Below are 202,765 nucleotides of genomic sequence, written 5' to 3' on the forward strand. Positions count from 1 at the left end.
CTCCCCTGGCCTCGCCTGCTGCCCCCGCGCGCCTCCCCTGGATCATCCCCTGCCTGCTGTCCCCGAGCAATTTAAAAGGGCATGCGGCCCCCACCACTGGCAGTGCAACAGGGCTAAGGCGCTTCCTGCCCGCCCACTCTGCTTCCGGAAGTGGCCGGAAGGTGCTGGCACGTCCCTGTGGCCCCTGGGGGAGGGGGGTCTGCACGCTGCCCCACCTCGAGCGCCAACTGCAGCCAATGGGAACTGCAGAGGCCATGCCTGTGGGCAGCGGTGCGTGGAGAGCGATCCGCCCCCCCCCCACCTAGGCGCTGCTGCCAGAGGGGTGTGCGGGTCACTTTTGGGAGCTGCCTGAGGTAAGCACTGCACCCCTCACCCTCTCCTGCACCCCAAACCCCTGCCCCAGCCCAGAGCCCACACCCAAACGCCCTCTGAGAGCCTGCCCTGTGCACCCCCTCCTGGACCTCAGCCCAGAGCCCGCACCCCACACCCAACTCCCTCCCAGAGCCTGCTCCCGTGCCCCAGTCTAGAGCCTGCACCCAAACTCCCTCACAAAGCCTTAGGCAGGTGGGGGACGAGACTTGGACTTGGACCTGTTCTGGGCACCATCAAAAATTATACAAAGCTGCTGCTCCTGACCTTGATTCAGGAAAACATCCCTATTCAAACAGTGCTTAAGCATCTGTTAAATTGTTGCCAGGGATGGACTTCAGTACATATTTAAGTGCTTTCCTGAATCAGGAGCTACTTGTTGAAAAGTAACAGATGTGTTAATTGAGGGGAAGTCATGTGAAGAAAGGAGAAGGGGTTTTTTTGAGGGGGAGGGGTTAATTGAACTTGGTGGAGTTGTGGAACAAGGCTTGTCATACTTAACTAACGCTTCTTTACTCTTTAACTTTACAATTCTGGACCCTTAAAAGATGAAAAATTTTAGGAGTGCTGCATTACTGCTGTTGCCTTTTTGCCTACCTGGTCTCTTTACCTGTGTGTCTTTTGATATCCATATGTGAATTACAATCCCTGCTACCTGTCCTAGTCAAGTGTGTTTCTATGTTTTGTTCAAGTGCTCATCATAGACATCTCTCTCACGGTTTCAGGGGGAGGCTGGCAGAATCCCTCCTGCAACGACTACTCCAAGCATGGTTTGTCTCAAGGAAGCCAGCAGCCCTTTAGCCTTTTGTTTCCCTCAGTTTAACATTGGTCGCATACAGAGCTTCTGGACAGCCTATAATGTCCATATGTTTTCCTGAAGTGTAAATGTGCACGCTTCTGTCCACATGGCTCCCTAACCTGAATGATTTTGTGTAGCAGGGGAAATGGGACTTGATTTCATAGGGGTGTGTTACCCGGAGGTGTCTCCTGAGCATCCCTTATACTTCCTAAAGGACTGGAAAGGAAAAGCACATTGATGCCATCTCAGAAGGTGTGAGTTTCACTCACTTCAGAGAGAGGTTAGCCAAGAGCCTTCCCTTTTACTTTAAAGAGCACCAGGGATATCAAAATTAATATTATAGAATTTTTGAAGCTGAGACCACTAGAAATGTTGTTCATGCTAATCCATGCAATTCTAGATTGCCTGGTGAATCTATGGCTTCTCTTCACACTGCATCGAAACTAGTGGAGTTCAAGCCACCTTGCAGAAGTGAAGCCAGCCACTGCTCCCGCCCTGACTTGGAGGCAGAAGGCAACTGGCCAAAGCAAACACATTTCTAATGCACCAATAATATGTAGGTGCCACGTACAAAAGTAAGAGTGGCCCCAATTCTGCCACCACAGGACCCTACTCCTCCATCTTGGGCAAGTTTCCTGAATGAGATTGGTTTTTGTAGTTGCCTTCTTCCAGATAGTTACTTCTAGACTGATTTGTGGTGTTTTCCAAGAGTGGGACTGTAGAAGAGTCCACCTGTGGGCAGTGCTTGCTCTACACAAATTGCCATCAGCTCTCCACAGACAATAAGGTTAATGGTGTAGAAGATGACGACCGGAGAATTCACAAATTCTCTCCCTCAGGAGCAACAGCTCATGAGCTTCATTAATGAGGATTTGAAGGTCTCTTGGTATCCACTTCAGACATTCTTTCCTACAGAGGTAGGAGCTGTTGCTCAGGAGTAGAGTCCCATAAAACATACACAGACTGTAAGATTTTGGACACCAATCAGTGCTGCAGCAAGACCTCCTGCAAAGTGGAAGGGATCAACGCAAGGTTATTTTGACTAAGGAGAAAGATCACACTTTGCCCGCTGAGCGTATTCTACCAACTCTAAAATGATCTTTCCCAGAAGGCCGGAGGGATGAAATTATATTGGCTCAAGGGATCTCAATATAGACAGCACAACACTCTGCTTCTGCCAGTTTGAATAACACAACCATTTGTTTTCCTGTTTAAAGGTTTATTTTGCAAAATAAGAGTATATATTCTTCAGACACCCACTGGACACTGCTTAAAGTGACAGGCAGAAATGAAGACTCCAAGTACCTGAATCTGGCTGATGTTCCAGCTCTGAAGTAATTCATGTAAATTCACTCCTCCTCAGTAAATTGAAACATGGTCTTGTTAAGTGTATGGAGTAACTTTCTACTAGGGCAATGTCCCAAAACCTCACTCCATTATTCTATTAACTTTACACAGCAAGATTATGGGGAGTGAGGGTGAAGGTTACTGCAGACCTGGCAGCTCCTCCTGTGGAAAAAACCCCAGGCTTTTCTCACTCCCCACATGCCCCCTCTCCTTTCTTTGAGATGGCTCTTCGTCCTACCTCACCATTTCATCCCTCTTACAGCATGGAAGCATGGATGCAAAAAACTGCCTGCAGGCTACCGGCAACCCACACTGTGCATCAATCTGGCTCCCCTGATAGGTTCAGATTCTGTGGAATTTAAACTTTTGGGAAAAACGTGGTATGTAGTCTTTTAAGTTTGACAGAAAACCTGCAGGTGCTGGGATGCAGTGCTGTCTTCCTCAGTCTGCAGAAACTGGTAAGGAACAGTACCACAGAGACTGCAGCAGGAAGAGGATCTGCTCCTTACTCTCTCTCAGGAAAACCTGAGGTAAGGAGGAGATAGGAGTGTAGGTCAGAGAAGGATGACTGTGAATAACTGGTGGGCTCTCAGTTTAAGCCCCCTTAAATTTCAAGCAACTGCACTGCTCAAAGAGGGAAAAGGGCCAAGAGGTACTAGCCCAAATAGAGGCCAACCTTGAGATGGGGAAAGACACGGGCGAGGTGAGGAATAAAACAGCCATTGCAGTGGCCCTAAAGAGGCAATAGCTAATTTTATTAAGGGCCTGAGTGAGGCTACCACCCCCATTTCTCCTTGACCAATGGATTTGCAGTTGCTCAGCACTTCAGGTCATAATACTAATTATTGTGGCCGTCCATAGTCTAACTTCAGTTATCCCAAACTCCCATTGATACGTCTGCTGTGCACTGCAAGTGCGTATAGGGCCCTTCATGACTTCATAGCTCTGCCCCGTGGGCTCTAATTAAAATAAAATTCAGCCCTGTCTCCCTAATGAGTTTGACACTCCTCCCCTTGCTCCCCGGTGCTGCACTTCTTTCAGCTGCTGCATGCTACATTTTGGTGTAACTCACAGAATATTGTTAAATGAGCCTGGAGGCTGTGCTTCCCTTTTGAGTTAATTTGTATGACAATAGCTCCTACAGGCCCCCAGTCATGATCAGGGCCCCATTGTGCTAGGCGCTGTACACACACGCACAGTAAAAAGACAATCCCTGTCTTGAAGAGCTTATAGTGTAAGCTGAAGTGAGGCATTTCTAAGTTTTTTTTTTAAAAAAAAAATGTGTCTGCTGTCAATGAAAACCAGACATTTAGCAGTAGCTTCAGTCACTTTTTAAGGACAGATCCTGGAACCCCTGCACGCCACCCGTGCTGAGCCCAGCCAATAGCAGTTGAATATATGAGAAAATATTAGGACAATATTAAGGAAACAAGATGAAAATAAACTTGATTCAGCAGAGTGGTGCAGTTGCTTAGTGGCTCTCTCGCTCTCTGGGTGTAGGAACGCACACGGAGCTATTGGTAATCTCATGTGGGGATGTAAATGGTATTCTTGTAGCTGTATTGGTCCCAGGGTTCTAGAGAGAAGGTGGGCGAGGTAATATCTTTTATTGGAGAGTCATGCCGGAGGAGAGCTGTAAAACACGTTAGGGTGACTAGAACGTGCTTGTAGACCAAGATTATTTTAGCATATTTTGTGGTCCCATGGCCTAGTTTTTGCTTCTGCTAAAAGTCTTGAGGCAGCCATTGGACATTATTCAAACCATCAGCCTGCTTCTGAATTTAATAAGCTTTAGTTCTACTGTATATAATTGTGTTGGATAATAATGATGGGCTCAGTCAATCCACCCAGCCAATGGAAGTTAACTGGATTCGTCACTTTCTGATATTGGGTAAAACGTTCATAAAGCACCTAAGTCCCATTTTCAAAAGTGATTTAGGAGCTCAAATCTCAGTGAAAATCAAGGGACTTAAGAATCTAAGTCACTTCTGAAAATGTTATTATAGTGAATGGAACATAGACAGTAAGGGGTGATTTCCCTATTGGCAATCCTGTGACACTAGATTCTTCGTGGTACTTTGCCATGATCTAAGTATCGTCTCCACTGTGACATAGGATACTTTGCATATTGTCTCTGTAAAACCTGCTCTCTGTATTACCAATTTCTCCATGATTCCTCTGGGACAGAAGAGGAGTTGTTTCACTGATTTTTCTCAGCTACCATGAAGAACATCTCGTGGTTTCTGATTATTCGGCTGATAAGCTGATGAAACCAGAGAATTGTCACTGTTAGCTACACACACAGCTCTTGCTCCAGCTGTTGCTGTACCTGTGCATTGTGGCATCAGTTCTTGGTACAGCTCCCAAAAGCAGGTGCTGATTTAGACCTGAATGGTACTTTGGATTAAGTTCTATGGATTCCCCAGGCCCTGCCACGGTCTTGGGTTCCACTAACATTTTGTACATACACACACACACACACACACACGCACTTCCTGACTACTTAGCTTGTCAGCTATTCTTTCAGACATGCTTCCCTCAAAGGCTCCATATAGCACTTTTCAGTTTGACAAATGAACATGGATAGCTGCCTCTTCCTTCTATTTGCTACCCAATTTGCCTAACATCCGGCCCTGACCTGCAGAAAGCACCTCCTTTGTGCAGGTGGGAAGAAGGGGATGTTCCTTGCTAGTAGTAGAGTTGGGCAGGACAGCTAGGGAGGCTCCTATGACCTAACTTTGCTCTTTGGGGCTGGAGCTCTGAAGTCTACCTCCTGTCTATTGATTATGCATTGCTGGAACTGCATCCAACACACTCAGTTATGCAGGACACATGTCCTCTAGCCTTAAAGGGCCGGTAACCTGTTACATGAACAAAAAGCTATTTTTCATTCAAAAATAACCGATTTCTAAAACAAATTTTCATGGGAAATTGTTGACACTATCTAAACACAAAAACCTCATGCTTTATTCTGCTGGGAGGGTTTAAAATTTTAATTGAAAGCATTTTGTCAAATATTTTTAAATGGTGGGTAAAATCTTACATTATCTGAAAACCAGATTTTTGGCAAGGGAATGTTTTGAAAAGACACTTTTGAAGGAAGGGTGACTTGCATAAAAAAAAATCACAAAAACCTTCAAAATGATGAAAAAGGGTTAGTTTAGAATATTTTGACTTTTTTTTTTTTTTTTTTTTTTTTTTTTAAGAATAGACTTTTGTTTAATCAGATCTTACTTGCATTAAGAAATGACTTCCTTCTGGACTGCCAATGCACTTAATATTAAATCTCCTTAAAATGAGAGTCCCTTTCCCCGGAACAGTTTAAAAAAGTGGTGAATGGGCAGTATTATTTGGGTTTTCTTTTCTTTTGAAAGTAGCTTTGGCTTATCTAGGTGAAGTAGTTGTCAGAGAGCGTTTCAAGGTAGAGAATATTACAATACAGCAGGCTAACATATTAGTCCATTGCCAGGCATCCTATTCAGAAAGAGAAAAGTGAACTCCAAAGTATACAGGAATTCAAGAGCTTCCAAAGGAGCATTCCACTACATTCTCCTTAGTCTTATTAACACAAAACAGCTAATAAAATCCGGCACTTTAATAAGGTTGGCTGTAAAAAGACTGTTCCGCTGTTCAAATAATTGAAAAACAGACTTTTTAGATCTTTGATGAGCAACAAGTTAAACAGTTAGCTGGCCAGGAAAGATTTTTTTTTTTCTTCTTTCTGATCCATGTGTGTAAAATGCTAATTAAAAGTAGTACAAAGGCACAGCAGCTCTGAGGAACGAGTATAAGCACAGTGTAATCTGGCAAACGAAAATCATTGGTTAACATCTTAATTACCTGGTGTGTTCAGCGCTGTTAGAAAAGGTATCCCACAACGATAGGGACCATTATACTAGTTTAACTGAAAGCGTATATACAATAAGACAAAACAAATCAATCTTTCCTATGTTGTTTTGTGCAGCCTTTACTACTGAAGTCAGTTATCTCTGCAGAATGCAGCTTCTGGCTTCAGGGATCATGCAAAGTTTAGCTCAGCAATCTCTGACCTGTCAATTTGTCTTGGGTCCTTTGACTTCTGCTAAATGTCCACTGATACTGAGCTACCTCAGTGCCATTTAAAAAGTAATGTATCCATAGGCCATTGTGTTAGGCAAAGTATTTGGGGGTGGCAGAGGGGTGCAGGAAGATGCTTTTAAACCCCATTGTGCTTCCTGAAGCCAGCTGGAGACCAGTCTGGACCCTGGCATAATGTAATGCAACCTCAAGGCTGCTTTAAGTTGTACGTGGCTGCCAGTTGTACCTGTCAATTGCCAACAGCCCCCAGAAGCTATGCAGGCACATCTCCTTTCCCCTGCCCTTTACAAGCCCAGAGCAGGTCTGGGGGAAGAGAAGCCCCGTCATAAGGCCTGTTGGCTGGAAGGACAGAGGGCTGAGTAGTGGGAAAGGTGGACTAGCTTGATAAGCAGCCAAATGTTTAACATTTTGTGAGGTTCCTCCAACATCAGATGGTTTGTTTTACTCTGGTACAGTTAGTTTACTCTGTGCTTTTAAGTAGCAGTTGGCTCTGCTGATGCTGGTATTTGTATGCTTATCATTTCATTTTCTGTGTAGTCACAGTGTACAGATTCTAAGAAACGCTGTACCCAAAACAATATCAAATCTGCCCATAATTCTGACATAAAATCACCAGCCTCCTCAACTGGCTTCCTTCTTGAGACCCTTCCACTCCCCTGCACTGGGAGGAAGGACCAGAAGAGGAGCTCACTGTGGCAGGGCCAGTTGGAGGGTCAAAGAGAAGTGTACTATGGGCTACGCTTCAGAGGAGGTGCCCAGGTTGACTGCCTCCACAGTCCTGGGCAGCCTAAGCACTTGCCTCTGTAGCTGCATAACTGCACAACGAGAAGACTGCATGGACTGGAATCTCCCACTAAACAGCCACAGCTCACAGTTCCTCCAGGATCCATTCACAGCTCACGAGTGTCCCATTGTGCAGAGTGAGAGCAGCTACTGTAGTTTGGTCACTACATGTTCTTAGTCAATGAAAAGAGCTGGCTTCTGCCACCCGCCAGCCTCTTGCATTTGCTGATGTTTTGGTGTCTTAGCTCAGCTTTCCATGCTAACTGGAACAGGGGGTGAAGGACCTGGAAGAGGTTTTCATACTGCTCCTGGAGGCAGACCCAGCATGTAAAAGCTCTGGGATGGTTCTGTCCTCACCTGGGCTGTGTGTGAAGAGTGACAATATACAGCGGACATTTACCATCTCCAAACGTACTATTTCACATTCTAAGCACCAAGAATACTGTAAATCATACAGAAAAGGTGAATTCTGTGGTGCTCTAAGTTCATTTTGTAGTAGCACCCCCTGTATATAATATATTGTAAGGGTGCGTGATTGGCTATACAAAGCAAGATGGCCAAAGATGGCTGCCATGATACTGGCATGTGATGATTTCGGTGGACAATATTGCAGCAGCCTGCGATTCCAAGCTAGAAGTGGATCTCACAACTTGATGTGCAGAGAAACTCGGTGCTTAATTTCACTAGAAGTGACATTTCAAGGACACGCAAACTCAGTGAGATGACACAGTTAAATAAATACCTAATTAGATAGATAAATCAAACAGGGGGAAATTATTTCCAATTTTCCCCCAGGTTCAACTGGAATATGTTGTAAATAAAAAGCTCCACATGGTATTTATCTCATTCCAGGCCAAATTGTGGCTTTATACTCTGCTCTGGACAAGGGGTGTGCCTCACACAGGCCGGTTTCTTCCCTGCTCTCTTTCTGCTCCGGGGTATTAAAAATCTTCTAGTGCTGAGGAGTAGCAGATGCTTAATTCCACCCTGATGGTCAGTTTTCAGAAGGTGGAACCGAGGTCCTGAAGATGGGTTAACGTATGGGAGCACATGGGGATTGCATCTTCTTCTCTCCCTGGATTAAGGGAGAAACACTCCCTCCTCCTCCTCCGGTGTGGCTGGCCCTCCTCCATCTCGTTTCAGTATAAGACTGGCCTCACTCACCTGCTTGACAGGAGTAGTGGGTGCTGTGGAGAGGCTTCCCCTAATGCCCCTGCTCCAAGAAAGCCATACTGGAGACAGGATGTCCCACTCAACATCCCTGTGCACAGTCCAGACTCTGATCTGGCCCTCAGTGTTCACTTCAGAAGATCACGTTGCAGGAGGCTGAATTACACTCACGTTACTACCCAGTGAATGAGGCAGGGATTTGGGAATCACATCCTTCACTATGTCATTTCCTGAGTCGAGTGCTACACTTTGCAACCCTGCCATCCTTTAATGTAGTGTTTTAATATAATATGGATGGGCTCGGTATAAGCTACCTTTGAACTACAGTACTTTTTTTTTTTAAACAAAGGAAAGCTAATATCAGAATATGGTGTTTTCTACCAATATTTAGCACCAGGAGGTCTGATGAAAAGGATAAAGTTGCTGTTCTGAAGTTTCAGATTTTATTCATCGTGGAACGGTTTGCAGTCCCTGATCTAACCTGGCAGCAGCTCCAAGACCTTTTCTGAGAGTGACATAGATGCAATCGCACCTCACTAGTAAGCTCCAAGAAAATATGATCCTGTTCTGACTCCTCTTAGCCTTGGGAAAGGAGTGCTAATGGTCCTTTAGTTGTTGCTGCTGTTAAAAAGCCATTCTTCATGTGGTATATAAATCTATAGGGTGCTACCAAATAGGGATTTAGAACTTAATGAGATTTACAGTAGGATTGTAAGGTATTTGGGGCAGGACCCTCTCTCTATGATATGTTTGTGCAATGCCTAACACAGTGGGGTCCAGGCCTCTAGGTACTACCACAATACTAACAACAATAATTCTGTTAACTCTTTTCCCCAGGATTTTATTGATCGTTGTTGAATTAGATATTTTCAAGAAGTTCTGCCTTTGGAAGGCTGGTTGGATGACTGAGTCTACCAAATGGTCAGGTCATATATTGCTCAGGTTGACACACGCTTTCAAATTTAAAAAGCAAAAGCAAACCTTGGGGCAAGAATTGTGAATAGGAGGCTACAGCTAACATGAGGGAAAAATTAGTGCAAACTTTCTTCTGATATTCTCCTAAATGAGAAGCAAGTTGATGTCAGAATCCATTCTTAATTCAAGCTTTTTTCCCTCCTGCCTGATGCACTGTGATTGCAGTTTAAAATGAAAATGATTGGATTATACATACTTCAGCACATCCATAAATCCCCTTTTACCTTTAAAGTGCAGATTAGATGCTAACCACAGACAGTAGGTCACTGGAAATACTGAAAAGGTTGCCTCCCCCACCCTCCATTCTGCAGTCTTTGTCAAAAACTCCGGTGTCATAACTTAAAAATAGATAAACAAAATTCATAGCATATGCAGAGATTTGAGAGTCCTACCTTGAACCTAAAATGCTAGGAAAGATTTCACACTGAGTTTATTTCTTAAAATTCATCTTGTCGAGTAAATCCCAGAGCCATATTACATCTCAGTTCCAAAAGCATTTAGGAAAAAGAATACTTCATTATTTTGAAAACAGAAGACTGGCTGTTTCCCCCTCTTTATATCTTTGTGTCCAAACATTCATAACACCCTGTTTGGGGAGGAAAAAATCCCATCCAAGTTGTAAAACACACTTATAAGTAAATGGAAATATATGAACAGAGCTGTACTGAAAACAAAACCTCCAGGAACAAGATCTTAGTTTGCATGCTTCTCACTGTTGTATTTTGTCCAATTTGCATATTTTAAAGACAAGCCTTTTAAAAAAAAAATTCTGATATCAGCCTGAACTATTCTCAAGCTTTGAACTTTTCCATTCTTTCTCCTGATTATGGCCAAGTGACCCATATTTAAAAAGCATTTACAATAAAATTATAGCACTTTCTTTTGTGTTGCTAGCTTTCCCAGTGAAAAGCCGAAATGTTTTAAAATTGTCACTTTTTGACAGAGGTAATGGCTGTAATATATTTAGTCTCTTCCCTCTTGTTGTGTTTAGAATGGCTATGCTAATAAAGGGCACAGCTGTCGATACTTTATGGCCTGCTGGGGGGGAAAAGGGGAAGGAAGGCAAAAAACAGATTGACTGTGTGTCAACAAACGCAGCTGGGAAAGAAAAAAAGGAGCCCCTTGAAGGCCTCTGCAACTTAAAGTCCAAGATAAATGATGTTCCTATGTTTAAAAAAAAATGGAGGTTGGAATTCAATAAGGGGAGGCTGAAAAGAGAACTGCTTAAAACTAAAAGCCTTTCTCTGCTCCGAGACAGCCTACAAGAGAAATGAGCAAATCTGACTACAGAAGAGGGTGAGCGGCCAAGAGAAAAAACAAAAAGCCTATCCTGGAAAATATATTGCATCAATGAATGATCTGAAGTGCATTATCACCAGCAGGCAGAGAGAATACAGTTTAATGGAGACGCGATGGCAAACTTTTACACACTGTTGCAGTTTGGGGATAGGCTTGTGTATGGGGAAGAGGGGGTGTCAGCAGGCACTATAATTATTCATAACAAATAAATGAAAATTAGCCATTTGGAATAAAATACACATGTGGTGCCTGTTAAAGCTACTGATGGTGAGTCGGGCCTGCCTGCATTCAAGGCTTACTTTCTAATGTTTTGCTGTGTGTTTTGCCCTCACATGACCCACCTCTTATGGTTTTCACCCTCAGATCTGAAGTCAGCAGGTGATCACATATTTGCTGCAGTAGGCTACAGGGAGTGGGACATCCTCCTTGCAATCTGATTCTGCCTCTCTTCTCCCCGGTCCCCCCCCCCCCCCCGCAACGCCCATCCTCTCACTCAAACCTACCTTCAGAAAAAAAGTTTTTTATTTTTAATGTTGAGTCCACATGTAGAACCTTTCCCCCTTCCTTTTATATAGGACCCCTGGTACGTGTGTTCTTAATGAAGGTGGTGTTTTTTCCTCGTTGTTGTTTGTAATTTGTCAAAATTAGTATTAATACTATTAACATTATAATAGAGCAATCTGAAAGGCAAGAAACAGATTCTGGGCCAGATCCCTGGTTGATGTAAATTAGCACAGCTCCATTGACTGGAATGGAGCTACACTGGCTGATTCACCTCAGTCTTGGTCTGCTCCTATTTCTTTCATGGGAAGCTGTCTTGTCGCTGGAAAGCAGGCACTTCTCCCCTTACATTGGCTTTCTTGGTGAGCCTGATGACCTGCTGCAGGAGAAAGCTTCATCTTCTAAGCACCTGTTTTCAGCCACCAACATCCTCCTGTAATTAAATGGGGCACAATGAACAAGCTTGGAAGGGTGCGTTGCTTTCCGGGGCTTTGTTTGACAGTGTTAGTGCAAGAAACAGCTGTTACACTATAATCGCTCACATTTCTTAAAATGGCGATACGACACCATTTTTAATATATGGTTCAAGGAGATGAGCTGTAGAATTAAGGCTGTGAAATTAAGATATTGCGTGTGGTCCAATATCCACTGAAGTCAATCGCTATCTTTTCACTGACACCAGTGACCTTAAGTGATGTAACCACGCACAGTAAAACCTTATAACAGCTCTTGGGAAATACGCAGGGGATTTCATTGCAAGTGGTGGTGTGACCATATGTGAACAAAGTCTGGACATAATCTTGCCTTGCTGCATAGTATATTGACGTGACTTGCTGATAACAAGCTTGTACTCGCTCCCTGACATTGAGGAGCACCTCTTCCTGTGCCTGGCTTGTGGACCACAACAGTAAAGTGAGCTCAAAGAGCAGAAAGTAAGAGGAAAACAGTGATCCATCCATGAGCGACACTGCAGTCACACATACCAAGTGATACAGGATGTTCAACTGAGCTCCCATATGAGGAGAGATTAATAAGACTGGGACTTTTCATCTTGGAAAAGAGCCAGCTATAAAATCATAACTGGTGTGGAGAAATTAATAAGGAAGTGTTATTTACTCCTTCTCACAACACAAGAACTAGGAGTCACCAAATGAAATGAATAGACAGCAGGTTTAACATAAACAAAGGGAAGTATTTCTTCACACAACTCCTAGTCAACCTGATGAACTCTTTGCCAGAGGATGCTGTGAAGGCCAAGGCTATAACATGGTTCAAAAAGGATCTAGATAAATTCATGGAGGATAGGTCCATCAATGGCTAATAGCTAGGAGGGACAGGGATGCAAAACCGTGCTCTGAAATGTACCTAGCCTCTGTTTGCCAGAAGCTGGGAGTGGACAATAGGACAGAGCACTCGATGATTACCCTGTTCTGTTCATTTTCCCTCTGAAGCACCTGCCATTGACCACTGTTGGAAGACCGGATACTGGGCAAGATGGACCATTGCTCTGACCCAGTGTGGTCATTCTTATGTAATGAGGCTTACAAATGTACAGGCGATACTAAAATTAAAGGCAGAACAATTAACGTGGAATAATGTAACTGGAATTCAAAGGTTTAGGTGATGGGGTCCAACAGATGGCAAATGCAGTTAATCATAGAACAGTGTGTATGAGCCATGAAGCAGTCTAGCAGACATGTACTGAACCACCTTTTGGTCATTCTCAAACTTACCGGACTCAGTGTTTCCATTACACCTGAGCTCTGCTTCGACAGAGTGGAAATGGGGATGAGCAAAGAGCTACTTAAAGTTGCCTGATCTGAAGCCACCTGTTCCAATGGGAGTTACAGCTGCACAAGTTAGAACTGCTGCGCCCCCTAAATCTCCTTATGCTGTGGGTTGAGGTGGCAGTGGGCTCAGGAGGAGGCTACCCCAGCAGACTATTTCCCTCCAAAAGGGGAATTCTCTGAGGGCATATCAGGCTGCTTTAAGTCTGTTTTGTGCCACAAAGTGGCCTTAGCAGACTGGAGAATCTGGCCCCATTTCCAGATAAATTATCCTCATTTGGTGTTTTATTTCCTCTTCCCGGGTGTATGTATTTACATGTATTTCTATCGATTCTCACTTCACGTGTGAGCCTCCTTTACAATCTCTCCTGGCCCAGTTGCAGTTTGCGTCTGTCCCCCACTGTATTTGATATCTTTCCAATTCTGATGCTGTCAGCAGATTTGTTCATACTTGAATTTACATCATCTTCTCGATCCACAGCACTCGGTTCTGAGGAGCTCAGAAATCAAGTTGGTCTTTGGGTGGAATCCTAGAGAGAGACAAAATGTTCACGGTGCAACATCTTGACAATGTACTACCATATCTGCATCATCCAAGAATGCATGGATGAGAGTGCTAACACTGAACATTTGCCCAGTATTTACATTGTGCCACATTGTGACTATAGTTGATACATTAGCTCCTCACTCCCCTCATCCTCTCTTGACTGCTGAGAGTGGAGACAGAAATTCTTTGTAGTTTCTTTTCTCCCCTGAGTGGGGTGATAGTGAGCAAACATACATCATCACTCCTTGTTGGGGGGTAAAAGTTGGAAACAAGTCACAAGTCCACCCAATTTAGACTTAATCAATTTCCCCCTTTATTTATACAATTTCGGACAGAATTATTATCACTTATAGTGTCAGGACATACATTTATGCCAGACAAATAACGACAGACAAGACAGAATTGGTAAATGGGCCAAAAAAGTTCTTTCATCTTCCATAAAAAAACAAAACAAAAAAAAAAACAAGGAGTACTTGTGGCACCTTAGAGACTAACAAATTGATTCAAGCATAAGCTTTCATGGGCTAAAGCCCACTTCATCAGATGCATGCAGTGGAAAATACAGTAGGAAGATATAGATATACAGAGAACATGAAAAAATGGGGATTGCCATACCAATTCTAATAAGAGTAATTGATTAAGGTGGGCTATTATCAGCAGGAGGAAAAAAAACTTTTGTAGTGATAATCAGGATGGTCCCATTTCAAACAGTTGACAAGAAGGTCTGAGTAACAGTAGGGAGAAATTAGCATGGGGAAATGGTTTTTAGTTTGTATAATGACTCATCTTCCATGATACTCATTGCCTCCTCTGATCCCTTGGTCTGGTCCTTTGGTCCCATTCTTTAGTTTCTGGTCCAGTGTTTTTCAAGTTTGGACCCACGTTCACTTACATGTTTTATACATTTCTGCATTTCAGATTACTTAATCTTTATCCAATCATCTTTTAGCACATCAACCTTTTGGATTTTAGGTAACCCATACATTATGCATGTGCAAGCTTCATTTACCCCACTTCTGTATTTTTCCTATTTGTTTTGCAGCTTCTGGATTATGTTGTTTTGTGACACCCTGCCCTGGGTCTTCCCAGAAAAAGGGGAGTTTTTACTTATCCTTGCATGTTTGTGTATCTCTTACTTACATCTTCCAACACGTTACCTTTGTTCTGTCAGCAATGACATTTTAAGCAGATTAGTAATTCTATGTAAAAGAAGAATTGGCAAAGCCACAGTTACTCCAGCAAAGTCATAGCCTTAATGTTTCATTCACTATACATAATTACATATCATTAATAACACAGGCTATCAAAGCTCTTAATCTTACCATTAACAATTCTTCATTTTATATTTCAGTGTTATATAGTGTCATATTTTATTCTGGGCTACCCTTAATCTATTAGGAAGCGTAGGGGAGTTTTGGAAAATGTGATGATTCTTTAATTTTTCTTATCTTTTTTTAAGCAAGGGTTTTTCATTCAAAGTTTGAGGGGGGGTTGTTTGTTTTTTGGGGAATCCATTACAAAAAAACTGCATTAGAAATTTCCCTATGAATGCATTTTGTGGGGTGTCTCAATTTTAGGGCCTTCATATTTAGTTGCTTGGTACCCCAACACTCCTCAAGCTTTCTTGCTTGTGTCAGACAGGCCATGGAGTGCTCCTACAATTGATCTTTTGCTTGCCCTGTTTTAAGAGACAGGCTGAACAAGTGTCACTGCTCCATACCATTAATTCAGTTGTTGAACTGTGTCCACTACTGACCCCTGTGGTGTCTCATTTGGTACCGTTCCCCAGGCAAAAATCTTACCATTATAAATTACTCTCAGCTCCTGATGATACCAGCCAATTGGGAGTCCATGCTGTGCTTTGTTTTGTTTTCCCAGTATAGAAAACTGACCAGGTTTTTGGAAATGTAGGCCCATATTTTAGGATGCTTAAAGTTAGGCTCCTAAATCCATATCTAGACTTTAAATAAAAGTGAGCTAATTTTCATATATCCATATGCACAATATACAATCGCTATTTACATAACACTGTCAGTAACCAAACACCAACAGGCAACACACACTTATTTAGGGGGGTTTTGTTTTTTGTTTTGTTTTTTCAGAAATGCCGGTTACTAAAAGTACATAATTTAAATATAATCAGCATAATATTGTAAACTTAATTTTTAACAGCTTCACAAAGTATCAAAACTGACTAATGACAGTAGTCCTTACTAATCCCATTTTTAGTGTAATTTCTGGTATTATTATGGAAGCTAAAGTATTTATTTCCATGTGTTCTAATGTACTTTTGTAAACATCTTTTCAGGTTTCCTGGAAGCGTGCTCTAGTAGTACAGATTGTATCATTACATTCATGGTGTCTGTAACAGGGCACGCTCAGTATTGCCAATCTCAGCAGATTAAAAATCAGTAGTCCTCCCCCTCCCGCAGTTCAGCCCCCCAGCCTCACCTCTGCTACTCCAGGGGCTCTTCACCCTCCTGCCCCTTCCCAGGCCAGATGTTGCAGAGGGAAGGAACAGAGGTGCTATCCTGTCCCCCTTGCTCACAGGAAGGGAGGGGTAAAGCTATGCTGAGCTGTCAGGCTTTTTCTGTTCCCCCCACCCCTCCTGTGAAAATGGTTAGCAAAGGGGAGGGGAGTCCGCTGGCTTCTTGCAGGGCTGAATTGCAGGAGAGAGCTAAAGCTTCTAGCATTGTCCGAAGATGAGCTCCAGAGCCCTCGGCAATCCTATCACTCATTAAAAAAAAACCCACCAGAGCTGGCTCTTCTCAGGCAGGCTATGAGGCCAGCACACCTCTGTACTGATTTTTCTGCCCAGAATGGAGGCATTCTGGGGACTGTAGTTCCCAGCAAGTATGGGAACTGTAGGCCTGACAGCAAGGAATGCTGGGAAGTGGGCCAGGACTACAAGTAATCTTTCTTTCCTCCAAGTGAGGGTGACTGAGTGAAACCTGTGGTAGGGCTTCTAGCTAGGAGGGAGTTTTACATTTAGTTATTTTTTCCATTTTGTTTGTTAGTTTTTCCACTTTTTCTCTCACTGGAAAAGTGTGAAAAAGTTAATAAAAAAGTTAAACAAAATGTAACTTTGTCACCCTCTAATGTTTTGTTTTGTTTGTTTTTATTTGCTCCCTCCCCCCCCCTTTTTCTGGGATTGGGGAAAACCAAAATGAAAATAGCTTCTAATCAAACAAGTTTAACTGCAGTTCTTTAAATCAAAATCAAAGAAATTCCTTAATTTTCAAATGGGGGGGGGGAAAAGAAATCTTTCATTTAAATATGCTTTTGTTGTTGTGAAAAATAAAAAAACAAGAATTTCAACAAACCCTAGGAAACTTCATTTTGTGAGCCTTGGCTCTGCCTTGCCCCAAAGGTGAAGGTTTTAGACTTGAGTTGAAATGACCTTTTTTTTTCATTTAATTTTATTTATTTATGGTCTTTTATTACACCGCCAGTGATGGAGTTTGGCTTGGCCAATGAACTGAACTACTCACAGCAAGAGAGAAAGTAAAACAACAGCTACTCCAAGGACAGAAAGGTAAGTCACTGTGACAGCAGCCATTATCATGTAGCTATATTTTGATTTTAATGGAACATAACTCCTTTGCTTGTGAGTATGGCCCAGGCCTCCAAAAGAATTTAGGCTCCTGACTTCCATTGAAATCAGTGGGAATTAAGGGCTTTAAATACCTTTCAGGATCTGGGTCTATATGTCTCTCCCTGTGCAAATCACATGAATATTTTGTAATTGATGGTTGAAAAAACAAATGAGGTCCACTATCTGGGTTGGGAATGTGAAGCACAGGACAATTACAATTATCAACTCCATTCCCCTTCCTCACCGCAATCACTATATCTCCTTGGGTATCTTGCATTCCTTGAACCCACAATGTCTTTTCTCCCCTGTCCACATTCCATGCCCCCTCCCTCTGGGGTCTCATCCATCTTCCTTCCTTTCTTCCTTCCTCCTTCTACACCCTCCCACCACTGCAGCTTCCCACTCTGCTCCATGTCTCTTCTCTTCTTGCCTCCTCGAGATACTCCACCATTTCCTAGACTCCAGCCTCAACACACACCCTCTTAGTCTGTTACTCCAATTCTCCAGCCAGTAGCACCTTTACCTCAGCCCAGCCAAGGGCATCAGAAGAGGGTTAGTTTGTGAATAGTTATACTAGAAGCATTATTCTTTATAAATGTAAAATCATCTCTTCCCTTGATAACCACCCTTATAAAAAATAAAGGATGGCAATATAATGTCAATCAGTATGGATTTATGGAAAAGAGATCTTGTCAAACAATCTTTCTCACTTTTTGATGGGACTACAAGCTTGGGTTGATAAAAGTAACAGATGTAGACTTCTGCAGGACATTTGACATAAAATACAATGTTCTAAAGAAAATTAACATAATAGAAAATCAATGCAGTATGTATTAAATCGACTAAAAACTGGCTAACTGATAGTTCTCAAAATTGTAATTGCAAATGAAGAATTATCCTTCAGTGGGTATGTTTCTAGGGGGATCCTGCAGGGATTAGTTCTTGGCCTAATGCTATTCAATATCTTTATAAATGGTCTGATAGAAAATATAGTCATTGCTGATAAAGTTTCCAGATAATACAATTTGGTCAGGTGTAAATAAAGGTAAGGACAGGTCAGTTGTACAGAACAATCAGAATGTCTTGATAAGCCTGGTGCAATCAATCAATACGCAGGGTCATAGATCTAGGAAAAAAGGGTGTAGGCCAAATTTACTAGATAGGGGACTGTGTCTTTGAAATCTGTGACTCTAAAAATGATTTAGGGGTCATGGTGGGAAACAGCTGAACATGAGTTCCCAGTCTGATGATGTGGCTAAAAGGGATAATGTAATCCTTGGATCAGTTGGATGTATAAACAAGGGAATATTTGATAGGAGTAAGGAAGTAGTTTTATCTCCATATAGCATTGGTGAGGCCACTGTTAGAATACTGTGTCCAGTTCTGCTATCCACACTTCAAAGACAAGGTTGAAAAATTGGAGTAGGTTCCGCAAAGTGCCATGAGAATGATTTGGGGACTGCCTTACATGTCTTTGATTGAGTTCCTTATGTCTCTCACTGAATCTAACTTACAAAAGAGAAGGTTGAGGCGACTTGGTGATGGTCTATCTCAGGGGTGGGCAAACTTTTTGGCCCAAGGGCCACATCGGGGTTACAAAATTCTATGCAGGGCCGGATAGGGAAGGCTGTGCCTCCCCAAACAGCCTGGCCCCCACCCACTATCTGCCCCCTCCCACTTCCCGCCCCCTGACTGCCCCCCTCAGAACCCCTGACCCATCCAACCCCCCCTGCTTCTCGTCCCCTGACCGCCCCCTCCTGGGACCCCCCACCTCTAACTGCCCCTCCGAGACCCACCCACTATCCAACTCCCCCTGTCCCCTGAGTGCCCCACCGACCTCTATCCACACCCCTGCCCCCTCACAGGCCCCCTGGGACGCCCCCCACTATCCAACCCCCCCCCATCTCCTGACTGCCCTGATCCCTATTCATACCCCTGCCCCCTGACAGGCCCCCTGGAACCCTACCCCCTATTCAATCCCCCTATTCCCCATCCCCTGACTGCCCTGACTCCTGTCCATGCCCCTGCCCCCTGACAGGAGCCCCCGGGACTCCCACGCCTCTCCAACCCCCCCCCGCTACTCCCCATCCCCTGACTGCTCCCCGGGACTCCCTGCCCCTTATCCAATCCCCCCACTCCCCGCCCCCTGACCATGCTGCTCAGAGCAGCAGGAGCTTGCAGCCCCGCCGAGCCAGTCCCGCTGCCCGGCAGGAGCGGCGGGCCAGAGCGCTGGTGGCGCAGTGTGGGCATCACTGCGGGGGAGGGGTCGAGTGCTAGCCTCCCCGGCTGGGTGCTCAGGGGCTGGGCAGGACGGTCCCGCAGGCTGGATGTGGTCCGCGGGCCATAGTTTGCCCACTTCTGGTCTATCTACACAGGGAGATTCTATGCGAAAGTAGAGGGCTCTTTCATCTAGCCAGCAAAGGCATAACAAGATTGAGTGGCTTGAAGCAGCCATGTTCAAATTGGAAATAAGACACATTTTAACAGTGAGGCTATTTAACCATTGGAGCAACTTATCAAGAGATGTTGTGGATTTTCTGTCACTTGAAGTCTTTAAATCAAGAGGGGATGTCTTTCTAAAAGATCTGCAGTATTCAACCACAAGCTCTTTGGTTTGACTGCATGAAATTCTATGGCCTCTGTTATGTCACACTCCCTGCAGCTTTGCACTATTCATTGGTTGCCTGTTGTGCTGATTTTAACATTTAATGCCCAAAATATACTGGTCTCAGCTAGAGCTGGGCAAATAATTCATAGAAAATAATTTGACACATTTTGTACTTTTTTATTCAAACTGCCCATGAACAATCACAATTTTGTCAAATTTATTCAAAACTATTTGTCAAATAATTTCTCTGACTTGGCCTTGGCTGCACTGGGATTTTGGCCATTGGTGGCCAACCTCAGATGTAGCTGGACTGATGAAAACTCCAACACGACACCAGGAGAGAAAAAGCTTGCACGAGTGGAGCTTACTCGTGCTTGAAGCTGGAATATTGGAGAGAGTTTCTTGTTAATTTGCCCTATTTTTTTTAATCAGGGATTCTTAAACTTTTTCATTGCATTGATCACATCCTAATGTAGAGGCTGATTCTTGGACTACCTCCCATTCACAAGTGCATGGACCATCTTCCCTTTTTTTCATGATCACACAATATCTCTATGCCAATAGCAACTGCATAAATGAAAACGTAATATTCGGAATTACCTGTTTCACAGCTGTCCTTATTTGATAAACGTTCCGTCCTTTTTTGAAAAAGTTAATCACATCGTCTACTTTTGCTGTTTTCGTCTACTTTCATCTAAGGCAGAGTTGGGCAAACTATGGCCCGCGGGACAGTCCTGCCCAGCCCTTGAGCTCCCGGCTGGGGAGGCTAGCCCCTGGCCCCTCCCCTGCTGTCCTCTCCCCCCCCCCGCCCCCCTGCAGCCACAGCTCACCATGCCACCAGCACTCTGGGCAGTGGGGCTGTGAGGCTGGCTCTGGCCAGGCGGCGCGGCTGCCGGTCCTGGTGCTCTGAGCGGCATGGTAATGGGGCAGGGAGTGGGGGGGGTTGGATAAGGGGCAGGGAGTCCCGGGGGCAGTCAGGAGACAGGGAGCAGGGGGCAGTTGGATAGGCGTGGGAGTCCCGGGGGGCCTGTCAGGGGGCGGAGGTGTGGATACTGGATAGGGGTCGGGGTAGTCGGGGGTGGGGAGCAGGGGGGTTGAATGGGGTGGGGTCCCAGGGGGTGGTTAGGGGCAGGGGTCCTGGGAGGGGTTGGTCAGGGAACAAAGAGCAGGGGGATTGGATGGATGGGGGATTCTGATGTGGGCAGTCAGAGGGTAGGATGTGGGGGCCAGGCTGTTCGGGGGGAGACAGCCTTCCCTACCTGGCCCTCCATACAGTTTCAGAACCACAATGTGGCCCTCAGGCCTAAAGGTTTGCCCACCCCCATCTAAGGCCTGTGTTATGCAGGAGGTCAGAGTAGATTATCATAATGGTCCTTTCTGGACTTAAAATTTATGCATCTACAGGTAAAATTTAATTCAGCATATAAGGCCAATGCATAAGTCCCACTTAAAACCTATTTTTGAGGGCGTAAGTGGGACTTACATGGTTCATTAGGTTCGTGCTGGCCCCATGTGACCAGCCAGCTCTCCAGGGATCACTAGGTGTCCACAAACTGCTCTCTTTAGATGAAATTGTTGATTCAGCTGCAGAAGAACCTAAGGATAAATTTGTCTTCATGAATGGTGGCTTCCGATTTTTTCTCTGTTTTGTAATTTGTAAGTTTCTTACTATTCTGCAGGTTAGTAGTAGGTGTTACAGTGTGGGTCTTACTCTGAAATGTGACTATATACAAATGACATGTCTTTCTCCAGTAGAACTGTATTTCCAGTTCAACTTGCTGATATTTCTTTTACTATTATTGTTAACAATTCAGAGTGCATTGTGAGACTACGGTTATGAGATATGGAGAGGAATTTTATTTAGGCTGGTTCATCAACAATAAAAGTGTTATCCAAGTTCCTACAAAGGAGCTATACAGGTGGAACAGAGGGCAAAATCTTTATGAACCTGTTTGCTCTTTGTTAGAGATGGAATGCACAGTGGAAGTCAGCATCAGAAATATGCGCCATTCACAGAGCCCTGCGTAACCCCAAAATAAATTGGAGCAACTTCCCAGGGCATAATGGTACAATGTGGTACCTGGTAGCAGTGAAGTAATTTTCATTTGAACCCCTAAGAAGAGACAGAAAGCCGGTTGGAGATTGAAAAGAGGGACATCAGTATAAAGCCACTGCTAGATTTTGCTATTCCTAGGCATTTTATTAGAAGCCCTGATAGGATCAGGCATTTTGAGGAAATATATACAAGTAACGCAATAAAATATTCAAGACCTCACAGAGGACTTGCAAATCCAAGCAAGGGGTTTATGTAAAAAGGTACAGTTTCTCTGAGCAGAAATCTAAACTTGGCGCTCAGTTAAACCTCCACGACCCTTGTCTGATTTCTCCCCCACCCCCATCCCCGCCCCCCTGGGTTTTCAATACAGCCAACAATGCAAGTGAAATCCAATCCCATCCAATTAGAGGAAAACGAATGGCTCATCTACAATAAATGGGCTCTGAATAACCGTAAGCCAACAAAAGAGCAATGAACTGGAGACAGAACACAATCTTCCTGGATGTTAATCGGCAGCTAACTCCACAAGCTTCTTGGATGTGGAAAGAACTGGGGGGAACCAGCTGAAGGAACCTTTCAGCACACATTGCCTTTTAACTAGTTAGGCCTCACAGTTTTACCGAAATATCAGAATGTTTGTAATTCTGCCTGTTACAGAAGGACGTGTATGTTCTCGACATTGCTTGGTTTGAGTTTATTTTTGAAATGGTGGGTCCTATAGTGCCTACTCAGATATCATTTGTTTTGCACAGCTAAATCTATTTCAAAGTAGCTTTTAAAAACCAATGAGCTCGAGTAAAGTACTGGAAACCGCAAAGAATAGTTTTCGCTTGCAGAGGTAAGTAGGCCCAGGAATTTTGGAGAAGAGGCAGTTGCCTTCAGAAGGCATGATGAGCCTAAAGACACACGTGAGACAAAGGACAAATCATAAAGAAACTACAGAAGCAATCTGTAATTAGGCATCTGAACATGGGCAACGCTTTCCACATCTTGGCATACACAGAGGAAGTGACCGCTTAATGGCTCTAACTGTACCCTTCCCCCTCTTATATTCCTTTTCACATTCGTCTAAATGATGCCTGAAATACTTACACAGTGACCCAGATGTTATTTGCTCTGTCTTTAGTCCCGTAGATGATCTTTGGAAAGCAAGGACAAGCTGCAGCATTACTTACATTGTCAGAACTAAACTCTTCACTAAAGCCTCACCTGGTGTGAGCATACTACCAAATCTGAAGACATGGGCCACCAACAGGAGCTGTATTGCTACCCAGTCCACTTCCTTAACACGTTTTTGCCCCAGGCTGGCAGAGAGGTCATCCATCTGAACCACTGCAGAATCCAACTTGGGCTGCCATCCCCTATTGCCTACTTTAATCCATGCGGTACGGGGCTAATCCAAAACCCACCAAAGTCACTGACTTCAGTTGGCATCAGATCAGACCCCAGAAGATTACCACTTCATTTTATTGTTAAAAATTTAATTTATTTTTTCAAATGAAAGCTAAGGTCTTGTCTACCCTGGCACTTTACAGTGCTGCAACTTTCTCGCCCAGGGGTGTGAAAAAACACCCCCCTGAGCGCTGCAAGTTTCAGTGCTATAATGTGCCAGTGTAGACAATGCAACAGCATTGGTAGCTGCACCCCTTGTGGGGGGTGGGTTTTTAGAAAGCTGGGAGAGCTCTCTCCCAGCACTGCGCCACGACTACACAAGCCATGTTAAAGCGCTGCCGTGGCAGTGCTTTAACATTGCCAGTGAAGGTGTGCCCTAAGTCTCTAGCTGTTATGGCTGTGAAGAAAATCCTTGCAAATATGACCCTATGTAAAGTATGCAGTGATGTCTGTCTGAGTTTGCAGAGAGCCTGAACCAATAGGCCTGAGCGTGAACTCCATTCTTTTCAATGGGTGCTAACTCAGGTGACAATGAATATACTATAAATGCCTCTGTTGTTAACTATTTCACTGCTCAGCAACGGTGAGAAAGGAGAGGGAGGATCATATTACAAACATCTACACAATCTACTCTGAATGACCGCTCACTTTGGGTAGGACTAGTAACAACACATGGCCAGGCTGCAGGGTTTTATTTTCACAATTGGTTTTATTTTCCTGAGGCTGATAGCTCAGCTTTCACAAGTTTGGGAGGCACTGCTGTGGTCCTTACTCTCTTGAATCCCATGCTCTACTCATATGCGTAAGGCCCCAATCCTGCAGCTCTTAAAAAGTCAACCACTGAATCTCACCAACACTAACTGCTTAAAGACATAAAACAAAAGAAGAAACTGAATAATTTAAAAGGTCAAATTATATAAAATAATATTGAAATTATACGTCAAACACTTCAATAGAAATATCTTTCTTGTGCCTGATCCATAACACAAATGTTCAGATAATCCTATTCCTAGAGATGTTCCCAAACATCATAATATCTCAGTCCAGATAAAGCAGCCAAGTTTACCTATATAAAACCTATGTTACATGTTTTCATTTTATGTATGGAAAAATGAGAGTGAACAGAAAAGGCCTAGTCCTCCCCTCCCCCACCCTGCCCTGCTAATCTGATGTACAAGCAAAGGGTTAGTCTTTGTATGCTTTGAGAGGAGCAAGAATTTGGCAGGCATACAGATAAACTATTAAGTAATATCTGGGAGCAGCTAAAGGGGATTTGGAGAAGAGAATTATTCATTTGTTAAATTAAATAACAATTTGGTCTCAGCAGCATTAAAATAAATTTTCAAAGGCCATTGTTTGTTTGAACAAAGAGGGGAAAGGAGCTGTTAGAAGCAGTTTACAGAGTGCAAATAAGGGCACAAATAAGAAGGGGCATGTATATTAATGAGGCAGGGGTTGGGGTTCAGCATGGAGTGGCAAGCACAAAACCCACTTTCAATCTAATGTAGTGTACACCCATTGGCAATAACTTTGAAACACAATATTCCACCCTGCTGAAACTTAGAAGCTTAAGCAAGAGGTTCTCCAAATAACTCCAAATGTTGATATATGTCTAACGTGCACGCTCTGGAATATCTACCCCTGAATGTCAAGCAAGAACAGGGCAATCTCAGCGCCTGACAGCTGCACATGTCCCCTTTCACTGGCAATAGTGTTTCTTGGTGCTTCTGTAACCCACACGCCTCCTGGGTGTGGTGTTCTAGCCCATCTAGTGGCACCAAGACCACTTACAGATTAATGAGTCTGCTACAGCCTTAGTTAAGGGCCATGTGGCTTTTATCTCATGCAGTAAAGGCTCATACATTTAGCTCCAGAGGTCCCAGGTTTGATCACAACCGCAGTCTGTTGGTGTTACTCTTCTATAGCACTTTCCCTCCAACAATCTCAAAGTGTCTTACAAACATTTAGGCATCCTTAAGAAGGAGGCAAGTACTATTAGCCCCGTTTTACAGATGGAGAAAAGCAGGCACAGAAGTCAAGTGACTACCCCAGAGTTTCACAGGGCCAATGCTGACATGCTTACTTACCTTGATTAGTACCTTACTCCACAAATGGTTCCGTTGAAGTCAGTGGTACCACTCAAGGAGGAAATTGCTACTCACCAAAAGTAAAGGCATCAGTGAGGACTGGGTGAAAATTGTGAATCAAAACTGTTTTTTTAATGGAAAACTGGGCTTGAGAGAAAATTGTTTTGCAAAAAGCATCTGCTTTCTTTGAAAAATCTTATTTTTTTCCATCAAAAACGCAAACATCCAAAAACCAGAAAGTTTTTAGTTCTTGGCTGAAAACAGAAATATTTCTATTTGGATATGATGCCACAAGGCCTCATGGGATTTATAGTCTGGTTGGCACATGTCCCCATTCTTGTCTATGGGCTGGATTCCGCAGCTGTACTATATGTTCCTTGAGACACCACAGCCAGGGACTCCATGATGTACTGCTTCCCCTCCCCATGACACAGGATGCATCATAGGAAAAGTAATCCCACCAGTGAGCTCAGTCTACAGGAAAGATTGGGAGCATGAGGTACTGAACTACAACTCCCATAAAGCACCATGATGGCATTTCCAAATGACCCTGGAGCCATTTTTTGAATAAGGTCCTATTCAATATGAGTAAAGCGTGTCAGAATCTGGCTGTGATCCTAACAACATCCCAGTGCAAGAGGGCAAGGAGCTCACTAGTATCTGACACTGAGTTTCAGCTGGTCTGGCCAGTTCAGTGTGCCCCAATTCATTAATTAATTCAATTCATTCATTCATTCATTAATACATAAACTGTATATGATGCGTGTCATGTGAGGTATCTCTGGAAAACTAACAACACACTGATAATTAATATTCTTTCATAGTGTATGTATGGTAAATGGCCAAGGGGCCATTCAAATATGAGGAAAATGTGGAACTATTCTGTGTTTACCAGACAAGTCTCGGGAGCGGGTAAACAAGCTTCTCCCAGGCAAAGGACACGCCAACGCCTCCAGCCAGGTGTCCTCAGAGTCAATTAGCAATCACATCTCAAGTGGCCATTCATTTGCATTTTAGCAGACACTAGTGAGGGAATAAACCAGCATGGAATTTCCTTTACCAGCACATTCCATGTCTCCTTCCTCACAGCTTGAATGAACTTTACTATGGTGGGGGGGAAGGAGGAGGAAGAACCTTCAGAAGAATCCATTTCAAAGGTTCACTGGCCTATAAAAGAGAGGGGCAAAGAACCGCAAACCATTTTTCATTTAAGAAAGCAAAGGAACTGAGCACAATGGACCTTGTAGGAGATGCTGACAAGACGGGTGGTCAGCCATGTTGCTGGAAGGCAGTGGTGTAAGACTCTTACCTTGAACCAAGACTGTAATTTCATTAAGTATTCTAGAAAGTAATTCACTTTTATTTGTCTGTAACCATTTCTAACACTATCCTTTATACTTGGACTCACTTAAAATCCTATCTCCTTTTGTTCATAAACATATATTACTTCTAATCTAAACCAACCCAGTGCTGTGTTTGAATTGAAGTGATAGTTAATGCCAGTTAAAGTGACAAGCTGTGTAGCTTGTCTCTTTAGAGGAACAAACAAACCTTATTATTCCTTGAATGGTCCAGGACAGGGCTGGGCATTGTGGAGCACATGAATTTGGGACTGGGGGTTGCTGGGGTCATCTTACCAGGTGTAACCAAGGTCAGTGGAGCCCAGAGTGTTGCTGTGGTATAACAAGCAGGCTGCTGGAGTCAGAGCTGCTGGTCCAGGGTTACTGATCACACAGACACTCAGTGTAGGCTTGTGTGCAGGCTGGGAGCATCCAGACAAGGGTGCTACAGAAGCAGAGCTTCTTCTTCGAGTGATTGCTCATGTGTATTCCACAATAGGTGTGCGTGCTCGCCATGTGCACCAGTGCCAGAAGTTTTTCCCCAGCAGTACCTGTAGGGGGGGAGCACCCCCCACGACCCCTGGAGTGGTGCCTGCCTGGCACGGTATAAGGGGAGCTGCGTGCTCCCCCCACCCTCAGTTCCTTCTTGCCATCAGTGAAGGTGTGTCGGAACTGCTCTGCTCCAGCTTTGCTGTAGCTCGTCCCCAGAACTGTTCGTTTATTCAGCGTTAGTACCTGTAGTTAGTTAGCTGTTAGATAGTTTAGTTAGTCAGTGAGCCTGGGCTGGAGCATGCCCCGCGCCCTGGGGTTTAAGTCGTGCGGCTCTTGTAGGCCTTCTGTGCCAAGAAGTGACCCACACACAGACTCTTTGCACTGTTTGGGAGAAACCCATATCAGCGAAAGGTGCAAGATTTGCAAGTCGTTTAAGCCTCGGACCAAAAGAGAAAGGGACGTTAGGCTCCAGGCCATCCTGATGGAGTCGGCGCTGACCCCGACTCCAGCACGCCGCTCTGAACCTGCACCACGGCATCAGTACGCTGTGATCCTCCGGTGCCACTAACCAGTCGGCACCACACTCCATCCACGGGGCATGCCAAGAGGGCCAGGAAAACTCCCTCTTCGTAGCAGCACCGAGGGAAGTCTGGGACAGAGGCTAGGCCCATGTTGGGCAGTCCTCTATCTCCACTGGGCCCCAGGCCTCCAACTCATGTTGAGCGGAGTAGCCCAGCCCCTTCAGAACAGGCCTGTCCGGATGCCATCCACGCCTGAAGCCCTCATAGAATATCAGGGTTGGAAGGGACCTCAGGAGGTCATCTAGTCCAACCCCCTGCTCAAAGCAGGACCAATCCCCAACTAAATCATCCCAGCCAGGGCTTTGTCAAGCCTGCCCTTAAAGACTTCTAAGGAAGGAGATTTCACCACCTCCCTAGGTAACGCATGCCAGTGTTTCACCACCCTCCTAGTGAAAAAGTTTTTCCTAATATCCAACCTAAACCTCCCCCACTGCACCTCCTTGTTCTGTCATCTGCTACCACTGAGAACAGTCTAAATCCATCCTCTTTGGAACCCCCTTTCAGGTAGTTGAAAGCAGCTATCAAATCCCCCCTCATTCTTCTCTTCCACAGACTAAACAATCCCAGTTCCCTCAGCCTCTCCTACAAGTCATGTGTTCCAGTCCCCTAATCATTTTTGTTGCCCTCTGCTGGACTCTTTCCAATTTTTCCACATCCTTCTTGTAGTGTGGGGCCCAAAACTGGACACAGTACTCCAGATGAGGCCTCACGAAAGTTGAATAGAGGGGAACGATCACGTCCCTCGATCTGCTGGCAATGCCCCTACTTATACAGCTCAAAATGCCATTGGCCTTCTTGGCAACAAGGGCACACTGTTGACTCATATCCAGCTTCTCGTCCACTGTAACCCCTCGGTTCTTTTCTGCAGAACTGCTGCCGAGCCATTCGATCCCTAGTCTGTAGCGTGCATGAGATTCTTCGGTCCTAAGTGCAGGACTCTGCACTTGTCCTTGTTGAACCTCATCAGATTTCTTTTGGCCCAATCCTCTAATTTGTCTAGGGCCCTCTGTGTCCTATCGCTACCCTACAGCGTATCTACCTCTCCTCCCAGTTTAGTGTCATTTGCAAACTTGCTGAGGGTGCAATCCACACCATCCTCCAGATCATTAATGAAGATATTGAATAAAACCGGTCCGAGGACCAACCCTTGGGGCACTTCACTTGATACCGGCTGCGAACTACACATGGAGCCATTGATCACTACCCGTTGAGCCCGACAATCTAGCTAGCTTTCTATCCACCTTATAGTCCATTCATCCAGCCCATACTTCTTTAACTTGCTGGCACGAATACTGTGGGAGACCGTGTCAAAAGCTTTGCTAAAGTCAAGGAACAACACGTCCACTGCTTTCTCCTCATCCACAGAGCCAGTTATCTCATCATAGAAGGCAATTAGATTAGTCAGGCATGACTTGCCCTTGGTGAATCCATGCTGGCTGTTCCTGATCACTTTCCTCTCCTCTAAGTGCTTCAGAATTGATTCCTTGAAGATCTGCTCCATGATTTTTCCAGGGACTGAGGTGAGGCTCGTTATGTCCATGCCGTGCCTGGAGCGCCGTCGATGTCAGCCCCACGCTCCAGAAGCAAGCTGCCTCTGGCATCTCCGCAGTCGCCTCAGGCCCGGTACTGGTCTCGGTCGAGGGAACATTTCCAACGCTGTTCACCACGCAGTGACCGTTCGGGGCAGAGTCCATATGGATCGCTCTCGACACCGACCAGACTGTCTGGCTGGATTCCGTCCGGCCAGGACTCTCTGCACCGCTTGTCCTCAAGGAGCGAATATCGATGGGACCACGGCAGGTGTCTCCAACAGTCCTCGTCTCTGAGGGGTTACTGCAGTCGGTCACGGCACGATCACCGACACCGTTCCCGCTCGGACTCCCGCTCCAAGTCTCCGACAAGAAATCGCAGCCCTGGGCATCAATCGCCAGCGTCTCGCTGTCGTGGGTCCGCCCATTGAGGCCATTCACGGAGCAGCTGTTATGGTCGGTACTGGTCCTGCATGTTGAGATCACGGTCCCGTGGCCGACATAGATCCCGGCACCGCCGCTCCTCCCAGCTCAGAAACAGCAGCAGCCCTTACGCCAGCCCAGCCTCTATTCGTAGCCGTCCTTCAGTGGGCCAGGTCGGCCAACCCGAACAGCCGGCCCCCCCGGTGCCACAGCAGGTGCAGTGGCACCGAGCGTCGTGGCCGGCCCAATGCTACCACTGGGCACCGTGGCCACTGGCGCAGCCCCAGGTGGGAGCTCGCTCAGTGGCTGGAGCTTTGGAAACACCATCGGCCTCCCTCCCTAGACCCCTGAGAAAGGAGTCGGCGGGACGTATGTCCTCGGCACTGTGCCCGGAGACCGAGCAGGTGGTGGACCCTCCAGTGCTGGCCGACACCCAGAGCACCGCACGTGCGTCTTCGCCCTGCCCGGAGGAGGCGATTGCGGTCCCGCCCTGCAGGAGGACTTCAGGGCCCATCAAGAACTTTTAAAGAGGGTGGCAGCAAGCCTCCACCTCCAGGCAGAGGAGATGGAGGAGCCCTCAGACTCCCTGTTTAATGTGCTGTCCACATTGGCATCGGGTGGGGTGGCCTTGCCTCTCCATGAAGAGGTGGCTAAGATTTCAAATGCCCTGTGGCAAACACCGGCCTTGTTGGCCCCCATCTCTAAGAAGGAGGGATGCAAGTATTTTGTACCCACTAAGGGACATGAGTACTTGTATACCCACCCGGCGCCCAACTCCCTGGTGGTTGAGTCGGTCAACCACAGGGAACGGCAGGGTCAGCGAGCCCTGACCCCAAAGAACAAAGACTCTTGGAGACTGGACTCTTTTGGAAGGAAAATGTATACATCTTCAAGCTTCCAGTTACAAGTGGCAAAACATCAGGCTATCCTGGGCGGGTACGAATTCAATCTGTGGGGCTCCCTGACCAAGTTTGAGGACTTCCTCCAGGAGCGTGATAGGAAGGAGTTCAAGGCGCTAGTGGAGGAAGGGGCAGCAGCCGCTAGGGCATCTCTGCAGGCAGCTTTGGACGCTGCAGACATGGCCACACAATCCCTGGCCTCCACGGTGTCCATGAGATGGCCTCATGGCTCCTGCTCTCTGGGCTGTCCAGCGAGACGCAGTCTTCCACGCAGGATCTCCCGTTTGACGGGAAAGCTGTGTTTGCGGCAGAAATGGATACAAGGCTGCATGGCATGGAAGACTCCTGCACGACCCTCCAGATACTGGGACTCTATGTTCCGGCTCCGACAAAACCTAAGTTCAAGCCGCAACAGACTCCCACCCAGGCCACCCTCCCAAAGTATGAGGCCGCTCATAAGAAGCAGTGGGACTATAAGAGACGCCCTCAGAGGCAGTCTTGGCCTGCCCCCCAGCTTGGGTTCTCCAAGGACAAGCAGGCGGGGAAAAGGCGCTTTTGACAGGACACTTGGGGGCACCCTGCCAGTCCTCTTCAGGGATCCACCCCCAGTAAAGCTCCCCTTCTCCAACCGGTTGTGTGCTTTTCTCCCAGAGTGGTTATAGTTAACCTCAGACCGATGGGTCCTCAACACCAACTCCCAGGGTTACATCCTCCAGTTTACTTCCTCCCCGCCCAGCCACCCCCTACTCTCATCCCTCTTGGGGGACCCCTCACATGAAGCTCTGCTCGAACAGGAGGTGGGGCGGCTCCTAGGACTAGGAGCAATAGAGGCGGTACCTGAGGAGTTCATGGGCAAGGGTTATTACTCCCGTTATTTCTTTATCCTGAAGGCCAAGGGGGACTCAGGCCCATCCTGGACCTGCAAGGTCTGAACCAGTACATGGTGAAACTCAAGTTCCGCATGGTTTCCCTGGCCTCCATCATCCCCTCCCTGGATCCCGTGGACTAGTTTGCTGCCCTTGATCTACAAGACGTGAACGTTCACATCCAAGTATTCGAGGGGCACAGGCGCTTCCTCCATTTCGTGGTGGGACAGAATCATTACCAATTCACGGTCCTCCCATTTGGTCTGTCCACTGCCCCCAGGGTGTTTACAAAATGCATGTCAGTGGTAGTGGCCTACCTCCGACTGCGGTGCGTCCAGATATTTCCCTATCTGGACGATTGGCTTGTCAAGGGCACCTCCTGGTCACAGGCAAGGTGTCACGTAGCACTCTTCCTGTCCACGTGCACCACCTTGGGCCTGTTGGTAAACAACACCAAGTCCATGTTAGTCCCGGCCCAATGCTTAGAGTTTATCGGGGTGCTCCTGGACGCAGCATCGGCCAGAGCCTCTCTCCTGCCAGTCAGATTTGAGATCCTCAAAGGTCTCATCGACTTGGTCACAAGGTTCCCAGTGACAACAGCCAGGGTTTGTCTGCAGCTCTTGTGTCACATGTTGGCGTGCACAGACGTGGTCCGTCATGCCAGACTCAGGATGAGGCCTCTCCTGCTCTGGCTGGCCTCGAAGTTCTCCCACGCCATGGACAGGATGAACAAGGTCCTCACCGTGCCGGACTCTGTGATCACCTCCTTATGGTGGTGGTCCGCCCCAAACAACATGCTCCAAGGGGTCCCATTCAGGGACAGGGCCCCGTGGTTGGAGCTGGCATCCAATGTGTCGGACCTGGGTTGGAGGGCCCATGTGGTGAACTTTCAGACCCAAGGCCTGTGGTTGGCACAAGACCTGACCCTACATATAAATGCCAAGGAACTCAAGGCGGTGTGGCTGGCGTCTATGGCCTTCTGCTCTCACCTGGAGGGCAAGGTAGTCAGGGTCCTCATGGGCAACATGGCCTCAATGTTCTATATCAACAGGCAAGGTGGGGCCCGATCCTCTGCCCTCTGCCACGAAGCCCTCAGGCTGTGGGACTTCTGTGTAGCCCACAACATCCACCTGAAGGCCTTCCACCTACCGGGCGCCCGGAACAAGAGGGCGGATCACTTGAGCAGGGACTTTTCCTCACAACACGGGTGGTCCCTCCACCCAGAAGTGGCCCACTGGCTCTTCCGAAGGTGGGGAACTCCCCAGGTGGACCTATTCACGACTGCAGAACTGGCAATGCCTCCGGTTCTGCTCCAGGTGGGGCCTGGGGAGAGGCGCTATCTCCAATGCCTTCCTCCTGCCCTGGTCAGGCCGGCTTTTCTATGCCTTTCCCCTGTTCCCTTTCATCCCTGAAGAAGATAAAGATGGACAAGGCCTGGGTCCTCCTGATTGCCCCGGCATGGCCCAGGCAGCATTGGTATGGGACCCTCACAGGCCTGGTAGTAGCTCCGCTGTGGCCGTTGCTGCTCTGTCCGGACCTGCTCTCTCAGGACCATGGCCGCCTCCTCCATCCCAACCTAGCGGCTCTTCACCTCACGGCATGGCTGCTCAGTGGTTAGGTGGAGAGGAAATGACATGCTAAAAACACGTTCAGCGTGTCCTTCTCGAAGTAGATGGCCCTGCACTCACTGCGCTTATTTGGCGAAGTGGTCCCGGTTTTCTAGGTGGGCGGTGGACCAGGGTGTCTCCCCTGTTGCCGCCCCAATCCAGCTTATCCTTGATTACCTCCTCCACCTGAAGGCCCAGGGCCTGGCGCCCTCATCTGTCAAGGTGCACCTGGCAGCCATATCAGCCTTCCATCCGCCGGTGCAAGGGCACACGGTATTTTCCTATGCTATGACTGGCTGGTTCCTTAAGGGTTTGACTGTCTTCTTCCATATTCTAGACCCCCGGTCCCGCAGTGGGACCTAAACCTGGTGTTGGCTCATCTCACGGGGAACCTGTTTGAACCACTGGCCACGTGCTCCTGGTCTCACCTCTCGTGGAAGTTGGCCTTCCTGGTTGCAATCACATCGGCCAGGTGAGTCTCGGAGCTCAGGCCCTGACCTCCAAGCTGCCGTACACGGCCTTTCATAAGGACAAGGTCCAGCTCCGCCCACACCCCGCTTTTCTCCCGAAGGTGGTATCCACCTACCACATGGGTCAGGACATTTTTTTACCAGTCCTCTGCCCCAAGTCTCATGCATCCAGTGAGGAGCGCTGTCTCCACACACTCAATGTGCGGCAGGCTCTGGCTTTCTACCTCGAGCGGACCAAGTCGCTCAGGAAGGCCTCGCAACTGTTCATCTCCGCGGCTTAGCACGTGAGGGGCCAGCCAATTTCCACTCTGCGGCTTTCCAATTGGATCACTTCGTGCATCCGCTCCTGTTATGAGCTTGCGGGTGTCCCCCTGCCACCATTGTGAGGGCACACTCGACTCGGGCTCAGGCCTCATCAGCTGCTTTCATGGCCCACGACCCCATCCAGGACATTTGTAGGGCTGCCACATGGTCTTCGGTTCACGCGTTCACCTCGCACTATGCTATCGTCCCTCAAACCAGGGATGACACCGGGTTCGGCAGGCTGTCCTCTGTCCTGGGAACTTGTGAACTCCTACCCACCTCCAACAGATATAGCGTGGAATACACATGAGCAATCACTTGAAGAAGAAAAGACAGTTACCTTTTCCGTAACTGGTGTTCTTCGAGATGTGTTGCTCATGTCTATTCCACACCCCGCCCTCCTTCCCCTCTGTCGGAGTTGTCTGGCAAGAAGGAACTGAGGGTGTGGGGAGCGCGCAGCTCCCCTTATATCATGCCAGGCAGGCGCCACTCCAGGGGTTGCGGGGGGATGGGGGCTCCCCCCCCACGGGTACTGCTAGGGGAAAAGCTTCTGGCGCCGGTGCACATGGCGAGCACGCACACCTATTCTGGAGCAGACATGAGCAACGCATCTTGAAGAACACCAGTTACGGAAAAGGTAACTGTCTTATTTTAAGGCATCCATTGTTACGGGGCAGGTGATCACACAGCCCCTCACTGGTCTGGATTGTACCACAAAATGTGATACTGGCCCTGTGAAACTATGGACTAGTTACAAACTTCTCTGTGCCTCCTTTTCTCTGTCTGTAAAATGGGGCTAAAATACTTATTCATATGGATTCTAGAAGGCTTAGTTCAGTTTTCAGGTTTTAGGGGTTTTTTTGTTTTGTTTTTTGTTTTTTCCTTCAAAAAAAGTTGAAATTTGCTGCAGGGGGAAAAACCCCATATTCTAACCAGATCTAGTATCAGAGTCTGGCCCACAGTGAGTCAGCAGCAGAGCAGGGAATAGAGATCCCAATTCAGCAAACACTTTAGTACACAGTTAAGTCTCATTGTCTTTGATTTGCTTCAAGTTAAGCATATGTTTTCAAGCTTTGTTGTATCAGGGCCAAAATCCAGGGGTGGAATCCTGGCTCCACTGAAGTCAATGGCAAAACTCTCTTTGAATTCAATGAGACCAGGATTTCACCCCAAATCTCCTGGATCCCGGGCCTCTGCTCTAACCACTAGACAGTGTTCTCTAAAACCCAACGCATTCCATCCTGATGGTTTTATGTCTCACCATCATACTGCTTGCTAATCCCACAAAGTCAATGGTTTCTTTGTTTACCTCCTTCCTGCCCAGTGCTATGACATAGATAGGACATTTTTAGATTGTCCTCTAGAATAATGTCAGAACAGGCAATCTCTGTCCTTGGAAAGACTTCCTGTAAATACTGTCTTCTTTATTGCTTGTGATTAGTTCAACTGTTGTGTACGCGCCCAAGGTCTCTTTCCCCAGATGTATTAATCAGGAGATCTTCTACTAGAAAAACCCATTGGAATGCAGCACAGTTGGAGTCAACTGGCTCCAGTAACTGCCTCTAAACACACTTTTCCATTACAGTTATGCTCAGTTTTGTAAGATTGTAAAGCTCTAACCTGATTTAATTCTTGAGGGTCTTTGCTTTCCATCCACCGGTCTCATTTCATTTTGCACTGACACATCCCCAAACAGGCAGCTGGAGTGGCCAACCCAGCCTAGAAGGGGAATACATATAGCGATCGCTCCCATGATGACTTACACCCTTAGTGCCTTGGAAATTTGAATCTTGACAAAAGATTGTCATCTGGTGCCCCAAGAGTAAAGTGATTAACCAACCTCCTCATTTAGGAGCACTCTCACTGCTACCTTTGGCACAACCATCCTGTTCCGGCCCTCTGCCAGCTGACCTAATACCTCCCCTTTTCCTTTCTAGTCAGTTGTAGGCTATTGATTAGACAATCTTACCCATCCTGAAAACTACTGCACATGCTCCACCAATGGATAGGGGTCATTTGAGGCTGCTGAGGTTGGCTACTAGCCCATTAACTCTAGCTTCCCTCAAAATGTGCACAAAATTGCAGTGTACAGGCAGGTCTCTTGTAGGCACTTTTATACCATCTTTAAAGGCCTTTATCTGCTGGATCAGTATTTGGGGCAGACACTCATCCTTTTAATCTTACCTAGTCTCAGCTTCAACCCTTTATTACCCTCTATATTACAAACAGATCTATCATGTTTCTTTGTCTGTTGGTTTAGAATATTTGGCAGGTTGTTTAGATGAGACATAGTGATGACAGAGGGTCCAACTCTTTCCTGTAGCTCCACCCCCACCTGTTCTCCCTGGCCAGTGCCCTGCATAACCTGAATGCTTTTCTTTTTGCATTTGAATTTTATTTTATTTTTGAAGATATTTAGTTGTTTTTTGAAAATGGAAATTTTTGCCAAAACATTTAGCTTTTTCTCATCATGTACCCTTTTATGGCAAATTCCCAACAAACTTGGTTTTTTTGTCTGTTGACTTGAGCATTTGCCTATATGGGTTGACAGCTCCCTCCCACAGCGGAAAGTCTTTCAAAACTGAATGTTTTTTATTTGAAACTGAAAAAGTAGTTGAGGCTCATGCAGGGGCCATGCGTGGCCTCAGTAGCCACTGCTTTCCAGGAAATTCGGACTTGTAGACATAACATTAGTATTGGTTATTTGTATTACCATAGCACATAGCCCTTCTCCTGGACCAGGACCACATTGTGCTAGGAGTATGGAACAGCTTCCATATGAGGAGAGATTAATAAGACTGGGACTTTTCAGCTTGGAAAAGAGACAACTAAGGGGGGATATGATAGAAGTCTATAAAATCATGACTGGTGTGGAGAAAGTAGATAAGGAAGTGTTGTTTACTCTTTCTCATAACACACAAACTAGGGGTCACCAAATGAAATTAATAGGCAGCAGGTTTAAAACAAACAAAAGGAAGTATTTCTTCACACAATGCACAGTCAACCTGTGGAACTCCTAGTCAGGGGATGTTGTGAAGGCCAAGACTATAACAGGGTTCAAAAAATAACTAGATAAATTCATGGAGGACAGGTCCATCAATAGCTATTGGCCAGGATGGGCAGGGATGGTATTCCTAGCCTCTGTTTGCCAGAAGCTGGGAATGGGCAACAGGGGATGGATCACTGAATGATTACCTGTTCTATTCATTCCCTCTGGGGCACCTGGCATTGGCCACTGTTGGCAGACAGGATACTGGGCTAGGTGGACCTTTCGTCTGACCCAGTATGGCTGTTCTTATGTTTTTATGTTCTAGGTGCTGTACAAACACAGAACATTGAAAAGTGGCCCCTGCCTCCGGGAGCTTACAATCTAAGCATAAGACAAGACAACAGATGGATACAGACCTACAGGAGAGTACAAGGCAACAATGAGACAATACTGGTCAGCATGATAGGCTGAGGTCTCAGCACACAAGCAGCGCATAACAGTGGGATCTACACACTTAAATACATGAAGAAGAACTGTCTATTTAAAACAAAAAAAACAGAATGAAACAGCCTCTGACATGTTTGTCGATTTAAGGGTGTGTTTGTTTACCAGCTTTTTCTGTCTGGTTAATTCACAGAAATGAAGTCAGCCTAACAGTTCAATAACTTAGCTCAGGTTCTCCATATGCCAGTTCCCTTAGGCACCTCATCTGTTTTGTCTTCCATGGGCTCATGGTTCTGGGAACTTCCCTAGTTGGTCAGCGGCCTCCACTGCTAGCAACCTGAAAATGGCACAAAACCGCGGCAATCTGATTCACTGGGGCCCGTGCGTGTTTAACTCTGTGACATGTTAACACCTAGGCACTCAACACTAGACGTCTTTCAAAATGGCACATAATTTGTTGACTGGCAATGAACAGGCAGCTACCCATCTGCTCCATCACTTCTCTTACCAGATAGCCACAGCCAGGGAAAATGAGCTATGGGAAGGAACTATACTTGTGTTCTACTCTTCGAGCTATTTAATTAACCAAGAAACTAGCCCTGGATGCTTCTTGGAATAGTTGGAAGCCCCTGTTTCTTCAATCTAGCTATCCATGCAGGCATCCTATAACAAGCCCATCACAGTAGTATTTGCTGGCTGGCTCGAAGATCTTGGCAAAAAGCTCTTATTAAATTGTATAATAATGAATGAATTATATTTAAATATTGATGTATGTATTAAATAATACATATAAATATAAAATAGCATTTATGTAATGCTTTTCATCTAAGTCTCAGAGCACTTTTAAATGTATGCAGGCATTATTATTGCCATCTTACAGATGGCGAAACTGAGGCACGGGCAAACTAAATCATTTGTGAATTGTCATACAGTCAGTCTGTGCCACCACCATCAAAGCAGTGCTGAACTGTCTTCTGGCTGCTTTCTTAGGCTCAGTCCCAAAAGCTCATGTTCTTGGACAGGCCTGCACTCCTAAGAAGCCCAAGTGGAGTCTTTTGGTGCATCTCAATATGTAGGATTGGGGAAATAATTGCATAAAATGTACACCTTTCTGCATGCTGTGTGTATGAGCTCTGATCATTGCTCCTGTGTATCAATATAGCGAAGTGAGCTGTAGCTCACGAAAGCTCATGCTCAAATAAATTGGTTAGTCTCTAAGGTGCCACAAGTACTCCTTTTCTTTTAGCTCTTAAACTGAGATTCCAAGTTTGAAAATGACTGTATAGAAATGGCATCTTAAGTGATCTGCTTCCTGTGTGTGTTCAGTTACATCTGCTAACTTTAGTGTTACAAATGTTTCCACTCATTTTTACTCCTGTTTGCACAACACAATCAACATGCTTATGGGAGAGTGAGCTGGCTTCTATTGCTTCTCACGCACTAACAGAATTGTTGACTAAATTCCACTTGCAAGCCCAAATTCTACCTCAACCTTGAAACCCAGCAACTTAAAACAATTTGGTGCACTCAGTGTGTATTCCTTAGGGCTTGTCTATACAATGCTCTAGTCTGTACCAGAGGGGTGTAAATTCGAGTGTGCACTAGCTATAATGTGTTCTGCACTAATTGGCCAGCATGGACCCTGCGGGCATGCACTAAAAGTTCCCTAGTCCACGTTAACTTAATACCATTTAAAACTGAACTACATTAATGTGCAGTAAGAAATTTTAGTGTGCATCAGCAGGGTCCACAAGGGCCAATTAGTGTGCAACATGCTAGTGTGCACTAGAATTTACACCCCTCTGGCGTGGACTAATGCACTGTATAGACAAGCCCTTGTTTAGGAACTGCTCTTGCTGCTCTCCCTGAGCATATAAATGACCTGACCAAGTGAAACACCATTCAGGATCAAGCATTCTCAGACTTTCCACTGGAGAAGGACAGATCTGAGTCAACCTGAATTTACTAGGCCTCCTCCATTAGGTTTGACACCCTAAAGGAAAAATAAACGTGGCCAGATTTGGGGATGCAATATATGTCTAGTCTGTGCCATGCTGTGAACGGAATTAGACTGTAGACCTGATAGGATCATTTCACCTGCTGCCAGTGTAGGGGGTGTGGCTTCAGAAAAGGGACACTTGGATGCTCTACTGATGGCCTGTTGCTCTTTCAGCCACTTGCTATCATTCAGTTCCATATGCCAGGGGACTGGATTGGCCTAGCCCAGCCCAGAGTGGACTCTGGATCAGGAATATGCCATTTTAGCAACATCCTCCCCTTGATTTGCACCTTGTGCATTTTGGCCAGCTCGCCTCAGGATCTGGCCCAGTACTCAGAATGCTGGATAGGAAGGTTCTGTTAATAGACCATCTGGACTATACACATTTCACTTCTCGTCTATTTATCTCATAAAGCCCCTGCTTTCTACCTTCCTAACTTGAGGTGCTTTGACATGTTCATGTTCCTTAGATTGTTTTTCAAACCCTCACGATAAACCTTGCAATAAGAAACTTGCTTTTGCACCAGGGCACTGACCTAGCCAGCAAACATACTGTTTAATTAGTGATGGACCCTTCACCATTCTGCTGCCCCCATCACATACCATGTCCTGCTTCCTTTTTTCCTGCATCTGTTTGTAGCAAGCTAGTCCCTGTGAGAGAGAATTGAGGAATTGTAGCTACTCTGTAGCAGAAGCCTCAAAGCTGTCATCAGTCAGAACCAACTTCTCCAGAAACACAAACCTTGGCTACTTGAGCAAAGGGAAATCTTTATTAGCTGTAGCAGTATTAGAGTGAATGGCTCAGATCTTCAGGTGTGCCCAACAGTGGCATGCTGTGACATTTTTAGTAAGACACGCAACGGTTCAGTTCTAAACTTGAATGGCTCAGGTGGTCCAACCTTTTTAGTGATGTTCCACAAAACAGCATCCTCCATGTGGCATGATCTTGTACATAGGGTGCATACAAGGTCACACTGTGAGGAGGATTCCATTTTGTTCTATAAAATAGCATCCTCCGAGTGTGTGTTTGGGGGTTGGATGGGATCTTCCTGTAGGCTGGATCTGGCCCATGGACCACCAGTTGGACCCTGTTTTTGAATTCTGGGGTATGAACTTCATGCGTTGCATACCTAGATGGCATGCTACTAATACCCAAGTTCTACTTAATGTACCTGAGAGGAAGGTGGACTTCAAAGTTAGGTTACACTCTCCCTACCCTTGTGGCAGCCAGCCAGGGGCTAGTTTGTCAGCCTCAGGCCTTCTGAAACTTGCGTTGGATTGTATGGGACTGCTAGGTGCTGTAACATGGCTGAGAATGCCCAAGCACAGTGCACACTAACTACCTCAGAAGTGCCCTTGCGTTGGTGGGGAGAGGAAGAGGCGTAAAACTGACCCTACTGGCCTCTCTCCCAGTTGAAAATGCTACTATGCAAGGGGAATCCCCAGCTCGCCTGTTAAGGCAGCTTTCTGGCCCCAGTGCACTGTTGTTTCAGGGGAATTTTTACTTTCACTACTGAAGTCCATTTGAAGCTAAAATTAAAAGCAAAGTTCAAGGAGGGTAACCACAGATGAATTCGAATGCCAGAGAAAGTTCACATCAACCACTGCAAACAGAGCCCGCCAAGTTTTGCACATCTCCACTTATATCCTCTGGAAACCAGGCACTAGACAATGAATTCTCAGTGAAACATAATAGTGCACAAACCAGAGCTGATTGCAATAGTTTTGTCAAAAGGTTTTGTTGATGAAAAATGGCTTTTTGGTCAACATTTTTTCCACTTTTTTATTCAACCAAATTTATTTTTTGGTGAAAATGTTTGGGTTTTGGTCAAATGTTTAAACTTTTGTTTTTTAAAAATTGGGTTTGTTTGTTTTTTAAACAAAACCCAATTTTTTAAATCAAAAGCAAGTATTTTGAAAACTTTTGGGGGTTTCATATTTTTCATTGAAAAACAAAAAAATGTTCACTAGAAATTTTGTAAAAAATGAGGTTTATTTCATAATTTCCTGTGGAAAAATTGGCATTTTTGACCATACCATTTCAAATCCCTTTGACCATAAGAGTAAACAAAGGGAAAAATCCTCCTTGTCTTAATCTTCACAAATTTTGCCCCTCCCCACATAGCTGCTTGTGTCCTGTGTCATGTCATGCTCAGACATACCCTTCCCTCTCTGCACAGCCAATGATGCCAGTCTCCACAGTCCTACCTGTTTCCTTCTCACACAGTCATCTGTGTTATCGTCCACACTGCCCCTTATGTCCTGACTGTTCTTTTGAAATGCTCCATAAAGCCACCCACTACTCTGCATTGTCACCCTCTTTCAGCCCCACTTCTGACACAAAGCCTACAAGAAATCAGCCACCATTTAATAGCTAAGCTGAGGGGTAGTTGGGAAGCATCAATATTTATGTAATTGCCAGACTACAAAATATAGCAAATGGATCTGTTTGATTGTCTCCCATAGCTCCAGCCTTCATATGCCATTCCTCTTCTTGGACAGTAAGCTCTTCAGGGTAGGAACTCTGTCTCCATTTGTTTGTACAGTGGCTGCCACAAGAGGGCCCCATGACTGATCCAGTCCTCTGTAATATAAATATTAACTAACAATCAAAATTGCCTTCAAATGAATTCGAAATGAGGTGTTCTTTCTAAAAGAGTTCATCCATCTTCTACTGAACTCAGTGGCAGTCTCTCCATTGGCTTTAGTAATAAATAATATCTAGTGCTTTTACAGCACTTATCAGCAGCAGCTCTCAAAGCACTTTACAAAGGAGGCCAGTATCATGATCCCCATTTTACAGATGGGGAAACTGAGGCACAAAGCAGGGCCGTGATTAGTACAAGGTCACCCAGCAGGTCCAGGGCAGAGCAAGGAATTAGAACCCAGGTCTCCCAGATCTGACTTCCAATAGGTGTTAGATCAGGCTCCAAATAAGCAAAACTTGCTAAGCGATCATCCTCTACCGGAAAGCTCCAGGAAAGAGGTCAAACCAAACCAGGCACAATATAAGCATCAGTTATAGATGTTTTCTCAGTAGATAATTACTACCTTTCAACCCCTCTTGCAGGGATTATCGAACACAAGAATAAGGTATTCATTTCTATTACTGTCCGCTCATTCCTGGACCCTCCTGTACATGCAATAGTGGAGTTTTTGAAATATGAAGCTCGGCACTCAGGCCAGATCCTCAGCAGGTGAAAACTGGCACAACTCTGACTGCAATGAAACCATGCCGATTTGCACCAGCTGTGGATCTGGCCATTAATACTCCCTAGGAACAGAGTTGGACTGTTCTAATTCTTCACCCTTGTTCTGCCCAATTTTAGTTCTAAAAATAAAACTACCACCCAAAGGTTACATTCAAAAACTAGCTAGAACTATTTATGCTTATACTACTTAATTTTAAGCAAGTTAGACAAGCTCTTTGTAATAAGAGCTTCTGGTATTGGTGCCCCTTTCTTGTACATGCTTAAAACTGACTTGCAAAATCGCCTTGTATTTCTTTGAGATCCCTAGGGAAGTTTCAGAAAGTACTCAGGCTAACACTCCCCCATTTCATTTTAAAGGTCAGGCTTAGAGTTGGCAGTTGTATAGGAGCTGTCTTCTGTAAAGAAAGTCTTAACTAGCCAGGCAGAGCCTTAACCCCACCGTCGAAAAACTAACATTGTCACTAGGATATGGAGAAACCATGGTGAAGAACTAGCAACAGCTAGACCACGGCAGAATGAGCAGTCGGCATCTACTCTGTGGGCCTTTATCATGCAGTGTTGTATGTACGATTCAAAATGCACAGAACGATTGTTGAAATGATGTAGACAAATTGACTCAAATTAGTTTAGCATGGGCCGTGCAAAGTTTAAGCTTGTTGAGCCCAGACACATAGCAACAGGCCACAGCACTTTTGGAAGACAGTCTGTTGGAAGTGCTAAGAGAAAAAATGTATTTGGACCCAAACAAGTAGGATTTTTAAAAATTACTGGCTCTAGAAGACCTTTGCAGAAATTATGATCCTTACTAAAGACTCTAGTAGAATAAATAAATTGTATAGAAATACTTGAGTGATTTAATGTCATTTTATATTCCCTTCAGCTTTTGACTGTTATTTAATGACAAACAAATCCCCAAAGAACTGCAAAAAGATTAAAAGGATTTTGAGATTGTGTTCTCTGCTTTCAGTCAAACTGTCCCAAATCCTGCCAATACATCCTTAGTGCCCCGTGACACCTACAGACCACCACGAGTGAGCTTCTTATTGTATTTACAGTAATCTAATTACACCAGGTCTTCAATTCACAGACAGCTTTGGTATACAGGCTTTAGTGAGAACTTTACTTTCAGAGCAGATTGCAATCTTTAATCTTTTAAACTAACATACTCATGGAAAAACTTCAAAAAAGAGAAGTTTTGAAACTCCTTCTGTAACCTTTGAGCTGTGTTCTTTCCCCCTTAAAGTTACTCTGAGTATTTTTGGAGAGCTGTTGGGTTTTGTTTTTGTTTTTTGTTTTGTCCCTTCTAACTACCTTAAGGCAATATTTGAGCTCCCAAGAAAGCATTTCATGTAAGGTTATAAATTGATGATCAACAGCTAATGGCCAATTAAAAAATCTTTAAAAAAAACAACAACTTCTGAATTAGTAGAGTCACACAAACACTTTTGAATGCCTCGCTGCACTTCTACTGTAGGGGAAATAGAAATATCTTGTGGAAATAGAGACTAGACTAAATATTTTATTTAAAAATTAAATGAGAGAATAGAATTTGCTTTGCTCATACTTAGTGGACACCAAGCTTCAAGCATTTCTTCATGCAATAAGAACTACATGACAAACACAGATGGATCTCTATACACATATCAGTACTGTACACAGACAGGCAAAATTGAAAATATGGCATGCTAAAAATAAAAAGTTCCAGCTTTAATATATGTAAGAAAAATATAAATCAAAAGAAGAATCATCAATAAATTAACAAATCTAGACATTCTTAGTGTGTCATTACTGCCATCTAGTTGCAGACAGTGGTATTAGACTATTCCCATTTCATTTTCCACTTCGGTTTCACCATTTGAACCTTCTTAAATTGCACCGGGTTTACCAGTACAATTCTTGTACTAGTTTAAGAGAGAAATTCTCTTATCCAAGTTGCACTATGAATGTCTTAAGGACATACTTCTAGGAATCAATGCTTGGAAATCCCAGCAACATCAGCAGAGGTCTGCTCACAAATGACCTGATCTAAAATACATTGAAATCAGTGGGCTTTTAGCCCAGAACATCAGGGTGGATAAATTTGGATCCAGCACTACTATAAATATGTAACCCAGATCCCCCCCATCACTACACCTTCTCTGGCTGTGCACCAACCAGATATAAATAGTTATAAACTCATATTTCATGTGATAGCACTAAAAATCCGTATGTGGACTTTTACTACTGCATATGATTCACAAATCATTTTTGTATTTGAAATACAAACACTTGTCTGCCATGTTAAAAATCAACCAATATTTTTGCCATTATTGAGATTTATAGCTATGTAAGATCAGATTATATAGAAAGCCAAACTCGTGTTTCATAGTGTTAGCTGAGAGCCTGAAAAAATCTGGAAATATTCCTCAGAGCTCCTGTCTCATGTTTACCCTTGAACAATTTGTTAGGATGCATCTTATTATTGTTTTCCTCTGAACAAACTATCCATCAGACTGGATTAATGAACCAATGATCTGATTCAATGTGTTAAACTTTATGTTCCTATGCAATGGCCTGTGCTATGCAGGACATCAGACTAGATGAGCACAGTGATCCCTTCTGCCCTTATTATCCCTGAAACTATGTGTATGCTGTATTCAGCATGAAATTTTGCAGCATATTAAAATGCCTTCTAAAAGGGCATATGAAAAAGTTCCGTTGCCACCTATAAAAAGACTACATTTAATGTTTTAAAATTCAAGTGAGAGCTCTGGGGAAATAGTTTTAAGCCTCAAAGTTAAGTCACTTACAATTTGGTATAGCATGCAGGAAATATTCCTACCTTTAAAAAACCATTAGCTACTTTTTTGGAACATGGTCATTTGCAGAGCTAGTCGGTCTCAACAATAAAATGAAAATGTGACTAGGACCCTGTAAAACACATTAATGGTTGGTCCAGTGAAGGATAAAGGGTAAGAATGCCATCTGCTGGTTCATTAAAAATATGACCTCTTCTCAAATATCCCTGCTGTCATTCAGCGTGAAGTCAGAGCGCCCAATTCTGATTTTACACACATAAGCCAATTAAATTATTCCAGCTGTACACTAGTCTTTGGCCAGCTTGTGTGAATGATACCTGTATTTTACTTGTACAACATCCATATTGATATATAAAATAGCTTAGTTTATGCATTGTTTTATGCCAGTGGGACTCACTTGGTTGCTTCCTGTTTTGCCCTCAAACTGAGAAAAGACAAGGTGAGAGAAAAAGGATTTGCACTTGCTGTTCGAAAGACTACTTTTTCTGAATAGTCTCTATATTTGTGTTGATGCCAATGTGGGTTTGTACCCCTTTGTCTATTTGTAGTTGAGACATGCAATGCTATGTAACAAGAGCTCTTGCTGTTAAATATACCAATATCACCAGAATAAAGTTTTATTTTTTAAAGTGACCTCCTTAAACAAGGAGTGGCTAAGAGTGCCTTAATTCTGTGCAGCAATTTTTAAACATTACTAATTTAGAAAGTATGTTACAAGATGTCGCCAGTTTCACATCTGAAAATGTTTGAGGACAGGAGTGGGGTCTGACATTTCAGCCTGAGGCACAAAAGCATTATTTCAAAAGGTCCAAGGTTACAATCAATACACTGGGGCAGATTCTCTGTCCTCTTCCACTCTCTTTGCACAGCACTGGTGCAAATTGGTGCATCCCCTAGGCTGCTCTAACCTGCTCCAGGGCTGAGCCAGAGAATTAGGGAACCTTATGGTTCTGGTTGTTGGTTCTTATCTTCTATTTTTCCCGTCTTTTGTGCTGCCCTGGATGGCTGTGGTGGGAAGGGAGGCATTCTTTCCTAGATGCTCCCCTCTGGTCAGGCAGAGCCAGCTGAGCTCTGATCCTGCTCTCTCTGGGGCTCCTGTGGTCCATCAGGGAAACAGGCAATGGAGCAGTGAGAGCTACTCCTTCCTTCCTTGTGATGCAGAAGGGGAGAGACAGCAGCCTGTCGTGCTCCCATGGCTCATCAGAGCTGCTCCTGGGGAAGTGGTGGGAGGCAGTTGGAGAAATGTGTTCCCTGCTTCAGTATTGGTAACCCAAAACATTCAGCATCCTGAGATTGGCTTAAAGATCACAAGGGCTTTTTAAAAAAATAATGTGTCTCTGGTTTCTGAGCCTTTAGGGTGCATGGGGGGTCACATTTTAAAACTTTTCTCCACAATCATGAAGGTTAGAAACTTACTATGTTAATTTCACATAATGACCTGACTCCAGAAGCTGATGTTTTTAAACCCCTCCTCCCCCCACCCACACACACCAAATAGTGTAAGATAAAATAGTGAGAGTTGGTGACACAGCTACCTCGCCCACTAGAGCTGGGACTGATTCAAACACAACAGTTTAAAAATTGCACAGCATGGTCCAGGGAGCACACTTACAATTCACAATCAAATACACAGTTTCTTCTTGACACAGGGGGCCTTGAGAGACACACTATAGAGCCCAGTAGGCCACCAGCTGGGTGCTACTGATGTAGAAGAATGGTGAAAAAGCAAAATACTACTGTTATCTTCACAGCCAGCAGTGCTCGCCTTAAAATGTACCTCACAAAATGTAATTAATCTGAACACTGTTCAGACCGTTAAAAGGCCTTGTTAGTTCTCTTGAACATTTTCTCTTTTATAATGTATGGGGACCCCTCCTGGAAACAGAGAGATGAAGGGGAAATGGAGCTGCTAAGGAGGGGAGCCAGAAGCGGGGAAGGGTGGGGGAGATTTGAAGAACATTTATTAAAGCCTCCTTTTCACTCCCTAACTGCGCTGATGACTTAGCCTAGCTCAGAATCCTCCTTTCCATCATCCTCCCCCAGCTGAACTCCTGTGAGGGATCCTGCAGTCCCAGTGCAACTGGATAAAGCTATCAACAGCAGAGCAAAGTATATTAATAGTCAAAATTGGGGCACTTGAAAAATAGCCAGATAGTTGCTGGAGGTGTTGACGAAGCTTTGGTAATTTAAGGAAACTGTGCAAATGTCTGAGATACTTTGTCAGAGTGTCTTGGGAAAAACTAGGGTTGGTAAATGATGATTTAAATCATGTTTGTACTAAACTTGGGCCAAATTCTCTGTTCTTCCTTTTTCGTGTGAAAAGGGGTGGCAAAGGCAGCTTTAAAGCTATCTGTCTGCTTCCTGCATTCTGGTCCTGCCCAGTAACAACCCTCAGTAGGCTTTGATGCTGGCTAAAGACGAGCTACAGTGCAGAGTGTATCATTCGCACCACCTCTCATTCCCAGTGTGTCGCTACGCCAGGGGCCACAAGCAACAGCTGTGTATGACTAGGGTGACCATATTTACCTATGCTGAATACAGGACACCTGGTAAAATTACTTGTATTCAAGTGAGTTCAACAGCAATCAATCAGAACTATGCAGTACAAACATTCAAATTAACATAAAGTTGACTGAGCCCCTTTTAAAAAGAAATACTGCGTTGGTTTCTTTTTATTTTACCTTCTTCTCTTTGAGGCTTTAGGGTTCACATGGGGATGGGTGACACACACACACCTACCCTCCCCCCACACACACACTGGGAGAGGTGACATAGACACACTCCTGTACCTCTCTCACATGGGCGGGTGACCGACCAACTGACCCTTCCTGCCCGGTGCTCTCCACCCTCCATGTCTGGCTGGGCCCCCCAGGATGGACCCGCCTCTCCCAGTACCTGGCGCTGCATCTTCCCAAGGCGACACGTGGGGGCACGCAGGGTCATAGCCCCCCCCCCCCCCCCCCCACAGATTTCTGCCAATATTCACACCAGAATGTGGCCAGCAGCAGCCTTTTGGCACTGTGCAGGAGGGAAGGGACGGGAGCTACTTCCAGCCTCAGGGGAGAAGGAGGAGGGGAATGCATGACCTGGCCCATGTTTTTGCAGCTTGTCCCTTCCTGACCACACAGTGTCGAAAGGAACTAACACCTCCAGGCTGCTGCTGGCCACCAACATAACCCAGCTGCCTCTTGTCCCCCGCCCTGGCTACAGTGTGCGCAGGAAGGGGTTAAGCCCTAATGGTGCATTGTGCACCAGGGCCCAGGGAACCTGATTGCAGGGGCTTCAGCGAACCCAGCCAGACAGGTGGCTTAGCAGGGAAGGGTGCCTGGGTATGGAGCAGTGCCACGCCCCCTGGGGCCAGGACCCGGGGCCGGGGGGGCGGGGGGTGAAGAAGGTGCTAAGCCCCTGCCCGGGGAGCTGCTGTGGAGCCTGCAGGTTTGGGGTGGGAACAGGCTGGAAATTGCTCCCCCTCCCACTCCAGAGTTGGCACACAGCGGGGGCTGCAGTGACAGACCAGCAGGGGGAGAGGCCTAGACCCATGTGCTGCAGATTTGTCTCGCCACCAGCCTTGCACACCCACCCCCATTGTGGGCCATTGGATCACCCCACTCACAGCTGGTGGGCGGGCAGCTGCAGCAGCAGGACCCAGCGGTACTGATGGGGGGGCGGGCGTGGGAGAGAAAGGCAGAAAATATGGGACAGTTTGCCCATTTTAAAGAAAAAGTCAGGACACCTGCAGGAGGGCTTAAATATGGGACTGTCCAGTTAAAAAACAGGACATCTGGTCACCCTATGTATGACGGTTACACTAGGCTCTATGCAAGCAGAGAACTCCTTCCTAATAGAGATGTATTCTCCTGGGGCTAGTTTCGCACTTTCTAAGACCCCTTTCTGCTGTAAGAGTGGCATAAAATAGCTGCATCACAGGGGAGAATCAGCGCCATAAAATGTAGATGTGACATTGAAAAAAATTAACAGTTCTGCTCCTTTTTAATTTCCCTGAAGAAAAAAGGAAACTTAACGGAGGTGCAGGGCCTGCTCACAGCCCAAAGGAAGGGGGGAGATGAGATGGAAGGGCATTGTTGAGTAAATGATCAAACTGATAGGTGAGAAGGAAGCCTAACAAGTGACCACAGCATATATTTTAGGACTGGATTCTGCAACTGCTTATTCTCGTAACTTCCAGGGGACTACACTCACTAGTGTTTTCAAGATTAGGCCTAGGGTCTGCAACATTGATAGGTTCCCTTTACTTTTTAATGCGTCCCTTTCTCGCTCTCAGTGTGTGTCAGCTATGAGTAGGAGGGACTCTGCGAGGCAAGAAGAGCTCCTCGAAAGCCATATAGTCTCCTTATAGCAATGTTAAGGTCAGTTTATTTTACTTTTGAAGTAAGTGCTTACAATTAAAACTTTAAAGAAATGAGACTATTTTCTTCAACCATGTCCTCAAGTGTGTCCTCGGTTTTAAAAAAAATATTTTTCATATGAATGTTTTTTCTTTCGAACACAATACTTTATTATTATAGTCAGATGCTCCAGGACGTATATTGTAACAATGTGTATGCGTTGTAATCACGACATGCCTTGGTGGTTAATGGCAGGCAGCCTTTGGTCTTTTGCCTCAATGACTATTTCATTACTACACTATAATACAAACCCTAGAGTGTCTTATTGTTTAATTATTATATCTATCTGTACCTATAGGTACCTATAAAGCACTCTTCGCCTTTGTAGCTAAGGTAGCTGTGACAGGATATGGAGACACCTATCTAGTTTTCCCCAAGCTTCAACCTCTCCAGCGTTGTGTAATGATGAGGCAGGACTAGGGACTGAACAGCCAGTCAGGCTCTTGAGGGTGCAGAAGAAGCTCTATAACAGCTGTTTGGCAGTCAAAAGGGGAAAAGACCTTTGAGAAGAGAGGAAAGGAGAGTGACACTGTTACAGGCTTGAGTTTTGCCTTTGGTTGGTTTCACATACAACCAACAGACTCTCTAACCTCAAAATGTACAGGGACTTCCCGTTTCTTTTTATAATAGGCTGGAGGCCTGGTAGAGGTTTAATCATGGTATGCTGTCACAATGCTGAACACTGCTTTTCCTGGTCTACATGGGTCAGAGTCATCACCTCAGCTAACCCGACTTTTCACAATCATGTTTGAACACAACAACATTTTGTACAGTAGACAAGCCCTCAAAGGGAAAACACAGAAAGAAAAGCTAAAGAGTCTGTAGCTCAATCGCTAGGGCGTGCCTGTCCTCTAGCACTTTCTGCTGGTCAAGTGTGGCTCTGTCTCAGTTTCCCCTTCTCTCAGGACTCTTAGGAATTCTATGCAGGTTAAAAGGTATCGGACAAAAATCCCCTGCTGGGGTTCTACTTTATTAAGTCCAAATAAACTTGAAATAAAGCGTGTCACACCCAGACACAAAATAAAGTCTCCCTGACCAGTAGTATTTCCCCTCAGGTTCAGGCGGTTGCACATCCCTTCTTCCTGGGACTGTGTTTCTGGGCTCTCAACAGCTCCTCCAGCAGCTTCTCCAAAGCTGCTTTCTTCAGGAACCCTTCCAGAAGCTCTCTATGGAGTTCCCTGGGAATTATCTTCCTGGACTGAGGTTTACGGGTTGGAGAGCAGCAGAGGGAGTCACCTGCTGATTTCGAAGCTGAAGGACCAGCGCTGAGGGCCAGAGAGGTCTGAAGGTGGGGGAGTAGCGGAGGGGTGTACCCCGGTGACATCTCCATGCTGGAGAGCTGGAGCCAGAGGGCTGGAGAGGGATGAGGGCCAAGGGAACAGTGGATGGGCCTACCTGATGGAACTGTCTGAGGTGAGAAAGGTTAATGGGACAGGGGAAGTGATTGATGCTCCCCTGATGACGATGAGCTTCCAGCAGAGAGGCTGGGACAGTTTCCATTGGGAAGAGGTTGTACACCAGCTGGAAGGTGGCTGACCTGGCAGAAGGATAGGAGAGGACTGACAAAGAGTCTAGGTGTGGTGAAAGACGCTGGGGTGTGGTATGTGAGGTGTTGAGGGACTAGATGATGTGGGATTTTAAGGACTACATGCGCTGGGGGTGATAAATGGACTATGAGGACTTTTGTCATCGACTATTTACGCTATGTTTTTTGTAATAAGAGGGAGAATTATTGAAGCAAGAGAGCTTGATGCGGAGTTACTGGAGTCTCTGAAGGAGGGAAATTGAGGCAGGTGTGACTGTTTAGCTGCAGCCTGCCATGAGAGGGTGCTCTAAGTGAGGTCACCCTATCCCAAAGGGATACATACATGTAAGCAGTGTCAGGATGAGCTCCACCCTGACATCTGGTGGTGAGGTGTGGCAAGTTGTGGAAAAGAACTTCAGGGGCCGATCTCATTTGCATAGGCACACCCACCACGCCTAGAATGAGACCATAGCTGCCCAAATGGTCACTTTGGCTGCTGTGGGATCCCCAGTGTCTCTGTTATTGGGGCAGGAAGAATAAATTGTTATTACCCTGATTATGGGAACTGTGCTTGGAACTGTACGTGGCCTTTTGTTATGATGGAGGGATTCACCATCAACTAAGTAGCACTCGCTAGGCAAGGGTCATGGGTTCCAAAACTGTGTGAATGGAGAGAGGCTGGGGACAAGTATTAATACTTGGTGGCATGGGCCCCTTGGTGAGGGCCTTACATGCTAATTGCACTTCCTCCTCTCTCCACTGTGGAATATCAGAGCTAATTTTTATTTCATTCGAAGTCTAGTTATAGGCTGCTGAGCTCACTTTGGGCTGACAGTGCACCAGCACTGGGGCTCCCCTACTACAAGCTGAATTCACCTAAGAGCTGAAATCACTGAGTGTTGTGTTAAGTAGTGGGGGAGCCTGAAGATATATTGTGGAGCAGTTTGCGGGACGGCTGGTGAAGCAGTTTGACGCGGAGCAGTGTGTGGATGGCAGGAGCTGCTTGTGGGCCGTGGAGCTGAGCGAAGGAGTTTGTGGGGCGGCTGGCGGAGCGGAGCGCAGCTATGGGGCGGTCAGCTTCAGATCATGTAAGGTGCCTCTTACCCCCGTCCCATTTCCACTCAGGTTGGGAGGTAAAGCTCCGCAGATAAACTTTCGAACTCTGGGGCTGCCCTGACCAGGGACAGAGACTTTTGGGGCATTGGACTTTTGGGACTTTGGGTGATTTGGGGATGCTGGACTCAAGAACCAAAGGGAAAAGGGCATGCCCCAATTTGCCTGGGGTGGGTTTTTTTTTTGCTCATGGGTTGTGTTATGAATCCTGTTGGTGGTGTTTCCCCAACATAATGCCACATTGTTTCTCTCTGTTATTAAAAGGCTTTTGCTACACTCAGACTATGTGCTTGCCAGAGGGGAAGTATTGCCTCTTGGAGGCGCCCAGCGGGGGTGGTATATATTTGTCCCAGGTCACTGGGTGGGGGCTCGAGCTGGTTTGCATTGTGTTATTGGAATGGAACCCCTAGATATTGAACCCGGCCCTTGTTGCTGCCAACTCTGATGGGCAGAAGGGTTACATTTTTGGGGGCTCGTCCGGGATCGCCTGGGTCAGTACCCCTCGCAAGCACCTGTTGAGTGATCCACTACATTGGGAAACAATTTATATATTTTTTTTTGTTTGTGCTTATATTTTGAGGAAATTACTGTTTGTATAATGGCTAATATGTCAGGTTTGTTGGGCCCTGGCTCAGCAGCATCTAGCTCAGAGGCTGCAGCCTCGGCTGATGATTGGACAAAAGCTCTGGGGCAAATATTGGAAAAGGTTGTGCTGCCCCATGCTGAGTCAGACTCTTGTCGTAAGTTAAGATTATTTGCTGGGGAGGAGGAGTTTGAACCCTGGTTAGAGCATACCACTGAAATGCTGCAAGAGTGGGCTGTACCAGATGCAGAAAAGCGAAGATGCCTTATAGAGAGCCTTGGCGGCCCAGCATTAGATGTGATTCGCACCCTGAAGCTCATTGACCCTGGGGTCAGTGTGAAGGACTGCCTAGAGGCCCTTGAACACAACTTTGGGAGCGTAGAGGGCCCTGAAGACAGCTACTGTAAGTTCCTTAATTCCCGATAACAAAAGGGCGAGAAGGCTTCAGCCTACATACAGAGACTGGAGAGACGGCTTCAGAGGGCTGTCATGAGGGGAGCAGTGACTGCTGAGCAGATGGATCAGACCAGACTGGCTCAAATTGTAAGAGGAACTCAGTATCAGAACCCGATTTTACTTCATCTCCAGCTAAGAGAACGACGGGAACATCCCCCAAGTTACTCCCAGCTGATAAAAGAGGTCAGAGAGGAGGAAGAAAGGCAGGCTGCCAGTGAGTTTTGGGAAGCCCAAACATCGGAGCCAGCCAGCACAACACCACTGCAAACGGCCAGTGTACTGATGGTGAGCACCAGAGAGGAACTTGCCCAACAAATGCAGGTCCTGACGGAACGGATAGCTAAGCTGCAAAGTACCGTTGACCGAGTTAAGACTTCCAGGAATAAGAAGCCTCAAACTGTGGCGATTGAGAAGCCCGCACTTAGAGCCACCATCCCCCCCAGGCGAAGGGGGAAAGGTCAATTCTTCTGCTACCGATGTGGTCAGGATGGACACAGTGCTGCCAAGTGCCGTAATGAAGAAAACCCCTCCTTAGTGTATGGAAAGCTGAGGATCAGTTGGGAGAGATCCGATAGCTGCCAGAGGGTCTGGGGACGGGGACCCCACAGGTCTGCAGGATTTGAAGATTCCCCCAGAAAAGACTGTCCAGCTGGGATCCCTGCAGGACTGATAGGGCCTCGAGCAGAGGTCATCGTGAGGATCGAAGGGGTGGAGTGTAAAGCAGTGCTTGACACTGGATCTCAAGTGACTATTATATTTCAGTCATTCTACCAACAGATGCTTAGGCACCTGCCTATACAGCCACTGACTGGCCTTGGCCTGTGTGGCCTCAGCATGGATGAATACCCCTATCAAGGGTATGTCATAGTGCACCTGGAATTCCCAGAGGAGGTTGCTGGGGTAAGAGAAGAGGTAGACACAGCTGCCTTAATATGCCCTGACCCTAAAGGGACTTCTGATGTGTCTGTGCTGATAGGGACCAACTCCAGTCTCTTCAAGGTACTCGCGGATTACTGCAGAAGGCGGGCTGGGGACCAATACCTGAATACCCTGATGATCCATACGCTTTGTGCTGAAGCCTATAGGAAAATTGAGAGCGCTAAAAGGGACACATCTGAGCTACCGCTTGGGGCACTGAAGTACGCGGGCACAACCCCCTTAGTAGTGCCTGCAAGGACGGAGCAAGAAGTGCTTGTCATGAGTACCTGTCTGAAAGGCAGTAAAGGGACGTTAGCAATGATAGAGCAGCCGATGGGAGGAGAGCTCCCTGAAGGAGTGCTGGTCCCCAGTGGAGTCATAACCCTACCTGCTGAAGCCCAGGAAAGGGTGACTATACTGATTGCTAATAAAACGAGTCGTGATATTTTTGTGAAGCAAGGACAAAAGATAGCAGACCTCTTTGAGCCTGAGTCGATTGTAAAACCCCAGTGTGAAACTCAAGTTCCGACAATAGACCCAGCAAAGTTTGACTTTGGAGATTCACCAGTGTCCGAGGACTGGAAAGATCGCCTGAGGAAGAAACTTTGTGAAAGATCCAAGGTGTTCTCACTGCATGAGTGGGATGTGGGATGTGCAAAAGGAGTAGAGCACAATATCAGACTACATGACTCTCGACCTTTCAGGGAGAGATCTAGGAAGATTGCTCTCTGTGAGATGGAAGATGTGCGACATCATCTTCAGGAGCTGGCTGCGAATGGCATCATTACAGAGTCCCGCAGCCCATACGCCTCACCCATTGTGGTAGTCTGCAAAAAGAATGGGAAAATCCGGATGTGTATTGACTACCGCACCCTAAACAGCCGTACTGTGGTCGACCAGTACACTATGCCTCGAGTGCAAGATGCCTTAGACTGTTTGCTGGGAAGTCAGTGGTTCTCTGTGTTGGATCTTCGAAGTAGATACTACCAGATACCTCTGGGAGAAGAAGATAAGGAGAAGGCAGCCTTCATCTGGCCATTAGGGTTTTATCAGTTCGAACGCATGCCCCAAGGGATTTCTGGAGCACCTGCCACCTTTCAACGTCTCATGGAGAAAGTTGTGGGAGACATGAATTTACTGCAAGTGTTAGTTTATTTGGATGACCTGATTGTGTTTGGAAGAACCTTAGAGGAGCATGAAGAAAGACTTCTTAAAGTGCTTGATAGGTTGGAGGATTATGGTCTGAAGCTTTCAATTGACAAATGCCAGTTCTGCAGAACCTCAGTGAAGTATGTGGGTCACATTGTGTCCCAAGAAGGTGTGAGTACTGATCCTGATAAAATAGAAGCACTCACTACATGGCCACGTCCAAGTAACTACAGAGAACTCAAGACCTTTCTTGGATTTATAGGCTACTACCGCAGATTTGTGAAAAACTATGCTACGATTGTAAAGCCTCTGAATGATCTTACCAGGGGACATCAGTCCAGCAAGAACAAATCTAAGTCCAAGAATAAGGGGAGGTCCCCAAAGCCTCCTGTGCAGAGACACAATGGCCCCTTTGCACCATTTGGGCCACGGTGGGATGAGAGATGTGAAAGGGCTTTTCGAGAAATCATTACTTGCCTAACTCATGCTCCAGTCCTAGTTTTTGCTGACCCAAGCAAACCATTTATCCTGCATACTGATGCCAGTTTGGAGGGTCTGGGAGCAGTCCTGTACCAGGAAGTGGAAGGCAAATGTAAACCTGTAGCCTTTGCCAGCCGAGGATTGTCTGATAGTGAAACTCGCTATCCCACCCACAAGCTGGAATTTTTGGCCTTGAAATGGGCCATCACTGAGAAATTTCGAGACTACTTGTATGGTGCTCAGTTCCAGGTGTGGACAGACAACAATCCACTGATTTATGTGTTAACAAGTGCTAAGCTGGATGCTACAGGGCAGAGATGGGTGGCCGCCTTGGCTAGCTATGAGTTCAGCATTCAGTACCGATCAGGGAGAAGCAATGTAGATGCAGATGCATTGTCCAGGCATCCGCAGGCTCCAGAAGTTGCTGTGATACCCACAGATGGAGTGAGAGCTATTTGCAGTGTGAGTCGCCGAGAGCCAGAGGCCCGTGAGGGCTTTCAGGGATGTGTTGCAGAAGCTTTGGGCCTGCCCCCTGAATGCATGCCTTCTGCTTCAGTGAACTATATTGCATTAGACCAATCTCCTTTGCCCATGCTCAATGCGGCTGACTGGCAAGAAGCCCAGCGGCAAGATATTGACATTCATGATACGCTACTTGCCAAAAGGGAGGGGCGAAGCCCAGCTGCGGTTGTCCCACCTTACCCGGAGGGTAAACTACTATTGAGAGAATGGACCAAACTAAAACTGATTCAGGGAGTGCTACACCGAATGACCACTGACCCTTTACAAAAACAACGAGCACAACTAGTACTGCCAAAAAAGTACAGAGCCCTGGCCATGAGGGCCCTGCATGATGACTTTGGGCATTTAGGGATGGAGAGGACCCTGGAACTTATTCGTAGTAGGTTCTATTGGCCCCGAATGGCTGAAGATGTTCGCAGGAAATGTGAGACTTGCGCTCGATGTGTTCAAAGGAAAACTCTGCCCACGAGGGCTGCATATCTCAAGAACATCACCAGCAACAAACCTTTGGAGTTGGTATGCATTGATTTCTTGTCTGTAGAGGTAGACAAGAGGAATGTTGGAAACATTCTAGTAGTGACTGACCATTTTACACGGTATGCACAAGCATATCCCACACGTGATCAGAGGGCCACCACCGTTGCTCGAGTATTGTGGGACAAATATTTCTCAGTCTATGGATTCCCGGCTCGGATACACTCTGATCAGGGGCGGGATTTTGAGAGTCACCTTCTGAAGGAGGTGCTGAAGATAGCAGGAATTAAAAAGTCTAGGACAACGCCTTATCACCCCCAAGGTGATCCTCAGCCAGAGAGGTTCAATTGAACCCTATTAGATATGTTGGGAACTTTGCAACCAGAGCAGAAGGCAACCTGGAGCCAGCATGTCGCATTTCTGGAGCATGCCTACAATGCCACAAAGAACGATGCTACGGGAGTCACCCCATATCTCTTGATGTTTGGGCGAGAACCAAGATTACCCATAGACTTGTGCTTTGGTGTATCAGAGGATGGAGATAGCTATGAAACTCATCAGCAATATGTATCCCGACTAAGAGAAAAGCTGCGGGATGCTTATCGCTTAGCTACCGCTGCGGCTCGGAAGAACGCAGACCGCAACAAACATCGATATGATGCTAGAGTGCGTTCGCAGGAGCTCCAGCCGGGGGACAGAGTCCTGCTGCGAAATTTGGGTATTGCTGGCAAACACAAGATAGCTGACAGATGGAAGGCAATACCTTACCTGGTGATGGAAAAGCTGGGAGATCTGCCGGACTACAAGATCAAACCTGAAGACGGTCCAGGGCAAATAAAGACGGTGCATAGAAACCTTTTGCTCCCTGTGGGGGAATTGGTAAGCACCCCTTATGAGATGGGCCACGGCAGGGCCGCCGGGCAGAACAGAGGTGCTAGACCAAAGCCACCGTCCAACACAGACAGTGGGCCCCCTGCAGCTAACTTACCCCTATTCTGCACATCTGAGAGTGAGTCTGAGGAGGAAGACACAACCCTGGTGTATCCTGGGATGGAGACAAGATTTCAGTCTCGATCAGCTGAACCAAATGAGAGTTTTCCCTCTTCCGCCCTAAACCCAATGGCGGAACTATTTAGGCCCCTTTCTGATACCCCGGTGCTGCTGATGAGACTCCCCTGTGATGACACACACAGGTTATTGGACAATGGGGACAGACAGGTAGAGGATGTCCTGGGCACCTTGGACCCTCCAGCGTTAGAACTAGGAGTGCAGGGGCTTACGCCAGTAGCCGAGGGACCCTCCAGGGAAGCCTCTCCATCCGTCACTCAAGAGGATGTTCCCCCTACCTCGGCAACAGAGATTCTCAATAGACGAGACAGGGTGATAAGACCAGTGAAACGGTTAACTTATGATGCACCTGGGGTGACTAGTGAGGAGCCAATACATTTAGCACACAGGCTTGTGGAAGCTAAAGTGGGCTTCCTGAGGCCCTTTGGAGGAAACCAATGAGTTGGTATAAAGGGAGTGTGATTTGTCGGGACGACAGAGTCTCGGCTGGGGGGAGGATGTAAGCAGTGTCAGGATGAGCTCCACCCTGACATCTGGTGGTGAGGTGTGGCAAGTTGTGGAAAAGAACTTCAGGGGCCGATCTCATTTGCATAGGCACACCCACCACGCCTAGAATGAGACCATAGCTGCCCAAATGGTCACTTTGGCTGCTGTGGGATCCCCAGTGTCTCTGTTATTGGGGCAGGAAGAATAAATTGTTATTACCCTGATTATGGGAACTGTGCTTGGAACTGTACGTGGCCTTTTGTTATGATGGAGGGATTCACCATCAACTAAGTAGCACTCGCTAGGCAAGGGTCATGGGTTCCAAAACTGTGTGAATGGAGAGAGGCTGGGGACAAGTATTAATACTTGGTGGCATGGGCCCCTTGGTGAGGGCCTTACATGCTAATTGCACTTCCTCCTCTCTCCACTGTGGAATATCAGAGCTAATTTTTATTTCATTCGAAGTCTAGTTATAGGCTGCTGAGCTCACTTTGGGCTGACAGTGCACCAGCACTGGGGCTCCCCTACTACAAGCTGAATTCACCTAAGAGCTGAAATCACTGAGTGTTGTGTTAAGTAGTGGGGAAGCCTGAAGATATATTGTGGAGCAGTTTGATGCGGAGCAGTGTGTGGATGGCAGGAGCTGCTTGTGGGCCGTGGAGCTGAGCGAAGGAGTTCGTGGGGCGGCTGGCGGAGCGGAGCGCAGCTGAGCGAAGGAGTTTGTGGGGCGGCTGGCGGAGCGGAGCGCCGCTATGGAGCTATGGGGCAGTCAGCTTCAGATCATGTAAGGTGCCTCTTACCCCCGTCCCATTTCCACTCAGGTTGGGAGGTAAAGCTCCACAGATAAACTTTCGAACTCTGGGGCTGCCCTGACCAGGGACAGAGACTTTTGGGGCATTGGACTTTTGGGACTTTGGGTGATTTGGGGTTGCTGGACTCAAGAACCAAAGGGAAAAGGGCATGCCCCAATTTGCCTGGGGTGGGTTTTTTGTTTTGCTCATGGGTTGTGTTATGAATCCTGTTGGTGGTGTTTCCCCAACATAATGCCACATTGTTTCTCTCTGTTATTAAAAGGCTTTTGCTACACTCAGACTATGTGCTTGCGAGAGGGGAAGTATTGCCTCTTGGAGGCGCCCAGCGGGGGTGGTATATATTTGTCCCAGGTCACTGGGTGGGGGCTCGAGCCGGTTTGCATTGTGTTATTGGAATGGAACCCCTAGATATTGAACCCGGCCCTTGTTGCTGCCAACTCTGACGGGCAGAAGGGTTACATACAAAATAGCAAAAAACTGCTTTTACAAACCAAATAGTATGTGTCTTTTGAGATCTTTCCCACCAATCTTCCCTGGTGAGACTAATTAGGAAATTAATAGTCTTATGAAATAGTATTGTTGAAATCCATTTGTTCCAAACTTACTGCCATTGATTTCCATGGGAGCTCGGCAGCTAAACACCTTTGAGGACAGTAGTGCTGGAACTGGGGGTGCTGCTGTATCTCCCCAGTTTGAGGTAATAATAAGAAACACCAAATACATGGTTTCCATCAGCAGCATCCCCACTATAAAAATTGTCCTAGCACCCTCGTTTGAGGATATGTTTGCTGTGTTGGTGTAGCCATGTTGGTCCCAGGATATGAGAGAGACAAGGTGGCCGAGGTAGTATCTTTTATTGGACCAACTTCTGTTGGTGAAAGAGACAAGCTTTCGAGCCACACAGAGCTCTTCTTCAGGGCCTACGTGCATGGGCAAGAGAAAAGACAGTCAGTCCCTGCCCCAAAGAGCTTACAACGTAAGCAAGAGCTTAAAATCTACTCTCACTACCTTTTGATTTAGACCACAGTAATTCTGAAGTTATTGATTTTGTCAGGAGAATTAGGCCCACCTCATTTCTGGCCTCCAACAGCAGCACTACCTCGTTGTTCTACCTGTTACTATGTGCACCATCCTTGGAAATCCTACACAACCCGTCTATCTCCTTTCCCAGTGTCCCAACACAATTTGCAACGGTCTCCCAATTCTTCTTCCAGCATATGAATAACTATATTTGGTTTCAATTTCTATGAAATAAGCTGGATCTGAAGGTAGGAGAGAGGAGCAGGATAAGCATTTCCTTTCATGTGCAGCAAATCAAGATGTTCTGGACATCGGAGCAGCTCTCGCCCAGTCTTTCACACCCAGCTGTTCTCCAGGCTTTTCATTCCAGTGCCTTTTCACTTCCTATTAAAATATTGTTGCCCAGTGGTGTCATTAACTAAATTCTTGTAAAATTTAGAAATAGGTTTAGCTCTTATTTTCTTGCAGTAAAATATTGGAATATCTGTCCAGGAAAGCAACCTCTAGACCCCAAGTGGATGTACATTTTTAACTTGCAAATAGTAATATGGAAATACAGAGTCCAGTCTAATCTTTTTGCTCAGTTCCTCAGAGATGTGTATCTACAATGGGACTCTATTCATATTTTGGTGTACTTTATTCACTCAAAGATTTCGCTCCATCACACCCAGAAGTGACTATGGCTATTTATGCAGCTGTAACCTCCAGGGTTGATCATGCAAATGTCGTCTAGACATGAAGTTGTACGCTCTGAAAAAGCTCCAAGAGTTACAAAATGTTGAAGCCAGTCCGCTTAATACAGGATTGAGCACACCCCCCCAGTACACAGCTCGCTGCTCTGATTCCCTGTTCAACAGAGGGTCCAGTCCAAGTTATCTGTCCTGATATTCAAAACCATAGTTAGTTGAGAGACTGCTTTTCCCTCTGCAACCATGACCCCCTGTAGTGGGGCACACCCTCACTGGCAGAGAAAAGACTAATGAGCTGCTCTGGGCCTGTTCAACACCAACAAGGTACACCTGCAAGCTTTGTTCTGTCTGAGGGGCATAAAAGGGAAAACTTGCCACAGGTAGGGGTGGTGAACTGGAAGAAGGTTGCCCTGCCTCAGACAGCTGGAACAGGCTCATGGAGAGGAAGATAGCAACATCACCCCCCACCCTGAAGCTGCAAGACCCAGCCTCAGAGCAGTATATCCCACAAGGAGGTGCTGGAAGTGGAGCCCATTTAGGTCCACCCAAAGGGCTGACCCTGGGTTCCACATGACCCTTACATCTCTCTGTTTTCCCATGGACTCCCCTCTCTCAGAAGGGAAGAAAGAGGGGAGGGAACTTTTGTTTTGTTTGCTCCAAGAACCTCCTTGGGTGTTTGCCATGGGGGAGAGAGAAAGACAGTATAAGGATCTGAAGTGGGGTCTGGAGAGAAGCCCTGCCCCCCACAACAGCTACCTTCTACTGGAAAAATGAAACTGTTAGGTAGAAGGGGAAGGCTCAGAGGTCCAGGAGAGGAACTTTCATTGTTGAACTCATTTATGTAAGGAGAGAAGAATGACCATCTTTAGCATAAGCACTGTCTCTTACTCAGTGTTTGTACCGCACCCAGTGCAATGAAGCCCTGATCCTGAGTGAAAAGCCTTGAGTGGTACCGTGATATAAATTTTAAAAAATCACAGAATTTGCTGCTTACAGAACTAATACAAAACTTCTTTCTTTGACTTGAAGAGGAATACTTGTGGCATCTTAGAGACTAACAAATTTATCTGAGCATTAAAATAAATAAATTGGTTAGTCTCTAAGGTGCCACAAGTACTCCTTTTCTTTTTGCGAATACAGACTAACACGGCTGCTACTCTGAAACCTTTCTTTGACTTGGCTTTCCTTCAATTATTTCTTCACACAGAATCAAATGACTTCTAAACTAGTCACACTGTACCTCCTACATGCGTAGAAGGGGAAGAGTATTTCTATTTTTAAATACTTGGCAAGGTGCTTATATACTACTACAGTGATGGAAGGTCATGCAATTAGCACACAGATTAGAGAAATCTTTACTGAAAGCTTTCATCATGGAACAAGTATGTTTTAAGGAGGCATTTGAAGGCTGGGAAGGAAGTAGATTAGTGCATGAAAAAAGGGAGCTGGTTACAATGAGCGAAAATAAGAATCAACTTGCATGTTTACCCAAACTGAAACTTTTTGATGTGCAAAAAAAATTTGGCTACCTTTTTAATTCCCCCCCCCCACACACACACACACCTTTTAAAAGTGCTGCATAGAAAGGTTAAAGGGACACTATCAATTTGTAATCTAGTCAATTTGTAAAAGCAGTTACAGTTACTACACCTGTTCCTACGGCCTACCTGCCAACTTTTGTGGTTTTACAAGCACTTTTTTTTTTCCTTTTTGCTGTGTGAAAAAAGAACACAACCGTGGGAATCTGATGACAGTAAGTTTCTTTTTTACAGTGAAACCAGATGTTTAAAAATAACTGAAAAAAGAAATTTTTTTCCCCTGTAATGACTTAAATTTATTGAAATCTTAAAGTGTTATGTGTAACAATAGTAGGCAAAACATTTGCAGACAGCCCTTATCCTAAAGCCTATTGACAATTAAAAAGAAAAGGAGTATTTGTGGCACCTTAGAGACTAACCAATTTATTTGAGCATGAGCTCATGCTCAAATAAATTGGTTAGTCTCTAAGGTGCCACAAGTACTCCTTTTCTTTTTGCGAATACAGACTAACACGGCTGTTACTCTGAAACTTGACAATTAAAGGCTTCAAGCAGAACACACCTCTTTTGGCAGCAGCCTGATCATTTGAAGACACAACTCCCTCAGAGCCTCAGGCTTACCTATCCCAGAGAGGCTGCGCAATGTATCTAAAGAAACTGTTATATTCACCTCAGTCTAAAGGCTCAGAATGGACAGAAAAATACATTTATCTCAAACAACTGAAACGAGATTCACCAATAAAGGATGCAGCGGAGCAGTTGAAAGGCAGATTCCTGAAGAGCTGGAGCAGCAATGGATGCAGCCCGGCACACAGTTCCTGGGGGGAGCTCCTTCACTGACTCTGGTCAGAGAGGGACTGATGGAGAAGGCTGTCGACTGAGGGAGCTGTAGCAGTTGGAATGGGATAAGGGAAGGGGCTTTCTCCCAACTGCCAACACATGCTAACAGCCAGGAGAGTTCCTGACCGGTCTCGCTTTAAAGAATAATAATAATTTGCATCTCTGATACCATTTAAATCCGGAAGGATCTCAAAGAGTCTTACAAACTAGGGGCCTTACTCTACCCTAGCTGGGATTTTCCCATGCAGGGGTCCGGAAATGCTATGAGTTCCCTTCTCGAAGCTAAGCTACCTTGAGGGATAAAGTTTGTCTCCTCCCATGCAGTGTGCAGGGATTTTAGCTCTTTAAGCCACAAGGCTTCTTGACACCCAGGCAAGCCCGTGCTTATGCACAGCTACCCCACCACTGACTCCCACTGCAGCTTCACAACAGCAGCCAGGGAAGGAAGTCTCTGGTTCTAGCAACAGTCTGTGGCACTAGCAGTCTAGTCTGACTGGATTTCACATCAAAAATCTGAGGGGTAGCGGAGAGGAGCATGCTGCAAGAGATCCGATCCTCACCAGCTTAACGCCCATCTGCATTATGTCTCCCTGCAAATCCAGGGGTAAGCTAATGGAGCTGCAGTGGAGAAACATCTGGAAGGAGGCTTCAAGCACTCACTTCTACACTCTTCCATATACTTAGCCAGGAGCTAGTGGTTTTGGCTCTCCTCTGTTTTCAGAAGCAGAGGGAAGAATATTGCACTACATAGATAAAGCATAACTGAAATGCAACCCCTTTGGGGTGGAGGGTAACAACCAGCACTCTGCACAACACTGGAAACCTACTCTAACAAAAAGTCGCAGCGTCTATTTAATTTTCTTGCAGTTAGACAGAATCCCTATTTCTAAACGTGTTCAAAGCTGCATGGTACTCAGCTCTTCATCTTTAGCCAGCACTCAGAACAGTCATTTGCCCCGGTGGTGTTGGCTAACAAATTCTCTCTTCCTGAGCCCTGTGCTAGTTGGCTGCCGCTATCCTCCTTACAAGTGACATTTCAGGCGTGCTGCACATACATACCATATCTGGGATAAAAGGCACTATATAAATGTCAGTTTGCTCCACATTGCAGGTGTAGAGCTGGTTTATCTGGCCCAGCACGCTGGGGGTGTAGAGGCTCCTGTGCTTCCCTTTGTTGGCAGTACAGGTGGTGTGGCTGGAGGAAGCATGACCTGGCTAGGACCCTACTAACCTGTACCATTCCATGGCTTTGGTTTTGGCCTTTTGGGGCTGTTAGCAGCACAACTAAGGGGGAACGGTCCTTGGACTCAGCACAGTGAGACCAGGCCTGCACACAGTGGCCCGTGGGACCAGGAGAGTACAAAGCTGAGCTGTATGTCATGTAAACACAAACACACCCTGGCTTGCTTTGTGTAATTTGGCTGGACCCTAAGACCTGGCCCATTATAGCAAAGAGAGCTGTGCCTGGAACAAGGTCTCTGTATGATCCTTTATTTAGTCACAAATTGTTTTGGATGCATGGTATGCAGTCTGCTGTATGTTGGCTGCTGCTCTCCATCTAACAGGAAAGGGGCTGTCCTAGGCCTCTGATCTCAGTGTCCTGCTTGGTAGGATATGACCTGATCTACACTACAAACATAGGTCATTGTAAGCTGCCTGGCATCTACCTAGTTGTGCATGTGTCTACACTTAAATTTGTCTCCCATCGATGTACGCGACACATTACAGCAATGCAGTAACACCACCTCCCTGGGCGGCACTGAGCCGTGGTCGGTGTATTGAGGTCAATGCAGCACAAGTGTAGACACAGAGTTACTCATGTTAACCCTAACAGTTCTCCAGCAATTGTCCCACAATGCCTAACACTGACTGTTCTGGTCACAATTGTGTACTCCACTGCCCAGGGTTCACAGAGATCAGAAGGCCTCCTTACCCCTTTAAAACACCACACATCTTTGAAATGCCTTTTCCTCATTATCTACCTTGGCAAGCACACCTAGCAGCTCTCCATTGTTGTGCACAACTGTCTAGTGGACCATGCCGGCAACATGCTCCAGACATGCTCCAGCTTGGAGTAGTCGGGAGATATTGGATCTCCTGGGCTTGTGGAGAGAAGAGGCTGTGCAGGCAGCACTACGGACCAGCCATAGACACGTGGACATCTACAAGCAGATTGCAGGGGGGGATGCAGGAGAAGGGATACAACAGGGATCACCAGCACTGCCACATGAAAGTGAAGGAACCGCATCAGGCATGCAGAAGGCCAGGGAGGCAAACAATTGATCCTGTGCAGAGCTGCAGCCTTGACGCTTTAACAAAGAGCTGCATGCTGTACTTGGTGGAGACCTCACCACCACCCTGCACACCACCATGGATACCTGGGTCACAGGCTCTTGGCACGAACAGCGAGAACATGGAGGAGGAAGATGGGGGCATGCAGTCAGGATCCAGCTATGCCACAAGGAAGGACCTGTTTGAGACGCCACTGCCGTCTCAGCAAAGTCAAGCTCAGGAAAGCGCAATGCAGAGGAAGGAACTCCAGGTAAGTGTGTAATTGTATTTCCCGCTACAACAATGCACTGATTGGCACCCTCAACTTAACAGGACACAGCTATTGACTTTTCATTAATTTACTCAGACTAGAAGCTGTAGTGGTACAACAGAGAGAGGTAGAGTTGGTAACTTCTTTTCATTCCCTAGTAGAGTCAGGCAGGTTGGGCTATGCAGAGAAGGTTGTTTGCGTATGCAGTGGTGTCCCTGGAATCCTCCTGAGAGATCTCAATGAAACTTTCATGGAGCTACTCTGCAACCTTCTTGTGAAGGTTTCTAGGGTGGCAGCCTTGTTTCTTCCTCCACGGTAGGACACTTTTCCAGGCCAGTCAGCAATAACTTCAGCAGGCACCACTGCAATACACAGGCTAGCAGCATATGCACCAGGAAGACTTCGGACACCAGCAGCAGCTGTGCTCTGTGTCTTTGCCACCATCATGAGTGAGATAACAGCTAAAATCACCACTACCAGTGGAAAATGGTGCCAGTGTTCAGGACCATTGCCTTATACTCAAAGCTTCATGCAACTGAGGAATTTCCTCCTCATTACCCTCCCCCCAGAAGGCCATACTCACCATGCCTGGTGCTGTGAGTGGTGCTGTGCACAAGCACTCCAAAACAGAAGTGTCAATGCTATCTCTGTGTGTTTTATCTGTAGCTGCTGCTGTTGCAGCCTTGAAGGGTCTGCTGTACACACCCATGGAACACCTGAGCCAGGAAAGAAGGAGAAAGAAGAGGACTTGGGATGACATATTCAGCGAGATCCTGCAAGCGGGTGCTGCATCAGACCATGAGCAAAGGGCCTGGAGGGTGAATATTGCAAACAGCCTGGAAAAGGAAAGACAAGACCGGAGTAAGACCCAGGAGTCCCCACAGGAAAAGGAGAGGGAGCTGCACCAGGACATAATGGGTCTTCTTTGGCAGCAAATGTAGATGGTGCGGACTCTTGTGGACCTACAAGTTCAACAGTCATGGGTTCACCTCCCTATGCAGTGCGTGGAGAACTCCAGTACAGCACCACCCTATATCCTTCCTCAACATTCCATGTGGCATTAGGGGCCACGTGCCTACCCCTACCTCAACCTCCACCTTCACACTGAGGGACATTAAGGACCAACCACAGCTTCACATACACTGACCTATGAGAGCCACGGTTGCTTTATGTGCAGGTAAAAGGGACATAAATGTTCTTTCTCCTTGCTAAATTCTTAAAATACATTAAAAAATAATACATTAATGTGCTTTTAAATTGCACAGATTTTTCTTTGCACTGGTTTTGTTACTGAATAAAATTCTATTATTTGGAAAATAATTCATCTTTAATAATTCACAATATATGCTGCAGAATGCCTAGCAGCTCTGAGAGCACCCACTTACTTGTTGTTGTACAGTGTGACACAACTCATAGGATCAATGACAAACAGTGAAATAATTACAAATGTACATTAAGCACCACAAAATTAATAGGTGCATTGACAGTGCTATATTCACTGATGTGCACCAAGCACCACAGAATTCCTAACAGGACCCAAAACAGCAGGGCCAGGTAGAGCACAGTATACCGCAATGCATTATTGTGGGTCATTGTTAAAGTGCTCTTTCAAAGCTTCCCTGAGCCGGATAGCTCTGCATTGAGCTCTTCTAATTGCTGTGTGTTGCCTTGTTCAAACACAACATACAGCTGCTTCACCTCTGCATTCCACCCTGTCGGCAACTTTTCCCCCTTTGCTTCACTGATATTTTGCAGGACACAGCAGGCAACTATAACCATTGAGATTTTTTTTCACTGAGATCCAATCTTGTGAGTAAACATCGCCAGCAACTACCGAAAACACATTCAACTGTCATTCTGCACCTGCTGAGCTAGTAGTTGAATCTTTCCTTGGTGCTATCAAGGTGGCTAGCGTACAGCTTCATGAGCCAGAGGAGAAAGGGGCATTTCAGCATCACTAATGGTAATCCGCTGGTTGGGAAAGAAAGACCCTGCTTTTAGATTTCTGAACAGCCCTGTGTTCTTAAAGATGAGAGCATCATGTACCTTCCCTGTCCAGTCCACACTAGTGTCAGCAAAGTGTCCCAGGTGATTCGACCAATGCTTGCGTAGAAAAATTGCTCTTTCTGTTGATGTACTCTGTGGCAAAGTGGTCTGGTGCCAAAATAGGGCTATGTGTACTGTCTGTTGCTCCACCATAGTTCAGGAACCCCACTGCTTCAAATCCATCCATTATGTCCTGCACATTGCTGAGAGTCACAGTCCTGGGTAACAGGAGACATTAAGGGCCCTGCACATTTGCATGACAGCAGCCTCCGCAGTGGATTTTCCATTTCCAAAATGATTTCTCACTAACCAGTAGCAATCCAGCGTTGCAAGTTTCCACAGTGCGATCGCCACTCACTTCTTCATTTTCACTGCAGCTCTTCTTCTGGTGTCCTTGTGCTGGATAGGGCAAGCTCAGCACACAGACCCAGGAATGTGGCTTTGCACATCGAAAAGTTCTGGAGCCACTGCTCATCAGCCCAAGCCTGCATTATGATGTGGTCCCTGCTCGTGTCTTGGGCCCAGAACCAGAACTCCACCATCTGCAGTTACTCTGTGAATGCCACCAACAGCCTTGAATTTGTCCGTGCTATGTCCCACAGCAATCTGTCCTCCAAGAAATTGTCATGTTCCATGCTGAATTTCTTCTTCTTGCGGCTCTGCAAATACTGAAGGATAGTGCATCCTGTGCTTCCAACATTCATGACAATAATGCAGGGCTGTGCAGACTCCATACTTCTGTCAGAGATGGCAAACAGCGAGAAGGGCCATGCAGGTTCATGGGATTTTTTTAAAAAGGTGCAAAAATTATGGGATATAGATGATATTATGGGATGGAGATAATTGCACGCTGGGAAGTTGACCCCTTGCTATCAGTCACCTTTGTGTGACTTCTTTCTTCCCCACCATGGAGTGCCAAAAGACAGGGTGCTGGACGGCCACAGGTTGCACACTGGGATATGTACCCATGGTGCACCGCACTGGGCATTGATTCAAGTATTCCTGGTGAGTACGTGCAGCACCGATGCAAGGAGCCAAGTGTGCACATACACAAGCAATATACTAAGGGCTTGTCTTCATGTAGAGCACTACAGTGGCACAGCTATGCCACTGTAGTGCTTTAGTAAAGATGATGCTACACTGATGAAAGACTTCTCCCATCCACATAGTTAATCTGTCTCCCTGAGAGGCAGCAGCTATGTTGATGGGAGGCACTGTCTACACAGTGGGTTAGGTCGGTATAACTATGTCACTCAGGGTATGAGAGGTTTTGCACTGTAAGTTTCACTGGTGATAGAGAACCGGTGAAAGTAAAGCACTGGTTTGTGTACTCACTTAATTCCTCAGGCATCAGAGAGTGTTTACAGTAGCAGAACTTCCATCCTGAATGAGAGCAGTGCTCTAGGGCAGCTATCCTACAGTGCAGCTATCTCCAGTTTCATGATGAGTCTTGTGGGAAGGGGGAGGGGGGATGATCGTGGGGCATCCTGGGTCCCTGCACAGCCTCCTCTCCCCAAACACTGATAAGATCCAGTAGCTCAGCGTTGCTCCTAGCAGGGGATCATTTGCTCCGTGGAGCAGGCATTGTCACCTGGCCAGATAAGTGAGCACTTGCCAAGAAAAGAGGAAGGGGAGTTTCAAAGTTCCGGGGAGGGGTGGATGTCTGTTTACCTAGCATCAGAGCAGCAGAGTTGCTAGCCAGACTGGTCACCTGGGCACTGTGGCATATCCTCCGGAGGCTAAAAGCTGTGTAAACAGGAAGAATGTGTCTTCACTTGCACATCACTGCAAAAGCATCACCGGTGGCAAGAGCTGTATGCGTCTCGTGGAGGTGGTTTTCTTTTTGTGGTGAAATTTATGAGTGTAGACACAGCTTATGTCTACACAGTGACACGGCTGAAGTGCTGCAGCTATGCCGTTGCAGTGGGGACACTTACTACAGCAATGGAAGGGGGTTTTCTGTCACTGTAGTAGTGCTGCGGACCTGTGGGATCACGGCCTCATGTTCTTGGACACCATCCGATGGTCCAGGGACATTTATATTTAACACATCGCCGGCCACTGACAGTACCAGGAGGTGTGAGCCGGTACGACATCGTGCATCAACTATGGGAAAGGGACTGAGAGACTTTTTCCATTGGACCATATGAACTGGAACCATAAACTCACTCAACATTAAATCCCACTAAATGAGGGTAAATCCATCCTCATCATCGTATCCACTCATTATACTCCACACCTGAACATAGCCATTATATGAACAACATACCCCATATCTCAATGTCTGTACTTTGACCCGTTAACCTTTTGCCCCCAATCAGGGAGACTGCAGATTATGTATTCCTTACGCCACCCGTTCCTAAACCGAATTTCGCACCCCTTGATAATCTGTACCTTATTCCCTGATAACCAGAAACTTCTATGCTTAAACTCTGTACCATTTTCTTTTTACTTCAACATCATCTTAATAAAATTATTAAATCTGTGCCATCAAGAGGTGGTAGGTAGCATGGTTGACAGAATTATTCTTCTGTTCATCTATCTCTGTCTAGAGTGGGGATTAGGTTGATCTAATTACCTCAGACAGGGAGTGAAATTCTTAACAGCCCTGAGTGATGTAGCTAGGTCCACCTACATTTTAAGCTATGTCTACACTAGAAATATGACAGCTGCAGCTGAGCCACAGGAATGGATGGGAGAGGCTCTTTCATCATTCATTATAGTAAACCCACCTCTCCCACAGGAGGTAGCTAGGTCGAGGGAAGAATTCTCCTGTCGACTTAACGCGCTGTTGGATACCGGGGCTCTTTGGTCGACTTAACTCCACTGTCAGGGGCATGACATTTTTCACAGCCCTGAATGCTGTAATTCAGCCCAGGTCACTTCATAGGGTAGAGCCCAGCAATCAGGTGTAGCCCAGGCCTTAGAAAGTTACAGAGCAGGCCACAGGGTGGGGGATTGTGCTTCTTATCCACACACCACAGCACTCCAAGAGCAGGCGTTTTGGGGAGGCAGGGAGGGAGGGGGAACAGCTCAGAGTTTGGCTGATCTCCCCCCTCCCCCTTCCGCGGGACCTTTTCCCCAGCAGGGCCATGTGAGGCGGGGCCAGGGCCCATCGCCCTGCCCGGCCAGTCAGCAGCTGAGGGACGAGGGCCGGACCCCTGCCCGGCCCCGGGCGACGCACGGCGGCAGGCGGGGAGCCGGCGCCTGCGCGCCCCTCCGGGGGCCGGGGGCCGGGCTAGGGCGGGGTCTGCGGGGCGGGCCGCGTAGGGCGCCACGTCGGCAGCAGCAGCAGAGCAGCGGCGCAGGAGAGTTAAGTGTGCGCCGGGCAGGGAGCGGGCTGCAGCCGGCGGGCGCCTTCCCCTTCCCCGCGGCGGGTGAGTAGCGCGGGGCCACAGCAGCCTGGCCGCTCGGCGGGCGCCGGCTCCCCGGGGAGCCGCGGGGCAGCGCTGGCGGCGGAGGCGGCTCCCGGGCTGGATTCCCAGGAGCCCGGGGGGCTGTGTCGCGACAGTGGCGGGGGGATGTCTCTGGCTGGACCCTGCCGGGTGGGAGGGAGCCTGCCGGGGGCCGAGCCGCGCGTCTGGAGCCGCCCCGAGCGAGCCGCCCCGGCGCGGGGTGGGAGAGGGCACAAAGGAAAGACCTGTCCGGGTCCCCCCCGGGTAATCTTCCCCCTGGGCTCCTCTTGCTCGGTCTCTCTATTGCTGGGGCCTCGTTGTGCCGCCCTTCAGGGGTGACTCTGCTGCCCTCCGTGATGCAGAAGGGAAGCGGGGTGTGTGAGGCGTCTGGCTGTAGTACACGCACATCGCTCCTTAACACCCCCTTCCCCCCCCCCCCCCCCGGGAAGTTACCATCAGCAGCTTTGGGGGCGTTAGCTGCAGGTGACACATCTCTTCCCCCCCCCCCACAAAAAAAAAAAAAAGCGGGGCTTGGCCAAGTGTAACTGAGAGCAGAATTTGGCCTTCTGTGCACTCTGGCCGGGGAGGGAGGTGTTCATGTGCCTGGAGCCGGAGGTTGTGCACAACGTGGAAGAGCAGAAGGGGGTGGGGGCAAAGAAGGAGCCCAGGCAGCCTGTGGCAGCGGCTCCAGGTTAAATCACTGCTTCTCCTGCCACGTCATTCCTGCTGTCCAAGAAGTTCCCACTTTCTGGCTTCAGGGTCCCCACTGGAGGAAATTAGGAAGGCAGTGGTTATCAGGTCACTCAAGTTTGTTTTCAGCTGACAGTAGCCTGCATTGGGCCAGAGGCACCCAGAGCTTACTCAAAATAGAGAGGAAATGATAAACTGTCTCCTCACAACTTATGTGGAAATTTGCTTACATGTTCTTTGTCCTAAAATCTGATTTAGGAGATTTCCAAATATAAAATGGAAGGGAAAAACACTAAGGGATGGAGCAGGATTTTGCTTCAAAACAATATTCCTTGGTTCGCCGGAGAGTCTGTTAAATTTTAATGTGTGAATGAATGCTGCAGTGGCGTTACCTGTGTTTGCAAGTCGAAAGAAATTGGACTGCCTTACAGCCTTGGATTCCTCCTCTAGTTCTCAATTAACTTCAGGATTCAGCTCAAAAGTGCCTGGGTTCCTAATTTCTCTATGGACTTTAGGCTAGCTCAAGGATCTGGCTTTATTCTCTTCCCTTTCAACTTGTCTGGTGCTGACCCTCGCTCTACTCTTCCACAGAATCTTGTTTATTGCAACAGTTGGTGTGAAAGCCTTCTCTGCAGCTATTACTCTTTTTCTTTCTCTCTCTGCTTCAGCTATTCTCTCACAATTTCACCTGAAAATCTTTTCTTCCTTGATCATTCCTCTTTGTTTGTTTGTTTGTCTGTTTGTGCTGTCCTTTATCAATTCAGAATTGTTTTGGGATACAGTAGTAATGTAAAATATGAAACACTTGTCATAGTTTTTATCAGTGTTCCCCATAATAAGTTGCATTGTCTCCTAAAAAGGCTGTTACAGCAAAATATATATGAATAAGGTATCACAAATTGTATGCAAATAGTTCATTACTTAAACTTGGTCACTATTGACTTAATGCAGCTACCTACTTGGTTTAGCCTGAAAATAAACTCATTATTTTATAACCACACCACTAGCTGTGGTGGTTGCACTAAGCTAATAGACAATCTCTGTGCAAATATTGTTGGGCAGGTCCCTGCACTTGTTCGTTAAAGCTCTCACTTACAGCCGTATGAATGAAGATATGGCAGCTTTTATATAGAAAACAATTGCAGAATGTGTCTAGCATTGCTGAGTTACTACAAGTTTATTTTTTTACCTTTAGATTTAAACTGAAATACTTACTATTGAAGCACAGCTCACTGAATGGAAATTGGCCTGAAAGAAGCTATGTGTTTTCATAAATCTCCCCTTGAGTAAGGGATGGAAGTACAGTAGGATTTTGTAGGTGGACAGGTAATTTAAATGCACAAATTAACATTAGCTTATACACCAACTTCTAAGGCTACCCAGTAAACACTTGTTTTCTTGACTGTCACAAGAACAAATTCATATTTAAAAAGCTAAAACCCTTTGTTGCCATCACGTCAAGGTTGCAGGTACTCAGAGTTCATATTGGTATAGCGGTAGAGCCTGGGAACCTAAGTCATCAACCTAGATTCCATTGTACTAAGTATCAGGGGTTAGCCGTGTTAGTCTGTATCCACAAAAACAACAAGGGGTCCGGTGGCACCTAAAAGATAAGTGGGGTTTTTATTCACGAAAGCTTATGCTCAAATAAATCTGTTAGTCTTTTAGGTGCCACCGAACAGATTTATTTGAGCATAAGCTTTCATGGGTAAAAACCCTACTTATCTTTTAGGTGCTACTGGACTCCTTGTTGTTCCATTGTACTAGACACTGTACACATTCTAAACAAAAAGAAGGCCCCTGCCCCAAAGAGCCTACAATCTAAGAAGAAGACAAGAATAGACCAGTTTTAATTTTTTTAGATATCATAGCAAAGAAAATTGAATGAGGAATTTGAAAGAGGACAAGGAACTCATCCCAGGCATAAGAGACAGCACTGGAAAAAGCACAAAGGTGCTCATATGGAAAGCTTAAAGTAGGCAATGAAGGCTGACTTCACTGGCAAAGTGGAGATGGGAGACAACATCTTGGTAATGCATGAGAGATGTTAGGTAGTGGGGGACAGGCCACTTCCCTTGCCATGAGTTTAATTTCCAAAATACACATGTTGGAAAACAAGCAAATGTAGAGTGAGGGTCCACTTGCATAACCTTAGTTCTGTCCCATTTAATTCAGTACCTTGTTCCTCCCTAAACCTTTTTCTGCAGTGTGATTTCTGACTATCAGCAGCAAGTACTCTCCAGAGCAGTGATGCTGTCCAGAGCATATTGAGGGTCCATTGGAGTACATAAGTAAAGAGTTCTGACTTCAAATTGTTATGGGTGTAGAGAAAAATTCAAGTTCCGTTAGTGTTAGGTGTTGTAATGTTCCCAGTTCTTCTTGGCATTACTATAGGGACAGAGTTAAGGTTGGTATTGTGTGGGAGAAATGTTACCTTGACTCTGCACTTCAGACTTCTAACATGTTTTATTTCTTTTAATGTGGTAGTTTGCTTGCTAACTGGGTTGGCTACTGCAAACTTACTCAATGAGCCTGCTTTTAGTTGGTACTGTTCTTTCTTTGGTGGTGGTGGTGTTCACTACTGGCATCTCTGCACTTCAGCATAGATCCAGGAATGGCTCATCTCCAGAACCAAAGAACATCCAATATTTTTCTTGCTATACTTCTGGAGCTTGAGCCTGTTGCTGGATACTAGATCACAGTCCAGGGATATAATATTTTTTTTGTTTGATTACTCCTTCCTTTCTTCTTTCTGCACCAAAAAAAAGTTTAGAAAAAGATTTACAATTTAAAACTGCTCATATGGATGACTGTCTGTATCTCAGGTACATTTTGATCAACTGACCTCACATTTGCCCTGCAAACTGCACCCTGTCCCCAGAAATGCTATGTCAGTTCTCAGGCTGATCTCACTGTGTGTGTAGATTTTTAGAGAGGCTTGAAAACTGGGTTTTAAATAGAAGTCCTGTTTCTCCATAATAATACTAACACTGGGCACACTGTTGGGTCCTTACTGCATTTCTAGCTGAGAGTATGATGGTGTTGATGCACTGTCTCTTGTTTCAGGAACCCAACAAACTTCAGACCAGTCACCTAAATTAACTGAAATAGATTTTCTTGAGGGGGCAGCAAAAATAAGACATGCTCCTCTCCTGGAAAGTAGCATGACCCACAGTGTGTCTGGGTGGATGCTGAACTAATAAGAACAGATTTAAAATTTTTTATTAAAGCTAATGTTAAAAAATTATATACTACATAGGTTGAGAAAAGAGTGTACATCTGGGTATAGTGCTTAGATTATCCACAAATACAAAGTTTGTTTTTAAAAGTCATATGATACATAGAGTACATAATCAGCAATAACACAAATTTAGGTGAATAGATTTAACAATACAGTTTAGATTTTAGAATCCAAATACTCGGGTACATCACGAATGGAAAAGTTATACAGAGATTTGGTTGTGGAAAGCAAAATATATCAATGAGTGGAGATTGTCCCTCAGTAATTGAGAATTAGGTAGGTTGTCCCTTTAGAAAATACAATCCATGAGGAAAGTATTTGTTACTTTCCTGTCTGCACTTCTCATCGGCACTCCAGCTCATCCCTCCTGGTATTGCCGATGTGCGGTGATGTGTTCTATGTAGATGTCCCTCAACCACCTGATGGTATCTGACACCATGAGTTGCCGCATCAGCCGAGCGTAGTGTTGACCGATTCCACGTTCTCTCAGCACTTGCTCATTATTGGGGTACGATGCTCCCATGGCTCCGATGATTAGTGCATGTGTCTGAGTCTGGTAATCCTTAGCTCTCAAGGTATCAGCCAGAAGAGCATATTTCTCTACTTTTTGAGCTCTGGCATCATGGAAGGCCGAGGTCCTGTTCTCAAAGGGCACTGTGACGCCTATAATGATGATCTTCTTCCAGTCCTCGTTAGTGATGATGATGTCCTGTCGCAGTTGGCTGTTGGTTCCGGGGATGGCGGAGTTTACGGCAACCTTCCCCATGGATGGTGGGATGGCTTTGGCCAGGTGATCTTGGATGGCATTGTGTCACAGCTGCTAGGCTCTGGAATGGGGCTTGCAGCTGCACAGGACGTGGGGTAGCGTCTCGTTGGCATAGCCGCACTTCCTGCATCACTTGTCCTGATTGCTGTGGCGGACGGCTTTGTTCAGTGGGACGTAGCTGAGCTGGGCCCTGTGGATGAACCTCCAGTTGGCAAATCAGGTGAAGCTGCCCCCTGGGAGTAAGTGGTTGCTGGTGTCCCACTTGCACATCACCTCGAACACCTTGCCGTGGTCCGGCTTCCGTTTCAGATTTTCCACATATTGGCAGCAGATGGCATCCTTCAGCGTCCTCTCCAGCATGGTTCTCGCTCTTGGAGTGATGATAGTATGATCTATATTCTTCACCTGTGGCACCAGGACTTCCAGCTCCTGGCGTTCCTCGCACAACGTCCAGTGGCAGCCGATACGCTTCTCCAATCGTGGGCACAAGTCTAGAGTGAAGCAAAGTCTCCCCCCTCTCTTCCAAATTCGCCTTCCAGCGAGCCGCTCAGGTAGGTGGCGACATCTTGGTTGGAGGGGGGTTCTGGTGGTTCGTTTCTTGACTGCATCCTGCATAGCACTTTCCGTGATTTTCCTCACCGTGGCGTCCGGGCATGTCAGAAGGCGGAAGACATGAATGATCACTGCAACATCACACAGATCACCCATTCGAGGAACATTGGCGCTGCTTTGCCTGTGTGAGATGTACACCAGTTCATTGCTGGCCTTCTGGGGAAGAGACATCCACTTCTTAAGAAACATCCACACGTGGCTGTCTGGTGGTGGTGTCTGCCTTGTTAAGAGGTACCTTCACCATGGCAGATCCCCTCAAGATGAATGAAATACGGGGGATCAGGAAGATGTTCAAGGTATTGATCGTCTGCCATGGTGCCAGTTGGGAGGAGTCGATCCTGGCTGCATCTCATAGGATCTCTGCGATGGTGTCCTCCGGTGTCTGCTGGACGCGGAAACCCGTGGGCGTGCCAAGGAAGATTTAGCACGTTTAACCATAACACTTAGCACTAAGGTTTAAAGTAGGAAATTAGTAGTCAGGGTGATCAACATGGGAACAGTACCCTGATGAGAAGCTTAGTGGGAGTGCTTTCCTTCCAGTCTCCCTTCTTACCCACACTTATGCTGTAGTAGAAAGTGCTAGGATTTTTTCTAAGGTGCAGTTCCTTGCATCTTGTTTTGGGGGCTGTATCTTTTGTATCAGTCTATGGCTAGTAGGTATCTGATACATTTTTGAAGTCTCCTGTGTGTGCTGGAAAGGAGGAGGAACTCTTTTCCTCATGACCTCGGTCTCCAAGCTTCCTGAACAGTGGTGGGCAATCAGCAGCCCGTAGGCTACACGTGGCCTGTCAGGGCAAGCCGCTGGTGGGGCACCAGACCATTTGTTTACTTTTGCATGGCCGCCTGCAGCTTCCAGTGGCTGTGGTCCGCTGTTCCCGGCCAGTGGGAGCTGTGGGAAGTGGTGGCCAGGTTTGTGCCACTTCCTGCAGCTCCCATTGGCCGTGGTTTGCCATTCCTGGCCAATGGGAGCTGCAGGCAGCCCTGCAAATGTAAACAAATGGTCTGGTGGCCTGCCAGTGGTTTGCCCTGATGGGGCCGCAAGGTGCCCACTATTGCTCCTGACTGTTTAGGAGCATATAGGGGGATTGTAGTTCTCCACCCCTTCCTGAACCTGACATGGTAATTGGTTGGTTTGGAGCACTTTTCCCAGGTAAATAGTTCCAGTGTCTTTGAAGCTGCTTCTCATAATCTTTCCAAGCAGCAGTAGCAAAATAAAATTGACCTGCTTCTTGTAAGTTTCACTCCTTCCCACAGGGTTCTGCCTAGTAGTATTGAAACAAACCAGTTATGTAGATTTCACGCTGCTGCTTGGGACACCTAGCTGTGGAAACACTGAGCAGGGTTTTGTCTGCGAACTCGGAAAGATAGTGCTGCATTAGTTCATGTTTGGAAGGTAATCTGAACTGTAACAACTAGAAACCGAACTCTTCTAAATGAAAGCTAAAATTCTGCACAAATTGCTGGTTTAAGACATCCCCCTCCCCCCAGCTTGTTAAGGAAAGTTTCCATTTTGACACCTAGTTCCCAAGCCTTTCACATGACACTATGTGGAGTAGGTGGACATTATTCCCATTGCCCAACACTACAGAGGTTAGAGGTGAAATAAAACTTAAGTGTCCTTATCGTGTTGTTTTGGGGGAGAGGGTGTATAGTGAGAGGCTCACAAATGCATGTCAGAATGACACAAGTAAGCAAATCACTTTGGAAACACTGCCCTGTAAGATGTAATTAAAAATGTTACTTTCTCTTAGGTTTATATAGAATATCATTGTGGAAACTGCTGAATGAAGTAATATATTTGGTAAGTGATAACCTTTGTTTTATTCAGTGAAATAACTGTATTAATGCACAGGAAGGTTACACAACTAATCTGAGCATTTTCTAACACTTTCTGTTTTTGTTCATGTACTTGCAGCCGTGTTAATTTTATCATTTTGTACATCCTGAGTAAAGTCTTGTATTTGGCACCTGTAGTAACTCCTGTGCATAAGGTTGCCTACCCATGTTCATTTTCTGTTCTAAAGAACTTTTTATTTTTTTTTCAATAACTGTGTAAAACTTTCATCTTTTGGGCTGAAACTTCCATATCTTTTGTCTGCTGAGAGTGAGGGGTTTTGAAAGATTAGTCAAAGCCTTTTCAGCCACTTTTTTGAGTATGGAGCATGATAAATACTTCTGCCAGTATGTTAAAGAGGAGAAACTACAATTCCTGTTTTGAATGGCTCTAGTACCTCAAAGGTTTAGGCAGAAACAGAGACCATACGTTGGAGATGTGCCTCTTGGTCAAACCAAAATGGATTTTCACTAAGTTAAGCGTTTAAAAACTGGACTTGATGTGTGTACTGGGTTTTAACATAGAGTAAGCTTTTAAACTAATGATCTTTCTGTTTTATTAGCATTTTGCACATTGCATGTGCAGGTGTATATGGACACTCACAGAACATATTCAATGAGGCAGTGCTTCATAGAAACAGTGTCTCATTCTGTATGATCTAGTAATGTGAATTAAATGAGGTAGGGTCTTCAAGGGCCCTTGCCTTATTGAGAGGGTATCTTGTGTATTCTAAGAACTTGTTTCACATGATGAAATTTCCATCCAAAAACTACATTCAAAGTATGGTAAGGTTGCAAAGTTACACTGAAAAATCAGGAAGTACCAAAATTCGGGTTCCTCATATGTCTTTAACTTTGCTACTTGTGCGTACGCTTTATGATGCACCTCTTAATTACATTAACTCATACTGTCTTATGTTTCTGTCTCACTTAATATACAGGTTGGATGGTGCAGGGGGAATGAGGCAAAAATTCACAGAACTCTTTATTTTTGGCTACATTCTGTCTGCAATTATCCACATAAAACTGGATTTATCCTGTAGTTGAGGGTACATTTTTAACATTTTTCTGTGGACATATTACACTCTGTGTAATAAATGAGGCCAGGTTTCAAAGCTCTTTAAATGCACGGGTTGGATAGCATACAGTGAATGAGACAGATCCATTCATTGAACAGTGAGGATAAAAATAAATATTCAACAGCTGCCTCACTCACTGCATTTTGTCCATCCTGAACAGTCTGATGCGAGAGTCCTGTACGAGATCAGCAACTTCTAGCAAGCAGTGTCCTTTAAGACCCAGATGGGCCCACCTTGTCCCTCCAGCCACCCTCCAGTTTCTTTCACTAACATAGGAATCCTTAATTTGAGACATGGGGTTCCATATGGGCCATCCTCTCCATGAACCACTGTTTACCATGGTAATTAACTCTTCTTCCCCCCCTCCCCCCCCACCTCCCCTTGAGAATTGCCCATATGGATTCCCTACTCTTGGTTAATCAAAAGTGTTAACTCATCTACATTGCAGATATTCAGCATTGATACAGGAATTCTAATTTACATAGTTCCTATCTTTTCTGAAACATGCAACTGTTTCCATATTATACATTTCTGCACTTGGTTCTCTTTTTATGTCTTCAAAGGAAAAAAAAAAAAAAAACTATAACCTCTAGCTGTGGCATCTTAAAGCTGTGTAGTTATCTGCTCTGAAGATACCTACATAATATATAGTTGCATGGCTTTTTTGCATAACTTCATAGTTCTGCAACTTAAAACAGCAGTTTATTTTGTACTTAAGCAAAACCCCACTTTTTGATTGCTTACTACATAATTTACTGTTTTCATCCTACAGTATTTATTCATATCTACCCATCTTTTGAAGTAGCCATGTACAAACGTTTGAATTTTTTTCAGAAAGAAATTATTTCCTGACCCAACAGCTCAAAATTAGCTGAATGGATTTTCTACACATTTACCAAAAAATTAGTCTGTGTTAGGAAAATTTCAGTCCAATAATATGTTTAGCAAAATTTCAGCCCACCAAAGACAACTTTTTGGAAAAATTGATAGGAAAATGGAGACTTTCAATATGTAACTTGCTACTTTAATTATGAATGTTAAGTCATATATCAGGATAGATAAAATTTAATTTTAATTTAAACCAGATTTTTATTTATATGTTGCTAATGTGTTACTTCCAGTTTTAGTCTTAATTGTTAAATTGGATTTGTAGATTCCAAAGCCAGAAGGGTCCACTGTGATCTAATCTGACTTCCTGTATTACACAAGCCATAGAACGTCTCCAAAATAATTCCTAGAGAATAGTAGAAAAACATCCAGTCTTAATTTATAAATTGCTAGTGATGGAGGGTCCACCACAACCCTTCCTGGGGTTAATTACCCTCACTGTTAAAAAACATACCCCTTATTTCCAGTCTGAATTTGTTTAACTTCAGTTTCCAGCCATTGGATCGTGTTAGACCTTTCTCTGCTAGAATGAAGATTCCATTTTGTCAAGTAGTTGTTCCCCATGTAGATACTTAGACTGCAATCAACTCACCCCTTAAACTTCTCTTTATTAAACTAAATAGATTCAGGGAGCTCAGTCTATTACTACAAGGCATGTTTTCTAATCCTTTAGTTATTCTTGTGGCTCTTCTTTGAACCCTCTCCAATTTATCAGCATCCTTCTTGAACTGTGGTCACCAGAACTGGACACAGTATTCCAGCAACAGTTGGACCAGTGGTAAACACAGAAGTAAAATAACCTCTCTATTCCGTCTCAGCATTCCTCTTTTGTGTGCATTCAAAGATCACATTAACCCTTTTAGCCAATGTGTTGCACTGGGAACTCGCGTTCAGCTGATTATCCACCATGACCCCCAAATCTTCCCAGGACAGAGTTCCCCATCCTGTAAATATGGCCTACATTCTTTATTCCTAGATGTATACATTTACACTTATCAAAACGCATATTGCTTGCTTGCGCCGAGCTTACTAAGCAATCCAGATTGCTCTGTATCTGTGACCTGTCCTTTCATTTCCCCCATTTTTTGTGTCATCTGCAAATTTGTATCCGTGATTGTTTTCTTCCAAGTCATTGATAAAAACGTTATAGCATAGGGCCAATAACTGATCCCTGCGGGACCCCACTGGCAACACACTCACTCACTCAATGATGATTTCCTGTTTACAGTTACATTTTGAGATCTATAACAGCTTTTAATCCACTTAATCCATGTTAATTTTATCTTTTTAGGTTTTTAATCAAATGTGGTTTGGTACCAAGTCAAATGCCTTACAGGAGTCTAGGTGTATTATCTCAACACTTACATTTATCAACCAAACTTGTAGTCTCATCAAAAAAAGATACTAACATCAAGTTAGTTTGACAGGATCTGTTTTCCATAAACTCATGTTGATTGGTGTTAATTATATTACCCTCCTTTAATTAAAGTCCTGCATCAGCCACTCCATTATCATGCACAGGATTGATGTCAGACTGACAAGCCTATAATTACTTGGGTCATCCAGTTTAACCTTTTTGAGTACTGGCACAACATTAGCTTTCTTCCAGTCTTCTGGAACTTCCCAGTGTTCTCAGATTTATTGAAAATCAGCATTAATGGTCCAGCAAGCTTCTTTGCCAGGCCTTTCAAAATTTTTGAATGCAGATTATCTGGACCTGCTGACTTAAATGTCTAGCTTTAGTAGTGGCTGTTTAACGTCCTCCTGAGATACTAGTGGAATGGAAAGTGTTATCATGATATGACTACATCCTTGTTTTTTCCCAAAATACAGAACAGAAATATTTATTGAACATGTGTGCCTTTGCTGCATTATTATTGATAACTCTATTTCCTTCTAGTAATGGATCAATACCATTGTTAGGATTCTTTTTGTTCTTAATATACTTAACTCCTTAATTTAGGCCATAGATTTTTTTCCCCCTTGTGTCCCTTTGCTTCCTGAGTGAATTTTCTGCAATTCCTAGCTGCAGATTTATACTCATTACTATCAACTCCCCCCCCCTTTTTTTTAATAGTTACCTTCACTTGCCCTCTAAACCATGTTGGGTTTTTAACCAGTACTTGATTTTTTTTTTTGGTTGTTTTTTGTTTTGGGGCATCTAGTAAAGTGTTCTTAAATAATTTGCAAGTAGCATTTACATTTCTCTGATTAATTTCTTCCTTCCAGCTGATTTGGGGCATAATTGTTTTCAGCTTTGTGAAATTGGCCCTTTTAAAGGCATGGGTGTGCATTGTTCTAACAATAAGGATGTGAATGAGACCCTGGACTTGTTTCTTACAGTAGAGTTGAAGTCTTTAAATCACGATTTGAGGACTTCAGTAACTCAGCCAGAGATTAGGGGGTCTATTACAGGAGTGAGTGGGGAGGTTTTGTGGCCTATAATGTGCGGGAGGTCAGACTAGATGATCGTGATGGTACCTTCTGCCTTTTAAGTCTGTGAGTCTGAGTTAAGCTTTTAAGTGTGAAACTTCTTAGTAGATGAGGAAAAAAACTATGTAAAATCCCAAATCCTACAAACAATTAGGGAGCGAAAGAACGAAGTATAAAACATCCTTCTGTGCCTATCTATAATGTGTAGGGAAAAATGTTGCGTGATCACGGGGGACTTAAATTTGAATGGTACGTGCTGGAGGCATCATTCAGCCAGTACGGAAACCGCCTCAGAATTTAAAAATACGGATGACCATTTCCTAATTCAAAAAGTGTTGTATCCAATATGAGGCAATTCTATGTTAGACCTTGTGTTGACAGATAAAAAGGAACTGAACGCAGAACTGAAAATTAATAGCCGCTTAGGTACCAGTGACTTGATCACATTTATAATGTCCAAACAGACTAAAGTCCAGGGTCTCATTCACATTCTTGTTGTGAGAGCAACACAAAGTCAGACACAAAATTGATAAGCATGTAGCCTGTTCTATAGTTGCGACCAACACCATCTTCTGTTACGCTGAAATTCCTCAGATCAAGAAAGTTGAAAAAGCTCAACCAGGCTATACTCCATCAGGGTTTGCAGTTTGAAATCAATGGGACTTTGGTTTTGAAGTCGTTTAGGAACTCTTGAAAAATTGCTTCCGTAGGAGTGTAATTTTAAGGTCCTATTTTTGAGGATTTTGGACTGATTGAAGAAAACAAAACTTAACTATGTTAATATATTGAAAGTTTAAACAACTTTTCATTGTTAGAACCACTTAGTCAATTTTGTTTTGAAGCAACAAAGACTTTATGCCAATAAGTTCTTTAATAAATGTTTAGCATGAGGCTGCAAGCTCTTATGCATATGTTTAAAATTAAGCGCATGAGTAATACCACTGAAGTCAATGGGTACATAATTTTATTCATAGGAATAACCCTACTTAAGTATTTTCAGGATGAGGGCTTTAATTTTCCTTTTGGCTTTTGCCTGTAATTGTGTCTTAACTTTCAAGTAAGCTATCCTACTAGTAGTGGCATTTAAAAAATAAAAACCCACCAGCATTTCATATTGTACTTCATACTGAATTTTAATCTCAAATTGAAATGGTACAAATCTTCAAATTAGTTTTGTGAAGTCTCAATCTGATTTAAATCCGTTCTTAAAAATCAAGTGATTTTTATGACTTTAAATAATCATTCCATCTTGCTGCATATGTGCATAGAATAATCCATTTACCTACCTCAAAAATAGTCACTTCTGAAGTGGAACACAATCGCTGTTTTATAGAACATTGCAATATTACTTAATTTAGGTATCACAACTAAATAAAACACAACCTTCAGTGTAGTAGTTTTAAACGTTTATTGTATTCACTTTAAAATGCAAATCTTGCTTTCTAGTACACTTTCTTCAGGAATATGAACGCCTTTTTTTTTCCCCCCTTTTGTTTGTCATCTATGCATCATGGTGAGTGTCCTTTATTAATGTATAAAATAGGTTTTTTAAAAAAGTACTTTCCATTACAATGGGCTCAGATCAGATACATTTGGCATAGTTTGTCACAGAAGTTTCACAGACCTGTGTTGCTGGAGGTTGAATATTTCAGGGGAGGGATCCCTTTGAATCTGGCTAATCAGCCTCATTGATGAGCCCCTAATATCTTAAGAGAGTTGGTTCTCTAGTTAACTGGACAACTTCTGAGTAGAAAAGAGCTTTTATAGTTACGGTGTAGGGTTTTTGTTTTTTTTGCGGGGGTGGGGGGTGTCTCCTTTGCATGAAAGGTCCATTCCAGAGGTCTGCCAGTCAGAATTGTTGGGTTATTTGTCACCTTCCCTAGTACTGATACAGTAGGTGTTGGTTATTCGACAAACTTGTTTAAACACAACCCATGATACTACTAAAATCCAATACGTGCCTTAAAGTACTGGTATAGTAGATCAGCAGTTCCGAAGCTTTGAAACCTAGCATATCATGTGTAAAAACTCAAAAGTACTCATCATAGCACCTTTTGTAACTATAATCAGTACAATTCTAACAGATTCTGATAAACCAACCTGAGAACTAGAGAACCATGATACTAGCTGTAGTATTTAGATGTCGGCAAGCTATTTCTATGATGACATTAAACTGATAAAGGAGATGGCTGAATGTAAATGAGGTTAAAATAAGTACAATATTACAACATGAATTAGAAACTGACAAATGGAGATATGTTTTAACTGTTTAAACCATCAAGTTGTGGATGACATCTGAGGAACACTGCAGGGTTCAGTGTTTAATGTTTTCACTTATTGTAGACCCCAATAATCTAAAGGGAGATGTAGACTAGTAAATAAGAATTGCCATACCAAATCATACCAGTGGTCCTTCTATTCCAGTATCCTGTGTGTTAGTGTCAGATGCTTCAAGAGAATTGGTAAGAAATCTTGAAGTAGACAATTATGGAATAATCTCTTCCCAGGGGAAGCTTCTTCCAATCCACTAATGGGCAAGGATAGTCTTAAACTCTCATACTTCATGGTTTATATCCCACTAAAACAATATTGTTTTACCGCTGTCTAATGTAGCACTAGATACTCATTATCCATAGAAATATCTGACTTAAAAAAAAATCCTATTTGGCTCTTTGCTTCAAAGATTCCTAGTGGCAGGGTGTTCCACAGGTTAACTGTGCTTTTTTTTTCCCCCACAAGGTTTTTCCTTGTCAGTTTCAGATTTGCTGCTATTCTGTTTCACTGAACATACTTTCCTTCTTTTATTATATGAAGGACAATAAAAGCATCTTTTTACCTTTTCTGTACCTCTTGTTTTATATACTGCTATCCTTTCTTTTATGCTTCATCTTTAGACTAGGAATTTCTAGTCTGAAATTCATCTCCCAACTTTCTGCCTGTTCACCTATCTTTGTCAGGTCCATCTGAAGTTCTTAATTATTTTCTAGTTCCAACTAACCTAAACTTTGTATAGCTGTTCACTTAGTTTCCTCTTTGTCGTACTTCTCCCCACCCCATCTGTCTATTTTGTCGAACTTTGTTTCCTGTCTGTCATGTATAGTTTGAGCTCTTTGGGACAGGCATGATTGTCTTTGTTTCATGTTTGTACCCATGCCTGGCACAATGGTACTCTGATCCTTTTTTGGGGCTGATAGGTGCTATCATAATGCAACAAATTATCTGTGAAACTTATTACCTCACTGGTCACCACCTTTTTCTGTTCATTAGTACATATATTTAAACAGGTAGTCCTAGCATTAAACCTTGTGGCCCCCTGCTACTAATCTTTTTGCCATGTTCAAAACTGTCCATTTATTCCTATTCTCCGTTTTGTCTCCTTAGCCAGTTTCTAATACCTGGCAGTAAGGTTAAAAAGCAACCATGTGACTCTGTAATTTCTTTACCAGTCTCTTGTGAGGATCTTTTACAGAAGTTCTTGAAAGGCCAAACAGTTTCAGCTGGTTCTCCTTTAGACACTATTTAGTTGATGCGTTCAAAGGATTCTGATAGCTTAGAAAGGCATTATTTTTATAGAAGGTAAGCTGATTGGTCTATCATATGTTCATCTGGTTGGTCTCTAATTCTGATTTTAATTATCACTTCAATCAGTTTGCCAAGTACTGAAAGATTTACTAGTCAGTAGTTCTCAATATCTGCCATAGCATCTATTTTTTTTTTTTAAAGCTATTTTTCAGTTCTCTCAGGGTAACAAATTGCTCCTAAAGATTGCAATTTGTTACAGCACCTTCATTAGCAATTCGTCGTTCGTTCAGAACTCTTGGATGTATAACATCTGGGCCTATTGACTTCTCTCTTAGTTTCTGTGTATTGTAACACCTTCTCTGTGAATGTTTGTCTCTTATATTACCTCATCTTTGTTACCTGACAAAAGTAGGTCTGAGGTATCTGTCTTGTCAACATAGTCTGTAGTGAAGAGTCATGCAAAGAAATAACTGCTTTTCTACAGCGTCCTTATGAGCTTCAGTTGCTTCCTATGGGCGTGGCATCTCACAAACTGCAGTCCTCTGATCTATATACTTCAGCTATTGCACTACAAGTTCCTTTTAGCCCTCCTAATTGCAGTTTTACATTTCATCTGCTATAGCTTCTGCTCATTTCTATTGTCTTCCAGGTTTGGATTTCCACTTTCTGAAGGATATCTGTTTAGCTCAAATAATCCCTTGATCCGTGCCATTTAGCCAACCATAGTTACGGCTTATTTTTTTTCTTGCCTTCCTAGTTCCTTTTCTCTTTAAAGGTATGTGTGTATTCTGAGAGGTATGCTTTAGTAGCCTCCATGATAAGTCTAAGGACTCTAATTTTACTTTCCAGTTTAGAATCTTTCTTGACTAGATAGTGCACTTTCTGAAATTCAATACTCATTATTGGTATGATGTTTGAGAGTATCTAACTTATTTATATTGTGGTTGCTATTAGGGGGCTCAACTGTGGTTGCTACTTGAATAAAATCCATACTTAAGACTGAGATGGACCTCTTAGTGTGCGCTAGAACTAGCTGGTCCGAAAAGCAATTGTTTAAGGCATAGAGAAGCAACTTGATGGGTCTTTGTGCAGATGCTTAAAATAGCCCATTATTACTGTTGCTGCCTCTCTTAATCAGGAAACCAGTATAGAACCCTACTGGTGTATTTTTATGACTTGGAATTTTTACCCATTCAAATTCTGCTGTATGTTCCCTATCACTTAAATTGTCTCTCTAAGTTCTAAAGAATCTCTTGGATATAGTATGCTCTCCTGCACCTCTACCATTTAATTTGTTCTTCTGTAATTTATAGCCAGGTATTGCAGTATCCCATTGGCTTCTTCACGCCCACCCCTTTTCTCCAGCAAGTCTAAGGCAATCCCTCCAAGGCAGGGTTGAGACATGCTAGTGAGGCAAGGAGGCTTGCACTGTGTCATCTGACCCTGTTCTATGCTTAAAGACTCCATTTTCTAGGACTCTTCACCAGTATTGAAATTGGGGAGATGAATCCGAACCCGCAGCCATCGATAAAAATAGTAATGAATATGCTGTTTGCTTATTATCTCATACAGAAAAGAGGGTCCTTTTGAGGGAACTTTTATGTGCATGTATTTAAATTTTAAAATTGTTTCAGATTTTGCCAGAAATGATATACAGTAGATGTGAATTTCTTTTTTAGGCAATAATGAATCAAACTGACAAAAATCAAGAGGAAGTTCCTTCATACCTTAATGACGAACCACCAGAAGGTAGATACAAAGTTTGTTATCTTTTTATTTGATGGTAAGAAAATGAGCTGAAGAGCAGTGCATTTCTGAAAAGAATGACTGTGAGAATAATTTATCCCTGCATGCAAGGATTAAGCTAAGTACTCTAATTTGTTTTAATTACATTCTTTTATTGCTGCTAGCCCTGAAGAACTAACACATTTAAGATTGAGTGAGTTGACTTCTATTCTGTCTGCACAACAACAGAATTGTTTACTAAGTAAAATTTATTGCCCAGTGCAAACCCATTGAAGGCAGTGAGGTTGCACAAGTATTAAAAGGCATAGTTTTAAGACTGAGTTTGCATTATTGTAACTAAGAGCACAATTTGCCAGTTGAACCTTTATTACTAGTGTTAATGTGTGAGATGGAAAGAGCTCAGTTTGACTTTCAGATCCTGGGCTGTATTTGAAGGGCTCGCAGCTTAAAGAAAAAGCTCTTGTTAAAATACGTCTGATTCAGGAATCATTGAGACAAACATTAAAGCTGATGACCAGTTTTGGAATCTGATGATATAAAAGCATCTTATTCAATATCTGTTGACTTTAACCAAAATCAAATCTGTTCACTTATTCTGATGAGCTTTTTCTTCTGTTAGTGCTGCAGAGGAGAAATATGGCTGTAGGCGAGTGAGCTGGATTTTTTTCTCGGTTGCACATCAGCAGAATTATTAACTGAGTTCTGTTTGTAGAATTGTCTGGCATGTAATCTCCTAAAACCAAACACTTTTTGAGCAGCCAGGTTGTCTCTGTTGTGCTGGGTTGTTTTCCTCACAATCCGAGCATACTTGCTCTGGAGATCACTGAGTGGCAAACACTGAACCCAGAATCTCATGTTCTTTAGTCACGCTTCAAAATATAATAGTACTTGAAAGCTATATTTGTGTGCAGGCTTTTTCTAGGTTGTAGAAAAAGCTGAGGCTGTAAGAAAACTGAGTGGCATTGCGGCCTGGTGCAGGAGGTTTCAATGCCACTTACATTTGGCTCATCCACCCCTTTATCATGATGCAGATGGGGAAGATAGGGCTGGCTCTGCTTGCTGGCTTGGTTTTGTGCTGAATGCCACTGCTGGCACTTGGCCCTGCTGGCACTAGCCTCGCATTTTGCCTACATGCAGTTCTGCCGCTGCTAGATGGTGCAAGCTGGGCCCACCAAGCAGCAGTGGTCCTTTGTGACCTTAAGGACTTTGCCTTTTATGGCTGCCCAGTCTCGCCAAGGGATGAGCTTGGGGAGGTCCCAACAAGTGAGGCCAGGTAGGAGCTGGGGCTTTTGCCTGCACAGGGCTGGGATAGGGGAGCTCCAGTGGTGCCAGTCCCCACCCCACAGGACCTCCAAGGCTCTCTGGGGTACAGGTGTTTGTCGTCCGTCCGTCCCCCACACCTAACCTGGGGATTGGAGGAATGGGGGGCAGGGTATCCAGCCCCTTTTAGAGGGTAAAGACCTGTAACTACCTAGATGTTGAGTTGGCAGCAGGAACAATAGTTCAGGTCCTGCACACACCTCAAACTGCAACTTTAACAAACTGGCCACAACTTTTGGACCAAAAAATCACAACTTTCTTACAGCATTAGTTACGCATTTAAAATGAAATAAGTTTTTGTTTGCTATTTAGTAGTGCCTTCTAACTATACAAAGAAGGGGGGTCCAGTGGGTTAATATTGTCCTATTGGTAACAGTAGTGAGGGGTAATCGGTACAAAATGCAGGGTTGGCAGGGGAAGAAAAGCAAATTGATTCCCTAGCACAGTGGTTCTCAACCTCTTCCATGCTGCAAACCCATGTTACAGCAGCAAAGTCTTGAGACTTCCTTCCTAGCTATAAGGAAAAGGAAGGTGGGTAGGATGTTCTGAGACCTGTTTACAATCCCCACTGTCAAGCCTATGCACTAGCACAGAGGTGAGCAAACTACGGCCTGCAGGACCCTCTTCCCCGGCCCCTGAGCTCCTGGCCTGGGAGGCTTGCCCCTGGCCCCTCCCCTGCTGTCCCCCCTCCCCCTCAGCCTCAGCACGCAATGCTCTGGGCAGCGCAGTTGCAGAGCTGCAGTCTGACCCGGTGCTCTGGGCGGGGTGGCTGTAGCGCCATCAGCCGCCGGTACTCCAGGCAGTGCGGTAAGGGGGCCGGGGTGTTGGATAGAGGGCAGGGGAGTTGGGGGTGGTGGTCAGGGGGTAGGGGTGTGGATAGGGGTTGGGTTGGTGAGAGGGCGGGGAATGGGGGCAGGGGTCCCGGGCGGGCAGTCAGGAAGGGGGGGGGTTGGATGGGGCAGGGGGCAAGTCAGGAATGAGAAGGGGGATTGGATGGGGTGGCAGAGGGCAGTCATGGGTGGGAGGTCCAAGGGTGGTCAGGGGACAGGGAGCAGGGGTAGGAGTCCCGGGGGGGCCGTCATGGGACGGGGGGTTGGATGGGGCAGGAGTCCTGGGGGAGCCAGCGGGGGCTGGATAGGAGGTGGGGGCTGGACCACGCCTGGCTGTTTGGGGAGACACAGCCTCCCCTAACCGGCCCTCCATACGCTTTTGGAAACCCGATGTGGCCCTCAAGCCAAAAAGTTTGCCCGCCCCTGCTGTAGCATGTTGTACCCAAATTTTAGTTTTTAAAGAGGTACAGTAGAACCTCCGTTACAAACACCTCGGGAATGGAGGTGTTACAAAACATTATGGTGGTTCTTTCAAAAGTTTACAACTGAACATTAATTTAATATAGCTTTGAAACTTTACTATGCAGAAGAAAAATGCTGCTTTTAGCCATCTTAATTTAAATGAAACAAGCACAGAAACAGTTTCCTTACCTTGTCAAATCTTTTTTAAATTTTCCCTGTATTTTTTTTTAGTAGTTTGTTTAATACAGGACTGTACTTGAATTTTTTGGTCCTCTTCTTCCTCAAGTTGACCAGTCAGTTTGTAACTCCTGAGGTTCTACTGTACTGTTGTTTTTAAGTCCATAGAGAATGGGTTGTATTTAAATGTCCTGCTCAAATTGTGTACATGGGATAGCTCAAGTTAACTTTCGGTCTTTGTGGAAGAAAAATAAAACAGCTGTGCTTTTCTCAGCTTCCTACATTCATTATCTTGAGCAAGTCAGACAGATTCCCAATTTAACAATGGTATTTTGATCTTTCTCCAAAAATTCTTGAATTACTTAAGGTAAACTCATCTCTTCATCCCTTTTTGTCATAAACTAATGTCTCAATCTGGCAACACTATTTTGTGGACATCAACTGAGTAGAGAGATGGGAGGGGGAGAGAGAGAGGAAGAAATTAAAGCACTGCCAAAACTGGATAAGAGTGAAGGGGAAAGAGTAGAAGATGAACTGACAGAACAGAGAGAGAAGGGGATACTGCTCATTTGTTAACAAAAAGATGGCTGAGGAGGAGGATTGCAGAGAGGAATGCTATTCTCTCCCCCCGTTTTCCCCCCCTTTGCCCCCCCCCCCCCCCGAAACGGAGTATGGAGGGTAAAGATGTTCAGACTGAACGTAAGGAAGAGAATAAACACTTGCGGGGGGTTTCCCCTGTGTAACCTTGTATTTGGGTTGACAGAATTGGTCAGAGGGGAGAAAATGTATGAAATGGTAAATAAAAATCTTGCAGGTATTTTAGGGATTTTTTTAAAAAAAGTCTAACTTGAAAAAATGCCAATTTGAACTAGCTATAAATACCCCAATTAGTTGAGTAAAAATATTTATTACAAATTGTTTCCCAATCAAATTAATTCAGTCTTAATCATGAAGGCATGATATTACTTACTCTCTCTGTTATGAAAGTGAAATCCATTGGATTCAGTGGACTGTCATTTTACGATGTCAGAGTTTCATTTTTGTATCTTAAATCTTAGTGGGCTATGTTCTGGTGTTATTCTGTGAGTGTTACCATTGGCTTCAGTAGGACTGTCTGCAAGGAAAGGAATTTCTTAACCTGTGCATGGGTGTCAGAATTGGACCCTAAACTAGTGCTCACATGGCTGATGTTAATTGGAGTGGGGGGAGGAAATGGAATAGAACTTCTAAGCAGGGCAAAAGTTCTGAGGATGACCTTTCGGTTTCCAGTGCAGACTTCATAGTTTATGTACTTACTTATGCAGCTTCTGTAATTAAATGTTTAAGTTGTCCTGAAGAACTTTTCTGGCCTTACATGTCATATGGGGCCTTCATATCTGATGCAATTCTAAAAATTCATCATTTTAAAGAGATGGCCAAACATGGATGCCTGCCAGTTTCAGTCTTGGCATGAAGATCAGTTCTCTAAGAATTTCTTGGCAGGCTTCTCTTTTGAGGAAAGGCTTAGTTCTAAGGTCACTTGACCAAGCGTCTTTTGTAAAGGTCTTTTGTAAGGTCTTTTGTAAAGTGATGGCATAAAGGGCTTCCAAATTCTACAAACGTGACACCTGGCTAGTCTCAGGAGGTTCAACAACAAAAAACGGTTACTCACCTTCTCGCAACTGTTGTTCTTCGAGAAGTGGTGTTCATGTCCATTCCAATCAGGTGCGTGCACGTGCGCAATAGCCAGAAGATTTTTCCCCTAGCAGCATCCGTGGGGTCAGCCTGGGTGCCCCCTGGAGTTGCGCCTTCCTGGTGCCCAATAAAGGGCCCTGCCGACCAGCCACTCCCTCAGTTCCTTCTTGCCGGCTACTCCGACGGAGGGGTAGGAGGTTGGGTATTGGAATGGACCTGAACAACACATCTTGAAGTACAACAGTTATGAGAAGGTGAGTAACTGTTTTTTCTTCAAGTGCTTGTTCATGTCAATTCCAGTCAGGTGGCTCTCAAGCCCAAGTTCAGGAGGCGGGGTCAGAGTTATCCACTGACTGGAGCACTGCTCTACCAAAGGCTGCATCTTCTCTGGCATACTGAGTAATCGCATAGTGCGTGGTGAAAGTGTGAATGGAAGGCCACGTTGCCGTTCTGCAGTTTTCCTGAGTGGGAACCTGAGCCAGGAACGTTGTTGTTGAAGCCTGCACCCTGCTGGAATGCGCAGTGATTGGAGGTGCAGGAACTCCCGCCAGGTTGTAGCACTTACAAATGCTGGATGTGCTCCATGATGAAATGCATTGTGACGACACAGGCAGACCTTTCATTCTGCCCGCCACCCCCATGAATAACTGGACCGATTTTCTGAACGGCTTCATTCTCTCAATGTAGAAGGCTAGTGCCCTATGGACATCCAGTGACTGAAGTCTCTGTTCCCTGCCACTAGAATGCGGCTTAGGGTAGAATACCAGGCGAAAGATGTCGTAGTTGATGTGAAACTGTGATACAACCTTTGGTAGGAAAGCAGGATGAGGTCTGAGCTGAACCTTGTCCTTATAGAACACAGTGTAGGGTCTCTGATGTGAGGGCCTGAAGTTCAGACGCTTCTCCTGGCGGAGGTTATCACTACCAGGAATGCAACCTTGTAAAAGGGGTAGAGCAGGGAGCACAACGCCAAGGGTTCAAAGGGCGGTCCCATGAGTCTAGAAAGGACCAGGTTGAGGTCCCAAGCTGGGACAGGCTGCTGGACATGAGGATATAGCCTGTCGAGTCCTTTTTGGAAACCGGTTGACCATCGGGTTAGTAAAGACAGAGCGGCCCTCCACGCCTAGGTGGAAGGCCGAGATGGTGGCCAAGTGAACCCTTACTGATGATATTGAAAGCCCTTGCTGCTTCAGATGGAGGAGGTAGTCCAGAATAAGCGGCACCGAGGCCAGTGTTGGGAACGAATGGTGCTGTGCTGACCAGATTGAAAATCTCTTCCACTTGGCAAGGTAGGTAGCTCTCGTACAGGGTTTCCTGCTGCCAAGGAGGACTTGTCTAACCTGATCTGAACAGGGACGCTCCACCGGGTTCAGCCATGGAGCTTCCATGCCATGAGGTGCAGAACCTGAGACTCAGATGTTGGAGAGGACCATGATATTGTGTCAGAAGGTCTGGGGATAGCAGCAGGGCAACTGGAGCTTCTGCGGACATATCTAGGAGAGATGTGTATCAGCTCCAGCCTGGCCCCGCCAGCACTATCAATATGACCTGAGCTCATTCCCTCCAGATCTTGAGGAGTACCTTGTGAACAAGCGGTATGGGCAGAAAGGCATATAGGAGACAATCTCCCCATGGGAGGAGGAATGTGTCTGCTCTGGAGCCCAGGCTGTGATTTTGGAAGGAGCAGAACTGCTGGCACTCCCTGTTGCATTGCATGGTGAATAGGTCTATTTGGGGAAATCCCCACCTCTGGAAGATTGAATTCGTGACATCCGAGTGAAGGGACCACTCGTGGCTGTGAAAGGACCTGCTGAGGTGGTCCGCCAGCTTATTCTGTACCCCAGGGAGGTCCGACGCTGTAGGTGTGTTGAATGTTCTACATACGTCCCACAACATGAGGGCTTCCTGGCCCGGGGAGAGGAGCCTGCACCCCCCTGTTTGTTGATATAGAACATTGCCCTTGTGTTGTCCATCATAACTGATACACATTGTCCCGTTAAGTATGCCCGGAAGGTCTGGCACGCCAGGCGCACCACTCTCAGCTCTCTGATGTTGATGTGGAGAGCCAGATCCGCCTGAGACCAGAGACCCTGAGTCCTGCGGTCTCCTAGATGTGCTCCCAAGTCTGATGTGTCCATCATTAGCAAAAGAGACGACTGAACTGGAGAAGGGGACTCCTGAGCATGCCTCCTGAGGGTCGAGCCACCACAGGAGGGAGTCGAGGACCAGGTGAGGCAGGGTCACGATCCTGTCCCAGCTGTCCTGGGCTGGTCAGTACACCGATGATAACCATGACTGGAGCAGTTGGAGCCTGAGTCTGGCATGCTGCACCATGTAGGTATAGGAAGCTGTGTGTCCCAGAAGCTTCAGGCAGTTTCTTGCTGTGGTTGTGGGAAACTGTCTGAGACCTAGAATGATACTGGCCAGGGTTTGGAACCTCGCTTCCAGCTGGTATTCCCTGGCTTGGATTGAGTCCAGTACTGCCCCAATAAACTCTATTCTCTGACCGGGGGACAAAGTTGATTTTCTTTTGTTTTAGAAGGAGATTGTCGAAGGTGGCCCTGATAAATTTGACTTGAGCTTCCACTTGGTGAAGACTTGAGGTGCTGCTGACAGGCCGAACAGAAGAATGGTAAATTGGTAGTGGGTATTGTTCACCACAAACCTGAGGTACTTCCTGTGGGGCTGAGTGATCGCAATATGAAAGTAAACATTCTTCAAGTCGAGGGCAGCATACCAGTCTACTAGTTCCAAGGGGTGATGGAGGTCAACGAGACCATGAGGAATTTGAGTTCCTTCCTGAATTTGTTGAGTTCTCGCAGGTCCAGGATGTGCCTGAGGCTGCCTTTGGCTTTTGGTATTAGGAAATAACGGGAATAAAAGCCCTCGCCCCTGTGCTACTGAGGAACCTCCTCCACTGCCCCTAAAGATAGGAGCGACTGCACCTCCTGGATAAGGAGCTGCTCGTGAGAAGGGTCCCTGAAGAGGGACAGGGAAGTGGGGGTGGAAGGGCGGGAGGGCACAGAATTGGATGGGGTATCCCCTCTACCATGCGGAGCACCCAGCAGTCAGAGGTGATACGGGATCATGCCCAGTAGAAAGGGGGTAGCGGGACGAGAAGGTAAGGCGGGGTGGATCCAGTCTTTGTGGTACACCATCCCAGACTATGCCTCCAAAAGGCCGGTTTGGGCCCTGAAGACCGGCTTGGGGTGTCCCAAGCCCTGGCCAGAGGGTTGATGTGGCCTTCTCCTGTTGGTCCTGTTTCTCCTCCTGGATCCGTCCTGGCAGTTCTGGTGAATGAACTTCTGAGGAGGCTGTGGACGGAAGTGTCTCTGCTGCGTTGACGGTGTATAGAGGCCCAGGGACCTGAAGGTGGCTCTGGAGTCCTTTAGGCTGTTTAGCCTCTTGTCCGTTTTCTCAGAAAAAAGTCTCCCCCTCAAAAGGCAGGTCTTGTAAAGTCTGGTCTCCCCTATGGAGTCCAGCAGAAACCTGGAGCCATGAGCCCCTTCTCATGGCTATGCCTGTGGCCATAACCTTGGTGGCAGCATCTGCGCCATCAAGTGCTGCCTGCAGGGACGCCCTGGATATCCGTCTCCACTCCTCGACCAAAGCTGAAAATTCGGCTTTCGGAGTCTGAGGGGAGCAACTCCGTGAATTTAGTCATGTCCGTAATTGTCTTTATAAATGTAAGGCGATACCAGGAAGGGCCAGAGGGGGCCAGGATGTCAGCCATAGGATCTGCATCATCTACCACTTCCTTCGCCTTATTGCCCAGACCCTGGGGGACCTGGCACAGCAACTGCTTTAACATCCTGGAGTCTTCCAGAGCTGGGGCTATGGAAGGGCCTCATCTGGTGAAGAGGAGGAGCCAGAGGAGGAGGTTGCTCTCTACCATCCCCACCCGAGGGATCTTGTGACCCCGAGGGGACTGTGGTCGGTTGGCCCGGTCCCAGTGCCGTGAAGGGTTGTGGGTATTGGTGCCGATGTCGGATCCCGGGCCAGTGCAGACACCTGGCGTAGCATCTGCACCGGGGTCTTCGTGACGATGCTGGTGCCGAAGGTGCAGCCAGCACTGTCGCAATGAGCCGCTGACACCTCCAGTGTCGAGGGCGGCGCTACAGTTGGTGTCGATGATGGTGTCACGGCCGACAGCGTTGATGCCGTCATGGCGGAACAAACATTGCGGACGCCACTGATGCAGCTCCTGAGCGGGATCCTTGGCTCTGACCCCGGCCTCGATGGAAAGCCCACGGAGTCCAAAAGAGCCAGGCTCTGCCATTGTGAGGGCCACTGCATCAGGCAGGACCTTCTATGGTGCCTTGAGCTGGACCGTCTGCTCCTACTATAGTCAGAGCGGTACGACTCCGACTCTGATGTTTCAAAATAGGAGATCCAGGGCAGCGCTGCACCTCTCGTAGAGCGTTGGGTGCCTGGGGACCGACTGCGCTCCCTGGATGGAGGCGCTGGCATCGGCGGGTGATGGGGATCAGCATGACGACATCACCGGCTTTTCCTTTGACTGAACGGAGTGCTGGGATGGAGCCTGTGGTGCCGGGGCATCCTCCTGCCTTGGGGACAAGAATGGCGCCGTGAGTCTCAGCAGGTCTTGCGCCACCTCAAAAGCCTCTGGTGAGGGGGTTCGGTGAGTGTGATGGGCCCGGAGTCGACGTAGCCCCACTGTGAGCTTCAGAACCGTGGCCCGACTGAGGAGCCACAGATGGCTGGTCCCTGGATCTTGCCAAGGGGGATCGGCCTTTTTCCATCCCCTTCTTCTGCGCCAGCAATTGGGACTGGTGCCGAAGGCTGGAGTGCTCCTGAGAGACTGTGCCGAGCCTCCTGGGCAGTGTCCTGTCTGTCTTTGCCCCAGCTCTGGAAGACTCCAGGAAGATGGCACTGGAGTACTCTGTGCCGAAGACGTACTGGGAGTGGGATCCCTGGCACCTGGGTCCGACTGAAGTTGCAGAGCTGCCTCCATGAGGAGGATTTTAAGCCGCTGCTCCCTCTCTTCAAGAGTTCTCCGTCGGAATTCACAACAGATCTTGCAGCAGTCCTTTTGGTGACCCTCGTCCAGAAACCGTAAACGGGAGGTGTGGGGATCACTGTTAGGCATGTGCTTCGCGCGGTCCTGGCAAGTCTTGAAGCCCAGGGATCGTTGCATGCCCCAGTGACAAATGAAGGGGGGAATCCCCCGTAACTGAAACCTATAAGTGAACTAACTACGCTATACTAACCATCTAGAACTAACTGTTGAAAGCAAAATCCGAAAGTACTGCTAAGCTGCTTGCCGAAGCAAGAGAAAGGGGAAGTTCCAGCTACTGTCACTGGCGGTAAGAAGGAACTGAGGGGGTGGCGGGTCAGCAGGGCCCTTTATTGGGCGCCATGAAGGCCCCACTCAGGGGGCACCCAGGCCAACCCCACGGATGCTGCTAGCGGAAAAATCTTCCGGCTACTGCGCACGTACCTGATTGGAATTGACATGAACAAGCACTCAAAGAAGAGAGGCTGGTTATGAGATTTCTGGGTGAAAAGTACTACAGAATTGTGAAGTATTTATTGTGTAGAGCAGTGTTGGTTCTAATATGTCTAGTGCTCTCTGCAAACTGGAAAATATAAATACCCTTTGCAGACTGCAGTCATTTTACACCAGCCCTCACTGGAAGCCTTTGTTCTGTAGGCAGCTGATTGTTCTGCATGATTGGTAGAGCCAACATCTTGAACAGGTGCTATGTGCTTATACATTTTCTGCTTAGAATTAATTTAGGAATGTTCTGTTTATTTTTCTTCATTGTAGTGATCAGAAACGAGGCCAGTGAGAAACAGTAAGCTTCATGGAACAGATCTAGAAAATGCCAGTAGCTGTGAGGAATATTAGTCATGGCTGCATATCTAACATACAGCACAGGAAGAAATGAAATAACGTTGTTTCCACTGTTAAAACTACATGGTTGTACTAACACATGTACTCAAGTGAAATTAGGTGGCAAATCCTTAGTCAAAAGCCTATTGATAAAGTACCTTGAGGAAAGTAGGATACCAACTTCTTTGCTGTTCCTTTTTCAGCAAATACATTTAGTAGCATCTTTCTGGGTTGTTGTGACCGGGACTGTTATGGCCCTTCCTTCTAATGTTAATCTCTATTATGAGTTATGAGTCAATAGCAAATTTCAGTAACTAGCTTCAGTGTGGCAAACGCCCTTTTCCTACTCACTCTAAACACATTAATGTTGTTGAGAAGGAGAGTTAGTCAAACTACCTTTTTGACCTCTTGTTACAAGATCTAGAACTCCTCCTGTCATAAGAATCGTTTGTTACTGTAGGATACCAACAGACTGCAATCGAAATGTAAATGATTTTATTTTATTCTCCCTCCCTCCCTCCCTGTCCCCTGTCCCGAACTTGACAAACTATTCTTTCAATCTAGGAAACTTCAAGTATCTTGTATATTGAAAAAAGATTTAGTATTAAATATGCCACATAATATCCTTGTATTAAGCAATTCTGAACCTTGAATATCTCCCGGACGGATTGACCAGGGTCTGAGATGTTGAGTCTTAATCAAAATGTGCTCTCTTTGCCGTGTGACTCATGGTGGGTTTTTTTTTTTTATTTTAAGTTTAATTTCTCCCTCTTTACTTCTTGTAAACGTCTTACAACTGTAAGTGAATCTCCCACCCTGCTAGAAAGGTTAATGCAAGCTGGCAGCATTTTAATGCCCAAATAGAGGCTACCATGCCCCTCTGCTCTTTTTTTTTACCGCAGTTGTTTCCAATACTGAGATAGCACCTCTTGTCTGAAGTGTTCTAGGGACATTTATAATGGATATAGAAACTTACATCTCTAAGGCTATGTCTCCACTGTACTGATGCAGCTGCACCACCTTAAGAGCTCTCCCATCAACATAATAAAACTCCCCCCAACGAGCAGCGGTAGCGGTGCTCCCACTGATGTAGTGCTGTGTACACTACTGCTTATGCCAGGATGTTTTTTCACACCCTTGAGCAACATAAGTTTTTTGCTGACATAAATGTAGTGTAGACGTGACCTAACTCACTGGTTTGACTCTTGCCCGGGTCAGTACTGACTAAAAGCATTATCATTGACTATTCTGTGCCATATGTGAAATGAGTTGTAGATCTCCGTTCATTTCCTAGTGCATAAATGTCCACATCACAAAACTCATCATTTCTACTGGCAGTGAGGCCTTGAAAACTGAACTATATTCTAACTGTTCCAAGTCAGGGCTGAGTCCTGGAGCAGTCTGTGAGTGACTGCCTGGGGAGATGCTCACTGTTCTCCCTGCCCTACTCCTCATTCACTTGTTTTCCTGCATGTGCTCTCTATTTCCTTGATTGATTGTTCCCAGTCATTTCTGCCCTACTTACTGTTTAGCTCCTCTTTGCATCTCTCTTTTTTCTTGGTTCCACTCACCACCATTCACTTGCTAACTTCTCTGTGTGTTGCTTATTTCCCACACAGTTAAATTTCTTTCTTCCGCTACCTTATCATAAGAGTTATGTAGCTCCTGAACTACTTCATTACTGTGGCCCTTTGTTGGTGCCCTGCTGTCTCTGAAACATGTGTCAGAGAAAGAAGAGCAATAGACTTGGTGAGGACTGAGTACTGTGGGAGGTAAATATTGGCACTGTAGAATGCTGCTTTGGAACATTCTTAGTTTTACTGTGGTATTAATGGAGTAAATTCCAGATGCTGAAAATACCATGCAAACAAATGCTCTCGGTGCCTTTCTGTATGGTGAGACTAGGCTATTTGTCAGGTGTATGTGTGGAAGCTTTTCTAACCCAGCATCTAATAGTGTTGAAAATTGCAAACTGCTCAAAAAGTCCTCTGTTTATAGACGATAACATGCTTCTATAGTTAAGGTTGGGTTAGCATTTCCACTGTAAGTTTACTCTGTGTCTTTCTCTCTTCATCTCAAAGCTTACATTTAGAAACTTGGAATACTTAAATGTGGGGGGATAATGAGGATGGATTTCCAATTTTAAGCTTACAGAAGCGCAATCTAGTTTAGGATGTTTTCCTATAACTCTAAAGTTTCCTCTTAGTTTGAGAATATTTAGTCGTACCATAAGTACAGAATATGGGCTTATTATGCAACATTTAGAACATGTAAGGAGCTTTATAAAACACATGGTTCTTTGTTTGTACGGTGCCTTGTACTAGTGGTGCTGGGGGTGCTGCCACACCCCCTGGTTTGAAGTAATAATAACAAGCACCAAATACATGGTTTCCATCCTCAGCACCCCCACTATAAAGATTGTTCCAGCACCCCTGACTAGTACAATGGGGTCCTGGTCCATAACTGGGACTTCTAGGCGCTTCGATAATACTAACAAAAAATAATGCTCCCCAAAGCTTATAATTAAACTTTAAGCATAATGCCAGGAAGAAAAAACGAGGGAGGCATAGGGTGACGCATAGCAAGATCTTTTGGTTTGAGTTTTTCCTGTGTATTTTAACTGGTGGGTTTTCTGTTGGAAGTCTTTAGTTGCAGTTCTTAGTGCCTTTTGGGGTATGGGGTACTTCAGGGCACCTGTGCACTTTCCTAAAATGTCTTTAGGGATGTTGAATTCCCCCAAATGTAGAATAAGGGCCCAGTGTAGGCAAACTGGATGTGTGTGCATGGTGATAGGGAGGAGGTGGGTGGAGCAAAGAACCGGCCTGAACTTCTATTCTTCTCATCCTCCTCCCTCCCTTCCTTCCTTCCACCACCCAAACAAAACAAAATTAGGGAGGAAAAAGAAACAAAACAGCTTACTCCCTTCTCCCCCCCCCCCCATCTCCCCCAGCTGGGATATCCTCCCCGCAACCACTTCCCAACATAACCTTAGTTCAGCTTCCCTTAGGCCCAGTAGATACCATGCTCTGGTTCTGAATAGAAATTCTGTCACTTGGGGAGACAGCCCTACTGCAAAAAATTGAATTTTTCAGTAGCCAAAGCCCAGCAGAGGTGTACATGTAGGTAATGAGGTCTTCAGGCGCTGAGGTGGAACTGACACTTGGGGGTAGGGATTTGGGAAGGGAAAGAGATGAGGATTAGCCAAAGGATTCTATGGGGACCCTCAGTTTGGGTACCCTTTGATCTAAACTTGGAAGACTCACTGTCCGTTAATCCGTGTTGTGAAAAAATGGCATCAAGGCACCCTTAGGCTTTGCTCCATTTATCTCGCCTTTCAATAAGAACCAACCCTGGGAACACTGGCACTTTCCAGGCAGGCAGCCAAAAAGAGTGCGTGTAAGATACGCATCTTACAATATGTCATGTCATTAAAAGGAGCAATACTTATGAATAAACTGTGTTCTTTTAAAATGCTTAATCACAACATTACTGACTCAAATGTTTACACTTTGTCCTTCAGGTTCATTGAAAGATCATCCACAGCAGCAGCCTGGCATGCTTTCTCGTGTGACTGGTGGAATCTTCAGTGTAACAAAGGGAGCTGTCGGTGCCACGATCGGTGGTGTAGCCTGGATTGGAGGAAAAAGTTTGGAAGTGACCAAAACAGCTGTTACAGCAGTGCCTTCCATGGGAGTGAGTCTGGTTAAAGGAAGCGTTTCTGCTGTGGCTGGGGGCATTACAGCTGTAGGATCTGCTGTCACAAGTAAAGTACCTTTAACAGGGAAGAAAAAGGATAAGTCTGACTAAAGGACTGAGACCTAGTTGATTTCCGTAATACTATGTCAGTGGCATTGGAATCTGCTAAGATTTTGGACTACAACAAAGCCACATGTCTTAAACGCTTATCTTCTAAAGAGCTATGGGAAAACTTTTGCTTTCCTCTGAAGGGACAGAAGAAGCTGACAGCACAGTGTATGAAGGTTCATTTAAAACCTAGATTCATGCTTTATATCTGGTGAAATGTTACTAATTGTAGAACCAAGTACATGTATATGAAGGGATAATACATGTTTGAATATTCATTTACTGTAAATCTTTTGCAGTATAAGACTAAGATGTGAAAGCAAAAAATTAGTTGGCAGTCTTTGCAGTACTAATGTATGATGTGCCAGCTACCATTCTTAGTGGTTTCTGCATCCTCTTGATAAGGAATCCTTGAACTATGTAAAGGCATCTTCTGATGTGCCTGATAATTTCATATATTTTTGCTTTTTGAAACTGTATTTTTATACAGATAATAAACTCTGTCAGTGCATTCTGTTAATGATGGCTGGCAAGAGACAGAACTGGAGATGTTCAGAAGTGGGGATGGGGGGGGGGGAAGTATGCTTAAAATGGATTGTGATAGAAGGCATTTTAAGTTTTATGTTTGCGGTATACTGATTTTAATGATTCATGCCTAATGGTTGAAAAACTATTTTTCGTTTAGTGAAGCTGTGTAAAGATTTTTTTCTAATGGCCATCATTTCAACACAGTTCATAGAACAAACTTTAGACACTTTTTTTGATGTGTTGATATCTGAAACTTAGCCATCTTTTGCTAAAGACAATACTGCTAAATCTCAGGTGTATTTTAAAGGTATCACTCTGTCACCTGCAAATGAAAGCTTACTACTTGTGACTCTTTAGCTAGAAAACAATAGAAGGAAATGGCTTAGTTTCAATTAAGCCGAGGTTCATGATTCATATGGTAATGGATGGCAACGTAGTCATCTTGAGAGAAATTTCTTTGCTGTGAAGTTGGAAACCACTGAAGAGTGATCTAATTAAAGAAAAGCCGCTGTCTAACTGCATGCCATACCAGTTTAGTTTGTTGCTTTAACCATTCACCATCTCCTATAACCAAGATATAAAGATTTTTTGTCACTACATTTGTATCTCAAGTACACTCTTACTTAAAACACAGCACTGTACTATTTAAACAAATAAACAAGACTGACTATGTTTAAAGCAGGAGAAATGTCATCTCAATGAATTGCATAGGGACAGATTTCCAACCTTGATACTCCTTTGAATGGCTGCATTCTCATACATCTTCAAGGATGTGCATTGGCAGGATCTAAATGCATGACACAGGCTCAGTTATTCAAGATCTGCTGACTCTGCAGCTAAGAATAACCTTTTGGCAGCCTGTAAAAGATGGCGAAAATTTTATGTGACTATTCTGTATGCAGTATTTCCTAAAAACGTATGTCCCTGCAGAGAATTTCTAAACATGTGAGTTTACTTTTAAGTGGCTATAATTGTACAAGGAAGATATAAATGTGTTTGTAGAAATTAAAGGTCAAAAGGTATCACTTGTCTAAAATTTTTATTCCTGTTTAACTGATGTTGGTATGGTAAATTAGTCAATATAAATTAGTCAGCTAGTATGTCTGAACCATTGGTACTTCAGCTGTGATCTAAAGCAGCTTTCTTCATTAGACATCATTACTGTTTAAATATATATTTATCTGACAGTTTTCTAGTGACTCTGTAGAAGTGGAAATGAAATCTTAAAGTATGTATGTTTTTTTTTTTTTTACGATTCCAACTAAAGGAATTATTTACTCATCTTGTTTGAGTAAAGCATCTTGCATATACCATTTTTGGGGATTGAAGAGGACCATGTAGTAAATGTAAGTTTATCAGCTGAGAGTTCAGAGCCCTTAACACAGAGTTGTATGACAATCAACAATTCAAAGGTTCACAAATATTACTACAGTCACTGTTCAACAAAACCCTTACTAATAATCTTTATGGAAACTCTGGGGATTTTAGAGTGTTAAATTTAAAACACACACACCTTTTTGATAAGCCATTTAAATGTTGTTTTTTTTTAAATAAGACACTATGAAACTTGCAGAAAACTAAGTGTAGCCTGAGAAGTTTCTTGCTATAATCTATACAACTCTACCACCATCTTGTAGCATGTGTTATGAGCAAAATGTATTATTCAGTGATTCTGAATTCTTGTAACTAAATGCTTAAAAGTAGTATAGGGTTTCAGTTTAGAACTTGGTCTTATGCTGTCTGCATATTTTTATTTTCCACTTAATGTATGACTGACCCTTTTTTCAAAACTGTTCTAATTCTGTCCTGCTTGGAATTTGTGAAACATTAAATTGTTGCAGTTTGACTTCTTCTGACAGCTTCCTTTCTAGATGCGGGGAAGGTAAAACTACAGGGGAGATGATTCTACCTATGAGTTGAATAACTTGGTGGGATGGGAGGTCTCCATATTACATTATTTCACCCAAAAGTGTCACTGATTAAAAGAGTGCTTTAAAGACCCCACCCAAGACTGCAGCTCCATTGTGCTTTTAGCTGTATGTAGAGATAGGATGCACCAAGGACTGTCCTACTGTTCAGACAAGAAAAATAGTGGAAGAACATATTCCTATTTTAACAGACGGGGGAACTGAAGCAGAGAGAGAGAGAGAAAATGAATTTCCCCAAGGTCCAATGAATACTAATGGCACAGGAAACTGAACGCTGATCTCCAGAGTCACAATCCAATGTCTTAATCCCAAGTCTCTGTCCCAAACAGTTTACAGTCAGGAAATAAGCTTGTCTCTGACTCTCCATGTGTGAAAAATTCTTGAGCTGTGAGACTGAGACTTTCTCAGTTCCACGAGGGAGATGTCCATGGCAGCTAAAGCATGGACAGCTCTTTGTTGCTTTGTGGGCAGAGTTCTATACAGCTCTGTACCTCGTTCTGAAAAGATCTTACAGATGGAAAACTCTGATTTTAAGTTATTTGAGGGGAAGGGGGACAAGAAAGAATGAGGGTTACAACAATATCATTAAGTGGTTCTCTATTCAGTTGTGCACATCCTGGTGGCGGCTCAGTTTTATGATGTGTTGGGGAAGTCAGAGGAGCAATAGTTAAGATGGGAGTTCATTAGATCATGGTTAAGGTTTTAGCCGTTGGCACTGTGAGGGAAGGATCATATCCTCAAAACAGAATAAAGAGTAAAGGGGCAAGATTTGTACAGACTACTGGGAGGAATTTGAGAAGACTACCTGGCTGAGCCTGTGTGACTGGGAATAAGGTGGTGGTTTCAATTGTAACATAGGAGAAAGAGGAAAATGTTGTAGGGAGGGGTGTTAGAGACAAGGTGGCTGATGTAATATCTTTTATTGGACCAACCTTCAGTAAGGAGGGAGGGATAGAAGTTTTACACTATATCAGAAGCTGGATTTCTTGTGGGAAACTTTTGGAAAAGTTGAAAACTCAACTCTAGCAGAAAACAGGCATAGGTGGTTTCTAGGACTACACATTTAGTAGTATTCAGAGTAACAGCCGTGTTAGTCTGTATTCACAAAAAGAAAAGGAGTACTTGTGGCACCTTAGAGACTAACCACTTTATTTGAGCATAAGCTTTCGTGAGCTACAGCTCACTTCATCGGATGCATACTGTGGAAACTGCAGAAGACATTCTATACACAGAGACCATGAAACAATACCTCCTCCCACCCCACTCTCCTGCTGGTAATAGCTTATCTAAAGTGATCACTCTCCTTACAATGAGTATGATAATCAAGGTGGGCCATTTCCAGCACAAATCCAGGTTTTGTCACCCTCCCCACCCCCTCCAAACTCACTCTCCTGCTGGTAATAGCTTATCCAAAGTGACCACTCTCCTTACAATGTGTATGAAAATCAAGGTGGGCCATTTCCAGCACAAATCCAGGTTGATCCATCGTCTACAGCCAAGCTCTGCGATACAACCGCATTTGCTCCAACCCCTCAGACAGAGACAAACACCTACAAGATCTCTATCAAGCATTCTTACAACTACAATACCCACCTGCAGAAGTAAAGAAACAGATTGATAGAGCCAGAAGAGTTCCCAGAAGTCACCTACTACAGGACAGGCCTAACAAAGAAAATAACAGAACGCCACTAGCCGTCACCTTCAGCCCCCAACTAAAACCCCTCCAACGCATTATTAAGGATCTACAACCTATCCTGAAGGATGACCCAACACTCTCACAAATCTTGGGAAACAGGCCAGTCCTTGCCTACGGACAGCCCCCCAACCTGAAGCAAATACTCACCAACAACCACATACCACACAACAGAACCACTAACCTAGGAACCTATCCTTGCAACAAAGCCCGTTGCCAACTGTGCCCACATATCTATTCAGGGGACACCATCACAGGGCCTAATAACATCAGCCACACTATCATAGGCTCGTTCACCTGCACATCCACCAATGTGATATATGCCATCACGTGCCAGCAATGCTCCTCTGCCATGTACATTGGTCAAACTGGACAGGTTCTACGTAAAAGAATAAATGGACACAAATCAGATGTCAAGAATTATAACATTCATAAACCAGTCGGAGAACACTTCAATCTCTCTGGTCACGCAATTACAGACATGAAGGTTGCTATCTTAAAACAAAAAAACTTCAAATCCAGACTCCAGCGAGAAACTGCTGAATTGGAATTCATTTGCAAATTGGATACTATTAACTTAGGCTTAAATAGAGACTGGGAGTGGCTAAGTCATTATGCAAAGTAGCCTATTTCCCCTTGTTTTTTCCTACCCCCCCCCCCCCCATGTTCTGGTTAAACGTAGATTTATGCTGGAAATGGCCCACCTTGATTATCGTACACATTGTAAGGAGAGTGGTCAGTTTGGATGAGCTATTGCCAGCAGGAGAGTGAGTTTGCGGGGGGTGGGGGGGTGACAAAACCTGGATTTGTGCTGGAAATGGCCCACCTTGATTATCATGCACATTGTAAGGAGAGTGGTCACTTTGGATAAGCTATTACCAGCAGGAGAGTGAGTTTGTGTGTGTGTGTGTTTTGGGGGGGGCGGGCGTGAGAAAACCTGGATTTGTGCTGGAAATGGCCCACCTTGATTATCATACTCATTATAAGGAGAGTGATCACTTTAGATAAGCTATTACCAGCAGGAGCGTGGGGTGGGAGGAGGTATTGTTTCATGGTCTCTGTGTATATATAAAGTCTGCTGCAGTTTCCACGGTATGCAGCCGATGCAGCGAGCTGTAGCTCAGGAAAGCTCACGCTCAGATAAATGGGTTAGTCTCTGAGGTGCCACATTTAGTAGTATGGAGCTGGGCCGTGAACAGTCGAACATTTATGAACTTGTGTGACTTCTTACATGATCATTTTTACATCATCTGAATTTCTGGCTGGGTGAAGGAATGTGTCATTTGAGGACCAAACAGACCTTTGATCTGAAAACGGAAACAAACTGGAATGGGACTGGAGAGTAAATTTGGATATCCCATTTAACAAAATTATTAAATTAATCCTGTGTAGCAAAACATAACTGTCAGCATGTTTGGCACTTGTTCAAAACACAGACAGTCCTTGCCTGCAGATCTTGCAGTCTGAAAAATGAAGACAAATGCAGAGAGATAAAAAATGGAAACCAATTTAAATTCTTTTTATATTTGGGAAAGTGAAAGCATAATAGCACAATAGAGTAACATGGGTGGGCCTATTAAATGAGGTTTCAAGAAGGATAATGAGAATTATTACAGTAGTAATATTTTTTTTAGAGGTAATCCTTACTGGCTGAAGTGACAACAGACCAGTTTCATGCTGATTGAAGAGTGTACACAGCATTAAATTAACCAATCTGAAAGACAGAAACTCAAGTAAGTTACTAACGTACCCACATTTCTTAAATTTTTTTTGAAAGTACAATCTCCAGAGGCACCATCAAATGCTTTTTCAACAGCAAGAGACTTCAGTCATATTCAATTACCTCAAAAAATTCTCTCAAGTTAGCTGCACTATGTTTCTGAAGAATTAAATGAGCGCAGTATAGCAGGCTGAGCATAATGCGCTCAAGGCAACTGGAAAACACTCTTACATCAGTATATAAATAAGATATCTGCTACATCTTGATTTAACTTCCAGCAGGAAATTCCCTTCTTCCTCTGTCTCTGAGCCACCATTTTCATCAAAAGGTATAACTAACAGGCTGTCTATTTAGTGCTGCAATGGTTCAGTGTTACCTATTATATCCACCCTTTTGGATATCTGAAGTGTCTCCTTGTACCTGGGGGAAAATGCATAACAATCACAAAATTACAGTTTACTTAGCATAGAGGATGAATCCCCCTGTCCCTTGAGTACTGAAAGATAGGGACTATATCATAACACTGATTAGCTCCCAACATCCTCAAACCTCATTGACAGATCAGAAAAGGAAGGGTATATGTGCTGAGCGTGTTGTTTGCAAGGAAAAAAGTATTTATCTTAGTAAATAATCCAATACCAAGTTTCCTCAGCAGTTGTAAACCTCTAAGAAAATAAGAGGAAAAAAGAAAAACCAGATTTATTGCCAACATGTCCTTAATTATATAGCGAATGTAGCAAGTGTTACAGTCAATTGTACTGTATTCATGTATCTGAAATGTATACTCATGACAAGCAAAATAATCATTCATGTGTTACTTCAAAGAACAGACCTGATCTTGTATTTCATGCACAACAAAAACTCCCATTGTAGTCAACAATTTTGGTTCATTGTTGAGCCCCAAGAATTTAGTAAGTTTTTCTTATGGAAATTTGATACCAAATCAATTTACAGTTTGATATTTTTGATCACACTTATTTGAATATAATGTTTGAGTTTCCAGACATTTTAAATATGGAACATGTCCCTTAGCAGTTGCTCACCTCACTGCTCTTTCATGCATTATCTCCTGCCTGCCAAGGAGGAATATATACAGACCACTTGCTCATGAAAGCTTATGCAGAAACCCCTGACAACTTTAATTTGTCAGGTAACATTTAATGACTGTTTTTGTCATGTACCATTTCTTTCACACCCAGAAAGCCTAATGACTACCTACAGTAGCCACTATTAAAAGGTCAGCATTTCTCAATGGTTACCACATCATGGTATCTAAGATATCAGTTTTTCCATATGCTTAGGAAACAACAGCAGTGGCTGTTTGTATATCTTGTCCACTTTTAATGTTCACCAGTTTAAAAGCAAAGACTTGTGCCTGAGCCGCAGCTACTGTAAAAGGCATAAGACCACACTCTTCCCCTCAGACTTCTTTGCCTCCTTCCTTCTGGAAGCACAGTCTTTACCTCAGCTAATTCCCTTTCTGATCCTGTTCTCTTTCTAGTCCAAGGAAGAGAAGGGGGAATTAGAGACAGAAGCCAAGGCCAAAAAAAAAAAAAAAAAAGAGAGAGAGAGAGAGAGAGTTCCTGCAAGAGGAGCCAGCTTGAGGTTTCATAACCTCGAAAGAGACCCTCTAGAACCATTTTGTTATTTATTTGCATTATATGAGCACCCAGAGTCCCCAACCAGATCAGGGCCTGTAATGGGGTGTACAAATCCCAGAATGAGCATAGATGGGGAGGGTTTTTCCTATTTATAAGCAAGCAGCTTGATCAGAACCCCAGGCAGCTGTCAATCATGGAAGCAGGCATCCACAGCTGCAACAAATAGAGGAAACGAGAAAAAAAATGGAGAGTACAGAGAAGGAAAGGGAGGCAGAAAAGAATAGTATCAGGCTGTCTCTAAGAAAACAATCAAGAGACTGCAAATCCAAAATGTGAAGAGCTCATGGACTTAATTGGAGGTGAAGGTCCAGGAACTAACTGAAAGAAAACTAGGAAGGTCAGTCAGGAGAAGATGAGACCCCATGAGAGACCACACTAAGATGGTGACAGGGCCCTCTTATAGTAATGATTGTACATAAATATGGTAAATAGTCCTTGCACATCCTCTCAGTGGAGACTCTAGTTTTGTAATCTCCTTCCACCCCGTCAGACTGCCAGCTTCAATTTGGGCTCAACCTCCAGTGGCCTCTTTGTTGCAGTGGCAGTTACCTAAAGGACTTTTTGAAAGCCTTTTACTTACCTTCTGCCTGATGAACAGTATTGAAAATTCATGCTGCTAACTTTTCTTGTTGGTTAGTATAATCGCTCTCGGCATTATCATAGACTGGCCAGTGCAACACCAACTGCTAAAAACCTAGGTAAGTTGGTGGCCAGTTTGATAGGGGAAACTTCTTTAAAAATTGTGTGGTTAGGATACAATCTAAAAACCTAGTCCTTATTGTTATCATTTACATGATATTGCTAACCTTTTATTATGGTCACTTTTTGTAATACAATTTTTAAAAGTACTAGTGAGCTATGAATTAAAGCCACAACTTCATGCAGCAGACTACAAATTGGCTAAGGTTAAGAAAGGATAAAGTTCCCTTTTTGAATAAAGACATTCAAATTAATCTAAAGGAGCAACAGGATTAAACATTGGTCTCTCTCTCTTTGCTTGTATCCTACAATAAGTGGCTTCAAAATCTCTCTTTGTTCCATTCAAATTTTCTAGATTTCCATTTTTTATATTGTATCCTAAAGCAGCTAACTTTTTAATTCTGTATTGCATAATTTGGGTTGTCAGCTCCAGCACCACTGGTGTCTCTTTAATCTGATCTACAGAAATTCCTTCCTTCAACAGTCCCTTGAGTCTTTCTTCCAGAATTGGAACAGAATTGTAGAGGAGAGCGGGGCATTTCAACACTAGCTCTTTTAATTCTTGATCATTGCACTTAAAAACATCTTTGGAAAAAAACATGCTCTTCTGCATAGTGTTAGGGCTAAGATTAAAAATAAAACCTTTAAGCCTGGATAGCAGTTGCAGAACTTCAGAATCAGTGAAATCTTTCTTCTGGAGAAACTCCAAGTTCTCTTGAACTGCTGTGGAGGTATTTAACAAAATAAATGGGTTTTGACTCAATAATTTCAGAAGCCAGATCTTCATATTGGCATTAGAACCACCTAAATTTAGATACATTCTCTGTAATGTCTCTACTATATGTTTGTTTTTCTCAACAGGCTTGTAAAAAATATCAGGGGCACTTGTGAAGAACCTGGTGATTATATTATTCTTCAGTCCCAACTCTTGAAAGAACTGAACATTAGATTTCTGGTTCTCAAGATGTTCAACAGTAAAAAAAGACTCTGGAAACTGTTCTATTAATTTGACCAGTTGTTTTTCATTTTGGCATACTGATTGCCACAGATCTCTTTGAGAGTTTATTTCTGCTGGGGTACGGAGGATTGCCTCTGGGCAACGTTCCAAAATATTTGCTATGGCAGCCTTATCAGCTCCCATTTCTCGTAAAGTATGAGCAGTTTCTTTAACATAGGCTGCATCCTGAAAGAGGACCCACTCCTTTAGTCTCCGAATTTTTTTAATATCAACGGATAATCTGTAGAGATTCTCCACCGTTCTTTTGTTCTCCACTTTCGATTTTATATCAGTTGTATAACTAGATTGCTGTAAAAAGCTTCCATCCTGTACTTTATTCCACAGGGATGAGAGAGTCACCACTGGTTTGCAGCGCTGAGATCTAGCCAACGAAAGTGTAAACACGTGTGCTGCACTATTAGCAATTCCTCTCAACATTCTGGAGTGCTGCACTATATACAAAATGAATGTAAAAACAAAAAATAGAAAAATGTTAATTTCTGTCTTATATGGTATGTTCAAAAGATATTCATGTTCAAACCTGAGCTGCTATAAGAGACAATTACTTCTAAAAGGAACATTTTCACATACTTATATTCATTCTGAAGTGGAATGAAAGCTGGAATTTCCTGCTAACATCCCAAAGGATGCTTCAATAGAACAATAAAACACCAAAATGCCATGTATGGAACATGAGGCAGAATGTGAGTGTTCTGCCCCAAATACCACACAAGTTTAACTGTTCCCACATGGTTAGTATATCAATAGTCCCCAAAAGGGTGTTAATTAATAGGCTACTGGTGAAGGCCTCTGATGTACTGCAAGATACTAGGCAGGATTCACCCAACCATGCAAAAAATGTATCATTAGCCAACTCATGGGCACTCGGGAGTGTCTTATTGCTATTAGAGTGTAGCTCTCCAGTTGCACATTTAAAGTATGGGATTCTATGCAATTTAGCCTTTTTTTCTTTCTTTTTTTTTTTTTTAACTTAAGTTCCAATTAAAAGGACCAAATGAGAGGGAAAAGCTAAATGCCTTTCTCAAATACTTTGAATATATTTGTTTAATTTTTCCCAGACATCGTTTCTTTCAATGGCAGTATATATCCTAAAAGCCACTGAACTCACTTTTTATAATAAATGATAATTTGGACTATTAGACAGCTTTCTTCTGACTAGTCAGGTAGGTTAAAAGTGGCTGAACTGCAGCTTGGCATTTTGGGGAGGGAGTTATTGTTATCACTCTTTCTCCTTCAAACAACTCCTTTTCTTCATCCCCACTGCTGCTTTATCTTTTTCTGTACTTAACTTCTACTGTCACCTGTTGAATATAATGAGCAAACGGATTTATGTGTAAAGGAGCTCCTATCTGTGCATCCTTTGGATTTGGTGCACAGATGTGACAGACCCAACCTGTCAATCAGAATGTGGTTTTGGATACTTAGTGTTCCCACCCACACTCTAACTGAAGTTAGGTTACCATTAATGCAGCTGCACATATTCTGAGATGACAGGAAGAACAGCAGTGTTTAAATACAAAAGGGCACTATCAGATAAATTTTAAAACTTCTTAAATTTCCACTTTTTATCAAAACCTTTTAGAAGCTAAAGGGGACAGTAAAAACTTGAAAAATCATATTTGTTTGAAAATTTTGTACCAATTATTGCTATAAGTAACACACCACTGATTACTATAGTTGAAAGTCAGCAAAAAAGATCAAATTCAGTTTGTGCACTTGCAAACTTTGTGTACTGTCAGTTTTACTGTATAGCAGTTTCTCCTCAGCTAAAAATACCCTTATAAAGATCAAAAAGAGAGCAGGAAAAATGTTAATTTTTCATGGACTTTAAGGAAGTGGTCCCCAAATTGTGGGGCATGCCCCCATTGGGGGGCACAGAGGAACGTTTGAGGGGGGTGCTGCAGGTTCTGGGCCAGCTCTCACAGGGGTGGGGAAGGAGTGCAGGCCAGCCTTGCTCCGCCCCCAGCCTTGGCCCCTGACCATGGCTCCCAGACCCAGCCTTGGTGCCACTCCCGGCCCCAAGCCTGCCCCCCACTACTCCTGTCCATGCCTCTCCCCTTGCCCTCCCCCCATGCTACGGGCCCTCTCCCAGCTTCCGGGAGCAGGGATGTGGACCAGATTGGGGGGAGGGGGGGACAACTGTGAAAAGTTTGGGGACCACTGCTCTAAGGACAGAAGAGACCATTATGATATTCTAGTAGACTAATCTCCCACCTACCACAGGACAAAGAACCCTCCCCAGTAATTTCTGCATCCAACTTTTGTTTGATATCTTTTTAGAAAGATATCCAGTATTTCTTTAAAGCCCTCAAATGATGGAGAATCCATCAAGTCCTAGGTAAATTATTCCAATGGTTAATTGTTCTCACTTAAAAATCTACCCCTTAGTTCTTGTCTGAATTTGTCTAGCTTAAACTTCTAACTATTAGCTTGTTATACCTTTTTTCTGATAGATTAAAAAGCCTTTAATACTTTAGAAATTTAGTTCTAATTCTTAAATAATTATATGCACATTTACCTTACATATAAGAGGACACTGATGTAAAACATTTTTACTAGTATGTTTCTTTGACGTTATTTCAAATTTTTGAAGCTGAATAAGATTTCTACCCATAATCCAGGTCTACTATGTGAACATGCTAAAGTCACAATCCAAGGTTTTTGATGTGATCACAAGAGTTTCATCATTTAAGGAAACCTTGTCTAGCAAGCTGAAGCACAGAACTGGGACTCAAGCAATCTTGGTCTGTTTCTAGGTCTGTCAAAGCCTTGCTGTGTAACTGTTGGCAAGTCACTCAACTTTCTCTGCTTTAGTTTCCCAATCTTGAAAAACGGGAATAATATTTCATGGGGTTTAAAACCTAAGGCCCTGATCTTGCAAAGTCTTATCCAAGTGCTTAACTTTTTGTACTGTGAGTAGTCCTACTGAATTCAATGGAGCTACTTGGTGTGTAAACTTAAGCATATATTGTAAGTACTTGCAGGATCAGGGCCTTAGTTAAACTGTGTGAAGCACTATAGCACCTTCAATCCATAGCTCTTATAGAAATGAAGTATTATTAAAAGTGCTTGGAGACTTTGGCAATGGGATCCATAAAAGTACTTACTGGTAAAATAGCCAAGCCCAACTTTTATTTTCCAACTTACAAATTGTCAAAGAAAGGCCTTAAAAGACTAGAATAGACTTCAGCACCATATTCACTTATAAATACACTACCCATGAACACTTTTCCAATAACATCTAATAGATTTCTTAAGCAAAATTATAAAGCGTGAAATTTGGCCTAGTAAATGCTATCCGTGTTTATCTGAGGTCAGGCACATAAATCACAGGTTCTGTCAAAGGGACCCAGCCAACTTAAAATTTACACTTCTGTTTCAACGTTTTACCTATAAAAAATGCCCCAGATTACTAAAGTGAAACAAACTAGATAGTTTTATTCTGTTGACACTACTTTGCCTGTAGTCAGTTTCTCTGTTGTTTAGTGAGGGTCACATAGAAACAAGAAAGAGAAAAACATTTTTAAATAGTAGAAAAATGTGATTTGTTAACACCCAATACTTAGTATGGGTACTCAGGGCATGTGTAATACATGACATTAATTTGAACTTAAAAATTGATGGTGTCCTGCTAAAAGTGTGGAAAAGCTATGGTTGGATATTGAAATAATATTGCAAAGTCTGTAGATGAGAATATCATTATTTACAAGAGGCTTTGTAGGAAAACACTGTCTTCAAAATAACCAAGTTCTGGAATAATATTATGGAATAGTCGCTAACGCTCAGCTCAGACGCCTGCGCTTTGCTTTTTGAAATTTCCCCTTCAATATGCTCAAATGTCTTCACCTAATTAGGAAAACAAACGCCATTTACAGCCTCCCTCCGCCCCGCACTGTACCCAGGAAACGGGGGGCTCTCTCTAGCCTCAACTCTCAGGGGCAGCTCGAGAGAGGGATTCAGCGCGGGGTGACCCAGAAGAGCCGAGGATGGGCTAATAACTGGACCGCCCGCCGCTCGCGCGCGCTGCCAGTCCCGGGCTGGGCGCCGCGCGGGTAAAGGCGTGAGGAACAGGCCGTGACCCAGGATCCTGCGCCCGCTCCGAATGGGTGGGGGCGGCCAGCCCCAGCGCCATGTTGGCAATGGGGGGTGTTGCGGACCCCACTGGATCCTGAGCCTGGAGGGGAAGGCGGCCGGGCCCCGCTGTGGTGCTCGCCGGGGGGAACGAGCCCTGCCTGAGCTCCCCAGTGGCGGGCTTGCCTCAGTCAGCGCGGGCCGCCCTGCTGCGGGAGGAGCCGCCCGTGCTCAGCCCCTCGGCTCCTGTGTCCCCTTCGGCCGGGGCGGCTCCTCACCTCTCACGGCGGCTCTCCTGAGGGGCGACGCGTGGGAAGAGGGAAGGGAGAGAACCCTTCCCCCCACTTCCTTTGTACCCGGTGGGAACGGCGCTGGCTGAGCTCAAGCGGCCTGTCCCATCCCTGTTGCCCGCGGGGAAGAGCGAGGAGGCTGCGGGCCCCGGCCCCGCAGGAGCAGCACAGCGTCCCCTGCTGGGAACTCCCCTGCCCCGCTGAGCTGCCAAGGTGGGGCCTTTCGCCAGTGGCGCCCAGGATCTGGCCCTTAAAAATTAGCATGAAACTTGTAAATCGCCACTGGGATGTTTGCATAAAATGAATGCAATGAACCCAGGCCCCAGCAGGGTAGCCTGCGCCCGGGTAATTTAAGGATAGCTGGGGGAGGGGGACTAGGGTGTGTCTGAGTGAGGAGGGCAATAGTGAGGCACCTTTAGACTCCTCAGAAGTGCATTGCACAGATCACCGTAAAATAGCCAATGTTTTACTATGGGCTGTCCTAGGAGCAGTTGGTGGCTAAGGGCCAAATTCAGGGGAGAAGCTATCTTTACTTCTGTAGGATAAACCAGAGCTGAATCTGCTCCTACAATTTCAGCTTTGCTGGTTACCCCCATATAATATCCTGGCAACAGCTGCACCAGATTGTTGACCAAGACTGTGGAACACCCAAAAAGGTTATCCCCTGAGAATCCACCCTAGGTTTGATTGGGCCTTGTGCATGCTGGGATGGGTTTGGGGGAATTTAGACAAGTAGTATGTGGATAACCTGGCAGTGCAGGGATGGGCCTGACTTCTCTCACTTTCACCATTGTATATTGATGTAAATCCATTGGTTTTGATGGAGTTAGTCCTGTTTTCCATCAGTGCAAGGAGGAGGAGAATACTTTGAGTCAGTCAAGCTTACAGTTGTTAGGTACAGTTGTTAATAAATTAAGTCTCAGTGCTTTAATGTACCAATCTTGTGGTAACCTGGGACACAGCATCCTAGACTAGATGTAAGTATGCTATAACTCATGCTTATATATCTTCTTCCTTAATTACAGTAAGGATAAGCAAACAGACTACAGCATCTTTCTCACTGAGAATCACTTATGTCCATATTTCTTCCATTTGATACAACTGTTTTGTTTCAGTTTTAAATAGAAATGTTCCAATTTAGGGCACTGAGGCATGTCTGAATTTAATAAAATTCCCAGACATGAAAATGGAATTAAGGTTTTAAATAAAGCAATATCCTTTATTTCAAAATATTAGAATGTGGTTATTAAACAAACAAACATTTGAAATTTAGGCTATTTAAAAGTAAAGTTCCAAAAATAAAAACCTCTACATGCATATCTCCAACCAGCACAGCACTAAATATAGCTCACAGTTCATACTCTGCTTCACCTACCACAAGAGCCTATTAAGGCCAATATCTCTCTCATAGTCTCCCAAAGAGAACAGAGACTCCCATCCCAATTTCCCTCTATGGTCAAGAGACCCCAATAAATCACATTTTATATAGGAATATAGGCCCAGATTAGATGTGGATGGACTCTAGTTTTAAACTGAGTTGGAATATTTCCATAGGCCCTAAGCATGTGACCAAAAAGAATGAGCTCATGAGAAAAAGTTGTTTTGTTAAGCTTGTTGTTACCCTTTGAAATATCAGTGTTATCTTATTTAAAGTTTGGGCTCCTTGCCTTGTCCTTCAGGCTTTGTGGATGTTATGGGCAGAGAGAAAGGAAAAAGAGAGGTGATTTGGGGCCTCTGTTCCTCATTTTTATCCTTTTCCTCTTCTTTGAGAACTTGATGTTAAGCCTATAAGGAAACAGTATTTGAAAGCCTTAAGGCCATTCATGCTTCTATTGAAGTCAATGGCAAAACTTCCATAGACTTCAATGGGAGTGAAACTTGCCCCACAAACTCTTTTTAAGCTGTGTGGATCAGTGGTAGCTTGTATAGCAACAAACACCATAGAGCTCTCTAATCATGATGGGGGCCTCTGGCTGCTGCTGTACCTTAAATATCAATAATATTTCATAAAGTTCAGGAGTTGGAGAGGGATAATATGGAAAAATCTGAGGTGTCTGTACCCCACACAAGCAATGAAACACTTAACAGGAGCCCATACCTTCCAACATTTCAAGTGGGTAAAGCTGGACACAGCTCCCTTTAGTTTTGGCCTCTCCACCCCTCCATAGATGGGCCAAACCTGAGTGGTGCTATGACCGTGGCTCCAGTACCTCTTGGTTTTCTTAAAGGAAGGAGCACAGGCTAATAGAGGGAAGGCTAGGGAAGAGAGCTAGGAGAAAGGTAGCTTTCTCTTTTGGGTTAAAGGCTGTGAGATGCTTGTGGAGGCCTCACTTGTTCTAGAATCAGAAGGTACTGAGCAAGAGTTAGCGAAGCCTAGGGCCAGAGGCAGGACCTCCTGAGCTAAAAAGAAACTTGAGGCAGTAAATCCCAAGAGGCTGTGATCGCAAATCTTAAAATGCAGTTGGGTCTGAAGTTTGAGGGGCTGCATGGGGAGAGAGAAAAATGATCTCCTTCTGGGGAGTAGGGAAGTAGAGAGTAGAAAGACCTGTGGGGAACAGGAAGGCTTGGAGAGTGAGGAGGAAGTCCAGAGAGGGATGATACCTCGTATCCACAGGACTAGTGTAAACTTGTGTGGCTGACCCTGACACAAGGGTAGGAACTAGACCTCTGGGGAGAAGCCCTGGGAGATGCTGCTTGTTACAAAGGCCCCAGGAAGGGGCTAAGGAAAATGCCTCAAGAAAGGCTAATGGTAGGAAAGAGTCCAGGAAGGCAGTGATGAAGTGTCTGACAGAGCAGACGTACGGTATCTGGATTGGAACACAATGTAGATGGTGAGCATGGGTTCCCCACTAGGAAGGAGAGGAGAGTGTGATGACCAGTGGGCCCCAAGTCAGAGGGCTGGAGAGACACAGTCTTGAGATTATTTGTTCCAACGTCTGTTTGTTGGGCTTTCTGTTACTGCAGAAGGGATGGACTTAAATGTGATGTGACCTGACTAGAGGGCTATGTCATGAGAAGAGACCACTGAAGTAGACAGAGGCTGCTAGAAAGGATAGCTGCTATGCCACACCCAGCTGCAAAGGGGCATGCCAATAGTGAGTCCACCTTTCTACAATACACTATTACTCTATTTACAAAAATCTACTTCAGTGGAGAACAAATAATTAGGTGGTTTTTTTTTAAAAAATAGTGTTCTGCTTCTAAGTAGTTAAGTAGGGACTTCTGGTCTGGGTTCATTCCTTATTGGGAGAGAAACAGGTGAATAGAGGCAGGATACTCTTGTGTAATTATTTTTGTTTGTAATCAGCACACACTTCATGTTGTTGTCCACCCTTTAATGCAAAACTGCAAAAGCAGCAGAAAAAGTTAAAATTACTATGTGAAACTGTTTTCAGTACTCCACCAACAGCACCTGTGTGAGGAACACATGAATTGCTATACTAAATCAGACCAGTGGTCCAGCTAATTCAATAGTTTGTTATGGACAATGGCCAACACCAGATGCTTCAGAGGAAGGTGCTAAAAGACCTGTAAGAGGCAGGGTAAATTTCCTCTTACGCAACCTATAATTATTGGTTGCCTTTAATCCTGAAGCATGAGGGTTTATATCTCTTCCAAAATTCATGGCTTTTTATTTGGTACTTACTGCTGTATATTATGTTTTAGTAAATGTGTGTGGAAGTATAACATTGTATAAGGGGACATGCTGGATACATTGTATATGAGAGGGCATGCCAAAACATGTTACAAAGTATCTGAGGGAGCACACGTAGGGACAGTTAGCTTTTGAATGGAAAAGCAATTAAGATAGAGCCAGCACGTCTAAGAAGCAGGCATCAGAATGGAAGGTGTGAAGGGCAATTAGTTAAGTTAACTGGAAGCTGTTAAAGGAGATTGTTAAGGGTGGCAGGTAATTGAAGATAGGTGACTGGTCTCAGGGATCTCGAAGGGTGGTGACTAAAATCTTTTTCTTCTTTTGTCTGTAACTTGTTCTCTAAAAAACTGTATAAATTAAAAGACACAAGCCCCACTCAGGGGGCTCACTTCTAAATGTATTAGCAGAGCAGCTTTGTTAATAAAACAGAGTGGTCTGATAAACTGTGAGTCTGAGTCAAACTTTGACATGTGTAATCACTGTTTTAAGTCTGCTAAACTCTTGGGCTCAATTATACTATTTAGTATTCAGTTCCAATCTGGAATCAGGGCCTGCAGCAGAGTCAGTCACTGGGCAACCTAAAGAGTGCCACTGGCAGCATGCGAGCTGATTTTCAGTGGCACTCACACTGCCTGGGTCCTGGCCACCGGTCCGGGGGGCTCTGCATTTTAATTTTAAATGAAGCTTCTTAAATGTTTTAAAAACCTTATTTACTTTACATACAACAATAGTTTAGTTATATATTACAGACTTATAGAAAGAGACCTTCTAAAAATGTTAAAATGTATTACTGGCACGTGAAACCTTAAATTAGAGTGAATAAATGAAGACTCGGCCCACCACTTCTGAAAGGTTGCCGACCCCTGCTGTAGCAGATTGCTTGATTCCCTACTAATCAGGTGGAGTAGCTAGAGTTGGCAGAATAGCTCTCTAGCCCAGCACCAGCAGTTTGGTGCCTGCTCAAAGCATTTGCCCACAGCTGCAATAGCTCTTGCTTGTACCCAGCCTTTCCTTTGCTTCTCTACTCCAGGTAACCCAGCTAGGAGCCTTGGCTCCAATTTCTCAATTTGGCTCTGACCTGGGTTTCTATTCCTGGCTGACTGACTCCTGTTCCAACCACTAGGCATGAATGCCTATGTCCTGGTCTCTGACTGTTCCACAGACTAACCTGCATTGTATGAAAATACTTCCTTTTATCAGTTTTCAATTTGCCATCTTCTAGTTTCTGGGATGCATTAACAGGAACATCATATGTAAGACATGAGAGCTAATTGTTCCTTTCTACTCTTCACTGATGAGGTCTCTACTGGAGTACTGTGTCCAGTTTTTGGTGAGACACTTCAAGAAAGATGTAGACAAAATATACGCAGTCTAGAGGAGAAAAACAAAAATGGTAAGTTTAGAAAACCTGACCTAGGAGCAAAAGTTCTTAAAAAAAAAAAAAAAAAAAAAAAAAAAAGTCATGCTTAGTCATGAGGAAAAGATTGAGGACAGGACCTGGTAAGTCTTCAAATATGTTAAGGGCTGTTACAAGAAAGACTGTGAGCAATGTTCTCCATGTCCACTGAAGACAGGACAAGAAATGATCTGATTAAACTGCAGAAAGGGAGATTTAGGTTAATAGTAAGAAAACTCTAAGGGTAATTAAGCTCTGGAATAGGTGAAGGGAGGCTGTGGAATCCTCATCTTGGAGATTTTTAAGAACAGGGTAGACAAACACAGCCAGGGATGGTCTAGGTATACTTGGTCCTGCCCCAGTGTGGATGACTGGACTGAATGACCTCTCGAGGTCCCTTTCAGCCCTACATCTCTATGATTCACTGAGTGTCCCCTTGTTCTTGTACAATGAGACATGCTGAACAAAAAATTCCCGGTATACCTTTATTTACCATTATTTTGTATATTATCATGTCCCTTCTTCGTTGTGTTTGAAAATCTTGAGCCAGATTGTATCACATGCAGTTCCCAACAGCTGCGCAAAGTCTGCATATCTTAACAACACTTAAAAAAAAAAGACAAAAATACATTCATCATTCTTTTGAAGAACATGCTTAGCTGTCACTCAGGATTACCTGGGGCTTGTACTAGTTATACATGTATCTCTCTAGTTTAAACAAAAGAGAAACATTTTAACCTGTTACATTAAAAAAGGACTTCCTATTGTGAGACAAGTGGGTCAATACCATGACACTACATTCAACTGCCTTAAATGCTAATTTACAAAGCTCTGCTTGTAGAGGATACTTTTTAAAACATGACCTATTTCAATTAATGAATTCTCTTCATCTTTGGTTAGAATTTTATTCTGCTTAAGGTGAATGCATCCGATGAAGTGAGCTGTAGCTCATGAAAGCTTATGCTCAAATAAATTTGTTAGTCTCTAAGGTGCCACAAGTACTCCTTTTCTTTTTGAGAATACAAACTAACACGGCTGCTACTCTGAAACCTGTCATTCTGCTTAAGGTCTCCTTTATGTGTTCCTGCTCTCTTCGTAACAATGATGTCTGAGCTTATACTGCTCTTAAACATGAAAGCTCTTTTGAACAAGAAACAGCTAAAGTATGGAAAGTAATTACAAAAGTACAAATAAAAAATATATAAAGGCAAATTTTGAGAAGTGTCTCAGATGGGTTAGGGGAAATCTTTCCTTGGTAATTAAAGGTGTATTTAAAGGAACACAAGTTTTTTTATTAAAGTTGATTATAAAATTAACTTCTTGGTATCTTTACTGGGTTGTTTTTGGTTTTTGGTTTTTCTTTCAGCAGATCATTCACTAGGAGCAATGAACCTGAATTAGGTCTAGTCTATGCTAATAAATTAGATCGACATAGCTATGTTGCTCAGAGGTGTGAAATATTCACACTGAGTGCCGTAGTTAAGCTGACCTAGATCTGGCTAGGCTGAGGGAAGCTAGTCAGCTGTAGCACAGCCATGCCCACAGTTTTGCCTTTATTTCTAATTATTTCACTTTCTGGGTTATGTGCTAGCCCAGTGTAGCAGTGGGTGGATTACAAACCGTGCAAAAGCAGCGAAGAGTCCTGTGGTACCTTATAGACTAACAGACATATTGGAGCATAAGCTTTCATGGGTGAATATGACGAAGTGGGTATTCACCCAAGAAAGCTTATGTTCCAATATGTCTGTTAGTCTATAAGGTGCCACAGGACTCTTTGCTGCTTTTACAGATCCAGACTAACACAGCTACCCCTCTGATACTTGAAACTGTGCAAATAAAAGGTGGTGTTTTATAGGGTGACCATATGTTCTGCTTTGGCTGGCAGTCCCTTTTTTAAGCCTGTCCCAGCCATCCCGACTTCTTTGGCAAAAGTGAGCATTTATCCCATTTGCTCTTGCCAACTTTTTTGAAAAAGTGCTGAGTGGTGCAGAGAAACAGTGGGCTGGCATCTCCCCTTGCCCCCCTGTGCAGGGGCGAACTGGGCTGGGGGGAATGAGGGGGAAAGGGTTCCACTGGGGGGGTGGGGGAGACATAATTCTAGTGATAGCCTCAAGGGGGAGCCAGCAGGATTTGAGTGACCAGTGACAATGGGCAAGGTGGGGTGTAGTGCATTGGGAAATATGCACCCTGAGGGTGGGGGAGTCTTTGGGATTAAGGAAAAATAAAATCCTTTTAAATAGTACCATACACAATAGTACTTAGTATAATTCACACACACCCTGCTTCCAAAGAAAATGGGTTAATGGAGGGGCGCTGGAACAACGTGTACAGTTGGGATGCTGAGAGCCATTTAGCCAAACTATAAACCCCGTATATACTGGCAACTACTTCAAGCCAGGGCAGAATGGCAGTACCCCTAGTGCCAGCACCGCTTTCGTAACGGGGTGGCGGGAGGGGCAGAGGAAGGACGCTGATTGCTCGCTCTCTCTGGCTCTCCGGAAGAAGCAGTCCGGGGCACAGCTCTGCTAGGTATAAGCACCACCCTGAATGCCGGGGTGTAGGGCTGCTGGGCTCCTGCCTGTACCGCTCGGGCCACCAGCGCAAGCAGGAAAGGGGTCACGCGCGGTCCGGATGACGTAGACGCTGGCAGGGGTAGGGGCATGGAACAGCGGGCCGCGCAGGAAGCAGGGCGCTGTCGCGTTCACGGCGTGCCTCGTGCCGCTCAGTTATGTAAACGCCAGCCCGTGTCCCTGCGGGCGCGCTCCCCCTCCCCCCGCAACGACGTGGGCAGCGCGGTGGGATCCGGGCCTCTGACGTACACAGGATTCTCTACATGCCAGCCCATTTACCGCCCCCACTCCCCAGCGTGCACGCGCGCGGCGCGCCCTTCCGCCCCTCACTAGAATGTCCCCCAGCCCTAGCAGGGGAGCACGCGCACAAAGAGACGTTTCTGCCGCCAACTGAAGGCACGCGCTTGTCGCGCCCGGAGCCTCCTCACAGCCCCGTGCTCATCCGGGCTTCTCCGCCCTCGCTACGAAAAAGGTGGGGGCTCGCAGTCCTGAAGGTGCCGCCCCCTACCCCCCTCAGTTCGGTTACGAAGCCAGGCAGACGGGCGGATTTGTTCACGGGAACGGGCTCGGTTGTTTGCCTTTAGCTCGACAGTTCCTGTCGGTTCTGTCATCGAGCCCCTCGGTCCGCGCGCCCCCCTTTCCCATCCGCGCAGGGTAGTAAACACACTTTAGGAACGTGAGGGCGGCTGGTCAGGTGGGGCGGTAGCAGCCAATAGGAAGGCAGGGGCGGGGCCTAACGATTTCCGTCAGCGGCTGAGTCCGGTGCAGTCACAGGGCAAGCGGCGAGGAAGCGACAGCCGCTTGGAGCGTGACGTCCCGCGCGCCGCTAACCGTCACCTGTGGCAGCGCGCGGCCTCTCGGAGTGGGCGCCAAGGCTTCGGGGTGATGTGTCCCCCTTAGGCGGCCGGTCCCGTTGTCGCCTCCGCGGGGTCCTAGCGCCAACGGACGATCGCCAAGCCGAGGGAGCGACCCGGCAACAGCGTTACCGCTCCGTGTCACGCCCCCTGCCGCGGCGGGGCCGGGGTTCGCACCGCTTTAGGGCTGCGCGGGAGAGAAGAAGCCGAGGCCGGCATGAGCCGCGGCGGCTCTTCCTGAACCCGCCGCTCCGTGAGGGATCGCGCCCGCCGGCCATGGGGGTGAACGCCGTGCACTGGTTCCGCAAGGGGCTGCGGCTCCACGACAACCCGGCGCTGCGGGAGTGCATCCAGGGCGCCGACAGCGTGCGCTGCGTCTACATCCTCGACCCCTGGTTCGCGGGCTCCTCCAACGTGGGCATCAACCGGTGGCGGTGAGTGAGCGGGCCCGGCCCGGCATAGTCCTCGGGTTACATACGCGGTCACGGTGCCGCCCGCCCTCGCTCTAATTGGCCCTGCCTCCCCGCGGCTCAGACAGCGGTGAGCCGTCCCCAGCCTGCGCTACCGGCCTGCTGTGCCAGCCCCAACAACGCCGCCCGCCCCCCGCCTCCTGAGTGCTCCCAGCTGTGCTGTCACCCGGCTGCTGGGCGGCCCGCAGCCAAGACCCCGGGCTGAACGGCCCGGAGCGGTAACGTTCACCGCCCAGAGTGCCAGGAGCTTTCCCCCTTCAAAACAAAATCTGCCCCTGCCCCAAATAACTGAGTCCCCGCAACCCTGGGAGCACTCATGCTAGCCCCTGGCTTTGAATTCACTGTGTTGTGTAATCATGACTCAAGGAAATCTAGATCTAGATGACTTGGGTAAAATACTCGTGGCTGCAGCCACGGTGACTTCCAGTAGAGGGATATTGCTGGTAGCAGTGACTGGAAACTTTAGGGAAAGAAACTAGTGTATGCAAGTCCAGAGAGCTTACCATCTAAATCATAGAAATGCAGAGCTGGCAGGGACCTCAAGAGGTCATCTAGTCCAGCCCCCTGTGTTGTAAACCTAGACCATCTCGGGAAGCAGGTGTTTGTCTAACCTGTTCTTAAAAACCTCCAGCGATGGGGATTTCACAACCTGCCTTGGAAGCCTATTTCAGAACATAGCTATCCTTATAGTTAGGAAGTTTTTCTTAATACGTAACCTAAATCTCCCTTGCTGAAGAGAGAGCTGATTATTGCTACCTTCAGTGGCCACAGAGATCAGTTGATCACCATCCATTTTATAACAGCCCTTAACCTTTTTGAGGACTGTCAGGACCCCATCAGTCTTTTTATTTTTTTTCCCCCTCAACACTAAACATGAACAGTTTTTTATAGCTATGAGGAAAAGAAAAGGTTTAGAAAAACGAATGTCACTTTTGTTCTGGGCTTTTCCCCATGTGTTCATTTGACTCCTGGACTTGGATGTCTTAGCTTCAGCTAAGGCCTCACTGGTGCTGAGTAGAGTGGACCAGTTACCTCCCGTAAAATCCTGAGCTGAGATTATTTTGAGACAAAAAATGCACTGATACCAGGTATTGAATTCATGAAAGAGCTTTTTAATATTTTTGGCACTGCTTAACAGATTTATATGTAAATTCTCAGAAAATTCATTCAATCCTGAAAAGTATAAGTGATGTCATTTTCAGGAAGATGCAAATTTAACCAACTTCATACCAAACAATGGCTACATCTTCACACTTGCCATAGCTCTCATCTGAGCTAGCGTGCTAAAAATAGTAGTGTAGCACATTCAGATGAAAGCTAGTATGAATATAGGTATTTGACCTGGGAATCACACACCTAACTTGTAGTCAAAGAGGTTGAATCCTGCTTTGAGTTTTTCACTTTATTTTAACTATGGAGCTATGACAGATACCTGTATAATAAAGAGATGACCTAGCAAGAAAAGAAGTAAGGGAGAGGGTAGTGAGAATAGGTTATACATACAAAATGATGAGCTTACATGAAACTTCAGTATTTGTCTGAAAGGTTTTTCTTTTCTAATAAACTGATAGTGTCTTGGAATTCATGTAGCATCATCCATCCAAAGATTACAAGCGCTTTGCTGAATGCAAATTTAGCCTCCACAGAACCGTAGCGTTGAGAAGTGTTAACTTCACTTTACAAATAATGAAACTGAGGTACAGAAAGATGAACTTATCCAAAGTTATACAGGGAATGTATGGCAGAGTTAAGAGGAGAACGGGGATTTAGTAGGCTACCAGTTTAGAGTCTTCTCTACAAGACCTTCCTTTTATTTTATATAATTTTCTCTAAGGACATCAGAGTACTTCATGGACAAGCTAACTTCTTTAAATGTTTGGAAGTTGCCAACTTCTGCTCATGGTAGTCCTAATTATAGTCTTGAGAAGGTGGAAGTATTAGAGTACCCTTCCTATAATATTTCATTTTTGTTGATAAACGTGCATTAACCATTAACTTAGAATTATGCAGTTTAAATACAGTTGTTGCTGGACACTCGTTCTGAATGGGATTGACCATTGTCTTTACAAGTTGTTTTCAGCAGATGCTTTCTACTGAAAAATATCTTGTAGCTTTATAAACAGTTTAGAGATTTCTGCTTTTATGGTGGAACTACGTACGTGCCACTACAAGCTGTGAAATTATATTTCCTGATCATTCTATCTGCTGGAGAATGGAGCCAGCCTAAAGGGATAAGGCAAGTCTGATGTTTAAAATACTTCACAGGTTCCTAAATTTGTTAATTAGTGGAGTATGAATTAAGAATGTTAAACATCCTCAAATATGTAATAATATGGAAAAACAAATCAAGACATGCTTTCCTACTCCTGTAGTCTCTAGTCTGTAAAAGATCAGCACGCAGCATGGATGCTTGTGATCTGTGAGCAGGTGTGAACTTCATGGGACCTACTAAAGAAGAAGAGCCTCATTAATATAAATACTAATGGCCCCTGGGTTTCTGGCAACCATTCAGAATACAATTATATGTATATAATATATATTACTCACATTTAGCACACATGTTAGCTTGCTTAGTCTAAAAATATTCTTAGTGCTGTACAGAAGACAAAGTCAATCCCTGCTCTGAAGCACTTAGTCTAAAAGAAAAACATAGATAGGACATTGGAGAATTTTTTTTTTTCAAGGAAGAATGCCTGCTCTGTACTAATCTTCCACCTCTCCAACAAGATCAGAGATCTCCCAGAACTAGTTCCAGATACTGCAGCATCCTCTAGTCTCAAGACCATTTGAATTGCTTCAGATTTCAGTGACTATATGGCTCTTGCTATAAACACAGTTTGTGTACCAGATACACTGCCTTCTGCTTCATAGTTCTGTATTATGTGTTTTATTAAAGCTTTTTCAAGTAAAATTTACAACCACCATTAAGGTAACAACAAAACCAGTCTCAAAAACTATTTACCAAAATGATTTCAATACGTTTATAAAAAACAACTAAATTTGTTTTGAACTAAATGAAAACAATTTAAATTTTTTTCAAAACTTTGTTTTCATTTTTTTAGCAGCTGCAGTATGTGCACAGGAGACCTGTAAAATGGCCCTTTCAGTTTGGAGCTATCATTCAGCAGGTGAAATTGACAGTCAAGCAGCTTATCTTCCCAGCTATTGGTTATTTGCTTGTGTTTTTATAGAAAAGGGCATTGCATTGGCAAAACAACTCTGTGTAAGTAGGAGCAGATGGTCACTCAGCAATTGAAAATCTTTAAAAAAAATTTCTTGTCAGTTTCCTTTTTCTGCTGCTAATTTACAGTGCCATTTTTTTTCAATCAGCATGAGTTTAGCATTGGGTTGAGGGAGGGTTTTAAACTGAAGAAATTTATGTAGACAAAAATCATTGTCTTGCAAAGGGCTGCACCAGTGACCCATATTCTCTTCCATACCCTGTCACCTTTTTATTCAAAATCAGTGCACCTGGAGTGACTACCATTGTCAGTTTTTCATTTGTCTTTGAAGTTAAAGCATAGTTAACAGAATGGGTATTAGAAAAAGGTGCTGTAATAAAACTAGAAAAGAAATGAGAAGAGATTAGGTTTTGGAAATAACATTACATTGTGATAGCTGTCTTTACATCAATCATGATTCCTCCATTCACTTTATAAGTTGTGAAAAATAAAGACATTTGCAGTGTTTCTGGTTTTCAGGGTTTTTTAACCTGGCAAATTGAGACCATACTTCAATATATTGATGTTGTATGGGAAATTCTCCTCTTAACCATGCAGGTAACTCTTGTGTGAATTAGTATTTTTGTGTGGTTGTCATATTGAGCAAGTATAGTTACTAACCAGTGATGTGGCCTCACTGACCTCTTTTCTCTTGGCTTCTTTCCTATGCCCTCTAAAACTTAATACCATGCTTTTGATTATTATTCTGCCTCTCAAGTTGTTGAATTGGCACCTAAGTATATCTCCCTATTGATCATTCCAGAGGTACTGGTTCTAGATAACGAATTTTCCATTTCCATTCTCAAATGGAAGATTCTGTCGTAACAGAAAATTGATTAAATAAATGTAAAAAGTGATGGGGCGTGGGGCAGGAAGACTCAAAATGGAAGTTTTGTCCATAGCATGGTCTTCATATCTATCTTGCCACTTGGCCTTAACTCCTTGATATCAGAGTTATGATGTCTCATTTCTGGCATTGATATATATCAGCGTGGCCAAACTTACTGACCCTCCATGATGATCTTCAGAAGTTTGAGAGCTGGGGCACAGCTGCCAGGACTCTGGGCTTCACCCCTGCTCCTGCTGAAGACCCAAGCCCCAGCAGGTGCGCCCCATGGGGCTGAAGCCCTGAGACCCCCTTCGCCACTGGGCAGAAGCCCCTACCCCACCACCCTGGTGCAAGGCAGAGGTCCCAAGCTCCCCCCCCATCCACCTAGGCTGATAGGTAGAGAATGGGGAGGAGTGGGGGCTCCGCAAGCTGCACATTAACTGTAAAAGAGTTCTTGAGCGGCTCTTGAGCCACAGTTTGGCCACCCCGACATATATAAAGAAATCTAACTGGCTGTTCAGTTACTTTTACTTTACTTTACATGATTTAAATTCTGCCCTCAAAAAATGATGTAGATCTCATTTCATGGTGGAACCATAGTTTAAGAAGAAACTGAATGACTTGTGAGCTTTTCTCCTCAAAATTCACAGTTAAAGGTATAACTTTTTTTTCAGGATAGGTTATAAAGGGTTTGAGCATGACTTTGTCTCAGATTGACTGTTTTTGAATATGTTTGCCTGTTACGAGCAAAAAGTACAAATCACGCTTATATCACGCTTGTCTTCAGGATGAAAGAAAATGTTTTTACTCTTGTTTTGGCATTTGATTAATAAAAAATATGTGGAGATTATGTAAAGGATTCAGTTTGGCTGATCATTTAAATTTCTTCTGTTTTCCTTGATTCCTGTTGGTTGGGAAGGATGCTGGCATGAAGGAGTAGTTTTAGAAAACCTTAGGGATCCTCTTAATTTCATGTGGTAGCATTTTGGTTTCTCTCTCTCTCTCTCTCTCTCTCTCTGTTTTCTTTAAAATACTAGTATTGTTTCATTTTTTGAAATGAGAAAGTATTATTAACTCTGAATACAGTTAATGTCTTTTTATTTTGAATTGAATTGTTCTTTTGCTGTGGGAATATTTTGGCATGTTCAGTAGATTATTAAATTAGGTGCTATTTTTTATGGCAGAGAAGGTCTAGCTAGTTTGATTTGGGAGAAGGAGGTGTTATGTGGAGTTTCTCCATAACCTGTGCTTCGTAACTTCCTGGCTTGAGGCACTGCCAGTCTTATTGCTTTACCCAATCAGAGAAGTAGAGGTACAAGAATTTATTTCTCTTTCCCGGGGTGCTGGAACAATTTGTATAGTGCAGGTGCTAAGAGCCATTGACCCAACCTGTAAAATGTGTATATGATGGAACCACCTTAAGCCAGGTGATGCTGTAGCACCCTCAGTTCCAGCACCTATGCTCTTTCGTGCTCTCCACTTTTCCAAACTAATTCCTCTTTAATTTTTTAAACAAACTCCCACCTTTGTGGCTTGTAAGAATTATTCTTAAGTGTGAAATATTCATACTTCTGGTGCTTGAATTTTCATCTTAGGTGTCTCTTAGGTTACCCCAGCAATTCTGCAAGTCTCTCACTGTGAAAGCAAATAATATCAGTGAATTTTATTTCATAAGGACTTTGCTGTGCTGGGACCTACTTGTTGAATTTGTGTTTGCCGATGAGATTACCCAGAGATAAAGTGAAAAGGGAGAAGAGATAGGGACCGAGGGCAGAGCTCTGTGGAACCCCTGCAGAAAGCTGGAGAGGGATCCTTTAAAGTACAGGCTGAAAGAGTGATTAGAAAAGTAGGAAGAGAACTAGGATAGGACAGTCATGAAAGCCAAGCGAGGACGAGTTTCAAGAAGAGGAGCATGGTCAGGGCCGATAGGCTGAGGAAAATGATGATGGAGTACTGGTTCTGAGATTTGGTTAAGAGATCATTAGAAATGTTGGTGAGAGTGATTTCAGTTGAGTGTAAAGGCGGAAGCTGGATGGTAAGGGGTCTAGGATGGAGTTGGAGGAGAGGACAGCAATTGTAAACAGCACAGTGACCTTAGATATACAGTAAAGGGAAAAGGGAGATGGTTGGAGAGGCAAGTAAATAGAAAGAGAGAGCTCTCTTGGGATGTGAAAAGTTAACACTTTTTTTAGTTCTTTTAAAAAAAAAAAAAATCCAACTATTTTTTTGCAGCAGCAAAATCTCTTATGACTGTCCTGGGTTCAGTTTTTACTTTGAGAAGTGTTGTTCTTCTGGTGTAGGCATCTAACAGCGTATTTCCTGCTCTTCTGGGTGACCATCGGCAAGTCATGTCATTTTTCTGTGTCTGTTTCCCCAGATGTAAAATGGGGATAATGATGCTAGCTTTTTAAAGCACTGTGAGATCTGTGGATGAAAAGAATGTACTTCTGTTAAAAGCACTATATGAGAGTAGTCATTTTTATGCTACATTTTAATAACTGCTCTTTTTATTCATTCTATAACATAAATAGATACTCCTGAAATTAGACTTGGTTTCAAATGCAGATCTCCATATCCACATTCATCATCATCCAAACACTATTTGAAGGAGATACATTAAGGAAATTCTCAGAAAAGCAATTGAGTAATTGATTTTTATAAGTTTCAGTTAGTACAGGACAGAGAAATAACTCTAGTCTGGGTTTACACTGTTTAGAGACCAATCCTGTGGGTAATGGGTAAAACTGCCTTTTCATTCCTCAGATTAGGATGGTCTGTGGTTTTAGGGGAGAGTTCATCAGTGATTTCAAGATCTGTTCTTCATTTCGTGCCCTCCAACTCTAACAGAGGCATATCCGGCATATCATGAGTGAAAAGTTGACTGTGGACCTCTGACTGGACTAAGTATCACAGAGGAGAAATGAATTCTGAAAGGAATTATTAATGGTTATGTCATAGAATTATCTGCATTTTACCTCTTCTCTCTTCTCATATCCCCCACCAAGAATCCAACATAATTTCCTTCTCTTGCCCAGTATTTTTTTTTTATATTAAATAATGGCAGTCTGACTTAGTCTGTTCTTGATATTTGTGTTGGTGCCAAGAAAATGGAAGACTCTTTCCAAGATGAAAAATCTAAAACTGAATAGAATGGTCAAATCAAGACTCTTGGGAAATAACACCCAAGAAATCCCAGCTGGGGACTACTTATTACTCAGTGGACGTGGAGGCAGCTTCCTTCATGCAATCCAGATGTAGAAAATGTTTTCGTTTAGTCAGGTACACAGTTTATATGTCAAGTATCGGGGGTAGCCGTGTTAGTCCGTATCCACAAAAACAATAAGTAGTCCGGTGGCACCTTAAAGACTAACAGATTTATTTGAGCATAAGTTTTCATGGATAAATACCTCACTTCTTCAGATGCATAGAGTTAAAGTTATAGATGCAGACATAAATATACTGACACGTGAAGAGAAGGGAGTTACCTCACAAGTGGAGTGTCATTATCGGTGAATCTTTTTTTTTTTTTTAACCAATTCTCCACACACTGTTGTTTTATTGATTGCCTTCTCTTTTTGTCTTTCATGTAATAGGGTAAAAACATTCAGGTCATGGAACTATCTTAATTCCATGAAGTGACCAGTGACTCTTGAAAAGTAGTACAGGATATTACAGGAAAAACAGTTTTTATCACCAGGTTAAATGAAATTTCTTGACTCAAGACAATTTTATCATTGGAGAGAAGAGAAAAATCTTCAAATTAAGGAAACTGATTTTTTCACTTAGTTATTCCTTGAAAATTTCTGGCAAGTCACTAGTTACTTGCCCAAGTGGTGATATTGTGTGCAAAAAAGAGGTAATTTAAAAGAATTCCCTGAATTTTGCTATCTCCCTATCAGTATGTTATTTCTTCCCTCAGATCTCAAAAAGAAAAAGTTTTAAGATGGGTCTCTTAAAATGCAGGTCTTGCTTGCTTTCTCTGGACGTGTTGTTCTTCAGCTGTCTCTCTGGCCAAAATTTTCCTTTCCAATAAAGCAGTTGGCTACCACTGTCCAGCTCAGAGGTACTTTATATTTCAGCAGTGCTACGCGTATGTAGGAATTTGTTGGAATGAAAATTGTAGTGAGGTTAGTGTAGATTTTTCTTCAAACCCCCCCAACTCTCCCCCCGCCTTTTTTTTTGGCAACACTTTTTTTGTATTGGAGACAGGGGAGAGGTTGGCGTGTCTTTGGAAAATCCTACGGTTCCACCTGTAAATCCTCCTTCCTAGCTACAGGAGGCTGGTCATTTCTTCTTCCATAGCCTGTCTTCAGGAGTGTGACTGCACAATAGACCTATCCCCTTCTAAAACTCAGATTCTTGGCATTCTTGAACTCAGATTCTCTGCCAGGGAACAGATGCAGCACTCCTCTTACTTTGAGTTTCCCTACAGTATTCTCAATCTCCCTTTTTTTTTTTTCACCTTTTCAGGATTCCACATATTGCACTTGATTAGCAGTGGCAAAGTAAAATTACAATGGTCTTAGTTTGTTGTGTTGCTATGTTTGGGGAAGTGCTATTTGCAGGAGTAGTAGAGGTTCATCATGCTTATAGGATTTATCCAAGACTTGGGTGCTAGAACATCATCCAAAGTTTTACATCTATGTTACCATTTGTCATAGATTCAAATAGTCTTCCTGTTAACTTACAGTTTTTGTCAAGACTTAAGATACAAATAAGTTACTTCTTTCCCCATACATAGGCAACCATTCAAACCTCTCTATTAATGTTGTCTTCATTAGAGCACACATGGGGCTTCTGTTCTTCAGGGTTTATTAATTTCAGTTTTCAGAGTTTGTTTTTTGCAATTTTTGAGTTTTATGAGGATGTCCAAAAATCAGGGTTTTGGGGGGCTTTCTCTTTATATGTACTGTAATGAGTATGTATATAATATACACTACTCATTACAGTATATACTACTGTAATCTTTTTGTAATGTTCTCTAGTGCAGTTTAATGTAGTACAGCTTCAAAGAGCTCTATTTTAAAACATATTAGGGAACCTTTAGTATATGCTAGCTGGGTATACACTCACCGATTACTCCTGGGGGAATTCTGCACCACTGTACAAGTGCAGATTTCATGTCCCCTGCAGACATGAAATTTGCAGATTTCTTTGCTTCCCTGCAGAAAAATGACTTTTGACAGGGAAGCAAAGGAAAGCTGCAAAAGTGATCACACACCGTTCCCCAGCAGCGCGGGCATGCCATTTCGGGCATCCAGAGCAGCTGGTGGAGCCGTTGATCACCTTGGGGTGAGGGCGAGCTGGGAATGCCCTGACCAGTGGCTATCCTGCACCGGACTCAGCTGCTAGGATTGGCTGGGCTGGGGAGGATGGGATTTCCTCTTCCCCCGCAAGAAGCGGCCAGGACTGGGTCAGACCCACCCCCAGAAAGCTCCCTTGACTTCAGGAAGCTCTGCGCACACACATCCCCGCTTCCTGCCTCCCTTGCTCCTCAGCCTCAGAGAAAGGAGTCATTGTACAGTGAGCTGCTCCCCCACCCGCCCAACCCCCCATATGCAGACCCTCCCTGCACCTGAACCTCCACTCTGCCAAGTCTCACCCCCTGCATCCAGAGCCCCCGTGTATCCAGAGCCCCCATGCGCAGCCCCTCCTGGACCCCACCCCGATGAGCTGTCCCTCCCCCCCCTGCAGCTGGACTACCCTGATGAGTCCCCTGCACCCCCACTCCCCTAGCATCCAGAACCTCCCCACACACTACCACTGAGCCACAACCACCTTCACCTGGACCCCCCAGCAGAGACCCATTGCCCCTGCATCTGGAACCTCAACAAGCAGATTTTCCAGAATTTTTAATTTTTTGGCACAGAATTGCCTCAGGAGTAACCAATTAATGTGCAGCATAGCGCACTTTAGAAATCACATCCCCTTAGTCCACATTACTGCTCTGTGTAGACAAGCCCTTGGATACAGATAACCATTTCTGGTATTTATTGGATAAGTATCTTTTTCTTTTTTGTGTTAGAAGTGCTCTATTCATGTTTATTGGTTAAAACCAAAAATCAGAAGCCCCAGGTATACTGTGTAATAATGGATGTGCATCTGTAACATCTCTCTTGTTCTTGGAATGTGATTTTTTTCACTTATAAAATTTTATTGCACAATGCCTTTTTAAGTATGTGGCCTTAATCTAAATGCTTGGGAAATTGGATGGTCGAGTAGCCATGTATTCTACAGGTAAACATTGCTGACTTTTCAGTTTTATCTGAAAGGTAGCTGTCTCCAAAATTCTCGTAAAATTCAGATTTGTTTTCATAAACTTCTGAGTAAAGGTGTACTGGTAAACTTCTTTCTTTCTTTTGGAAATGTTAACACAAAGCTTCTGACAAACAATAGACAAGAAGTTACCAAGTAACTGTCAATGCTATTTCCTGGATTTGTGTTATACATTCCCTCCACCACCATCTTATCTTCATACAGGGTAAAATGCAAAGTATCAATTTTAACTTTGTCATTGCTGAGTTTTGTCACAACCTTAATATTATGCAAGTCTGTAATCGAGAAATATCTCTCTCAGCTCCTCTCAGTGATATAGTGAAGCAGCCTGTTTACAATGAAGATTGCTGTCAGAGATCAATACTGCTTTTGGGCATGTTCATTCTGGCAGCTTCTCATGCTATTTTGTTAGCATTTTTGAGTTTTAATAATTGACTTTCTTAAATGCTTTTTGAAGTCTGAATGTGTACTGAATAGTTTTGTTTCTATATTGAATATGTTTCTAGTCAATGTAGAGGAACTCATTGATCCGGTTTCTGAACATTGTGGAAGTCTATTTTTGTTTCCAGGAAAGATGGGCTTTATAAATTGCAGATTAGCCTTCTCTCTTTAGAATGTTTCAGATGTGAACATGAAATTCTAGTTATATGAGGTTGTCCTAGGAAGAGCTGAAAAGTAGGTCATTGTTGCAGGGAGTTGTCCAAACAGCCTGCTGGTTGCTAGAGCAACGACCTACTTTAAGAGGCTAATTCAGTTGATTCATGTTGAAATGATCTTTTAGAAATCATATAAGGAAATAGGCAGGTTTGTATCAGTATATGGATGTGAATTGCACAGGTTTGTCACAAACCCTTTTTCTCTGTATTAAAAATGGGTCTTCTCTCTTTCCCCACCTCCTCCCTTCCCATGCTCTTTGGGGGTATGGGGTTTAAGTCAAGGCCTCATTTTTAGTCTTCAGAGGTTTTATTTCCTCTCTTCCATCAGTGGAAAACTTTTCTTCCTCCCTAGAGGCCACACACAACAGTTGTACGCTTTGGGGGAATGAGGTGTAGATTTAGATTTTAATCCAGAGACCATAAATGCCCCTTCCTTCCTTTCTTTGGGTATAGAAATGGTTACAGTAAAACCTCAGAGTTACAAACCTCTCAGGAATGGAGATAGGTTGTAACTCTAAAATGTTCGTAACTGTGAATGAAATGTTATGGTGGTTCTTTCAAAAGTTTACAACTGAACATTAACTTAATACAGCTTTGAAACTTTACTATGCAGAAGAAAAATACTGCTTTTAACCATCTTAATTTAAATGAAACAAGCACAGAAATGGCTTCCTTATCTTGTCAAGTCTTTTTTTTTAAACTTTTCCTTTTTCTCCCCAGTAGTTTACATTTAACACAGTACTATATAGTATTTGCTCCCCCCCCCACCTAATTGCGTACTTCTGGTTCCAAATTAGGTGTGTGTTTGACCGTTCAGTTATTAACTCTGGTGTTTTGTTACTCTTTGGGTTTACCAGTGGCGCTGGAGCCAGGAGGGGCCATAGCCCTCCCACTTTTTGCCAGGGCAGACCCCACGCCCCGGCTAGGCCAGCAGGGAGCCTGGGCAGTTATGGAAGCCACATGGACCCTCCACCTGACTGTGGTGCAGGGGAGCTGAGAGCAGCCCCCAGACTGGGTCCCTGCCTAGGGCAGGTGGAGGGTCCGCAACTCCATGCCAGCTCCCTGCAGCTGCCTGCACAGCTCTTATCATGGCCAGGCTGTGAGTCCAAGGCCCCACGGGCCTGGGTCCCTCCACCTGCTCTGGCGGGAGGCCTGGGGGGGCAGGGACAAGGGCAGGAGCCTGCCTTTGGCTCTACTCTACCCCAGGTGCGGGTGTAGTGGCAGGTTCCCCTGCCCTGCTCCGGCTTCCAGCTTGGCTGGGCGGGGGCATGGCAGGGCTTCTGGGGCAAGAGAAGGGGTGGGTCCTTGGGATGGAGGGGAGGGGCCCCTAGACTCCCCCCCCAGTTTTGGGAAGGCTCAGACCCCCTTGGGTTCTACTGTATATGAGATGTTCCTTTTCCTCAGAAGCTGAACTCTGGAGAAGAGTGTTCACAGTTTCTGCCTGCCCAGCAACCAACCCAAAGTGTCTCTGTGGGGTTCTTACTGGGAAGATGGCCAGAAGCCAGTTTTTACTAAAGGGATAAAAATTCATGGAAGTTGATGACAAAATGGCTTTAAAAATATAACCAACCCTTTAAAACAGTATGTTTCTTTATAATTAGCTCCCTGCCCTCTCTCCCTGCCCCCCATCAAACAAACAAATCTGCTACACTAAAATATCCTCCTCAGTGCTGGATTACCAGCACTGTCAAATTGGAAGCACTAGCTGTGTGAGCATCTTCCTGAATATAATGAAGTGTATGTATACAACATGCTGTTTCTCAGCTTTGCCTGCTTGCCTTTATTCTTATAACTATAGTAGGGGTTGGAAGCGTACAGGAATCCTTCTAAAAAAGTAATTTCAGTTACCTGCCTGCTCATGAGGAAAAAATGGGTGGGCAGGTAGAATGATGGAAATATGAAAGGCACATCCATTCCAAAAATAAAGTTTGGCTGTGTTTCTAAATAATTTGTCTTTCTGAACAACTGATACAAAATGCTATTCAAACTTCTAGATATAAGTATTTTTGAAAAAAGGGACGTCAACTTTGAATATGAAGTGCAGTATGTAATTGCACATTAATGAGTGTAGTACATTTATTTGAATCTGAGTTGGTTAGGTCTTGTCTGTAGTGCAGTAGCTATTCCTGCATAACTTTGTGTGGATGGTCTTATTCCGGAATAAGAATGCCTTGTTCTGGTTTAACTGTATCCACTTTGAAAGTGGATTAATATAAACCAGAACGAGGTGTTCTTATTCTAGAATTAGAGCATCCACACATAGAGTTGTTTAGAAATTGCTGTTCCTGAATAACTGCAGGTGTAGACAGGTCCTTAGAGTGAGATACCTGCAGCACATTCCAACAGGCAGTGATGACATGTCCATGAGAGTACAGCCCATACAAAACAATAAAGTACCCTAAACTCAATGTCCCTCGCGTTAGCTCACCCTTTCCTTGGGAGTCCTTGGGTATCATCTGTGTTCAAGCAAACAGGGTGTCCCACCCTCTTCCCTACCCTGCCCCTGCAGCAACCTCCTTCATCTTAATCTGGTGCGAAATGGCTCCTCAGTTCACCCTTTGAGTCCCTTTATAGACTCCTGTTGGGTCTACCTGCTCCTTTTGTTCTCCTCCCAGTAACTTTCCATTACTTCCAATTCTCTCCCTTACCCCTTCAGCCAGGAGGAGAAAGTATCTTCTCCCTGCTACAGCAAACCCATCATCCCAAAGTGTTTTACTTAGAATATGTGATCATTGAGTCCTGATCACTCACCCTTGGCTCTGGTCTGGCGGAGACTTGGCACAACCCTGCTAACTCTTGGGGTGTTTGCATGTATGTAGGCTTTCCATGACACAGAAATTTCATGATATGATTTCATAAAATTATCCACAATTCAGAAATGGTACAGACAGAACCCCCATTTTGTTACATTTTAACATTATAAAGTGTAATTTCCTGATGCATATTTCAGAGTTAAGGTTTCACCTGCAACTCAAGTTTGTCCCTCTTGTGTGTATGAACACGTACTATTCTGCGATACTCTTGCTGATTCCATGAACAGATTGGATTGTGCATAATAAATGAGGTTACTGAGCTATCTCTTTATCCTTGCTGTTAAATTCCTGACTTAGTTACAGCACACCTTCCAACTTGTGCACTAAATGAGAGAAATGGGGTACATGAAAATGCCTGAAGATGGAATGGAAACTCTTGAACCTAACTATAATGGTCACAGCTGTTGTAATTCTTTACTGTGGCTAATTTTTTCTAACGGTCATTTGTGTCAGAAGCACATCTGGCTCTGTGTTTGGGCAGGTTAAGAACACATGATATGCTACTCCCAAATTGGCTAGCAGAGAGAATCATGTCACACATACTAACCTAGACCCAGTGTTACTCTGCAGCTTTCCAAAGTAGGAGTCCTGTGTCAGAGTGGATTTAGTGAAAAGTTTAGGGTTTACATTTGTGACAGAGGCTCCTTAGCAAAGGGTCTCCTGTCTTTTTGCAGACAACTCACCTTAAACCTGACAAACTCACTACACCTTACATGTTCCTCTTTATGGATCTATATCCTGTATTTACAGAAAACTCATAACTTGCCAATGTTGGATCATATTAAAGAAGTTCTGTATTAAAATCACAAATGAGTTTGATTCCCCATAGTTTAAATTCCAGGGTATTACTAATTAAGAGGTCTCTTGGTTTTTGGTACTTTTTCTCTCCCTCTGTGTGAAACTTGCAAGCTGCTAATTGTGTTAGTACATTCTAAGGCAGAGTCTGTTCTCAAAGCAATTCACAGAGAGAGAGAGACTCAAAGCAATACTCTAACAACAGAAACAGCACCCAGAGACTCCCCGCCCTTTTGTCGTATTAACAATTGTGATTAAAATAGAGATAGAGGATGTATGTGGATGGATGCTGGTGTGGATAATAACTGAATGATCAGGGAGGTGCCAGCCTAAGAATCCAGTGTCCATCGGCTGAAGAAGGCGTCAAGTGGAAATAACCAGAGGACCCCCGGAGGGCAGACTGGAATCCACCCAACAGCCTCAAGAATGGGAGAACCAAAGAAGATAACATCTTGGAGCCGTCAGGAATGTGCTATCTGCTGATTGATTCAGCAACAGCATGATGAAGCAATTCCCATAGACTGGCATAGGAAGAAATTCCTATAAAAATAGACTCTAAAAAGTGAGAACTTTGGGGTCTGATTCTGCAAACCAACTTCCAGGAGCATCAGATGAGCATCTGACAAGGCCCTGCTCCCTCCTCATGTCCAGGCCACCTGGCCAGTGGCTTGGCATGAGCAACTCTAAGGCTGGTAACTATGATAACAACCTTGCAGAACCTGTGTGTGTGTATGAATGAATGAATGAATGAATGTGTGAATAAATATGAGATTGAATGGAATGTTATAGCTATAACTAACTGCTTACTATGATTCTTTCTGTATTCACAATAAATGTGGTATTTTGCCTTTTTCCCTTTAATAAGATCCTGCTGGTTTTTGTTTTTATTGGTACAACACCAAATAATAATTAATAATAATTAATAAATAGCAATTAATAATATTGAGAGATGTACACCTGGGTAATATTTGCGGAATAATGTATTTACATTGATATTATGCTTTATGAACTTGGAGTAAAAATTAGTCACAGAGGATAATGTGTTGTGGTGTTGGCGGCCCATTCAGTCAGGAGGGAGTTGTCATCCTGCTCTGTTTATCCAGTGATGCAATGCAAGGCTTAGCTTTCCACTGAATGTCTTACTATAGTACAAGGCTAAAAAATTATCAGAAAGAACTGCAAACAATCAAAACTTCCTGAAGGAAAAAAGGAACATTACAACAAGACAGGGTTTCCTCCTACCTATAAATAGAAACAACATAGAATCATAGAATATCAGGGTTGGAAGGGACCTCAGGAGGTCATCTAGTCCAACCCCCTGCTCAAAGCAGGGCCAATCCCCAATTTTTGCCCCAGATCCCTAAATGGCCCCCTCAAGGATTGAACTCACAACCCTGGGTTTAGCAGGCCAAAAGACTGTTTCAGTATAACAAATAGTAGGGACAAATCCTCTGGATCAGCTCACTGAGGAAATCCTGTGTGTAATGAGGGTGTCTAGTTAAAACTTTACCCCTTCTTAAATAAACCAACTTTTGTTGTGGTATAAATGCTCACAAGTGCAGTGTGGTTTACAGGCTCACTGGTTTAAGGTAAGCTGGGGTATACTGGTTCTTGGGGGCACAGCATCTGGGATTTCTGTGAGTAACAAGTGCGAGGGGCTAGATATCACAGAAGAATGATTTCAAAGGGAGTCAGTGACTTGGATGCAGAAATTTGTTAACCTGCAAGGCGAAGACAGTGCTGGCACAGCCCAGAGGAGAGTGCTTGAGGCCAGGTCAACATTCAGAAGTTAAGTTGACTAAGCTATGTCGCTTGGAGTGTGCAAAATCCACACCCCTGAGTGACATAATTAAGTTGACCTAGCCCCTGGTGTAGACAGCACTAGGTCAGTGGAAGAATTCTTCCATTGACCTAGTTACCACCTCAGAGAGGTGGTTTAACTAAGTGGATAGGAGAATCCTCTTCCATCTTTGTGGTGAGTATCTACACTGAAGAACTATAGCGCTACAGCTGTGCCACTGTAATGTTGTAAGTGTAGAGAAGTCCTGAATGGTTGAAAGGCTGATGATGTTAAGGAGCTGACATCCAGTCAGGCATGGGCAGGACTCCGTAATGGTGGAGGCAGGGAGTGAAAAGGTAACTCTCAGTCCTGGGTACCCCAAGAACTGAAACAACATTCAGACAAGTACAAGCACTTGGATTGGAGCCTCCTCCCTATATTTTAGCTGAACAAGAAATGCAGGTTTTCCCTAAACTAAAGATTATGTATGAAAGATTAAAAAGTGAGAAGAATTTTCAATAGTATGTAGCAAATCAGTGTGCTCTCTGTATGAATGAGTGTGACTGTGGGAGAGGCTGAGGGTAGGGGTAAAAATACTTAGGCCATATCTACACTATAACATTATGCTGACCTAAGTTATGTCTGCATACATCTGTGATAGTTATTACATCACTTGTGCATGTGCACACTTGGCTCCTTGTGTCGGCGGTGTGCATCCTCACTACCATCCAATGTACAGGGTGTTTTGGGAAGTTTTTGTAATGCCTGATGGGGCTAAAACAAGTCACGCAGGGGTGACTGGGAGCATGGGGTCAGCTTTCTATGGTGTAGTATTCTCAGGCCCATAATTTCATCTTCATTCATAATATTTCACTCCTTCTTTTCAAAACTGCACAAACCTGTGCATCTCTCCTTGCTGTCCGCCATCTCTGACAGCATCATAGAGCCTGCACCTCTCTGCACTATTGTCATGAGTGTTGCAAGCACAGGGCAGATAATCCAGCAGTATTTGCTGAGCCACGGAAAACATGACAAGTCCTCAGAGGCTAGATTGTTGCAAGAAATAGAAAGAAACAGTTAAGCATTGTTGGTGGCGTTCAGGGAGCAGCTGCAGATGGTGGAGTGCTGGTTCTGGTCCCAAGAAACTGGAGAGATTGCATTGTCATGCAGGTTTGGGGTGATGAGCAGTGGCTGTAGAATTTTTGAATGCACAAGGCCACATTTCTGGATCTGTGTGCTAAACTCGCCTTAGCCTTCCAGTTGAGAAGGAAGTGGCCATTGCACTGTGGAAACCAGTAGCAATCTGCTGTTGCAGGTCAATCGAGAATCAATTTGGAGTCAGGAAAATTACTGCATGACCTGTTGTGATGCCAATGGGCAGGGCCATTCATTGCCTCCTGCTACGCAGAACTATGACTGTGGGCAATATGCAGGATATAGTGAATGGTTTTGCAGCAGTGGAATTCCTGAAGTGCAGTGGAGCACTAGATGGCATGCATATCTCTGTTTTAGCACCAGGTACAGAATGATGGTTGAATGTGCCTTTGGTCGTTTGAAGGCTTGCTGCCATTGTTTACTTACAATACTGGACCACGGTGAGACAGAACAAGTATATTTCCCTTCTCTAAAAATTAGTGTTTTTAAATGTAAATGAAATATTGACCAGGAGAAACCAACATTACTGACAGAATCCCTTGTTTTCTTACTTGAAATGCATGTTCAAGGTCTTGATTATGATATATCTTAATCATGTACAGTCAGTATTTTAGTTAGGGCTAGTCTACACTGGCAACGTTACTGCATTAGTAGAGGCAGAGCACTAGGAGAGAGCTCTCCCAGCGCTCTAAAAAAACCACCTCCACGAGGGGTGTAGCTACCAGTGCCCAGCGCTGGTGCACTGTCTACACTGGCACTTTACAGCGCTGAAACTTGCTGCGCTCAGGGGCGTGTTTTTTCACACCCCTGGGCAAGAAAGTTGCAGCGCTGTAAAGTGCCAGTGTAGACAAGCCCTTAATCTGTAAAATAAAATTCCTTTGTAAACCCCAACCTCTTCTGCATTTTAACTTAAAAGGCTCAGGTTTTCTGAATTTTTTTTGTTTAATGTTGTAAATGTTGTTGCCGTTTGTCTGAAGTCAACTTAAACAAATCTAGAAACATTAGAAATGTTTCTAGATGGATGTCTATTGAATTTACATGTAGACTGCATACATGTTGAATTAACCAAACAGTAGTCAATTTGACTTGTAATTTTAAACTAAAATGTAATACACTATGTAACTTTTCAAGTATATTGAATGGGTTTTGTGAAAATGGAGGGGGGAAACATATCAGTAAGAAATAACAGGGTCACAGTATGGATCAAAAATGATCTGTTTACGCTGAAAGCAAACAAGATCAAGGGTGCTCACTTCCGCATAATACACCAAGTTCATTTGATTTTTCCCTAGCATCTTAACAGTTCACAGCTCTCTTATGAAACACTTCAGTATGATGTACTTGCACTTCTTTGAAGATAGCTAACTAGATCTGAAATGAATATAGTGAACTATTCTTGATAATAACATACTGCATTGAAATGGATAGCCTTTTTGAGAAGAATTTAAGGCACCTCAAAGACATCTTACAATCAACTGTGTGAGGTGCCTAAGGAAGAGTTATAATGCTCCTAAGACATACGATTGCATGCCAAAAAGTGCTGTCATATAAGGCGACCCAAAAGTCTTGGTGCTTAAGACAATAGTTATGCTGGAGCAGTGTTGTCTGTGTGGTCTTTAGAAGATTTGCAACTTGTCCTTAGCCCAAGGGTCACATCTAAGTTTTAAATGTACTGAATGCTGCAAGAGCATAGATTCCTGGCTGCTGACCCAAGAAAGATAAGATAAAACTAGGGGTCTCCTTCTACCCCTCCAGAAGAGGAGAAGCAAAATGGTGGCAGCTGCTGAAACCTCAGAAGGGACATAGCTCAGTCTTTAATACTAGGTACCTCAGAACAACTAAGTCAACTGTGAAGAAAAGGTAACTGAAGAACCTCGTTAGGACAAACCTGGATGTTGGCAAGGCAGACCCCAAGGGTTTCGAGCTTCAGATCCTTTGATTACAGGGAACTTTGCCCTAATGTGGATGAGGTGATGGGCAGCAGGCTCCTGATCTGTTGCAGGAACTGAGCAATAATGACAGAAGGGCATCTCTTGGCATCAGGGGAGAGGAACTCTCTGTTGGTGCTGGAGGACCTGTCTCAGATCCAAAGGAATGTAAACAGTACCCTGGAATATAAACTTCACGCTTCAGCACAGGGGAATTTTGCTGCCAGGGCCGTATATTTATTACTTGTAGAGCTCCCAAAGGAAGAACAGGATTTTGTGGAATGATGGTGTCGTCTCTCCTTTCTTCAGTCTATTGATAATGGAACAAAGTCTGAGGCCTCATATGACATAGCAGACTATCAAGTCTATCCTAGCAATGAGGCTGTCTCGGAACTAAACTTAAAGGCATCCTGTGATCAGAATTAAAGAGAAGGGTCTGGATGGAGCCAGTTCTCAGTTTGAATCTGTCTGAAAAGCTAAGCTAAGTATGACTAGTGAAAAGAATTTTCATCCTTATAGACCTTTCTAGTATATTTAAGGCAGCTGGAGAACTGATTGGTGAATACTTATTATTTAAGTTATCAGGTATAAGGGTCTGAGACCAGAAAATTCATGTTCACAAGAAAGGCCTTCCTTAAACCCAGGGTTTTTTTGCTGAGTCTGCCATCCATGTGTTAAAGGCAATTCCAGGAACGAAAGGTCTCCAAAGGTTTTTTTTTGTTGTTGAGACAAAACATAAAAACAAAAACCTATACTGTCCATAACTGTGGAGAAAAACAAAGAAATAGCTCAGCTAGCAAGTTGAAGTAACCAGAGTGATTTTGACATACTCTTCTGGCATTTGTCAGGAACAGCATTTATGGATGCCATATTTCCTTATAAAAAGAAAAGGAGTACCAGTGGCACCTTAGAGACTAACCAATTTATTTGAGCATAAGTTTTCGTGAGCTACAGCTCACTTTGAAATTTCCATCACTTGAAGGAAGATCCTCATGGTCCCTAACTAGCAGAGTTTTCCAAAAGATTCTGGACCTTGTTGTAGGGAGAAAACCTATCCATAGAGTGTGTATTTGTACTGAAAAAGCTTAAAGAAAAAACATGTTTACTCAACATGATGTTGAGTAGTGTCAGAGTACGTAGGAGCTTACAAAATGCATACAAAACCTGATTTCAAGGCTGCAGGAGAACAAATGTCCCTGGGAAGATTGGTATTGCTTCTTGGAAACTTCTCGATGACAAGCTTGTTTTCTCTGAAGAGGCAGAACATATTGTGGAATGCACAGTGGGGTTTGGGGTGTGTGTTTTGTTGTTTTATTTCAGATTCCTGTAGAAATGTCAGCACTTTTTTAGTACTTCTTTGCTAGCTCAGGCAGTGTGAATGTAGCCTGCCTTCCAGCAGTTGGACAAGAAAACTTTATTGCTCCCATACAAAGGCCTTACTCACTGTTTGGCCTTTATTGTTTGTTTGTTCCTTTAACTGATGTTTAAATTCATAATAGAAAGGTCTGTTCACAAATAAGTACTTTCAAAGAGTTTTTGCACAAATAGCCCTGCGACATAACTTTGGATAGCTGTTGCTTGGCATGTATTTTCTGTATAGAAAAATCAGTTGTTTCCATTGTGAAATTTAAATTGAAGTAGTCTGGAGTAATTTAATTCTGACTAATTTACACTATTTTTGAGTTTAGGTGAATTTTTTTTTGTTCCTCTTCGAAAATCTTTAAGTCATTGCTCAAATGAATCTTGAAGCTGCTTGATCTTTTCAGCAAGCACACAGTAGCCACGTGTTTCTTGAACATTTTGCTGGACATAAAGTGGGAAAAGGTCATTTGGCTGAAGTTGTCTATGTGAAAGTTTGGTGCTGAATGTAAATGGCCAGTCTTCCGTACTAGCAGAAAACAAAAGTCCCACTCGCCTGTGAAGTTTTAAGTACCTGAGAATATTTTGCTGTGGTGAGTCAGTAAATGATTTTAGACTCCTAGAGTGAGTTTTGCAGTAGTAGTTGCCTTCCACAAGTTTCAATGACCAGTTGATGATCAAACCCTTGGATTTTTGCTCTGACCTATCTAACACACACAGGAGCTCTGACTGGTTTCTTTCTCTGCACCATTCAGCTTTCACCAGAATGCTGCTCCTCTAGAGAGGAATTTGAGTGTGGGGCAGTCCAGTGGCCTGAGATTTTGCTACTGATATAATAGATCTTTCCATCTTTAATTTCTGTGATATCCAGCTAGATGGGATAAATACACTAGCTAGATATTTCTGTGAAAATGAGCAGCAGTAAAATAGTTGTTTTGCAACCATAGCCAGTAGTAATTATTTTTAAATGAAAGCTTAAGTTCTGTCAAAGCTGATGTGGCCTCCAGCAGATCATCATAAAGAACTTTAAAAATCCCCCAAAAACTCACACACCAAATATGCGTGGAGGTTGTACACCACGGTTTTAGAGGCCTAAAATGTTGCATAAAACTGCTGATGCACATCCTAAACTGTCTGGTATGATTCATATTCCAAAAATTTCAAATTCATATGACACCAATCCACATCCAAGAGTTATTTTAATGTCCTCCTTCTGTATAAGGATCTGTGGGACTAGAACCCAGGTCTACAGAAACTGGGACAGTCGACATTCCCATATCACCACCAGGAACCTATGTGGAACCACATCCATTAGGCACTGCAGGAATTACCGCCCAAAAGGTCCAAAGTGACAGGACTCTGTGGCCTTCTGATTGGCCATTGCTCACTAAAAAGGTGCCCTAAGAAGTTGTGCAACCACACAGACTTCTGGCCTGCTGTGACTTCTCACTTTCTGATTTCCAGCCTCTGACAGTGACTTTCTTCCTGATTCCAGCATGGTAACTCTGATCTCTGGTCCCTGACTCTGACCCTGACTCTTGCCTACTGATCCTGGCACTGGTGATTACTCCAATCCCTGCTCGTTGACTACTGCCTTGTAACCATCCTTGACTTGTGACCAGGAGGCTAGACTGCCTATGCCCTGGTCCTTTACAGTCTGTGTCTCAGGTGCACCAAAGAGCAGCTGAAGTGTGTCCTCAGCTGTGCCAAAGACCACCTGAACTTAATTAAAGGTACTGAGAATTGAGAGGAGCAGGAGCCCGGATATACTTTGGAGAACAGTTGGTGACTTTAAAAAAAAAAAAAAATGCCGATATGATTCTCTTGAAGGCTCCAGCCTATCATAGCAGGTGAGAGTTTACAAGACCACATAACTGTCATGTGGCCAAAGTGAACTCTGATACATCAACATCCTGTCTAACAGGAAGACAGCAGATGCTGGGACCTTCCTGAGCATAGAATGAGGAGATCTCATGCTGGTCCAAATATCAACTGACCTACTGGTAACTGGATCAGACATATCATTACTTTTATGTAGGAAAAAAAATCTCTAAAAGGGGAGAGAAATGTGGTTGGGGTTTTTTTTGTTTTGTTTTTTTAAATGTGTTGGGCTTGTCACTTAGTTTCAAAGAAAAAGGAAAATTCAGTTTGCTTTCATTTTCCAGCCAACTGCTCCTAGTAAGAAAAAAACATGCACAGACACACCACGCATCTACTATGAAGACACTAAATATAAAGATCACACCTCACAGAATCAGTACAGTGTGCAGTAAGTACAACAATTCAGCTGCTGCAGGAAGGGTGGAAATGGGGTGGTGGAGATTTTATACATCCTTTGGACATGAGATACACTAATGTTTAGTATTTAGATTATAGAATTTTACAGGTGGTAGTATATCAATAGCATAGCTTTATTTGGTCTAGTTTAAATTTGCCATTGTGTATATTGCCCACCAAGCAGGAAACAGGGACAGGGTACTACTTTTGAAAAGCACTGATGATCCTGTAGCGCACAGAGAAATCTTCTATTGTACACTTCACATCCCAGAGAACAATAAGCTAAAAGTACAGTAATGTGGTTGAAAAAGGTCATAGTAGGGAGTAGAACATAAGGAAGCAACGTTCTGTAGTTCACCAAACAAGTTGGGACGGATTCAGATACTTATTTGCTTCTAGTTAATATCTACCACTGTAACTGATCTTGTAACGTGCTAGTTAGGGGGAACCTCACAGTTCAGGCAGCCTTCAAGGACCTGAATGGACAGAGCTCCTGTTGCTGCATGACAAGTAACCCCACTGGGTCTAGTTTAAAAGACCTATGCTAGATGGCTCACAGCTTAGTTTCAGAGGAGCAGCCGTGTTAATCTGTATTCGCAAAAAAGAAAACGAGTACTTGTGGCATTTTAGAGACTAACCAATTTATTTGAGCATAAGCTTTCGTGAGCTACAGCTCACTTCATCGGATGAAATGGAACTCTGCAATTACACTGGATTATCCAAAGCTACATCTTGTAGTATTCTTTTCCTCCTCCCATCACTGCTTTGACATGGTGGCAGTGAAGAGAATAAGAATTGTTTACTGATAAAATAGCCAAAAAAATCCCCTTGTTGCCTCATTCACTTTTCTTTTTTGCATAAAGTTTAACTTGTACTAACACGTGAAAACCATGTTGTCTGTTAGTGTAAAGCATGGAAAACAATACAAAATATGAACTTCCTTATTAAATACTTTTTCAGCCTTTGAAAGTCACAGTAACTTGCATATTGTATTGTAAAAGTATAAAATTGATATGAAATTAAATGAATCAATAAAACAGGCATCTTTCTGAAGGACCTTGATTTGGTGATAGGAAGGTAGCAGTCCATCCCAGTGCCAAGTGATGCTGCGGAGTGTACATAATATTTAAATCCTGTCTGAGCTTAATCTGTTTACAAGAACATACTGGCCCTACTATGTAGTGACTGATTGCTACAAACCAATGTAATAAGAAAATATGCTGGCATGGCATTCAATTTGCTGAAATCTCTGATAGTGCTGTACTGTATCTCAGCAGTCTAAGTGACAGATTTTATCTAACTAAAACAATCATACGTCATCTGCCTCATATAGATGTTAATGCAATGAACATGTGTAGTTGAATTAAAAAAAAGTTTCATATATGATCTAACTGGTTAAATGACAGAATAACAGACCTTATTACCAAGTGCAGTAGTCTGGAGTGAGTTTGTTTTTTAACAAGGGAGGAGGAAAAGGCATTAATATGTTTAACAGTTTTAAAGCTTTAGTATAAATTAAAATTCCTCATGCATATCTAACAATTTAAAGCTGACTTTGCTTAATAATATATAACCTTCTTTCTCCCTGTTACGTCTTGCACAGTACTAAATTTTGTGAAAGGATGAAGCAGAAGGGTCTAACCAATGGTATCTCTGAAAATGTGGGAAGATGAAGATAAAATAGACATAGGAAATATGAGAAGCTGCTTAATCGGGTTTTAGGAGAGAGAGCCTGTGCGTGAGAGCTAGTGTCCTAACATAGTCTTGCACTTGACAGCCTTATAATTTTTTGTATGGAGGTTCAAATATAAAAATGGGAGTGAGGTTGCATAGTCAAAAATGAGGTGCAGATAATTGTCCAGCTAAATAAAAGGGCGTTTGCATGGACTGGCAATCAGTTTTTTAATTTAATCTCAGCATGTCTGTTTAGTTTCTTATTAATATAGACAACTTCAATTTATGACTTTATAGATTCAAATTTTACTGCAGTAGAAAGTACTTAACAGTGGTGTCAGTTCTTTGCAGTATGTCCTGGAGGCAAAATGCATGAGGTATCATGAATAATATCCTAAAATATTTAATCTGTTCTCCTTATGTACGTGTTGCCTGTACAAAAACTTATTGGTATACCTGTTTGCCTTCCCAGTTGCAACAATTTTTTTATGATTATACAGACACCTCCCACAGAATCCTAATGATTACTCCTAGGATAAAACTACCTTGTAATTTTAAGTTTCTTCTTAAAAGCTAGGAACAAAATAATCTTAAACAAAACTCTTCTGGTCTCCTTAAAAAAAAGACTATTTATAGTATAGGATCTGATTTTAAAAAGATACAATACAAGTTCTGTGTGTGTGTTGAAATGATAATTAATATAAAATGTTTTGCTCTGCCTGGCAATTCGATATTCAAAAGAATTTATCCTGAATAAAACTTGAAATATGTTTGAAATTAACATTTGTAAATTATGTTGAGGAAAGTGACTCAAAAATGAATGACCAAAGTTAAGCTCCTATTTCCCTATTTAGATTCCTAAATAAGTGTCCTAACTTTCAAAAGTTCTGAGCACCTAGCAGTTCCCAGTGAATATCTATCTACACTTGAGATTGCCACAGCTGGATCTACGTAAGTTCTGTGGGACTTGCTGGATGATCATTGCTCCTAAAAATCAGGCCACTTACTTAGTAAGAGCCTTAAGAGTCTCGCTGTAGTCACACAGTTTTTGAAAACTGCAGCCTAAATAAAAATGTCATCACCTTATTTGACAGCCTTATATTTAGGCTTGGCAGAATTTTGTATTTATTTTATTATAATTTTGACAGATAATATCAATGTTTATTTTTAAGCATTTTTAATTTTTTTATCAATTTTAATTTCTCACAGTTATGGGAAATTATGGGGGCTTCAGAATAATTAACGAGAGTAAACATTGAGATTCAAAAGCTTTATGACCATTAAAACACAAATGGTCAATATCACATGTCAAAATATACAAAGTTAAATGAAAGTTGTCAAGCAGTATTTTTCTTTCTTTGCCTATCTGTAAGTATTAATTCATGTTGATGGAAATATTTTTGTCCTCATTTTGTGTGTGGTGAAATCAACCTTTATGGACGTTTATCAATAAACTTATCCTTCCAGGCCTATTTATATTCACTTTTTCCCATGGACAAAGATTTTACTCCTGTTAATACTGTGAAGCCAGTACTGCTGTGATATACTGGATTTTATTCTGGCCGCCTTGCTGTCAACAGAATTATAAGCTAAAATTCAAACTGTAGAATCTTAATCTTGAGTGGACATCTGTGTACCTCAATTTCACTTTATAGCTATAGTACATATTAGGTGTGTCAGAGTTACTGGTGATTGTTAGGAAGTAAAAGCCAGAAAATGCAATTTAGATTTCAGATCACAGGCAGTATGTTTGGGATTGTCAGAAATAACATGTTTTTGTGATTAAAATGGTCAAATTGTATATGGAATTCATTGTCTCACTTTCAAAAGTTCACATGTAAAATCTGAACACATCAAAATAAGGCTGGTGTGCACAGATGATTTTATGAACAGGTAAGATGAATATGCAGCAATGTGTAAACCCTGCTAAAAATCTTTCCTGAGACCAGTAGGATCTTTCGCTACACATAACTAGCAAATCTAAGCCTATTGCTTGTGGAAGCCATTTGCTGAAAAGTGACCTAATTTTTCCTCACTCAAGGCAGGACTAAGTAATAACTAGACCATTCCTGACAGGTGTTTGTCTAACCTGTTCTTAAAAACCTCCAATGATGGAGATTCCACAAACCTCCCTAGGCAATTTATTCCAGTGCTTAATTACCCTGACAGGAAGGTTTTCCTGATGTCCAACCTAAATCACCTTTGCTGCAATTTAATTCCATTGGTTCCTTGTCATATCCTGAGAGATTAATGAGAAATTTTTTCTCCCTCTTCCTTGTAACAACCTTTTTTATGTACTTGAAAACTGTTATGTCCCCCTTTGGTCTTTTCTTCTCCAAACTAAACAAACCCATTTTTTTCAATCTTTCCTCATAGGTCATGTTTTCTAGACTTTTAATCATTTTTGTTACTCTCCTCTGGACTTTCTCCGATTTGTCCACATCTTCCCTGAAATGTGGCACCCAGAAGTGGACACAGTACTCCAATTGAGGCCTTAGTGCTGAGTAGCTCATGTCTTACTAACAACACTCCTGCTAATAGAGCCCAGAATGATGATATTTTTTTTGCAAGAGTATTACATTGTTGGCTCATTTAGCTTGTGATCCACTATGGCCCCCAGATCCCTTTCCGCAGTACCTCTTCCTAGACAGTCATTTCCCATTTTGTATGTGTGCAACTGATTGTTCCTTCCTAAGTGGAGTACTTTGCATTTGTCCTTATTGAACTTCATCCTGTTTACTTCAGACCGTTTCTCCAGTTTATCCAGATCATTTTGAATTTTAATCCTATTCTCCAAAGCACTTGCAACCTGTCCCAGCTTGGTATTGTCTGCAAACTTTAAGTGTACTCTCTATGCATTTATCTAAATAATTGATGAAGATATTGAACAGAACTGGACCCAGGACCAATTCCTGCAGGATCCTGCTCGATATGGCATTCCAGCTTGACTGTGAACTACTGATAACTTACTCTCTGGGAACAGTTATGCACCCATCATTAATGCTGTGTTTATGTCATGGAAGTCACAGAAGGTGTGACTTCCAGAGAGAGACCTCCGTGAAATATTCTGCTTTAGCCCCTGGGTCTGCGGGACTGTACCTGGCAGCCAGTGGGGCCCCGGCAGGGTTTTGGCAACAGCCTCCTCAGGGTCCCCCTGCAGGTTTCCAGTGACAGATAACACAGCCTCCTCAGGGGGCCCTCCTCAGCCTTCCAGCAACCCGGGACAGCCTTGCAATGGGGAAGGAGGAGGAAGAACCCTGCAGCTCCCAGCCACCAGATGGCAGGGGAAACCATGGAGCTGCAGCAGCAACAGTCACAGACAGGTCATGGCTTCTGTGAATTTTTATTTATTGCCCGTGACCTGTCCATGACTTTTACTAAAAATAACCGTGACAAATCTTAGCCTTACCCATCGTATTGTAGCTGTATCTAGGCTGTATTTCCCTAGTTCATGAGACTGTCATGTGAGACAGTATCAAAAGCCTTGCTAAAGTTAAGATGTACCACATCTACCACTTTCCTCCGTTCACAAGGCTTGTTGTCCTGTGAAAGAAAGGTATTAGGTTGGTTTGACACAATTTACTCTTGACAAATCCATGCTGAGTGTTCTTTATCAGCTTTTTATCTTTTGTCTATACACAGACGCTCAGGGTGTGACATGCATGCTGGTAGGCTGTTTGTGAGCAGCCCGGGTTGGGAGTTGCAATAGCAATGCAGTGTGAGATTGTGGAGCAGGTGGGGCAGGTGATGACACAGTTCCTCACTGGCCTGGATTGCATCCCAGAATGTGATAGTGGCATAGTCAAAGCAGGATTTATACTCATCTTGGTATTTTTAACTGTGATTTACACTTTAAGCACTGGTAGAACAGTTTTAAGTGGGTCTGAAGTGTGGTGGCTGGGAACAGTCACAAGAAAGGCTACAGCTTTATTATTTTCTGTTTGTTTATTTCAAGAAAGGGAAATAAAACCATAGTAAAGCATAAATATGGATGCCAGCGAAATAACTATAAAACTAGAGCTGACCAGCAAAGCATCGTGAGGTACCCAAGGTTGTGAAGCAGGCAGTGACACAACTCCTCACTGGTCTGTATTGCACCCCAGAATGTGACAAACTCTCAAGATGCCCTCAAGCTGTGCATCTTCCTTTCTCCAGCAGAAAGCACTGAAAAAACAGAGGAGATCTGCCTCCGTCACCACTTCTACAAACAAAATGATGGCTGAACCTGATGAAATGCAGCTGATGGCTGTAATACAGCAGGTGGTTGCAGATACTGTTGAAATTTAAATCTACAGTTTCCCCCCTACAGACCGCCATGATTGAGATTCAGAGTGCACCACAAGCTCTATCCAGACAGGATGGGTGAAGAAGAACACAGCATTTCTGAAATGGAAAAATTTTTTCAAAGAGAACAAGTTACAGGTTATGAAGAACTGTAATCATAGAATATCAGGGTTGGAAGTGACCTCAGGAGGTCATCTAGTCCAACCCCCTGCTCAAAGCAGGACCAATCCCCAATTAAATCATCCCAGCCAGGGCTTTGTCAAGCCTGACCTTAAAAACTTCTAAGGAAGGAGATTCTACCACCTCCCTAGGTAACGCATTCCAGTGTTTCACCACCCTCCTAGTGAAAAAGTTATTCCTAATATCCAACCTAAACCTCCCCTGCTGCAACTTGAGACCATTACTCCTTGTCCTGTCCTCTTCTACCACTGAGAATAGTCTAGAACCACCTCTCAGGTAGTTGAAAGCAGCTATCAAATCCACCCCTCATTCTTCTCTTCTGCAGACTAAACAATCCCAGTTCCCTCAGCCTCTCCTCATAAGTCATGTGTTCCAGACCCCTAATCATTTTTGTTGCCCTTTGCTGGACTCTCTCCAATTTATCCACATCCTTCTTGTAGTGTGGGGCCCAAAATTGGACACAGTACTCCAGATGAGGCCTCACCAATGTCGAATAGAGGGGGACAATCACGTCCCTCGATCTGCTCGCTATGCCCCTACTTATATATCCCAAAATGCCATTGGCCTTCTTGGCAACAAGGGCACACTGCTGACTCGTATCCAGCTTCTCGTCCACTGTCACCCCTAGGTCCTTTTCTGCAGAACTGCTGCCTAGCCATTCGGTCCCTAGTCTGTAGCGGTGCATTGGATTCTTCCATCCTAAGTGCAGGACCCTGCACTTATCCTTATTGAACCTCATCAGATTTCTTTTGGCCCAATCCTCCAATTTGTCTAGGTCCCTCTGTATCCTGTCCCTGCCCTCCAGTGTATCTGTCACTCCTCCTAGTTTAGTATCATCCACAAATTTTCTGAGAGTGCAATCCACACCATCCTCCAGATCATTTATGAAGATATTGAACAAAACCGGCCCCAGGACCGACCCCTGGGGCACTCCACTTGACACCGGCTGCCAACTAGACATGGAGCCATTGATCACTACCCGTTGAGCCCGACAGTCTAGCCAACTTTCCACCCACCTTATAGTGCATTCATCCAGCCCATACTTCTTTAACTTGCTGACAAGAATACTGTTGGAGACCGTGTCAAAAGCTTTGCTAAAGTCAAGCAACAATACATCCACTGCTTTCCCTTCATCCACAGAACCCGGTAATCTCATCATAGAAGGCGATTAGATTAGTCAGGCATGACCTTCCCTTGGTGAATCCATGCTGGCTGTTCCTGATCACTTTCCTCTCATGTAAGCGCTTCAGGATTGATTCTTTGAGGACCTGCTCCATGATTTTTCTGGGGACTGAAGTGAGGCTGACTGGCCTGTAGTTCCCAGGATCCTCCTTCTTCTCTTTTTTAAAGATTGGCACTACATTAGCCTTTTTCCAGTCATCTGGGACTTCCCCCGTTCGCCATGAGTTTTCAAAGATAATGGCCAATGGCTCTGCAATCACAGCCGCCAATTCCTTTAGCACTCTCGGATGCAACGCGTCCGGCCCCATGGACTTGTGCACGTCCAGCTTTTCTAAATAGTCCCTAACCACCTCTTTCTCCACAGAGGGCTGGCCATCTACTCCCCATGCTGTGATGCCCAGCGCAGCAGTCTGGGAGCTGACCTTGTTAGTGAAGACAGAGGCAAAAAAAGCATTGAGTACATTAGCTTTTTCCACATCCTTTGTCACTAGGTTGCCTCCCTCATTCAGTAAGGGGCCCACACTTTCCTTGGCTTTCTTCTTGTTGCCAACATACCTGAAGAAACCCTTCTTGTTACTCTTGACATCTCTTGCTAGCTGCAGCTCCAGGTGCGATTTGGCCCTCCTGATTTCATTCCTACATGCCCGAGCAATATTTTTATACTCTTCCCTGGTCATATGTCCGACCTTCCACTTCTTGTAAGCTTCTTATTTATGTTTAAGATCCGCTAGGATTTCACCGTTAAGCCAAGCTGGTCACCTGCCATATTTACTATTCTTTCAACACATCGGGATGGTTTGTCCCTGTAACTTCAACAGGGATTCCTTGAAATACAGCCAGCTCTCCTGGACTCCTTTCCCCTTCATGTTAGTCCCCCAGGGGATCCTACCCATCCGTTCCCTGAGGGAGTCGCAGCCTGCTTTCCTGAAGTCCAGGGTCCGTATCCTGCTGCTTACCTTTCTTCCTTGTGTCAGGATCCTGAACTCAACCAACTCATGGTCACTGCCTCCCAAATTCCCATCCACTTTTGCTTCTCCCACTAATTCTTCCCAGTTTGTGAGCAGCAGGTCAAGAAAAGCTCCCCCCCAGTTGGCTCCTCTAGCACTTGCACCAGGAAATTGTCCCCTACATTATCCAAAAACTTCCTGGATTGTCTATGCACCGCTGTATTGCTCTCCCAGCAGATATCAGGAAAATTAAAGTCACCCATGAGAACCAGGGCGTGCGATCTAGTAGCTTCTGCGAGTTGCCGGAAGAAAGCCTCATCCCCCGATCCGGTGGTCTATAGCAGACTCCCACCACTACATCACTCTTGTTGCTCACACTTCTAAACTTAATCCAGAGACACGCAGGTTTTTCTGCAGTTTTGTACCGGAGCTCTGAGCAGTCATAGTGCTCCCTTACATACAGTGCTACTCCCCCACCTTTTCTGCCCTGCCTGTCCTTATAACCATCCATGACAGTACTCCAGTCATGTGTGTTATCCCACCAAGTCTCTGTTATTCCAATCACGTCATAATTCCTTGACATCACCAGGACCTCCAGTTCTCCCTGCTTGTTTCCAAGGCTTTGTGCATTCGTATATAAGCACTTGAGATAACCTGCTGATCGCCCCTCATTCTCAGTATGAGGCAAGAGCCCTCCCCTCACAGACGTTCCTGCCTGTGCTTCCTCCCAGTATCCCGCTTTCCCACTTACCTCAGGGCTTTGGTCTCCTTCCCCTGGTGAACCTAGTTTAAAGCCCTCCTCACTAGGTTAGCCAGCCTGCTCACAAAGATGCTCTTCCCTCTCTTCGTAAGGTGGAGCCCGTCTCTGCCCAGCACTCCTCCTTCATGGAACACCATCCCATGGTCAAAGAATCCAAAGCCTTTTCTCCAACACCACCTGCGTAGCCATTCGTTGACTTCCATGATTCGACGGTCCCTACCCAGGCCTTTTCCTTCCACGGGGAGGATGGACAAGAACACCACTTGCACCTCAAACTCCTTTATCCTTCTTCCCAGAGCCATGTAGTCCGCAGTGATCCGCTCAAGGTCATTCTTGGCAGTATCATTGGTGCCCTCATGGAGAAGCAGGAAGGGGTAGCGATCCGAGGGCTTGATGAGTCTCGGCAGTCTCTCCGTCACATCGCGAATCTTAGCCCCTGGCAAGCAGCAGACTTCTCGGTTTTCCTGGTCAGGGCGGCAGATAAATGACTCAGTCCCCCGGAGGAGGATATGATATCAAGACTAAGACCAAGCTTATTGATCTAGAAAGCCACACATAGTGATGTTACATCAGGGTGTCCCTGAAGGAATAGAGAAAGGTAAACCCTCCAAATTTGTCCCTAAACTGCTATCTAAATTGTTGGATTAGGCAGTAGATTTTTTTTGTTTTGATATAGAGTGAGTATACTGGGCCCTTGTCCCCCAAGCCAGCTCCAGGAGGTCAGCCTACAGCATTGATTGTGAAGTTCCTGAAGTTTACCACTAAGGAGCTTATATTGAAGAAATCCAGGTTCGGGGGGAAGGAGCTGTTCTGTGGAGAACCAGTGATTAAAATACTCCTCTTTCAGGATTATGCCCATGATGTGGTTGCAGTGAGGGAAGCTTTTAACCAAGCAAAACAGTTGGCCAAAAAATGGACTTGAAGTATTTTACTAAATACCTGCAGTGCTCCATATTAAGAATGACGAGAAGATAGTATCATTCAGTTCCCCTCAGGAAGCAAGAAAGTACCTCCAAAAATCTGCAAACTCCTCCCTCCCAAAAGGAGACATCTTTGGAAGGGTCTGACCATATGAAATTTGTATTGCTCTCTGCTATTTAATATGGCTGTTCTAAACAAGTTGATGGGCTCTAGTTGATTTTGATATGTTAATTCCTTTTCTTTTTTCCCCATCACTCATGGTTAAAGGGTTATTCTCCATTTAATTCCTATTACCCTAGCTCACAGGAAAGGAGCATCAGTGTAAAATATATCATTTGCTAAGTAAATTGTATATAAAGCTTCACTTTATTAGATGCTGCTTCCTTATAACTAGTGTATCAAGGTTCTATTGGTATTAGGCGATTACTATATCTGTAATGTTTGGGGTCCCAGGGGTGTGAGGATCTCCGAGTTTCACCTGGTTTGTCCGCATCCTATGCGTGTCAAGTTTGTATATTTTGGGCTGTGTAAACAGATTTTTCTTTTTGATTGTATGATACCAATGTGTATTTTTCTCTCTGCTGTCTTTTCTGTTTTGTTTTCACTTACCCTCTTTTGTTGCCCTCCTATTCTGGGAATTTCTTTCTCACTCTTTTATAATATGTAAAGGGAAGCAACACCCAGCCCGTGAATTATATAACTTTTACTGCTTAGCTATGCAAGAACTGTATGCTGCTCAGGAAAATTTGCAATTTCTCATTTATTCAAAATGCGACTATATATTTTTCAATACATTTTTAACAATGAAGCTTCTTATAATTAAATGTCTTCTGGAATATAAAGGGTTTTAGTAACCCTGTTAAAAGAAAAAAAAAAAAAACCAACACAACCTCATTACTTAAAAAGAATTTTGACATTGCCGTGCTCCAGGAGGCACATCTGGTGGAACTTGAAGCTTGTAAACTGAATAGAGATTGGGTAGGCCTCTCAATTTCTAGTTGCTTTAATTCTAAAGAAAGGGGTATTCTATATTAATGGGTAAAAAGTTGAATGTTAATATTCTGAGCACAAGGTTAGATTTCTGACAATGAGGGTAGATTTCCTGTCCTCCAGGCTGAAATTGACAATTCTGTAATTATCATTGCCACTCTCTATGAGCCAAACCAAGATGATCCCAAATGTTTTCATATTTTTTTTTTAAAGTGTAAATGACATAACCACCATCCTGGTACAGCTGGAGACTTAACAAAACTCTAGATCCAGTCTTTGATAAATCTTCTCTGTCTCCATATAAAAACACAATACTCATCAGGTACTTCATGCCCACATGGCTGATTTAGGATTACCCAGGCTCCACATATTCTGTAAACCTACAGCCAGAGACTATAGGTTTTTGTTTTTGGGCACTACATTTAAGATATTGAAGACTGAACTATTTCTTAGTCACAAGACTTGATCAACTCTGTCCCTGATTGTGGCATTGGTACTGTTGTTATATCTGACCATGCTCCTACAGATATATGTTTTAGGCCCCCAGGGTATGCACACCTAACTAAACTGTGGAGATTAAATGCCTCTCTGCTGTTTGATACATCATTTATTAACTCTGTCCAGCAGGAGTTAGAACTTTTTTTTGTTTTAAACAAATGCCCCCACCACTTTTTGGGAAGCCTTTTAAAGCCTTCATAGAGGCTTTAAAAGCCTTCATTTCTTATGCTACCTTTAAAAAGAAATGGAGAGAACATAGAATTGATAGCCTTACAAAGGAAATTAAGGCCTTGGATGTAGACTATGCGTCTTCCCTCTCCACAGAGAAACTCAGAACCCTCATCAATCTAAGATATGAAATCAACAAACTTCTGTCCCAAAATGCTGAGTTTGTTTTGTTCTGTTTGAAGCAGAACTCCTGGGAATCTGGCGAGAGAGCTGTCAAGGTGTTGGCATACAGACTTAAACAAAAGGCTAACAAATGAGGTTGCTGCTATTTGCAACTGTAGCAATAAATTATATACAATACAGTCAGATATTGATAAACGGTTTCAACAGTTTTATTCAAAACTATATTTAGCAGAAGAGAGAATCAGTAAAGATGCTATACATAACTTTAGTTGATTGTGTCTGCCACAAATATCTGACTCTCAGAAGGAACTTTTAGATGCCCCTGTAGAAATCACAGAACTGACTCAGACTATAAAAGAAATGCGTTTGGAAGGACTCCTGGTGCAGATGTGTTTCCAATTGAATTTTACAAAAGTTCTCTGAAACTTTTAACACCTAGATTATTGAATATGTTCCAGTGAGGCCAAGAACAAGCAAACTCTGCTACCCACTCAAAGAAGGGCTGTAATTTCAGTTATTCCTAAACCTGGGAAAGACCTTAGACTAGATGGAAATTGGCCTATAATTACTTTAATCAATTGTGATGCTAAAATTTTAGTTAAAGCTCTTGCTATGCAATTGACCAAAGTTCTTTCACATGTTATGCATGTAAATCAGGTGAGCTTCCTTCATAATAGATATGGCTCAGATAATTTAGATCAATTGATTTTATATTTTGTCACTTCACGAAATTCTAAAGAATCTTAACTCATTTCTTTAGATGCCGAAAAGGCCTTTGACTGCACGGGCTGGCACTATCTCTTTCATATGTTAGCAAAATTTGAGTCGATAAACAGTGTATTGCTTGGATTAGGCTTTTATATTCTAACCCCATTTCCAGGGTAGTTACCAGTGGTGTTATTTTTGCTCCATTTCCATTATATAGAAGTGTGAGGCAGAGCTGCCCCATTTCTCCTCTTCTGTTTGATTTAGCTCTAGAACCTCTAGCCCAGAGGAGGGCAAACTATGGCCCAGGGGCTGGATCTGGCCCGTCAGGGCTTTCAGTCCATCCCACGGGATTGCCAGCCCCGTGGCACAGCAGGGTGAAGGCAGGCTCCCTGCCTGCCCAGATCCTGTGCCTGAGGCGGCCAGCAGCACATCCCTGTGGCCCCTGGGGGAGGGAGGGCAGAGGGCTCCATGCACTGCCCTCGCCTGCAGGCACCAGCCCCCCACTGCTCCCGTTGAGCAGTCACCCCGATTCGCCATCCCATGGGGACGGCTCTGCTCCCTAGTTCCTTGTACAGTAGTTCAAGTCTCTGCCTTCATTTTCTTTTGGGGTAGTATTTAAAGGTCTCCTATAGGGTCTAATTCTTGTTACATAAGCTGTGTCAGGCTGCAGTATCTAATCCTTTAGGCTTATTTGATGGTCCCCTTATTCTTTCCTGGGGTCAAAGGACTTATGGAACTAAACTTATCTACCTGCGTATCCACCTTATCCATACCTGTGTATGGAAGCCTCTTTGTCTCTTGGTCCTGGAAAGCAGCTTTTCACATAGCAGTAATTTTGGCCTGGTGGGTAGGAGAATTGGCCATCCCGTTACAATAATTAAACACGGTAAGTGCTAACTGAAAAAAGCATAGCGTTCAGCCAGCAAGTCCTCCAACACACATTATCCTCCTCCCATCTTCACCTACATGTACCTTTCCGGGCTCACTGTTGCATCTATTTTAGTGTTTAGCTGGGGTCTAGTTCTTCCACGTCTTCATGGAGAAACTGGGAAGCTGTACCTAGATAGGTCAGTAAAGCTGAAACCTTTGTTTTTGCTTCTTTGTATTCATTCTGCTTGGGACAGCTACTTGGAACCTATCACTTGACACTGATGGCAAGAGGACCACAGAAAACAGAATTTCTTGATTATCAATTCTTTTCTGTGAACAGGCTTGATTGCTATTGACACTTGTCCTTTGGTCAAAAAATTAGTCATCCTCCCCTTAAAAATAGTTACTGTTGGCACTAATCCAAAACAAATTACAGCACTGAAAATCCTCATGCTAGGAGCAGAGAGATGCTGGCAGAGATGAAATATGTGAATTAGAAATTATCTGTTGCCAGTGTGCTTGTTTGATGGGAAGGGATACCCATCACTCTGCATTTATTGAATCATATCACATACCAGAATTAGCAATAAAATTTCTGTGTGTATGGAGGCTAGCAGCAGGCAAAAAACTATATTGTTAGTTTAAAGCTATTTATCAATGATTCTGCAAGTGTTTAGCTAAATTGTGGTGATTGTTTTATGATGTCATAGACATCAGGGTCTATTTCTGTTGATTAACTTGAGCTGACAGTTAATTTAAACATCTTCCTTAAATTTTCTTTTTTGTACAATTGGGGGGGAGGAGGGGTGATGACTGAGTTCCTTTTTAGTGCAGCTAAAAGGAGTTTACTGTGTTAGTGTATATCTTACACACCAAAGTATTTTCTTCCCAACCTATGATGATGCATTATTCTTGCTACATCTTGTCCATGGGAAGTTTTTTGTGTGTGTGTTGCTTGCAACATTTGAATACTTCAGACTTGCATAACATTTCACAAAGTAGTTTATAAACATTAACTAATCCTCCATACTCCTTGTTAAATATGTAAAAACAGTTATATCCTAATTTGCATAGATTAACTGCTGTATGCAAAAAAATTATACTGTTAATTCATAGTAACTAATTGTACTTGTGATGAATTTCACATTTAAGTTTTATGGACTTGGAAAGACTTGCTAAAATAATCTCTCCATTTGGAAAACTTGTAGACTAGCCATACTAGAGACCATTTTTGGCTGGTTTATAGGGTTCATGGTTTGGCTATTTTATTTGCCCTGTTTAAATAATCCTACTGAATGGGTAGCTAAGACAATGAAATTTAGCCACAAATCTTAATTAGTACATAGAAGTCCTATTTTTATAGATTTTTAAGTTAAAAGGGGACTGTTATGATCATCTAGTGTGACTTTAGCTACCCTAGTACTCAGTCACATTTTAGGTTACTATATTGTATGAGGCCTTACTACACAAAGTTTTTATTCTCCTAACAACTGACTGACTCCTGTTCTTCACTCCCCTGCTGCCCCTCCATTATTGAATAACTGCACTCCAAATTATAACTAGCATTCATTTTGGTACATTCCGAAATTAAAATGTATGATACATTTTTTTTCAATTCAGTATAGAACAATACATGTGAATATAAACAACTGCAGTCAAAATAAGTATGTATAATTTGAATCTCGATAAGCATATGCATGTATGAACGCAGGTCTTCTGTAAAATCCTGGAAACTTGGCAGTTTCTATTTGACTGTCCACTTCTGTTCCCCCTTTCCTAACTGAAAATGTTTGTTTGAATTATTTCAGGAAGGTAAATGTTGCTTTGTAATAAGGTCTTTCTTCTCTACAGGTTTCTGCTTCAGTGTCTTGAAGATCTTGATGCCAATCTACGAAAATTAAATTCTCGTTTGTTTGTGATTCGTGGACAGCCAGCAGATGTGTTTCCCAGGCTCTTTAAGGTAAGCTCTAGGCAGAGGTGTGTTTTAATTCAAATGCTTCACTTTTCTTTTCATTCACTTTTTCACCTCCACTCAGAAGTTTTAGCTTTCAATCATCAAACTAGTTTTGTCTGGGAAGACTCACTTCCTGTTGCCCTTTAACTTAAATCAGTACTTATCTAAATATCTTTGAATCCCTCACTACTTTTTAAGGTTAGAAAGTTTTGGTTGGGCGCCTATTCTGAGAAAGAAGGATTTAAAGACATGTGTGGTTTTTTTGCTTAGCAGCTTCATTGTTGATTGATGTTCCCATTAATTGATTGAAATTATTTTGACTTTGCTCTTTTTTGTGTAAAATAAAATATAGCTCATAATAGCCTGCAACGTATATAGAAATTTTATGCTGTTGCTAACTTTCCTCCTGGTTTGACAGTTCCCCCTGAAGTAGAGAGGAAGCTTTTATTCTGGGAAAATTGTTCAAGGTTCATGGACAGAAATGTTATAGTCATTCCTAATATCTAATGAGATTCCTGTGTAGAGGTTAAATCCTTTGGTTGGTTTTTGGTGGGTTCAGGGTAGGCTGGGAGGGCTACTTCTACCCCCTGTATTATCCATTGTGTCTCACTGTCTCATCTTTTTGAGGGGGGAAAAGAATCCAATGTTTCAAACTGTTCCTCTTAAATTTATAAACTTAAACTTGGAAATTGGGGGATCATAACTTTTCTAATTGTATAGAATCAAGCTATAATTGCTAGCTGTCAAGCTAGTTCTGCTACATGCTGCTTGACTTATTTTGATAAAGTTAGATACCTAGACTCTAAAAGGACTTGTATTGAGGACATTTAAAGTTTTTGTGTGGGGAGGCTTTTATTACTAAACAATTCAAACCTGCCAGGAATTATGTGTGAATCCCTTATGCTTAACAAAATGTCCTACCTTGTATGTCGCTTGGACATCTGGGTATGTCTACGCTGCAATTAAACACCCATGGCTGGCCCACATCAGCTGACTTGGGCTTAAGCTATGATGCTGTTTAATTGTGGTGTAGCTGTTTGGGCTCGGGCTGGAGTCCAGGGTCTGATACCCTGTCAGCTGACGCTGGCCAGCTGCGGATGTTAAATTGCAGTGTAGACATACTCTCTGGTTAACTTCTCCAGACCTGAGGAAGAGCTCTGTGAAGCTCAAGAGCTTGTTCTCCTCCTTTGAGTATTGTCCTTATGGATGTTCCACTTCAGCTGCACATGTGCCTTCAATAGGAGATATTCTATCTGTTTTTTCACCCACCTTGGCCTGAGATGGAGTTTCAGCAGTGTCCACTTTGAGCTTGCCTTATAGATGTTTCTTATCCTAGTTAGTTTAGTTAGTGTAAGGTAGCTAGTAGTTGGTTTATATGAGGTCCATTTTATCTTTTTTATTATATTCTCCCTCTGGGAAGGTTTTTACCTCAACGGGAGAGTATTTCTGGTTAACTGGAGTTCAAACGCTTCCCCACTTGCCAGGAGGCCCTCCTGGTGAGCCGTGGGCATTCCCACTGTCATCCATTGCCTCGGGGGAAAACAGATCTCTTAAAAATGAAGCTTCTGCTTAGCACTTCAATTCAGAGTTAGGAAGAACTGGAAAATTAAACGGACACTCCTCATGATAGAACATTCCCTTCCACCCTTCATCCCACCATACACTGGTCTCCAATCAATTACAGTGCCCCTGCCAGCTCAGCACAAACACTCTCTAGAGGAAAACTGTGGAGGCCTCCCAGAAAGACTCTTAAGAGTCTGTCTGCGCTGCAGTGTAAACCCAGGCTTAATAGAACTCGAGTTAGCAGACCCTGGGTTTGTTAACCTAGGGCTTGAGCCTCTACAGTCATTTGTAACCCCAGGTTAGGAATTGTTGAACCCTGGGTCCAGTCTCTACATTGCATCATGTGGGCTCGCGTCCAACCACCCATATCCCAGACTTCCTAGCATCCTCCCAAAATGTTTGTGGTGCAGTGTGGGAAAACTTAACTGTCCACCAAACTTGACTGTCCAGAGGACAAAGAAAGTAGGCCTGTGGGATTGTGGGATACCCTGGGAGTCCACCAAAAGTATGTCTGTTGCACAATAAAACAACTGTGGCTGGCCCATGTCAGGTGATTCAGGCTGTGGGGCTATAAAACTGCATCTTGGTTTCCTCTTTTTTTGAGGTAATTTTTTAAAGGTCACTTTGATTGTTTGTTTTTTGAATTAATTCTGTCTGGGAATTTATCTTCCCATGCAGTTAACTGACAGGAATGCTTAAAGGGCAGCATTTATTCTCTGGGGGGAGAAAGTGTTGAATAATGGCGAGAGGGAGGCCTGGCTTTTAGTTTATCTTTGCTACTGCTACTCTTAAGGTTTTTGACTTTTGCTGATGTGCAAGACTGGATTATTATCTAATTAGGTGTGACGGAATAAGTGTCTCTTTCCCTCCATTCCCCGGCACCTGTTGTTTCTAACCAACACTTCTTTTTTCCTAAATTTCAGGAATGGAACATTGCAAAGCTTTCTATTGAATATGATTCTGAGCCATTTGGGAAGGAGAGGGATGCAGCAATTAAGAAGCTGGCTAGCGAAGCCGGAGTGGAGGTCATTGTACGAATTTCACATACGTTATATGACTTAGACAAGTAAGTTACCACTGTCTTAAGTTTACAAAGTAGTAATGTGTGGTTTTTATGCAGCATTCAGTCATTGTTTTGCACAGAAACTGCAATGCACAGTTTGCAGTCTTCTTTTCTGTATGCTTAGTCAGGTTTCATTCCTCTTCCTTCTCTCCACCCCCCAGTGAAATAATGACATCTTATTTCAATACTAAGTAGAGTTTTGAACTCCAAAATGCTTCAAGGAAGCCAAAATATCAGTCCTTTAATAAAATATGCCATAATCGGTCTATAAAAATGGCCGCCTACTTTTTGTGAGGATATGGTGCATAAATGCCTATAATTCACTTTAAATAGGATTTATCGTGTTTAAATTTTAGTTTTTGTATATAGTGCAATATATACCAATTTTTAACAGTTTTCTATCATTCCATACCATCGGGGTGATAAAGAACCTGCTCAGAATACTAAAGGTCAAGATCAGCACCCTTGCTTCAATTATTATAGTCTTCAGTATGCAAATATGGCAAGAAGTTTAAAGTCCTTAACTGTTTCTAGTGAGCTAGTTCTGAATCGAATATTTTTCAAACACTCCCTTTCTTTCATTTATGTATCTAGAAGGTTATTGGGGATTGCTTGAAATCACCATCTTGCCTGGCACGATGTCTTGTTTATATTTTTCTACAGACCACTGTATTTAATGGATTAGTACTAGATCCCTATTATACATACATAATCCACAAAATGTAAAGTATTGGTCCCACTGAGATTTTGATAAATTTATTAGCTATGTTTTAGTTTCCAGTTTTATACTGTTATAGCTAATTTAGAAGTCATTTATTTCAATCTCTCCAGTAGTTCCTCACATTTGTATTTTTCTTTCACTGTTTGGAACCCACTGTTTCATCAGTAGCTGGGGGAGGGGGAACAAATTAATGAAGTAGTAAAAAAAATAAACAAAAAATGCTGCTCCCTCTGCACAACGTGGTTTGACCATTCTATGCTACAATATTAGGGTTTGTTTAAATTCTGCTTCAATGTTCTCTGGAGTTTTAGGTATATCTGAAGCAAATTATTCTTGAGGAAAAAGTGGAGTATAGAAGCGGGGTGGGGGGTGTGAATGCATGTACAGTGGCTGCCATAAAAAGCATTAGATCTTCATTTTTTGCCTGAGTAAAGTTACCATATTATTCCATCGGAATACCACAGTAATATTTTCTTCCAAATTGCAGTTGTAAAGCATTTAATTGGTGGCTTGTATGTATGTCTTCGTCTTTGCAATAACTTTATTTTTACTGCTGTTTCTAATCTGTTTGAGCATGTGTATATATTTGTTTACCTTAAACATTTTTATTCGTTATTTGTTTACTGATGAGAAGTTTGTTTTCAACCCAGAAAGCAAGAATAATAATCACTTTGTTTATGTAATTAAGTTCTTCTGTCTCCCTAGTGGGATTGGAGTTGTATAATTAAGGTTTAAACTGTGTGTGTGTGTGTGTGTGTGTATATATATATATATATATATAACATAAAAACAGATTTCAAACTGCAGGTAAGAACAGATTTCCTGTGTGTGCATATGTATATAAATTTGTAATATGCACTTGTATGAAATGAAGGTATTTGTTTTTTGAACACAGGATTATAGAATTAAATGGAGGACAGCCACCTCTTACCTATAAAAGATTTCAGACTTTAATCAGTAGAATGGAACCACTGGAGATGCCAGTGGAAACCATCACTGCAGAAGTAATGGAAAAGTGCACTTCGCCAGTTTCTGATGACCATGATGAGAAATATGGTGTTCCGTCACTAGAAGAGCTAGGTACGTTATAAGACTTATATTCATTCACTGCACTATGTTAGACACATTTTAAATATTACTTTAAAAATGTCCTACATGCTTATTTCAATCTTGTTCGGGTGCCAGGTGACTTTTATGCTTAAGCTTCATAATTAAACTAAAACTGCTGCCATCAGATCAACCTACAGCAAAGGTGGAAAGCCTAAACAAGTGACTCCAAGACTTTTTTTTGTATGAGGCTAGATGGATAGGTCAAACCCTATATTTTTTGGCTTCCTGCAGCATAACCATCTTCCCATAATATCAGACCACACTTCAGAGCACACTCGTTTGAAAACATTGTAGTTAGCTAATATGCTTAGAATCATAGGACTGGAAGGGACCTTGAGAGGTCATCTAGTCCAGTCCCCTGCACTCATGGCAGGACTAAGTATTATCTAGATCAATCCTGACAGGTGTTTGTCTAACCTGCTCTTAAAAACCCCCAATAATGGAGATTCCACAACCTCCCTAAGCAATTTATTCCAGTGCTTAACCACCCTGACAGTTAGGAAGTTTTTCCTAATGTCCAACCTAAATCTCCCATGCTGCAATTTAAGCCCATTGTTTCTTGTCCTATCCTCAGAGGTTAAGAAGAACAATTTTTCTCCCTCCTCCTTGTAACAACCTTTTATGTACTTGAAAACTGTTATCATGTCCCCTCTCAGTCTTCTCTTTTCCAGACTAAACAAACCCAATTTTTTCAATCTTCTCTCATAGATAATGTTTTCTAGACCTTTAATAATTTTTGTTGCTCTTCTCTGGACTTTCTCCAGTTTGTCCACATCTTTTCTGAAATGTGGTGCCCAGAACTGGACACAATACTCCAGTTGAGGCCTAATCAGCGCAGAGTAGAGCAGAAGAATTACTTCTCGTGTCTTTCTTACAACACTCCTGCTTATATCCTTACAGCTCCTCTTTTGCGTTGAACACCTTCCGTATCTTTGTGCTCCAGGATAGCACCCTGTGTTCATACAAACCAGTGCTAAAAACCTATTTCTGCAAAGTCACAAAGACATTATGATAAAGTAAAGAAAGTAAAATAATAAAAAGACTCTTTTATCCTCATTCTGTTTTTAGTGTATTTAGTCTTCAGTCACTTCCATTAAACACAAGCAAATATGACTATTACTTTGCCTTCAGGCTGTCACCACAGGTGTCTGGAAAAATCTTGTCAGACCTCCACTGCTCTGTCTAGTCCAGTTCAATTCAAATAACACAACTTGGTTTAATAGAACAAAAAGTAAAATATGTATTTGATCAGTTTAGCATATAATTCAACACTTAGTAACAACTTTGCACATCACTTTTTACATAATACTGTTTACAGTAATGATCTGTGTAGTTATCGTTGTTTTAATCTCGCAAACACAAGTGCACATGTGAAAACATGTCAGACTAATCCTAGCATGGTGAATCAAAGAGATACTGACAAATTGAACTTTTTGACATTCACCATCAGTTTCTCCTGGAACACCTTTTAAATATGTCCGGATCCTTACAAATAATTTAAAAATATTTTATAAGGATGTTTCTGCTCCTCCAACAAATGTCTTTTTTCAAACTTGGGGGGGGCGGAAATTACTAGCTTCTTGTTACACTCCAGAATACTGTAAGTTGTCACTATAGCAGGTACAGAATTGTCAGACAAATTTTCAAGTTGACCTCGTCCCTTTCAAAAATTGCAGTTTTAAGACCTAATCTAACAAAACTTTTAAGTATCTACTTCAGTGACACTACTGCACTGATTGCCGAGTCCCTGTGTTATGCAGCATACCCTTCTCATTGGTTACTGACTTAGTTCCTGGTTCTCTGATCTGCTCCTAGGCACTCAGTTTTTCAGTAGAATAGAATCATAGAAATATAGGGTTGGAAGGGCCTTCAAGAGTTCATCTAGCCCAACCTCCTGTGCTGAGGCAGGACCAAGTAAATCTGTTCTTAAAAACCTCCAATGACAAGGATTCCACAACCTCCCTGGGAAGCCTATTCCAGTGCTTAATTATCTTTATAGTTGGAACGTTTTTCCTAATATTGAACAGCTAACCTAAATATCCGTTGCGGAAGATTACCTTCAGTGGACATGGAGAATATAAAAACTTGTCTCTCTAAATTTTTGTTCCAAATTTAAAATTTTTCAAAACAAGCTGTTAACATTTTGGCTGTCCTTTGTTTTTTTGTTATGCATTTTTCAAATTTTAATGGAAAAGGTTGTCTCTTTTTAAAAAATAAAAATCTCTGTAGTTCTTGCATCCCAAACGTTACAGAGCTGAAAACTCAACAATGAAACTGTAAACAAAAATGGAAATAGTTTGTTTTTTTTTAAATTGTCCATGCCGAGGGAAACGTAAAAAAGAATTGAAGTAAGATCTGTCCACCTTTGCCTTTTATAATAGAGCATCAAAATCATATTTAAATTGGTTGCAGGTAAATGGTGTTCTAAAGTAGTTTGCCAAACTGACAAGTCCTACAAAACATTGTTTTAAAAGCTGTATTCTGCTATCCAGTAATGTTCTCAAACCATGATACGGTTATTCTCCAAGAATAGGGATAACTACTGTTTCTTTGTGCTGTAGTATTAAAAAATGTTGTTTTTCTTCTTTTAATTCACCCATCAGGTTTTGATACCGATGGTTTGCCTTCAGCAGTGTGGCCAGGTGGAGAAACAGAAGCTCTCACACGACTGGAAAGGCACTTGGAACGAAAGGTATGTTGCAAATCATTGCTGTAAGCAAAAATTGGCATCTTGAAAACCATGGTTAATTACTATTACAAATAAGTATGGGGGGGAGAGCAGAATTTCCAAGAAACATCAGCCAAAGACCATATCCTGATACAGATTGAATAGCTATTTTATTTTTTGTAATGATTTTTAAAAGTCGATGAAAATTTAGACTTTCAACTTGTGTAAAAATTGAACTAAAAGAAAATTTCATAACATCTCATGTAATTTTGAAAAATATATGAATGCTTTTTCCAGTGGAGATACCGTCAGTCACAAAAAGTGACTATAAAGATAACTTCTTAATCATTAGTTACGTTTCAGTTGTATATTCAACTTTATAATCTTCTTCTCTGCCTGTGAATCATCTAATCTATAGTCTACCAATTTGTTTTTCTTTTTCTAAGGCTTGGGTAGCAAACTTTGAAAGACCACGCATGAATGCAAATTCCCTTCTTGCAAGTCCCACAGGGCTTAGTCCCTATCTGCGGTTTGGCTGTCTGTCCTGTCGCCTTTTTTATTTCAAGTTAACGGACCTATACAAAAAGGTATGAACTCAACTTGGTCAGATAATCATGTTTATATATAGTGAAAAAAACTCTAATAAAATATGTTTTCTTTTTGTGATGCCTTTCAGGTAAAGAAGAACAGCTCCCCTCCCCTCTCCCTATATGGCCAGCTCTTGTGGCGTGAGTTTTTCTACACAGCAGCTACTAATAATCCACGCTTTGATAAAATGGAGGGAAATCCCATCTGTGTTCAGATTCCATGGGATAGGAATCCTGAGGCTTTGGCCAAGTGGGCAGAAGGCAGGACAGGATTTCCTTGGATTGATGCAATTATGACACAGCTCCGGCAGGAAGGTTGGATTCACCATTTAGCCAGACATGCTGTGGCATGCTTCTTGACTCGAGGTGACCTGTGGATTAGTTGGGAAGAAGGAATGAAGGTACAATTTTTCATTAATGAATTTCTGATGTAGATAATAAGAATTATATACAAAAGATATCCATTGGTAAATGCATCAACGTAGGTTTTAAAGCTTAAATCGTGGTCAAAACATTCAAACCATGTAGTTCTGATAGGAGTGTTGAGGCCTAACTTTCAGGTGCAGAGCGTGCCCTTTTGTAGATGTATAGAAATGGCCTTTGGTGCTTAGCTTTAGGTAACCCAGTTTGAAAATTGAGGTCAGCATTTATTAAATCTATGGGTTTTTAAAAAATTTAAATAGAATATGGGGGAATTGAGTAGATGACTTCTTGAGGTCCCTTTCAGCCATACATTTCTATGATAAGAATAAATACAGCTTATTCATCAGCTAATAGAAATTCTTTCCCAAACATACGTTCTACCCCCCCCCCCCTTCCAAAAAAGAAACCACCAACCTTTTCTTTCCAGGTTAGTAGAGAAAACAAAATGGGAATTGAGGTGGGGGCAGGAAAGTAAGTGTTGAGGACACTCAGCATCTGGCCATATCAGACCCATACATGTTGGACAACATGATTTGTGAGTGATCACAATTAGTTAGTACAACTAACTAACTAACCAAATCTTCCTAAAACTGGAGACATGGCCATTCAAAGTACAAAATTGTGTGCGTCTCATTGCTATTATTTGCACCATTCTTTGTTCAGTCCTTGTGTTTTATTATCTGAAACACAAACAAAAGCATCTCTAAATATGGTCACTTTTTTTAACTAACTACAGTTATAAACAAAGTTTTTAGTGTTTGAAACTTGAAGATTAATACATTTGCTGGCTGTGTTGTAAGCTCACTTATAATATTTCTTTTAATTATTTTTTTAACTGTTGAGTTGTGCTCACTTCCATTTTCCTGTTTCACATGTAAACAGAACTCTTGGTTATGCAAGTAATTGCACGAAAAATCCTAAGGCATCTTGTCTTATGCAATTTATACACATATAAATTATATATCTGTATGCCTATAACATACAGCTTTGTGCATTTGATTGTACATATTACAGATATTACTTGGTCTACCCTTGGAGTAAATAACCCAATTTACAGAGGAACATTTGTGTAGTATAAAAATATATAAATTATACCTCCCTGTGCTGGTGAGAGTGAATCTCTCCTGCTAATTCTAGGTAGTATGTTATACAATCTTAGCAAGTATGCTTGAAGGGGAGCATCTAGTGGAGCAACTGTGTACTTACGTTTTGTCTCTCACCAGCGGAAGTTGGTCCAATAAAAGATATTACCTCACCCACCTTATATCTCTAAACTTGTTAGATTGGTGGCCACTTCAATTTAAAAATGCTTAAAAGTCTTGCAACTAAATATTTTTCAGAAAATACATAACTTAATTGTTTTAATAAAAAGGCATAATTGCAGGTATTCAAGCAAGTTTTATAGGTTTTTTTTAATATCTTTAAATAGCTCTTGTTAACTGATACTGATTAAATTCTACTTTTTAGCTTTCTGAAGTGTTCTAATTTGGAATGAAGTATTAAATACAAGTTTAGCAAGAAAATACCTAATTAACCCCTCCCCTCCCCCACACACTTTTTTGCTGTGTATTAAACTTTACTATTTTGTTTCTGATTTCTAGCAGAATATGTTAATTCTAGTCATGGGTCACATTAATATTTGTGGTTTAGTATTGTCCTGGGAAGGGAATTAGACGGTTTGTTTTTGTTATATAGAACATCTTGAGATTAGGTAAGTTTTAAAGGAAAAGTAACTACTTGCTGAATACTTTTTAAATGTGTGCTAAATAAGAATATATGTATTGAAAAGGAACTTCCAAAGCAGCTTTAGAAAACCTTTTCACTATTTAGAATTTTCTTTCAAGGAATAAGATTCTCTCTCTCTTTCATACAACAATCTTAATGATGCTTCTAAGCAGGGGAGCTTGTTTTATGCAAGTTAGGATTGACCAGATCAGCTCTCTCTATAAAAAGCACTGGAAATTTGAAATTCTTCTTTGAGTGTCCTCTACGACTACATAGTCCCTGTCTTGGGAGTGGTGCAGCAGGACGGTAGAACCTTCTAGTAGAAGTGCCCATTAGGTGCCCACACTCCCCTGTACGCCTCATCTAATGCTCAAGTTATGTTCTGAGGGTGAGAGTTTTTAAAGAGGTTGTGGCACTGTTGGCACCTCATTTCCTTCCAGCTGCAGCAGTAAAAGAATGTGAACCAACAGATCTCATGATCCACTGATACTTATTGCCTGTATCTTAGTGTAATGCTATTAGTTCATAGTTCTATAGTTAGTAGTCTATAGTTAGTTTTTACTGTAACCTATAAATTAGGTTAGATTTAGATTAGATTGTGGATTTAAGAAAAAGCTTTATTTTTCAATACGGTTGATCCCAGTATGAAGAAAAACAGGCTCAAGGAGTGCACGTTTTGCACACAGGTCTTCCCAGTATCTGTCCTGCAGGTTCAGTGTTTTAAAATGTTTGGGGTGGAGCCATTACCCATCTATAGCACATTCACATCTTGGGCTAGCAAAGAAAGACAAAAGAGACTTCAGACCCTTTTATTACTAGTGGTCTTGTCTGTCAAACTTCTGGGATCCAAGAACTCTAAAGGATCAGAAAATAAGGATGGGAGGCCTGAATCAGCTCTGAGTACATCTGAATTCAAGAAAGTCGGAACAACGAAGGGATTGGTCCTGGCACTAAGCTCCAGTTCCAGATTGGTGGATTTGACCATTTCTAAGCCCTCCAATCTGACTCAAAAAATTAATGCTTTATTCTGTGGAACTAGTTTCCGACTGTTTCTCATGGCTCTTCTGATAAGAGACTGAGATGGGACACTAAATGCAGAGAATCTCCAATATCTGTTCCACAATCTAAGACCCCCAGCTGGATTGTTAAGAAAGGATTTGTCATCACTTTACATGACCCAGATCCCTACCACGGTCACTTCATTTGTTGCTTCAATATTGGATCCACAGATGTAGAGCCAGATCCCACGAGCATGCCTAGGATCTGATCATTTTCAGATCAGAATTTCTCTTCTTGGCACCTTATATTCTGAACAAGAGATGTAATGAAGGATTGGAGTGACCAGCAGGATTGGCCTTGGAGTCCTTAGCCATATTGGTCAACCCAAGCTTACCACGGTCACTTTATGAAGCATGAATCTTCAGTCCTGGTACATCTTTCACCAGAACCAAGGGTTCTGGATCTGACACCTAGAGAGTATTCCCCATTGTCATAACCATTCAGCTAAGGGTAGCCTAGAATTCCTCCTTACCTGTAAGGGGTTAAAAAGCTCAAATAACCTGGTTGGCACCTGACCAAAAGGACCAATGGGGAAAGAAGATACTTTCAAATCTTGGGGGGCGGGGCAGAAGGGTTTTTTTGTGTGTTCCATCTTGGGAAGCAGAGAAGCATCAGGTCAGAAAACTCCTTCTCCTATAAACCACCCTAAAAGTCTCTCATATTACAAAGTCCAGAATGTTAGTTCCTGGAGAAGGCATAAACCCCTCCCATTGCTGCTTCACCAACTGTAATGGCTCCTTAACCTCACGGCCATACACAAGTTCAAATGGTGAAAACCTTAAACTGGGATGTGGTACAGCCCTGTAGGCAAAGAGCAACTGCTGCAACACTAGGTCCCATTCGTTGGAGTGCTCATTTACGAATTTACGTATCATGGCCCCCAAAGTTCCATTAAACTTCTCCACCAGGCCATTTGTTTGATGATGGTAAGGGGTGGCAACCAAGTGGTTCACCCCATGAGCTTCCCAAAGGCTTTTCATGGTTCCTGCCAGGAAATTAGTTCTCGAATCTGTAAGGATGTCAGAGGGCCAACCTACCCTGGCAAAAATGTCTGTTAGTGCCTGGCACATACTTTAAGCCCTGGCATTGCTCAGAGCTACTGCTTCTGACCATCAGATGGCAAAATCCATGAAAGTCAGTATGTACTGCTTTCCTCTGGGTGTCTTTTTTGGGAAAGGACCCAGAATATCCACAGCTACTCACTGAAATGGGACCTCAATGATGGGGTGTGGCTGGAGAGAGACTATAACCTGGTCTTGGGGTTTTCCCACTCTTTGGCACACCTCACAAGACTGGACATAGGTAGAAAGATCCTTGCCCATTCCCTCCCAGTGGAAGGACCTCCCCAAACGGTCTTTGGTTCTGTTCACCCCAGCATGGCCACTAGGATGATCATGGGCTAAGCTCAAGAGCTTTACCCGGTACTTAGTTGGAACTACTAACTGTCTCTGAGGATGCCAGTCTTCCTGGTGCCCACCAGACTTTTGCAAAAAAGTCCTCTTTCTACAACAAACTGGGATCGATTAGAAGAGCTGAGAGGTGGTAGGTTGCTCCGTGCCGCTGGCAAGCTCCCTGGAGGCTTTCATCTGCTTCCTGTTCAGCCTGGAACTATTCCCTTGGTGCTGGAGATCTCAGTTCCTCACTGGATTGTGGACTTGGGCTTGGTCCCTCTGGAAGCGATGCAGGTGATGGGGCTGTTTCCGTTGACTGACTGTGAACCACTCTCCGCTGGTGCATTATGTTGTGTTTCAGGCTCTGGCTGAGCCTTTTTCGTAGGTTCAGCTGCTGCTGCTAGTGCAGGCTTGGTGGTGCCCTCTGGTGTTGGAGGTGTAGGCAGGGTTGCAAGTGCTGGACTCAGTGCTGGTTGCTTTGCCAGTTCCGGTTCTGGGACTGGCTTTGGCTGGGTCTCTGGGACTGGATCCACTATGGCTGTTGCAGTCGTTGGCAGGGGTTCCAGTTCCATCACCTCAGTCTGAGTCTCTGGTAACACAGATTGGGCCCTTGTTGAAGGCTCAGGAACAGAGCTAGGTGTGACAGCTCGCTTAGCCTGGCTGCGGGTGACCATTCCCACCCTCTTAGCTAGCTTCACATGGTTGTCCAAGTCTTCCCCCAGCAGCATGGGAATGGGATAATCATCATAGACTGCAAAAGTCCACATTCCTGACCGCCCTTGTACTGGACAGGCAACTTGGCTGTAGGCAAGTCAAAAGAGTTTGACTTGAAGAGTTGAATCGTCACTTGGACCTCTGGGTTGATTAAGCTGGGGTCCACTAAGGATTGATGGATAGCCGACACTTGTGCTCCAGTGTCCCTCCACGCGATAACCTTCTTCCCGCCCACACTCAGTTTCCTTTCGCTCTGAGGGAACTTGGGAGGCATCTGGGCCTGAGGACCTTTGGTGTGACTCCGGTGTAATGAACTGCAGTCTGTTGGAGTTCTTGGGGCAGTCGGCCTTCACATGCCCCAGCTCATTACATTTAAAACATCGCCCAGCTGACTGGTCACTGTGGCAAGGTGGGTTGCTGGAGACTGGTGTTGGGTGACAATAAGGTGTTTGGGTTTTTCCTTGGAATGTAGGTGGGGCCTTGGGCTGCCCCTGGCGATAGGGTGTTGTCTCGGGTTGCCCCTTCTGATATCCGCTCCAACTGCTACTAGTTTTTTTCTTTTTTGCCACCTCCACCTATTTGGTTCCAATCTCCCCTGACTCGATTACTGTTTTGGGCTTCCCATCTAGGATGTACCTTTCTGTTTCCTCATGAACACCCTCTAAGAACTGCTCCATTTGCGTTAGGAAAGAGAGATCTTCCAGAGATTTAACACTTGCTCCTGATATCCAGGCATCCCAATTTTTTACAGTGTGGTAGGTGTGTGGGGAAAATGCCATGTCTGGTTTCCATTTTAGAGCTCTGAACCACCGACGGGCAGGCTCGGATGTTAGCCCCATTCTGATTCTGGCCTGTTTTTTAAAGTTCATAACTGTTCATGTGTTCCTTAAGTATTTCAGCCGCCACCTCTGCTAAGGGTCCACTGAGGTGCAGCCTCAGCTCTACCATGTACTGGTCTGCAGAGATCGTGTACCCACGGCAGGCCCTTTCGAAATTGTCTAAGAAGGCCTTTGTACATCGCCTACCTTGTAGGTGGGGAACTTACTGTGATGGGAAGCGGTACCTGGAGAAGGATTGCTAGGGTTGTTTGGTATGCTTTGCTTAGCCCTTGCCATCTCTAACTCCAGTTCATGCTTCCTCTCTCTTTCCGTCTCCTCCTGAGCATGCTGCTGGGCCTCCATAGCTCTGTCATGGGCAGCTTTTTCTGCCTCCATCCATCTCTCGTCAGCTTCCAATCTGGCTAATTCTAATTTCTTTTGGACATCACTGTCAGTCATCCTATCCTTTCTGTAGCCTAACCCGAGAGCTAGAAAGAAAAAAAAAACACTTGTGAATTCCCCTGCAGGAGGTTAACTACCCTGCCCTCAGGCAGAGGAAAAAAAACTCCAGGTGCTCCCAGCTTTAAAAAAAAATCCTTAAAAAAACCTCCCTGCTTTCCAAGCAGCCAAAAGGGGAAAAAAAAAGTCCTTTTAAAATCCTATTGTGCGTTTGGTTCAAAATGATCCCACCAACGCTGCCCCCATGACAGGGTTCCCTCCCCACTTTGAACTCTAGGGGACGCGCATGAAAGACCCACTAAGCTTATTTCTACCAGCTTAGGTTAAAACTTCCGCAAGGCACAAATTCTTTGCCCTTGGAGGGTACACTGCCACCACCAAGTGATTTAACAAAGAATCAGGGAAAGGACCACTTGGAGTTCCTATTCCCCCAAAATATCCCCGTAAGCCCTTACACCCCCTTTCCTGGGGAGGCTTGAGAATAATATCCTAACCAATTGGTTACACAGTGATCACAGACACAAACCCCTGGGTCTTCGGACAATGGAGAAATCAGTCAGGTTCTTAAAAGAAGGATTTTATTTTTAAAAAAGGTAAAAATCATCTCTGTAAAATCAGGATGGAAAATAACTTTACAGGATAACAAAAGATTCAAAAACACAGCAGAACTTCCTCTAGACTTAGTTTCAAAGTTACGAAAAAACAGGAATAAACTTCCTTCCAGCAAAGGAAAAATTCACAAGCAGAACAAAAGATAATCTAACACGCCTTGCCTGGGTTTTACTTACAATTTTTATAGTATCAGAGACTTTTAGGATGGTTTATAGGAGAAGGAGTTTTCTGACCTGTTGCTTCTCTGCTTCCCAAGATGGAACACACAAAAAAACCCTTCTGTCCCGCCCCCCCAAGATCTGAAAATATCTTCTTTCCCCCTTGGTCCTTTTGGTTAGGTGCCAACCAGGTTATTTGAGCTTCTTAACCCCTTACAGGTAAGGAGGAATTCCAGGCTACCCTTAGCTGTATGTTTGACACCCATCCTTGCTACAGGAGACACTATTTCATGAAGAGCATCAGAAAACATCTCCTCTACAGAAATTTCAACAAGATATGGAGCCTGGACAGTGGCTCATCTCCTGACGAAAATGTGAGTGTAATTGCAGCATTGTCTCCTGAGGATGTGATTTAATTTCAAAAGCTAGTGGATAGGGTGGCATCAAGTTTAAAATGACCAGCAGCAGCTTTGAAAGAAACCACGCATCCATTTTTTGACATTTTGGGCTCTACTGTAAAGAGTATGGTCTCATTGTCCATTTTTTGGTCTCTGGTCCAATCCATCTTCATAGATATTTAGGTCAGAAGGGACCATTATGATCATCTAGTCTGACCTCCTGCACAATGCATGTCAATCAGCTTAAAAAAAGGCAGATAAATTATGTCAGGTCCCACTGAAGGGTTCTCCTATTTTCATGTGCCTAATTCTCTAGTGGTAGCAGTAACAGTTCGGAGCTCCAAATCAGGTCTTCTACATTTGACGACTTCAACTCCTTATGACAAAGAGGGGAAAAAGTTGGACTCTCTAAGGAGAAAATTATTTTTACCAGCTTCTTTAAACATACCTGTGTCCAATCATCAAGCAGTAATATCCAAGTATTATTTTCACTTCTGGGAGAAGATCTCAATGTTAACCAAGAACCTCTCAGAGGATCAGAGAAGCTTAACAGCTCTCATTAAAAAGAGCCAGAATGTGGCAAAACATGCCCTTAGGGCATTGTTTGATGTTTCTGACACTGCTTCAAGAGCTAAGGCATCAGCAGTAGCACTCCACAGATGTGCATGATCCTCATCTTTGCCTATGGAAACAGACAAAAATTAAGGATTTACCTTTTGAAGGAGACAGGCTGTTCAGTTAAACTGTTGAAGTGCTGGAGAAAATGGACACACTCCACTGCGAGATCTATGGGGTTATTACCTCCCTTATTGTAGAAAAACATCTGCAACTATGTTCAAATTCGAGAGACAATACTTTCTATCTTCTTCCTCATTATTATTATTATTTATTATTATACCATTAGGAGACGTCCTTATTATCAACAACACCACACAGCCTCTGAAATTCAGGGGAGAAAGAGAAATTCTGCAAGTCATGAATGAGGACAAAGAACTTCTTAACTACATCTTCCTTTCCTTATGTCAGACCATGGGTTTGATGTGATGAACAAGGGCATCAAACCAATTTCAGTAAATACCACCCATATTTTAAGGAACAGTCTCTCTCATTTCTACAGTCCATGGACAAATATCACCTTGGACAGATGAGTTTTAGATACAGTAAAATAAGATTATACCATCCAATTCAAATTTCTTCTTCCATGCAACTCCCCTACCCCTCTCCCTCTTCAGGGACCCTTCCCATAAGAACTTAAGGATGGAAGCACAAGGAAGGTCTGTTGCAATCTGGGGCTATAGAAGAAGTTCCATTAGGTTCCAAGAACAAGGGATTCTACTCTGGGTACTTCTAATCCAAAAAAGAATGGAGGTGACAGACCAACTCTAAACCTCAGAGCTTTAAACAGGTTTATCAGGAAGTTTCAACTGAGAATGGTAATTAGGGGGTTGATTATTCCCTCCTTGTCTGCTCTGGATTGGTTTGGTACTCTTTATCTCAGGGACACTTTTTCATAAAACCATTTCTAGTATAGGCTCCTACCTTTTTGGCCTACCAACCACACCCAGAGTCCACCAAATGAACGGGTCTGGTAGCAGCATATTTGAAGAGAGAAGAAATTTTCATTTTCGTGTATTTAGACAATTGGCTTCTGAAGGCTCCATCCAAAGAAGAATTACAGAAAGCCATTTGGATTACTCGTGTTTTTATTTAGAACACTAAGTCTTCTCATAAACAAAGAAAAGTCTTTTCTCACACCATCACAAAAGCTTCCATTCATTGATGTGATTCCCGACTCCATAAAAGGAAGAGAATGGTAGTTTATTTGTTAACTCTGTTGGGTCTGATGGCATCCACAACATATTTGATTCTGTATGCCGAGCTCAGAATGAGACCTCTTCAGTGCTGGCTACAAAGGAATTTCAGACCCATTACAGACAGCATGCAAAAATTACTCACTGTTCCAAGGAATACTTGTCTTTTGCTAAGGTGGTGGCTGGAACTTCAAAATACCCTCAAAGGCATTTTTGTTCAGCCTTTCTTCTCCTTCTTTAGTAATAACCACCATAGATGCTTCAAAGACAGGGCGGAAGTGCATCTTTGCAGTCTGTTTATTTGAGGCCCTTTGAATGACAGAGAATCCCTGTTACACATAAATGTTTTGGAACTGAGGGCAATCCAGTTAGATTTCAGAGCATCTCTCTCTCGCAGCTGCAAAATGCAGTAGTTCAAGTGGCCATGGACCATGTGTCAGCAACATATGTGAACAAACAAGGAGGAGCTTTATCATCTTAACTTTGCAAAGAGGCAGTAAAACTTTGGGACTGGTGTATCCAGCACAATGTATACTCAATTGCTCTGTGTGAAGCAAGTGAACACAGTATGATTGAAGATCAGTTGAGCAGAGATTCTTTGCAGACAAACAAATGGTCTCTTAAAAAATATGGTAATTCAGGATATTTTCAGCCTTTGGAGATTTCCAGACAGAGATATATTTGCAACCAGATTCAATAGGAAATGTCCCTATTTCCGTTCAAAACTGGCTCAGACAGCCTGTCATTGACGTATGTATTCCTCCTAGATTGGGAAGGAGGGTTCAGTGTATGCATTTCCCCCATTTCCCCTCATTCTCCAGTGATAAAAAGGGTAAGGCAAGATTCAGCTAGCATGATTCTCATTGCTCCAGAGTGGCAAAGACAATGGTGGTACACCGAATGCCTTCATTTATCCAAAGGTAATGACAAAATGCTCCCATCATCAATGGGCCTACTACCCCAGCAGGAGGGGAAGGTTGTCCACCCAAATTTTCAGTCATTACATTTGAGAGCTTGGGCGATAGGCCTTTGACAGAGTTAGAAAGATTGTGCTCAGTTCAGGTGCAAAGAATTTTAATTAATTCCAGAAAACTATCAACTAGAAAAAAGTTATGGGTTCAAGTGGAGAAGATTAGTTTTTGTGGGCAACTGGGAAAGGTGTTTGACCTGGTGTTAGCTCCAGTACAACTTATTGTAAAATATCTATTATGCTTAAAAAGAGTGGGGTTGTCTCTGCCCTCCATTAAGGTTCATCTAGCTGTATACCATACTCACTTTAATGGAAAAAAATATATATATATAACTAAATTCAAATTCCATGGCATGACAGGGTCCTGCACTGGGGGATACAAGTTCAGTAGCCCTTTCAAAAAGTTTGACCAATGCTGGTCAAACTTTTTGAAAGGGCTGCTGAACTTGTATTTCCCCAGTGCAGGGCCCTGTCATGCCATGGAATTTGAATTTAGTTTGGACTCCTCTCTTGTCTAACTTGAGCTTATAGTTAGCTGCTCTTTGTTTCACTTATCTGCGAAGACCGTGTTTATGATAGCAGTTACTTCTCAAGAAGGATTTGTGAACTACATGCACTGGTGTGGACCTCCTCCCCCTTATGCACTTTTTATAAGGACATAGTGGTTCTTAGACCAGACCCTAAATTTCTTCCTAAAGTTGTTTGAGTTTCATGTAAATCAGACCATTAATCTATTCTTTCCCAAAGCCTCATTCATCTAAAGGGGAGAATTTAGATTACATTCTTTAGATACCAAGAGAGTACTCTCATATTACTTAGATAGAACAAAGAGTTAAGTCTTCTTCCAAGTTATTTATTTCATATGCTGGTAACTCTAAAGGTAAAGTCATTTCTCTCAGTCCTCCTGTCTAGATAGGTTAGTGCATTTAAGAATGTTACAGAATAACTTCTTTCCCTACTCCTAGTCTGTCCAGAGCTCATTCTACTAGAACAGTAGCTACATCTGTGGTTTTTTATAAACATATTGCCCTTATTGAGATATGCAAAGCTGCTACATGGAGGTTGTTTCACATTTGCACAGAGCATTATGCATTGGATACGGCATCCTGGTTACACACCTAGTTTGGTAGAGTGGTACTCCAATCCTTGCTTAGTTAGAGCTCTTCATCCCTCTGTTCAATTTGCTGTACTGCTTGCAAGACTATCCCAAGAGTGGGGATATGCTGAGGATGCTCGAAGAAGAAATGAAGGTTACTTGTAACTGGAGTTCTTCAAGATGGACTCTGCATATTCATGCTCCCCGACCACCTTCCCCACTCCTGCAGAGTCCAGATTAAAATATCTTGGGTTTTCTGCTCTAGCAGTGGAAGGAACTGAGGGGGCAATGTTCCTATGCCCCCTTTAAACTCTCACCCTCAGAAAGTGCTCAAGTGCTGGACAGGGAGGGCAGGGGAGCATGGATGCCTAATGGGCACTGCTAATAGAAGGTTCTACCATACAGCACTGGTTGGCATGAGTCACAAGAATGTAATTACGCAGTGTCGATCTCTAAGAACTCAAGTTACAAGTAAGTAAGAAACCTTCATATGTCAAAGCTGTTAAGTTCTAGAATTTTTTAGAATAAGTACTTATTAAATGTTAACTGTCTATTTCACCTTGAATGGTCTCTTGCAACATGTATAACAGTCTGTTCCACCTTGTATTTAGCTGTGACACTGAGTACCTTTCCCAGACCGGAAGAAGAGCTCTGTGTAAGCCCAAAAGCTTCACTCTTTCACTAAGAGAAGTGATCCAATAAAAGATATTACCTCACCCACCTTGTCTCTCTAATTATTAAGTTAACTGTTAAGTTAATTGAAACCATTTTTATAGCTTTTTGGAAAATTAATTACCTAATGCTTTCTAATGGGAAAGTTATGTAGCTTTCTAGTAGAGAACATACAGAGCTAACTAGGTAAGAAAATTCCACCCCTAACCAGAGACAGTGTGGTCTAGTGGATAGAGCACGGCACAGGGATTCAGGAGACCTAGGTTCTATTCCTAGCTCTGCCACTGGCCCACTTAGGTGACTCGGAGCGAGTTATTTCACTGCTCTGTGTTTGTTTCCCATCTGTAAAATGCATTTGTACAAAATATGTCCAACTTCTGTGCTGTAGAAGCCAGATATACCTCTTTTCCACTATCCCACTTGAATGGACTATAAAGAGGTACTTGTGTAAATATTTATTGAGCACTCTTTGGATGTTACCAAGTCTGTGCAAATGTCAGTACTATGCTCTTAAATGTTGAAATGCTATCTTTTCTGACATCTTGATAGCTGAGCAATGCTTAGGAATGTTTGTGGAAAAATTTAACACATTTAGAATAACTTGATACTATTATTTCTTAAGGTGTTTGAAGAATTGCTACTTGATGCAGATTGGAGTGTAAATGCTGGAAGCTGGATGTGGCTTTCCTGTAGTTCGTTTTTTCAGCAGTTTTTTCACTGCTACTGTCCTGTGGGTTTTGGGAGAAGAACTGATCCTAATGGGGACTACATCAGGTAATCTCATGTACAATCCACCCCATAAATATTATAAAGCCATCTTTGAAGTTGCCTGAGTTTTAAACAGCTATGTGTTTTAAACTATACTTTTTTTTCTTTAAAGACGTTATTTGCCTATACTTAGAGGTTTCCCTGCAAAATACATATACGATCCTTGGAATGCCCCAGAGAGCATCCAGAAGGCTGCAAAATGTGTAATAGGAGTTCATTATCCTAAACCAATGGTAAATCATGCAGAGGCAAGCCGCCTGAATATTGAGAGGATGAAACAAATCTACCAGCAGCTTTCACGATACAGAGGCTTGGGTATGACTGTAGTCTACTTCGTATATTTAATTGAGGTTTTGTCTCCCCTTCAAGTTGTGACAACCCATTCTGTAGCTATGGGGGCCAGATATGAGCCCAGTGTCAGGGTAGCCTAGTTAACCAACAAAAGTGGATTATAAGAGCAGTGTATCCTTCTAACACTTGTCTTTTCCCTCTCACTCACCTCTTCCCAGCCCTTTGCAATTCATCTGGTCTGCACCTGCCTATGGAGTTCGTCCTGAAGTTTCTTTAAGATCATGTCATCTCCAGGGCATCAAAATAGACTTGTATAGATTAATTTTACTACCAGATAGAATTACTGCAAGAAAAAGTTACAGTGGAAAAGGTCTTGCAACCTTAACTATACAATCTGCTATTCACAAACATGGTAGTTTATCTTTATAAATTAATTTTAACCTTTGTTTACATTCTTCCATCTATTTAAAAAAGTCCACTTCTCCCACTGTTGTGCAACATGTGCATTTGTTGACACCTGCCTGTCCAAATAATGGCTGTATTCCAGGGATGTGGGGTATATACATAGATATGAAGTAACTTGTGATGTCTTTTACACTAAAATGCACTATATTTAACATATGCAATTAACGTTTCTTGCAAAAATACTGACTTTTTGATAAGTAAAATAATTATAACCTAAAATTACTTGGAAAGATATTCCAATTTACAGTAGAGGAGGAAAAAAATAATTCTCCCCACTGATGAAGTTCAACTACTAAAGAAAATACTGTTGAGAGACAAGGGAAGATATATACACTAAATCAAAACACATGTGCTTGCCTCAATATTGTTGGCAATGAATTTTGTTTCCTTGATTAGGTCTTCTTGCAACAGTGCCTTCTAACCCAAATGGAAATGGAAATGGTGGCCTAATGGGATATTCACCAGGAGAAAACATCTCTGGTTGTAGTAGTGCAGGTGGTAAGTAGAATCTCCTATTCTGACAAAAGTATTGGACCTGAGAAGTTGCATAAACGCCTTAAGTGAGCCCCCTAGCATGCTACAGTAACTCCTCACTTAACGTTGTAGTTACGTTCCTGAAAATTGCTACTTTAAGCAAAACGATGTTAAGCAAATCCAATTTCTTCATAAGAATTAATGTAAATAGCAGGGGTTAGATTCCAGGGAAATTTTTTTCACCAGACAAAACACTATATTTTATTTATATTTATATCTATAGACACACACACACAGTATAAGTTTTTTAAACAAACAATTTAATACTGTACACAACAATGATGATTGTGAAGCTTGGTTGAGATGGTGAAGTCAGAGGTTGGAAGAGGGTAGGATATTTCCCAGGGAATGCCTTACTGCTAAATAATGAACTAGCACTCGGCTGAGCCCTCAAGGGTTAACACGTTGTTAATGTAGCCTTACACTCTGCAAGGTGGCACGAATGGAGGGAGGGGAGACAGAGACACACACCATGTGTGCATTGCCCCTTTAAGTACTTTGACCTCACTCTAAGTACACTGCCTTTTTAAGTAGATCAGGAAGTTGAGATAGCAGCTGCTGCCAGCAGGCTCCCTCCATCCTGAGCCCTGTCATGTCTTCCTCCTCTTCTCCCCCAGCCCCCCATGGAGATGAGGTGCAGGGGGAGAGGAACACCCTGATATCAGCCCCCTCTTTCCCCACCTCCCTCCCCCCTTACACAGCAAGCAGGAGCAGCTCCAAGACATAGGCAGAAGCAGCACATGGCAGTGGGGGGAGGGACAGCTGAACTGCCTGGCAATTAGTAGCCTGCTGGGCAGCTGCCACACAAGGAACTTAAGGGAGCTGATGGGGGGCTGTCGGTTCACCCTGGTTCCAAGCCCCCACGAGCTAGCTCCAACGGCCTGCTCTTCCTGCAAGCAGTGGACAAAGCAGGTGGCTGCCAAACAACATTATAAGGGAGAATTGCGCAACTTTAAATGAGCCTGTTCTCTAATTGATCAGCAACGAAACAACGTTAACTTGGACGACGTTAAGTGAGGAGTTACTGTATTATGTAGAAACAGCTACCCTCATGAAAACAGTTTTGTGAAAACGGCTCTTAAGAATGATTTCAGATCCACTCTTCCACCATAGCTAATTTTTGCACGATTATATAAATGTTAGTCGCTCATCTGAAGAATAGGTATATTCAGCATAAGTAAGTAGAAAGGAATGTTCTTTAGAAAGGAATGGTCTAACCCTTGTAAAAGTATTAATACATTTCAAGCAATTCTTCAAAACATTTGTACATCTATTTCCCTCCTAGGAATCATTAATACCTTGTGATAGCGGTAACATCATAAATTAAATCAAGCTGTAAACTCTTTGAGGCAAGGCCCATTTTTGCTATATTTGTACCGTGCCTAGTACTTTGGGGACTGTGGATACTCTAGCTACCAACCCAGTACAAATAATGATGGTAAAATATCCCAAACATACCTACAATACATAATGTATAACTTTTCAATTGGGTTTTAATTAAAAATATTTTTAGCCTACAAACATCCTTTAGGTGATGTACAGATGTTAGTATTTTATATACAGAATATAGGGAATAAAACATGCTCTGAAACTTAAACATCAAAGGCAAAACTTTCAAAGGGGCTTCAGTCCAGCATACAAAGTTGAGGAGACAATTTTGCATTATCAGATTCTTGTGTACATGAATTGCATTTGTATTTTTCATATCAGGAATGTGAGTCTCAGCTACTTGGTTGATGCACAGAGATCTGAATTGGTTTGAGCAATACCTTGGACATAAAATTTTCCCCTTAACTTCAGAGGTTACATTTAAAAAAAATCTTCATAAATTTCACTTTACAGAACCCTTTATAGCTTTAGAATGCAATATTCAGTAATTCCCATTTTGTACAAGACAGTACATATTTCAAACATTACACTTAATTATTTATTAAATGTTCAATCTGTGCTGTATTCTATGCTAAAATTTTTTTTTAAAATGTCCTTTTTTCAGGAGCTCAACTGGGAAGCACTGATGGTCATACAGTGGGCGTTCAGACATGTGCCCTAGAAGACTCACATGCAGGATCAAGTGGAATACAGCAGCACGGTATTATTCAGCAAATAAAATGTGTTCAGAAAAGTTCTCATGATTCTTGAAATTGTTAAAAACCTCAGTTTCCCTGGGCCACTTCTCCTTTGGCCCTATGCACCTTCCTGCCCCTTTGCAGCAGGGCCGCAGCCTGGCAGGTAATGGGTTGGAGCCCCTATCTGCTCCCCCAAGCCTACCCAGCACTGCTCTGTCCAAGGTGCTACTCCTTTTGTCAGGAGCCAGTCCTTCTCCCTTGCTGGCCAGGGAGTGACTGCCTTCTCCCTAGCTGGGCAGCCTTTATATAGGACCTAGCTGGGTCATGATTGGCTGCCCCTTCCCCCATCCTGATTGGCTCTCCCCAGGTCTTCACTGATTGGCTGCTGGTCTGCGCAGCCTCTCTGGCCTGGTTGAGCCCTTTTTCTCAGGGGGTGGGGCTCTGCCCCACGACACACTCCCATTGCAATCTCGGCAGAGGTTGAGGGTTGACAATACAGATGTGGAGACAGGACTTCACTCTCACAACCTTACAGGCCTCCAGAACATGGCTGAAGCAAATGTTTGGGTAGAATAGAAAAACTTGTTCTTGCTTCTGCAGTACATGCTCTGTTGATAGACAATTCCAACACTGAGGGCTGTCGGGCAATTTACATGAAACAGAAAATTCTGGTTCATCCCAGTTTAGTTGTGCTGTTGACTCCTGTTATCTTAAGAGAATAGTAAAAAGGATGAGGTGATTGGACAGTGTCAAAACTAAAGTTGGTAGTAGTTAGAAAAGGGGTGTGAAGAGGGGGGTGTGTGTGTGTAGAGAGAACTTCTTAGTACGAGAATTTTTCTGCAAACAAGAATGATTTAGGTCAGACTTCTCTGTGTTTTGGGAGTTCAGGGTTTGGCTCCCCTTGTTCATACAAAAGCTTAATGGATACAAGCGTATAACTGATAAAAGGAAAACACAGGAATGATTTAAGTAAATGTATACTGTATTTTAACAGGTTATTCTCAAGGCAGCAGTATTTTACATTATGCCCACGGAGACCATCAGCAATCACATTTACTGCAACAAGGTGACTTATGTTTTAAAAGATGTCATTTGGATACATAAAAAACAAAATAGTTTCTCAAGTTAGGTGTTGATTTCATTTTTCAGGAAGAACAGGAAGCACTGGCATCAGCACTGGGAAACGCCCAAATCCAGAAAAGGAAACTCAGAGCATTGGGCCGAAAGTCCAGCGACAGAGCACTAATTAGATTGGTAAGAAAGGAGAACTCTAAAACATCTGGTTGGTGAGCTAAATTACTATATAGTGTGTGCACCCATTAATGTACAATGTGTGTGCTGTTGCATGGTATAAAGCGGAGCAAATACACATAACTGCTGACTGAATGTGGCTGAAAAGGAACAGCAGCTATGCTCTGCTTTCTTGTGCACACAATTGTGATGGAAGTGGAAGGCTGAAAAGCAAGTTCTTCTTTGAGTGCTGGCCCTATGGATATTCCATTGTGAGTGTGCATGCACCTGAGACTAGAGAATTTTTGAAAGCAGTGTCCATAGGTCAGCGCCTGTGCCCCTACTCTCTTCATGCTCTGCACCAAGTATATGAGGGATGGGGAGGACTGATCGCCTTTTCAGTTCCTTCTTACTACCACATGGCCTAAGTGTGAGTCGCCAGTGTCCAGACCTGCTTCTTTCTCTTCAGCCTGATCCTTAAAACCTGTAAATATTTAAAAGTTTACCCGCTTTATCTTTAGCATAGTTAATGTTTTTAATAGTTCTATTAGTATAGCTAATGGATAGTTAAATCCCCTCCCTGGGGACTCATGTGCATCCCAGTATGTAAATTAGATTATGCCTAGATTATCTGGCTTTAAAAGCTGCATCTCCTGTACTTGCACCTTCCTGGTCAGTGACAACCACCAGCGCTGCCTGTACTGCTTTGGGGAAGTGCCTGCCATCTTCCAGATGCAGTATCTGTCACTACTTTCCTAGCTAGATCCGTACGGGTGCGAGAATTCCGTCTTAAAAAACACCTCATGGAAAAGGCAACGAAGCCCCAGTCAGACCCAAGTCGAGAAAACCCCCTGTATATTAGCTAGAGTCGTCAAGGAGTCTGCCTCCTGGTGTGAAGCCTGATGCAGGAGCGATGGAGAATATGCCTATGGACCCTTCATCAGGAGTTCCTCACAGGAGCAGAGCATGCTTGTATAAGCACAGAAGCAGATCTCCCCTCTAAGTCCACTCCAAAGAGGACAGATCTCTCCCTGTCCAATTCAGGCAAGTCTTTGTGCCCAGGGTCAATCAGCGTTGTCTTGGCAAATCACACTGGATTTCTGACTATATTTAAGCTCTGCTACAATCTTGCTAAAATGTCTCCTCCACCAAGAATAATAGCTCACTCCATTGGGGCTCAGTCCACTTCATCAGCTTTTCTCAGCAACGTTCCAGTAGCTGTTGTATGTAAGATAGCAACATGCTTGTCTGTGCGTTCCTTTTCCACTCATTATGCCATCACTCAAGTCTCCTGGATGATGCCAGTTTAGTAACAGACTTGCCAGTCTCTCTTCAGATGATCCAAAGTCCCTCCACCTGTAAGGGAACTGCTGATGAGTCACCTACAGTAGAACATATATGTGCACTGGAAGGAGAAAAAGCAGTTACTTACCTGTATAGTAACTGTTGTTCCTCGAGATGTGTTGTGCACACACACATTTCATGACCCGCCAACCTTCCAAACTACTTCAGACATTACATACAGCAATGTGAAGGAACGGAGCAGCGGGCAGCAGATATTCCCCTTGTATACCCTCACCTGAAGGCATGAGGAGATCACGGCAGCATGCGCTGCCTAGTAGTACTACTGCACTGAGCACACAAACCTCTACATTGGAATGTATGTGTTCACAGCACGCCTTGAAAAACAACAGTTACCATACAGATAAGTAACCATTTTTTCTTGCTAGTTTAGACTCTCCTCTTACTCTCAAGACAACGGATCTTTCCCTTAGTTCGCTACAGATTCACCTGGCGCAATCGGTGCATGTCACCCACCATCGGGGGGTTATTCAATCTTTACTCACCTACCAACAGCCAGTTTCCAGAAGGTTCTGATTAGAACCTTTCTGCCAGTAAGGAAACCAACCCCTGACTGGGACCTTAATTTAGTACTTTCAGGTCTCACTAAGCTACTCTTTGAACCAGTAGCTATGTGTTTCATGTCTCACCTGTAGATAAATGTTGCCTTCTTCATTGCTATCACCTTGGCCAGAAAGGTAGGTGAACTTGGGGTCCTAATGGCTGTACACAGTATCCCATAAGGACAGAGTCTCTACATCCAACAACTACATCCAAAATTTATTCCTAAAATTGTTCCATCATATATACCAGTCAGTTCATTTACCTGTGCCTTTCCAAAGCCTTATGCCTTTAGTGAGGAGAGGAGACTTAATTCTCTCGACGAATGATGAGCGTGGTCATTTTTACCTGCAGAGAACAAAACCGATCAGAAAAGTCATCTAGATTGTTCATTTCCGTACGAGAGTGAGTTTGAGGTCAAGCTATATCTTCTCAGTGGATCTCTGGGTATATCCTGTTCTCTTATCAGATGGCACAGCTTCCTCCCTCACATGTGGTAAAGATTTACTATGCAAGGGAATAAGCAGCCTCAGAAGCATCACTTCAAGAAGCATCCCTGCTTGGTATTTGCAGGACAACCTACATGGAGTTCCATCCACACATTCATGAGGCATTACTCCTTGGTCCAAGACTCTGCCTTTGACTCATCCTTTGGGGCAGTGGTTCTACAAGCAGCTATACCACCTGTGTTCTTGCACCCGCCTCCTCTCTGAATACTGTTTGTCAGTTATCCATCGGGACCAGCACTCAAAGAAGAAAGGGAAATTGCTTACCTTGTTGTAACTGAAGTTCTTCAAGATGTGTGGTCCCTATCTCTCTTCCACTTCCCACCCTCCTTCACCTCTGCTTCAGAACTTGGCAACATTCATGGTAGAGAAGAAACTGAAGAAGCAGTTGGTCTGCCCCACTCCTTATACCCTCACGATAGAGCACAGGAAGAGTAGGGGTGCAGGCATGGACCAATAGACACTACTTGCAAAAATTCTCTGGTCTCAGGCACCTGGAACGCATGCGTACCCACAGTGGAATAGATAGGGACTACACATCTTGAAGAACTCCAGTTACAACAAGGTAAGTAATTTCCCTTTGTATGGGATTGGATAGTGAATTGGCCTTGGGGCTGTGGTACAGGGCTTTAGAAAGAAAAGCGCTCCTTATGGATGTCCTAAGATGTGCATTTAGGCCTTGGCTCCTCAGATTCTCAGGCTCTGCATGGTTTCAAGGCCAAGACCTCTGTGTGATCTGTACCACTGTTAATTTCTCTTAATGTGAAAGAGTAGCATGTAGTGTGGTTTTTTTTGTTTTTTTTTCATGCTGTCATAGCCATATGTTTTTTACACTTTCCATTCCTTGGGTTCTTCCTGTGATGGGGAGGATTAGCTAAGCATAAAGGGCCATAACTGCAAGTTTAATTCTTTGACAGCACTATTAGTCAATTTTCTCATGGTAAGATCCAATGCGTCTTGCAGCCAGTGTTACTGCATGTTGACACATCTTCATAAAGACATTGCAGTACGTTGTTGACACTGCTGTGATTTCTGTGGCTCTGTCTCAGATTAAGTCAGTCTCCTCTGATTCTTTATCTCCATCACCCTACTGGCTTCTTGAAGCATTGGGAATGGAATCTTGAGACCCTGCTCCATTTGCTCCGAACTACACTTCCACCCCGTTATCTTACATATCTCAAGCAATGTGGATGTGCTTCACTGGTGGTTCTTCGAGTGATATCCCCAGGGGTGCTTCACTGTAGTTGCGGCAGTGCCTTTGCGTCTGGAGTCTGAGATCTTCAATAGCAGTGCCCATCGGACTGCACATGCGCACCTCCCCTCCCCTGCGCTGTGTGCAGGTAGTATACATAACGCTGTTCGGTCCGACTGCCCTCAGTTCCTACTCTACTGCCTGCGTTCTGGTATGGAACAATTAGCAGAGCCCACTTAGGTAATGTCTTACCTGTTTTCCCTCTCGTAGTTAGTTAGCTCCTTCATTTTCTTTTCTTATCCTTCATCCTTTAAAAAAAAAACAAACAACCTTTTTTGTTTGCCCTATTTCCCATCAGGGAAACTATTCCCTCACCCTTATGCAGGGCTCCTCCAGGTTTAAGCGGTGTGTGTTATGTGGGGCCGCCTTCTCTATAACAGACAGCCACGCCCAATGTATCTATTGCCTGGGAGAGGGACACGTTTCCCAGAAGTGTTCCCACTGTCTGGGCTTAAAGCCCAAGAGCAAGGAAAGACAGGGACCTTAAACTCAAACTATTCCTCATGGAAAAGTTCCTGCGACCAGTGTCGGACCCTGGTTCTTATTCCTTACTGGAGAGACCCTCACACTCAGCAAGGTCATCTGCCAACTCTCAAGGGATAGGATACAGAAGGACCTAGACAAATTGGAGGATTGGGCCAAAAGAAATCTGATGAGGTTCAATAAGGATAAGTGCAGGGTCCTGCACTTAGGACGGAAGAATCCAATGCACTGCTACAGACTAGGGACCGAATGGCTAGGCAGCAGTTCTGCGGAAAAGGACCTAGGGGTGACAGTGGACGAGAAGCTGGATATGAGTCAGCAGTGTGCCCTTGTTGCCAAGAAGGCCAATGGCATTTTGGGATGTATAAGTAGGGGCATAGCGAGCAGATCGAGGGACGTGATCGTCCCCCTCTATTCGACATTGGTGAGGCCTCATCTGGAGTACTGTGTCCAGTTTTGGGCCCCACACTACAAGAAGGATGTGGATAAATTGGAGAGAGTCCAGCGAAGGGCAACAAAAATGATTAGGGGTCTAGAACACATGACTGATGAGGAGAGGCTGAGGGAGCTGGGATTGTTTAGCCTGCAGAAGAGAAGAATGAGGGGGGATTTGATAGCTGCTTTCAACTACCTGAAAGGGGGTTCCAAAGAGGATGGCTCTAGACTGTTCTCAGTGGTAGCAGATGACAGAACGAGGAGTAATGGTCTCAAGTTGCAGTGGGGGAGGTTTAGATCGGATATTAGGAAAAACTTTTTCACTAAGAGGGTGGTGAAACACTGGAATGCGTTGCCTAGGGAGGTGGTGGAATCTCTTTCCTTGGAAGTTTTTAAGGTCAGGCTTGACAAAGCCCTGGCTGGGATGATTTAACTGGGAATTGGTCCTGCTTCGAGCAGGGGGTTGGACTAGATGACCTTCAGGGGTCCCTTCCAACCCTGATATTCTATGATATTCTATGATTCACTTCCCTTGCATGAGTAAGGGAAGATCATCCTCTAACCAGGCTGACACTTAGAAGAGAGCCGTCCCTCCTTCAGCGCCTGAGGCACAAAGTGCAGGAATGCCATCTCTGGCTAGATCCGTAGTCGAATGGCTTCTGAGAAGAGGCACAAAGCTGCTCTTAGACTGACTACCTCGGCCCCTGAGAGTAAGTCTAAGGACCGTGCCAGGGCGAAACAGCAGGTATCAGCGCTACCTCCTGTTGTGGGCAACCAAAGCAAGCCCTTTATCTTTTCAACGGCTCCAGGTCCATTTTTTGTGCCGAGGACGCTGTCTGCACCACCACTGACAAAACAGCTGGCTCCAGTGAAGCCCTCAGCCCTGACCTGCGCACGGCACTGAAGCTTTCGGCTTTGAGAAAGACTCCAGTAGGGTTGCAAACTCCTACTAAAGCTACGGCTCTGAAAAGCACTCTGGCGCAATCTGCTGACTCTTTTTTTCCATATCACACCTCAGCACCGTGCTCAATACAGGCACTGAGCAGAGATCACTTGCAGGAATTCACACAGCTGTCAGACCTCACTATATCTGACACTGCAGACTCTCCGCTTCTCAGACAGGAGGTGTCCCAAATCTCACCCACTTCTCAATCAACACACTCTTCATGCTGTCTCACAGGGACAGGACCTCCTTTCCTTAGTGATGTTGAGGAGGATGAAAAGACGCTCTTGCCCCACCAACATCAGGGCAATTGACATCAACTTATCCAGCCTTACCCTGCTGCAGTTCAGGGCACCCAGCCTTTTCAGGGGTCCCCATGAATGCAACCATATATTCCCTTTCCCCCTAATTGGCCATATTGGGACCCCTGGGCCATGTATAGGGCACAATTCGGTAATCCCCCACCACTGCAAACATGCCGGCCTCCATCCATTCCCTTCTCAACAATCTCTCGACCTCCAGAACCACATACTCTGTAAATACCACCACTGGAGGAGGAACTGGAAGGAGAGCAGGATGGGGAGGTACCTCCAGTCTTCCCATTTTCTTCATCTTCACCTGATGGAGCCATCATGCCACCTCCTCCCACAGTGGCTGATGATTTTTGTCACTTTCAGGAGTTAGGGAGTCAGCCACTCTACGAAACAAAGTTCCCACTTGAGAAGGTCAAGGAGCAACAACATAAACTGATGGACATTCTCCATACCTTCTCAACAACAAAAAATGCCCTAGCTATTAACGGTTCACTACTTGAACCTGCAAACCTTCTTTGGCAGACTCCAGCCTCTATCCCACCTACATGCAAATGGGTGGATAGGAAATATTATGTACGTGAAGAAAATGTGGGGTTTTTATTTTCACATCCTGCCCCAAATTCCCTTACGGTGAATGTGCTACAAGAGAAGAGCAATCAGTGCTAATCCAATCCTGACTGAGACTGGAAACATTTAGCTCTCCTGGGTAGAAAATCCTATTCATCTGCTACCCTCCAATTTTGAATTTCTAACTATGAGGCCCTTATGGCCAAATAAGATTGTAAAAAATTATTCTGAGCTGGAGTAATTTTGCCAGGATCTGCCAGAGGAGAAAAGGGAACAATTCCTGTCCCTCATTTCGGAAGGTCACTTAATAGCCTGCACGGCCCTGCAAGCGCTCCCTGGACTTAAATGACACAGCTGCCCGATACTGCGGTAGTAATGTGACGTGTATCATGGTTGAACCTTTCAGGATTCCCAAAGGAGATGCAAAATACGGTCAAGGATCTCCTGGTCGAGGGACAAAAACACTTTTCTGAGCACATGGATAACTCCTTACACTCACTGAAAGACTCCTGAGCCACTGTAAAATCCCTTGGTATGTACACACCACAGCCAAAACAAACATTGGGAAAATATCCACTCCCTCCACGATCTCGCCCTCAGCCATACTACCCACAGCAGCAGTTTGACAACCAAGGCCATTGTCGCCGACATCCCAACAGGTGCAGACAATCACCTGCACGAGGGACACCTGGGCCCGAACACACTCTAATAAGCAGCAAATTTGAAGGTGTGGTCAAGGTCCAGAGACCCTCCTGCCTGCTCCTGTTGCCCCTACCATCTGTAATGCCATCTACACACTGATAGTTCGGCAACCGCCTAGCTCCATTTTTACCATCTTGGATGCTCATTATCTTGGACAGATGGGTTCTGGAAATAGTAAAGGTTACTCCATTCCCTTCCTAACTTCACCATCCTGCCAACCCCCCCTCCACATCCCTTTTCAGGGACCCCTTATAGGGGAGCCCATCCTGGAGGAGAAGGTGAGGCATCTTCTTCAACAGGGAGCCATAGAACCAGTCCCTCCACAACACAAAGGATGCGGTTTCTACTTTCACTACTTCATGGTACAAAAGAAGTTTGGCGGTTGTTGCCCCATCCTAGACCTTCGCAATCTCAACAAGTTTGTGAGACTACAATGTTTGAATATGGTCACCCTATCCACCATCATCCCAGCACTGGAACAGGGGGGATTGGTTCTTGGCCCTCAACCAACAGGACACATACTTTCATATTGCAGTAAACCCCGCTCACAGACATTTCCTACAATTCATTGTTGACCACGGTCACTACCAGTACAGGGTACTACCCTTCGGACTATCCACAGCTCCATGAGTTTTTTCCAAAGTACTTGCAGTGGTCATGGCCTTCCTCCGCAAACAAGGCATCACCGTTTTCCCGTATCTAGACGACTCTTCTCAAAGTGCCATCCAAGACAGAAGCTCTCCAAGCAGTCCACACTACAATGACCCTCTTTACAAAACTGGGCCTCCTTATCAATTTTGAAAAGTCCACACTAACCCCAGTGCAAACACTGGAATTCATTGGCACTCTACTTGATGCCAAGCGGGCAAGAGCATTTTTACTACCTCACAGGTTCACAGCGGTAACACAACTAGTCTCAACCACCAAAGCATGCCCCCAAATCCCAGCACATACATGCCTCCAATTCTGGGACATATGGCTGCAGCTACATTTAAGGTCAAACACACAAGGCTGCATATGCAGTGTCTTTAGGGCTGGCTCCGTACAGTATATCTTCCTCACAAGCACAGCATGCAAAAACTCCTGTCCATGCCAGCCCAGGTCAAGGAGTCACTACTGTGGTGGACGTGCCCGACAATGTCTGTGCCAGGGTCCCTTTTCTTCAACCTCCACCTACCGTGATACTTACCACCAATGCCTCCCTCCTCAGTTGGGGAACACATCTATGCAAGCACAGTATGCAGGGCAGATGGATGCCCACTGAGTCCACCTTACACATCAACCTCCTGGAACTGAGGGCAGTCCGCAGTGCCTGCCAACATTTCCTACCACTCCTCAGAAACCGGACTATTTGAGTAATGACAGACAACCTCTCTTGTATGTATTCCATCAACAGGCAAGGAGGTGACAGGTCCCATTCCCTACGCTCAGAAACTATCAAGCCATGGAATTGGCGTATGCACAATGACATCTCCATCTCTGCTGCGTATCTCCCTGGACTTCAGAACACAATAGCGGATACGCTGAGCAGAACCTTCTCACACTAGCACGAATGGCAGCTCGACATGAGAGCGCTCCGACCCATCTCCCGCTAATGGGGTCACCTCACCATAGACCTTTTCACCACTCAGAATGCCCGCTGTCCTCAGTCTTGTTCCAGAGCAGGGCTGGGATTCTATTCACTAGGGGATGCATTCCTTATGAACTGGAATGCACCACTTCTCTACGACTTCCCTCCCTTTCCCCTCCTGTTCCAAGTCTTACTCAAGATACAGGAAAATCGAGCTCTGGTTATACTAATCACACCGACATGGCCACAACAAGTCTGGTACATGCACCTGCTTTGCATGACACTCTCTCAGCCTATAAACCTTCCCCCAGCATCATGGCTCCTCTCTCAGGACAGGGGACACATTCAGCATCCCAATCCACAGATGCTCCCCTGAAAGCTTGGCTCCTTCATGGCTCTGGGATTCTGAAATAACCTATTCAGATTCAGTAAAACATACCTTGATAAAAGCAGGTGCGAGTCTGCCAGACGTACCTATTCTCACAAGCGGAACTGGTTCCAACTTTGGTATGCCGACAGACAGGTTGATGCAGCCTGCACTCCATTAACTCTCATATTGGACTACCTCCTTCAACTCAAACAGCACGGATTGGCTTTTAGTTCTCTAAGGGCATGGCTACACTTGCAGATGTAGAGCGCTTTGAGTTAAACCAGCCTTCGTAGAGCGCAGTAGGGAAAGCGCTGCAGTCTGTCCACACTGACAGCTACAAGCACACTGGTGTGGCCACAGAGAGCACTGCATTGTGGTAGCTATCCCAGCATGCAAGTGGCTGCAACGTGCTTTTCAAATGTGGGGGGGGGGGGGGTGGAGTGTGACAGGGAGTGTGTTGTGTGTACATGGTGGGAGAGGGAGTGGGTTTGGGGGGGGCTGAGAGCATGTCAGCATGCTGTCTTGTAAGTTCAGACAGCAGCAGACCCTCCTCCGACCCCCACCTCACTCTCTCACACATGCAGCATTCCACAGTAATGGTTGCTTTGTCTCGGAGCAGATAAGCAGCCGGCTGTCAGAAACGGAGCTTTCAAAGGGGATATCCTCATTCCTACAGCAAGTTCAAAGCAATGAGAAGAGTGGCCACTTGACTTAAGGGGATTATAGGACATTTCTGGAGGCTGATCAGAGCACAGTAATGTAACAGTTCGTTCACAGTGACGCCCGAGTGTTTCAGCCAAGGCACAGCAAGCATTAATCATCTCGCCGAGGTGGAGTACCAGGAGCGCTCTAGCCGTGGAGTCAGAGCGCTCTGCGTGCCTTGCCAGTGTGGACGGGTTGTGAGCTAGGGCGCCTGGGGCCGCTTTAACGCACTCTCACTCGCAAGTATAGTCAAACCCTTAGAGTGCACCTGGCTGCAGTTACCACATTCCACTGCTCTGTCGAGGAATATTCAGTTTTTGCACACTCCCTTGTCAAACATTTTCTTAAGGGTGTTGGAAACCTATACCCTGATATATGTCCCCCAACCCACCCTGGGGCTCCAGCCTAGTCCTACGCTCTCTGACTAGACCTCCATTTGAGCCAATAGCAGTCTGCTCACTCCTTCATCTAGCAATGAAACTGGCCTTCCTCATCACCGTTACATCGGCACGACGCGTGGGAGAAATATCCTCTATTATGGCATACCCACCATATACAATGTTTTATAAGGACAAAGTGACCCTCCATCCCCACCCAAAATTCCTGCTGAAGTTATAACATCCTTCTATCTGAACAAGCCTATATTTCTCCTTCTTTCCCAAACCACACAATTACTAAGAAGCAGCTCCCCACATGTTAGATGTTCATTGTCATTCTGTTTGGATAGAACCAAACCATTCAGGAACTCGCCACGCTTGTTCATATCCATTGCTGAACACTCTAAAGGCTCTGCTATATCTAAACAACGCCTCTCTAAATGGATTTCACAGTGCATACGCCTGTCTTACACACTTCACAACAAACCACCTGCCTCTATCAGGACACACTCCACACGAGCGCTCTCAACCTCCATTGCATTCCTCAATAATGTTCCCATAATATATGCAGGGCTCCCACATGGACATCCTCTGATACGTTCTCCCAACATTACACCGTCTGGCAGGATTCCTCGACAGATACCATTCTTGGACATACGGTCCTGTCCTCGGCGATACCAGCCACTCCGAAGCTCCAACCTTCTAGCTAGGGACACTGCTTTATAATTACTTACAGTGATGGGGACAACACTCAAAGAAGATGATAGGGTTACTCACCTTGTGCAGTAACTGAGGTTCTTCGAGATGTGTGTCCCCATTGGTGCTCCACTACAGCCCTCCTCCCCTCTGCTGCGGAGCATAGCGTTTGGGCTCTGGAGCAGAGAAGGAACTGAGGGCGGTCGCACTGCGCAGCACTATTTATACTACATGTGTGCAGCGTGGGGGAGGAGAGGTATGTATGTGCAGTCCAACAGGCACAGCTATTTAAGATCTCCAACTCCAGACACCAAAGCAGCATCACACCTGCAGTGGAGTACCTGTGGGGGGACACATCTCGAAGAACCTCAGTTATTGCACAAGGTGAGTAACCCTCTCTTCAGTCTAAGTTCACTCTTCATGAAACTATGTAAACTCTGAGGAACAACTTTGGACCTTCATACTCTAGAGCTTGATGAATGTCTAAACTCCCAGGTTAGGCATTACTGGTTTGAAAGTATAATCTTTATTATTTTGTAATCTGACATCAGTAAATGGCTGCTGAGCTCCTTGACTTGACTCTACCTATTATTGCTTGGTCTGTAATGCGGCAAATCACAAGTGTATTACAAAGAAAAAGAAATTCTCTTTTAGGAATTTGACTTCAATTGTATAGATATTTGAAGGAGATACATGAATTCACATGGACCTGAATGAGAACCCATTGAAAGCAGTAGACTAGCTAGTCATTATATGTCCCAATGAATGAGGTGTTGTCCCAACTATGTATGCTATGAAACGCTGATGGAAGGAGATCTGCATGCCTCTTTTCTACATCATGTTTTTCTGTAGCTGCCAATTGGACTCTCAGCCACTTGGTGACAAGAAATTTTGAAGAATTTGTTTTTTAGTTTTCCTGCGAACGTTGTAGTCTAGTTTGGATGAACATGTTGAAAGAAAGAAAGAAAAAACCTTTTTCCCCTGTCAAAATTAATGGACTACACATCAGAATGGGTTTTGGTTTTTTTACTTATCATTGGAGTTCTCCCAATACGTTGCTTTCACCAATCTATACACCTTTCTCCACCCCTATACACCTTTGGATTTCTTCCACAACTCTTGAAGAAATTCCCCATCTTTCAGTCTTTGGTAGTGAATTTTTCTTGTGAGCACACTTGTGAGTTACCCTTTTGGGAGACCCCACTTGTCTAAAATGTCAGTTTTATTTTGTTTATGGTATATTACATGCTGTTCCTGAACTCTACTGAAACGTCATTGTAAAATTGTAGTTAAATGTAATGTACACATCATAGTAATGTAGTAAGGAGATTTCATATCATGTAAGTATGTTTATTGGCCAGTTTACTGTAAAAATCATAATCAAAACATACATTTTATATGATATTGTACTGGGATCTGCAAAAATATTATTCCTCAATTGATTACTTTTTTTCTTCCCCTACAGCATTGTTGGAAGAGAAGATGCTGCACAGAATGTGTTGAAGGCAACATTTTGTTGCGCTGTATTGGAGCTAAAGTATTGTGAGAATACTTGTATTAAAGTAACACATTTTTCATACATTTGTTTTGAATGTTCTGAATTGTTGTAAACAAGTTCAGTTTTTGGAATGCTTTATTTCTAATTGGCATTTTTATGGTTTTTAACTTTTTAATGACTTTCATAAAGGGCAAATTGAGATTTGTATATAAAGTATTTGGTGAGGAATTGTTAACTTGAATGTAAATACAAACATTCATGATTAGTGATAGACTCATCAATATATTTTTGATATTTCAGGTATGGTAACAGTAAAGACAGTAAAGTAATGGTGGTTCTGTAAAATAGAAACTTTGTGGGCAGAAATTGGGAGGTATGGAGGTTTTTAGACTTAATATTTTTAGAGTGGACAGGATTTTAACCTCTGTATGATCCAACTTCTGTATATTTTCATAATGTAAGAGCTTAGGACTGTTTTTAATTAAAATACAGTAGACTTGTAACCTGTATTAAATGCAGCTGTATATAAGTCACATGCCATTTATTTCTGTCAAGAAGTGTAAAGTTGTCATGTATATGTCCAGTCCTTGTATTTCCCATTGCCTTGTTCAGTTAAGCTAAAATGACCTTGTTTAATAAAAATGTATATACAGATGTATTGGTTTTAATTGTGTGTGTAGACGTACACTATTTGCAGGGGGTGGGTGTAACATATGTACACACACATACGCTAGTTGTTGTTGCTCTTGTGATGATTACCCAGAAAATCTTTAGGGGAAGAGATGATCTTCAGATTTAGAATGGTTGACTGCACGGCTTCCTTTTTAATTATTTCCACAAGTTTTCATAGTAGCAGAGCTAAAACTTGTCAGTATAGATATATAAAATCTAATCATGAAAAACCCATGTGAAAAGAATGCATGGTTGCAAAATCCAGGACTCAAACATTAGGAAATGCTAGAATTAAGGTTTCCTGTGCAATCTTAATTCAGACCCCTTGTGCACATTGCATACTATTTTTTTCCACAGGACTCCTACCTCATTCACTGGATGCTTTGTATAGGCTTAGATGCCTTGTTATGCTTGTTCTGTGCTACAACTAGAAGAGTAACTCAGCAGCCTATTGGGCACCCTTTTCCTTACTGCAACTAGTTTGCTCTTCTGCAGCAATGGTGATTTCTGCAAATCCACTCAATAGTTTGCCTCAATCTGAACTTTTCTGGGGGAATTGCAAAGATTAGAAATCTTCCAACAACATACGGATCCCAGAAAGAACAACCTGAATTGTTACAAGGCCAGTTGTCTGTTTTGGTGGATACACTAATAAATTCTCATTTCAGTTGCTAAGATCTGTTCTTAGCAACATCTTTTCAGATGACATTTAGTCATAGGCATTTTCTCCCTAGCATTATGTGTGACTTGAAGTTACAAATTCAAACCAAACCCATATAGCATGTTATGTTAGCAACTTGTCTAGGACCAAGTGCCATACTGCAGAAGATGGTGCAGTGCCCCTATAGCGTGATATAGTTTTAGATCCTCTTCTATATAATGACATTAATGTAAGCAACCTGTTTTGGGCAGAGCAAGAAACTTTAATTAAAAGTACTACTAAATAAATGCCACTCGTTTTTAACATTATGTTCTTTGTCTGTGGAATCCCCTGTTGTTTGAAGTGTAGAGTGCTTGTGTGTTCTTCAAGCAAATTACTGAGCACTAAAACAGAACCGGATGTGCGGCATTTCCTAGTAATGTACAAAACCACCAAAATACAC

The 202,765-nt window shown here is 43.7% G+C and overlaps 3 protein-coding genes across 7 annotated transcripts; 2 read left to right on the forward strand and 1 right to left on the reverse strand.

Annotated features, from left to right (window-relative positions):
- The first annotated feature begins 71,298 nt into the window (after positions 1-71,298).
- Positions 71,299-104,714, forward strand: TMEM263 (transmembrane protein 263). 3 transcript variants are annotated; one of them, XM_077829029.1, is made up of 5 exons: positions 71,366-71,388; positions 76,413-76,654; positions 78,467-78,516; positions 88,150-88,219; positions 102,057-104,714. In XM_077829029.1, the coding sequence occupies exons 4-5, from the start codon at positions 88,156-88,158 to the stop codon at positions 102,341-102,343; spliced, it is 351 nt and encodes a 116-aa protein (XP_077685155.1). In that variant the 5' UTR covers positions 71,366-71,388; positions 76,413-76,654; positions 78,467-78,516; positions 88,150-88,155; the 3' UTR covers positions 102,344-104,714. The 3 variants fall into 3 exon arrangements, with proteins under 3 accessions (XP_077685135.1, XP_077685155.1, XP_077685145.1); XM_077829019.1 differs by lacking the exon at positions 71,366-71,388 and adding an exon at positions 76,057-76,323; XM_077829009.1 differs by lacking the exon at positions 76,413-76,654 and having other exon boundaries at positions 71,299-71,388.
- Positions 102,085-124,247, reverse strand: MTERF2 (mitochondrial transcription termination factor 2). 3 transcript variants are annotated; one of them, XR_013347374.1, is made up of 3 exons: positions 115,937-116,113; positions 110,451-112,018; positions 102,085-102,165 (listed from the first exon to the last, which is right to left on the reverse strand). XR_013347374.1 is itself a non-coding variant. In XM_077828995.1 (2 exons), exons 1-2 carry the CDS (start codon positions 124,178-124,180, stop codon positions 110,820-110,822), a joined length of 1,284 nt encoding a protein of 427 aa, XP_077685121.1. In that variant the 5' UTR covers positions 124,181-124,247; the 3' UTR covers positions 108,891-110,819. The 3 variants fall into 3 exon arrangements, 2 of the variants coding, with proteins under 2 accessions (XP_077685121.1, XP_077685108.1); XM_077828995.1 differs by lacking the exons at positions 102,085-102,165; positions 115,937-116,113 and adding an exon at positions 124,096-124,247 and having other exon boundaries at positions 108,891-112,018; XM_077828982.1 differs by lacking the exon at positions 102,085-102,165 and having other exon boundaries at positions 108,891-112,018.
- A 108-nt stretch (positions 124,248-124,355) lies between these two features.
- On the forward strand, positions 124,356-201,646 carry CRY1 (cryptochrome circadian regulator 1). Its single transcript, XM_077828971.1, has 14 exons — positions 124,356-124,857; positions 163,199-163,307; positions 165,788-165,930; positions 167,544-167,728; positions 170,362-170,450; positions 170,873-171,013; positions 171,103-171,414; positions 183,942-184,093; positions 184,200-184,402; positions 185,240-185,341; positions 187,371-187,466; positions 188,438-188,509; positions 188,593-188,697; positions 200,958-201,646. Exons 1-13 carry the CDS (start codon positions 124,700-124,702, stop codon positions 188,691-188,693), a joined length of 1,863 nt encoding a protein of 620 aa, XP_077685097.1. The 5' UTR covers positions 124,356-124,699; the 3' UTR covers positions 188,694-188,697; positions 200,958-201,646.
- The last annotated feature ends 1,119 nt before the right edge of the window (positions 201,647-202,765 follow it).

The sequence above is a fragment of the Eretmochelys imbricata genome, chromosome 1, assembly GCF_965152235.1.
Source record: "Eretmochelys imbricata isolate rEreImb1 chromosome 1, rEreImb1.hap1, whole genome shotgun sequence".
Classification (NCBI taxonomy): Eukaryota; Metazoa; Chordata; order Testudines; family Cheloniidae; genus Eretmochelys; species Eretmochelys imbricata.

Bases quoted from the DNA above. Each gene is read 5' to 3' on its own strand.
- TMEM263 (XM_077829009.1), top strand. From the start codon at position 88,156: ATGAATCAAACTGACAAAAATCAAGAGGAAGTTCCTTCATACCTTAAT. The intron at 88,220-102,056 runs GTAGATACAAAG...TTTGTCCTTCAG, and splicing joins TAATGACGAACCACCAGAAG to GTTCATTGAAAGATCATCCA.
- MTERF2 (XM_077828995.1), bottom strand. From the start codon at position 124,180: ATGACAGAACCGACAGGAACTGTCGAGCTAAAGGCAAACAACCGAGCC. The intron at 112,019-124,095 runs GTAACCGAACTG...TTTTGTATATAG, and splicing joins CCGCCCGTCTGCCTGGCTTC to TGCAGCACTCCAGAATGTTG.
- CRY1 (XM_077828971.1), top strand. From the start codon at position 124,700: ATGGGGGTGAACGCCGTGCACTGGTTCCGCAAGGGGCTGCGGCTCCAC. The intron at 167,729-170,361 runs GTACGTTATAAG...TTCACCCATCAG, and splicing joins TCCGTCACTAGAAGAGCTAG to GTTTTGATACCGATGGTTTG. The intron at 171,014-171,102 runs GTATGAACTCAA...GATGCCTTTCAG, and splicing joins TAACGGACCTATACAAAAAG to GTAAAGAAGAACAGCTCCCC.